General features: G+C 35.4%; 13 protein-coding genes across 19 annotated transcripts; 7 read left to right on the top strand and 6 right to left on the bottom strand.

Moving 5' to 3' along the window:
* The first annotated feature begins 3337 nt into the window (after window positions 1-3337).
* LOC120336195 (uncharacterized) lies at window positions 3338-12838 on the top strand. Of its 2 annotated transcripts, none has more exons than XM_078109661.1 (7): window positions 3338-3684; window positions 5789-5847; window positions 6141-6180; window positions 6687-6812; window positions 8497-8622; window positions 9700-9902; window positions 10507-12838. In XM_078109661.1, exons 1-7 carry the CDS (start codon window positions 3615-3617, stop codon window positions 10711-10713), a joined length of 831 nt encoding a protein of 276 aa, XP_077965787.1. In that variant the 5' UTR covers window positions 3338-3614; the 3' UTR covers window positions 10714-12838. The 2 variants fall into 2 exon arrangements, with proteins under 2 accessions (XP_077965787.1, XP_077965788.1); XM_078109662.1 differs by lacking the exon at window positions 10507-12838 and adding an exon at window positions 6985-7109 and having other exon boundaries at window positions 9700-9896.
* Window positions 12839-45234: 32396 nt separating this feature from the next.
* Window positions 45235-53879, bottom strand: LOC120336231 (beta-2-glycoprotein 1-like). Its single transcript, XM_078119973.1, has 8 exons — window positions 53567-53879; window positions 53064-53186; window positions 47852-48043; window positions 47194-47391; window positions 46402-46758; window positions 46012-46185; window positions 45453-45584; window positions 45235-45371 (listed from the first exon to the last, which is right to left on the bottom strand). Exons 1-8 carry the CDS (start codon window positions 53877-53879, stop codon window positions 45358-45360), a joined length of 1503 nt encoding a protein of 500 aa, XP_077976099.1. The 3' UTR covers window positions 45235-45357.
* Window positions 53880-67186: 13307 nt separating this feature from the next.
* Window positions 67187-69939, bottom strand: LOC144419938 (beta-2-glycoprotein 1-like). The gene is made up of 6 exons (XM_078110191.1): window positions 69803-69939; window positions 69146-69343; window positions 68354-68710; window positions 67964-68137; window positions 67405-67536; window positions 67187-67323 (listed from the first exon to the last, which is right to left on the bottom strand). Exons 1-6 carry the CDS (start codon window positions 69861-69863, stop codon window positions 67310-67312), a joined length of 936 nt encoding a protein of 311 aa, XP_077966317.1. The 5' UTR covers window positions 69864-69939; the 3' UTR covers window positions 67187-67309.
* A 17079-nt stretch (window positions 69940-87018) lies between these two features.
* LOC120335426 (beta-2-glycoprotein 1-like) lies at window positions 87019-89719 on the bottom strand. The gene is made up of 6 exons (XM_078110243.1): window positions 89636-89719; window positions 88978-89175; window positions 88186-88542; window positions 87796-87969; window positions 87237-87368; window positions 87019-87155 (listed from the first exon to the last, which is right to left on the bottom strand). The coding sequence occupies exons 1-6, from the start codon at window positions 89694-89696 to the stop codon at window positions 87142-87144; spliced, it is 936 nt and encodes a 311-aa protein (XP_077966369.1). The 5' UTR covers window positions 89697-89719; the 3' UTR covers window positions 87019-87141.
* Window positions 89720-122336: 32617 nt separating this feature from the next.
* On the top strand, window positions 122337-137759 carry LOC120335427 (phosphatidylinositol 3-kinase regulatory subunit gamma-like). The gene is made up of 12 exons (XM_078109647.1): window positions 122337-122574; window positions 123355-123467; window positions 124312-124547; window positions 125078-125114; window positions 125200-125332; window positions 126128-126297; window positions 130629-130748; window positions 132242-132357; window positions 132949-133125; window positions 133977-134156; window positions 134878-134967; window positions 135707-137759. Exons 1-12 carry the CDS (start codon window positions 122523-122525, stop codon window positions 135888-135890), a joined length of 1608 nt encoding a protein of 535 aa, XP_077965773.1. The 5' UTR covers window positions 122337-122522; the 3' UTR covers window positions 135891-137759.
* Window positions 137760-143845: 6086 nt separating this feature from the next.
* On the top strand, window positions 143846-158743 carry LOC120335631 (A disintegrin and metalloproteinase with thrombospondin motifs gon-1-like). 2 transcript variants are annotated; one of them, XM_039403171.2, is made up of 27 exons: window positions 143846-143978; window positions 145698-145812; window positions 146188-146343; window positions 147632-147784; window positions 147912-148082; window positions 148291-148446; window positions 148691-148843; window positions 149396-149548; window positions 149718-149870; window positions 150043-150195; window positions 150510-150662; window positions 150938-151102; window positions 151429-151581; window positions 151694-151846; window positions 152048-152209; window positions 152403-152567; window positions 152665-152832; window positions 152997-153311; window positions 153388-153556; window positions 153643-153834; window positions 154196-154332; window positions 154567-154783; window positions 154966-155174; window positions 156752-156910; window positions 157241-157322; window positions 157481-157615; window positions 158155-158743. In XM_039403171.2, exons 3-27 carry the CDS (start codon window positions 146317-146319, stop codon window positions 158379-158381), a joined length of 4080 nt encoding a protein of 1359 aa, XP_039259105.2. In that variant the 5' UTR covers window positions 143846-143978; window positions 145698-145812; window positions 146188-146316; the 3' UTR covers window positions 158382-158743. The 2 variants fall into 2 exon arrangements, with proteins under 2 accessions (XP_039259105.2, XP_039259107.2); XM_039403173.2 differs by lacking the exons at window positions 156752-156910; window positions 157241-157322; window positions 157481-157615; window positions 158155-158743 and adding an exon at window positions 155467-155729 and having other exon boundaries at window positions 143847-143978; window positions 145698-146343.
* Window positions 158744-161268: 2525 nt separating this feature from the next.
* On the top strand, window positions 161269-164958 carry LOC120335428 (uncharacterized). The gene is made up of 4 exons (XM_078119970.1): window positions 161269-161463; window positions 163369-163532; window positions 164330-164382; window positions 164786-164958. Exons 1-4 carry the CDS (start codon window positions 161269-161271, stop codon window positions 164956-164958), a joined length of 585 nt encoding a protein of 194 aa, XP_077976096.1.
* Window positions 164959-165014: 56 nt separating this feature from the next.
* Window positions 165015-165964, bottom strand: LOC120335632 (solute carrier family 23 member 1-like). The gene is made up of 2 exons (XM_078109646.1): window positions 165764-165964; window positions 165015-165579 (listed from the first exon to the last, which is right to left on the bottom strand). Exons 1-2 carry the CDS (start codon window positions 165906-165908, stop codon window positions 165419-165421), a joined length of 306 nt encoding a protein of 101 aa, XP_077965772.1. The 5' UTR covers window positions 165909-165964; the 3' UTR covers window positions 165015-165418.
* A 681-nt stretch (window positions 165965-166645) lies between these two features.
* On the bottom strand, window positions 166646-173637 carry LOC144412472 (solute carrier family 23 member 2-like). The gene is made up of 8 exons (XM_078109645.1): window positions 173412-173637; window positions 172520-172686; window positions 171571-171844; window positions 170735-170916; window positions 170125-170254; window positions 169490-169626; window positions 167864-168031; window positions 166646-166875 (listed from the first exon to the last, which is right to left on the bottom strand). Exons 1-8 carry the CDS (start codon window positions 173592-173594, stop codon window positions 166695-166697), a joined length of 1422 nt encoding a protein of 473 aa, XP_077965771.1. The 5' UTR covers window positions 173595-173637; the 3' UTR covers window positions 166646-166694.
* Window positions 173638-186594: 12957 nt separating this feature from the next.
* Window positions 186595-259704, top strand: LOC120335429 (uncharacterized). 2 transcript variants are annotated; one of them, XM_078109643.1, is made up of 160 exons: window positions 186595-186818; window positions 189822-189974; window positions 190526-190643; window positions 190898-190983; window positions 191237-191444; window positions 191643-191914; window positions 192038-192287; window positions 192361-192489; window positions 192770-192783; window positions 193648-193709; window positions 193911-194017; window positions 194102-194176; window positions 194368-194501; window positions 194816-194916; window positions 195098-195265; window positions 196220-196369; window positions 196509-196664; window positions 196765-197391; window positions 197648-197809; window positions 198226-198390; window positions 198559-198726; window positions 199208-199353; window positions 199515-199701; window positions 199833-200031; window positions 200298-200565; window positions 200759-200979; window positions 201251-201459; window positions 201628-201808; window positions 201888-202077; window positions 202164-202315; window positions 202401-202616; window positions 203079-203244; window positions 203336-203484; window positions 203560-203784; window positions 203961-204054; window positions 204335-204352; window positions 204796-204926; window positions 205238-205489; window positions 207382-207556; window positions 207881-208185; window positions 208438-208593; window positions 208820-208975; window positions 210722-210877; window positions 211301-211456; window positions 211751-211909; window positions 211986-212141; window positions 212256-212411; window positions 212723-212878; window positions 212970-213125; window positions 213475-213615; window positions 213934-214233; window positions 214510-214665; window positions 214878-215033; window positions 215122-215280; window positions 215511-215666; window positions 215820-215975; window positions 216264-216419; window positions 216497-216802; window positions 216917-217072; window positions 217310-217465; window positions 218027-218188; window positions 218482-218637; window positions 218745-218900; window positions 219055-219210; window positions 219452-219769; window positions 220138-220293; window positions 220412-220564; window positions 220818-220967; window positions 221337-221492; window positions 221663-221818; window positions 222204-222359; window positions 222463-222618; window positions 223204-223359; window positions 223498-223653; window positions 223862-224017; window positions 224196-224351; window positions 224435-224593; window positions 224673-224828; window positions 225078-225233; window positions 225402-225551; window positions 225752-225907; window positions 226018-226173; window positions 226522-226677; window positions 226879-227034; window positions 227228-227383; window positions 227564-227719; window positions 228121-228276; window positions 228532-228687; window positions 228903-229049; window positions 229409-229564; window positions 229939-230247; window positions 230493-230648; window positions 231004-231162; window positions 231636-231788; window positions 232104-232259; window positions 232443-232598; window positions 232915-233070; window positions 233237-233395; window positions 233778-233948; window positions 234208-234363; window positions 234522-234680; window positions 234835-234990; window positions 235208-235363; window positions 235449-235604; window positions 235768-235926; window positions 236060-236215; window positions 236732-236887; window positions 237112-237267; window positions 237463-237621; window positions 237773-237928; window positions 238161-238304; window positions 238434-238592; window positions 238916-239071; window positions 239226-239375; window positions 239667-239822; window positions 240167-240478; window positions 240728-240886; window positions 241159-241314; window positions 241628-241783; window positions 241986-242138; window positions 242222-242377; window positions 242582-242737; window positions 243323-243496; window positions 243628-243786; window positions 244027-244182; window positions 244337-244648; window positions 244829-244984; window positions 245301-245456; window positions 245641-245796; window positions 246000-246155; window positions 246607-246762; window positions 246851-247006; window positions 247124-247294; window positions 247692-247844; window positions 247939-248094; window positions 248446-248601; window positions 248712-248873; window positions 249083-249238; window positions 249616-249927; window positions 250149-250304; window positions 250477-250632; window positions 250757-250912; window positions 251019-251174; window positions 251348-251503; window positions 251956-252114; window positions 252334-252489; window positions 252588-252743; window positions 252869-253024; window positions 253454-253609; window positions 253687-253842; window positions 254106-254417; window positions 254702-254870; window positions 255289-255483; window positions 255859-255995; window positions 256271-256487; window positions 257131-257342; window positions 257664-257825; window positions 257926-258007; window positions 258107-258241; window positions 258822-259704. In XM_078109643.1, exons 2-160 carry the CDS (start codon window positions 189846-189848, stop codon window positions 259049-259051), a joined length of 26883 nt encoding a protein of 8960 aa, XP_077965769.1. In that variant the 5' UTR covers window positions 186595-186818; window positions 189822-189845; the 3' UTR covers window positions 259052-259704. The 2 variants fall into 2 exon arrangements, with proteins under 2 accessions (XP_077965769.1, XP_077965770.1); XM_078109644.1 differs by lacking the exons at window positions 196220-196369; window positions 196509-196664; window positions 196765-197391; ... (1 more) ...; window positions 198226-198390; window positions 198559-198726 and having other exon boundaries at window positions 186596-186818.
* A 1128-nt stretch (window positions 259705-260832) lies between these two features.
* On the bottom strand, window positions 260833-268679 carry LOC120335971 (solute carrier family 23 member 1-like). Of its 2 annotated transcripts, XM_039403582.2 has the most exons (11): window positions 267932-268679; window positions 266572-266735; window positions 265582-265855; window positions 265043-265224; window positions 264327-264459; window positions 263939-264075; window positions 263388-263555; window positions 262892-263012; window positions 262486-262658; window positions 261701-261882; window positions 260833-261131 (listed from the first exon to the last, which is right to left on the bottom strand). In XM_039403582.2, exons 1-11 carry the CDS (start codon window positions 268139-268141, stop codon window positions 260983-260985), a joined length of 1893 nt encoding a protein of 630 aa, XP_039259516.2. In that variant the 5' UTR covers window positions 268142-268679; the 3' UTR covers window positions 260833-260982. The 2 variants fall into 2 exon arrangements, with proteins under 2 accessions (XP_039259516.2, XP_039259517.2); XM_039403583.2 differs by lacking the exons at window positions 266572-266735; window positions 267932-268679 and adding an exon at window positions 266253-266506.
* Window positions 268680-270813: 2134 nt separating this feature from the next.
* LOC120336159 (uncharacterized) lies at window positions 270814-282228 on the top strand. 3 transcript variants are annotated; one of them, XM_039403768.2, is made up of 8 exons: window positions 270814-270936; window positions 272351-272654; window positions 273187-273305; window positions 276401-276584; window positions 277082-277212; window positions 277592-277754; window positions 278108-278194; window positions 281445-282228. In XM_039403768.2, exons 1-8 carry the CDS (start codon window positions 270876-270878, stop codon window positions 282052-282054), a joined length of 1659 nt encoding a protein of 552 aa, XP_039259702.2. In that variant the 5' UTR covers window positions 270814-270875; the 3' UTR covers window positions 282055-282228. The 3 variants fall into 3 exon arrangements, with proteins under 3 accessions (XP_039259702.2, XP_039259704.2, XP_077965997.1); XM_039403770.2 differs by lacking the exon at window positions 281445-282228 and adding an exon at window positions 279583-280683; XM_078109871.1 differs by lacking the exon at window positions 270814-270936 and adding an exon at window positions 271704-271858.
* Window positions 282229-282369: 141 nt separating this feature from the next.
* LOC120336160 (uncharacterized) lies at window positions 282370-288042 on the top strand. The gene is made up of 3 exons (XM_039403771.2): window positions 282370-284352; window positions 286746-287190; window positions 287719-288042. The coding sequence occupies exons 1-2, from the start codon at window positions 284339-284341 to the stop codon at window positions 287188-287190; spliced, it is 459 nt and encodes a 152-aa protein (XP_039259705.2). The 5' UTR covers window positions 282370-284338; the 3' UTR covers window positions 287719-288042.
* The last annotated feature ends 316 nt before the right edge of the window (window positions 288043-288358 follow it).

Raw genomic sequence — 288358 nt, 5'->3', positions numbered from 1 at the left:
CCATTTTTTCACTCTGAAATTACCGACAGAGCCGCATGCACTAAAATAAATTTCAATCGTTAGTATTTTGCCAAGACCTTGGGATTTTTCAAACGGCGATATCTTGCTTAAAAATAATCTCGAGTGCGACAGAACCAATCAAGTTTAACAAATCCCAAGATCGCAAAAATACGACTCCAATTCATTCATAGTTGGCAGTTTATTCGTCGAGAAGAATATACGTCCAAATACAGGCCCAACCTCAACTATTTCCGGTATGCACATGGTAAACTCTAAACACGTGAAATCAGAATAAACTTGAACACAAACAAAAATTTCTTAGTCTTTATCTTTTATTGCGTTCGATAGGAATACTAATAGTTAAACGAATGTTGTAAAGGACAAATTACAAACAAACGGGAGCTTAAAAACGCAATCTTTATTTGAAATAGCTTCTCTAGTAGTTGCAGGCACAATTTTTTTTTGTATTGATAATACATCTTTGTTGGGGATTCTTGCAGGAATGATGAGTCAAAACGAATAAATTTTTTTAAAGAAAACTGCTATTCAAGTTTATTGTCACACCGACTTTGAAATTTCAGTGAGAAACGTGTTTTTTCAACATTGTGTATTTTGCTAACTAGTTTTGCTAATGACAGTCGCACTCAGGTTTGAACAAAGCAATTCAAACAGTGAATTGTGTGATAGATTTACTTTTTTTGTTGACAGCTATCATGCGGTAAAAGCATGAATTCTAGAAGTTGTAATGAAGTTCAAATAGTATTTATGGTAATTACTCAATAATGAATCAGGCAATGATCACACACACGGAAGTTAAAAATATAAGTGATTATGTAACTTCCCCGTTCATTCTCACCAAACTTTTTTCTATATTTTTAAATTTTTGTAATGTCACAAATATTACCTTGGCATTGGGTACTCCAATTTCAAATTTGATTGCCCAACGTCCAGGGGTGGTAATTTGAACAGACACGAGTGGGCCGGATGAAACGCTACTCTGCGTGGGTTCGCAGGTTCGAATCCCATGCAGGAATGGTTATGTGCGAGAGGATTGCTAGACTCCTCGCCGTCGTTGGGTGGTTCACGTAACCGCTGGTCGGTTACGGCTTCCTCCACCACCAAGTCCATGCTTCCGAAAACAAACAATACAGTAAAACTAATCCCATACCCGACTTGGAATGGTAACCGGACGAGAGGCCGTGGTTCGCCATATGGATAAGCCGTCTTATCGGCTTTCCTCTCCCCCGAGATAAATATGTAAATCCTATCCTATCCTACCCCGATTCCATGTTCAATTGGATGACGTATTAATTAAACAATCGCGAACAATATTTTTGTGGGAAATTCACTTTGTGTGGGAATTACAAGAGAAAATCTATCCCGAGCCCCAATATATCATTATATAGCAGCGCTTCTTAACTCTTTAGTACTTTACTTAGTTTACTAGGTTTACCTCCGATCCCCCATCCATGTGACGGATGTCTTTATTTATTGGCGACTAAATGATCAATGTCTGTTTTGTGCATTGATTTCCCCACAACACTCACATAGAGGGTGAACACCTGCATAACATTTCAAACACCCCGAAAGTGTTGGATCATATTTGCGGCAAAATATAATTTAATTCCAATCATGTTAGGTTTTTATAGAATTTTGACTTTTAATTTCAACTTTTTTATGCCCCTTCTATAAAAGGTCACTTATAATAATTTTAGGTCGTAGAAAGTGTGAATCGGGATAAAATTAACGCGATAATTTTTGCACAAAGAAGATGTTGCACACAAAAATGTTGTCGGCAACAGTATTGCCGCGCCTGCTTGATTCGTCACGAAGCCAAATAAATTTAAAATCATAGTACCAAAATTATGCGGCAAATTTCAGGCTTATGGTAAATATATATATAAAAATGGGAGTGGGGTGCAGGAAAGGGACGCGTTGCATAACACAACAATAATCACTAAAATTTCCAACTCCCGAGTGTGTGTGATCATTGATTGATTCAACAGTGAGTAACTGACGAAAACACTATTTTAACTTCATTCCAATTCATTACAGGCCATCGCGTGATAATTTTGATTAAAAAAATTAAACTATCATTCCAGTATCCTAGGTTTTTTACTTTCCTAACCATTGCAAACAAAATAGCAATGCAAGAAAAAATCAGAAATTTAACTTGCTTTTGTCTGTTGGTATCAAAATAAATCTCCGCACCAATTCGTTCATTTAAATTTTAAATCCTAATTCTCTAATTTACGTCTTCGCTAATTTCAGAATGAAACCTCCCCTCCCGCTAATGGGCGACAAAATAGGCTTTGAATAAGGTATTTCTACGTAGCATTGTACAGATGTCTAAATTGATCTCGTTGAGTTTTCATAACTACAGTTTAACTTCGCAGCAATGCTAATTCTTTCTTTATAGCGCGTAGAACGAATAGTTGAAGCCTTGTTTCACATCTCCCGTTCGATTTCTACACCCACCTTTACATGTCGTTAAATATCAAAGGCTGCTCATACAAAGCCTAATTCAGAGCAAACAGCCCTATATATAAAAGTGCCCTACTTAAAAACCTAGTGAACAGACGGTAAAATTAGTGTTTTTGAGATATAGAAGGAAGCTTTGAGTTATTTTATTGTCATTGAGAGTCTGCAATTTAGACGTTTGGTGTAACAAATCATGTGATATAGCGTAAACCTTGTAAATATTTGAAGGGCCAAAACCGAACGAGTTTCATGTTCATCAATAACGGTGTTTCAATGCGCTTCTACATGTGAACAGTTTTCGGGAATATAATAAAGGCTTTGATTAAGACTATAATCAGAATATCTTACTGATATATTTAGTGTTAAATTTGCGTTGCGCTGATTTAACAGAAAGTAAATGATTGACGTGAACTTCAGAGATATTTCTAAACGATATTAATTTCCTATGAGCATGAATGTGTTTAGGAAATGCGATACCATGAAATCATGGTGTCACTTATGAACAATACAACGGAAATTTAGCTCAACGATAGCTGAAATTGCACAGGAAGTTTTGATAATATTGTCAAGTTCTCAGCCCACTATGCTATACTATATACCAGCACCGGCATAATTGATAAATATTATCCAGTGCCAGGCTGGGACCAAATCTCTATACATTCATTTGGAAGCCAATCTAATTTATTTTGTCTTAGTTCAACTGTGGCACAAATATAAGTTCAGAGAACTAACACACTGCCATAGAATGTTGTGATCAACTGAACACACGTATGTGATCCATATCTATCCATATCCATATATAAGGACAACTATACATTGATATACAGCATCCCAAAATGACCTATTTCACGGACCATAGGGTGCACCGTCAATAAATTGCCTAGATTGGGGTTTTAAAAATACATAAGGTGAACCGAGGTTATGAGGTACAGTCGGTATTGGTACTAGTTTTGACTGTAGGAAATAAATCATAAAGCACTGCATGGCGCACGCATATGACGCGCCGTCATTAAATGCTGGGCTGACGCTATCCTAAAATTTAAAAGAGAGAAAACAATTTCACTTTTCGCGAGTAGAGTAGAGTAGTGAGTGAGCTTGCACAGAGTATATTCCGATTCTTTTTTAAATTTGAAATGAAGATTCCGATTCGACACAGTTTCATCGGACTAATACTGTTGACGGAGGCTTGTTTATTGATTAAAGGTCAGTATAACTGTGCATGCTTTGTGGATTTGCTTGTTTGCCTGGATTTTGTTTTATAGGGCGCACTATAAGATAATCATTTTTATTGGAATATTTGATACCCAGCTGTTGAGATAATCCTTACTTTACGTGAAACGGTTGCTCCAGTAAATCAGGCAGGATAATTGAGCTGCTCAAAATGAAGTTGCACATTAATTAATTGTGCATGAATAAAATTTTTGTGCCAATATTACATAAAGTTAGCGCTTTTTTTTCAATCGGCTATTATTATTCGCTGATTCCACTTAAGCTAAAAGTAAACTAAATATTTGAAAACCTCCCCAGTGATTTTCAAATATGCAAATTAGTGGTTTTTACCGAAAACTATATGAAGACTCCAAAAATCAGGCCATTGATATTTTAAACGGCATGAACGCTTCCTCTTATAATTATAGAATCCATAAGTCTAACAGTGTCCGTTCTTAGTGTAACAGTGTATTGGTGGCATTATTTTATTAATTCCAATATTTTTTTTCCAAACCACGCCAAAAAAATTGTGCAAAAAAACATGTAAAAACACTTTATTTGTCGAATTCAACCGATTTTAACATCTTATAAATGTATTCGTAAATCAGCGCTTGAGCTAATATAGGCAACACGGCGTACCTGTGAATTGAAACAGTTATTTTGACAAATTTCAAATCTGCTTTTTTGCGTCACGGCTGGCATATTTGTATCAAAGATGACATTTATTTATTTCGGCGTAGGGGAAGCCAGTATGACGGTGTAACAATATGGCGAACCTCGTCTCTCCATGAACGTTGAACTGACATTTAAATATGAAAAATAATGTTTCGTCTGATAGCTTTAACCTCGTTTAATTTATCACGTATATACTGAATGCGTCACTGTACCGTAAAAAGGGCTGGATTTAACAGGTAAAGTCGGCCGAAGTCTTGGGGCCTCAAATCTTAAGAGCCTTGGCATTCAATTTTGAACTACTAGGTCGTTTTTAAGTCGTTTTTAAATGGTAGAAGATTGTCTGGTTCAAAGTTTGATGAAGCTGATATTAATCAAATAAATTCTCGTTCCAAGTATTTACCGTTTGAAATTGGAAACAGTAGAATAATGAATTTGTATGAATTCAAAAAAACGCACTCTTGGGCGTTTCGTTACTGCCAGAGTTTTTGATCTACTATCCAATCTTACTAGGGCGAATAGCGATGTATTTTTCCATTCGTAATATATTTTTATGACGTCATAATTCAGTAAGAGCCTTACAAACGGCGCAGCCAATAGGGTCTGTTAACATCTAAATTCCGCCCTGATCTTAGATCGTACTAAATGATACCTCTTTCATGGTAAAACGATTTGGTTTTGAATTCTCCGATGAGAGGATTTCCTCATATGAAACATTCTGTTTTTTAAACTTAAATTTTAAATATTGCTATGTACACTCAAATGTTCAGAAGTGAAAATCGCTTATAGATTAGCGGGCTTGGTGGTCCATTGTTAAAGCGTTGGACTGGATATGTTGGCATTGCGGGGTGAAAATCTCGTTTTAATTCCATATCCACCAACCAGGGTGTTATAAACTGAATAAGCAATGCCGACTCAACAAGATTGCTGCCCATGTACAATATAGCAGCTAATTATGTATCAGTTTCTGCTCGCTTTTTTTACTTCTGAATCAATGTACATGGCGATATTTTGAACTTTTGTTTAAAAACCAAAAAGCTTTAATTGTGAGAATCTTCTCATCGGCTGCTCGCATACAGTCTTGATCGGATAGAAAGACGTATGAAGAAAGCATCAAACTATGAGGAATTTAACTTTCTTGAGTTTATTGCTTGCCAAAAAAATGAAAGGATTCTCAGAAACCAGAAATTGAATCTCGGGTATTGATCAGTAATTCGCCCGTGCCCGCAAGACCGCTAACATTGTTAGGTTCCTCCATGGCGGGTGTAATAATTCGAATTTGATTCAACCAATCATTCAATTTGGAATGTGGGCCATAAGGAAATAGGCACTGAAAAGTTCAGTAACACAATTTTTGTTTACGTGTCATAATTCATTTTAAAATGAACAAATTGCTCGACTTATAATTTTAATTTTCGCCTAACAGGTGAGAAATGTTGGATGCCTATGCTTTGCGACGGAAAACCTACTTGGAAGAACGTTACGGTAAGAGCTTTAGTAGAAGTTTCATAATGGTGGCATTATTTGCAGAAATAAAACTGAACAATTTCGTTTGAAACCGAAAAAGAAAAATAGGAAAACAAAATATTTCAAGCAATTTCTCTCAACTATAAATATGGAGGAGGAGGTTTAACACTTATTTTAATCGGCACCTCTTCCCAAATTTTGAGTTTTCACTTTAATCCATGGAAACAGTTTTTCACGGCGTATGGGAACACTTGTTCAGCTTAAGCCTTCCTGTCCATATATTTAAACATTTCTCTCTTGTTCTATTTCAGGAAGGACAGTGCACAAAAAAAGAAGAGAAGGCTTTGGAAGGTTCATGTCCCCAATATAATTTTCTTCGAAATACGTTTGATATTTGTTCATACTTCTCAAACGGCTGACAGCAAACACGCCCCAAACAATAGTTTTATCGGAAAAAATTCAATTATTTTATACCAGAGAGCTAGAGGGGTCCATATCTCCTAATAAAATAACGAGAATATCGGTCGGAGACCGAAGACTTATCGGTCGGAGGTTAGGGGATCCCCAAAACAGTGCTCTTACTCCATAGTGACACCGTGTGTCCCATCACTAATTAATTAATAACTCGCTAATTATACGACATAATTCATCGAAAGTCAATAGGCTTCTGTTCCGAACTATGATGAATGCACATGCAAAATTTGGAGCAGATTCAACCTCGCTTTCGTGAGATATCGCGTGTATCTAACAGACAAACAAACAAACAAATAAACAAACAGACAAATACCTATCAACATATTTACCGATCGGTCAACTGTTGGCTGAATTTAAATTCTGTTTATATTTATGTTTCGCAGCTTTAACGGAAAAATTAGACAAAGTGGAAAGTGAGCTCTATCAATTAAAAAAGACGATGGAAGAATCAGAGACGAACTCAGTGCCGCCCTTTGTTGTAGGTGTCAAGGAAATGACCACACTCCATGGTATGAAAATTTGTTTCGTTTGATATCGCATGTACTGCAAAAAATATTAAAAAAGTCTTCTTCAGTCGTAGTAATAGGTAAAAAGGTGATTATGCGCTGTCGCTGCAAAATGAATTTTTTGAAATAAAATTTTTGAAACATTGCTACAATTTATGAACTTTTTTTTACCCAGGATACAAAACAAAAAAGCTTCTTCGGTCCGTACTTCAATCGTTCCTGATACATCCCCGTGGTCAACTAAGAAAGCTTTTCTCTCTACTGTGCGCCCACAAACTACAAAATTCGAACAGAGTACAGGTTGGTAGTAGATGCTTATGTATTAGTAATTGTCGTATCTAGCTCCTTGTTTGCAGTGGGATGTAATAATGAATCACAAAAACACTGAATGTATTTGCTTGATTATAAGATATCAACGTGTTCGCCTAAGATTATTCTTAGATAAACGACTTTCTTTATTCCGCAAAGCGCCTCGATATAGATCCCGATTTCTCGAGTCGCACAGCAAAACTACAGTACCAAAGGTCATAAAGCGATGCAACGCATACGGACACCATTTTGAGGCAATTTTACTCTGTCCGATATTAGGGCCAAACATGTTAATAAACGTAAATGTGATATTCATTAAACTAAACAAGACCCAGAAATCGTCGTTTTTTGTTTTGTTCATTTTTGGTAGGTGAGTTTTTGTTTTTTGACTTTCGCATACGTCAAAAAATCACAGTGCCGTAATGAGGCCAGCATTTGAAATATATGGACGGTAGTCCTAAATGTGTATACGATCATCCCGAATCGAGCAAATTACGTCGTAAAATTAAAAGAGATACCACCTCTCTCGTTATCGATCTTGATCGGTAAGTATGTTGATGGGTATTTGTCTATATGTTTGTTTGTCTGTTAGACACTTTCGTATGTAACGCGATATCTCCCGAAAGCGTGGTTGAATCTGCTCCAAATTTTGCATGTGCATTTATCATATCTCGTACAGAAAGTCTATTAATTCTGGATGAATTATGTATAATTAGCGAGTTATTGATTAATTAGTGATGGTGTCGCGGTGTCGCTGTTGAGTCAGAGCGAAGGATACACGCCACTAGATCGATAAGTCGGCGGTCTCTGATCGCTATCTCGTTGTTCGATCATTTTGTAAACGTCAAAAATTCAAACTTCAATTGATTTTGTGCTTCTATTGATGATTTTGATTCGTCACTACTAAAAGTCTAATATTCCGACATTTGATTATCTCTGGACTTCAAATTTAAATAGGACTTAAAATTGTTTCAACCCGATATCGATTTTAAATTCCATCCGACCTTACACCCCGGTATTCTTGTACGAAATGTCCATTTAAATAGCGGTTGGGGCCATATATCCATCTCTATTCCCAAACTGTTGTCTATATGGCAGCCCAGTAGCGCTGTACAGAGGAGCCCATTTGAATGGCGATGGGGCTATTTATTCACCCGTATTCCTAACCTGATGTCTATAGAGCAGCCCAATAGCCCTGTATGGAGGCCGTTGAAATGGTGATTGACAAAATGCGATTATGCGAAGCAATAAAAAAGAAAAATTTCGACATATACCCACAATGCCATCCAGTTTCTCATTCTTACCTTAAAGTACCTAAAACTATAAATCTTGCTATAATTTATGAACTTATGGAATATAAACTCACTTTTTGACACAGGATACAAAGACAAGAAAACTACTTCGGTCCGTACTTCAACCGTCCCAGCTACATCCCCGTGGGCAACTAAGAAAGCCTTTTTCTCTACTGTGCTCCCACAAACTACAAACGTCGAACAGAGTACAGGTTGGTAGTAGATTGTAATATAAAGGTTGGTAGTATAAAGTAATTGTCCTATCTAGCGCCTTGTTTAGAGTGGTATCTAAAAACGAATCACAAAAATACTGAATGTATTTGCTTGATTATAAGATAGCGACGTGTTCGTCTATGATTATTCTTGGAAAAATGGATTTCTTTATCCCCGCAGGGCGCCTTGTTATAGGAGAGAGCAAAATTACTTTAAGATGGCGTCCATAGTCTGGGCGTTTCCTCGCTTCATGCCCTTTGGTGCTGTCGCTTTGACGTGCGACGTGATCAATGGGGGTCTGGTATAGTATAGTACCACAATTACTGCTAGAATGCGTGGATACTCATTTTGGCATGCGTTATTGCTGACCTTCATCTGTGCTTCGGGGGCGGCAATTATGCTATGTTTAACATAGAGCATACGGAAGCAACCCCCTGACATACGTACGATTGCTGCATATGCAGCGATATGTTTATGAAGCGTATTACCGTTACAACTCGGACATGACGTATTAATATAATACCGATCCGATTTCACACCCGTACTCTGATCCGATAATAAAAAATAAAAAAAACCTCATCTGTGACTACATCATTCGAAAAAAAAATCTGGCGAAAACATTCGCGCCCAGCCAAAGATAGCTTAAAGCCTATTAATTTCTATGAACTCGCGTCGTTTAGATTAGACAAAAAGTTTTTGTTAAACTTGAGTTATCCAAAATTCAATACGTTATAGATTTTTCATGATCATAATTAACCTCTGTATTATCCAGGGCATATCTCACTGTTATATTTCTTTAGCTTTAATGGCTCAGTGATTGCCCGTAATTTGCTCAAAGATATGTTTCATTTATTTCTGAGTGAGTTCGCGTGACCTTTGTTGAAGCAAATAAGATTACATATGTTCAAAATGTCTAAAGGGCTCACAATCACATTATTGTAAAAAACAACAAAAGACAATTATCTTGAATAAAATGACAAAAAGTTATTAATTGAAACGTAGAAATAAATAATCTCCCTAAAAATATTCCATAAATATCTGACTTCAAACTCTTTTGACTGTCATTTTCCTTTCAGAATGCGGACTTGTCTATAATTCGAGTTGTATTCGAGCTATCGTTTATGACGTGAGGAACGTCACATTGAGCGTCGCTAAATCTCTTTGCGAAAACAAACTGGCTAACATTTATGACGTCACACACTACAACCTGGTTCGAGAATATTTACGACCATTTTTTCCTGGTACCTACATTTGGGTTCGTACTGGAATGAAATACAAGGTAGTTCGTTTTTGAATCTTGTTGCTTACGCGGCCATACATGAAATCATTATAAAATGTGGTCGATATTGTTTCTGCATTATCATGTGCTATTACATTTCAACTTGAGATTAAACCCATATAGCTATAGCATAGGAGAAAGGTTTGAATCGAGCCATTTATAACACCAGCTACTCCAGGCTGATATCAAATTTGGCTCTCCTACTGGATTTAAATAATTCGTTTGCCAGCGTTTTCCAGTTTTTATCAAAAAATTCAACCACAAATTTTCGTCTTCATGATATGTTTCCGAATAATTCAACAATTTGACTCCAACACCAGTGGAACGCTTCAACTTTACATCTCTGGAACTAAATCTAATCCAAGATAATCCAAACTAATTTGCTTTATGCGTCCATACAATTTTCATCCACACACGGTAATCACTTGAGTGCGACTGAACAGAATAATCACGTGATGGTGTCACGCTTCATTCTTTTTTTACCGGAGACCAAATAGGTTTGTTTTGCTCTGTTAGATCATATGGCAGGGATTTAACTTTACTCAACTATATTCTCAAACTGCCATTTATCATATTTCTCAAAATATATTTTTTATTTCAACAGAAAGGTCAGCTTTATTCAACAACGGGCCACGCCATGTCTCTGCCAGCTGAGGTTTGGCTTCCTAATTATCCGTCTTCCATTGCAACATCAACAACTGTTGTTGTTCGTGTCGATCGAATCTTGGACAAGGACTATCCCCAAGCGGTTTTTATGAATGTTGCTTCTACACATAGATTTGACGCAGCCATCTGTGAAAATGAATTATAACTCTGTCCATTAAATGATTGATAAACAAACACTGTAGAAAAATGGAGAGTGGGAGAGGTTTGTTATTCACCCTAGTAACACAATTAAAACTTTGAATTCCTGTTTCCACAGTTAAACAAACATATATTCTTGTATTCCCGCATATAAATAACCTTTATTTAGTCTAAAGACGGATGTAGAATACTCTATTAATAAAGTGTTAGGGACGGTTAATTTACCGATACTTTTATTTCTTGAGTTTTTATTTTCAAAATATCCCAGGACTCGAACCGAGATAAATTGGTCATACTAGGCCTGAGATACATAGATCACAATGAGCCTGTTAAAAGGTTGTTCGCATGACATTCGGAAAAAAAATTGAAATTATATTGAAAAGTGACGAGCCGAGGAGTCGGTTATCATGTTTTCTTCTTTACTCCACTCAATCGATTCCACTGAATTCAAACCTGGGCCCCATATGTTGAACCAAAGCGATTTAATGCTCAATTATTCAAATTGTCTGTCTGTCAGGGTTTTCTTGTGTAGGAATTCTAATAAAACAGTATTCATTGTTAGATTTCCACGAAACAAATTATCTTTTATTTCTTAGATGTGATCAAGAAATGTTTGAATTTATTATTATAACCTAATCTGTCTCTGAGTGGATGTAAATAATCTTGAAATATTGGCGATTCGGTTTTTTCAAATATATATTTCATGTTCAAGAAATAGCAGTAAATTTCAAAATTGTTTGATACTTTCTACATTCACAATCGAATCGACTTCACAATTGTTTCGATAATGAAACCTGTGGTAAACTTTTTTTAATGGAGAGTTACGAACGCTCAGTAAAATTAATGCTTTTAGAATTTATAAAGAAGTTTTTGACTTATTTTAAAACCATCGGAAATCTAGAATTTCCACAAATTCAAACTCCTGTTCTTGTGGAGCCTTGCTCAACTCCTATTCCACAGACATGTATTTTGTAAAGTTTGTCATTTTATGATGAATCGTTTTATGCAAATTAAATTTATTTAGAAAACTCCAAATCAAAATAACCATAAAACAAAAGTACAAAATAGTTTTGATATAAACGTAATTGGCTTTTTTTATTGTTTTGCAGATTTTTTTTTGTTTTTGCTATTTTAACTTTTTTTTACCGTCGAATGTCATTTCAGAAAGTCGTCTCTCGACTAATGCATTTTGAGTACAAGATGTGTAATTGTTGTTAATTGTTTCTGACTAAAATATTTTTTACATTTATTTCTGATAAGTCCAATAGTTCATATTGTTAGTGGTTTATACTTTATATCTTCTGAATTTCAATGTTAGTTCCACATATTGCGATGGATATATTTCTCTCAGATAAACTAACCACATTTAATTAGAAGATTTTGCCGAGAAATGTTTTAAAAATATCATGGTGATTCATCCAAAAGTTTGTGTCTGAGTTTTAAGTTTTCTTATATATTTTCAAATATGACATACTTTTTAATTTCAATAATTTAGAGTTTCGCTGTGACACAATGAAATATAGGAAATTTAGGTTTGTTATGAGGTTATTAAAATTAAAATCACAATTACAGCATTGTCTTCACTTTACAATTTTTTTTACTCACACCTTTGTTTACATTTATTTTACGTGTGTGTGAATTATAAGGATTGATGATATTTTTATTTGTTCTGATATTTTATATGTTAAAATTAATTTGAATCACAGCATTAAATAGGATATTTTACAAAAAAAGTTTATTCTTGATAATTTAATAGTAAAAAAGATGAAAAAGGATTTAAAATTTCAGTGTGACCTAAACAAAATATGAGGAAATGCTAGAACTTTATCAAAATTGAAATAAATTACAGCAATGCCTTCTCTTTAAAATAAGCAAGTTTTATATTTCGTATGACCTCCCCTGTCGTGTTATCAAAATATAGAAAAAATAAATTTCATTTTTACGCTTTCCATTTTTTTTGTGTGTTAATTAGTGTGATATTTAGTTTTTTCATTCACTTTGTTCAAATATTTTATTGCTTAGATGTGTTTCTGAATCTTATATTTTTTTAGCAAAATATTTTGACAGAACACATTATTTTTAACGAACTGAACTTAACAAATGATATTCACTAAAAATGAATTGAACTCTCAGTGCAGAAATAGTATTTGCTAATTTTTGTGAATAAAATTGTCTTTTAAAACGGTATCATAGCTCAAAATATAGAATAAAATATTAGAATGAAGAAACACTTGAGATAAAAAAAACAGAGTATAATTAATCGGGTTGATGTGGTCAGGAGGAAAATATATTGATCCTTTAATTATCATGTCGATGCTTTCACAAATCCTTGTTGAGAAAGATTGAAAGGATTTAACAGTATTATGAGCTATTTGTTGAGTACGACTTCGCGCCAAAACATGTCATCGACAAGTTCCCTTATGAGCGCGATGTACCTCGCCAAAAGTATGGCGCAGCATCAGGATATTTGTTATTCCACATTACCTAACATGCAATAATAAACTTTTGAATTTCCACTAACGATTGGACTTCTTGTCCGCTTAGTGATGAATATTCAAATACATTTGGTTGTTCACAAAGAATGCACCAATTTTTTCGTTATTCCATGACAGTTGCGAGTCCAGCATTTGTCGCAGCATACTTCAGTATTACATCATGCCTGACAATTTCTTTTTTATTAAACTTTGAAGTTTTCCGTAACACATATGATCGATTGTTCAAATATTATTTAAAAACTACATCTACATCAAACTACATCTACAAATCAAAGATAACATGAATCAAAAATGACTTATGCCGTGTTCAATCGTAGTGAATCTGAACAATCTACCGAAATTCGATAAAGATTACCGGTTCTTATTGTATATTACGATATGTGAAAAAATAACCTATATTTCTACCAAACTGATCAATTTCCTAAAAAAACAAAAATAATTTGAAAAGTTCTAATTACTAATTAAACTAGTTAGATAATAATCTGAATCCAAAACAGGAAGGTTACTAGGTTAGCGTGTTTTATTCAGATGTCTGTTAATTTAATATAACAGCAAAAGATCCAGAGAATGCCTCTATGGAATTCTATTTCCCTGGATAATATATTACTTAAGTCAAATAAAGCAAATCACAATTCTAAGTTATTATTATTGACAGTTGAAATTCTAGCATAATATAAGTAAGTGGACAATTGTTCTCGAGATCGCATTTAAAATGGTACACAAATTTTTCATATCACTCGTTCAAAATCGTCTCTTTCTTTATTATCTTAAGATCATTCGTTTTCACGGAGCGGATATGCTTTCTGCTCGATTATTTTAGACCCTTCATATGACAGATATTCATGTAAAACAAGATAATTTGTCATCCCACATGATGAGGATTTATTTTGCATACGGTTGTGTCGAAATATTATACTAGAATGTTCTAGAATAATTTCGATTATTTTATGACGTCAAAAATTATATTTAGTGTTGATGTCAATATTTTCAAAGTTATCGGTTAATTTGTTACAAGTTCAAATTCTATTTATCGATTATTATTTTAGGACAATGGACTGGTTGCAAAATATACACCATTTTAGATTATTTTTTGTCCACTCAGGTTTCAGACATATTTTGATTTATTCTGTGATGTAGTGAAGTTGTAATATTGTATCTAAATGCTAGATTTTTGACAGTTACAGTATTGGTTAAAGACACAGACAACAAATTTTTTAGTCCCATTACTCTTGACTGTTTTGGTTTTTGAATCCTGTTTATAGATTGTCATATTAATATTTGACGTTGCTTTCTATTCAAGTTCTGTTTATTGCTTCAGGACTGAAAGTTACAACGCACACTAGGAAATCGGCACTGGTCAACGGTTCGTGTAAAATTTAATCCATTGGCCTCACTTTTGAGATCTTGCTTTAAGCCAACGCTGAGGTCATCTATAAATACCCTTTCCCCTAGTTGTAGTCTTGAAAGCTTGCATTGGACAAACTTTCAACTCTTCTATCAGCAATCTCGGCGTTGAATCTCATCGGTGGTTAGTTGCGTTCGAGTTATTTTATTCAGGTAACTCGAGTCAATCCAGGTCATTGATAAATCGCCATTTGAGCCTTTGTTTACAGGGTTACTACATTGACGTTGCGATATTTGACATAATTTTTACTGCTCAAACGAATTTAAAGACGAGGATCATTTACCACTTATAGAGGGGATGTGGGAAAACTACTGCCTCTAGTGATACAAGCACACTTGCGTTAGCCGACGTTTCGAACGAATTTTATTTTTTATTATAATAAAACATGTTCAAGTGGTAAAAAGCAAACGATACCATTCAGTCAATGTCTTTAATGTCAATGTCAGTGGTTTCAATCTTTTCGGTGGAGCAAATAAAACATACTGGAGCCTCGAGGAACCCCCGTGAAATAGTTCAATTGTCTTTATTTTATGAATTTTATTTTCTATAAACATATATATAAAGACAAATCTAATAATGACAAAACAAAATGACGTTTAAAAAGTGTGGCATGTGCAACAATAGGGAAAAACCTAATAGGTATTTCATTATATTGAAACAGTATACATATATTAATATAGACGCTCGTATTTGATTGAAAACTCGCGGAATCCCTGAGCTGTACTGTCGGAACCTGAGCGTTCCAACTTTTTTTTCAAGATACCCAAATTTTGTAAAATATAATTTTTGTAAAAATCTCCCAACCCAAGAATATGATCATATTCTGTGTCTTTAACAATGACTGATGATATCCTCTTGATTTAACTGATAAGAAGTTTTTTCAACTGAAACTTTCAAAGGTTTCTTCATCAAACTGGAGTGTTCTGATAACGGTGTAATGCTTGTTAATAAAATAATATTTTTTCGTTTTGATCTAAATCAGAACATTGTAAAACTGACTGCATTTCGTTATTCAATTTGGATACAAAAATTCCTTTTTTGAGGGGATTTTTGTTGCATGTTTGCTTCCACCAAGATCATTTTATTGGCATGGTTAATTTTTTTTTTCATTTTTTTTGAATAAAGGGACCAATAAATTAGTTACTATAGGCAGTAACGCGCTAAGCAGAAAATTTACAAAGCCACCCTGCTATATGACTTTTTCTTTATTATAAGTGAAGTTGATTTATTACTAAGTATTCGAATAGCTTTCTCATGTCTTCGTAACTTTTTCTTCTGTGAATTGGATGTTTCCTCGAAGTAAATTTCGCGCTCGCTCGCAAATGGCAAGTATTAAGTCTTTATCGGCTGCCTTGATAACAGATTTTAATTCTCGTAGATTGGCTTTAGCTAAAATAAAAAAATAAAAAAAGTGTGTGAGCGTGTCGTCGAACTTGAGTTGACATAACGTAAGATAAAGAAAAACATTAATTAAATTATTTTAGTTTTCACTTTTTATTTATAATTAGGCAAGTAAATATAATGTTGTTGATCCGGGAAATTTTTTTTATTTTTTTTATTTTACTCTGTACTTATCGTCACTTTGTTGAGTAAGATCAAGTGATAAATAACCATGAGGCTCCTTACACGCGTCTGTGTATGCCTCGGTCAAAATTTTTCTATTTTTCGGGAATATTTGTCTCCTTAGAAATGAAATTTGACTCGTATCACGAGGTGTCTTGAACAAAACAATATAATTTGCGTTTAAATTTATCATCCGACTTTCCGAACCCAAGTAAAACAGATTTTGAGTGATATAAACCAAAGATAAAAATTCGGTGATGGGAATGTTCCGTGAATACACCCTTTGTGAATACATCACTGATTTCCTTCTCAGAGTCATTCATCATATCATCGGCAATAACAAGTATGCGTTCATTACCCGTTAAATCTTTCAATCCAAATAAACCTTCCTGAAATTCAACTCCCTTAATATTTTTATAAAGAGGTTGCCAAACCGTATAACAATAAATTATTCTTTTCGGGTAAGGCCTGATCATTTCACATCGGTGACGTAACAGTTTTTCTGTAAAATATGATTTTCCTGATTTGTATGGTCCGGTTATAATCGCGGTAAAAGGGTTTCTTAATTAATTCGGCAACCATGTCTTTTTCTCTATTTCCTCACTTTAATACGAAGTTATAACACTGAACAACCCTATATACAATTTTCATATATTTACAAAAAACGGTAACGTAAATAGAAACAGATTATTGTTCAACGTTACACGCAGATGAGTAAGGCGTGAATTGAAAAAAATGAGAGTCCTTGTAAGATTTTATTCGCAGATTTGTAATCTAACGTTTCTGAATGAATAAAAGCCTCTCAAAAATATTACGGTCTATATTGAGCTTACAAAATTAATAGGCAGATGAAACTTAATCGCAATTTATGGTTCTAGTAATTTGTAATGTACTAAGATACACGATATTATTTTTCAAAGCGTAGTAATTGCAGGCATTAAAACTGAAAAGCAATAATTAAATGTCGCGATGTCTATACCTAGATTTTTTTGTAACGTCGTGAACGTAGCGATTTTTTAGATCTACATTGCTGAAACAATCTAATGTTAGCTGATTCGCTTGATTTTTGTTCTGTGTGGTAATATAAGATTGCAGAATAAAATACAAATAAACCATGCTCGTCTTGTCCATCTTATCAACTTTCATACTAGGGTGATCTTATTTTAACTGAGTTCATATCCATGGTTTGGTTTGGCTCAAAGACAGGCGCACCCCCTGATCTATGATACGTAAAGCAACATGTAGGTGAAATAATTGCGAGGCAATACCTGCATTCTCTCACTAAAATTTAGCCATTTAGTAAATTTAGGCATCTGATTTGAAAGGAATAGTGGTGAAAATCGAATCAAATTTGGCTAGTAATTTTATTTCCTAGTAAATTTTATTGTTTATAACTAAAGTGGAGAATTCAGATTAACTAGGTTTTACAAGGAACTGGAATAAGCATGAGAGGATTTTGTTCAGTTGAAAAGTCCATCAATAGATTGACAGTTTTCCACTTTGCAATTATTTTTATTTGAACTGTTGCGCTCAAATATTGTCTAAGGAAACACAAAAATCGAAACTGCCAATGATAAAAATGTGATTTTGTCAGAAGATTTTCAGTTGTGAAAACAACAATTCGTAGTCCATGAAGCCAATATTTAGCAAGTAAAATGGAGATATGAATAATTAGATACTAGGATTAAAATTAGATTTCTCTTTACTAAATTTTGAAAACAAAGTCTTGCGTTATCGAAAACACATTTCCTCTTATTATAATAAAACGAAAGAATTCGAATTGTTCATATTATTGAAGTCTATTGAAGTTTTAAAACGAAATCCATATAAAGTTCGCATCTGCCTTTCGGAGTTAAACTTTGATGTGTAAATTTGACGGTCGGTTGATTAACGCTCAGTAGACTGGTGTCAAAATTGTGGGTAAATTAACTGGAGATCATTGTAATGTTCCAGTTCAAAGACACTTTATATAATTGAGTGAAGGTATACTGAAAATTTATGTCCAGATGTTGTAGTAATGACTTGTAAACCCAGTTGATTTCAATCAACTATCTGAAAGTTACGGCACCATGAATATTTTGGACACGTTTTCGAATAATAACTAATAACAAATTTTGAGGTAAAATTACGCAAGAAATTAAATACATTCACGAAGACAGTTCATCATAGTTATTCAGTGAAGCGAGAGTGATACTACTTGTGTTTTTCAAAAATTATGCCGAATGTGGAAATTACCATTGAAATGTAAATATTATAAATATTGAATAATCTTTCGTTTCTAAAAAAGGCTAAGAAAATTTATCATTGTGAATTTAAAGAATCTCGGGTCATGCTAACGAATAAAATAATAAATCAAATTCAAAATAATTTTGACAATAAAATCTTCAACTTTTCTTGTCCACCCCTATCCATACCATTTACAAAAGGGTCATCTAAATCGGTGATTTTCAACTTTTTTGCATCGCGGAACACTTTTTTTCATTTCAAATTGTGGCGGCACATCAAATGAACAAATTGCAAAATGAACTGTATGCAATTACCTGACATTCATTATTTTAGCAACAATATAAATTAAAGAAAACAGCAATAGTTCGCTGGTGTTTCAAAAATGTCCTACGTAACGCATTTATTCCATACGTAATCAACTTATTCTATACTTGTTAGGATACACGTCGACATATTATCAGACTAACAAGTTTTTATTAGACAACAAATGTTGATGAATTGTATAACAATGAATCATATGAAGAATAAGTTTTGTGAAAATTGGCGTATAGATAAACTATACCCATTTTAGCTAAATATTGTAATTACTATATTAAAGAAACATATATCATGAAACTTGTTACGTACGTTCAGGAATATTAACTAATAATAGTTATTTAAGTAAAATTGCCAACGAAATTAGATACAGCAATAAAAACATTCCATCTTGCCTATTCAGATAGGAGAAAGTGATACATACTACTTTTGTTTTTAAAAATTATGGTGAGTGTGCAAACTACCACGAAAATGTAAAAATTACAAATATTTAATAACTTTTCTTTTCTAAAAGTTGAGAAAAATCAACCTTCAAAAATTTGGAGAATCTGAGGTTATATTATAAAATAAAACAATAAATCAAATTCAGCAGAATACATGAAGTTCAACATTTTAGACAGTTCTTGTTTTGTCTTCTTGTTGTCAATCCCAAAACGTATATATATATTTTTTATTGAGGTTTTTATAAAATAAAACAATGTTGCAATAAAAAATATTTATCAATAACAATAGTTCATCATGATAAACACATATTGCATTATTACACTGATTATATTACAAGAATTCTCCATTTTTTGTTATATTTGACATTTTTCCTTTTATAAACATCCATTTCCTTTTTGTAAACATCCATTGGTTCAACTGTTCCCAGAATATTGATGAATAATAACATTAAAAAAAAAGATGATTGATGTTCTCAACAGATACATTGCAAAAAGCACATAAATTCGAAGGCACTAAATTAAAACCATATAAAACAATATTTAGGGCAATTGCCCTGTGGAATAGTTTAATATAAAGGACCGGAGTTTTGTCTCAATGGTGCAAAAATAAACATTAGTATAGCATTTATTCCAATTAATATTGTAATGTACATTTAAATCAATAATCCACATTTCTTCTACTTTTATTGGTGGCATAAACTGTTTTTTGTTCAACTGACGATATATTTTAATGCTAAATTTTTCACACAAATTAAAATAGGTGAATAAATCATTGTCATTAACTAAATGTTACAGTTTAAAACCTTTTTTTATATAACATGATTGTAATAAAAATGGCTTTCTTCCATAAACAATTTTTTATTACCATTTTTAGTACCATAGTGGATGATTATGATAGTTTAATATTATATAATTAAACAAAGTTTCTTTACAATGATATCAGTTTTTTAAAACATTTGAGTACTTTTCATAAAAAAGGAGTTTCAATTCAAATCCCTTTTTATCACCTAAATAACATAATTCACTCTTCTTCCATGGGGGATTCCTATAATCCGTAAATTATAATTGTAAATTATATGATTGACAGATTTCAAAAATGTATGTGATGGCAAGTCGTCCACTAGCAATACACTACAAAAAATTCAAAAGTTGCGAAAGGACAAAACATTTGACTACGCAAATTTTTCCAGGCAAAGTTAGGGTTCTCATCTCAAATTTTAAGAATATTTTGAATTTTATCGAATATTTGTGGGAAATATTTCTCAAACAACAGTTTATAAGAAGTAAGGACAGTTCCGTAGATTTTTTTTATGAAAACCGTATACCTAAGCGAGGCAACGCTAGTCAATGGACGCCATCTTGTACCTGTTGTTCTAGGCCAGGGCTGGGCAATTATTTTTGGTATCGGGCCACATTGAATATTCAAAATGCAGTGGCGGGCCGGACTAAGTAGAGTCAATTGCGCGTTTTCATTGTATTTTATTACATATTTAAATACGTACTATATATAAGTAAGTATATAAATGAGTACTATATCTATTGCATATTGTTAGAATTTTTATTCAAAGCGCATTTAATAAAACTAGTTTAAAACGTAAATTTGGCGATTTTAAGACAATACATTGGATCAGAGAAACAGTACGCTTGCATAACAATGCCAAATTTTGTCATTAATGGTGGAAAGTGAGTAACAATGCGGAATTAGGACCATGCCTTCGGTGGCCAAACATCGTGATTCATATAATTTTGCTGTCATCATAGCATTTTTAAGGTGAACAAGGTTCGCGAAAATTTCAATGCATTGAACGGCGTTGCGAGCTTAAAAGTCTGCTCTAACATACCACGGCTGTCTGCGGATTTAAAAATGTGTCTGTATACTTTATATACTATATCTATTTTTGCGATACGAATATATTTAAAATGCATTGATACAGGCACATTGAAATGTCTTGTTGTTTTCAACCTAACCCGCGGCTGCTCAGATAAAATACAAGCATTAGAATTCTGAAATACCACCGCATTCTGCGGACATTAAAATGTGAGGTAACGTGCCAGATTATTTTTATTCGTGTTTTGCAATTTTGTGAATTCGACAAATCTGATCTGTTCCTGCAACACTGACTTAGCTCTGTTTTAAAGATTTCACCATCAGAAAAATCCACATGCCTGCGATAAAAGTACACAGAGTAAAATTCTTTTTAGTTACATAAAAATCGATTGAGTTAACCTTACATTAATTATCTTATAAATCAGGCCCCGTCGGTAGTTTTAGAATAGATCAAAAGGTACATCGCGCCCACGAAGGCTACGCAATTAAAATGTGTGCCGTGGGCACCAGAAATTTTTTAGTATCCATTTTCACAAAAGCGTTTTTAATCTGTCGCGAGCCGTTTGAATCATAACTTGTTTCTGTTCCATTTTTAGTATTTTATATTGCCGCTCTAAATCTAGATTTAGGTTGCTTGCAGATTCACTCCTTTATTTATCTTTATCATCTTGTCGCCGATGGTTATATAATAACTCGTTTTTTTTTAATGGTTCCACAGTTCCGTATACAAGACATATATATGTTAAGGAAAATTTGTGACTTGAGGAGACTAATCGCCGACGTAAAGGTGTTTACGTTGTAAAATCTAAACACACCTCGAGATGACGAAAACAATCGGCAATCATTGTCCTAAAAATTATTTTGTTCGCAATCAAATTATATTTTATATGTAAATGAAAAAGAGTGTCTAAATCTAGAAACTTGCTCGCGGGCCGGATAAAACGTTGCTGCGGGCCGGATGTGGCCCGCGGGCCGCAACTTGCCCAGGCCTGTTCTAGGCCATCTAACACGGCGCCTTTTGAGGAGTTCGCACATAAATATTGAAACATACCTATTATTTTCACGAATATTTTAGGTAGAAAGATTTGAAGCTCGTGTTTTGAAGGAGAATCTTAGCCGAACATGATGATATTCTATCATGTTTTCAAGATTAAATTTATAGAACATTAAATTGTCTTTGAAGACAAGTATATCGGTTCCGAGTTGCTTCCGAAGTAAGTTGGCCATTCTAATCGTCATGATTGACTATTTGACAATGGCCTTCCCTATGATGTTACAGATGGAAAGTTGTATTTATTCGACGAAGTTACCGGCCGACTCAAGTTCCCTTCAATGGCCGTTTTTTTTTTCAGTTTAACATTTATGGTCTGTCAAGCTTCATAATGCCCGACTGCTCAGTTCGAACTGTGCTAAATGACCAAATGACATTGCAGGATTATTGCGTCGGCATTATACAGCGTCAAATCGGCGTATCACTATAAGGTATATCTGACCATATTTAACGCATTAGATAATGTTTTTTGTTCTAAATTGAGGTATATATTTAGATAGCTTATAGTTTTAAAGTCCACCCTTCGGCTTCATTCTACTAGCCCTTATAACAGCTGACTTATTCGATTCGAACAACACGACGAAAATTTTTCCAATATGGCCGCCCTTGGTCAATCCCTATCCTTACCATTTATAAATGGGTCCTATATATCAGTGATTTCCAACATTTATTGTATCACAGACACATTTTTCATCCTAACCCTTCAATATTACATCCTAGTGGGCCATAGTCGGTCCACAAAAGTACACCATACCCCCATAGGGTTTTGAATGTTTTAATTAATAATCAAGGAACATGCAGATGATTTTGAGATTTTTTTAGTAAAATTTTTTATTGAAAACCATGAACTTTTGATTCGGTGTATCCTATGTGCCTCAATCCTTCCTCCAAACGAAACAACCAAAATGGATCAGATTGTGCGCTTGTATATCTTGAATAACCCCGACCGCAAATTAATATTTTTAGTACAATGTTAACATATTACAGATTGCTCCATTATTGATTTTAAAGTAAAACAGAGCATGAGAGTAAAATAGGAAAAGCGTGTACGGAATCACATCTTTCAGGTGCCTTTTATTATACTGGAACTTGTTGTGACTTTGTGTTTGAATACTCGGAACGCGTTGAAATTATGAATGAAACACCTAAATACGTAATATTGCAATACGTAAATGTTAACGTTTTTGTGGAGTCAATATGGACACGCAGCCGACACGTGGATTTTGGACACGTGCGCAAATTAACAAAGTGCTTCCGATACTGATCGAAACCTAAAGTGCCAATACTCCGCTAAAAAAGCAACTTTGCTTTGAATATTCCACAACCAAGCTGCACCAGTAGTTCTCGGCCTTTTTTTTGCTCATGGCGCACTTAGCAAATAAAAAATATTCTGCGGCACACTTGTAACAAAATAAAGTTATTTAAACAAAATATTCTGCCAATGTTAATGCGATGTGTGTGTGTCTGTTTTGAGAAGCAATTGAAACGAGGTTTTGTCGCTCCCTTTTTTGTTTTTAATTTCAGTCATAGTAGAAAATCACTCTTACTACAACGATAAGGCAAATGTAGTTATAATACATGTCTAATACTAGATACTCAAGTCTCACAAGCCTTCCCGTTGCATGCATGCCTATGTGTAATACGGATTGCTTATTTTCTAAAATTTCAAAAAGCTCCGCGGCACACCTGAGAAGCTCTTGCGGCACACAGTGTGAGAAACGATGGACGACACTGATAAAAAAATAACGTAATTTCTCGCAGACTTGGCAATAAATCCAATTCGCGTACCAGCGGGTCAACAACGTATTAGGATGTAACATGATCAAAAAAGGCGACCCCGGAAAATCTTCACGCAACCCCATCCGGGGTTGCGACCCATAGTTTGGGGGAACCACTGCACTAAAGCATTCAGAATATGAACACGTTATATCAAGCATTGATTTATTGTATGTCGTTTGTAAATTTTAATAGGATGAGTGCAATTGCTTGGCTTCCACCAGTTCATCTATTTTGAGGTTATATTTTGAGGGTCATTACAACTCTTGTATCATGTCTTATTACCATTCTATTTCGGATTTTATTTTTAATATCGAGTAGAGTGTCAGAGGCAAGTGTCGAGGCAAGCGCCAGAAAACAAGTATCGGAGGAGTTTTTTGTGTAAATCATGTTTTACTTCTTGTAGAAAATTGTTTATTTTTTACAAAAAATACTAAAACGTTTTTCAGCACTCTTTCGTATGAAAGCCATCACAGCAGTGCTTCTGTGTCGGTCGGTTAGTTCGCGGTCCTCCCAAAATCGCTTCGCGTACCTCTAGGCGACAGAGGACCCCACTTTGAGAACCAATGCCCTTTTAAGGTATAGGCCTTTGCACAAAACATATCGGTATTCTGACCTTAATTTTGATATAAAACTGTATATTGCTGAAGTTTTATTAATATAACATATAATATAGTGAACATTCGACAATTTATCGTAACGTTAATTCCAAGATTCCAGTGTGTCGTCTGATGAGTGTCCATCTTTATTGGCTTCTGTTGCAGTTAATAAAGAATATCTGAAAAATTGGAAAATTCCATTATCGTTACCATTTCCACGAGAAGTTTGTATTTTAAGCAATTTGAGTGATAAAACTTACGTTTACATTGTTTGCGATAGTCAGAGCAACAATTGTACTCTTTCTCACACCTATAGTGACATTGACATGGGTATTCGAAGTAGTCGTCTTTTTTTCCACAACGTCCTTTGCAGGAATCGTCACGAATTATTTCTAAAGTACAATAATATGATGTTATAAGCACAAACTTTTGGTTGCGGGATTTGTTCGTGGATATTTTAGCATTATGAACCTGATGCTGGGGATTGAGGGCCAACAACCGCGAAAAAGAAAAGCTTCTCGCTTATACGATATTTAAAATTAGCAGAACAGTCTGGACGTGAAAGACACAGTGTGGGTGTAACTGAGTTGCATAATTCCAAATTTTAGGCGTTTTGTTGCGGATGAATAACTACATAATAATAATAAATTGTATTGCTGAAGTTTTGTGTAGTTTGTAAACCGGATTACAGTGGGAAAAAGTTGCACACCCTTGATGAAACGTGAAACCTAAATCGATGTGTAACGAGAGTCTTATCATTGGCCATTTCGAGAGCACGCAACAGCAAACCAACCGCTGATATTTACTTAATGAATATACCTTTGCAAGTTGGGACGTGGCTCCATTCCCCATTGCCTAAGCATTGACCTTCATCCTCTCCATCCAGAGCATAGCCATCATTGCAGAAATATTCAATATATTCTTTTGCCAAGTAGAAATCTTTCTCATCTTCAACTCCACCATTTTCGATCTCAGGTGTATAGCACTTTCGAACTAGGACATATATATATACCCATGATCAGACACAATTCACATATAATAGAAGTTTGTGGTAAAAATGTGGTATGGTAATTTTTTATTAAGAACAATAATAAAATTTGTGTATTACGTCCATCTACGACCTTTAATACTTTGGAAGAACCCCATAAATCAATCCAGTAGATATTATTACATCTATATTATGTTACTTCAAAATTTTGCATTTCTTACCGCAAATTGGAAATTTTGTATCCCAACTTCCGCCTTCTGAACATTTAGCTTTTTCCTCTCCGACAAGGTGGTAGTGTTTTTTCTCACACTCGAATTGTATTACTGTTCCTTGATCGTGATATTTAGCTTCAGGACTATAGGTGACGTATGGCGCCAACTTTTCCACTTGGCATTGTTTTAGGCAATATACAGGATTGTTGATCGCCCATTCTCCATCTAATTTGCACTCGTCTTTTGAGTTACCACTGAGACTATACCCGCGTCGGCAGCTGAATTCGATCTCTTGATTTACGAAGTATCGTTTTTGGGATGGAGTCACGTCACCGTTTTTCGGTGGTTTCCTGTAAGGACATGTTACTGCAAAAAAAAATTAGTTAGCAGTTTTGTTCGAGTTTTTAAAACTTGCAATAAGCGACGGAAATAGTTATTATGAATTGTGTAATTAGGTGTTTTAGCATTGAGGTTAAAATATTCAGATATTCAACATTTGGAATTCGGAACAGGTGAGTCGAAACCTTTTGAAGGTTGTGGTGGTGGATGGCATTTGGTTGCTATTAATAAGCAAAATTCAAAACAATTATAAAACAACACTCCAATCAGTATGACTTGTACACAATACGTCCATCGGCCGAAAAAATTCAATATAATTAATATTATATCTACCCGTTGTATTTGTAATTAGGTTGCAAACGATAAAGGAAATATATAAAAATGATTATATCATTGCTTTTATTAGAGAAACCAGAGGTAGGAATGTGACAAATAATACTTATGATGTGTAAATACACTCACTTTTGACGCATTTTCCAAATGTTTCTCGTTTCCATCCGGAATAAGTACACTCGTATGAATTCGATTCTTCAGTTCATTCATAACCGATTTCACAGTGACATTTCACAACTTTTCCATATGGGATGAAACTCCTTGGCATGTAATCAACCATATCATCAGGTTCGCATGACCCATACGTGATCTTTGGAATCCAGCAACCTGCAAGCCGAAGTTTCGTGAATATAAAAAGCGCTTGGTCACAAGATAAATATCAAAATGAAATAGTCCAAATTCGGAAAAACTAATCGATATTAACTAATTCACCGCCATAATTCTTTATAGTTTCGGTAGCGGTTGGCAGGTTTGTGAATGTCTGTAACTTTGCTCAGAGACTAGTATCCTTTACTTCTGAGTTATTGTACGTGAGTTGTCTTCGAGCAAATTTTCTCATCCTAATAAATTGCTATTTTTTTTCAATAATATTTGTAGAGATATCAATGAGCTTAATTGATCTCTAATTATTTACTTATCGCTTTTTAGCTGCCCCCTTCTTGGCAGCTTGTGTCTCTAATTTTAGGGACTTCACTTCTCTCGTGTGTAGGCCCATGTTATTCTGACTTTTAAATATTTGTTTGAAAATTAATCAGATAAAATAAAACGGCAAATGCCGTGTACTTACCACCGGCAGCAAGGGATACGCCGATAATTGCCAGAAACACGGCGATGGATAATTTACTCATTTTCTTGTATTCTTTCAAACCGTGTGGAGGTAAGAAGAAGATGTAAGGAAATGTGTCGTCAGTTGTAAATCCACGGTATTTAACGTTTTTCTGCCACCATTTTTTTTCTTCGAAAAAGTATCTGACATGGCCTGAAGTCAAAAATGATATCAGCAATTTTCACCTTTTTCTTTCGCTGATGTGTCATGCTTCACGGTGACGTGATGTCTGTTCACAACTTTTTGTTTCCATATTTTGCAGCCAAATGCTGCCTGCCTGTTTAAACTAAAAAAAATCATTGAGTCGTCATTTCATTGTGTCTGCTTACCAGTAAAAGCAACCTAAACATCTTACTATATCTTTCGTTTTGTATGCAATTAAATAAGTGGTTCTCAATCATTTTCGATGAATTCTTCCTTTGTTTATTTAGGAATTCTTTATTCCCCCCTATTCTCCAATATACATAAAGAACTCTGTTTCTATTTTTTTGTTCATCTTTCAAGGTCCGTAACTAGTGCTACACTTTTGGCAATAATTTATCAATAAAACGTATTACCATAATGCTAAATACCTAAACAATAATTGTGAAACTACGCTAAATACAGTTTGTATTTCCTCCCAAGAACATCAAAATACTTGCTGGGGAGTAATTCCTTCCTGGTTGGGAAACTTTGAACTAAATAAATATTGGAATGTAATGACAAAACCGATATCCTTAGTATTCTTCTCTTCAAATATTTTTTAATTTTTAAATGATATTGAATATTAATTTTTAAGGAACTTGAATAAAATAATAAGCAATCTGAATTAGAATACAATCTAGAATGCGCTTACAAAATTAATAGGTAAATGCAAAAGTAAATTCAATCGCGATTTGTAGTTATAGTATTTTTGTGTTACATTGAAGTGATCAATATTATTTTTTAAGTTTAGCAATAGCAGATATTAAACCGAAAAATAAAAACCAGATGTAGCAATGTCCACATAGCTTATTTTTTGTAACGCCGTGGAGTAATGTCTTTGCTGGAACGATCGATTGTTTGCTGATTCGCCGGAATTTGTTCTGTGTGGTAATACAAGATTACACAGAAATCGAAACCGCTAATAATAAAAATGTGATTTTGACCAAAGATTCCCGGTTGTGGGAACAACAATTCGTAATCCTGCGAAAGCCAATATAAATTAATAAAATAGGTATTAATAATTATATACTGAGAATAAAATTTGATTTTAGATTGCGAAATTCTTGAAACGAAGTCTTACGTTATTAAAAACTTACTCATCATTATACATTACTCATTATTATAATGAAACCAAAGACATCGAATTGTTTATATATATTATTAAAGTTTATCAAAGTTTTAAAACGAAAGCCATATTATTAAAATGATTTTGCATGTGCCTATTGGCGTTAAATTTTATTTGAGTACATTTGACGTTCGGCCGATTAAGGTACAGTAGATGAAATGGGATTAAATTAAATCAGGAAGGCCCAAAGTTGCGAGGTTGAATGGCCGCAAAAACTCTTGAAGATGTCTTGCGGTCCGCAGTCCTAAAAAAGCCAAAAAATGATCAAAACATCGCGAGTTTACTCATTTATTTAAGAATGAGAGTTTACCGTTTTAATCAGTTTTTCAAGGAAACTATATATAGCATGCTTTCCGATAATATCGTGGTATTTTCCGCATCTTTTCTCGTTTTGTAATGTCATTTAAAATTATATTCTTTCGTGACAGATATTACTTGAAAACACACCAGATACTGTGGTTTCCGTTTTCTCCAGTGGTGGGATTCAACCGGTTCGCAGTGGTTCTATAGAACCGTCTCACGTTTACCGTTTTAATCAGTTTTTCAAGGAAACTATATATAGCATGCTTTCCGATAATATCGTGGTATTTTCGGCATCTTTTCTCGTTTTGTAATGTCATTTAAAATTATATTCTTTCGTGACAGATATCACTTGAAAACACACCAGATACTGTGGTTTCCGTTTTCTCCAGTGGTGGGATTCAACCGGTTCGCAGTGGTTCTATAGAACCGTCTCACGGAATTTTATGAGATCAGCGAACCGGATATCATTACTGGTTACTGTCAATGTTCTGTTAGTAACACAACCGCCTAAAAAATATGACTTTTGTGAAGGAACCGGCTGACAGAAAATTTGAATTCCACCACTGGTTTTCTCCCAGTTTATCTCGGTCACCTTTTTTCTACACTCATTGTATGAAGAATTGGTATATTTGAAAAATTGTAGGCTCACAGAACCGCCACAAATAATTTTTATTCATTTTGATGAGGTCACCACACCAATTTTCGAAGTGGAATCGAATCACATAGTGCCCACAGAGAGTTTTGAAATAATAAAATGTTATATCCTCAATTGTAAATACAATCTTTACCAATGAAAATCAAAGCAATGGATCTAGTAGGTAATCAGAAAATCGATTTTTTTTTCATACATACGGTAACAACAATAAAAACCCTATAGACTTACATCATTTCCATGAGCTTATTATCGGATCAAAATTTTTGATATAATTGTCCCCCACGGGATTCAAACCAGTACAAAACTCTTAGTTCAGGCCAATGGGCGTCAACCAATTTTCTTAATCGGCTAGAATCGTCGGATGAAGATCCGATTTTGTTTCAAACAAGTAGCAACGCCCAAAACAACTTTTCAAGCTTTTAGGTTTGTTGTTTACTTGTTAGCTTCGTTTGTTTACTAAAAAAAAACCACAGCTAATCTCAATTTAGATGCTAATATTGGGATTTGCATTTTGGCACAGACATCCTTACATAACTTATATATGATTGTTTTTGTACTCTTTGTACCAAATCATTTACAAATAAGCTTCGGCCTTGAATTTCATTTTCTTCTGTTCATGTATGCTGTTTTTTTTATTTATTCTTAAATGGAATTTTTTCGTTTCAGTAAGATTTGAGTGCTGTGTTCTTCCACTAGTATGCGTGTGGGTTAATGGACATAAACGCTGCTCACGGCGTTTGCTATAAACCTTTCTCTAGTTTTTTTTCATTTTCCCGATCTTTTCGTCGTCATTGTCTGTGTTCTTTATTTATTTTTATTCGTGTTCCTATTATTCTTATTCGCTTCTCATTCTTAATATATTATATTATTCTTATTCGTGTTCTTATTTTTATTCGTGTTGCTACTTCAAAGCAAAAATACACATTAATAAACCTTTTAAACGTGTACAGACAGATGCACTATTCAGGAAAATATCAGTCCAACAAATAGATTTTATTACTTGTCTTATTCTATATACGTGAGACTTCTGCATTACAGTTGATAGAGATTTTACGTTGGGTTTACACTTTGTAACTTTCAAAGAATGACACGAACTACCGGCTTCATATTTTGGGCTACCCCTTTCGACCTAAAGTTCACAACTGAGAACATAAATTCACAAGCATATGCAGATGAAAATACATTGAGAGTAATGCAGTCGCAAGTTTTTTAGACACGAAGAATTCTTGGTAATGGCATCCCATCACACAATAGGTCGTTGTCAGCACTTCTCTATTGTATTCCCTTCCCTAATCGCTTAAGTGTATTTCTTTCGAAATCAATTGATAATGGTACGTTAGCAAGTGCAACTCTATCCAAAATGAACTGCACAACTTCAAGAAAAAAAAATGGCCCAGACGAACTATATTACGTAATATTGTACCTAAATGAATGCCGCGCCCTTCTCGACAAACAATTTCGAGAGCTCACCAATTTGTTACGTCATCATATATTTGTTTGTCACATGTCACGAAAGGACGACAAGAGATTTTAAAAGAATAACGGATTGTTTACAAACGATTATGGATAAATGAACATCTAGTGTCATCAGATAGTCCAATGTTTTGAAATTTCCTATCTGATGGAGAATGATCTCGTTTCCGAAGCCTCGCTGGCGTGCCAAATAAATGGGCTCGTTGGTGGGCTAGTTGCCCACCCCTGTACTAGGCTAAAGGTTGCTATCAGTAATTGTAAGCGGCACGTTGCTGAATATTTTAATAAAAAAATGGTTTTAACATGTAAAGTTTATGAGCACCAATTCTCTAAAACACTCTCAAAATAAGTATTAATCATTTTGCATTATAGTAGGCTACGTAAAGTATAGCCTATACTCCAACTCAGATCAGAATATATCGCGGGCCCCTTTTTGAAATTTTTTGACGACACGGGCCACAAACTAACAAAGTATATACAAAATTGTAATAAAAAAATTAACAAAGTAAATCTGAATATATTTGTTGAAATTGCCCTTGAATCTTACACCAAGCGAGACATGAAACATATTCGTTTACTTGTGTTGGATATTTGGCACCGTTTTGTAGCGGTGAGAGACTCGATGTTCGGCCTTATTTTGCGTTGGTTTGTTTGCTGATCTTCAGACAGCATAGACAGCATTTTGTTTTACAGTCTGTTGTACTGGACTCTTGATGTTAAATAACACGATAAAACTCATAGTTGACATCATACTATTTTAGTTTTTCCTGGAAAAATCTCAATCACTATGCAGGCCGCAATAAAATGTTTTTAAAACATCAACAGTCGGTATAAAACTTGATTTCTCACCTCTCAAGCGCTTCCAATGCTACTTTCTTTCAACTCCGGCATAACTTATCATTGTTTCCCAGGTTCTTGTCGTCTCTATGAATTTAGACCATCTTACATCAGTGAAATTTTTTATTTTCCCCTTTTCACACAAACGTGCATTACAAAAACAGCTATTATTTTCTGAATCAAATATGTTGTAGCCTATATAGTAGTATAAGTCTGCTGAATAATCAAGAATCGTCATTAAATGAATCATAAACCTTTCATACAAGCAAAAAAATATCGTTGTTTGTGACATATTATGCTAGGTGTAGTCTTCCTTGGAGTTACCGTACTTCATCTTCTTCTAGTATCGTGGCATGTTCATGCCGTAGATGAAATCATGGTCTCTCTGAGTCCGATGGTATTGTTGACACCTATTGGCCTGCACATCCAGTCTAGCAATCTTAATCTTGGCCTACCTCTGGCTTTCCTACCTTGTTTCTTTCTCTGTCCAAGAAATTCGAAGCGTTCGTCGATAGAACCACATCTCAGCTGCCTCTAAACGTTCTCGCATCGGCTTGTTGATGGTCCAAGACTCACAATCGTATGTCAGAACTGACCAGACGTAACACCTTATCTGCCTTTCCTTTGTGCCAACTCAGATTTCGTGCACACATAACACTTTTCATATTCATAAACGTTTTCTTCGCGACTGCTATTCTGCATTTGATATCTGATTTTTATCGACCATCTGATGTAATCATGCTTCCCAAGTAGGTGAAGCTTTCCTTCTGGCGTATCGCAGTTCCATTCACTGATAGATGACAACGAGATATCTGAGTGTTCTTACTGCAGATAATTGAAAATGTTTTCTGACAGTTAATTGACAGCCCCAGTTTCAGACTTTCTTTGGCTGCTATAACCAGTACTTCTTGCCGTATTTCCTCCAAATCAGCAATCATGGCAGTGTCATCTGCATAAATGAGGTTATTGTAGTTCCTATCACCAATCTGTACACCTGGCTTTGTCGTCAATTTCGACAGATCAGTTTCACTATACAGATTGAACAGATCAGGTGATAGCACACACCCTTGGCGGACACCCTTCTGAATTTCCACCGATTCAGCGATTGTGCCATGTAGTTTCACTGCCGCTTCCTGATCCTAGTACAAATTTGCAATCAATTGAAGGTCTTTCCCATTAATCTCCAGTACTCTAACATTCTTATCAACTCCCCGTGTTTGACGCAATCAAATGCCTTCACATAATCGATGAAACAAATGTACAGGGCTTTTTGTTTTTGGAAGCATTTCTCTACTAGCGACCTCAAACAGAATACGACATTCCTAGTACCTTTTCCTGGCCTGTATCCGAACTGCTCCTTCGATAAATTCTGTCTGATCGTATCATTTATTCGATTTAGTATTACGCGAAAGATGATTTTTGTGACATGGCTCACGAGACTGATCGTTCGATGGTCTTCGCAATCAATTGCACCTGCCTTCTTTGAAAGTGTTACGAAAACAGATTCCAACATTTCTTCCGGAACCTCGACCGTGAAATCTTGGTTCGCTATTTCTGTCAGTTTTGCAACACCAAATAGACCCAAAACATCGATATGCCCAAATAAGATGATGTCTTTTTCACCTGCCTTTTCGCGTTCCATTTTCTTCATAGCCTTTTTGATTTCCGCCGGGTTGACTTCGCGACCTTTCATTCTTACTTATCGATCTTAAGATCGGTAAGTATGTTGATAGGTATTTGTCTGTATGTCTGTGTGTTAGATGCACGCGATATCTCACGGAAGCAAAGTTGAATCTGCTCCAAATTTTGCATGTGCATTCGTCATAGCTCGGATCAGAAGCCTATTGATTTTGGATGAATTATGTCTTATAATTAGCGAGTTATTAATCAATTAGTGATGGGACACACGGTGTCACTATGAAGTAAGACCACTGCTTTGGGGGATCCCTAACCTGCGATCAATAAGTCTCCGGTTTCCAACCGATATTCTAGTTTTCTTTATTTTTGGCTTCCCCTCTCTTCCATCGTCCCCATAGAGATCTTTGATGTATTCAGTCCATCGGCTCATAAAAAACACTCGTCTTCCATCAGTATTGAGCCATCTGCATCTCCGATACATATAATCTGATTCTTTACCTTTCTATGCGTTCCCTCTCGCACTTTCTCGCGCATGACTTGGACATCCTTTTTCTCCAGTTCCTCAATTTCAACACAGCATTCCGTCAGGTACTGCTCTTTTGCGTGTTTACACGTCGTTCGGATATGCCGGTCTAACTCGTGGTATTTATTTGGATCGTTTTTTAACAACCTCCTTATTTCCATCGTATCAAGTATTTCTTGTGTCATCCACTTTTTCTTTATATTGCAGCGTGTGTGCGGCAACCACTCTTCTGAGGCCTTTTCTATTGCTGTCTTTAGAAAGGTCCAGTCGCATCTCGCCGTATATTTATTCTTCGCATACTGCGCTACTTCACACACTGAGAGAAACCATTTGCTTCGCATTGTTTCATCGCCAAGTCTAACTGATCATAAAGACCGTCGATCTCTTCATCGTTGCACTCGGCTGTTGAAGCATAGCACTATGCTGCAATATTTGTGGGAAACTCGTGGTATTTATTTGGATCGTTTTTTAACAACCTCCTTATTTCCATCCTATCAAGTATTTCTTGTGTAATCCACTTTTTCTTTACATTGCAGCGTGTGCGCGGCAACCACTCTTCTGAGGCCTTTTCTATTGCTGTCTTTAGGAAGGTCCAGTCGCATCTCGCCGTATCTTTATTCTTCGCATACTGCGCTCCTTCACACACTGAGAGAAACCATTTCTCGTGTCATTATCGGCTTTTAGCAGTCTGATTTGTCTTTGTGCGATTAGTTTCTTGCGATCGATCTTCTTCAGCTTCAGTCGTATTCTGCTAGATAGCAGAACATGATCTGAATTGCAATCCGCACTCGGATAGGATCGAACTCTTTGAATCGCATTTTTAAATCGCTTCTTAACCAAGATGAAAACTATCTAATTACTGCAACCGTCCCCCGGACTCTTCCAGGTGTAAGTGTTCCTGTGATGATGTTGAAATAACGTGTTCGTGACAATCATATTGTTCGTCCTGCACCACTCAACCAGACGATCCCACCGCTCATTTCGCACACCTAGTCCGAATCGACTAACTGCTTCGCCGTCTTTGGTACATCCAACCTTTGCGTTGAAGTCGCTTCGCATTGTTTCATCGCCAAGTCTAACTGATCATAAAGACCGTCGATCTCTTCATCGTTGCACTCGGCTGTTGAAGCATAGCACTATGCTGCAATATTTGTGGGAAACTCGTGGTATTTATTTGGATCGTTTTTTAACAACCACCTTATTTCCATCCTATCAAGTATTTCTTGTGTAATCCACTTTTTCTTTACATTGCAGCGTGTGCGCGGCAACCACTCTTCTGAGGCCTTTTCTATTGCTGTCTTTAGGAAGGTCCAGTCGCATCTCGCCGTATCTTTATTCTTCGCATACTGCGCTCCTTCACACACTGAGAGAAACCATTTCTCGTGTCATTATCGGCTTTTAGCAGTCTGATTTGTCTTTGTGCGATTAGTTTCTTGCGATCGATCTTCTTCAGCTTCAGTCGTATTCTGCTAGATAGCAGAACATGATCTGAATTGCAATCCGCACTCGGATAGGATCGAACTCTTTGAATCGCATTTTTAAATCGCTTCTTAACCAAGATGAAATCTATCTAATTACTGCAACCGTCCCCCGGACTCTTCCAGGTGTAAGTGTTCCTGTGATGATGTTGAAATAACGTGTTCGTGACAATCATATTGTTCGTCCTGCACCACTCAACCAGACGATCCCACCGCTCATTTCGCACACCTAGTCCGAATCGACTAACTGCTTCGCCGTCTTTGGTACATCCAACCTTTGCGTTGAAGTCGCTTCGCATTGTTTCATCGCCAAGTCTAACTGATCATAAAGACCGTCGATCTCTTCATCGTTGCACTCGGCTGTTGAAGCATAGCACTGGATCGCCACTGTATCAAATGGTTTGTCACGGAGTCGAATCAGCATATGTCGTTCAGAGATGCACTAAAAGCCAGCAAGATACTTATCCGTTTTTGGATCCAGAAACATTCCTACACCTTTCTCGTACCCGTTGGTTATTGGTACCATTGTAAAAAAAATGTCATTCCATCGAAAACCATCTTTCCCGCGCCAGGCCATCTTACTTCAATGTAACTTACATAAAGGCCATCATCATTCATTAGTATTCATACATACTTGAGGAAGAACTGGAATATTAATGTATGGCACACAATTAAATATGCAATTCACTTATTACACAATGAATTCTAACAATATAAAAAGGGTAATAAATTAGTTTACGAAACGGAAGCATTAAAATTACAGTGACAATCACTGAATACTGTATAGTGGCTACCAACATTCATAAAGATTCATACATACTTGAAATAGAAAGAGAATATTAAAGTGTGAATCACAATTAAATATGTAATTGATAATGCAGTTTCATCACTTATTACACAATGAATTTAAACAATATAAAAAGGTTATAAAATTAATTTACAAAATGGAAGCATGGAAAATACAGTGACAATCACTGTATAGTGGCTAGTGGCTACCAACATTCATAAAGATTTATACATATTTAAAACAGAAATGGAATATTAATGTAGGATCCAAAATTAAATATGTAATAGATAAAGCAATTCATCACTTATTACACAATGAATGCTAACAATATAAAAAGTTTATTAATTAATGAAAAGGCTACCAACAGTAATAGGTATTTATACATACTTGAAAGAGAACTTGAATATTGATGCATGATCCACAATTAGATATGTAAGTAATATGTAGTTCGTCACTTATAACACAATAACTTTTAGCAGCATAAAAAGGCAATTACAGTATATTAAGCAGAATTATACGAATTAAGGTACTTGGACAACAAGAACTTTTTCATATTTTTATTGAAAGTATACGCTGAACAATTTTTGATTTTGGGTGGTACAATGCCCCAGACCTGGACACCGCTATATTTCAATGATCTTTTTTCACATTCTGTGGCTACTTGAGGGGTAAAATACGACCTATTTTCTTGGACTTGGTAGCATATTTATATACATCTTGTAGCCTAGTGAAATAGTAATAAATCTACTAGTACTATAGCGTCTGAAACTAGGTTTGGTAAGTCAAGTTGATAAACGAAGATATCTGCTCAGAAAGAACATACTGTGGAAGATGATTTTCCTAAAAAAGAAACTGAGCTTTTGCTCTATGATGATGTTTGTAATAACACATTTCACATATAGGTGAAAATGCAATAGGCAATACAATGATTCCTCAAAGACAGAAAACACAAACGAACACACGCAATAAAATAAAACAGAAGCTCTCGATACATTGCATCAATGGTAAGAAGTCAATTCCAATTCATGGAGAATATGTTGAAAACTAATAAAATTTGCATTGTTGGTGCCTGCTTTATAGAAAGTTCTAGAAACAGAAAAATGGTTCCACGTCCCACGTACCCCTCTTGTCCAACTTAACCCGCGTGTCAAACTTGTCCCGCGTGACCAACTTCTCCCATACTTTTCCCATATTTGATATGTATACTCATAAATATTGAGCGTAATAAGATACACTTTGATATTGGACAACAAATGTTGATGAATTGTATAACAATGAATCATATGAAGGATAAATTTTGTGAAAATTGGGGAATAGATGAACTATACCCAATTTAGCTAAATATTGTAATTACTATATTAAAGAAACATATATCATGAAACTTTTTACGCACGTTTAGTAATTGTAAAATTGCCAACGAAATTAGATACATCAATAAAAACATCCCATCTTGCATATTCAGATAGGAGAAAGTGATACATACTAATTTTGTTTTTCAAAATTTTGGTGAGTGTGCAAACTACCACGAAAATGTAAAAAATTAGAAATATTCAATAATTTTTCTTTTCTGAAAAAAGTTGAGAAAAATTCACCTTCAAAAATTTGTAGAATCTGAGGTTATATTATCGAATGAAACAATAAATCAAATTCAGCAGAATACATGAAGTTCAACTTTTCAGACAGTTCTTGTTTTGTCTTCTTGTTGTCAATCCCAAAGCGTATATATTTTTTTATTGAGGTTTTTATAAAATAAAACAAAATTGCAATAAAATATCTTATCAATAACAATAGCTCATCATGATAAACACATATAATATTGCATTATTACACTGATTATACTACAAAAATTCTCCATTTTTTGTTATGTTTGACATTTTTTCCATTTTTCAATGCTAATTCTCTTTCGTTCTCTCGGATAGTGTCAATTAATTTTGAAAAATATTTGAACAATGACTTTCTTTTACCAATTTAACATTCATATAAATAGAATCGCCCGACAAGCAGGTCACAATACAAATCTGGTTAAAAGAAAAATCTACAATAGCCTAATAAACATTTCAATTTGGTGAAGGAGAAATAACTACCACTTTTTGTGAACATCCATTGGTTCAACTGTTCCCAGAATATTGGTGAATAATTACATTAAAAAAAAATGATTGATGTTCTCAACAGATACATTGCAAAAATCACATAAATTTGAAGGCACTAAATTAAAACCATATAAAACAATATTTAGGGCAATTGCCCTGTGGAATAGTTTAATGTGAAAGGACCGGAGTTCTGTCTCAATGGTGCAAAAATAAACAATAGTATAGCATTTACTCCTAATAATATTGTAATGTACATTTAAATCAATATTCCACATTTCTTCTACTTTTATTGGTGGCATAAACTGTTTTTGGTTCAACTGACGATATATTTTAATGCCATATTTTTCACACAATTTAAAATAAGTAAACAAATCATTGTCATCAATTAAATGTTTAAACAGTAAAAGACCTTTATTATACCATGATTGTATAAAAAATGACTTTCTTCCATAAACAATTTTTTCATTGTACCATAGTGGAGGGTTATGATAATTTAATATTTTATAATCAAACAAAGTTTCTTTACAATAGTACCAGTTTTTTAAAACATTTGAGTACTTTTCATAAAATAGGAGTTTCAATTCAAATCCCTTTTTAGCAAGGATATCAATGTATCACCTAATTCAGGGCTTCCCAAACTTTTGAGCTCGCGGCTCTTTTCAATATATTAACATTTTTCGCGGCCCCTGTTCAAGTTAATAATGCTAAACCGTTCGATATATGCATTTTTGATTCTAATTTACATAGTTTATTCGGAGCTTTTGGTAGGCTCATTCAATAACAAAAACAAACACACATTTACTCAGATTAAGGTTACTCGATTATTCGGTGTGATGGGTACGAATTCTTTTCGCGGCATAACAAGTCCAGTCGTGGCCTAATGTTTGTTAATGCAGGTCCAAATGAAAATGAATTACGATGTCTGGCCACCGACTGCATGATCCCTCTCCGGCGTTGTTACTCACTCTTAATGATCAAATTTAGCGCAAGGCAGCGGTTCGTGTGGGGCCAAATTATCAGGGAAAAAACTCACGACGCACCTACACGAAAAAAGGCTGCTTTCAAATTAAACCGAAGGCTTAACGATTAAAGCCGGCATTGTTATGCAAGCGCGGTGGTTCTACCGGATTTCCCTGAAAATAAGACCTAGCCTGAATTTTAAAAAATATTTTAATATGGGCTCACTCCATATGATAGGAATTTTTTTTTTTACCTAGTCGATAACAAGAAAATTTTCCTACTCGTGTTAAATGGGTAATAATATATGTTTAGAAGGTATTTTAGATAAAAAAAAAAATGTGTTATTTATAAACAGTTTCATATTTTGTATATTCAAAATCTCGTAATTCTCTACTTTTAATTTTTTTTTTTCGAAAAAAATATTTAAAGACACTGTCTCATTTTTTATATGAAGTACTTGTGTAAAATTAGTGCTTTCTTTGCGGCCCCTGAAATTCGTTTCGCGGCCCTTTGCGGGGCCGCGGCCCCTAGTTTGGGAAGCCCTGACCTAAATAACCTAATTCAATCTTCTTCCATGGGGGATTCCTATAATCCGTAAGTTATAATTGGAAATTATATGAATGACAGATTTTAAAAATGTGTGTGGCAAGTCGTCCACTAGCAATACACTACAAAAATTCAAAAGTTGCGAAAGGACAAAACATTTGACTACGCAAATTTTTCCAGGCAAAGTTAGGGTTCTCATCTCAAATTACAAGAATGTTTTGAATTTTATCGAATATTTGTGGGAAATTTTTCTCAAACAACAGTTCATTGTAACAAGTAAGAACAGTTCCGTAGATTTTTTTTAAGAAAAGCGTATACACAAGCGAGGCAACGCTCAGTCAATGGACGTCATCTTGTGCCTATTGTTCTCGGCCATCTAACACGGCGCCTTTTGAGGAGTTCGCACATAAATATTGAAACATACCTATTATTTTCACGAATATTTTAGGTAGAAAGATTTGAAGCTCGTGTTTTGAAGGAGAATCTTAGCCGAACATGATGATATTCTATCATGTTTTCAAGATTAAATTTATAGAACATTAAATTGTCTTTGAAGACAAGTATACCGGTTCCGAGTTGCTTCCGAAGTAAGTTGGCCATTCTATTCGTCATAATTGACTATTTGACAATGGCCTTCCCTATGATGTTACAGATGGAAAGTTGTATTTATTCGACGAAGTTACCGGCCGACTCAAGTTCCCTTCAATGGCCTTTTTATTTCAGTTTAACATTTTTGGTCTGTCAAGCTTCATAATGCCCGACTGCTCAGTTTGAACTGTGCTAAAAAAACAAATGACATTGCAGGATTATTGCGTCGGCATTATACAGCGTCAAATCGGCGTAAAACTATAAAGTATATCTGACCAAATTTAACGCATTAGATAATTTTTTGGGTCTAAATTGAGTTATATATTTAGATAGCTTAAAGCTTTAAAATCCACCTTTCGGCTTTATTCTACCAGCTCTTATACCAGCTGACTTATTCGATTCGAACAACACGACGAAAATTTTCCATAATACTCCATTGTTTCGCGTTTTCCCAATATGGCATCCATGAAATTGTTTAACATTGGACATTGGCCGCCCTTGGTCAATCCCTATACATACCATTTATAAATGGGTCCTATATATTAGTGATTTCCCACTTTTATTGTATCACAGACACATTTTTCATCATAACCCTTCAATATTACAGCCCAGTGGGCCACAGTCGGTCCACAAAAGTACACCATACCCCCATAGGGTTTTGAATGTTTTAATTAATAATCAAGGAACATGCAGACTGATTTTGAGATTTTTTTAGTGAAAAATTTTATTGAAAGCCATAAACTTTTAATTCGGTGTATCATATGTGCTTCAATCCTTTCCTCAAACGAAGCAACCAAAATGGATAAGATTGTGTGCTTGTATATCTTGAATAACCCCGACCGCAAATTAAGTCGATGGAGAGGTTCTTTAACATATCCTTAGATATCAGTGGCTGATTGTACCTGGCCTTGTAATACACCATTATTTTGCCAGCATTTGGCACATGACTGTAATCTTTATGGTTGAACATTCAATCTTCTTCTTCAATTCCGTCATCACCAATATTACCGTCGTTGCATCACGGGAGAAATCTAATTATTGATAATATAAAACATGAAGTCAGAACGCACAATAATTTATGCCAATCGGATTTTTTAGGAAATTATTAACACACGAAATTTGCTGATGAAGACCGAACATGAGAGGAGAGATACGTATTTGACTGTGGCATAGTATCTACCGATAGCCTATATATGCTAAATTTTCAGTAACGTAGCAATATCAAGGCAGGAAACGCCAAAACTCATAAGGAGCAGCTAAAATTTGAACACGTCCATTTTACAACTACATTAAAAAAAAATGCATTTTTATAATATTTTTATCGCGTGTATCCGAATGAAGGTGCAGAGACTTGCGGCGTGGTAGACCAGTTGCACATAGGGATAAAAGAGAGAAAGATGAGAACCCATACTGAGGAGAGACGAACGACCCGTGCGTTGAACTCGTAAACGAGGGAGGTAAAAACGCACGGTCGCATCTTTATCTGAGGAAAAAAAGGCCCTCTTGTCAGAAAACATATAATCCAATTTGGAAACTTTATCAGATTTGTAATTTTTTATACTTATTGATGCGTATTCCCAAGCGGGTTGTTTTTATATTTGCTAGTCGTAAAACAATGACTACAAGGAATGTCACTTGGTTGAATTTTCACTTTTGTTAGATAAGAGATTTCGAGTACAAGTTTGTCGATGTCCTCGTTGGCTAGCGGTTGCATCCCGTGTAATTCTAGGTTTTCAATGCCGGAGCGTCTATCCTGGTTTTCCGCATGCTTAGTGGCATATATACCAAAGATTGTTCTCAGGATTTAGAGTCCGTTCTTCCAGACAATGATTATATTTTGTTTTGGGATCGCAATTCATTATCTACCCTTTTCTGGCAATTCGGGAGAGAGAGATTGAAAAGTTTGAGACTCCTTGTTCATTGTTAGTTTGTCTTTAGGTTCTTTTAAAGATTGAATAATACGCAATACCTGGGCTTAGTGGTACAAATTCTGATATGATGTTGGAGGTGTTGAAGTTTTCAGAAATACAGCGAGCAATGAATCTCGGAAGTTGAATTCAATGTTTTTTGTATAGTTTCTTGAATCTTGGCTAGCATGGGGAAGGTGAGGCCAAACTAACTCGGATTGGTGTGGAGAATCAGGTAATGAATGGCACTGCTGCAACAATTAGAACCTTAATCGAACAGCGATGAGGAACTCTATTGACATTTTTGTTTGCAATTTTAGGTCTAGGAATACTTGTCAAACTTGCCATTTTTCATACATTTTGCCAAAGCTGTAAGCTACGTTTGAATAAAATTTATACAATTCGCAGTTCCTGTAATAAGATTTTCATCTCAGCCTTGCATTCGCGTGTTCAGCTTGTTTATATGTCGAAATATGTCAGCCACGCCAGTTAATCTTGGACACTACTCATCATGGCACTATTGCACGACTCTTTCACATACCAGGCACAACGGATTTGAGCTCTAACTTAGAATCTCTCGTGCCGTGAATCCGGAAGAAATGTAATTTTCATGATTATGTTTTAGTTTTGCTTTCTTTTCATTTCTATCTGTCTCATTCAATGTAGTTGTTCTTTTCAAATATCTATTCTTTATCTTATTATTGCAAATGTAATTGGTAACGCGAGCGAGCCAATCACAGGAGCCATCATCTATACGAGGATAAAAAAAAAGTGAATTTATTTGATCTAGGATAATTTAATACTTCACCAGCCAATCGAGTTTTCGATTATACTCTAGACCAGTGGTTCTCAAACTTTTTAAAAAAAAAAATTTTAATGGACCCCTGCGATTTTTCTGAGGAATTTCTCGCAGACTTGGCAATAAATCCAATTCGCGTACCAGCGGGTCAACAACGTATTAGAATGTAACATGATCAAAAAAGGCGACCCCGGAAAATCTTCACGCAACCCCATCCGGGGTTGCGACCCATAGTTTGGGGGAACCACTGCACTAAAGCATTCAGAATATGAACACGTTATATCAAGCATTGTTTTATTGTATGTCGTTTGTAAATTTTAATAGGATGAGTGCAATTGCTTGGCTTCCACCAGTTCATCTATTTTGAGGTTATATTTTGAGGGTCATTACAACTCTTGTATCATGTCTTATTACCATTCTATTTCGGATTTTATTTTTAATATCGAGTAGAGTGTCAGAGGCAAGCGCCAGAAAACAAGTATCGGAGGAGTTTTTTGTGTAAATCATGTTTTACTTCTCGTAGAAAATTGTTTATTTTTTACAAAAAATACTAAAACGTTTTTCAGCACTCTTTCGTATGAAAGCCATCACAGCAGTGCTTCTGTGTCGGTCGGTTAGTTCGCGGTCCTCCCAAAATCGCTTCGCGTACCTCTAGGCCAGGGGTCACCAAACTACGGCCCGCGGGCCGGATCCGGCCCGCGACGTCATTTCATCCGGCCCGCGGCGTCATTTTATCCGGTCCGCAATAACACACAAAAATGGCTAAATTTTTTTCCAAGGGAGATTTTCACGAGCATCGTCGTCTTTGTTTTTTTCGTAACATTGGCCAATCGGCAAGATGCAAAAAAGTGACGTAATAATAGGCCTTTCCGCGTCCGCTCAGACACTTTCGTCACCCTGACAGATTTTCAGTCGTGGTTGTAAATAAAACTTCGTTTTTGCGACTTTGAATGCTACCAGTACGTAACGTTTTCTGCGATACACTTCTACACTCGTGGCGCGTGCTTTCGACAAAACTGTTTGTTTTTTGTGCTAAAATAAACGTCGAATGTGCATTTTGTGCAGTACTGTTATCCCTCGCGTACTGCTCCAATTTCAAACGCCACACTAACTTTTGTACTGCTTTAATGCGAATATTCATGTAGGTATGTTACAAAAAAATTGAAGTCCATCCGATTTAAATAAAAACTGCTCCAGTGGAAAGATCTGAAGATCTGAGTAAAAATAGAAAACAATACCAAGTTTATAATAAACGGTCAAGAAATAACGGAGATATCGTAATTTTAGTACCGCCCGACAGGCCAATTTTTTCCATAATGATTGTATTACTTTTTTGATAAGAACTGAACTAAATATGGAAAAATAACACATATCAATCACTAATCTTTCGATGTGCGTCGCATCTATGGTATATTGAGACTATTTCAGAATTTTATTCTGGCAACGGTCATTGACACCGCCGAAAGATCGTCGCAAATAAACGCTGGAGTTGTGCATGATAGTTTGACAGGGGTTCATTGTGGGTAATAATTAACGATGTGCTGATTGTACGAACTTCATAAAAATTGTATCAAGTTAGGAAAGAAATACACACGTCCACATACATTTTATTGGTGTCTATAGACAATATCATTAATTTGCACTACGTATAACTGGAGCGTAATTTTTAAAAGCGTCGAATGTTGGGAAATTTATGCGCTAATGAAAAAAATCAAATACCAGATAATAGTTGTTTATTTTATCTAAATTATGTCAAAATTTCATAGAATTCCAAGCTACAGCAGGTAGTCGTTTTTATGAGAGGTATTTCAACTCGGCGTAACGGTACTTAGCAGACCGTAGTAGCATATATTTACGAGCAGACGTGATGCGTACATTTTTCGCCGCGGATTTTGTAACATTTCTAATTCATGACGGCAACGTTTTGATAACAGCTAAACTCAGGATAATTGTCTAGATACAGAAATCTTGTTAATTTTTTTCCTAGGATGTCCTCGATCTATATTCTGCGATATTCCCAACATTTGTAAATTTATTGTATTGCATTGACAAAAATATTCATCCGGCCCGTTTCAACACAATTTGAGTCATACCCGGCCCGCGGTCAAAAAAGTTTGGTGACCTCTGCTCTAGGCGACAGAGGACCCCACTTTGAGAACCAATGCCCTTTTAAGGTATAGGTCTTTGCACAAAACATATCGGTATTCTGACCTTAATTTTGATATAAAACTGTATATTGCTGAAGTTTTATTAATATAACATATAATATAGTGAACATTCGACAATTTATCGTAACGTTAATTCCAAGATTCCAGTGTGTCGTCTGATGAGTGTCCATCTTTATTGGCTTCTGTTGCAGTTAATAAAGAATATCTGAAAAATTGGAAAATTCCATTATCGTTACCATTTCCACGAGAAGTTTGTATTTTAAGCAATTTGAGTGATAAAACTTACGTTTACATTGTTTGCGATAGTCAGAGCAGCAATTGTACTCTTTCTCACACCTATAGTGACATTGACATGGGTATTCGAAGTAGTCGTCTTTTTTTCCACAACGTCCTTTGCAGGAATCGTCACGAATTATTTCTAAAGTACAATAATATGATGTTATAAGCACAAACTTTTGGTTGCGGGATTTGTTCGTGGATATTTTAGCATTATGAACCTGATGCTGGGGATTGAGGGCCAACAACCGCGAAAAAGAAAAGCTTCTCGCTTATACGATATTTAAAATTAGCAGAACAGTCTGGACGTGAAAGACACAGTGTGGGTGTAACTGAGTTGCATAATTCCAAATTTTAGGCGTTTTGTTGCGGATGAATAACTACATAATAATAATAAATTGTATTGCTGAAGTTTTGTGTAGTTTGTAAACCGGATTACAGTGGGAAAAAGTTGCACACCCTTGATGAAACGTGAAACCTAAATCGATGTGTAACGAGAGTCTTATCATTGGCCATTTCGAGAGCACGCAACAGCAAACCAACCGCTGATATTTACTTAATGAATATACCTTTGCAAGTTGGGACGTGGCTCCATTCCCCATTGCCTAAGCATTGACCTTCATCCTCTCCATCCAGAGCATAGCCATCATTGCAGAAATATTCAATATATTCTTTTGCCAAGTAGAAATCTTTCTCATCTTCAACTCCACCATTTTCGATCTCAGGTGTATAGCACTTTCGAACTAGGACATATATATATACCCATGATCAGACACAATTCACATATAATAGAAGTTTGTGGTAAAAATGTGGTATGGTAATTTTTTATTAAGAACAATAATAAAATTTGTGTATTACGTCCATCTACGACCTTTAATACTTTGGAAGAACCCCATAAATCAATCCAGTAGATATTATTACATCTATATTATGTTACTTCAAAATTTTGCATTTCTTACCGCAAATTGGAAATTTTGTATCCCAACTTCCGCCTTCTGAACATTTAGCTTTTTCCTCTCCGACAAGGTGGTAGTGTTTTTTCTCACACTCGAATTGTATTACTGTTCCTTGATCGTGATATTTAGCTTCAGGACTATAGGTGACGTATGGCGCCAACTTTTCAACTTGGCATTGTTTTAGGCAATATACAGGATTGTTGATCGCCCATTCTCCATCTAATTTGCACTCGTCTTTTGAGTTACCACTGAGACTATACCCGCGTCGGCAGCTGAATTCGATCTCTTGATTTACGAAGTATCGTTTTTGGGATGGAGTCACGTCACCGTTTTTCGGTGGTTTCCTGTAAGGACATGTTACTGCAAAAAAAAATTAGTTAGCAGTTTTGTTCGAGTTTTTAAAACTTGCAATAAGCGACGGAAATAGTTATTATGAATTGTGTAATTAGGTGTTTTAGCATTGAGGTTAAAATATTCAGATATTCAACATTTGGAATTCGGAACAGGTGAGTCGAAACCTTTTGAAGGTTGTGGTGGTGGATGGCATTTGGTTGCTATTAATAAGCAAAATTCAAAACAATTATAAAACAACACTCCAATCAGTATGACTTGTACACAATACGGCCATCGGCCGAAAAAATTCAATATAATTAATATTATATCTACCCGTTGTATTTGTAATTAGGTTGCAAACGATAAAGGAAATATATAAAAATGATTATATCATTGCTTTTAATAGAGAAACCAGAGGTAGGAATGTGACAAATAATACTTATGATGTGTAAATACACTCACTTTTGACGCATTTTCCAAATGTTTCTAGTTTCCATCCGGAATAAGTACACTCGTATGAATTCGATTCTTCAGTCCATTTATAACCGATTTTACAGTGACATTTCACAACTGTTCCATATGGGATGAAACTCCTTGGCATGTAATCAACCATATCATCAGGTTCGCATGACCCATACGTGATCTTTGGAATCCAGCAACCTGCAAGCCGAAGTTTCGTGAATATAAAAAGCGCTTGGTCACAAGATAAATATCAAAATGAAATAGTCCAAATTCGGAAAAACTAATCGATATTAACTAATTCACCGCCATAATTCTTTATAGTTTCGGTAGCGGTTGGCACGTTTGTGAATGTCTGTAACTTTGCTCAGAGACTAGTATCCTTTACTTCTGAGTTATTGTACGTGAGTTGTCTTCGAGCAAATTTTCTCATCTTAATAAATTGCTATTTTTTTTCAATAATATTTGTAGAGATATCAATGAGCTTAATTGATCTCTAATTATTTACTTATCGCTTTTTAGCTGCCCCCTTCTTGGCAGCTTGTGTCTCTAATTTTAGGGACTTCACTTCTCTCGTGTGTAGGCCCATGTTATTCTGACTTTTAAATATTTGTTTGAAAATTAATCAGATAAAATAAAACGGCAAATGCCGTGTACTTACCACCGGCAGCAAGGGATACGCCGATAATTGCCAGAAACACGGCGATGGATAATTTACTCATTTTCTTGTATTCTTTCAAACCGTGTGGAGGTAAGAAGAAGATGTAAGGAAATGTGTCGTCAGTTGTAAATCCACGGTATTTAACGTTTTTCTGCCACCATTTTTTTTCTTCGAAAAAGTATCTGACATGGCCTGAAGTCAAAAATGATATCAGCAATTTTCACCTTTTTCTTTCGCTGATGTGTCATGCTTCAAGGTGACGTGATGTCTGTTCACAACTTTTTGTTTCCATATTTTGCAGCCAAATGCTGCCTGCCTGTTTAAACTAAAAAAAATCATTGAGTCATCATTTCATTGTGTCTGCTTACCAGTAAAAGCAACCTAAACATCTTACTATAACTTTCGTTTTGTATGCAATTAAATAAGTGATTCTCAATCATTTTCGATGAATTCTTCCTTTGTCTATTTAGGAATTCTTTATTCCCCCCTATTCTCCAATATACATAAAGAACTCTGTTTCTATTTTTTTGTTCATCTTTCAAGGTCCGTAACTAGTGCTACACTTTTGGCAATAAGTTATCAATAAAACGTATTGCCATAATGCTAAATAACTAAACAATAATTGTGAAACTACGCTAAATACAGTTTGTATTTCCTTCCAAGAACATCAAAATACTTGCTGGGGAGTAATTCCTTCCTGGTTGGGAAACTTTGAACTAAATAAATATTGGAATGTAATGACAAAACCGATATCCTTAGTATTCTTCTCTTCAAATATTTTTTAATTTTTAAATGATATTGAATATTAATTTTTAAGGAACTTGAATAAAATAATAAGCAATCTGAATTAGAATACAATCTAGAATGCGCTTACAAAATTAATAGGTAAATGCAAAAGTAAATTCAATCGCGATTTGTAGTTATAGTATTTTTGTGTTACATTGAAGTGATCAATATTATTTTTTAAGTTTAGCAATAGCAGATATTAAACCGAAAAATAAAAACCAGATGTAGCAATGTCCACATAGCTTATTTTTTGTAACGCCGTGGAGTAATGTCTTTGCTGGAACGATCGATTGTTTGCTGATTCGCCGGAATTTGTTCTGTGTGGTAATACAAGATTACACAGAAATCGAAACCGCTAATAATAAAAATGTGATTTTGACCAAAGATTCCCGGTTGTGGGAACAACAATTCGTAATCCTGCGAAAGCCAATATAAATTAATAAAATAGGTATTAATAATTATATACTGAGAAAAAAATTTGATTTTAGATTGCGAAATTCTTGAAACGAAGTCTTACGTTATTAAAAACTTACTCATCATTATACATTACTCATTATTATAATGAAACCAAAGACATCGAATTGTTTATATATATTATTGAAGTTTATCAAAGTTTTAAAACGAAAGCCATATTATTAAAATGATTTTGCATGTGCCTATTGGCGTTAAATTTTATTTGAGTACATTTGACGTTCGGCCGATTAAGGTACAGTAGATGAAATGGGATTAAATTAAATCAGGAAGGCCCAAAGTTGCGAGGTTGAATGGCCGCAAAAACTCTTGAAGATGTCTTGCGGTCCGCAGTCCTAAAAAAGCCAAAAAATGATCAAAACATCGCGAGTTTACTCACTTATTTAAGAATGAGAGTTTACCGTTTTAATCAGTTTTTCAAGGAAACTATATATAGCATGCTTTCCGATAATATCGTGGTATTTTCGGCATCTTTTCTCGTTTTGTAATGTCATTTAAAATTATATTCTTTCGTGACAGATATTACTTGAAAACACACCAGATACTGTGGTTTCCGTTTTCTCCAGTGGTGGGATTCAACCGGTTCGCAGTGGTTCTATAGAACCGTCTCACGGAATTTTATGAGATCAGCGAACCGGATATCATTACTGGTTACTGTCAATGTTCTGTTAGTAACACAACCGCCTAAAAAATATGACTTTTGTGAAGGAACCGGCTGACAGAAAATTTGAATTCCACCACTGGTTTTCTCCCAGTTTATCTCGGTCACCTTTTTTCTACACTCATTGTATGAAGAATTGGTATATTTGAAAAATTGTAGGCTCACAGAACCGCCACAAATAATTTTTATTCATTTTGATGAGGTCACCACACCAAATTTCGAAGTGGAATCGAATCACATAGTGCCCACAGAGAGTTTTGAAATAATAAAGTGTTATATCCTCAATTGTAAATACAATCTTTACCAATGAAAATCAAAGCAATGGATCTAGTAGGTAATCAGAAAATCGATTTTTTTTTCATACATACGGTAACAACAATAAAAACCCTATAGACTTACATCATCTCCATGAGCTTATTATCGGATCAAAATTTTGTGATATAATTGTCCCCCACGGGATTCAAACCAGTACAAAACTCTTAGTTCAGGCCAATGGGCGTCAACCAATTTTCTTAATCGGCCAGAATCGTCGGATGAAGATCCGATTTTGTTTCAAACAAGTAGCAACGCCCAAAACAACTTTTCAAGCTTTTAGGTTTGTTGTTTGCTTGTTAGCTTCGTTTGTTTACTAAAAAAAACCACAGCTAATCTCAATTTAGATGCTAATATTGGGATTTGCATTTTGGCACAGACATCCTTACATAACTTATATATGATTGTTTTTGTACTCTTTGTACCAAAATCATTTACAAATAAGCTTCGGCCTTGAATTTCATTTTCTTCTGTTCATGTATGCTGTTTTTTTTTATTTATTCTTAAATGGAATTTTTTCGTTTCAGTAAGATTTGAGTGCTGTGTTCTTCCACTAGTATGCGTGTGGGTGAATGGGAATAAACGCTGCTCACGGCGTTTGCTATAAACCTTTCTCTAGGTTTTTTTCATTTTCCCGATCTTTTCGTCGTCATTGTCTGTGTTCTTTATTTATTTTTATTCGTGTTCTTATTATTCTTATTCGCTTCTTATTCCTAATATATTATATTATTCTTATTCGTGTTCTTATTTTTATTCGTGTTGCTACTTCAAAAAAAAAATACACATTAATAAACCTTTTAAACGTGTACAGACAGATTCACTATTCAGGAAAATATCAGTCCAACAAATAGATTTTATTACTTGTCTTATTCTATATACGTGAGACTTCTGCATTACAGTTGATAGAGATTTTACGTTGGGTTTACACTTTGTAACTTTCAAAGAATGACACGAACTACCGGCTTCATATTTTGGGCTACCCCTCTCGACCTAAAGTTCACAACTGAGAACATAAATTCACAAGCATATGCAGATGAAAATACATTGAGAGTAATGCAGTCGCAAGTTTTCAAGACACGAAGAATTCTTGGTAATGGCATCCCATCACACAATAGGTCGTTGTCAGCACTTCTCTATTGTATTCCCTTCCCTAATCGCTTAAGTGTATTTCTTTCGAAATCAATTGATAATGGTACGTTAGCAAGTGCAACTCTATCCAAAATGAACTACACAACTTCAAGAAAAAAGATGGCTCAGACGAACTATATTACGTAATATTGTACCTAAATGAATGCCGCGCCCTTCTCGACAAACAATTTCGAGAGCTCACCCATTTGTTACGTCATCATATATTTGTTTGTCACATGTCACGAAAGGACGACAAGAGATTTTAAAAGAATAACGGATTGTTTACAAACGATTATGGATAAATGAACATCTAGTGTCATCAGATAGTCCAATGTTTTGAAATTTCCTATCTGATGGAGAATGATCTCGTTTCCGAAGCCTCGCTGGCGTGCCAAATAAATGGGCTCGTTGGTGGGCTAGTTGCCCACCCCTGTACTAGGCTAAAGGTTGCTATCAGTAATTGTAAGCGGCACGTTGCTGAATATTTTAATAAAAAAATGGTTTCAACATGTAAAGTTTATGAGCACCAATTCTCTAAAACACTCTCGAAATAAGTATTAATCATTTTGCATTATTGTAGGCTACGTAAAGTATAGCCTATACTCCTACTCAGAATATGACGCGGGCCACTTTTTGAAATTTTTTGACGACACGGGCCACAAACTAACAAAGTATATACAAAATTGTAATAAAAAAATTAACAAAGTAAATCTGAATATATTTGTTGAAATTACCCTTGAATCTTACACCAAGCGAGACATGAAACATATTCGTTTACTTGTGTTGGATATTTGGCACCGTTTTGTAGCGGTGAGAGACTCGATGTTCGGCCTTATTTTGCGTTGGTTTGTTTGCTGATCTTTAGACAGCATATTGTTTTACAGTCTGTTGTACTGGACTCTTGATGTTAAATAACACGATAAAACTCATAGTTGACATCATACTATTTTAGTTTTTCCTGGAAAAATCTCAATCACTATGCAGGCCGCAATAAAATGTTTTTAAAACATCAACAGTCGGTATAAAACTTGAATTCTCACCTCTCAAGCGCTTCCAATGCTACTTTCTTTCAACTCCGGCATAACTTATCATTGTTTCCCAGGTTCTTGTCGACTCTATGAATTTAGACCATCTTACATCAGTGAAATTTTTTATTTTCCCCTTTTCACACAAACGTGCATTACAGAAACAGCTATTATTTTCTGAATCAAATATGTGGTAGCCTGTATAGTAGTATAAGTCTGCTGAATAATCAAGAATCGTCATTAAATGAATCATAAACCTTTCATACAAGCAAGAAAATATCGTTGTTTGTGACATATTATGCTAGGTCTAGTCTTCCTTGGAGTTACCGTACTTCATCTTCTTCTAGTATCGTGGCATGTTCATGCCGTAGATGAAATCATGGTCTCTCTGAGTCCGATGGTATTGTTGACACCTATTGGCCTGCACATCCAGTCTAGCAATCTTAATCTTGGCCTACCTCTGGCTTTCCTACCTTGTTTCTTTCTCTGTCGAAGAAATTCGAAGCGTTCGTCGATAGAACCACATCTCAGCTGCCTCTAAACGTTCTCGCATCGGCTTGTTGATGGTCCAAGACTCACAATCGTATGTCAGAACTGACCAGACGTAACACCTTATCTGCCTTTCCTTTGTGCCAACTCAGATTTCGTGCACACATAACACTTTTCATATTCATAAACGTTTTCTTCGCGACTGCTATTCTGCATTTGATATCTGATTTTTATCGACCATCTGATGTAATCATGCTTCCCAAGTAGGTGAAGCTTTCCTTCTGGCGTATCGCAGTTCCATTCACTGATAGATGACAACGAGATATCTGAGTGTTCTTACTGCAGATAATTGAAAATGTTTTCTGACAGTTAATTGACAGCCCCAGTTTCAGACTTTCTTTGGCTGCTATAACCAGTACTTCTTGCCGTATTTCCTCCAAATCAGCAATCATGGCAGTGTCATCTGCATAAATGAGGTTATTGTAGTTCCTATCACCAATCTGTACACCTGGCTTTGTCGTCAATTTCGACAGATCAGTTTCACTATACAGATTGAACAGATCAGGTGATAGCACACACCCTTGGCGGACACCCTTCTGAATTTCCACCGATTCACCGATTGTGCCATGTAGTTTCACTGCCGCTTCCTGATCCTAGTACAAATTTGCAATCAATTGAAGGTCTTTCCCTTTAATCTCCAGTACTCCAACATTCTTATCAACTCCCCGTGTTTGACGCAATCAAATGCCTTCACATAATCGATGAAACAAATGTACAGGGCTTTTTGTTTTTGGAAGCATTTCTCTACTAGCGACCTCAAACAGAATACGACATTCCTAGTACCTTTTCCTGGCCTGTATCCGAACTGCTCCTTCGATAAATTCTGTCTGATCGTATCATTTATTCGATTTAGTATTACGCGAAAGATGATTTTTGTGACATGGCTCACGAGACTGATCGTTCGATGGTCTTCGCAATCAATTGCACCTGCCTTCTTTGAAAGTGTTACGAAAACAGATTCCAACATTTCTTCCGGAACCTCGACCGTGAAATCTTGGTTCGCTATTTCTGTCAGTTTTGCAACAACAAATAGACCCAAAACATCGATATGCCAAAATAAGATGATGTCTTTTTCACCTGCCTTTCCGCGTTTCATTTTTCTTTTTGATTTCCGCCGGGTTGACTTCGCGACCTTTCATTGTTACTTATCGATCTTAAGATCGGTAAGTATGTTGATAGGTATTTGTCTGTATGTCTGTGTGTTAGATGCACGCGATATCTCACGGAAGCAAGGTTGAATCTGCTCCAAATTTTGCATGTGCATTCATCATAGCTCGGATCAGAAGCCTATTGATTTTGGATGAATTATGTCTTATAATTAGCGAGTTATTAATCAATTAGTGATGGGACACACGGTGTCACTATGAAGTAAGACCACTGCTTTGGGGGATCCCTAACCTGCGATCAATAAGTCTCCGGTTTCCAACCGATATTCTAGTTTTCTTTATTTTTGGCTTCCCCTCTCTTCCATCGTCCCCATAGAGATCTTTGATGTATTCAGTCCATCGGCTCATAAAAAACACTCGTCTTCCATCAGTATTGAGCCATCTGCATCTCCGATACATATAATCTGATTCTTTACCTTTCTATGCGTTCCCTCTCGCACTTTCTCGCGCATGACTTGGACATCCTTTTTCTCCAGTTCCTCAATTTCCACACAGCATTCCGTCAGGTACTGCTCTTTTGCGTGTTTACACGTCGTTCGGATATGCCGGTCTAACTCGTGGTATTTATTTGGATCGTTTTTTAACAACCTCCTTATATCCATCCTATCAAGTATTTCTTGTGTCAACCACTTTTTCTTTACATTGCAGCGTGTGTGCGGCAACCACTCTTCTGAGGCCTTTTCTATTGCTGTCTTTAGAAAGGTCCATTCGCATCTCGCCGTATATTTATTCTTCGCATACTGCGCTCCTTCACACACTGAGAGAAACCATTTGCTTCGCATTGTTTCATCGCCAAGTCTAACTGATCATAAAGACCGTCGATCTCTTCATCGTTGCACTCGGCTGTTGAAGCATAGCACTATGCTGCAATATTTGTGGGAAACTCGTGGTATTTATTTGGATCGTTTTTAACAACCTCCTTATTTCCATCCTATCAAGTATTTCTTGTGTAATCCACTTTTTCTTTACATTACAGCGTGTGCGCGGCAACCACTCTTCTGAGGCCTTTTCTATTGCTGTCTTTAGGAAGGTCCAGTCGCATCTCGCCGTATCTTTATTCTTCGCATACTGCGCTCCTTCACACACTGAGAGAAACCATTTCTCGTGTCATTATCGGCTTTTAGCAGTCTGATTTGTCTTTGTGCGATTAATTTCTTGCGATCGATCTTCTTCAGCTTCAGTCGTATTCTGCTAGATAGCAGAACATGATCTGAATTGCAATCCGCACTCGGATAGGATCGAACTCTTTGAATCGCATTTTTAAATCGCTTTTTAACCAAGATGAAATCTATCTAATTACTGCAACCGTCCCCCGGACTCTTCCAGGTGTAAGTGTTCCTGGGATGATGTTGAAATAACGTGTTCGTGACAATCATATTGTTCGTCCTGCACCACTCAACCAGACGATCCACCGCTCATTTCGCACACCTAGTCCGAATCGACTAACTGCTTCGCCGTCTTTGGTATATCCAACCTTTGCGTTGAAGTCACTTCACATTGTTTCATCGCCAAGTCTAACTGATCATAAAGACCGTCGATCTCTTCATCGTTGCACTCGGCTGTTGAAGCATAGCACTGGATCGCCACTGTATCAAATGGTTTGTCACGGAGTCGAATCAGCATATGTCGTTCAGAGATGCACCAAAAGCCAGCAAGATACTTATCCGTTTTTGGATCCAGAAACATTCCTACACCTTTCTCGTACCCGTTGGTTATTGGTGCCATAGTAAAAAAATGTCATTCCATCGAAAACCATCTTTCCCGCGCCAGGCCATCTTACTTCAATGTAACTTACATAAAGGCCATCATCATTCATTAGTATTCATACATACTTGAGGAAGAACTGGAATATTAATGTATGGCACACAATTAAATATGCAATTCACTTATTACACAATGAATTCTAACAATATAAAAAGGGTAATAAATTAGTTTACGAAATGGAAGCATTGAAATTACAGTGACAATCACTGAATACTGTATAGTGGCTACCAACATTCATAAAGATTCATACATACTTGAAATAGAAAGAGAATATTAATGTGTGAATCACAATTAAATATGTATTTGATAATGCAGTTTCATCACTTATTACACAATGAATTTAAACAATATAAAAAGGTTATAAAATTAGTTTACAAAATGGAAGCATGGAAAATACAGTGACAATCACTGTATAGTGGCTAGTGGCCACCAACATTCATAAAGATTTATACATATTTAAAACAGAAATGGAATATTAATGTAGGATCCAAAATTAAATATGTAATAGATAAAGCAATTCATCACTTATTACACAATGAATGCTAACAATATAAAAAGATTATTAATTAATGAAAAGGCTACCAACAGTAATAGGTATTTATACATACTTGAAAGAGAACTTGAATATTGATGCATGATCCACAATTAGATATGTAAGTAATATGCAGTTCGTCACTTATAACACAATAACTTTTAGCAGCATAAAAAGGCAATTACAGTATATTAAGCAGAATTATACGAATTAAGGTACTTGGACAACAAGAACTTTTTCATATTTTTATTGAAAGTATACGCTGAACAATTTTTGATTTTGGGTGGTATAATGCCCAGACATGGACACCGCTATATTTCAATGATCTTTTTTCACATTCTGTGGCTACTTGACGGGTAAAATACGACCTATTTTCTTGAACTTGGTAGCATATTTATATACATCTTGTAGCCTAGTGAAATAGTAATAAATCTACTAGTACTATAGCGTCTGAAACTAGGTTTGGTAAGTCAAGTTGATAAACGAAGATATCTGCTCAGAAAACACATACTGTGGAAAATGATTTTCCTAAAAACGAAACTGAGCTTCTGCTCTATGATGATGTTTGTAATAACACATTTCACATATAGGTGAAAATGCAATAGGCAATACAATGATTGCTCAAAGATAGAAAACACAAACGAACACACGCAATGAAATAAAACAGAAGCTCTCGATACATTGAATCAATGGTAAGAAGTCAATTCCAATTCATGGAGAATATGTTGAAAACTAATAATATTTGCATTGTTGGTGCCTGCTTTATAGAAAGTTCTAGAAACAGAAAAATGGTTCCACGTCCCACTTACCCCTCTTATCCAACTTAATCCGCGTGTCAAACTTGTCCCGCGTGACCAACTTCTCCCATACTTTTCCCATATTTGATATGTATACTCATAAATATTGAGCGTAATAAGATATACTTTGATATTGGACAACAAATGTTGATGAATTGTATAACAATGAATCATATGAAGGATAAATTTTGTGAAAATTGGGGTATAGATGAACTATACCCAATTTAGCTAAATATTGTAATTACTATATTAAAGAAACATATATCATGAAACTTTTTACGCACGTTTAGTAATTGTAAAATAGCCAACGAAATTAGATACATCAATAAAAACATCCCATCTTGCATATTCAGATAGGAGAAAGTGATACATACTAATTTTGTTTTTCAAAATTTTGGTGAGTGTGCAAACTACCACGAAAATGTAAAAAATTAGAAATATTCAATAATTTTTTTTTTCTGAAAAAAGTTGAGAAAAATTCACCTTCAAAAATTTGTAGAATCTGAGGTTATATTATCGAATGAAACAATAAATCAAATTCAGCAGAATACATGAAGTTCAACTTTTCAGACAGTTCTTGTTTTGTCTTCTTGTTGTCAATCCCAAAGCGTATATATTTTTTTATTGAGGTTTTTATAAAATAAAACAAAATTGCAATAAAATATCTTATCAATAACAATAGCTCATCATGATAAACACATATAATATTGCATTATTACACTGATTATACTACAAAAATTCTCCATTTTTTGTTATGTTTGACATTTTTTCCATTTTTCAATGCTAATTCTCTTTCGTTCTCTCGGATAGTGTCAATTAATTTTGAAAAATATTTGAACAATGACTTTCTTTTACCAATTTAACATTCATATAAATAGAATCGCCCGACAAGCAGGTCACAATACAAATCTGGTTAAAAGAAAAATCTACAATAGCCTAATAAACATTTCAATTTGGTGAAGGAGAAATAACTACCACTTTTTGTGAACATCCATTGGTTCAACTGTTCCCAGAATATTGGTGAATAATTACATTAAAAAAAACTGATTGATGTTCTCAACAGATACATTGCAAAAATCACATAAATTTGAAGGCACTAAATTAAAACCATATAAAACAATATTTAGGGCAATTGCCCTGTGGAATAGTTTAATGTGAAAGGACCGGAGTTCTGTCTCAATGGTGCAAAAATAAACAATAGTATAGCATTTACTCCTAATAATATTGTAATGTACATTTAAATCAATATTCCACATTTCTTCTACTTTTATTGGTGGCATAAACTGTTTTTGGTTCAACTGACGATATATTTTAATGCCATATTTTTCACACAATTTAAAATAAGTAAACAAATCATTGTCATCAATTAAATGTTTAAACAGTAAAAGACCTTTATTATACCATGATTGTATAAAAAATGACTTTCTTCCATAAACAATTTTTTCATTGTACCATAGTGGAGGGTTATGATAATTTAATATTTTATAATCAAACAAAGTTTCTTTACAATAGTACCAGTTTTTTAAAACATTTGAGTACTTTTCATAAAATAGGAGTTTCAATTCAAATCCCTTTTTAGCAAGGATATCAATGTATCACCTAATTCAGGGCTTCCCAAACTTTTGAGCTCGCGGCTCTTTTCAATATATTAACATTTTTCGCGGCCCCTGTTCAAGTTAATAATGCTAAACCGTTCGATATATGCATTTTTGATTCTAATTTACATAGTTTATTCGGAGCTTTTGGTAGGCTCATTCAATAACAAAAACAAACACACATTTACTCAGATTAAGGTTACTCGATTATTCGGTGTGATGGGTACGAATTCTTTTCGCGGCATAACAAGTCCAGTCGTGGCCTAATGTTTGTTAATGCAGGTCCAAATGAAAATGAATTACGATGTCTGGCCACCGACTGCATGATCCCTCTCCGGCGTTGTTACTCACTCTTAATGATCAAATTTAGCGCAAGGCAGCGGTTCGTGTGGGGCCAAATTATCAGGGAAAAAACTCACGACGCACCTACACGAAAAAAGGCTGCTTTCAAATTAAACCGAAGGCTTAACGATTAAAGCCGGCATTGTTATGCAAGCGCGGTGGTTCTACCGGATTTCCCTGAAAATAAGACCTAGCCTGAATTTTAAAAAATATTTTAATATGGGCCCTCTCCATATGATAGGAATTTTTTTTTTTACCTAGTCGATAACAAGAAAATTTTCCTACTCGTGTTAAATGGGTAATAATATATGTTTAGAAGGTATTTTAGATAAAAAAAAACGTGTTATTTATAAACAGTTTCATATTTTGTATATTCAAAATCTCGTAATTCTCTACTTTTAATTTTTTTTTTCGAAAAAAATAATTAAAGACACTGTCTCATTTTTTATATGAAGTACTTGTGTAAAATTAGTGCTTTCTTTGCGGCCCCTGAAATTCGTTTCGCGGCCCTTTGCGGGGCCGCGGCCCCTAGTTTGGGAAGCCCTGACCTAAATAACCTAATTCAATCTTCTTCCATGGGGGATTCCTATAATCCGTAAGTTATAATTGGAAATTATATGAATGACAGATTTTAAAAATGTGTGTGGCAAGTCGTCCACTAGCAATACACTACAAAAATTCAAAAGTTGCGAAAGGACAAAACATTTGACTACGCAAATTTTTCCAGGCAAAGTTAGGGTTCTCATCTCAAATTACAAGAATGTTTTGAATTTTATCGAATATTTGTGGGAAATTTTTCTCAAACAACAGTTCATTGTAACAAGTAAGAACAGTTCCGTAGATTTTTTTTTATGAAAAGCGTATACACAAGCGAGGCAACGCTCAGTCAATGGACGTCATCTTGTGCCTATTGTTCTCGGCCATCTAACACGGCGCCTTTTGAGGAGTTCGCACATAAATATTGAAACATACCTATTATTTTCACGAATATTTTAGGTAGAAAGATTTGAAGCTCGTGTTTTGAAGGAGAATCTTAGCCGAACATGATGATATTCTATCATGTTTTCAAGATTAAATTTATAGAACATTAAATTGTCTTTGAAGACAAGTATACCGGTTCCGAGTTGCTACCGAAGTAAGTTGACCATTCTATTCGTCATAATTGACTATTTGACAATGGCCTTCCCTATGATGTTACAGATGGAAAGTTGTATTTATTCGACGAAGTTACCGGCCGACTCAAGTTCCCTTCAAAGGCCGTTTTTTTTTCAGTTTAACATTTTTGGTCTGTCAAGCTTCATAATGCCCGACTGCTCAGTTTGAACTGTGCTAAAAAAACAAATGACATTGCAGGATTATTGCGTCGGCATTATACAGCGTCAAATCGGCGTAAAACTATAAAGTATATCTGACCAAATTTAACGCATTAGATATTTTTTTGGGTCTAAATTGAGTTATATATTTAGATAGCTTAAAGCTTTAAAATCCACCTTTCGGCTTTATTCTACCAGCTCTTATACCAGCTGACTTATTCGATTCGAACAACACGACGAAAATTTTCCATAATACTCCATTGTTTCGCGTTTTCCCAATATGGCATCCATGAAATTGTTTAACATTGGACATTGGCCGCCCTTGGTCAATCCCTATACATACCATTTATAAATGGGTCCTATATATTAGTGATTTCCCACTTTTATTGTATCACAGACACATTTTTCATCATAACCCTTCAATATTACAGCCCAGTGGGCCACAGTCGGTCCACAAAAGTACACAATACCCCCATAGGGTTTTGAATGTTTTAATTAATAATCAAGGAACATGCAGACTGATTTTGAGATTTTTTTAGTGAAAAATTTTATTGAAAGCCATAAACTTTTAATTCGGTGTATCATATGTGCTTCAATCCTTTCCTCAAACGAAGCAACCAAAATGGATAAGATTGTGTGCTTGTATATCTTGAATAACCCCGACCGCAAATTAAGTCGATGGAGAGGTTCTTTAACATATCGTTAGATATCAGTGGCTGATTGTACCTGGCCTTGTAATACACCATTATTTTGCCAGCATTTGGCACATGACTGTAATCTTTATGGTTGAACATTCAATCTTCTTCTTCAATTCCGTCATCACCAATATTACCGTCGTTGCATCACGGGAGAAATCTAATTATTGATAATATAAAACATGAAGTCAGAACGCACAATAATTTATGCCAATCGGATTTTTTAGGAAATTATTAACACACGAAATTTGCTGATGAAGACCGAACATGAGAGGAGAGATACGTATTTGACTGTGGCATAGTATCTACCGATAGCCTATATATGCTAAATTTTCAGTAACGTAGCAATATCAAGGCAGGAAACGCCAAAACTCATAAGGAGCAGCTAAAATTTGAACACGTCCATTTTACAACTACATTAAAAAAAAATGCATTTTTACAATATTTTTATCGCGTGTATCCGAATGAAGGTGCAGAGACTTGCGGCGTGGTAGACCAGTTGCACATAGGGATAAAAGAGAGAAAGATGAGAACCCATACTGAGGAGAGACGAACGACCCGTGCGTTGAACTCGTAAACGAGGGAGGTAAAAACGCACGGTCGCATCTTTATCTGAGGAAAAAAAGGCCCTCTTGTCAGAAAACATATAATCCAATTTGGAAACTTTATCAGATTTGTAATTTTTTATACTTATTGATGCGTATTCCCAAGCGGGTTGTTTTTATATTTGCTAGTCGTAAAACAATGACTACAAGGAATGTCACTTGGTTGAATTTTCACTTTTGTTAGATAAGAGATTTCGAGTACAAGTTTGTCGATGTCCTCGTTGGCTAGCGGTTGCATCCCGTGTAATTCTAGGTTTTCAATGCCGGAGCGTCTATCCTGGTTTTCCGCATGCTTAGTGGCATATATACCAAAGATTGTTCTCAGGATTTAGAGTCCGTTCTTCCAGACAATGATTATATTTTGTTTTGGGATCGCAATTCATTATCTACCCTTTTCTGGCAATTCGGGAGAGAGAGATTGAAAAGTTTGAGACTCCTTGTTCATTGTTAGTTTGTTTTTAGGTTCTTTTAAAGATTGAATAATACGCAATACCTGGGCTTAGTGGTACAAATTCTGATATGATGTTGGAGGTGTTGAAGTTTTCAGAAATACAGCGAGCAATGAATCTCGGAAGTTGAATTCAATGTTTTTTGTATAGTTTCTTGAATCTTGGCTAGCATGGGGAAGGTGAGGCCAAACTAACTCGGATTGGTGTGGAGAATCAGGTAATGAATGGCACTGCTGCAACAATTAGAACCTTAATCGAACAGCGATGAGGAACTCTATTGACATTTTTGTTTGCAATTTTAGGTCTAGGAATACTTGTCAAACTTGCCATTTTTCATACATTTTGGCAAAGCTGTAAGCTACGTTTGAATAAAATTTATACAATTCGCAGTTCCTGTAATAAGATTTTCATCTCAGCCTTGCATTCGCGTGTTCAGCTTGTTTATATGTCGAAATATGTCAGCCACGCCAGTTAATCTTGGACACTACTCATCATGGCACTATTGCACGACTCTTTCACATACCAGGCACAACGGATTTGAGCTCTAACTTAGAATCTCTCGTGCCGTGAATCCGGAAGAAATGTAATTTTCATGATTATGTTTTAGTTTTGCTTTCTTTTCATTTCTATCTGTCTCATTCAATGTAGTTGTTCTTTTCAAATATCTATTCTTTATCTTATTATTGCAAATGTAATTGGTAACGCGAGCGAGCCAATCACAGGAGCCATCATCTATACGAGGATAAAAAAAAAGTGAATTTATTTGATCTAGGATAATTTAATACTTCACCAGCCAATCGAGTTTTCGATTATACTCTAGACCAGTGGTTCCCAAACTTTTTTGACCATCGCCCCCCCTAAAGTAGTTTATACAACTTCATCGCCCCCCCGGCAATACAAAAAAATGTAAAGTCAGAAACGAATATATTACAGACCAAATAAGAAGACAAATCATAGTCTATACTGTTTTTTAATGAGGATAGATGAGCTTGGTGTTCTTCAGCGAGTTTTTTTTATTATATCGAAAATTACCCCGTTTTCTGGTGGAAAGTCAACTTCGTTGTTTTGATAGCAATAGTAGCACGGCTGAAACCCCCTTTTTCACCATATAATAGGTCGGAAATGGAAGAATCCAGGGTTCCACCTCCTCAAAAACCGCCGTGTACTCTTGCCTTATAGCATTTCACTTCCTAAATTCACCCCATTTCACATTAAAATAATGAAAACAAAGTTAATTTTCCCAAACTTATAATAATGATTTTCGTACATCTCATTCATTCGAACAGCCTGATGACCTGCACCAAAATACTTCGGTAAAATTCATCCCCGATTCCTCATCCTACCACGGCCTCCAGTCCGATCACCAGTCCATAATTACCCAGCCATTTGTTTTTGGATTCATGGACTCGGATGTGGAAGAAGCCGTGACCGACTATCGGCTACGGCCCAGGTTTTCGGCAAATTTTATGTCGCTCGCAAGACAAAATTCAGGGTTGCTAGGCTTTTGCGGGTGGCATATATTTTTTGAAAGTTAAAAAAAGGAACAGCGCGCGAAAACTGCGACAATTCGTGAACTCAACTCAGTCGTCTTATTAAATAATTTTGAATGACATTCAATGTGACACTGTCTTTTTGCTGCATCACGCTGGATAGCTTTACGACGCCAAGATTGAAACATTTTCTAAATGGGCATCACTAATCCCAGTTCTTTGCTTGTTCTTTGTAATGTTCATTTTCGAAAATATTTGTTCGCACAAATAGGTACTTCCAAACATCGAAGTGAATATTTTCGCATGATTTGTGGAATTTCGATAAAGATTTTCTTTGAGAAGATACATTCTTACAAAAATTAAGCAGTGATGAATCTCTCGAATAGAATATGAATTTTATTTCTTTATTGCTTTGCAATATATTCGAATATTGACTGGGCTATTGAACCCCTGCCCTCAGCATCAACTTTTCTTCGTGTTTCCATTTGTCTAATTATAATTATATTGTAGGCTCGTTAAACGAGTAGCTGTTCAATAGAATTTTTAGGATATAATAAAATTTAGTCCAAACGTTTCTCACGATAAATTCTGTTACGTAAAAAAATGTTATTTACTCCTCAAGCGTAGATTATAAATAAAAAAAAATTATCGTCAAAACCGCCGTTTGGATGTTTCCCCGGGCATAGACTTCCTTGTTTACTTCGTGACATTGGCCAATCAGCAAGATGCAAAAAACGTAACAATGCCCCCTCTCGCATCCGCTCAAGCGCTCAGACACGCTCACTCAGACAGATTTTCAGGCGTGGTCGTGAATATTACCTCATTTTCGCGTTTTTGAATTATATTCGTTAGTTTTTAGTTGTTTTTCGGAAATTTAAATATAAATCAAATAAGTCAATGATTACTTTGTCTTTCTATGAGTTTCAGTTTAGATACAGCAATCAAAAATTAGTGTAGAAATAGCGGTGATAGACTAGGCCAAAATTCTTTATCGGTACTTTTAAAAAACAGATTGTTGAATGGTGTGTATTAGAAAGATAGTTTGAAACAAATACCCCATTTTGCAGGCAACAACTCGTGAAACCACTCTTTTAAAATAAGCACCGACAATTTTAAAATGGTAAAGTATGGGAAGAATTTTCCGCGGTCAAAGGTCTGGGAAAGGTCCATTCAGTAAATCTTCCCGGGCCAGATTATTTTACTCCGGCCGTATTTTGCCGACCACTGGGATACGCAAACTAACGTACCTCACTGCGAAGACGAGTTCAGAAATCCTTTCGCGTGTGATAATCGCCCACATGATTCAAGCCTGCGAATGCACACAACGTACAGAATTAAGTGCGCCGAACATAAAACAGGTTTCGCGAAATCGCCCCCCTATCGCCCCCTTCGACTTTTTCGCCCCCCTCTGTATCGTTTTCGCCCACTGGGGGGCGATATCGCCCACTTTGGGAATCACTGCTCTAGACCAGTGGTTCTCAAACTTTTTAAAAAAAAAATTTTAATGGACCCCTGCGATTTTTCTGAGGAATTTCTCGCAGACTTGGCAATAAATCCAATTCGCGTACCAACAACGTATTAGAATGTAACATGATCAAAAAAGGCGACCCCGGAAAATCTTCACGCAACCCCATCCGGGGTTGCGACCCATAGTTTGGGGGAACCACTGCACTAAAGCATTCAGAATATGAACACGTTATATCAAGCATTGATTTATTGTATGTCGTTTGTAAATTTTAATAGGATGAGTGCAATTGCTTGGCTTCCACCAGTTCATCTATTTTGAGGTTATATTTTGAGGGTCATTACAACTCTTGTATCATGTCTTATTACCATTCTATTTCGGATTTTATTTTTAATATCGAGTAGAGTGTCAGAGGCAAGCGCCAGAAAACAAGTATCGGAGGACTTTTTTGTGTAAATCATGTTTTACTTCTTGTAGAAAATTGTTTATTTTTTACAAAAAATACTAAAACGTTTTTCAGCACTCTTTCGTATGAAAGCCATCACAGCAGTGCTTCTGTGTCGGTCGGTTAGTTCGCGGTCCTCCCAAAATCGCTTCGCGTACCTCTAGGCCAGGGGTCACCAAACTACGGCCCGCGGGCCGGATCCGGCCCGCGACGTCATTTTATCCGGCCCGCGGCGTCATTTTATCCGGTCCGCAATAACACACAAAAATGACTAAATTTTTTTCCAAGGGAGATTTTCACGAGCATCGTCGTCTTTGTTTTTTTCGTAACATTGGCCAATCGGCAAGATGCAAAAAAGTGACGTAATAATAGGCCTTTCCGCGTCCGCTCAGACACTTTCGTCACCCTGACAGATTTTCAGTCGTGGTTGTAAATAAAACTTCGTTTTTGCGACTTTGAATGCTACCAGTACGTAACGTTTTCTGCGATACACTTCTACACTCGTGGCGCGTGCTTTCGACGAAACTGTTTGTTTTTTGTGCTAAAATAAACGTCGAATGTGCATTTTGTGCAGTACTGTTATCCCTCGCGTACTGCTCCAATTTCAAACGCCACACTAACTTTTGTACTGCTTTAATGCGAATATTCATGTAGGTATGTTACAAAAAAATTGAAGTCCATCCGATTTAAATAAAAACTGCTCCAGTGGAAAGATCTGAAGATCTGAGTAAAAATAGAAAACAATACCAAGTTTATAATAAACGGTCAAGAAATAACGGAGATATCGTAATTTTAGTACCGCCCGACAGGCCAATTTTTTCCATAATGATTGTATTACTTTTTTGATAAGAACTGAACTAAATATGGAAAAATAACACATATCAATCACTAATCTTTCGATGTGCGTCGCATCTATGGTATATTGAGACTATTTCAGAATTTTATTCTGGCAACGGTCATTGACACCGCCGAAAGATCGTCGCAAATAAACGCTGGAGTTGTGCATGATAGTTTGACAGGGGTTCATTGTGGGTAATAATTAACGATGTGCTGATTGTACAAACTTCATAAAAATTGTATCAAGTTAGGAAAGAAATACACACGTCCACATACATTTTATTGGAGTCTATAGACAATATCATTAATTTGCACTACGTATAACTGGAGCGTAATTTTTAAAAGCGTCGAATGTTGGGAAATTTATGCGCTAATGAAAAAAATCAAATACCAGATAATAGTTGTTTATTTTATCTAAATTATGTCAAAATTTCATAGAATTCCAAGCTACAGCAGGTAGTCGTTTTTATGAGAGGTATTTCAACTCGGCGTAACGGTACTTAGCAGACCGTAGTAGCATATATTTACGAGCAGACGTGATGCGTACATTTTTCGCCGCGGATTTTGTAACATTTCTAATTCATGACGGCAACGTTTTGATAACAGCTAAACTCAGGATAATTGTCTAGATACAGAAATCTTGTTAATTTTTTTCCTAGGATGTCCTCGATCTATATTCTGCGATATTCCCAACATTTGTAAATTTATTGTATTGCATTGACAAAAATATTCATCCGGCCCGTTTCAACACAATTTGAGTCATACCCGGCCCGCGGTCAAAAAAGTTTGGTGACCTCTGCTCTAGGCGACAGAGGACCCCACTTTGAGAACCAATGCCCTTTTAAGGTATAGGTCTTTGCACAAAACATATCGGTATTCTGACCTTAATTTTGATATAAAACTGTATATTGCTGAAGTTTTATTAATATAACATATAATATAGTGAACATTCGACAATTTATCGTAACGTTAATTCCAAGATTCCAGTGTGTCGTCTGATGAGTGTCCATCTTTATTGGCTTCTGTTGCAGTTAATAAAGAATATCTGAAAAATTGGAAAATTCCATTATCGTTACCATTTCCACGAGAAGTTTGTATTTTAAGCAATTTGAGTGATAAAACTTACGTTTACATTGTTTGCGATAGTCAGAGCAGCAATTGTACTCTTTCTCACACCTATAGTGACATTGACATGGGTATTCGAAGTAGTCGTCTTTTTTTCCACAACGTCCTTTGCAGGAATCGTCACGAATTATTTCTAAAGTACAATAATATGATGTTATAAGCACAAACTTTTGGTTGCGGGATTTGTTCGTGGATATTTTAGCATTATGAACCTGATGCTGGGGATTGAGGGCCAACAACCGCGAAAAAGAAAAGCTTCTCGCTTATACGATATTTAAAATTAGCAGAACAGTCTGGACGTGAAAGACACAGTGTGGGTGTAACTGAGTTGCATAATTCCAAATTTTAGGCGTTTTGTTGCGGATGAATAACTACATAATAATAATAAATTGTATTGCTGAAGTTTTGTGTAGTTTGTAAACCGGATTACAGTGGGAAAAAGTTGCACACCCTTGATGAAACGTGAAACCTAAATCGATGTGTAACGAGAGTCTTATCATTGGCCATTTCGAGAGCACGCAACAGCAAACCAACCGCTGATATTTACTTAATGAATATACCTTTGCAAGTTGGGACGTGGCTCCATTCCCCATTGCCTAAGCATTGACCTTCATCCTCTCCATCCAGAGCATAGCCATCATTGCAGAAATATTCAATATATTCTTTTGCCAAGTAGAAATCTTTCTCATCTTCAACTCCACCATTTTCGATCTCAGGTGTATAGCACTTTCGAACTAGGACATATATATATACCCATGATCAGACACAATTCACATATAATAGAAGTTTGTGGTAAAAATGTGGTATGGTAATTTTTTATTAAGAACAATAATAAAATTTGTGTATTACGTCCATCTACGACCTTTAATACTTTGGAAGAACCCCATAAATCAATCCAGTAGATATTATTACATCTATATTATGTTACTTCAAAATTTTGCATTTCTTACCGCAAATTGGAAATTTTGTATCCCAACTTCCGCCTTCTGAACATTTAGCTTTTTCCTCTCCGACAAGGTGGTAGTGTTTTTTCTCACACTCGAATTGTATTACTGTTCCTTGATCGTGATATTTAGCTTCAGGACTATAGGTGACGTATGGCGCCAACTTTTCCACTTGGCATTGTTTTAGGCAATATACAGGATTGTTGATCGCCCATTCTCCATCTAATTTGCACTCGTCTTTTGAGTTACCACTGAGACTATACCCGCGTCGGCAGCTGAATTCGATCTCTTGATTTACGAAGTATCGTTTTTGGGATGGAGTCACGTCACCGTTTTTCGGTGGTTTCCTGTAAGGACATGTTACTGCAAAAAAAAATTAGTTAGCAGTTTTGTTCGAGTTTTTAAAACTTGCAATAAGCGACGGAAATAGTTATTATGAATTGTGTAATTAGGTGTTTTAGCATTGAGGTTAAAATATTCAGATATTCAACATTTGGAATTCGGAACAGGTGAGTCGAAACCTTTTGAAGGTTGTGGTGGTGGATGGCATTTGGTTGCTATTAATAAGCAAAATTCAAAACAATTATAAAACAACACTCCAATCAGTATGACTTGTACACAATACGGCCATCGGCCGAAAAAATTCAATATAATTAATATTATATCTACCCGTTGTATTTGTAATTAGGTTGCAAACGATAAAGGAAATATATAAAAATGATTATATCATTGCTTTTAATAGAGAAACCAGAGGTAGGAATGTGACAAATAATACTTATGATGTGTAAATACACTCACTTTTGACGCATTTTCCAAATGTTTCTAGTTTCCATCCGGAATAAGTACACTCGTATGAATTCGATTCTTCAGTCCATTTATAACCGATTTTACAGTGACATTTCACAACTGTTCCATATGGGATGAAACTCCTTGGCATGTAATCAACCATATCATCAGGTTCGCATGACCCATACGTGATCTTTGGAATCCAGCAACCTGCAAGCCGAAGTTTCGTGAATATAAAAAGCGCTTGGTCACAAGATAAATATCAAAATGAAATAGTCCAAATTCGGAAAAACTAATCGATATTAACTAATTCACCGCCATAATTCTTTATAGTTTCGGTAGCGGTTGGCACGTTTGTGAATGTCTGTAACTTTGCTCAGAGACTAGAATCCTTTACTTCTGAGTTATTGTACGTGAGTTGTCTTCGAGCAAATTTTCTCATCTTAATAAATTGCTAATTTTTTCAATAATATTTGTAGAGATATCAATGAGCTTAATTGATCTCTAATTATTTACTTATCGCTTTTTAGCTGCCCCCTTCTTGGCAGCTTGTGTCTCTAATTTTAGGGACTTCACTTCTCTCGTGTGTAGGCCCATGTTATTCTGACTTTTAAATATTTGTTTGAAAATTAATCAGATAAAATAAAACGGCAAATGCCGTGTACTTACCACCGGCAGCAAGGGATACGCCGATAATTGCCAGAAACACGGCGATGGATAATTTACTCATTTTCTTGTATTCTTTCAAACCGTGTGGAGGTAAGAAGAAGATGTAAGGAAATGTGTCGTCAGTTGTAAATCCACGGTATTTAACGTTTTTCTGCCACCATTTTTTTTCTTCGAAAAAGTATCTGACATGGCCTGAAGTCAAAAATGATATCAGCAATTTTCACCTTTTTCTTTCGCTGATGTGTCATGCTTCAAGGTGACGTGATGTCTGTTCACAACTTTTTGTTTCCATATTTTGCAGCCAAATGCTGCCTGCCTGTTTAAACTAAAAAAAATCATTGAGTCATCATTTCATTGTGTCTGCTTACCAGTAAAAGCAACCTAAACATCTTACTATATCTTTCGTTTTGTATGCAATTAAATAAGTGATTCTCAATCATTTTCGATGAATTCTTCCTTTGTCTATTTAGGAATTCTTTATTCCCCCCTATTCTCCAATATACATAAAGAACTCTGTTTCTATTTTTTTGTTCATCTTTCAAGGTCCGTAACTAGTGCTACACTTTTGGCAATAAGTTATCAATAAAACGTATTACCATAATGCTAAATAACTAAACAATAATTGTGAAACTACGCTAAATACAGTTTGTATTTCCTTCCAAGAACATCAAAATACTTGCTGGGGAGTAATTCCTTCCTGGTTGGGAAACTTTGAACTAAATAAATATTGGAATGTAATGACAAAACCGATATCCTTAGTATTCTTCTCTTCAAATATTTTTTAATTTTTAAATGATATTGAATATTAATTTTTAAGGAACTTGAATAAAATAATAAGCAATCTGAATTAGAATACAATCTAGAATGCGCCTACAAAATTAATAGGTAAATGCAAAAGTAAATTCAATCGCGATTTGTAGTTATAGTATTTTTGTGTTACATTGAAGTGATCAATATTATTTTTTAAGTTTAGCAATAGCAGATATTAAACCGAAAAATAAAAACCAGATGTAGCAATGTCCACATAGCTTATTTTTTGTAACGCCGTGGAGTAATGTCTTTGCTGGAACGATCGATTGTTTGCTGATTCGCCGGAATTTGTTCTGTGTGGTAATACAAGATTACACAGAAATCGAAACCGCTAATAATAAAAATGTGATTTTGACCAAAGATTCCCGGTTGTGGGAACAACAATTCGTAATCCTGCGAAAGCCAATATAAATTAATAAAATAGGTATTAATAATTATATACTGAGAATAAAATTTGATTTTAGATTGCGAAATTCTTGAAACGAAGTCTTACGTTATTAAAAACTTACTCATCATTATACATTACTCATTATTATAATGAAACCAAAGACATCGAATTGTTTATATATATTATTGAAGTTTATCAAAGTTTTAAAACGAAAGCCATATTATTAAAATGATTTTGCATGTGCCTATTGGCGTTAAATTTTATTTGAGTACATTTGACGTTCGGCCGATTAAGGTACAGTAGATGAAATGGGATTAAATTAAATCAGGAAGGCCCAAAGTTGCGAGGTTGAATGGCCGCAAAAACTCTTGAAGATGTCTTGCGGTCCGCAGTCCTAAAAAAGCCAAAAAATGATCAAAACATCGCGAGTTTACTCATTTATTTAAGAATGAGAGTTTACCGTTTTAATCAGTTTTTCAAGGAAACTATATATAGCATGCTTTCCGATAATATCGTGGTATTTTCGGCATCTTTTCTCGTTTTGTAATGTCATTTAAAATTATATTCTTTCGTGACAGATATTACTTGAAAACACACCAGATACTGTGGTTTCCGTTTTCTCCAGTGGTGGGATTCAACCGGTTCGCAGTGGTTCTATAGAACCGTCTCACGGAATTTTATGAGATCAGCGAACCGGATATCATTACTGGTTACTGTCAATGTTCTGTTAGTAACACAACCGCCTAAAAAATATGACTTTTGTGAAGGAACCGGCTGACAGAAAATTTGAATTCCACCACTGGTTTTCTCCCAGTTTATCTCGGTCACCTTTTTTCTACACTCATTGTATGAAGAATTGGTATATTTGAAAAATTGTAGGCTCACAGAACCGCCACAAATAATTTTTATTCATTTTGATGAGGTCACCACACCAAATTTCGAAGTGGAATCGAATCACATAGTGCCCACAGAGAGTTTTGAAATAATAAAGTGTTATATCCTCAATTGTAAATACAATCTTTACCAATGAAAATCAAAGCAATGGATCTAGTAGGTAATCAGAAAATCGATTTTTTTTTCATACATACGGTAACAACAATAAAAACCCTATAGACTTACATCATTTCCATGAGCTTATTATCGGATCAAAATTTTGTGATATAATTGTCCCCCACGGGATTCAAACCAGTACAAAACTCTTAGTTCAGGCCAATGGGCGTCAACCAATTTTCTTAATCGGCCAGAATCGTCGGATGAAGATCCGATTTTGTTTCAAACAAGTAGCAACGCCCAAAACAACTTTTCAAGCTTTTAGGTTTGTTGTTTGCTTGTTAGCTTCGTTTGTTTACTAAAAAAAACCACAGCTAATCTCAATTTAGATGCTAATATTGGGATTTGCATTTTGGCACAGACTTATATATCTTACATAACTTATATATGATTGTTTTTGTACTCTTTGTACCAAAATCATTTACAAATAAGCTTCGGCCTTGAATTTCATTTTCTTCTGTTCATGTATGCTGTTTTTTTTTATTTATTCTTAAATGGAATTTTTTCGTTTCAGTAAGATTTGAGTGCTGTGTTCTTCCACTAGTATGCGTGTGGGTGAATGGGAATAAACGCTGCTCACGGCGTTTGCTATAAACCTTTCTCTAGGTTTTTTTCATTTTCCCGATCTTTTCGTCGTCATTGTCTGTGTTCTTTATTTATTTTTATTCGTGTTCTTATTATTCTTATTCGCTTCTTATTCCTAATATATTATATTATTCTTATTCGTGTTCTTATTTTTATTCGTGTTGCTACTTCAAAGAAAAAATACACATTAATAAACCTTTTAAACGTGTACAGACAGATTCACTATTCAGGAAAATATCAGTCCAACAAATAGATTTTATTACTTGTCTTATTCTATATACGTGAGACTTCTGCATTACAGTTGATAGAGATTTTACGTTGGGTTTACACTTTGTAACTTTCAAAGAATGACACGAACTACCGGCTTCATATTTTGGGCTACCCCTCTCGACCTAAAGTTCACAACTGAGAACATAAATTCACAAGCATATGCAGATGAAAATACATTGAGAGTAATGCAGTCGCAAGTTTTCAAGACACGAAGAATTCTTGGTAATGGCATCCCATCACACAATAGGTCGTTGTCAGCACTTCTCTATTGTATTCCCTTCCCTAATCGCTTAAGTGTATTTCTTTCGAAATCAATTGATAATGGTACGTTAGCAAGTGCAACTCTATCCAAAATGAACTACACAACTTCAAGAAAAAAGATGGCCCAGACGAACTATATTACGTAATATTGTACCTAAATGAATGCCGCGCCCTTCTCGACAAACAATTTCGAGAGCTCACCCATTTGTTACGTCATCATATATTTGTTTGTCACATGTCACGAAAGGACGACAAGAGATTTTAAAAGAATAACGGATTGTTTACAAACGATTATGGATAAATGAACATCTAGTGTCATCAGATAGTCCAATGTTTTGAAATTTCCTATCTGATGGAGAATGATCTCGTTTCCGAAGCCTCGCTGGCGTGCCAAATAAATGGGCTCGTTGGTGGGCTAGTTGCCCACCCCTGTACTAGGCTAAAGGTTGCTATCAGTAATTGTAAGCGGCACGTTGCTGAATATTTTAATAAAAAAATGGTTTCAACATGTAAAGTTTATGAGCACCAATTCTCTAAAACACTCTCGAAATAAGTATTAATCATTTTGCATTATTGTAGGCTACGTAAAGTATAGCCTATACTCCAACTCAGAATATGTCGCGGGCCACTTTTTGAAATTTTTTGACGACACGGGCCACAAACTAACAAAGTATATACAAAATTGTAATAAAAAAATTAACAAAGTAAATCTGAATATATTTGTTGAAATTACCCTTGAATCTTACACCAAGCGAGACATGAAACATATTCGTTTACTTGTGTTGGATATTTGGCACCGTTTTGTAGCGGTGAGAGACTCGATGTTCGGCCTTATTTTGCGTTGGTTTGTTTGCTGATCTTCAGACAGCATATTGTTTTACAGTCTGTTGTACTGGACTCTTGATGTTAAATAACACGATAAAACTCATAGTTGACATCATACTATTTTAGTTTTTCCTGGAAAAATCTCAATCACTATGCAGGCCGCAATAAAATGTTTTTAAAACATCAACAGTCGGTATAAAACTTGAATTCTCACCTCTCAAGCGCTTCCAATGCTACTTTCTTTCAACTCCGGCATAACTTATCATTGTTTCCCAGGTTCTTGTCGACTCTATGAATTTAGACCATCTTACATCAGTGAAATTTTTTATTTTTCCCTTTTCACACAAACGTGCATTACAGAAACAGCTATTATTTTCTGAATCAAATATGTGGTAGCCTGTATAGTAGTATAAGTCTGCTGAATAATCAAGAATCGTCATTAAATGAATCATAAACCTTTCATACAAGCAAGAAAATATCGTTGTTTGTGACATATTATGCTAGGTCTAGTCTTCCTTGGAGTTACCGTACTTCATCTTCTTCTAGTATCGTGGCATGTTCATGCCGTAGATGAAATCATGGTCTCTCTGAGTCCGATGGTATTGTTGACACCTATTGGCCTGCACATCCAGTCTAGCAATCTTAATCTTGGCCTACCTCTGGCTTTCCTACCTTGTTTCTTTCTCTGTCGAAGAAATTCGAAGCGTTCGTCGATAGAACCACATCTCAGCTGCCTCTAAACGTTCTCGCATCGGCTTGTTGATGGTCCAAGACTCACAATCGTATGTCAGAACTGACCAGACGTAACACCTTATCTGCCTTTCCTTTGTGCCAACTCAGATTTCGTGCACACATAACACTTTTCATATTCATAAACGTTTTCTTCGCGACTGCTATTCTGCATTTGATATCTGATTTTTATCGACCATCTGATGTAATCATGCTTCCCAAGTAGGTGAAGCTTTCCTTCTGGCGTATCGCAGTTCCATTCACTGATAGATGACAACGAGATATCTGAGTGTTCTTACTGCAGATAATTGAAAATGTTTTCTGACAGTTAATTGACAGCCCCAGTTTCAGACTTTCTTTGGCTGCTATAACCAGTACTTCTTGCCGTATTTCCTCCAAATCAGCAATCATGGCAGTGTCATCTGCATAAATGAGGTTATTGTAGTTCCTATCACCAATCTGTACACCTGGCTTTGTCGTCAATTTCGACAGATCAGTTTCACTATACAGATTGAACAGATCAGGTGATAGCACACACCCTTGGCGGACACCCTTCTGAATTTCCACCGATTCACCGATTGTGCCATGTAGTTTCACTGCCGCTTCCTGATCCTAGTACAAATTTGCAATCAATTGAAGGTCTTTCCCTTTAATCTCCAGTACTCCAACATTCTTATCAACTCCCCGTGTTTGACGCAATCAAATGCCTTCACATAATCGATGAAACAAATGTACAGGGCTTTTTGTTTTTGGAAGCATTTCTCTACTAGCGACCTCAAACAGAATACGACATTCCTAGTACCTTTTCCTGGCCTGTATCCGAACTGCTCCTTCGATAAATTCTGTCTGATCGTATCATTTATTCGATTTAGTATTACGCGAAAGATGATTTTTGTGACATGGCTCACGAGACTGATCGTTCGATGGTCTTCGCAATCAATTGCACCTGCCTTCTTTGAAAGTGTTACGAAAACAGATTCCAACATTTCTTCCGGAACCTCGACCGTGAAATCTTGGTTCGCTATTTCTGTCAGTTTTGCAACAACAAATAGACCCAAAACATCGATATGCCCAAATAAGATGATGTCTTTTTCACCTGCCTTTCCGCGTTTCATTTTTCTTTTTGATTTCCGCCGGGTTGACTTCGCGACCTTTCATTGTTACTTATCGATCTTAAGATCGGTAAGTATGTTGATAGGTATTTGTCTGTATGTCTGTGTGTTAGATGCACGCGATATCTCACGGAAGCAAGGTTGAATCTGCTCCAAATTTTGCATGTGCATTCATCATAGCTCGGATCAGAAGCCTATTGATTTTGGATGAATTATGTCTTATAATTAGCGAGTTATTAATCAATTAGTGATGGGACACACGGTGTCACTATGAAGTAAGACCACTGCTTTGGGGGATCCCTAACCTGCGATCAATAAGTCTCCGGTTTCCAACCGATATTCTAGTTTTCTTTATTTTTGGCTTCCCCTCTCTTCCATCGTCCCCATAGAGATCTTTGATGTATTCAGTCCATCGGCTCATAAAAAACACTCGTCTTCCATCAGTATTGAGCCATCTGCATCTCCGATACATATAATCTGATTCTTTACCTTTCTATGCGTTCCCTCTCGCACTTTCTCGCGCATGACTTGGACATCCTTTTTCTCCAGTTCCTCAATTTCAACACAGCATTCCGTCAGGTACTGCTCTTTTGCGTGTTTACACGTCGTTCGGATATGCCGGTCTAACTCGTGGTATTTATTTGGATCGTTTTTTAACAACCTCCTTATATCCATCCTATCAAGTATTTCTTGTGTCAACCACTTTTTCTTTACATTGCAGCGTGTGTGCGGCAACCACTCTTCTGAGGCCTTTTCTATTGCTGTCTTTAGAAAGGTCCATTCGCATCTCGCCGTATATTTATTCTTCGCATACTGCGCTCCTTCACACACTGAGAGAAACCATTTGCTTCGCATTGTTTCATCGCCAAGTCTAACTGATCATAAAGACCGTCGATCTCTTCATCGTTGCACTCGGCTGTTGAAGCATAGCACTATGCTGCAATATTTGTGGGAAACTCGTGGTATTTATTTGGATCGTTTTTAACAACCTCCTTATTTCCATCCTATAAAGTATTTCTTGTGTAATCCACTTTTTCTTTACATTACAGCGTGTGCGCGGCAACCACTCTTCTGAGGCCTTTTCTATTGCTGTCTTTAGGAAGGTCCAGTCGCATCTCGTCGTATCTTTATTCTTCGCATACTGCGCTCCTTCACACACTGAGAGAAACCATTTCTCGTGTCATTATCGGCTTTTAGCAGTCTGATTTGTCTTTGTGCGATTAATTTCTTGCGATCGATCTTCTTCAGCTTCAGTCGTATTCTGCTAGATAGCAGAACATGATCTGAATTGCAATCCGCACTCGGATAGGATCGAACTCTTTGAATCGCATTTTTAAATCGCTTTTTAACCAAGATGAAATCTATCTAATTACTGCAACCGTCCCCCGGACTCTTCCAGGTGTAAGTGTTCCTGGGATGATGTTGAAATAACGTGTTCGTGACAATCATATTGTTCGTCCTGCACCACTCAACCAGACGATCCACCGCTCATTTCGCACACCTAGTCCGAATCGACTAACTGCTTCGCCGTCTTTGGTATATCCAACCTTTGCGTTGAAGTCACTTCACATTGTTTCATCGCCAAGTCTAACTGATCATAAAGACCGTCGATCTCTTCATCGTTGCACTCGGCTGTTGAAGCATAGCACTGGATCGCCACTGTATCAAATGGTTTGTCACGGAGTCGAATCAGCATATTATGTCGTTCAGAGATGCACCAAAAGCCAGCAAGATACTTATCCGTTTTTGGATCCAGAAACATTCCTACACCTTTCTCGTACCCGTTGGTTATTGGTGCCATAGTAAAAAAATGTCATTCCATCGAAAACCATCTTTCCCGCGCCAGGCCATCTTACTTCAATGTAACTTACATAAAGGCCATCATCATTCATTAGTATTCATACATACTTGAGGAAGAACTGGAATATTAATGTATGGCACACAATTAAATATGCAATTCACTTATTACACAATGAATTCTAACAATATAAAAAGGGTAATAAATTAGTTTACGAAATGGAAGCATTGAAATTACAGTGACAATCACTGAATACTGTATAGTGGCTACCAACATTCATAAAGATTCATACATACTTGAAATAGAAAGAGAATATTAATGTGTGAATCACAATTAAATATGTATTTGATAATGCAGTTTCATCACTTATTACACAATGAATTTAAACAATATAAAAAGGTTATAAAATTAGTTTACAAAATGGAAGCATGGAAAATACAGTGACAATCACTGTATAGTGGCTAGTGGCCACCAACATTCATAAAGATTTATACATATTTAAAACAGAAATGGAATATTAATGTAGGATCCAAAATTAAATATGTAATAGATAAAGCAATTCATCACTTATTACACAATGAATGCTAACAATATAAAAAGATTATTAATTAATGAAAAGGCTACCAACAGTAATAGGTATTTATACATACTTGAAAGAGAACTTGAATATTGATGCATGATCCACAATTAGATATGTAAGTAATATGCAGTTCGTCACTTATAACACAATAACTTTTAGCAGCATAAAAAGGCAATTACAGTATATTAAGCAGAATTATACGAATTAAGGTACTTGGACAACAAGAACTTTTTCATATTTTTATTGAAAGTATACGCTGAACAATTTTTGATTTTGGGTGGTATAATGCCCAGACATGGACACCGCTATATTTCAATGATCTTTTTTCACATTCTGTGGCTACTTGACGGGTAAAATACGACCTATTTTCTTGGACTTGGTAGCATATTTATATACATCTTGTAGCCTAGTGAAATAGTAATAAATCTACTAGTACTATAGCGTCTGAAACTAGGTTTGGTAAGTCAAGTTGATAAACGAAGATATCTGCTCAGAAAACACATACTGTGGAAAATGATTTTCCTAAAAACGAAACTGAGCTTCTGCTCTATGATGATGTTTGTAATAACACATTTCACATATAGGTGAAAATGCAATAGGCAATACAATGATTCCTCAAAGATAGAAAACACAAACGAACACACGCAATGAAATAAAACAGAAGCTCTCGATACATTGCATCAATGGTAAGAAGTCAATTCCAATTCATGGAGAATATGTTGAAAACTAATAATATTTGCATTGTTGGTGCCTGCTTTATAGAAAGTTCTAGAAACAGAAAAATGGTTCCACGTCCCACTTACCCCTCTTATCCAACTTAATCCGCGTGTCAAACTTGTCCCGCGTGACCAACTTCTCCCATACTTTTCCCATATTTGATATGTATACTCATAAATATTGAGCGTAATAAGATATACTTTGATATTGGACAACAAATGTTGATGAATTGTATAACAATGAATCATATGAAGGATAAATTTTGTGAAAATTGGGGTATAGATGAACTATACCCAATTTAGCTAAATATTGTAATTACTATATTAAAGAAACATATATCATGAAACTTTTTACGCACGTTTAGTAATTGTAAAATTGCCAACGAAATTAGATACATCAATAAAAACATCCCATCTTGCATATTCAGATAGGAGAAAGTGATACATACTAATTTTGTTTTTCAAAATTTTGGTGAGTGTGCAAACTACCACGAAAATGTAAAAAATTAGAAATATTCAATAATTTTTCTTTTCTGAAAAAAGTTGAGAAAAATTCACCTTCAAAAATTTGTAGAATCTGAGGTTATATTATCGAATGAAACAATAAATCAAATTCAGCAGAATACATGAAGTTCAACTTTTCAGACAGTTCTTGTTTTGTCTTCTTGTTGTCAATCCCAATGCGTATATATTTTTTTATTGAGGTTTTTATAAAATAAAACAAAATTGCAATAAAATATCTTATCAATAACAATAGCTCATCATGATAAACACATATAATATTGCATTATTACACTGATTATACTACAAAAATTCTCCATTTTTTGTTATGTTTGACATTTTTTCCATTTTTCAATGCTAATTCTCTTTCGTTCTCTCGGATAGTGTCAATTAATTTTGAAAAATATTTGAACAATGACTTTCTTTTACCAATTTAACATTCATATAAATAGAATCGCCCGACAAGCAGGTCACAATACAAATCTGGTTAAAAGAAAAATCTACAATAGCCTAATAAACATTTCAATTTGGTGAAGGAGAAATAACTACCACTTTTTGTGAACATCCATTGGTTCAACTGTTCCCAGAATATTGGTGAATAATTACATTAAAAAAAACTGATTGATGTTCTCAACAGATACATTGCAAAAATCACATAAATTTGAAGGCACTAAATTAAAACCATATAAAACAATATTTAGGGCAATTGCCCTGTGGAATAGTTTAATGTGAAAGGACCGGAGTTCTGTCTCAATGGTGCAAAAATAAACAATAGTATAGCATTTACTCCTAATAATATTGTAATGTACATTTAAATCAATATTCCACATTTCTTCTACTTTTATTGGTGGCATAAACTGTTTTTGGTTCAACTGACGATATATTTTAATGCCATATTTTTCACACAATTTAAAATAAGTAAACAAATCATTGTCATCAATTAAATGTTTAAACAGTAAAAGACCTTTATTATACCATGATTGTATAAAAAATGACTTTCTTCCATAAACAATTTTTTCATTGTACCATAGTGGAGGGTTATGATAATTTAATATTTTATAATCAAACAAAGTTTCTTTACAATAGTACCAGTTTTTTAAAACATTTGAGTACTTTTCATAAAATAGGAGTTTCAATTCAAATCCCTTTTTAGCAAGGATATCAATGTATCACCTAATTCAGGGCTTCCCAAACTTTTGAGCTCGCGGCTCTTTTCAATATATTAACATTTTTCGCGGCCCCTGTTCAAGTTAATAATGCTAAACCGTTCGATATATGCATTTTTGATTCTAATTTACATAGTTTATTCGGAGCTTTTGGTAGGCTCATTCAATAACAAAAACAAACACACATTTACTCAGATTAAGGTTACTCGATTATTCGGTGTGATGGGTACGAATTCTTTTCGCGGCATAACAAGTCCAGTCGTGGCCTAATGTTTGTTAATGCAGGTCCAAATGAAAATGAATTACGATGTCTGGCCACCGACTGCATGATCCCTCTCCGGCGTTGTTACTCACTCTTAATGATCAAATTTAGCGCAAGGCAGCGGTTCGTGTGGGGCCAAATTATCAGGGAAAAAACTCACGACGCACCTACACGAAAAAAGGCTGCTTTCAAATTAAACCGAAGGCTTAACGATTAAAGCCGGCATTGTTATGCAAGCGCGGTGGTTCTACCGGATTTCCCTGAAAATAAGACCTAGCCTGAATTTTAAAAAATATTTTAATATGGGCCCTCTCCATATGATAGGAATTTTTTTTTTTACCTAGTCGATAACAAGAAAATTTTCCTACTCGTGTTAAATGGGTAATAATATATGTTTAGAAGGTATTTTAGATAAAAAAAAAAACGTGTTATTTATAAACAGTTTCATATTTTGTATATTCAAAATCTCGTAATTCTCTACTTTTAATTTTTTTTTTTCGAAAAAAATAATTAAAGACACTGTCTCATTTTTTATATGAAGTACTTGTGTAAAATTAGTGCTTTCTTTGCGGCCCCTGAAATTCGTTTCGCGGCCCTTTGCGGGGCCGCGGCCCCTAGTTTGGGAAGCCCTGACCTAAATAACCTAATTCAATCTTCTTCCATGGGGGATTCCTATAATCCGTAAGTTATAATTGGAAATTATATGAAAGACAGATTTTAAAAATGTGTGTGGCAAGTCGTCCACTAGCAATACACTACAAAAATTCAAAAGTTGCGAAAGGACAAAACATTTGACTACGCAAATTTTTCCAGGCAAAGTTAGGGTTCTCATCTCAAATTACAAGAATGTTTTGAATTTTATCGAATATTTGTGGGAAATTTTTCTCAAACAACAGTTCATTGTAACAAGTAAGAACAGTTCCGTAGATTTTTTTTTATGAAAAGCGTATACACAAGCGAGGCAACGCTCAGTCAATGGACGTCATCTTGTGCCTATTGTTCTCGGCCATCTAACACGGCGCCTTTTGAGGAGTTCGCATATAAATATTGAAACATACCTATTATTTTCACGAATATTTTAGGTAGAAAGATTTGAAGCTCGTGTTTTGAAGGAGAATCTTAGCCGAACATGATGATATTCTATCATGTTTTCAAGATTAAATTTATAGAACATTAAATTGTCTTTGAAGACAAGTATACCGGTTCCGAGTTGCTTCCGAAGTAAGTTGGCCATTCTATTCGTCATAATTGACTATTTGACAATGGCCTTCCCTATGATGTTACAGATGGAAAGTTGTATTTATTCGACGAAGTTACCGGCCGACTCAAGTTCCCTTCAAAGGCCGTTTTTTTTTCAGTTTAACATTTTTGGTCTGTCAAGCTTCATAATGCCCGACTGCTCAGTTTGAACTGTGCTAAAAAAACAAATGACATTGCAGGATTATTGCGTCGGCATTATACAGCGTCAAATCGGCGTAAAACTATAAAGTATATCTGACCAAATTTAACGCATTAGATATTTTTTTGGGTCTAAATTGAGTTATATATTTAGATAGCTTAAAGCTTTAAAATCCACCTTTCGGCTTTATTCTACCAGCTCTTATACCAGCTGACTTATTCGATTCGAACAACACGACGAAAATTTTCCATAATACTCCATTGTTTCGCGTTTTCCCAATATGGCATCCATGAAATTGTTTAACATTGGACATTGGCCGCCCTTGGTCAATCCCTATACATACCATTTATAAATGGGTCCTATATATTAGTGATTTCCCACTTTTATTGTATCACAGACACATTTTTCATCATAACCCTTCAATATTACAGCCCAGTGGGCCACAGTCGGTCCACAAAAGTACACAATACCCCCATAGGGTTTTGAATGTTTTAATTAATAATCAAGGAACATGCAGACTGATTTTGAGATTTTTTTAGTGAAAAATTTTATTGAAAGCCATAAACTTTTAATTCGGTGTATCATATGTGCTTCAATCCTTTCCTCAAACGAAGCAACCAAAATGGATAAGATTGTGTGCTTGTATATCTTGAATAACCCCGACCGCAAATTAAGTCGATGGAGAGGTTCTTTAACATATCGTTAGATATCAGTGGCTGATTGTACCTGGCCTTGTAATACACCATTATTTTGCCAGCATTTGGCACATGACTGTAATCTTTATGGTTGAACATTCAATCTTCTTCTTCAATTCCGTCATCACCAATATTACCGTCGTTGCATCACGGGAGAAATCTAATTATTGATAATATAAAACATGAAGTCAGAACGCACAATAATTTATGCCAATCGGATTTTTTAGGAAATTATTAACACACGAAATTTGCTGATGAAGACCGAACATGAGAGGAGAGATACGTATTTGACTGTGGCATAGTATCTACCGATAGCCTATATATGCTAAATTTTCAGTAACGTAGCAATATCAAGGCAGGAAACGCCAAAACTCATAAGGAGCAGCTAAAATTTGAACACGTCCATTTTACAACTACATTAAAAAAAAATGCATTTTTATAATATTTTTATCGCGTGTATCCGAATGAAGGTGCAGAGACTTGCGGCGTGGTAGACCAGTTGCACATAGGGATAAAAGAGAGAAAGATGAGAACCCATACTGAGGAGAGACGAACGACCCGTGCGTTGAACTCGTAAACGAGGGAGGTAAAAACGCACGGTCGCATCTTTATCTGAGGAAAAAAAGGCCCTCTTGTCAGAAAACATATAATCCAATTTGGAAACTTTATCAGATTTGTAATTTTTTATACTTATTGATGCGTATTCCCAAGCGGGTTGTTTTTATATTTGCTAGTCGTAAAACAATGACTACAAGGAATGTCACTTGGTTGAATTTTCACTTTTGTTAGATAAGAGATTTCGAGTACAAGTTTGTCGATGTCCTCGTTGGCTAGCGGTTGCATCCCGTGTAATTCTAGGTTTTCAATGCCGGAGCGTCTATCCTGGTTTTCCGCATGCTTAGTGGCATATATACCAAAGATTGTTCTCAGGATTTAGAGTCCGTTCTTCCAGACAATGATTATATTTTGTTTTGGGATCGCAATTCATTATCTACCCTTTTCTGGCAATTCGGGAGAGAGAGATTGAAAAGTTTGAGACTCCTTGTTCATTGTTAGTTTGTTTTTAGGTTCTTTTAAAGATTGAATAATACGCAATACCTGGGCTTAGTGGTACAAATTCTGATATGATGTTGGAGGTGTTGAAGTTTTCAGAAATACAGCGAGCAATGAATCTCGGAAGTTGAATTCAATGTTTTTTGTATAGTTTCTTGAATCTTGGCTAGCATGGGGAAGGTGAGGCCAAACTAACTCGGATTGGTGTGGAGAATCAGGTAATGAATGGCACTGCTGCAACAATTAGAACCTTAATCAAACAGCGATGAGGAACTCTATTGACATTTTTGTTTGCAATTTTAGGTCTAGGAATACTTGTCAAACTTGCCATTTTTCATACATTTTGCCAAAGCTGTAAGCTACGTTTGAATAAAATTTATACAATTCGCAGTTCCTGTAATAAGATTTTCATCTCAGCCTTGCATTCGCGTGTTCAGCTTGTTTATATGTCGAAATATGTCAGCCACGCCAGTTAATCTTGGACACTACTCATCATAGAACTATTGCACGACTCTTTCACATACCAGGCACAACGGATTTGAGCTCTAACTTAGAATCTCTCGTGCCGTGAATCCGGAAGAAATGTAATTTTCATGATTATGTTTTAGTTTTGCTTTCTTTTCATTTCTATCTGTCTCATTCAATGTAGTTGTTCTTTTCAAATATCTATTCTTTATCTTATTATTGCAAATGTAATTGGTAACGCGAGCGAGCCAATCACAGGAGCCATCATCTATACGAGGATAAAAAAAAAGTGAATTTATTTGATCTAGGATAATTTAATACTTCACCAGCCAATCGAGTTTTCGATTATACTCTAGACCAGTGGTTCTCAAACTTTTTAAAAAAAAAATTTTAATGGACCCCTGCGATTTTTCTGAGGAATTTCTCGCAGACTTGGCAATAAATCCAATTCGCGTACCAGCGGGTCAACAACGTATTAGAATGTAACATGATCAAAAAAGGCGACCCCGAAAAATCTTCACGCAACCCCATCCGGGGTTGCGACCCATAGTTTGGGGGAACCACTGCACTAAAGCATTCAGAATATGAACACGTTATATCAAGCATTGATTTATTGTATGTCGTTTGTAAATTTTAATAGGATGAGTGCAATTGCTTGGCTTCCACCAGTTCATCTATTTTGAGGTTATATTTTGAGGGTCATTACAACTCTTGTATCATGTCTTATTACCATTCTATTTCGGATTTTATTTTTAATATCGAGTAGAGTGTCAAGGCAAGTGTCGAGGCAAGCGCCAGAAAACAAGTATCGGAGGACTTTTTTGTGTAAATAATGTTTTACTTCTTGTAGAAAATTGTTTATTTTTTACAAAAAATACTAAAACGTTTTTCAGCACTCTTTCGTATGAAAGCCATCACAGCAGTGCTTCTGTGTCGGTCGGTTAGTTCGCGGTCCTCCCAAAATCGCTTTGCGTACCTCTAGGCCAGGGGTCACCAAACTACGGCCCGCGGCCGCGACGTCATTTTATCCGGCCCGCGGCGTCATTTTATCCGGTCCGCAATAACACACAAAAATGGCTAAATTTTTTTCCAAGGGAGATTTTCACGAGCATCGTCGTCTTTGTTTTTTTCGTAACATTGGCCAATCGGCAAGATGCAAAAAAGTGACGTAATAATAGGCCTTTCCGCGTCCGCTCAGACACTTTCGTCACCCTGACAGATTTTCAGTCGTGGTTGTAAATAAAACTTCGTTTTTGCGACTTTGAATGCTACCAGTACGTAACGTTTTCTGCGATACACTTCTACACTCGTGGCGCGTGCTTTCGACGAAACTGTTTGTTTTTTGTGCTAAAATAAACGTCGAATGTGCATTTTGTGCAGTACTGTTATCCCTCGCGTACTGCTCCAATTTCAAACGCCACACTAACTTTTGTACTGCTTTAATGCGAATATTCATGTAGGTATGTTACAAAAAAATTGAAGTCCATCCGATTTAAATAAAAACTGCTCCAGTGGAAAGATCTGAAGATCTGAGTAAAAATAGAAAACAATACCAAGTTTATAATAAACGGTCAAGAAATAACGGAGATATCGTAATTTTAGTACCGCCCGACAGGCCAATTTTTTCCATAATGATTGTATTACTTTTTTGATAAGAACTGAACTAAATATGGAAAAATAACACATATCAATCACTAATCTTTCGATGTGCGTCGCATCTATGGTATATTGAGACTATTTCAGAATTTTATTCTGGCAACGGTCATTGACACCGCCGAAAGATCGTCGCAAATAAACGCTGGAGTTGTGCATGATAGTTTGACAGGGGTTCATTGTGGGTAATAATTAACGATGTGCTGATTGTACGAACTTCATAAAAATTGTATCAAGTTAGGAAAGAAATACACACGTCCACATACATTTTATTGGTGTCTATAGACAATATCATTAATTTGCACTACGTATAACTGGAGCGTAATTTTTAAAAGCGTCGAATGTTGGGAAATTTATGCGCTAATGAAAAAAATCAAATACCAGATAATAGTTGTTTATTTTATCTAAATTATGTCAAAATTTCATAGAATTCCAAGCTACAGCAGGTAGTCGTTTTTATGAGAGGTATTTCAACTCGGCGTAACGGTACTTAGCAGACCGTAGTAGCATATATTTACGAGCAGACGTGATGCGTACATTTTTCGCCGCGGATTTTGTAACATTTCTAATTCATGACGGCAACGTTTTGATAACAGCTAAACTCAGGATAATTGTCTAGATACAGAAATCTTGTTAATTTTTTTCCTAGGATGTCCTCGATCTATATTCTGCGATATTCCCAACATTTGTAAATTTATTGTATTGCATTGACAAATATATTCATCCGGCCCGTTTCAACACAATTTGAGTCATACCCGGCCCGCGGTCAAAAAAGTTTGGTGACCTCTGCTGTAGGCGACAGAGGACCCCACTTTGAGAACCAATGCCCTTTTAAGGTATAGGTCTTTGCACAAAACATATCGGTATTCTGACCTTAATTTTGATATAAAACTGTATATTGCTGAAGTTTTATTAATATAACATATAATATAGTGAACATTCGACAATTTATCGTAACGTTAATTCCAAGATTCCAGTGTGTCGTCTGATGAGTGTCCATCTTTATTGGCTTCTGTTGCAGTTAATAAAGAATATCTGAAAAATTGGAAAATTCCATTATCGTTACCATTTCCACGAGAAGTTTGTATTTTAAGCAATTTGAGTGATAAAACTTACGTTTACATTGTTTGCGATAGTCAGAGCAGCAATTGTACTCTTTCTCACACCTATAGTGACATTGACATGGGTATTCGAAGTAGTCGTCTTTTTTTCCACAACGTCCTTTGCAGGAATCGTCACGAATTATTTCTAAAGTACAATAATATGATGTTATAAGCACAAACTTTTGGTTGCGGGATTTGTTCGTGGATATTTTAGCATTATGAACCTGATGCTGGGGATTGAGGGCCAACAACCGCGAAAAAGAAAAGCTTCTCGCTTATACGATATTTAAAATTAGCAGAACAGTCTGGACGTGAAAGACACAGTGTGGGTGTAACTGAGTTGCATAATTCCAAATTTTAGGCGTTTTGTTGCGGATGAATAACTACATAATAATAATAAATTGTATTGCTGAAGTTTTGTGTAGTTTGTAAACCGGATTACAGTGGGAAAAAGTTGCACACCCTTGATGAAACGTGAAACCTAAATCGATGTGTAACGAGAGTCTTATCATTGGCCATTTCGAGAGCACGCAACAGCAAACCAACCGCTGATATTTACTTAATGAATATACCTTTGCAAGTTGGGACGTGGCTCCATTCCCCATTGCCTAAGCATTGACCTTCATCCTCTCCATCCAGAGCATAGCCATCATTGCAGAAATATTCAATATATTCTTTTGCCAAGTAGAAATCTTTCTCATCTTCAACTCCACCATTTTCGATCTCAGGTGTATAGCACTTTCGAACTAGGACATATATATATACCCATGATCAGACACAATTCACATATAATAGAAGTTTGTGGTAAAAATGTGGTATGGTAATTTTTTATTAAGAACAATAATAAAATTTGTGTATTACGTCCATCTACGACCTTTAATACTTTGGAAGAACCCCATAAATCAATCCAGTAGATATTATTACATCTATATTATGTTACTTCAAAATTTTGCATTTCTTACCGCAAATTGGAAATTTTGTATCCCAACTTCCGCCTTCTGAACATTTAGCTTTTTCCTCTCCGACGAGGTGGTAGTGTTTTTTCTCACACTCGAATTGTATTACTGTTCCTTGATCGTGATATTTAGCTTCAGGACTATAGGTGACGTATGGCGCCAACTTTTCCACTTGGCATTGTTTTAGGCAATATACAGGATTGTTGATCGCCCATTCTCCATCTAATTTGCACTCGTCTTTTGAGTTACCACTGAGACTATACCCGCGTCGGCAGCTGAATTCGATCTCTTGATTTACGAAGTATCGTTTTTGGGATGGAGTCACGTCACCGTTTTTCGGTGGTTTCCTGTAAGGACATGTTACTGCAAAAAAAAATTAGTTAGCAGTTTTGTTCGAGTTTTTAAAACTTGCAATAAGCGACGGAAATAGTTATTATGAATTGTGTAATTAGGTGTTTTAGCATTGAGGTTAAAATATTCAGATATTCAACATTTGGAATTCGGAACAGGTGAGTCGAAACCTTTTGAAGGTTGTGGTGGTGGATGGCATTTGGTTGCTATTAATAAGCAAAATTCAAAACAATTATAAAACAACACTCCAATCAGTATGACTTGTACACAATACGGCCATCGGCCGAAAAAATTCAATATAATTAATATTATATCTACCCGTTGTATTTGTAATTAGGTTGCAAACGATAAAGGAAATATATAAAAATGATTATATCATTGCTTTTAATAGAGAAACCAGAGGTAGGAATGTGACAAATAATACTTATGATGTGTAAATACACTCACTTTTGACGCATTTTCCAAATGTTTCTAGTTTCCATCCGGAATAAGTACACTCGTATGAATTCGATTCTTCAGTCCATTTATAACCGATTTTACAGTGACATTTCACAACTGTTCCATATGGGATGAAACTCCTTGGCATGTAATCAACCATATCATCAGGTTCGCATGACCCATACGTGATCTTTGGAATCCAGCAACCTGCAAGCCGAAGTTTCGTGAATATAAAAAGCGCTTGGTCACAAGATAAATATCAAAATGAAATAGTCCAAATTCGGAAAAACTAATCGATATTAACTAATTCACCGCCATAATTCTTTATAGTTTCGGTAGCGGTTGGCACGTTTGTGAATGTCTGTAACTTTGATCAGAGACTAGTATCCTTTACTTCTGAGTTATTGTACGTGAGTTGTCTTCGAGCAAATTTTCTCATCTTAATAAATTGCTATTTTTTTTCAATAATATTTGTAGAGATATCAATGAGCTTAATTGATCTCTAATTATTTACTTATCGCTTTTTAGCTGCCCCCTTCTTGGCAGCTTGTGTCTCTAATTTTAGGGACTTCACTTCTCTCGTGTGTAGGCCCATGTTATTCTGACTTTTAAATATTTGTTTGAAAATTAATCAGATAAAATAAAACGGCAAATGCCGTGTACTTACCACCGGCAGCAAGGGATACGCCGATAATTGCCAGAAACACGGCGATGGATAATTTACTCATTTTCTTGTATTCTTTCAAACCGTGTGGAGATAAGAAGAAGATGTAAGGAAATGTGTCGTCAGTTGTAAATCCACGGTATTTAACGTTTTTCTGCCACCATTTTTTTTCTTCGAAAAAGTATCTGACATGGCCTGAAGTCAAAAATGATATCAGCAATTTTCACCTTTTTCTTTCGCTGATGTGTCATGCTTCAAGGTGACGTGATGTCTGTTCACAACTTTTTGTTTCCATATTTTGCAGCCAAATGCTGCCTGCCTGTTTAAACTAAAAAAAATCATTGAGTCATCATTTCATTGTGTCTGCTTACCAGTAAAAGCAACCTAAACATCTTACTATATCTTTCGTTTTGTATGCAATTAAATAAGTGATTCTCAATCATTTTCGATGAATTCTTCCTTTGTCTATTTAGGAATTCTTTATTCCCCCCTATTCTCCAATATACATAAAGAACTCTGTTTCTATTTTTTTGTTCATCTTTCAAGGTCCGTAACTAGTGCTACACTTTTGGCAATAAGTTATCAATAAAACGTATTACCATAATGCTAAATAACTAAACAATAATTGTGAAACTACGCTAAATACAGTTTGTATTTCCTTCCAAGAACATCAAAATACTTGCTGGGGAGTAATTCCTTCCTGGTTGGGAAACTTTGAACTAAATAAATATTGGAATGTAATGACAAAACCGATATCCTTAGTATTCTTCTCTTCAAATATTTTTTAATTTTTAAATGATATTGAATATTAATTTTTAAGGAACTTGAATAAAATAATAAGCAATCTGAATTAGAATACAATCTAGAATGCGCTTACAAAATTGATAGGTAAATGCAAAAGTAAATTCAATCGCGATTTGTAGTTATAGTATTTTTGTGTTACATTGAAGTGATCAATATTATTTTTTAAGTTTAGCAATAGCAGATATTAAACCGAAAAATAAAAACCAGATGTAGCAATGTCCACATAGCTTATTTTTTGTAACGCCGTGGAGTAATGTCTTTGCTGGAACGATCGATTGTTTGCTGATTCGCCGGAATTTGTTCTGTGTGGTAATACAAGATTACACAGAAATCGAAACCGCTAATAATAAAAATGTGATTTTGACCAAAGATTCCCGGTTGTGGGAACAACAATTCGTAATCCTGCGAAAGCCAATATAAATTAATAAAATAGGTATTAATAATTATATACTGAGAATAAAATTTGATTTTAGATTGCGAAATTCTTGAAACGAAGTCTTACGTTATTAAAAACTTACTCATCATTATACATTACTCATTATTATAATGAAACCAAAGACATCGAATTGTTTATATATATTATTGAAGTTTATCAAAGTTTTAAAACGAAAGCCATATTATTAAAATGATTTTGCATGTGCCTATTGGCGTTAAATTTTATTTGAGTACATTTGACGTTCGGCCGATTAAGGTACAGTAGATGAAATGGGATTAAATTAAATCAGGAAGGCCCAAAGTTGCGAGGTTGAATGGCCGCAAAAACTTTTGAAGATGTCTTGCGGTCCGCAGTCCTAAAAAATCCAAAAAATGATCAAAACATCGCGAGTTTACTCATTTATTTAAGAATGAGAGTTTACCGTTTTAATCAGTTTTTCAAGGAAACTATATATAGCATGCTTTCCGATAATATCGTGGTATTTTCGGCATCTTTTCTCGTTTTGTAATGTCATTTAAAATTATATTCTTTCGTGACAGATATTACTTGAAAACACACCAGATACTGTGGTTTCCGTTTTCTCCAGTGGTGGGATTCAACCGGTTCGCAGTGGTTCTATAGAACCGTCTCACGGAATTTTATGAGATCAGCGAACCGGATATCATTACTGGTTACTGTCAATGTTCTGTTAGTAACACAACCGCCTAAAAAATATGACTTTTGTGAAGGAACCGGCTGACAGAAAATTTGAATTCCACCACTGGTTTTCTCCCAGTTTATCTCGGTCACCTTTTTTCTACACTCATTGTATGAAGAATTGGTATATTTGAAAAATTGTAGGCTCACAGAACCGCCACAAATAATTTTTATTCATTTTGATGAGGTCACCACACCAAATTTCGAAGTGGAATCGAATCACATAGTGCCCACAGAGAGTTTTGAAATAATAAAGTGTTATATCCTCAATTGTAAATACAATCTTTACCAATGAAAATCAAAGCAATGGATCTAGTAGGTAATCAGAAAATCGATTTTTTTTTCATACATACGGTAACAACAATAAAAACCCTATAGACTTACATCATTTCCATGAGCTTATTATCGAATCAAAATTTTGTGATATAATTGTCCCCCACGGGATTCAAACCAGTACAAAACTCTTAGTTCAGGCCAATGGGCGTCAACCAATTTTCTTAATCGGCCAGAATCGTCGGATGAAGATCCGATTTTGTTTCAAACAAGTAGCAACGCCCAAAACAACTTTTCAAGCTTTTAGGTTTGTTGTTTGCTTGTTAGCTTCGTTTGTTTACTAAAAAAAAACACAGCTAATCTCAATTTAGATGCTAATATTGGGATTTGCATTTTGGCACAGACATCCTTACATAACTTATATATGATTGTTTTTGTACTCTTTGTACCAAAATCATTTACAAATAAGCTTCGGCCTTGAATTTCATTTTCTTCTGTTCATGTATGCTGTTTTTTTTTATTTATTCTTAAATGGAATTTTTTCGTTTCAGTAAGATTTGAGTGCTGTGTTCTTCCACTAGTATGCGTGTGGGTGAATGGGAATAAACGCTGCTCACGGCGTTTGCTATAAACCTTTCTCTAGGTTTTTTTCATTTTCCCGATCTTTTCGTCGTCATTGTCTGTGTTCTTTATTTATTTTTATTCGTGTTCTTATTATTCTTATTCGCTTCTTATTCCTAATATATTATATTATTCTTATTCGTGTTCTTATTTTTATTCGTGTTGCTACTTCAAAGAAAAAATACACATTAATAAACCTTTTAAACGTGTACAGACAGATTCACTATTCAGGAAAATATCAGTCCAACAAATAGATTTTATTACTTGTCTTATTCTATATACGTGAGACTTCTGCATTACAGTTGATAGAGATTTTACGTTGGGTTTACACTTTGTAACTTTCAAAGAATGACACGAACTACCGGCTTCATATTTTGGGCTACCCCTCTCGACCTAAAGTTCACAACTGAGAACATAAATTCACAAGCATATGCAGATGAAAATACATTGAGAGTAATGCAGTCGCAAGTTTTCAAGACACGAAGAATTCTTGGTAATGGCATCCCATCACACAATAGGTCGTTGTCAGCACTTCTCTATTGTATTCCCTTCCCTAATCGCTTAAGTGTATTTCTTTCGAAATCAATTGATAATGGTACGTTAGCAAGTGCAACTCTATCCAAAATGAACTACACAACTTCAAGAAAAAAGATGGCCCAGACGAACTATATTACGTAATATTGTACCTAAATGAATGCCGCGCCCTTCTCGACAAACAATTTCGAGAGCTCACCCATTTGTTACGTCATCATATATTTGTTTGTCACATGTCACGAAAGGACGACAAGAGATTTTAAAAGAATAACGGATTGTTTACAAACGATTATGGATAAATGAACATCTAGTGTCATCAGATAGTCCAATGTTTTGAAATTTCCTATCTGATGGAGAATGATCTCGTTTCCGAAGCCTCGCTGGCGTGCCAAATAAATGGGCTCGTTGGTGGGCTAGTTGCCCACCCCTGTACTAGGCTAAAGGTTGCTATCAGTAATTGTAAGCGGCACGTTGCTGAATATTTTAATAAAAAAATGGTTTCAACATGTAAAGTTTATGAGCACCAATTCTCTAAAACACTCTCGAAATAAGTATTAATCATTTTGCATTATTGTAGGCTACGTAAAGTATAGCCTATACTCCAACTCAGAATATGTCGCGGGCCACTTTTTGAAATTTTTTGACGACACGGGCCACAAACTAACAAAGTATATACAAAATTGTAATAAAAAAATTAACAAAGTAAATCTGAATATATTTGTTGAAATTACCCTTGAATCTTACACCAAGCGAGACATGAAACATATTCGTTTACTTGTGTTGGATATTTGGCACCGTTTTGTAGCGGTGAGAGACTCGATGTTCGGCCTTATTTTGCGTTGGTTTGTTTGCTGATCTTCAGACAGCATATTGTTTTACAGTCTGTTGTACTGGACTCTTGATGTTAAATAACACGATAAAACTCATAGTTGACATCATACTATTTTAGTTTTTCCTGGAAAAATCTCAATCACTATGCAGGCCGCAATAAAATGTTTTTAAAACATCAACAGTCGGTATAAAACTTGAATTCTCACCTCTCAAGCGCTTCCAATGCTACTTTCTTTCAACTCCGGCATAACTTATCATTGTTTCCCAGGTTCTTGTCGACTCTATGAATTTAGACCATCTTACATCAGTGAAATTTTTTATTTTCCCCTTTTCACACAAACGTGCATTACAGAAACAGCTATTATTTTCTGAATCAAATATGTGGTAGCCTGTATAGTAGTATAAGTCTGCTGAATAATCAAGAATCGTCATTAAATGAATCATAAACCTTTCATACAAGCAAGAAAATATCGTTGTTTGTGACATATTATGCTAGGTCTAGTCTTCCTTGGAGTTACCGTACTTCATCTTCTTCTAGTATCGTGGCATGTTCATGCCGTAGATGAAATCATGGTCTCTCTGAGTCCGATGGTATTGTTGACACCTATTGGCCTGCACATCCAGTCTAGCAATCTTAATCTTGGCCTACCTCTGGCTTTCCTACCTTGTTTCTTTCTCTGTCGAAGAAATTCGAAGCGTTCGTCGATAGAACCACATCTCAGCTGCCTCTAAACGTTCTCGCATCGGCTTGTTGATGGTCCAAGACTCACAATCGTATGTCAGAACTGACCAGACGTAACACCTTATCTGCCTTTCCTTTGTGCCAACTCAGATTTCGTGCACACATAACACTTTTCATATTCATAAACGTTTTCTTCGCGACTGCTATTCTGCATTTGATATCTGATTTTTATCGACCATCTGATGTAATCATGCTTCCCAAGTAGGTGAAGCTTTCCTTCTGGCGTATCGCAGTTCCATTCACTGATAGATGACAACGAGATATCTGAGTGTTCTTACTGCAGATAATTGAAAATGTTTTCTGACAGTTAATTGACAGCCCCAGTTTCAGACTTTCTTTGGCTGCTATAACCAGTACTTCTTGCCGTATTTCCTCCAAATCAGCAATCATGGCAGTGTCATCTGCATAAATGAGGTTATTGTAGTTCCTATCACCAATCTGTACACCTGGCTTTGTCGTCAATTTCGACAGATCAGTTTCACTATACAGATTGAACAGATCAGGTGATAGCACACACCCTTGGCGGACACCCTTCTGAATTTCCACCGATTCACCGATTGTGCCATGTAGTTTCACTGCCGCTTCCTGATCCTAGTACAAATTTGCAATCAATTGAAGGTCTTTCCCTTTAATCTCCAGTACTCCAACATTCTTATCAACTCCCCGTGTTTGACGCAATCAAATGCCTTCACATAATCGATGAAACAAATGTACAGGGCTTTTTGTTTTTGGAAGCATTTCTCTACTAGCGACCTCAAACAGAATACGACATTCCTAGTACCTTTTCCTGGCCTGTATCCGAACTGCTCCTTCGATAAATTCTGTCTGATCGTATCATTTATTCGATTTAGTATTACGCGAAAGATGATTTTTGTGACATGGCTCACGAGACTGATCGTTCGATGGTCTTCGCAATCAATTGCACCTGCCTTCTTTGAAAGTGTTACGAAAACAGATTCCAACATTTCTTCCGGAACCTCGACCGTGAAATCTTGGTTCGCTATTTCTGTCAGTTTTGCAACAACAAATAGACCCAAAACATCGATATGCCCAAATAAGATGATGTCTTTTTCACCTGCCTTTCCGCGTTTCATTTTTCTTTTTGATTTCCGCCGGGTTGACTTCGCGACCTTTCATTGTTACTTATCGATCTTAAGATCGGTAAGTATGTTGATAGGTATTTGTCTGTATGTCTGTGTGTTAGATGCACGCGATATCTCACGGAAGCAAGGTTGAATCTGCTCCAAATTTTGCATGTGCATTCATCATAGCTCGGATCAGAAGCCTATTGATTTTGGATGAATTATGTCTTATAATTAGCGAGTTATTAATCAATTAGTGATGGGACACACGGTGTCACTATGAAGTAAGACCACTGCTTTGGGGGATCCCTAACCTGCGATCAATAAGTCTCCGGTTTCCAACCGATATTCTAGTTTTCTTTATTTTTGGCTTCCCCTCTCTTCCATCGTCCCCATAGAGATCTTTGATGTATTCAGTCCATCGGCTCATAAAAAACACTCGTCTTCCATCAGTATTGAGCCATCTGCATCTCCGATACATATAATCTGATTCTTTACCTTTCTATGCGTTCCCTCTCGCACTTTCTCGCGCATGACTTGGACATCCTTTTTCTCCAGTTCCTCAATTTCAACACAGCATTCCGTCAGGTACTGCTCTTTTGCGTGTTTACACGTCGTTCGGTGCCGGTCTAACTCGTGGTATTTATTTGGATCGTTTTTTAACAACCTCCTTATATCCATCCTATCAAGTATTTCTTGTGTCAACCACTTTTTCTTTACATTGCAGCGTGTGTGCGGCAACCACTCTTCTGAGGCCTTTTCTATTGCTGTCTTTAGAAAGGTCCATTCGCATCTCGCCGTATATTTATTCTTCGCATACTGCGCTCCTTCACACACTGAGAGAAACCATTTGCTTCGCATTGTTTCATCGCCAAGTCTAACTGATCATAAAGACCGTCGATCTCTTCATCGTTGCACTCGGCTGTTGAAGCATAGCACTATGCTGCAATATTTGTGGGAAACTCGTGGTATTTATTTGGATCGTTTTTAACAACCTCCTTATTTCCATCCTATCAAGTATTTCTTGTGTAATCCACTTTTTCTTTACATTACAGCGTGTGCGCGGCAACCACTCTTCTGAGGCCTTTTCTATTGCTGTCTTTAGGAAGGTCCAGTCGCATCTCGCCGTATCTTTATTCTTCGCATACTGCGCTCCTTCACACACTGAGAGAAACCATTTCTTGTGTCATTATCGGCTTTTAGCAGTCTGATTTGTCTTTGTGCGATTAATTTCTTGCGATCGATCTTCTTCAGCTTCAGTCGTATTCTGCTAGATAGCAGAACATGATCTGAATTGCAATCCGCACTCGGATAGGATCGAACTCTTTGAATCGCATTTTTAAATCGCTTTTTAACCAAGATGAAATCTATCTAATTACTGCAACCGTCCCCCGGACTCTTCCAGGTGTAAGTGTTCCTGGGATGATGTTGAAATAACGTGTTCGTGACAATCATATTGTTCGTCCTGCACCACTCAACCAGACGATCCACCGCTCATTTCGCACACCTAGTCCGAATCGACTAACTGCTTCGCCGTCTTTGGTATATCCAACCTTTGCGTTGAAGTCGCTTCACATTGTTTCATCGCCAAGTCTAACTGATCATAAAGACCGTCGATCTCTTCATCGTTGCACTCGGCTGTTGAAGCATAGCACTGGATCGCCACTGTATCAAATGGTTTGTCACGGAGTCGAATCAGCATATGTCGTTCAGAGATGCACCAAAAGCCAGCAAGATACTTATCCGTTTTTGGATCCAGAAACATTCCTACACCTTTCTCGTACCCGTTGGTTATTGGTGCCATAGTAAAAAAATGTCATTCCATCGAAAACCATCTTTCCCGCGCCAGGCCATCTTACTTCAATGTAACTTACATAAAGGCCATCATCATTCATTAGTATTCATACATACTTGAGGAAGAACTGGAATATTAATGTATGGCACACAATTAAATATGCAATTCACTTATTACACAATGAATTCTAACAATATAAAAAGGGTAATAAATTAGTTTACGAAATGGAAGCATTGAAATTACAGTGACAATCACTGAATACTGTATAGTGGCTACCAACATTCATAAAGATTCATACATACTTGAAATAGAAAGAGAATATTAATGTGTGAATCACAATTAAATATGTATTTGATAATGCAGTTTCATCACTTATTACACAATGAATTTAAACAATATAAAAAGGTTATAAAATTAGTTTACAAAATGGAAGCATGGAAAATACAGTGACAATCACTGTATAGTGGCTAGTGGCCACCAACATTCATAAAGATTTATACATATTTAAAACAGAAATGGAATATTAATGTAGGATCCAAAATTAAATATGTAATAGATAAAGCAATTCATCACTTATTACACAATGAATGCTAACAATATAAAAAGATTATTAATTAATGAAAAGGCTACCAACAGTAATAGGTATTTATACATACTTGAAAGAGAACTTGAATATTGATGCATGATCCACAATTAGATATGTAAGAAATATGCAGTTCGTCACTTATAACACAATAACTTTTAGCAGCATAAAAAGGCAATTACAGTATATTAAGCAGAATTATACGAATTAAGGTACTTGGACAACAAGAACTTTTTCATATTTTTATTGAAAGTATACGCTGAACAATTTTTGATTTTGGGTGGTATAATGCCCCAGACATGGACACCGCTATATTTCAATGATCTTTTTTCACATTCTGTGGCTACTTGACGGGTAAAATACGACCTATTTTCTTGGACTTGGTAGCATATTTATATACATCTTGTAGCCTAGTGAAATAGTAATAAATCTACTAGTACTATAGCGTCTGAAACTAGGTTTGGTAAGTCAAGTTGATAAACGAAGATATCTGCTCAGAAAACACATACTGTGGAAAATGATTTTCCTAAAAACGAAACTGAGCTTCTGCTCTATGATGATGTTTGTAATAACACATTTCACATATAGGTGAAAATGCAATAGGCAATACAATGATTCCTCAAAGATAGAAAACACAAACGAACACACGCAATGAAATAAAACAGAAGCTCTCGATACATTGCATCAATGGTAAGAAGTCAATTCCAATTCATGGAGAATATGTTGAAAACTAATAATATTTGCATTGTTGGTGCCTGCTTTATAGAAAGAAAAATGGTTCCACGTCCCACTTACCCCTCTTATCCAACTTAATCCGCGTGTCAAACTTGTCCCGCGTGACCAACTTCTCCCATACTTTTCCCATATTTGATATGTATACTCATAAATATTGAGCGTAATAAGATATACTTTGATATTGGACAACAAATGTTGATGAATTGTATAACAATGAATCATATGAAGGATAAATTTTGTGAAAATTGGGGTATAGATGAACTATACCCAATTTAGCTAAATATTGTAATTACTATATTAAAGAAACATATATCATGAAACTTTTTACGCGCGTTTAGTAATTGTAAAATTGCCAACGAAATTAGATACATCAATAAAAACATCCCATCTTGCATATTCAGATAGGAGAAAGTGATACATACTATTTTTGTTTTTCAAAATTTTGGTGAGTGTGCAAACTACCACGAAAATGTAAAAAATTAGAAATATTCAATAATTTTTCTTTTCTGAAAAAAGTTGAGAAAAATTCACCTTCAAAAATTTGTAGAATCTGAGGTTATATTATCGAATGAAACAATAAATCAAATTCAGCAGAATACACGAAGTTCAACTTTTCAGACAGTTCTTGTTTTGTCTTCTTGTTGTCAATCCCAAAGCGTATATATTTTTTTTATTGAGGTTTTTATAAAATAAAACAAAATTGCAATAAAATTTCTTATCAATAACAATAGCTCATCATGATAAACACATATAATATTGCATTATTACACTGATTATACTACAAAAATTCTCCATTTTTTGTTATGTTTGACATTTTTTTCCATTTTTCAATGCTAATTCTCTTTCGTTCTCTCGGATAGTGTCAATTAATTTTGAAAAATATTTGAACAATGACTTTCTTTTACCAATTTAACATTCATATAAATAGAATCGCCCGACAAGCAGGTCACAATACAAATCTGGTTAAAAGAAAAATCTACAATAGCCTAATAAACATTTCAATTTGGTGAAGGAGAAATTACTACCACTTTTTGTGAACATCCATTGGTTCAACTGTTCCCAGAATATTGGTGAATAATTACATTAAAAAAAAGATGATTGATGTTCTCAACAGATACATTGCAAAAATCATATAAATTTGAAGGCACTAAATTAAAACCATATAAAACAATATTTAGGGCAATTGCCCTGTGGAATAGTTTAATGTGAAAGGACCGGAGTTCTGTCTCAATGGTGCAAAAATGAACAATAGTATAGCATTTACTCCTAATAATATTGTAATGTACATTTAAATCAATATTCCACATTTCTTCTACTTTTATTGGTGGCATAAACTGTTTTTGGTTCAACTGACGATATATTTTAATGCCATATTTTTCACACAATTTAAAATAAGTAAACAAATCATTGTCATCAATTAAATGTTTAAACAGTAAAAGACCTTTATTATACCATGATTGTATAAAAAATGACTTTCTTCCATAAACAATTTTTTCATTGTACCATAGTGGAGGGTTATGATAATTTAATATTTTATAATCAAACAAAGTTTCTTTACAATAGTACCAGTTTTTTAAAACATTTGAGTACTTTTCATAAAATAGGAGTTTCAATTCAAATCCCTTTTTAGCAAGGATATCAATGTATCACCTAATTCAGGGCTTCCCAAACTTTTGAGCTCGCGGCCCTTTTCAATATATTAACATTTTTCGCGGCCCCTGTTCAAGTTAATAATGCTAAACCGTTCGATATATGCATTTTTGATTCTAATTTACATAGTTTATTCGGAGCTTTTGGTAGGCTCATTCAATAACAAAAACAAACACACATTTACTCAGATTAAGGTTACTCGATTATTCGGTGTGATGGGTACGAATTCTTTTCGCGGCATATCAAGTCCAGTCGTGGCCTAATGTTTGTTAATGCAGGTCCAAATGAAAATGAATTACGATGTCTGGCCACCGACTGCATGATCCCTCTCCGGCGTTGTTACTCACTCTTAATGATCAAATTTAGCGCAAGGCAGCGGTTCGTGTGGGGCCAAATTATCACGACGCACCTACACGAAAAAAAGGCTGCTTTCAAATTAAACCGAAGGCTTGACGATTAAAGCCGGCATTGTTATGCAAGCGCGGTGGTTCTACCGGATTTCCCTGAAAATAAGACCTAGCCTGAATTTTAAAAAATATTTTAATATGGGCCCTCTCCATATGATAGGAATTTTTTTTTTTACCTAGTCGATAACAAGAAATTTTTCCTACTCGTGTTAAATGGGTAATAATCTATGTTTAGAAGGTATTTTAGATAAAAATAACAGTTATTTTTATAAACAGTTTTATATTTTGTATATTCAAAATCTCGTAATTCTCTACTTTTAATTTTTTTTTTTCGAAAAAAATAATTAAAGACACTGTCTCATTTTTTATATGAAGTACTTGTGTAAAATTAGTGCTTTCTTTGCGGCCCCTGAAATTCGTTTCGCGGCCCTTTGCGGGGCCGCGGCCCCTAGTTTGGGAAGCCCTGACCTAAATAACCTAATTCAATCTTCTTCCATGGGGGATTCCTATAATCCGTAAGTTATAATTGGAAATTATATGATTGACAGATTTTAAGATTTTGTGTGTGGCAAGTCGTCCACTAGCAATACACTACAAAAATTCAAAAGTTGCGAAAGGACAAAACATTTGACTACGCAAATTTTTCCAGGCAAAGTTAGGGTTCTCAATTACAAGAATGTTTTGAATTTTATCGAATATTTGTGGGAAATTTTTCTCAAACAACAGTTCATTGTAACAAGTAAGAACAGTTCCGTAGATTTTTTTTATGAAAAGCGTATACACAAGCGAGGCAACGCTCAGTCAATGGACGTCATCTTGTGCCTATTGTTCTCGGCCATCTAACACGGCGCCTTTTGAGGAGTTCGCACATAAATATTGAAACATACCTATTATTTTCACGAATATTTTAGGTAGAAAGATTTGAAGCTCGTGTTTTGAAGGAGAATCTTAGCCGAACATGATGATATTCTATCATGTTTTCAAGATTAAATTTATAGAACATTAAATTGTCTTTGAAGACAAGTATACCGGTTCCGAGTTGCTTCCGAAGTAAGTTGGCCATTCTATTCGTCATAATTGACTATTTGACAATGGCCTTCCCTATGATGTTACAGATGGAAAGTTGTATTTATTCGACGAAGTTACCGGCCGACTCAAGTTCCCTTCAAAGGCCGTTTTTTTTTCAGTTTAACATTTTTGGTCTGTCAAGCTTCATAATGCCCGACTGCTCAGTTCGAACTGTGCTAAAAAAACAAATGACATTGCAGGATTATTGCGTCGGCATTATACAGCGTCAAATCGGCGTAAAACTATAAAGTATATCTGACCAAATTTAACGCATTAGATTATTTTTTGGGTCTAAATTGAGTTATATATTTAGATAGCTTAAAGCTTTAAAATCCACCTTTCGGCTTTATTCTACCAGCTCTTATACCAGCTGACTTATTCGATTCGAACAACACGACGAAAATTTTCCATAATACTCCATTATTTCGCGTTTCCCCAATATGGCATCCATGAAATTGTTTAACATTGGACATTGGCCGCCCTTGGTCAATCCCTATACATACCATTTATAAATGGGTCCCATATATTAGTGATTTCCCACTTTTATTGTATCACAGACACATTTTTCATCATAACCCTTCAATATTACAGCCCAGCGGGCCACAGTCGGTCCACAAAAGTACACCATACCCCCATAGGGTTTTGAATGTTTTAATTAATAATCAAGGAACATGCAGACTGATTTTGAGATTTTTTTAGTGAAAAATTTTATTGAAAGCCATAAACTTTTAATTCGGTGTATCATATGTGCTTCAATCCTTTCCTCAAACGAAGCAACCAAAATGGATAAGATTGTGTGCTTGTATATCTTGAATAACCCCGACCGCAAATTAAGTCGATGGAGAGGTTCTTTAACATATCGTTAGATATTAGTGGCTGATTGTACCTGGCCTTGTAATACACCATTATTTTGCCAGCATTTGGCACATGACTGTAATCTTTATGGTTGAACATTCAATCTTCTTCTTCAATTCCGTCATTACCAATATTACCGTCGTTGCATCACGGGAGAAATCTAATTATTGATAATATAAAACATGAAGTCAGAACGCACAATAATTTATGCCAATCGGATTTTTTAGGAAATTATTAACACACGAAATTTGCTGATGAAGACCGAACATGAGAGGAGAGATACGTATTTGACTGTGGCATAGTATCTACCAATAGCCTATATATGCTAAATTTTCAGTAACGTAACAATATCAAGGCAGGAAACGCCAAAACTCATAAGGAGCAGCTAAAATTTGAACACGTCCATTTTACAACTACATTAAAAAAAAATGCATTTTTATAATATTTTTATCGCGTGTATCCGACTGAAGGTGCAGAGACTTGCGGCGTGGTAGACCAGTTGCACATAGGGATAAAAGAGAGAAAGATGAGAACCCATACTGAGGAGAGACGAACGACCCGTGCGTTGAACTCGTAAACGAGGGAGGTAAAAACGCACGGTCGCATCTTTATCTGAGGAAAAAAAGGCCCTCTTGTCAGAAAACATCAACAAGGAATGTCACTTGGTTGAATTTTCACTTTTGTTAGATAAGAGATTTCGAGTACAAGTTTGTCGATGTCTTCGTTGGCTAGCGGTTGCATCCCGTGAAATGTAATTTTCATGATTTTGTTTTGGTTTTGATTTCTTTTCATTTCTATCTGTCTCATTCAATGTAGTTGTTCTTTTCAAATATCTATTCTTTATCTTATCATTGCAAATGTAATTGGTAACGCGAGCGAGCCAATCACAGGAGCCATCATCCATGCGAGGATAAAAAAAAAGGGAATTTATTTGATCTAGGATAATTTAATACTTCACCAGCCAATCGAGTTTTCGATTATACTCTAGACCAGTGGTTCTCAAACTTTTTGAAAAATTTTTTTAACGGATCCCTGCGATTTTTCTGAGGAATCGCGGTCCACTAAAGCACTGGTTTCCAAACTTTTTTTTCGCGACCCCAATTTTCATAAAATCAAAGCCCACAGATACTCGCGACTCCACAACTAGAAACGTTGAGCAACTTCAGAAATCAGTACTGTGCATCATTTTAATTACCTCAATGGGAACGTTGATGGGAACTATGGGAATGGACGTTTTCGGCGAACATTGGCCCAAACATATACGAACGAGTCCGGCAATGCGCCGGAAAAAGCAGGAACTTCGGAAGATTTGATAACACATGACATCGTATGAAAACCACAATGTAAAATCTCCTAAATCAGAATCATAACGGTTCTTTGACAAAACATAGACGACCTTGATAAAACGTGGTAGATTGCAAGGAAGCTCATGATGTATATACTTCGGAAATAGTAAGATGCTTCTCCATACATAAATTTTAAATCTTATTCAGTATATCTTTATTATTTCCAGTACAATGTTAACATATTACAGATTGCTCTATTATTGATTTGAAAGTATAACAGAGCATGAGAGTAAAATAGAAAAAACATGTACGGAATCACATCTTTCAGTTGTCTTTTATTATGCTGGAACTTGTTGTGATTTTGTGTTCGAATATTCGGAACGCGTTGAAATTATCTATGATACACCTAAATACGTAATATTGCAATGCGAAAATGTTCACTTTCTTGTGGGGTCGATGTGGACAAAACACGCTGGACACGTGCGCAAATTAACAAAGTGCTTTCTAAACCTTATGTGCCAATACTCCGCTAAATAAAGCAACTTTGCTTTGTATATTCCACAACCAAGCGGCTACGCCGGTAGTTCTCGAACTTTTTTTACTCACGGCGCAATTAGCAAATAAAAAATATTTTGCGGCACACTTGTAACAAAATAAAGTTATATTAAACAAAATATTCTGCAAATGTTAATGCGATGTGTGTGTGTTTGTTTTGAGAAGCAATTGAAACGAGGTTTCGTCGCTCCCTTTTTTGCTTTCAATTTCAGTCATGGTAGAAAATCCCTCTTACTACAAAGATAAGGCAAATGTATTTATTTTACATGTCTAATACCAGATACTCAAGTCTCACAAGCTTTCCCGTTGCATGCATGCCTATGTGTAATACGAAAAGCTTATTTTCTAAAATTTCGAAAAGCTCCGCGGCTCACCTGAGAAGCTCTTGCGACACACAGTGCGAGAAACGCTGGACGACACTGATAAAAAAAAAACGTAATTTCTCGCAGACTTGGCAATAAATCCAATTCGCGTACCAGCGGGTCAACAACGTAGCCTATTCTATAATCTTCACGCGACCCCATCCGGGGTCGCGACTCATAGTTTGGGAACCACTGCACTGAAGCATTCAGAATATGAACACGGCATATCAAGCATTGATTTAATGCATGTCGTTTGTTAAGTTTAATAGGATGAGTACAATTGCTTGGCTTCCACCAGTTCATCTATTTTGAGGTTATATTTTGAGCGTCATTACAACTCTCGTATCATGTATTATTACCATTCTATTTCGGATTTTATTTTATTTATTTTTAATATCGAGTAGGGTGTCAGAGGCAATCGCCAAAAAACAAGTTTTGGAAAAGTATTTTGTGTAAATCATGTTTTACTACTTGTAGAAAACTGTTTATTTTTTACAAAAAATACTAAAACTTTTTTCAGCACTCTTTCTTATGAAAGCCATCACAGCAGTGCTTCTGTGTTGGTTAGTTCGCGGTCCTCCCAAAATCGCTTCGCGTACCTCTAGGCGACAGCGGACCCCACTTTGAGAACCAATGCCCTTTTAAGGTATAGGCCTTTGCACAAAACATATCGGTAATCTGATCTTAATTTTGATATAAAACTGAATATTGCTGAAGTTTTATTAATATTACATATAATATAGTTAATATTCGACAATTTATCGTAACGTTAGTTCCAAGATTCCAGCGTGTCGTCGGATGAGTGCTCATCTTTATTGGCTTCTGTTGCAGTTAATGAAGATTATCTGAAAAATTGAAAAACTCCATTATCGTTACCATTCCCACGAGAAGTTTGTAATTTAAGCAATTTGAGTGATAAAACTTACGTTTGTTAGCGACACATTGTTTGCGATAGTCAGAGCAACAATTGTACTCTTTCTCACACCTATAGTGTCATTGACATGTGTATTCGAAGTAGTCGTCTTTTTTTCTACAACATCTTTTGCAGGAATCGTTACGAATTATTTCTAAACTACAATAATATGATGTTATAAGCACAAACTTTTGGTTGCGGGATTTGTTCGTAGATATTTTAGCATTATGAACCTGATGCTGGGGATTGAGGGCCAACAACCGCGAAAAAGAAAAGCTTCTCGCTTATGCAATATTTAAATTTCGCAGAACAGTCTGGACGTGAAGGACACAGTGTGGGTGTAACTGAGTTGCATAATTTCAATTTTTTAACGTTTTGCTGCGGCTGAATAACTACATAATAATAATGAATTGTATTGCTGAAGTTTTGTGTAGTTTTTAAACCGGATTACAGTGAGAAAAAGTTGCCGACCCTTGATGAAACGTGAAACCTAAAACGATGTGCAACGAGAGTCTTATCATTGGCCATTTCGAGAGCACGCAATAGCAAACCAACCGCTGATATTTACTTAATGAATATACCTTTGCAAGTTGGGACGTGGCTCCATTCCCCATTGCCTAAGCATTGACCTTCATCCTCTTCATCCAGAACATAGCCATCATTGCAGAAATATTCAGTATATTCTTTTGCTAGGTAGAAATCTTTTTCATCTCCAACTCCACCATTTTCGATCTCAGGTGTATAGCACTTCCGAACTAGGATATATATCTATATATAGATAGATATGATCAAATAAAGACACAATTCACATATAATAGAAGTTTGTGGTTAAAATGTGGTATGGTAATTAAAAACAATAATAAAATTTGTGTATTACATCTATCCACGACCTTTAATACTTTGGAAGAACCCATAAATCAATCCAGTAGGTATTATTACATCTATATTATGTTACTTCGAAATTTTGCATTTCTTACCGCAAATTGGAAATTCTGTATCCCAACTTCCGCCTCTTGAACATTTAGATTTTTCCTCTCCGACAAGGTGGTATTGTCTTTTCTCACACTTTAATTGTATTACTGTTCCTTGATCGTGGTATTCAGCTTCAGGACCACAGGTGACGTATGGCGCCAACTTTTCTAATTAGCAATGTTTTAGCCAATATACAGGTTTGTTGACCGCCCATCTTCCAGTTGATTGCACTTGTCTTTTGAGTTACCACTGAGACTATACCCGGGTCGGCAGCTGAATTCGATCACTTGATTCACGAAGTATCGTTTTTGGGATGGAGTCACGTCACCGTTTTTTGGTGGTTCCCTGTAAGGACATGTTACTGCAAAAAAAATTAGTTAGCAGTTTCGTTCGAGTTTTAAAAAACTTGCAATAAGCGATGGAGATAGGTATTATGAATTGTGTAAGTAGGTGTTTTAGTATTGAGGTTGAAATTTAGATATTCAACTATTGGAATTCTGAACAGCTTAAACGGAACACTTTGAATGTTGTGGTGGTGTATAGCATTTGGTTGTTGTTAAGCAAAATATGAAACAATTATAAAACAATCAGTATGCCTTGTACACAATACGGTCAGCGACCAAAAAATTTTAATATAATTAATATTATATCTACCCGTTGTATTTGTACCTAGATGGCAAACGATAAAGGAAAATTATAATTAATAAATGATTATACAATCGTTTTCAAACGGAAAACCAGATGTAGGAATGTGACAAATAAATATAAAATGTGTAAATACACTCACTTTTGACGCATTTTCCAAATGTGCGTGGTTCCCATCCGTAAGGAATACACTCGTATGAATTTGATTCTTCAGTCTAATCATAACCGGGTTCACAGTGACATTTTACAACTGTTCCATATGGGATAAAACTCTCTGGTATGTAATCAACCATATCAGGTTCGCAATACCCATACGCAATCTTTGGATTCCGACAACCTGCAAGCCGAAGTTTCGTGAATATAGAAAGCGCTCCATATTTCGAAACCGGTGAACGTACGTTTGAACCCACGTACATTTGAACCCATGTGTATATCAGCGGGTCCAATCTATATGCGGGTGCTAAAACCCATGGGTTAGGGTTAGTATGGGTACAAATATCCGCAAAACAAAAAATTCTACAGAGGTGCAATAGTATGCAGTTGTAATTGTCGTGGATCCAAATGTACGGAACCCTCGAAACCAAATGCTGCTGCCTGTTTAATTAAACAAAAAAAATATATCATTGAGTCATCATTTATTGTGTTTGCCTACCAGTAAAAGCAGCCAAAAACATCTTACTATATTTGTCGTTTTGTATTCAATTAAATAAGTTAATATTTTTCGATGAATACTTCCTTTGTCTATTTAGGAATTCTTTATTCCCCCCTATTCCCCAATACGCATAAAAAAATCTATTTCTTTGATTTGTTGAATCTTTAAGGTCCGTAACTAGTGCTACACACAATATGCACTATGGCTTTTGTGCAGTTCGAATAGTTGATAATTTATCAATAAAAACGTATTACCATAATGCTAAATAACTGAACAATAATTGTGAAACCACGCTAAATACAAATTTGTATTTCCACCAAAGAACATTAAAATTTCTCCTGGGGAGGAATTCCTTCCTGGTTGGGAAACTTTGAACTAAATGAATATTGAAAATGTAATGACAAAATCAATAATCCTAGTATTCTTCTCTTCAAATATCTTTTCATTTTTAGATGATATTGATTATTAATTTTTAAGGAACCTGAATAAAATAATAAGCAATCTGAATTATATTACGATCTAGAATGCGCTTACAAAATTAATAGGCGAATGTAAAAGTGAACTCAATCGCGAGTTGTGGTTACAGTATTTTTGTGTTGCATTGAAGTGATCAATATTATTTTTTTAAAGTGTAGCAATTGCAGATATTAACACCGAAAAATAAAAACCAGATGAGGCGATGTTCACATAGCTTATTTTTTTGTAACGCCGTGGAGTAATGCCTTTGCTGGAACGATCGATTGTTAGCTGATTCACCCAAATTTGTTCTGTGTGGTTATACAAGATCACAGAATGGAAAATACGAAATTCATGATTGTCTAGATACTTTATGCTAAAAACTCATTTGCCTTTCATGAAGGAATGGAGCGAGTTTCAGAGAATGGAGAGAGCAACTGGAAAAAATCACTGAATTTTGTTTGGTTGAAAAATCATTCGTCGATTGACAGTTTGCTATTTTTCAAACATTTTGAGGTAAACTCTTGTGCGCAAATACTTATTGAGCGGAACACAGTAATCGAAACCGCTAATAATAAAAATGTGGTTTTGACTGAAGATTCCGGCCGTGGAAACAACAATTCTTAATCTTGCGAGAGCCAATATAAATTAATAAAATAGGTATAAATAATTCAATAAAATAGTGAAAGTAAAATTTGGTTTCAGATTGCGAAATTCGTGAAACGAAGTCTTACGTTATTAAAAACTCATTACTCATTATTAAAATAAAACGACAAAAATCGAATTGTTTATATTATTGAAGTCTATTAAAGTATTAAAACGAAACCCCTCTTTAAAAAAAAAAATTTGAATGTGCCTCTCGGCGTTAAATTTTAATTGGGTACATTTGACGTTCGGCCGATTAATGTACAGTAGACGAAGTCAGGATGGTCCAAAGTTGCGAGGTTGGAGGGCCGCAAAAACTCCGCAGTCCGCAGTCGGAGAAAACCCAAATATGATCGAAACATCGCGAGTTTACACTTTTTAAACTTATTTAAGAATGAGAAGACCGCTTTAATTAGTTTTTCAAGAAAACTATATATAGCCTGCTATATATAGAAATTACTTGAAAACACACCAGACACTAATTCTTTCGTGACAGATATTACTTGAAAACACACCAGACACTGTGGTTTAAGGTTGTTGTGAGTAAGAAAACACGTTTTCTCCCAGTGTATCTTGGTCACGTTTTTACTACACTTATTGTATAAAGAATTGGTATATTTAAAAACTTGTATTACTTGTAGGCACAGAACCGCCACAAATGATTTTTATTAATTTTGATGAGGTCACCACACCAAATTTCGAAGTGAAAACGAACAACATAGAGCCCACAGAAAGTTTTGTAATAAATAAATGTAATAGTCCTAAATGTAGATACAGTCTTTAACCACTGAAAATCAAAGCAATAGATCCAGTAGTCGATTAGAAAATTGATTTTTTTTTTTCATACATACGGTCACAACAAGAAAAACCCTATAGAACTAGCCTACATCATTTCCAAGCGCTTATTATCAGATCAAAATTTTCTGATATAATTGTCCCCCACGGGATTCAAACCAGCGTATAGTACTAAACTCTTAGTTCAGGCCGATGGGCGACAACCAAATTGCTTAATGTTGAACGCGTTAATGGTCACCATCTTGTGGCAGTTTTCGCGGCGCGTAACAATAGAGCCATATGGGAATTTTCGCTAGAATGATGCCGAAGGATGGCTTTTGAACGTCGAGCTGCCCATGGCTTCATAGTAACATACCAATTTGACACTTTGCAATGCCGCCACAACAACCGTACAATGTCATTTGGTCTTCTAGTGCAGATTGAAACTGAGCAAGTGGGCGTTTATGACTTGGCAATAGAAAAATATCACCTCGAAAAAACAGCCATTTATACGAAGTTGAGTCGACCGGAATCGTCGCATGAAGATCCAATTTTGCAGTAGGAAACAGCAGCTGATCTCAATTTAGATTCTATTATTGGGATTCGCATTTCGGCACAGGCATCGTAACATAACCTTATAATTGTTTTTGTAATTTTCACCGCTTTCTATCACCAAAATTATTTACAAGTAAGCTTCGCCCGTGAATTTCATTTTCTTGTGTTCCTGTATGCTGTTTATGAATTTATTCATTTCAGTAAGATTTGCGTGCTGTGTTTTTCCACTTGTGTGAGTATGAGTGAATGGGCATAAACGCTGGTCGCGGCGTTACTATAAACCTTTTTCTAGGTTTTGCCCATTTTCCCGATCTTTACGTCGTCATTGTCTGTGTTCTTTATTTATTTTTATTTGTGATCTATGTTGTAGAGTTAGACGAAAGATCGAAATAAAATTGTATTGTATTTCCCATCAATGACATCATGAGGAACGCCATTGTTGAATGTCAATGGATGTTTCCCCGGCCTTTGTTTAGTTGCAATAATCAAAAATTAGTCTCGGAAAAGCTGCGATATAGCCTACTAGGCTAAATGTTGCTATCAGTAATTGTAAGCGGCACGTGGCTGAATATTTTAATAAAAATGATGGTTTTAAACATGTAAACCAGCTTATGAGCGCCAACTCTCCAAAACACCCTCGAAATAGTATCAATAATTTTGCAATAGTATATATAAATAGGGTTACCATATGTCTGAAGCCAAAAACCGGGACAGCGCGGATTGGACAAGCCAACTTTCGTATAATTCCGAGGTTTAGTGAATGTTTAAACGTTCCCAATACTGCATAGGCGCGAGACGAGGCCGTTGTTTTGCTTTCAGTTTCGTAGCGCACATAAGGGAACTACCTGAAAATGATTTTAAAATGTTCCTTAGAAATTTAGTAACGAATAATGCATTGTACTAATTTCCAAAAGTTGCACGTTTGACGGAAAAGACGCTTTTACTACAATGAATATGTGTTACCATCTGTCCTATATTATTTTCTTTTCCGGTATCACGAGCCAATAAACGCAGACTGCTGCATGACGTCAGCTGTAGGTGGATCGCCATGGTCGGATGAATATCAGATGCACTACTGCTCGCTTTTGCGTTGAGTAGCCTTTCCGTAGTCTTTTTCCGTTATTATTAGTTGAGTTATTCTAAGAAGGTGTTAAGAAGTACAAGGGAGCTATCAAACACATGTATATCCTTACCATAAATAGCAATTTTAGTTGAGCACTAGCTCATAAAAGTTGTTAAATAGGAAATGTTACTTAGGTCAATTTTACTGATGTCAGTTGGTCTGAATTCATAAAGTCGACAAGAATGCCGGAGTTGAAAAAAGTAGCATTGGAAGCGATTGAGAGGTGAGAAATCAAGTTGTAGACCGACAGTTGATGTTTTAAAATATAGGCTATAAGGCATTTCAGACTGTGATATATATATCGAAATTCAGTGTAGATATAGTCCAGTATGCAAACACTGCAGGAATGTAGTACATCCAATGAGCATATATATACGCTCATTGAGTACGGTAATAACGGTACATCAGATTTAATGCATTATGTATGAGAAGTATTAGTCAGTATTTACTATTTAGTGGTATTTTTACACTCATGCTGTTCCAAATATGATTTTCTTCCTCATTTTAGATACTGCACTACAGAAGAAAACGGCAATGTTCCACCAATCCAACCTAACGCAGGCTCTAATCCCTGCTGCTATCAGCGCTATAAAATGGATCGAACAAGAAGTCTCGAAGCGTAAAGGTATATGAGAATCATAACAGTTGCAAACAGCTTAGATGGGCTATTCATAATAAAATACTTTGGCATTTTTCGGCAATTGAAACTGCCCATCAAACTGAGGTTGGAGAACTTCATTGCGTTAAACTTAAAAAGACTAATTATAATATTTATGTTCACTATGTTATGTACATACTGTATTCATTTAAAATATTTTGCCTGTTCCATTAAATTTTCAAGTGAGAAATAACTGATTTATTCGTGTTTTGTGCCCACGGTGTTAATTTGTGACTTCATTGCTTAAAAATAAATAAGTTTGATAGCTTATAAAATGAATACAACTTCGTATGCTGTTCTTTGTTGTAAACTGCTTGTCTGAGGAAGTCTGATTTTGGTCAGACAAGGCGTGACAGAAATACATTTGTGTTAGTGTGCAACAGGGCTCTTGAATTGCATAGTTCTTATGCTGTGATTTTATGGGAACTCCTTATATTCAATTTTGCATCAGGATTGTGGAACAAGCTGTAATGCGTTCAGTATGTTCATTTTTATACGAAACTGAAGAATACGAAACTTATTATCTGGGTGTTTTTTGAAGGCGTCATCTCACGGCATATATCCATGGTAAGAATCTACAAGTGTTTAATAACTTACTTATACTTTTTAACAACGTCTTGACTCGACTGATAATAACCAAAAAGCGCGATGGAAAGGCTACTGAACGCAAAAGCGATCAGTATTAACTGCGATCTATCCTCCCGCTAACAGCTGATCAAATTTAATTGTTACGTCATGCAGAAATCTGCGTTCATTGGCCAATGTTGCCGGAAAAGTAGAGAATATAGGAACATTTTAGAATTATTTCCAGGTAGTTCCCTTATGTGCGTTATGAAACTCATTTTCTAGGCGTTTTCAGGGCCTCGTCTCACGGCCTAGCAATATCATTGTGGGTAGATTACAGGCATCAGAATTATATGTAAATCTTATTAAAATATCATTTATTGGTCTTCTCTTCTAATAATAGAGATCTTTTAATAACCCATTAGGAAACTTGCACTTTGTTTTCAGCGTTTTAATTATTCAAGTACAGTCGTTAAGGCTGAGAATTTCAGGGAAAACACTTTAACCGTTAACCGGGTAAAATTAACCGGTTAACCGCCGTGTGGCGTTTGGCGTAATAATTTATAATTTCAGCTTGTTGCGTCACAATGGTTATAAAGCAAATTCGTGTGTTCTTATCCCGGTATCACTCAAAATTATTTACGAATCAAGATAGTTTCATGATTGCTCTGCTGCTAGAGATAGGCAGCGTGGTTCGGGCATGTGGAAATATTTTAGAAAACCCGATTCCGTTGTTAAACATCATTTATGTGACAAATTTTCCGTGTTCGATGAGCAAATTCTACTTCGAGATATATATCATAAAGAAAAACGGCATCAACTGCGCGCTTGTTGTATGACATTGAATATCCGATATTGCAATGAAACCCCGAACAATTTATTTCGAAATCAACCGAAAAATAATTCTGAATTTATCATTGAAAATTTTCATTATCAGCAATCTTGGTATTTCCATTATTTTTCACATTTATTGAGTCCTTACCTACACAGTTAGTAATATTCTTTTGAATTACACGCCACAAGAGATAAATTTGCGATGACGTAATCATATTTGACGAAATTGTACGGCATAAAGATGATTTGTACCTGAGATGTCAGTTAACGGTTAAAATAAATCATAACCGTTAACCATTCCCAGCCCTAACTGTCGTGTGTTAAATTACCGTACTTCATATATATATATCATACCGTTAGTCGTTGCCTATGACATAAGAACTTCTCTCTCTAGTGCAGGCCTGCACAACTCAAATTACCACGAGGGCCGCAAGCATAAATCTGAAGTCCCGGCGTGCCGCAAACTTTGCCACATACATATTTCTCAAGATGTACTACAAATCAATTTAATGAAACACTTTCATTACTGGGGAGCTTAAAAATTTGAAGACTCTTATTTTCTTGAGTAAAAACAAGGTACAGTATTTTTGCATAGGAGATGGCAAATATGTTTTTAGTGGTTCATCTACCTTGAAAACGCACCCTTCATTTCCAATATTTCTTTTTTATTAGAATTAGGTATTGCGTGTTGCAGTATAAACTGAGTGCAGGAAAATATTTTACTCAGTTTCAGTTTTGTAAAATCGTCCCAAATATATGAATGACAATTTATTTAGTCATATCTACCGTTATTGGATATTTCCATTGTAGGCTAGACCAGTGGTTCACAACCGCCGGTCCGCGAACCGGTGCCGGTCCGCGAAGCTTTTATGCCGGTCCGCGAGAAAATTTAGTTGTTTCGTTGTTTTCATGTCGTCTCAATCGCTTTACCCGATACGAGGTTGCCTTGGTTTATTACGCAAGTTCTCTTCCACCGTCATATTGAGACATTGTGGCGACATCTTTCGTGACATTGTGGCGACGTCTTCCGCGACATCTTGGCACCGAGTAACCACACTTTTCGCTTTTTCGGCTCCAATTCATTGCGAATGCGCTCAATCGAATCTCGCAAGATTCAGAAAGCTAAAAATCGGCACGCATGCTTTTTCTGTTCTGCGTGCTTTTCCTGATTAATATAACCATCCACATAAAACTTTATGCATATATCTTTGTTTGAACCAGAAAACTGTCAATAACGGTATAATATTCCAGTAAGACATGAACTTGTTGCAGCCCTGCAGGTGGTCACGAGACGCGCAAAAATCATGGACCGCAGAGATTTTTCCCAGTTTTTTGATCAGGCACAGTAGAATTTTGATCCTGGCGCCAAGTTACCGACGACTTGTCATTGTAATTTCATTTCGTTTGAGACGTCGATCAACCACAAAAGGATATATATGATAAACCCGATAAAAAAGAAAAAGCTTGATTAATATTTGTGATTCTACTTTACAGTCCAGATTTAAAAAAAAAGATTCACTATCACAATTTAGGATATCTTTTTATAACGAATACCCATCGCTAAGTAATCGAGCAATCAAACTATTGTCCATATTTTCAACCAGTTACTGCGTTATGCAAAAAAGCATTTTCATCACTAGCTTAATTAAAACACAGCAAAGAAATCGGCCGCACGCCGGTGAAGAGCTACGTGTTGCAGAAACTTCTTTGAGGCCTCGTTTGCAATCCTATACTGGAAACGAAACAGCGGCAAAATTATCACTATAGTTAATAATGTTTGTACATGATTTCGCTTGTACATGTTGTTTATGTCAGATGTTTTATGTGTGTCTTTCTTACGCATAATGGGTGTCCAACACTGCATTTCTTTACGCAAATTTATGGGGTTGTTTTCTGTTTCACCCATTTCAATTTTTGGCCACATTATTTGATAGTTTTTTTTTCGTGTGATATGTTTTTGAGTGTGCCTTTTTGTCTAGAAGCATATTGAGTGCCCGACACTCCATTATATTACGCAAATTTATGTTATGCTTTTCTGTTCCGGTCATTTCAATTTTTGACGGTCCGCGAGTACATTTAATTTTATTCTACCGGTCCGCCAGGGTAGAAAAATTGGGAACCACTGGGCTAGACGAACAATCCGTTTAGTAGCAATAGATCTTCCTCTGTTGTACTTTTTTGACTGTTAAATTACATTTTTCTACAAAATCTGCCTAATTTATTTGAAATTTTACAGTAAATAGCAAAATATTTTGTGCGAGAATTTTTGCACCATTCATAAATGACGGAATTGTTTTTTAGGTTTTAAATTTGAATTAAAAAAGGAACTTCAGTTTCATAAACTGCTAGTAAAAAAAAATGGGGTTATTAAGAGGTTTCTAATATGAACTAATGGTTGTGAGATTGTATACCGATATTGTTTTAAGCGTGATTCAGTCTGAATACTGAGATATCTAAATCAGGGTTTCCCAAACTGGAGGACGAGGGGTCTAGCGACGAATTTTGGGGGTCACGAAGGGCACACCAATTTCACACAAAGTTAGATAGTGAAACTAGTGAAAAACATAAATCTCACGATTTCGAATATGATCAGAGTAGCGGCGCGCTTGCATAACAATGCGGGCTTTGATTGTTAGACCCGAGAAGTGGCGTGTTTCCGAATCACCCGCGGGCCGCACAGAAGTATCTAGCGGGCCGCATGCGGCCCGCGGGCCGTATGTTGTGCAGGCCTGCTCTAGTGGTATCTGAACTAGTGAAGTGATTCTCAAGTCATTGGTAAATCGACTGCCTCCATTGAAAAAATTGTATTAATATCTAATAAAAAATATTTTGTGGCTGTCAAACTGCATAACCGGGACATTTTTCTACCGGGCAGGACAACATGCTAAAATCGGGACTGTTTCGGCTAAACCGGGACGTATGATAAGCCAAGGATCGGGATAACATCCATCATGGCGATTGGAATGGCCAAAAGTTACTTCGGATGCAACTCTCCATGAGTATACAGATTGCTTTCAAATGCAATTTAATGCACTACACGTGTGGTTTAGCACACGGCGGACCAGTAAACAAAATGTACTAATTGAAAAGTGTGGAACAGAAAATAATAACATATATTTGCGTAATATAATGCAATGTCGTGCACTTATTAATATGCTTCTAGATAATAATAAAAAAGTCATATCAAAAAACATTTCACACGTGAAAAAACTATCAACTAATGTGCCGGCAAAAAACTCAAAGGGGTGGAACATATAATAATAACGTATTTTTGCGTAATAAATTGCAATGTCGGGCACTCATTCGGCGTATAAAGGCACACAGAAAACATCTCACAAAAAAACATGTAGGCCTACATGTCATATCATGTACAAACACAATTAACTTTAGTGAGAATTTTCTGCTGTTTCGTTTCCAATATAAGATGCAAACGAGGAGAAGCTTCTGCAACACGTAGCTTTGCAGCGGCTTCCAGTCGATTTCAACGCTTCGTTTTAATTAAGCTAGTGATGAAACTGTTTTTTTTTGCATAAGTAACTGGTTGAAAATACGGACAACAGTTTGATTACTCGATTACTTAGCGATTGTTATTCGTTTATCAGGATTCGATATCCAAAATAGTGACAACAATTCTTTTTAAATTTGGACTATAAAGTAGAATCACAACATAGACTTGCTTTCTCTTTTGATTGTCAACAAATTCGCTTCATCTACTTTTTACTTTTTGAGAATTTTCTGGTCCAGAAGAAGACCTATTCTCTTCGTTCTTGTTGAAAAAAAAAATAAAAATGCTTTGTTTGTAATTAATAACATAGGCTATTAATACATCTGCAGTTGATCGACGCCCCAAAGAAAAAGAATTTACATTAATTTACAAATGATTTCACAATGAAAAAGTCGTCGGTTACTTGACACTACTACACCTGCTCAAAATTCTGCTGTGCATCACCCGGAAAAGATTTCTGCGGCTCTTTTGTTACGCGTCTCATGACCACCCGCAGGGTCGCAGCAAGTTAGGATAGGATTTACATATACAGTAGTTGATATCTTACTGGATGTCATGGCGAAGTTCTGAAATATTATAGGCTACTGTCCTTGACTGTTTTCTGGTTTAAAAAAAAATTATTATTCATAACCTTTTATTTGGCTGGTCATATTAAGCAGGAAAAGAATGCAGAATAGAGAAAACACGCGTGCCGATTTCAGGTTTCTCGATCCAGCGAGATTTGACGGAGCGCTTTTGCGGTGAATCGGAAGGGAAAAGTGTGATTATTCGGCCGCCAAGACGTTGCGAGGCAACTAATACCGCAGTTATCAAACAGCAATATGACGGCGGAAGAGAAGTTGCGTAATAAACCAACGCAACTTCGTCTTTGGTAAAGCGATTGAGACGGCAGCAAAACAACAAAACGAAGTTTTTCACGGACCACCAAAAAAGCTTGGGTCCGCGAACCAGCGTTTGGGAACCACTGGCCTTTAGCACATTATATGATAGCAACGCGATCGGACGAGATCTCCTTGAAAACTACCTAAGATATTAGTATAAATATTATGGGCGTTTCATTAGCTGTTTGCTAAATTCCCATTAGGCGGCGTGATAAATGACAAAGAACAATTGCCTCAAAATAGCGTTCCTTGTCCAGGCGGAACTCATTAATCTCGTATCAGCCTTTGTTTTGATATTTTTGACACTAGGAGGCGTGACGAACCAGGACTTTTCTCGTTTTTCCAAAGAGATGATAAATTAAGTTATGCTGCTATGCATACATCTGTTAGCGTTTTTCCTTTTTTTTTTAGATAAGAAGTGTAAAATATTCATCAAATTAACGTGAAACTGCCAAACGTAACAAGACACAATACTGCAATAGAAAATTTGAACTTGTCTGACCGTATGGATGTGCGGAAATGGACTACCTTAGCTTATGGTAGTACAGTAGCCAGGTCAGCAGGTCACGGTAGAGAAGTGGAAGTCGGCAAGTCTTTTTTCATGCAGTTGAGTCGATTCCCTTATTCATCCATTGCAGCAGCAAGCTCCTTCTATTTATGCCCTCAGTTTAGCTATTAAAGTATCTGTATCTGGATTCAGGGTTTGATATTACTGTACTGATACTGTGATAATACCGGTATTACATGTAAAGTTATTACCGGTCTTCTGTCCGGTAGGCAGACTGCTCACGCAGTCATTATCTGCATCTAATTTTTATTTCAAGATTTGCACTCACCAAGACCTTTTGCCCCCTGCCAGTAATCAGGACATTTACCGGTACGGTATGGAGTTATACGGTAACGTTAGTTCTGTAGTTACGGTGCAGTTGAAAAACTTTGATCTGTCGCTTGACTCTCAACTTCAGAGCCTAGTAATCTGAAATTCTGACTCCTTAAAATTGAAAATAGTCTTCAGCCATGGAAGATTTCAAGAATAGCCTGTACGTTAAAAGACATCAATTAGCCTATAATATTAAGTCAGTACGGCACACTATCCCGAATCCGGATTTGCGTCTACATTCCGGAAGAGCCAAAATATGAATAGGCGTCTGTGAAACCGGGGGCGTCGAGTCGTCTGCGAGCTCGATGCGTGAGAACGTCAGATGTCTGGATATGACGTCAAAGAAAGTCACGTACAGTTCGGCACGGCTCTCGAATTTTGCTAATTTGATTTTCGTTTTTTACCGATGTATACTGACCTATATGGTTAGATATACGATGTATTTCTGAATCATTATATTCAGTCTACTGTTGGTAGTGCCTAATTAAAATAATGTCGCGTAAATGCAAACGTCTGTGAATAAAATAATTACTTTTAAATAATATCAAGAGATTACAAAATTATGCGTTTCGATTAATACGTCTACGAGTCCAACTAATTTTATTATAAGTGTTTGTGACTACATGACATCGTTTGAATTGTCGTATAACGAAGTCAAAACGATGCACGATATCGAAGTTTTTTTTTTCAAGAGTTAAATTAATATCGATAGTGAAACTTTGTATGCCCGTTAATACCTGTAATTACAACAATTTAACATAGCATCTTCGGTTATTTAGAACTGAAACTTCCAGAACGCACAACGATTACGAATTACGATATCATTTAATAATTATATTCGAGATTTTTATTTAAATTTGAGCGTCAACAATTCATAGTAAAATATAAGCCTCGATGATCAATTGGATTAAACTATTTTGCCAATTTGATTCTTGTTTTTTACAGACTACGCAAGTTGATCATTTGCGGCATACGAACGCATCAATGCGGCATTATATTAATTTGATTCTAGTTTTTCACCTATCTATTCTTGCATAAATCACGCAAATTAACATTTGCGGTATATGATTGCCTCGACGTGGCATTGAATTAAAATATTCTCGTATTCCGTATACTCCGAAGTTAACATTAACGACATATGAATGTATCGATGCCGCATTATATTAGTTTGAATCTTGCTTTTCATCGATCTATACTAGTATAAATTACGTAAATTGAACATTTGCGGCATATGAATACATCGATGCGGCATGATATTACATTATTTTGTTAATTTGATTCTTGTTTCTTGCCAATCTATTATTGTGTAATTTACGCAAGTTGATCATTTGCGGCATATGAATTAAATTATTTTCGTATAGATTAACATTTGTGGCATATGAATGCCTCGATGTGGCATTGAATTAAATTATTCTCGTATACCGTAACTTTCGAAGTTAAACATTTGCGGCATATGAATGTATCGATGGGACATTATATTATTTTAAATCTTGTTTTTTACCGATCTATACTAGTATAAATTATGCAAACTGAACATTTGCGGCATATGAATACATCGATGGGGCATTATATTAAGTTATTTTGCTAATTTGATTCTCGTTTTTCGCCGATCTATTCTTGTATAAATTACGCAAGTTGCACATTTTGTGGCATATGAATGTCTCGTTGCGGCATTAGATTAAATTATTGCTTTATGAACTAATTCATCTAATGCTATATCGAGGCATTAATTTTACTGTTTATCGATTGTGTGTTATCACAATGTAATTTTTATTATCTGTGATCCATTTATTATCGTTAACACGCCACCCTATCCACATTGAAAATGAGAGAAACACGGCACGCCAAGGTTTACGTCGAGGAACGGCCGATGCGTGCCTGCGTGCGTCGATTGAAATTCAGTGACGTCACACGCCGTCAATCGTTTTTTGCTCATTTCTCTCGAACGCACCGGTAAAATTTTTTTTACATCGGTAGATCTGATTATTTTTTCACGAGGAATTCAATGGTGATGGTTTTAGATTGCGCTTTTTGTTAGTTTACTGCGCAGCTTCAATTTATCGATATCGGGAGACAAAATCCGCCAGACGTCCATCGAAGGAGGGATATTCGATCACCGTTAAAATAGGTTTCTCTAAAACGAGAGATTGTCTCTCGATCTGTAAAGTGTGCCGTACTGTAAGTGCAAACCCTTTCTTTACGAAACAGTCTGGGCCTCCATACCGCCATATCTGGACAATTCGACAAACCGGTACTGCACACTAAACTAAAAGGAAGCGCAATCTGAAAACGTCACCATTCAGTACAAATATCCTGTACGTCAAAAGACATCAATTATAATATTAAGTGCAAACCCTTTCTTTACGACTGTACGAAACAGTCTGGGCCTCCATACTGCCATATCTGGACAATTCGACAAACCGGTACTGCACACTAAACTAAAAGGAAGCGCAATCTGAAAACGTCACCATTCAGTACAACACACTATACAGATCGAGCGACATTGTTTCGTTTCAGAGAAACCCATTTTACCGATGATCAGACACCCCTCCTTTGGGGGACGTCTGGACGTGGTTGTCCTTCAATATCGGTAAAAATACAGTAAAATGAACTTGCGCAAAAAATATAGAGAACAACAATCTAAAAATGTCATCATTGAATTCCTCGGGGAAAAAAATAAACAGATTTACCGAAAGAAAAAATTTTCTACCGTGGCATTCGAGAGTTTTGATTGGAAAACGGCAAGTTTGGTCACATGACGCCCGCGAATACTTTAGATTATTATCGAGACAAGCATGGCGCGATATGACGCATCTGCTGTCGGGCCAGACGCCTTTTGTTTGGTAGACACATGGAGTGTTTGTTTTATTAAACCAAATGAAGACATTCTTGGAATTAGGATAGTGTGCCATGCTGCCATTGATTCCTTAGGAAAAATAGTGTTTGGAACCCATTATAGTGAAGGGCATTCGACTAGTTTGATTGAATGCTTGGTATTGCTACAAGTGCAAAAATAAGTTTGCATCTGCACCAAAGATGTCCCAACTGATACTCGTTTAAAAGAGTTGAGGCTGTATTAAGCTTTTTCCGCTCTGCCACCTGAAACAATAAAATAAACAGCATCATACAGGATTTTTGGCCAGTATTGTTTGTTATGTTCTTAAGCTTATTGTTGTAAGTTGCTTTGAGTATCTGACTCAGCAGTTCATTTCGACATCTTCGAATAATAAAATTTTTTAATTTTTAGAAAGTTACCTGAATTTCATATTAGCTTAAACTTCTCCCAACTGTAGCAAATTACCATTGCTGCATTGAACTCCTGCTTATAAACATTAATGTCGTTGAATATATTCTAGATTTCATTTGGTAATAATCATCAATTGATAGCATTCTGTAAAACATGGGCTTGCTTCCTGGGTGATATATCTATCGAGCATTGCATGTAATGATGGAATATATGAATAGTTGGTTTCAGTACCTGCTTCGTAGCTTTGATTGAAAGGGCGGTGGATTAAAGTATGTCACGTCCACCACAATTATATCCGCACCAGGTTCCTCCTGGTAGCCCTGGTGAGTTGTTATTTTATTGCAATCTTTTGATTTCAATCATTGAAGCCTAGGAGTGCTCAGTCCATCCTCGTATTTTAGAGTAATAGGCAAACTTACACTTATCCTGTCTCAAATTGTGAATTGATTCTAAAGTTATTGGTTCATTTATCATGCCTAATTGAATCCGTCGTCCTCCAACTTTCAATTAAAGTTAAACAAATATATAGTGTGTGGTTTTTTTTTCTTGATTGTTAATTAAAAGTCTAATGGTCTGTATCACATATCGTTCCCAAATTTTGTTGCTTGTTCAATAAAATAGATTTAGTGTAAATAATTGACTTATCATATTTTTGTTTGTTTACTCAATGCTCAAACCTTATATGTTTGGCTGGACCATCTGCCGGATTTTGTTGTATATTTATACTGTTGGCATTGTTATGTTTTGTATGAATATTTTGAAAAATAAACTTCAATTTTCGCCCAAAAAATATTATTAACCCATATTATGTAACTGGTCAAAATTTGGCATTTTTTGTTTATGGAATGTTCACGGTAATTTTATATGAAAATATATCATTGAATTTACAACATCATTCAGTTACCATTTCTCTATATTTTCAGTTCTAAAATAGTTTTTGTGAAGTTGGATTGCTTTGTAAAATAAAGAAACCTCCTCTGTATTGCAATATTCTTGTCCGATTTCTGTATAATATTGATGCTATCAATTTATGTCCAAAATTAAAATGGACAGAATTCTGTTGTTTTATATCATATTCATATATATTATTTTTTCAACTCCAGGTATCGAATATCGGTTGGTTGCAAGATATGAACCTCAAGATCTGGAGAGATGCCTTGAATGTGAAGCTAATGATCATCTGTTTGTTAAACTTCCTCCAGTTTTTTCATTCACTGTAATTGCCTTTTCCGGTTTCAATTTGACCTTTTCTTCAAACTCTGAGTAGCCAATGCTTTCCATACAATCAATATTCATTGTAGTTTCTGACTGCAATTAGTGTCCTCTGTGAAAGTTTCGACTTCAAATATATTCCAGTTAGTCTAGGAATTTGATTTTTCCTTATCAAATCCTATCTTTATTTCATACTAAACGCCAGCAGGTTATCAAAATTCAATTGAATGCTCGCTTACGATTTCAAAAGTACTAATTGCTCATTGCTGTATTGCAAAAACATCTAGCATGGAGATTTGAACTCATTTCAGTGTAGTAGGCTACTTCAATATCATGTGTAGTTTTCAGTGCTTGAAAAGTACAAGCTTTGATCAGATAATTATCACTGCTCATTTATGCGACCATCTTTTATTTTGCTTTTGAGGACACAATAATGTTGTTGGTTTTTATTAGGAATCTTATATATGGTTTTGTTTCTTTACTATTAAATTTATCACAGATCAGGTTAATAGATTCCTTCCTAATCCAGAGTATTGTAATTTTGCGGGTCATTTTAGCCGCATTCAAAATTTCACTTTCATACCTTAAATACATTTGATGAATAGTATTTTTTGTGTACACATTATACCCCTATGCTGCTTTCACATTCATCACTTCATAGCCCATCATGAGCATCTGTGTGCATTATGATGATTTGGAGAATTCCAGATACAAGTGTGTGCAACTGACAACTGCGTCATTGATCGTTTTCAACTGACTGACTTGCTAATCATCATAGTTCTATAGTTAGCGTGCTAGATGATAGATCTATTGTAATATAAGGCATTATTGATATTATGTTTTTTCAGGGAACAGAACAAAATCCTGAAGGTTGGATCTATGGCACTAACATGCGAACTGGCTTGATGGGTTATGTTCCAGCAGGATATGTCAGATACATTCAAACAATTCCACTCCCCATGCCATCAACTCCTCGTCCGCCACCGATACCTCCACCTACTCTTGGCGTAATCCCAGAAATTGATGATTCTGCTCAACATCATTATCGCCATGAAGACGAATCACCTCCAGTGATTCCACCAAGGTAATTTGATACTGTTAATTATGAGAGAAAATAATAAACAAAACAATGTTTACCTCAAATGTTCAGCATTACACATCGTGGTTTCCATGAATCTACAAATTGTAAAATTCTCTGTTGAATGTGGCCTATTTTAAAATATTTCAAATTCCTCTTCCTTGGTATGGCTTAGTATTTCTTGGATTCTCTTTGATATGTTTGCATGAAATATTCTGAAAGGGTTTTCAGTATTGTGAACTTTTGGCATTTTGACAATAAATAATTTGACTATCTATGAGTTGGAGTTATGTGAGACTAACTACCTTTCCTTGCTCTACTACTACGCCTTTGCGCAAGTGCATCCATATACGCGTATAATGCAAGAACGCTGCAGCAGGAATAAATATGACTATTTTATTTGATATTTGATACATGAGTCTTGTTGCACACTAACACATATGCATTTCTATAATGTTTTCGAGAATCCTTTTTGTTAGTGTGCAGCAACGTCTTGAATAAAGTTAAATAATTGGATATTTTTTTTTTTTTAACAGACCAAATTTTGGAAATGAAAGGGGTAGTTCAATGCAAGTAAGTATGGTTTTCTTTTATTTTCATTTACTTCAATCACACCAAATTCATATTATGCTATTATTATTAATAACTTGTTTTTTAGGATTATGAATGGTATTGGGGAAATATAACTCGAGATGAAGTCAATGAAATACTTCGAGATACTTCTGATGGAACATTCCTTGTACGAGATGCAACTGCTGCTCCTGGTGACTACACACTAACTTTGCGAAAAGGTGAAAATGATATTGATCATTCATTTTCATATTTTTTTAGTGTTGTTGTTATGATTAATGCTGATTTCTTTAATTATTTTTATTCAATTAGGGTTTTAAAGTTTGCCTAAACCCTTTATTAATTTCCGATACTGAAATCCTATTAGATGTGTATTCATAATAGGTGGAGGCTACCCATATATAATGTGGAGTATTGATAATGGTATTTCTTTATTTTAGGAATATTAGAGGCATAAGGAAAATGAGAAGTTTTGCGCATAAACATTTGTGAGATGTTAAAAGTTAAAACCTTATATTTCCAGAAATATACCCTGTTTCTATTTTTGCTCTGCATCAATACAGTCGTCACCCCTGAACAACAAATATACGGTACATATGTTTCCGTGTCAATGCCTGATCATCTATCAATGACTTTTTTGCTAATGGCACTTTTAGTTGCGTACTAGCGTCCCTACTTTACGCAAAGTTACATTAAAAATTAAACCATCAAAAATGGCCACTCTTCAAAAAACTTTCTCTGGATAATTGTTCGCTTTTGATTTAACTTTTATTTTATTGATATCATAATCATTTCATTTATGGCACATTTAATACAGTGTGTGCATCAGCTGGTCTTTTTACGCTACAACAGTGTTAACAAGTTTATTCTTAGACTCATGACACATTTATTCCAAGCCACTGTGTCAAGAATCTTCCTATGTCTAGCACCCAGAGCCAGGTTTTGTATAGTAAATGTTAGAAAGTTGATTGTTATATTTGCAAATCATTTCATGTTTGTTATTCAAATTTTTACAGATGGAATGAATAAACTGATAAGAATTTACTGCCGAGCAGGAATGTATGGATTCTCACCTCCTTTTCAGTTTAAATCAGTAAAAGATCTGATTGATTATCATACAACGGTTTCATTAAGACAATATAATGATGATCTTACTGTTTGTCTCAAGTTTCCTGCCTGTCGACAGGTTTGTTGGTTCATAGGCTATATGGTTTTAACATAAAGACCTATTCTTTTATTGTTATTCTAGTTGCTAAATATATTTTGAAAAAAACCCTTGTGTTAGAACAGTGTTCGTTTATGTGATGCATCAACTAATGGAGCCCAACAAGCATAGGCAACCTAATGATTTTTAGTTCTATTTAGATGGACATGGTGGCCAAAAAATCTTAACCTAGGTAATTTGGAACATATTCTAGAGAGAACATAACTTTTTATGCACAGTGGCCTAAATTACTGTAACCTTTGGGAAAAAATTATACAAACAGAAGTTCAAGTATTATATTAATTTTCTTCATTTTGAGTAATTTAAAATTTTATGGGTCTGTGTGGGTCACACTGTATAATCAAATACTTCAAACATCAAATGGCACCAATTTTTTGAATGATTGTAGATATGAAATGCAGTATACTTGATAGATTTGGAATGGGGTCGAACTATGAATTTTTCACCACAAGATTAATAACATACAGCGCAGTAGCATATGGATATAATCATGATTCCAAAATGAATAAAGGATCGTAATTTCGTACACTTGATATAGTGAATTCCTGATTTTAAAATAATTTCATTTGACATATTGAGCCTTATGCTCCACACAAAAGAAAAGACTTTACTAAACTTCTGACAGCGAAAAATGTAAAATCAAGCAAAAGAACATTTATCCCAAAGTTAATTTTCATTGAAATATGAAAATTTATCTGTTGAAAATAGTCTATGAAAATGTTATTTATGATGGTAAATTATTCGATTTGTCCTTCTCTGGCTATAATTCTTAGATGAGAAAAGATTATAATTTTTAATTGTAGCCCATTCAATACATTTTACAATTTCAGAAAATTCAAATGTTTGAAAATTGCTCCATCTCTAGAACTTGAAAAATCCATTAGAAAAGTTTTATCGTAGCATTACTAGCATAACATTTTGCCTATATTAGGTATCTAGGTTATTTTTGCTGAAATGAGATCATATTTCTTTATGAATAGTGACATATGTATTCTGGTCTGCATTGTTTATTTTATCATTCCTATGTGCTCAATCATATCAATTTTACTGTTTGCATACAATTACTTTTACGTTCGAAATTTTGTTGCACTGGTAGCTGTATCCTAACTGTGGAAAATTGAGATTTATTTGTTCAGGCTATTCAATTTCATCTGACTAACAAAACAACTATATTGTATCTCTATATAACATAATAACTATAAGGGCAGCATACACAACATGCACATAATTAAATTATCTGAATTCACAGTTTTTGTCATTTGTTATCAGTGTTCCATCCCAGTTATACATATATGGCACTGTCTATTTAGTTTTGATGTTGAAACTGCTCGTCTACACTCAATCACCATACAATAACAGTATATTTTGGGCATTTTTTGCTTCTTGCCAAATAAAATTTGTGGAATATTATTTGTTTCTTTCTTAGTAAATATCAACATTCATTTGTGTTCACTTTTAAATTCTAATGATTGGCTATGTTAACTTGTGTGTTCTCATTTACATTTTGTCCGGGGGATATCATCCTGGGATAACTGGGCTTTAATTATATTCCCCAGTCCCCACTCTTTAACTGACCAATGATGGTATGACAATGTGGGTAAAACCACTGAAGCAATTATGGAACATGGATACAAGAATCCTCCAGTTTTCGAAGAAACCTTACAGTCAGTGGAGTGACAATGTGGACATTGGTTACAAGTCTTCCAAAGCCTAAACAGGCAATTGCTGTTGCTTTATCGCTGACTGGGAAAGCCAAGGAAACAACCATGGAGATTGCTGCAGAAGAGTTGAACAAAGATGATGGTATGTCAACTCTGCCAGAGAAATTGGATGTAGTATTTGAAAGATGTAAAGTCTGTCAGGCATATGATGCGTACCATGAATTCGAAACTTTCAAAAGAGAACCGAGTGAGAATGTCAGGGATTACATTTTGAGATTCGAGAGGCTGTATACAAAGTCTAAGAAAATTGACATGACCTTACCAGATTCTGTATTGGTGTATAAACTTCTTGAAGGTGCTGAACTGAGTCAACATGATAAACGACATGTTTTGATAGCTACCAGTAAACTGGAGTACGAAAGCATGAAATCCTCTATGAAAAGAATTTTTGGGAAAAGCCTGATGTTTAAGTCAACTTCTGTTGAAGTTAAAGATGAACCACTCAGGAAATATATCTCAGGAAAAGATTTTCATAAAAGAAAGGGTCCTCGAAAAATGAATCCACTGCGGAAAGATGGCTCTGTTAGCCGCTGTGCTGTATGTCGGTCAATTTATCATTAGGTTGAAGATTGCCTTACGAAAGAGCAGCGCAAGCAATTGAAATTCAGTTGTGCAGTTTGTAAATCCAATCAACATCATACCTACTACAAGGTGCCCTCACAAGAAAGATTCACTTAAATCAGAAGTGGATGCTGTTGATGAATGAGCTTGTCAATATCACACTATTATCAAATGGCAGAAATAGTCTGGTGGATGAAACAAGAGGATGTGCGGTTTTTGATTCGGGTTGTACATCAACAGTTCGTGCAGTAGATTGGCTAGTGCACTACATCGAAATGTTCCTTGCAATTTGCATAACAAAATTAAGCAAAAGGTGAGCTACCTTACTTTTAAGTTTGGTGACGGTAATAATGGAAGTGCGATCTATTTATGTTATATGTTCGCCAATACAGATATTGGGAATATCATGCTACATAAGTTGCGAACTCATTCCCAAATCCCTTCTCCTACTTCTGAGTAAAGAATCTTTAATAAAGAGAGCAAAAACATCAGAAATTTTGAAGAGGACAAAATTACGATGTTTGGTCAAAGTGTTGAAATAAGAACAACTACTGTACACTACTGTATAAAAATATTACCAAGTCAGAATGGTAATGAAATTGACAATAGAATTCTTTTCTTGAAAGATGGTTACAATAGGATTGAGGGGAAAATGCATTTATTGAAGTTGCATAAGCAGTTGGACATGCTTCATCATATGCATAACTCAAGAATTTTCTAGAAAATTGATTCTGCTATGTATCTTGCTGCGTTAAATGCAGAGTTATCCAGTGGATTTCTAGATTCTATGCAACTTCCAATTGAATGCATCACATACTGTCAATCGCTGATATAATCTTTTCAATCCATGAAAGGGGATACTGAGAAGAGACTATGAATTGAACTTTGTAGCCTGAAAGAAATGATTTCTTTTAAGCAGATAACGAGATAGCGATCAGAGACTGTCGACTTCATGTATCCTTCACTCTGACTCAATAGCGACACCACGTGTCCCATTACTAATTAACTAATAACTTGCTAATTAGACATAAGTCATCCAAAATCAACAGGCTCCTGGTCGGAGATATGATGAATGCACATGCAAAATTTGGATCAGATTCAACCTCGCTTTCGTGAGATATCGCATAACATACGAAAGTGTCAAACAGACGGACAAATACCTATCAACATACTTACCGATCTAGATCGATAAGTAATGAACATTGTGAATTGTGCTATTAAAATGCAGTTGGCAGATTGTCTGACCAAGAAGGGTGTCACACCTTTTACAAATTAAATTCTGGGTCCCTCTCACTTTAAAAAGAAAATAGAGGGAGATTCTTAACTTGTGTGTTCTCATTTACATTTTGTCAAGGGGATTATCATTCTGGGATAACTGTGCTTTAATTTTATTTCCCACTCTTCAACTGACCAATGACAGCACAGCATGGTGGTATGGCAATGTGGGTAAAGTAAAACATGCATGGTGAAGCATGCTTCCTGGGTATAAATACTGCCATGCTGGTTTCCAGAGGTCATTCACTTTAATGTAGCAGAGGCAACATGTGTCTTATGTCTTGCTCGTGTTCAATAAAACATTAATTTACACCAATAAACAGTATATTACAAAATTTTAGTTATTTTTATGTGTTTCCTATATAGCTCTATTAGGCTGCATCTAGAATGATTTTCAATCATTTTAGTTGTAAGTGAAATGCCCGGAAGGAGGCTATTCAAATGGCAATTTCCAACACCCATTATTTGAAAGAAGTGTTTTTAAGAACCAAAATAATCGAAAATACTGTTTTCTGAAAATTTTCTTAGTTGTACTGGTGAATAATGATCTGTGTCAAATTTTAAGACTACATTCTTGGAATTACAGTAATATATCTGTACTGCGGCCTTTAATTCATTACGAACATACATAATCAAAGACTATTATAAAAGCTGATTGCAACCGAAAGTTTCAGATATTTGCCTACCTAGTCCTATCCTATCAATCACACAATAAATTTACAATTTTATTTCCAGGTAATTTCGACCCAAGATATTAATCAACTTTGTCAAGCGTTGCAAGAAATTCATAAACGAGTTGTTGACAATAGTAATGATTATGAAAGACAGCACGATGAATATAATAAAAGACAACAGGTTTGATCAGTGGTCTTGATTAATTTCCGAATGAGGTCAATATGCTATAATATAATCGATTCATGGTTTTAAACTGTATTATAATCCTAATGGAAGATAGTAGTGTACTGATTGCTTACAGGATGCGCCACCTACTCATTGTGCTGTATTGATGTGCGCTCCAGAAGTGAGTGTACCAATATGGAGGTAACTAATTTTGTTCGCCTACTTTACATCAAGTTGTGTAAAGGGACTGAAACCTATGGGCATGAAGTAGATTCACTTGGCTAACACAGACAGTTCCCGAACTTGTAATAAAACTATATGGCCTAACCCTAACCTGGTACACACACTATGGGAGTACCTATTGATGTGTATATTAATTAATATAGAATAATATCCAATAATTTTTTTTTTTTGTCATTTTTAGTGACAGAAGTGGATTGATGTTTATTTTTTTATTTTTTCTAAATGGTGTCAATGTATTCAATTCTGAGTGGATTTGATTATTATTATTTTCTACTATGGTTACTTTGAAGAATTTATTATTTTCTAAAGAAGTTTGCCCAAGAATGAATGGGTAACGTGAATGATCATTATAGCAAAATGGCTCGTTACTAGGATTTTTATTTATACTAATTAGTTCAAGAAGCATGCCCTGAAGGCAAATTTTTAGTAAAATTTCATTTTGGGGCGTTGTTTGGGCAGAGAATGATAATTTTGTTTGTTTTTATTGTATTTTGACCCGTTACTGTCGATTGTTTGATGAAAATTGTATTGATTTTTTAGATAAGCTCCTACTTTCATTTTGATATGGAACCATGCCATGAGTACCGTATATTTTAATAAAATAGTAAATATAGGGAAAATAAAACGTTAGTACTTTCAATATTTTAGATTAAATTGTTGACATAGGTATTTTAAGCATGAAATGATAACATGCTGTTTCATTCGCATTCTGTCATCATTGTTTATCAGCTGATAATCATAATAATAATGTTTTTTATACAATACTCGCTTTTCGCTATTGATAAGGCACTATATAAGTAGCCACTGATATCTCACCATATGTATTTCTTTCACTTTTTTACTTCGAAGGACCAGAATCTTTCCGGTTCGGCATTGCCTATCCAATTCATTACCCTATGGGTACGGTGGGGTGCATGGGATTTGAACCCTAGATATGACATCTGTGATTCCAACACAGCTAAGTCGCTTGCCCGCTAGGCCATCCCGTCACGGCCACGGCTGCCCCGGATGTGCCATCAAATCTGTGATGAATTTTTGTAATTTTTTCTGCCGAGACTTGGTTCATTAAGTAATATTATTCTAATCTTATCTTCTCGTGTTTTTATAAACCCTTTCACACATAGACTAATGTTGTCTCTACAATGCCACTCACAATATTACAAACTATAAGTTCTCCCAGTTATATCATTGCTATTTCTCTCAACCTACTTCCAATCCACTGTATTTTCTTTCAAATTCAACATTTTTTTTCATTCTTTTCATAGAAAATACAACACAGCAAAACTGCCATTGATGCTTACGCGAAAACAATAGAAATATTTGAAAATCAATGTTCTGTATTAGAACTATGTTTAAACAGAGGGAATCATGATGAAAGCAGGTTTGTGTTCACATCTGCCACAATCGATAGTTTAATTGGTCTAATACTATTTTGGCATTTTTCGTCCTGTTCTGGTGGTGTGTCGAGCTTATGACACCTTGCCGAAAAGATTTTGCCCTTTAGTATACTGTACACCCCTGCTTCCATGTCAAGGTTAGGTTTCTATGTTCCAGTACACTCCATTGTTCCATGAGTAGAATCTTGCATAATGGCTATTGAAATGTGGTTTTGACCTTTTTGAATAAGAATAATCCAAAGTTCAGCAGGTCGATTTGACAGTGCAATTTCAATAATTCTCACGTAGTAGCTAGGAAATATTCAGATATGCCGACATAGAATACATACTTGTTCTGCAACATCTGATAGATAAATGAATAGATGATTTATTTCTGTATATTTTATTACATGTTTATAAGTACATATTGCAATAAGAATAAACAAACAAACAATAATCATGAAATATAATCGGAAGGAGGCGTGCAAGACTTCAAGGTCAACATGGTCATATGGCCCCTGCAGTAGTAATTACCTATCTTGTCTTTAAATTTCAAGAGATTGAATCTTGTTTTTAAAGCTTGTTTTGTTTTTTAGGTTGATGGACAACTTCAGGAGTCTACAGGGACGTTTGCAAAGTGTTATTCAACAAAAAGTCACCTTGGACGATGAATTACATAGAGAAGTGCAAGAAAACCGACAACAAGATTTTATTATTAATAGTTTAAAAGGAGAAATTCACAACGGAAAGAAACAGAGAGATTCAATTATTATGTGAGAAATTTGTACAACTATTTGAAACTGACTCGATTTTGGGTTATGACTTTTTAGTTTATTCACATTGTTGATAGTTTTAATATTTTATTTCCTTCTGTTAGTAGGACATTATGATTAATATTTGATTGTATTCATGAATGGAATACAAATGCAAAAGGATTTGAATATCTTAATTAAAACATTTTTTTCTATTTGATATAGTAAATTTTTCAATATTGAAATATTTTTCATTTGTCATTTTAATAAATTCATTGGAATCTGAGAAAACAACCATATGCCTTGCCATTCTGCATTACTGAATTCAATTTTTGTAACTCCACAATGATTTTTGTAAATTTCAGTATTCTGTATTCGGAAATATTATTTCAGGATGTATTCGGAATGGTAAATTATTCGGTTGTGGCCATTCCTTCTTGTTTTATAAAAATGATTTGCAACAATTGAAAGAACTAAGGAATCAGGGTGATGACATTGGTTGGTCGCAATGCGAATTTCAAAAGAACATTTGTCTATTCCCAAAAGAAATATTGGACCGCTCTTATTGCCCACGAATATAAACCCCCTATTGCTACTACCTTGCTAATGCCATTCAATACTGGGTCATACTTACCTGAATGCACATGAATGAAACGTTCACATACTGGTAGTTTAAATCTCATCAGAATTATGTCTTTTAATTCTAGTCTGCGAAGCATCCCGTTTCGAGTCTACGGCTGCTTATTGTTTTAGCTCTGTCTCAACATCTACATGTCTCTTATTATGTCGTCTCAATATGTGACATAACAAATTTTTCTTGACAAGTATTTACGATCTTACTTTGAAATGCATTTCTTTTTCTCTTTTTTTAGGCAACTTCGAGCGCGAGATGTTTCAGATTACGATATTAATTCGTATCTTCATCTTAATGGTGAAATACAAGATGAAGAAGATGTTTATTCTGTAATGCCAATTGATGCTGAAGAAGATCTTCGACATAGATTTCCAAAACATTGCAAGAAAGAAAATTGGTTCTTTCCCAACTATGAAAGGTAGAAGTCTCAGATCAACAACATTATATTCTGCTGTTGTATAACGTTTTCTATCTGATCTTTTTTATTTATTGTATCTTGTATGGCATATACAGTATGCTAGCCCAATAGGAAGCGTATATTTGAATACATTCAAAATTAGGTGATTTTCGGAATAATTTTTAATATTTTTTATTCTGTAAATTGCTGCTTTGGGTATTTGACATTTATCTTTGAGACCCATACAAGACTAGTTCATTTCTGATATTTGTAGAAAACTTTTGACGATGCTTATTTCAGCTCTCCTGCACCATAAAATTTAAACTATGTTGGCGCGAAGGCCTATTGGTTATAGCGCTAGACTTAACTGTGTTGGCATTGCGAGGTAAAATCTCTGGTTCAAAACGTATAACCGCCTCCTCGCCCAGGGTGTAATAAAGAGGGTAGGCAAAGTCGTACGGGAGTATTTTAAAAATAGTAGCTCCTTTCATGGCATTCAATATCAGTGGATGCTTTATAAGGCCTTGCTCAAAATAAGCGTCTTAAAAAATAAGAATATGAAATGATTCAATCTGCAATTGGACATGATACCATTTGTTTTTGTATTCAAAAATATTTATTCACTGTGTGTTACATTGCATTTACATCTCCAAGACATTGTTCAGTTATAGCCAATGCTGGGATTTTTTATGATCAGCTTACATACATGGTTATTAATTTTAAACGCCATCTTTGTTCACAGAGATGATGCTACGAAACTCCTCAATGATAAACAAACAGGGACATTTCTCATACGACCAAGTAGAAAAGCTGCTTTTGCCTGTTCACTTGTGTAAGTATAAATTTATACCTTTTTAGGGCCTTTCCCCCATTTTCGATGATTCACTTATAAGCTTAAACATCAGCAAACTGCCTATTATTGACAACAAGAATAATTTGAGAGGTGTAAATGATCAATCGTTCATACGAACAAGATCCCGTATCGGGTATAGAGATTTGCCTTGACTTTTCGTTTTGCAAACTTTGGTATTTAAGTGTTAGATTTTGCTGATATATTTTATACTATGCAAGCAAAGATGATGAATCCGCTAAAGTTTTTCTGTGGACCCTGAGAAGTTCATTGACCCCTGTTGTAAACCAATACCCCATTACATGATGTTGCTATTTTGGATTGGAATATAATACAGATCATTCAATAAAAATATGTTCTTGTGACAATACATTAATCGCTTCTATCTCATTCTTGATTAGAGCCTATTAAGAATACATAGGATTTTCTATACATACGTTTTGTTGAGTTGGTAAACAGATGATAGACTGTGGTCCATCACATGGTTAGGCTGTCCAAATGACCTTCCTGTTTTTCCGGATAAGCTCATTCTATAAACGACTTTTATCCTTTGCCTAACCTCTGAGTAGTAAGTTTTGGTATGCAGTTATATTTGAATGAAAAAACTGATATTTTGCGGAAATCTTGTTATTTTTCAATCCAGGCCACCTCATTTGCTTTTACTCTGGCTTTCAACTTAATTATATTCATTAATTTAATTTCAATTTTTTTTTTAATTCAGTGCTAACGGCAAAGTTCATCATTGTTTAATACAACGAACTGGAGAAGGATATGGATTTGCCGAACCTTTCAATCTTCATCAAACAGTGGAGGATTTGGTGCTTCATTATGCACAAAACTCTCTCATTCCACATAATGAAAAATTAGACACCAAATTACTTCACCCCGCAGGATTATTTTTGTGACACCAACAACTAAACAACAACAACAACAACAACAAGGTAAAATGAAAATGCCCGGAGCAGAAGATACATTAAAAGTCTTGCAACCAACGTGGTTCCTGAGGAAATTTTTTTTTTGATATTTTACTTTACTTGATTATTGGACATATATTCTTCATTACCATCATACCGACTATGGAAGAAATGGTGTCAGGTTTTTTTATGTTCAAAAATTGTCAAATAACAGTTTCCACGTATCACATTATCAATAATATGTTCTGATATCTGGGAATTTCCAAATACCTAAAAAGAAGCTATAAATTAAAATTATACAAAATTGTTGGCCATACCTCATTTTAAGGGATTTAAAAATAGAGTCAGTTTTTCATTAGTGAAATTTATTTAATTAGACTAATTATTCTAAAGTGCTATTGTACGTGTATTATGATTTCATTCTTCTCATATATAAACAGCATTGGCTCTTGATGCTTTGCCTTACTAAAGTTAGGTTATATATTCTTGAAATAAATAGAAAGCTTCGACGAGCAAATGATTTTGTTATCACCATGTCCAAATCTTCATTTCTATCTGTTTTAAGGGTCACTTTATTGGTTGATTTCTCAACTGTTTTAATGTTCAAAGTTGCTCATGTCACTTTATGAATAATATTAATAATCGAAGTATTCCTCATCATTTTTTCTATGTTAACATTTCATGTACTAGGAATTTATACGTTCGCCTATCAAATTTTGTAAGTTCTGATTGTTTCTTTCAAAATGCTGCCTCTGACTTGTTCCAACATCAAAAATAAACGATATTTTGCTTATGAAAATGAGGCAACTGTTTCATTCCACATTGTTATTTTTTCGATTCGATTTCCTTTTTTGAATGTTTTTTTCTTCATGTTTCGATGAAATCTAATTTAAGATTTAAAAATATAACATTATTGGAAATTATATATTGCCCTCTGCTCACCCAATATTTCGTGCCATTTCATTCGTGTTAGCTGCTGTTTAAGTATTGATTTTGGGGGCTGATAAATATCTATTATAGTTATTGTATTGAGTAATCTAGTTTTTGTGAAATCCATTTACAATTTTTGCTTCTGAAACAGTAAATTGTTATAAATTTACAGTAGCAAATTACAAATTTTGATTTTTCAAATTCATGTAGAAAAAGATGTTTTGGAATAGCATCTATTCAAATCTCCCAGAATGTAAATTGTAAGTTAACATAAAGTTGTTTAGTATGAGGTATCGACTAAAATATTTACCTTCAAAACTATGGTCGCTCGAGCAATAATATATTAGTCACAAGCAATAAATTTTGAATCGTACTTCCATGTCACAATGAAACAATGTCGTTATTTTTCAAATATTTTCATTTAATGTTGGAAAACCTTCAGTGCTCTGCCTCACATATTAACAAATAACTACTACCTTTGTTTTCATTAACTTAAACAGTTTGTTGTTCACAAAATATCAGCTATTTTTTGAATATATATGGAATTCTGCTTTCCTGGTTAAAATCAATACTATTTGACAAGCCAATATGGCATTTTTGATGATTATGGTTTCGTGATATCAGGATCATCCTCTACTTCGTTTTTATGTTATTTAATCCAGTAATTATTAAAATTACACTACCAATATAATCTGCCTTTTATCATGTGTTCCATCGCATTTCTGCCTTATTGTATTGATCAGTAACTCCTTGTCCAATCACTCCCTTTTTCAATTACTGTACTCTTTTTTTTTTTATTATTAATATAATTGTTTATTGCGCTATTTTGAATTTTTTCTAATTGGTATTTGATTCATGGGAACCAAAAGTGTATATAAAGAATAATCATCATTGCTGTGTTATTTTAAAACTTTAAAATGTGTTTAATTTGGCTTAGATTCTTGTTTCCATATGTGAATATGCCATTGTCATACTATTCTTTCAGACCCCTCCTAAATGAGGTAAGTAATGTTTTTCTCTAGTAGGAGAAAGTTTGTATTCATATTTTTGTAGGAAATTCGTGCCATATAAACATCCTCACACAAAGAATTCAATGTTTAGAATAAACCTAAAATAAAATTTACTTGGTCAGTTGGATTGAGCATCTGAGTGACATCAGCTATAATAAGTTTTGGCTTGTTATGATGAATTACAGCAATGTAATGTTAGACTCTGGGCATATTATTGACCAAACATTTCATCAAATATATAACAAAATACAGCTTTTGATGATGATGTTGAATCTGGTGTTTCATATTCGTCTTTTTGTTGATGCAACAGTCTTTTTGCTGCTGATATGGTAGAAATGGAATGAACATTTTAGCCTTATGGATTCTCTTGACCTGTTTTTATTCTTGTTCTGCAGTAAGAACTATGCTCTGAAGACTGACACCTAAGTACTTCTTGATCTATCCATCTATATCTCTAAGTACTTTTTGGTGTCAATATTGCAAACTTATCAGGTTATCATATCAGTATACAGATATTATATTAATCAAGAATCCGTTTCTTACATTTCATAGCAAGTAAGAGCCCATGTTTTTCATATTTAAGCTAGCTTATTCCAGGCTATCTATTCTGTGTTTTAACGTTTTCTCACTTTATTTTACACTGCTTTTTATATTATATATAAGCAGAATGATTTAATGAATGCATTTTTTTTCTTATGATTATTATTGTCCCGATTTCATGAAAGCAATAAAGATGTAATGAAAAAAAGCAATTGTTTAAGTCACTCTGGAGCGAATATGCGTACCACTGCGTAAAAACATCTAGTATAACAAACGGCATGGACCACAGTTAAATGTCTAACCAATTTGCTCAGAACGGCATTGTTATGTATAGCTATTGAATGGGGATGGATAACATGGGTTCGACGTTTTGTAGAATAGGTTCAAGTCGACACACCTCAAACTGTTGGAACTATTCCTATACCAATCGGTGTTGCGCCATATGATTTAGGGGTTATATAAGCGTTATCCTATCCACAAGACGGAGATGACAAACCCTTTTTAATGATTAGGTCAAAATTAAAGAAAAAATTTTTGTATTGGTCTGTCATAAACGTAAATACATCGTACACACCGTGATACGAAGTAACGCGCAATCAAGAAACGAGAATATCGGTCGAAGACTTATCGATCGAAACTGCGGTTTCTATTCATCATATATGGGCTTTGCTATTCATGACTCTATAGTGACACCGCGTGTCCCATCACTAATTAATTAATAACTCGCTAATTATACGACATAATTCATCTAAAATCAATAGGCTTCTGGTCCGAGATATGATTAATGCAGATTCAACCACGCCTTCGTGAGATATCGCGTACATCTAACAGACAAATACCTATTAACATACTTACCGATCTAAAGATCGATAAGTAATGAGCATACAGATCAGTGGCGTAGCAAGACTCTCGTGGGCCCCCCGCAAAAATATTTCGTGGAAATGACCCTAAAAAATCTCGGACATGAGCTAAAACAACGGGTTTTTTTCATTCGTCAAAGAGCACAACATGTCGCTATAAAAAGGCAATGGTAACCTAAAATTTGCTGTTTATCTTGGTTACTTCAATTTTTTCATACGTTCTTCCTCTTCTGCCCTTTTTCTGCGTTTCTGTGCGCCACTGAGAGGTTTTGCTTTCGACATCATTCTGACAGCCTTCGTAATTTTGCCGGTGCGATCAAACCACAAGACGCAGAAAATCGACGACTCCCTTACTTTGTTACGTAACAAAACGATTTGAGCAGGACTAACATCAACGTTAAAAGATGTGCATTACTTGGTTTGCACTGTAGCTTTTGGTTTACTGCTCAAATTTCGAAATTCTAACCGCTTGGGCCCATTTGCGCTGTAGGCCCTCCCGCCACCGCGGGGGTGGATGCTACGCCACATAAACTGATACTTATTTATTTTACACGATATGCGCCTATGAGTCGTTTTCTTAAATTGTTGTTGTTTTTACTTCCTTGTATTCTGCTCGTTGCTGCATTTTTGTTTTGACAAAAATTTCTTTTCCCTTTAAAACAATTGGACCAATGAACTATTTGCACTATGTGGCGGTTTCACGATCGCATTTCAACGATCTAGTGGTCAGCGAAGTCGGGAGTTTTTTTGATAAGGTAGACCAGGCCCAAGGTGAAAATAAGTAAACTCGCGATATTTCGATCATTTTTGGGTTTTCTCCGACTCCGCCCCGAGGTAGACTACTAGGTACCGGTAAAATTTCAAACTACAGTCGTGACTTGTATCTCTTGGTATTTCGATTCACGTTGAGACTGGAGGCATAAATCTTTATTGTCACAATTCCTCAGGATTAGAACTCAACCGATATATCGGCCCGATCGACCCCATTGCGTGTTTGACGATATATCACATCGGCAGTAAACAGTCAAAAAACCTAAAACTGTTTGTAAAAGTTGTTCTATTTACTGTTGGTTGTGATTATTCCCAATGGATAATACACTTATGAGGTTTATTGTTTTTATAATTAAATTACGCATAAGGGGGCACCAAAGTCTTCAGTGCTTAGGGCACCAAAGGGGCATAATCCGCCCCTGATTATAACTGCAATGTATCCCATTACACTGCCCTTCATCAGAACTGCGTAGTTCGGCAAGTGCTATTTTAAATGCGCTTACTATCTGCAATCCATTTATTAGGAACTTCAGATCACAGTACAAGTAACATATCACACCCATAATTTGAATAAAGTTTCAAATTGAATTTTTGATCCCAGCTGTGATCTCTTATTCCGTATTTCTTTTGGCTAGAAGATTAATATAAATGCTTCGTTTACAATGTATTGCTCGAACTCAAAATAATTATATTTAAAACAAGTATTCGGAGCATTTCTAGAATATTCTATTTAATTCTACTAACTTCGAGTTAGCGTGCAGCAAGACTCTTAAATCAAATAGAATAGTCATCTTGTACATTTACAGCATCCTTGCGTTATACGCATACGGACCCCCTTGCGTATAAAGGCACAGAGCAAAGAACGGTAGTTACTAGTCAGTAACGCGTAACCCCAATTGATAGGCCCCTCTGGAATAATTTGTCACTGGGTATCTCATATCTTCCAAATATTTAATAACTAATGAAGAGTCGCTATTTTACCAGCGCACCAACACGGACAACACCAGCTGTCGTCAACTACCATTCTGATACGCCAATTAAACAAATCAACCCAAAATGTTTTAATTTGTAACTATGTTTAAAAACATAATATTTGGCCGTAATTTGTTCTCTGTGGCGGCTCGCTTATCGCTGCGGGCTAGGAAGAACTGTCAACATTGTCTGAAAAATATGAGTAAACATATTTTCAATGCGAAAATTAATAGAAGGATATCGGCATGTTTTAGGTGATATGATATATAAGAAAGTATAGTTATGTATCAAAGAACCTGCAATAGTTGAATTAAATGACGTAAAAATAAAATAGATTAATAAAAAAAAAATTATAGCTATCACGAATGACTACAGCGTATTTATCTGGGCGGATTTGGGATTCAAACCTATAAAGTTTTGCTAAAGTCATATATTGAAATTACCAGTTCCATAAAGAATTTGTGGCTCTGAATTGAAAGTTTTCGTAAAAATAGTTCAACATTCAGATCAGTAACCTGCAAGTCAAATCAGTTGAAGAGAAAAATTTGAAAGCCTAATGGTTTCGCGTACTTTAGTGCAGCGTGCGTGTCCGTATCACTGATTAGGTTCGCAAGCACTACGTTAATTGATTAGATGCTATCTAATTCGATCTAATCTACACGAGTTTCTGCGAATTAACCGCACTGTTGTTTGACTGGTAAATTACTACATAATTAAATAGTAAACCTCGTACCTAAGTAATCAGTAACGCACTTTGATATCATTTTATTCGTATTTGCGCCAAGGGTGCAGAATCAATAATAACCAAACTTGGACTGTGGCCTGGTGTTGATTTGCGCGTCGCACAATATCGTCAGATAGAGAGAGTATTCGAATTGGAAAAGGTATCCTTAATCAACCATAAGTGTACGCATTCTTGGGAATCTAATAAAAATGTGTTCCGCAATCGTAGTTTGGAAGTCTACGAATGCAGGTTATAGTCCCAGCACTGAATCAAACTTAGCTCCATTAATTCTGAAATAATTCGAATATTTGAATCTATTATATACAGTATATATAATTTGAAAACAATCGGTGCAATTGTTGTGAAAAATGTCGACTTCGAGAAATGTCGAACTGAAAATACTTGAAAAATCCACAAACAACTCACGCTAATTTTAGCATGTCTACACTTTGTGTCCAAATATCGATAGTAAATTTGAACTTGCGACCCTCGTGACAAGCATGACATTGCTAATTTCACATGTCGGTCTCTACTTCGGTATTCACCAAAACAGAGGAACAATAAAACCACTAAGCCTCTTTATACCTATTTTATGTTAAAAAATGTCACGTGTAAGTTCACGTCCTGCCTTTATCGTATCTGTCTCTGTGGTATTGTCGATTCATTATCCTAACTGAAAAATGAGTTAAAATTCGTTTAATAAATTCATCACGATCTAATCGAGATTTGTGCCTAAGAGCGATTGTGTGCGTTGTTATTTAGGGCGACACGTTTTTGTATTATATTACCGTAAAATTATGTTGTTGATGATAACAAATAGAATTGGTGTTTCAGCTGTGTTACATAATGTTACTAGAAGGAAGTAGATTACAGCATTATTCAATTAAATTTACCAGAATGTTCTACATATACTTCGAAAGGTAGCGTTAATGATAGTATGTCCACTGTATTGGAATGTGACTTGTACTGTACTTTTATGGGATAATAAATAGACAAGTACCGTATACTAATAGGCGCTCCCGAAGTATGTGCACCAAGATGGCGCACAACCTGAACCCTAACCTGGCACACGTACTATGCGCCATCTTGGTACACATACTTCTGGAGGACCTACTATCATACCCAGAATTGTCATCATGGTGTGCTCACCCGTGCCTCCAGAGGATATTATGGCGTTAAATTTTTATATTATAACATCCGAAGGTTCGACAGCATGACATCCGGAATCAAAATTTAGATTAGCTAATTTGTATTACCATGAAATGCTTTACATATTGCTTGTAGCCTGAAAACTAAACTGCTGGTGGAAGGTTTGGATACGAATGAATGTTAGAGTAGAAATAATTAAACAAAATGTTTTTAAACGCACTAATATTTCTATTTCTATCCCGATTGAATTATATCAGATGAATGCATCACTTCGATCATATATCGAACGTGCAGGTTTCAACATTACAGTTTTATCGGAACCTAGCACATACTGAATGTGAAACATAAAACTATAATGAAGCCTAGGCTATCAAATTATCTGTTCCGCTGTAAACAAGGCAATTTGCTAATGTGTGCCACGAAAGATCATAGGGTTGCCGACATGTACATCCGGATATATTTTTGTATTGAAAGGAATTGCTAGATACAAAAACAACCACTGGCAGCACTGGATCAATACTGTTGTATTATATCAAGGTTTTTGGACACGAAATTTATCTATGAATCGTTTTGCAAAACTCATTTTTTCAAACTTCCTCTCAGTCCCATGAGGCGCCTAACTTCACTCGAAAGTCTGCTTTTTTATTTTAATTCTTTTGAACACTTATTTATGAGAAGGGAATACTTTATTGCAAGCTGACGTCGATTGATTTCAATGCTCTCGTTAATTAAACCATGCAAAAAATTCACCTGTTTTTTTGTAATTAACTAATTACTCATTGGAGTATGTATTGCTTTTATCTTCTTATTTCATCATTTATCTCAATGTTGTTCAAGGATATTGCATTACACCCTCGTATGCCGGGGGCTATGAAACTTCATACGCACTAATAAAAGAACAAAGATTTTAGAGAAGACCCCGCAATAATATCTGCGCCATTGTAGTTAATAACCGGTGACGATGTAACAATGGAACCCAATTATCGTAACTACCGAAAATATTATCCAACAATCACCAGTATTCACACAAAACGGAATGGCGTATGTGTGTCATTGTCAGTGAGACTTTTGCGTGCTCAAGGTGAGGACGACTGGTGTCAACGATATTGCAAATAAGATAGCGGTAAGTCTTTTTAAATACTAAAAAACAAAAAATAAAGTGACTGTTTCTGTTATGAACTATAAATATCAATCATTTGTACCGTTGTGATTGCTGATAGTCAAAAAGTTCTAAAATAATCTAGCTATTTGCTCTTGCTAAAAATACTCGAATCATGCTTCACGTGCATTCATATATTCCGAACTGATATCTGATCTCTGTCTCTCAATGAATAATAAATGATACAAACAGACTGAAATCAATTAATCGTCTCGCCTTCGATCGTTTTTTTACATCTACTAATAATCATAATAAATACAGGCGTTTTCGATATTTGTAATGCTTGGTCGAAGGCTTGCAATAAACGCACAACCGGTCTGTCTTTAGCAAGCTGATATACAATCTCATACCGCGCTTGTGTCGAGGAATGTCTGGTATTTCGGCAAATTCAACCATGACAATTCAAAAAAATGAATTCGTGTCTCGGCATTGAAATATTTAGAAATTGTTTATTTATAGTTTCACCACTGTATTTATTCCCTGTAACACGCCGTATCTAGTGATTCGTAGAATGACACATTTGCATTGTAATTTAAATTTTACAATCTCACAGAATCATAGTCATTCAGTTTTTGAGACAAGTTGAGCGTACGAGAAGCGAAGTTTATTTATAGCACTAATTTATCGAGAGATTAATTAACAATAATAATTATTGTGCTATTTCAGTAATATTAATGATGAATTCTCTAACACGCCCCCGCATTGCTTCTATCGTCATCAACGAGATATGATAATTTTCTTTCGCTTTGCTGTTGACGGCTGGCGACATAAAGTAAAGATAGTTATTTAATCTAGTGATATTGAGTTACACAGACAAAATTGTGCAGAAACAGTATCATACTATAGCATACCGAGTAGAAGCAGTACCGAGTATTTATCGCTCTGTTTTCAATAAAAGTGGGACGCGCATATGCAGTTTCTCGGTTTCGTATCAAAATCAGTATATTATCTAATAATGAAGTACCGCTAAATGAAATGTAACTCATCAATAAAGTGATGTTGTCGATTATCTGCAACGTAATGACTGCCAATAACCCGAGTTCGTATCGTATCCTACTAATATAGTAAGCGCCACTGCGTTGCGAGAAAACTCGCGGTAGATTGAGAAATGATAAGAGAGTGATTTGCTCAATAACGAGATTGTTTGCCGAGTTTATGAATATGTCTCATTTAATGTATGATTATTTGTTAGAAAAGAAAGTATGACTTTCATGGCAAATGGTACCCAAATATGATACGAATTACGACATATAGATTAACTTAATTTTATATTATACCCAGATCAAAATTGACTATAAAATGTCGTTTTTTGTCTACAAATCAACTCTTAAAAGTTGTCCTGCTTATTCATTAAGCTAAATGAGCCTAATTGTTATAATCTAAAATACTACCAAAAGTAATCCCAATTTCGTGCGTGAATTAAATAATATTTTTTGAATTAATTGTTACACATGAAATATTCAGCCATTTGAAATGAGTTTTTATCAAATAAAGAAGACGCTATAGTCCTACTGTCGAGAACAGTTGGCCTTGGAGCTGATCATCGTTATTCTGTTAGGCTTTCGCCCTTGAGATATCAGCGTACAGTAGGATACTCAAAATATTTTTGTGTCAGCAGTTTTGTGGCATATTGTTTAATTTGAATAATACTTTAGTAATTATGTGTTTTCATATTATTTATAGATGTTGCAAGATTACAAGGAGACATAAATGTCACTTTATAAATCAATGAATAATATCGACTCAGAGTTATAAAAAAGGTGGTAAGCAAAAAGCATAATATAAATATAATGTCCAGGTGGGTGAACCTACTTATCAATATTATTAGCTTTAAATGATTTTATAACGTTTATTTTACAGGATGTTTTTGCGTATTATATATATTTTCTAACCAAGCTTAAAACTTTTTCCAGGTTTTAATTTTTTTCATAATTGTTATATTTTGATCAAATTTTGTATTTCAGGTATAACATAACTTTTTCTGTTTTTCAGGATAAATTCATTTTTTACTTTTCAGGGCACTAACAATTTTTCTTCTAACCAATATTTTTTTTTCTACCTAAAAATATGCCGAGCACCATTTATTGTTTGTTAAAATTATTACTTTTCGTTTATTATGTATAGTCATTAATTTCCTCTATAAATACAATAATCTAATTATAAATCATCATAGGCTTGTGAACAACAGTTGGAATTCCAGCCCTGGCAGCCATGGGGAGAATGTTCTGTAACATGCGGGGGAGGAGAGTCTGTTCGTCGTCGAGTGTGCAAACAAGGACAAAATCAATGTACAGGAGTGGCAATGGAAACGAGAATATGTGCTTCACAAGTATGGATTGATATTTTTATTCATTGCTACTACGTTTGTAATTGAGACAGGTTCAAATTCCGGCTGATCCAAATTATTCCCCAACCAATTCGATTAGATAAATTGCTAAGTGAATGCAAAATAGTAATTGAGTTGAAAGAGATAATAATACCTAATAAAGCAATGCAAAACAATTTACATCTTCCTAAACAAACACAAGAATATCGGAGCTACAATTTACTCTTAAAACAGAATTGTTGATGTCATAAATATATTTGATATTTTATCCGACGTTTTACATTTCGCTTTTGATCTGACCTCTTCATTGCACTTAAAATATCCTATTTTCCTACTTCAATATTTATTTGATGTAATAATATGAATAATTGTGTGATATTATTGGAAATGATTGTGAAATTCCCATACTCTTTTGCGATTGGCATCGGGATTCTGAATCAAAATATTCTCCTTTTTCCTTTTGTCGATTCCCTCATTAGTATTAGTCAAGTAAGAAAATATTGATCAAACAAGTAAAATACGGTGTCTTTTTCTAATTTTCTCAAACATATTTTAATTAGCTTTGTCCGGTCTGGGCCAATTGGGGAATGTGGGGAAGATGCACCGCGTCATGCGGATATGGAGTTGTATTACGACAAAGGAAATGTGTCAGTGCCTACAATCCGACCATTACTGCAAATGGTTGCTCAGACTCTCAATTTGTCCAATGGGCCAGGTGCCACGCTGGAGTGAGTCTTGTACAATTGGGGGCATGTTCACCTCATGATCATGATGTCATCATGAAAAAAAAAATATATATATTCATAAGCCATAACAAAATGCTATAACTAATACATGCATGTGATCAACACCTAACTCTTTGCTCTCAATGCTGTTCATATTCTTTATCATTGGCGCCACAAATAATATTTTTATCAGCTTGGTAGATTATTACTGCATTTATTCTATCGGCTGCTGTAGCGTATAACCATGCAATTGCCTAAGTGCTTCATATGTTCGTCACGAATGAAAACGACAGAAAAACCGACTTTTATATCTCGATGCTTTTTACTTCAACAAGTGCCTTGTTTGCAGCTTGTATCTAAAGTTTGATTCTCTGTTGGTCTCGTATCTGACGGCATTAGTTTCATTAATATACAAGAATATTTAAACCTTCACAAGCATTTTTCATACCAACACAAAACTATACAACATTTCGATATCCTTTAATTGCTTTTCATTCGCCATGTATATTGCATCTTTTTAAATTTTTAACTTGTTCAGTATTATAACAATTATTTCAAATTTACAGAAATGCCCAGATTGGTCTGAGTGGTCAGACTGGTCAGAATGTAGTGTGTCCTGTGGTGACGGACAACAATCACGAGATCGCAGATGTGTGAACGGAATGACTGATAAAGATTGTGAAGGGGCACCTAAAGAATTGAGGAATTGCTCAATGAAAGTAGGTTTCTCTCTCAGATACGCAAAATCAGTTTAATTTTTATATTTTGTTTGTTCGTGACTAGGATACGTTGTTCTAGTTATATATAAACAGAAATTCAATAGTCATGTATACTTGATTGTTTTAGAATTGTGAAATTTTCTGGACTGAATGGGGAGCATGGTCGCAATGTAGTGTTAGTTGTGGTGGGGGAATAACGATCAGATCAAGAACGTGCGGTGAAGATGATCATGGTGATGATGACCACGAAGATGGATGTATGGGTGATGAAACAGAAACATTGCCATGCAAATCAGAAGTAAACTTATATTTTACCTCATTATTATGAACGATAAATATACGTTTAGTTGGATAATAGGTGACATTGAATAAAATTTTGTGATTGTTAGATCAAACATGTCAAAAACAATACTGGTTTATCCATGTTTATTTGAGAAGGAGCTACTGAACGTAGTATAGTTGTAACATGAACATCTATGCATTGTAATATATCAACTTATGTTCAGGCATGTCCAAAATGGTCAGAGTGGTCATTGTGGTCAGATTGTGACGTCACATGTGGAGACGGTAACCGAGCAAGAAGTAGAATATGTGAACATGGGGGAACTGCTGGAATTGATTGCATTGGTTCAGCGGTTGATTTCGAAGCATGCTTCCAAAAAGTAAGTCCGATTATTTGCTTGTTTTCATTGATTATTATAAAAGTAATTCGAGGATTTATTTTAGGTTTTTTCAATAATTACAACACTTTCTAAAATTCACTCACTCTAAATAAATACTTTCTATTCGCAAATCTTTGTCTGATTCATATCTCATCACACTCCCACGTAACAACATTTATTGGATGGGCTTATGCGTGTAAAAAGGAAACTGATTTTAAAACCAATTTTGCCCTTTTTATTGCAGTGTACCGTCTCATGGAATGAATGGGGTGAATGGTCTTTATGTGACGTCACGTGTGGTGGGGGAGAAATGCTTCGCTTCAGAACTTGCAACGGTGGTACTGCCGGCGTTGAGTGTGAGGGCGACCCAGTGGAAAATCAAGTTTGCAACATTTTGGTAAGCAAACTAAATGTGTTTTATAATATATATTCACAATGCACTCATGCAAAGGCTGATCTAGTTACGATTCAATATATCGCTCCATATCAAACCATACCAAAATCTCTTGATTTGAATTAACACAATCCCGAGCTTTGTAAACTAATATTTTGTAAAACGGAGCAACGATTTCGTAACACACATTGTTTCGCCATGCAATGCATACCAAGCCAACGGCTTTATATACAGTATACGAGAAGATTTACGTCACAGATAATACCGGTAAGGTGCACCGGTGAGTAGAGGCGAGAAAGGCACGCGCTTCCACCGTATCATCATGAAAAGTTATTTATGAATGTAATAATAATTGCGTAATACGATGCAGCATACAGCTGAACCATTGAGTGCTCAATTGCTCATCATGAGAACGACGTCACCTAGATAACTACAATCAAGTTGGCGTAGTGTTTGCATGATGATTAAAGTGAGAATCTGCGAAGTCCATTCTCGAATGAATCAAAAAGATAACTGTACCAAAAGTGTTAAATAAGTCACAAAATTATTTCACAGAAATGTCCAACTTGGACCGAATATGGCGATTGGTCGGAGTGCAGTGCCTCTTGTGGAGCAGGAGAGAGAATCCGCGTGAGAGATTGCAATGGCGGTATTGCTGGAGTTGACTGTGAAGGTGAATCATTAGATGGTGAAGATTGTACAATAAAGGTATGTACATTTCATTAATTTACCAGCACCCTCACATTTGCAGATAGTTTTTAATAGGAGGAGCATGAAATTTCCAACACTCGTACGCCTGAAACAATTGATTTTTTCATTTTATCACCACAACTAAAAAATAATTTTATTTTTCACTAAGTAAGTTTTATTTTTATAGGAATGCGCTTCTTGGACCGAGTATGGCGATTGGTCGGAATGCAGTGCCTCTTGCGGAGCAGGAGAACGAATCCGCTTGAGAGATTGCAGTGGGGGTATTGCTGGAGTTGACTGTGAAGGTGAATCATTAGAAGGTGAAGATTGTACAATAAAGGTATGTAAATTTCTTTAATATATCACCACACTTACATTTGCACATTCTTTTTGATAGAAAGAGCATGAAATCCCCAACACTGGTATGCCTAAAACCATTGATTTTTTCATCTTTTCACCACAACTAAAATTATTCCTTCTCACTATTCACTGGGTAAGTTTTATTTTTACAGAAATGTGCTTTTTGGACCCAGTATGGTGATTGGTCAGAATGCAGCGCTTCTTGTGGCGAAGGCGAGCAGATTCGAATAAGAATGTGCACAAACGGAGAGGGTGGTGTCGATTGTGTTGGTGACGATATGCAGACCCAAATATGTAACATACGGGTGAGTAGCTGGCCTTGACTTGAAGTTTGCCAAAAAGTAAACAACTAACAACATGCTGAAGTCGTTCTTGTGTAAAATTATACGGATGTAGCATCACAATTCTTAATTCCAAATTACTGAAATCGTATTTATAAAATTATTTACATCTGCGTTCCATTATGCTCTTGATTATTAAGCCGAATTAGAACTTAACAGAATTATGTACCAAATTCGGCTCTCAAACTATAATGAGTTCTTAGACAGACACAAGTTTAAATGTTGAATATTCATTTTACTATTCAGTCTTACAAATACAAAATATTTGATTGTCACAGGAATGCATCACATGGACACAATGGGGAGAATGGTCTGATTGTAGCTCTACCTGTGGAGATGGAGAGGCAATAAGAGTTCGTACATGTACTGATGGCATAGCTGGTGTTGACTGTGTTGGCGATGCCATGGAAACCAAAAACTGCAACGAAAGGGTTAGTAGACTTAAGTAGCCTATTGTTGATTGAGCAAATTTACAATTGTTTGGCGTTTGCAATCATATGTATGCCTAGTTTAGTGTTATTTTGTTTGCAGATATGATACTGGCTAGAATCAAATTATTTGGGTATCTGATTTTTCTTTGGACAAATTTTTGACTAACGATTAGATTGATTTGCGATTTATCTATCTACTATTCTCAAATTTCCATCTTCGGTTCTGCCGATACAATAGCTAGTTTAATATTATCATTCCTGAATAATATTTTTAGAAATGCATTTTTGCCGTCATTTCTTGGGCAAATTGGATGCAATGGTCAGACTGTGATGCAACATGTGGCTTTGCAGAAAGAGTGAGGTTGCGATCATGCGAAGGCGGAAAACCTGGACTTGACTGTGCTGGAGAAGATGTTGATTCGGAACAATGTGCTTTATTGGTATGATTTCAAAACTCATCTACCTCGCAGTCGAATGGGACGATATTCAAAAAAAAAACTAAATAGGTGCAACGTATCAGCCAACCGCGTAGCAACTAATTTTCTTAGACATTCAATCATTTTAACTTGCACAATTGCCTAAAACAATCAACAATTTCAATTTTAAACGAGTTACAAAACAAACCATTGGAAAACCTGTTTTCATTTTCTATATTATTTTTTTTATCTTGCCAATTATTCTACCTTCCATTCCCAACTATTACGGATCATTTTTGGGTTTTTAATATATCCGCTTCTCTTTATTTGCAAATTTCTTTTTCTCGCAGGCTTGTCCGTTCTGGGACGAATGGACCACGTGGTCCGAATGCAGTGCTACATGTGGCAACGGGGATCGATCTAGAGAACGTGAATGTTTGAATGGAGATGTAGGAGTAGATTGTTTTGGATCTGATTTTGAAACTGAATCCTGTAACAACGGGGTAAGTGATTACACTTTTATTACCAAAAAAATAATGCTAATCAACAATACAATAATTTTAATTCAATTATGTTTTAACAATAATGGTGGTAAATATTTTTCTTCTCATTTAGGAATGTTCTCGATGGGGAGAATACACACCCTGGTCTGTATGCAGTGTAACGTGCGGTACTGGTGTAGTCATGAGGACGAGGCTATGTGTTCGCGGTAGCACTGGAGATGATTGTATCGGAGATCCGCAAGAAATACAATCATGTGAAAAAGAGGTAATAGAATAATTGATTTATTTTATAACAGACAATGTGGTATCCACAAAAGTAAAATTATAATAAAATGGTACTGTTTACGCAATTTCTCTGACGGCCAAGCACTGTCAATGGAATTTAAAAACTTCGTTAGCACTTATCTTTAAAACAAAAATCATGGGAAACATATCTCTCTATTAATATTATATTATGCTATTGCAGATGTGTGAGACTGGAGAGTGGGGACCATGGCAACAGTGGTCTATATGTTCGGCTACGTGCGGTGGTGGAGAAAGAAACAGATTCAGAGTTTGCGTAGGAGGAATGGCTGGATCTGGCGGGTGTCCAGGACCTGATTCAGAAATCGGAATATGTGGAGAATCTGTAAGTATAGTTTATTAACTTTATTCTTATTTTACGTGTACAACATTATACGCATTTTTTTATTATTTTCAAATGATTTCCAATAACAGAGACCGTAATTTATATAAACCATAGTTGACTCGTTTTTCGCGTTTTTTCCTAAAAGACTTTATTCAAACAAGCACTGTTAACCAATACTGTTTGTAACATTTAGGAATTTGATGATTGTCCCAAATGGAGTAGTTGGTCAACATGGTCTGAATGCAACAGTACCTGCGGCGGGGGACAAAAAAGGCATACAAGAATATGCATCAATGGAGATGTAGGAGAAGGATGTGGCGATGGACCTACTTCCGAAGAAATGGATTGTAATTCACAGGTACAGTCTTGGTATTTTTCCTTTAAGTAATATTCAAGAACATATTTCACAGGAAAGTTGAAGCGGTCATTCTTACATTATTTTTTTTCATTTCTAGCAATGTCCCATCTGGGGAGTTTGGACATCATGGAGTGGATGCAGTAAATCATGTGATGGTGGCTTGAGAGAAAGATCACGTGAATGTATCAACGGATTTCCCGGCGACATAGGATGTGATGAAACTGACGGTGTCGGGGAGTTTGCTAATCAAATCTGCAATCCACAGGTATACGAACTGTCTCAAATTAGAATTGTGATTTCCAGCAAATTTAAAATAAATTATCTATACGCTGTCATTAATTGTTACCCTATTTTGGAGCTCAATTCATAAATAAATTACAGTTTTATTTTTCATCTTTGATATTTTTTCTATTCGTTTTGCTACTCCAGGTCTGTCCAAGATTTGGTCCCTGGAGTGCATGGAGTGCTTGCAATGGCACATGTGGCGAGCCCGGTATTCGAATCCACACAAGAGAGTGCGTTGGAGGAGAAGTTGGTCAGCTAGGATGCGAGGGGCCAGTCAGCGAAGACCAAGATTGCGAAGGCTCACCATGTCCATTCTGGTCACCTTGGGACGGATGGGGCAGCTGCACAAAACCTTGCGGTGCTGGAGTGAGATCGCGTGGAAGACTTTGTGTTCACGGCAATCCAGGTGAATCTGGCTGCCAAGGTCCGGATAGTCAGACTGAAGTTTGTAATCAAGAAGTAAGAGCTTGAAATACATTTAGTTGATATACAAAATTTAAACCAAACAAAAATATACAATTGTTTTATTATTTAGACTTGTTCCTACTGGTCGAAATGGGGTGAGTGGGGAGCATGCTCAAGAACTTGCGGGGAAGCAGAAAGATTTAGAATTCGACTCTGCATCAATGGAGAAATCGGAGAAGCTGGATGTGACATAGGAAGTTCGACAGAAGTTGCGGACTGTCCTTTCATTGATTGCAACGGTAATATCAATATTACTTTATAAGATAATCATAATATATAGTAATATAGCAATCATATCAGACATTTACTTTATGTTTTTCTACAGCTTGTACTCCCAACCTGGAATTACAAGGTATAAGCAACGGTTTCGTGGCGTGTACTCTCAGTACCCAGATTGGATCTATCTGCACATTCTCATGTGAAGATAATTACCAATTAGTTGGAATTGATAGCTCAACATGCGAAGAAAAATCTCAGAACGTTGCAGAGTGGTCGGTTGGACCACCCACTTGTACAGGTAAGAATGTTGTATAGTTGGATATTATATTTTTTCTGTCCATTTAGATTTAGTGAGATTGAGTTATGATTGTGTATTTTATTAAAAATGCGTAGTAGCAATTTCATAATAATTTAAACTTATAAAATATTTGGAAATATTGGCAATACTCTTCATTCTCCATATTATGCTATCAAACGTTACTCTCAAAGAATTCACTTCATTACCACAGCACATACTGTTTCACTTTCGCTTTTATGCCTTGGCCTATATAGTATAAATAGTTTGGTGTAATTTAAAACACATCAAACATTTATCCAATGACCATTCGATGAATGTTTTCTAGAATTTGCTGATTTATCTTCTTTTTTTTTTATTTCAGAACGTTGCAGTGATGAAACGGATATTGTTTTCGTTATCGATAGTTCTTCCAGTATTAAAGAACAGAATTTCAAAGTAATTAGAAGTTTCATTAAACAAGTTGTCAGAAGATTCCGAATCGGACAAAACGCAGCTTTGGTAAGACTTTAACTTCTTAAAATTTCATACACTTGTTAACTCAATATAAAATAATAAGCCCTAACTAAAAGCAAAGATACTTACAAAAGGAAGCGAATACCAACGCAATAAAAGCTAGGCTTACGTTTATACCTTAATATTTTATTATCAATTACTATGATATACGTTCTGCTTTGAATATTTACAATGTCAAAATAATTAAAAGTAATACTTTATTGTGTTTGTCAACATCAGGTCGGCGCGCTGAGATACAATAAAGAAGTTTCCAAACTTTGGGATCTGAATTCGTATAGAACATTGGATGAGGTGTTGAATGCGATTGATAATATTCCTTATGATGGATCCGGCACAATGACTGGACAAGCCATCCAATATGCTCACGATCACATGTTCAAAGCTGAAGCTGGCAGACGACCTGGAGTTCCTAAAGTGGTTGTTGTCATTACTGATGGTAAGTCAGTATCTAATTTATATACATTTATAATGTACCAGGGTTTAAATTGTTCGACCTCTTTCTCAGTTCTTCATTTTTCTGCCATGCCCAAAAATTCAAACATGGTCTATTTTTTCTCAGTATTTTTGGTATTTTTGGTTAGTATAGTAAAACAAATGTACCTTTCCCTTTATTCTCAGGTGTTTCATTTGATGATGTAAGCCAGTCGTCCACTTTGCTGAAAAGCGAAGGTGCACTCATTGTTGCAGTGGGCATTGGCAATGTGAATATTGATGAAATAAACGATATTGCTTCCGATCCTGATCGACATTTTGCAACCACTGTTTCCGATTTCGATTCCCTGCCTAAAGTTGTCTCTACTATCGCGGATCAAGTCAAATTATGTCAGGTATGAAAACAAAACTCTTATATATATATACAGATATACAACTAAAAATACATAATAAAAGAGTTAAGTGGGTCCAAATTAGATATATTAAACAAATATATGGTAATTCAAAGGAATTACGAGAAAATTGTCGCCAAAATTTTGAGTTTTAGAGTCTTTCCTAATGAAGTGTTGTCATTACAAAATGGTTGAATAGTGAACACATAAAATAATGTTCAACTTTTGCTTCTTTTATATAAAAGATGTTGGTTGAAATATTTTGAAATGCTGCAGCTTTTTTTAATCTGAGCAGAAACCAAAGCCAAGAATTGTGTGGTGAACACGGAGAGAGATAAACGTCGTACTCTCAAAAAAATACATGACAACGTTCACATCATCATCTGACGTTAGGTCATGCATGGTTGACTTGTCGATCACGTCATCATATCATATGAGATCACGCTTACAGAAGAGTTGTCTGAAGCAATCAAATAAATGCATGTCATGAACACTTTCATATGCATCCAAAACTGTGCAATATTTTTCATTCCTTGTACTCACACAACTAACCCATTCCATAGTTTTATATAAAATTCAATTTTTATTTCATTATTCTACTAACAACAATACTAACAGAAGGTGAATTTTGAAATATAAAATTTAATTTCCTGTGTTGTTCATTCATTCATGCTCACGACGAGTAAGGGAGTCTAATGATCACCAGTTTCCATCTAACATGTCAAGGTTACATTTGAGAGAAGCAGTATGATTGGTTTAACGACTATAGATATCAAAGAAGTGGGCGGTTTGATCCCACTAAATACGAATTCCAGTTATTTTTATCACATATTAATTATGCCAGATACCAGTATACGAGACATAACTACTACAAAAAATGCTTTGTATACGATTCGTTGTCAGTCTAAAATGTAGTTCCACAACAAGGGTTAAAAAATTATTGATTCGGACATATAATGAAGTGAAATATTCGAGCAAATAATAAAATGAAAATATTTACAATGATCAAAATTTACCGCCCATTCTAACTGCAAAGGCAGATGAAACAATATCAATACAGTGAAAATGAACAATAAAATATAACTATAAAAAAGGGTGTGTCTCAAGATTTTCTCCTCAGCACTTCCGTAGTAAAGGAATATGGACAATTTAAACAGAAATTAGCAGTCTTGTTTAACTCATCTTCATTCGCGGGAACTAAATGCTGTTCACTAAATAAAAGAAGGTATATAAAATGTTACACAACAAATTCAAGCATACTTTTGTGATGAATAAGTCAAATGTATACCTATTATAATCTACGACAGACAGTCATACTACAAAAGCTGTTGTACAAATTTTTGATATTATTCACAACAATGCAAATAAATTCAATGTTGCATGGTTTTAATGCATTACAAAAAGTCTATTTCATAACGCGGGATATGACACAACTAAATCTTGCCATAGTTTAGAGACTTCGAGGTGGTCTATTTATGCGCCACGAACGACTAAAAATAGAAAGACTTGAAGTTTAGAGATATTTAGCTCGATGACGTACGCTAAAACACTTGAAAATCTTTACATCTTTCATATTACAGCCGATTGAAATTCCATTGAATTGCCCTCCTCAAGCGCTCATTGATCTTGTGTTCATCGTCGATAGCTCCAGCAGCATCGGATTACAAAATTTCGAGACTATCAGAAAGTTCATCAAAGATATTATTATTGAGTTCAATGTTGGTTATGACTCGGCCATGGTAAGTTCAATATATTATTACACGTAACCGTATAAAGCGAAACTTCTAGTTTTACTGATAACGATATATGGGAGAAAGAGAATATTTTAACCATTCTTTAGATACATGTGCCGACGAATGATATGATTATGACAAGCCTAAATAGTTTAATATGACAAACGAAAAAACATCTAAGTTAACACGAAGATATATTTCATCAGTTTCCAGCTGTGTTTCGTTCAGTAACAATTTTGTTTTCAAATAATTTTTATCCCCTAGTGCGTAAATTTTTATCTAATGTATGCTTTTCGATTAAATATTATATTTATAAATTGATAATTTTTCTTTAAGTTCGGACTCATCATGTTTAACCGTGATGTGAATGAAGTTTTCCAGCTCCAGGATTACGACGAAAAGTCCGAAGTAATTGAAGGTACGTGGTTTTTTGAGACACCTAATATTAAACTGTATCCTAACTGAATACTTTCTTTATTACCTCTAGCTAATTAGACAAGCATTCATCAGCTAAAATATTTGTTATTTGCCCCTTTGTTTGCACTATTATAAATATATTTCCTATTCTAATTTCAGCTATCGATGGATTGCCGTATAGTGGTTCCGGTACAAGAACAGGCAAAGCGCTGATGTATGCTGCTGCGAATTCCTTCCTTGAATCTGCTGGAGGGCGCCCCGGAATTCCAAAAGTATCGATTGTGATCACTGACGGTAAGATAGTCAATTCTTCCGTAGGACTGGAATACTATATCGAAAAATTGATTTGATTTTACTTCAATTGACCCAGAACTGAATGAGAACTTATCATGTTTTTACAGTATTTTTTGAAAGTGTTTTTGTGAAAAAATTCCAGCTATAGTAACAAAATAGATATAAATCGAGGAATAAAATAAACATCAAATTTCTTGTTTTTCAATTTGGGTTTCAAATTGGAATGGATTGGACAAAACATATTAAACAATTCTGGTTATTGAAATTTATAAAATTGTTTGGGACGTAACGTGCATACCGTGTGTTCATATTAGCTTCCTCAGTTGTTATCGTAGTACAGGTGGAAGGTACGTCATGCTATATGGCAATCAGACATTGATATATATTATATTTTATTTATTTATTCAATGTTAAAATTCGTCTTAGGCGAACGTAGTTTCTGTATGAATAGGATTCGTTATAGGATTTATTATTTCATTTCGGCCAATACCATTCCATAATAGGCTAAAAAACTAATTTACTTTAAATCTATTTTTTAGGAAAATCTCAAGACGATGTTCAGAGTGGTGCAGTCCAGTTGAAGCAGAAAGCAAATGTAATTGTGATCGGTATAGAAGGGGCAGTGAAAACTGAATTAAACCAGATTGCTTCATACTCATCCAACGTCTTTACTACGCGATTTGAAACTCTGGGAGAAGTGATGGATCAACTCAAAATGGCAGTCTGTTTCGCCAGTCGTGCTGGGATGATGGTTGTAGAAGAATGATTTGAACATAATTTATACAAAAAATATTGTTTTGGTCATGTTTGATCACGAAAACTATAAGATTATATTCTATTGCATGGAAATGGCGAAATTCATCTTAATTTTCAAGCATTTTATTCGTGCTGACTGATGCATCATTTAATTTTATTCGCTACAACTAACTATATCATTTTTGTATATCTAGATTTTTAAATCAGTAATTAGGGATAGTAAAAATCGTGATTTTTTCATCATTTAAAATTTTCTTTTTCATGTTTTCAATCATTGCTAAATTTCATTTAATATTTACATCCACTCTATAGCATTATATTAACATTGTAATATAAATCGTCTTAAAATACAAAATAAAGGATATTCTAAAATGCCGTTTTCGAATGTTAGAACATCCAATGGCGCTATAGATTATCTACATTTTCAAGTTTTGATTAACACCGATCAACACAGTTTATCTGTACCTATTGTTGATTGGTGTCAAGTACAGATTCACGAATTCTGTACGATAATAGGATAAAGCTGAAAAAACTTTCCGAACAGTTTTTTTCAAACAATTACTATAATACAGGAGGCGGGGAATTGGAGAAATATTGTTCGGGAAGTAGTAATTGAGTAACTTGAGTTACAAAAAAGTAAAATAAGACATTATTGAAATATAAAGTGAGTGTTTGCTAAGCCTAATAAAATTAAAATGTTTTTGCCAGCAGTTACTCTATTGCAGTCTATAGCCGTGCTTCATTTTCTCCTATAGCGAGAATTAGTTAAATGAAACTCAAGTCGACTTCGTGATAGCGGCCAATGCCCCCACTCTTATCACTGCTACTTCTTTTCTGCATGATTTTTATTTATCACAATGTGATTAATTCACAAAATATGACTATAGGAGCATTTGACAGCGTCAAATAACGAAGTGGCTTGGCGGAGCAGTTAGTAAAGCGAGATACGCTCGTCTGATACGGGCAAGCTTAACGACGAAGATGAAAAACACCTCTCACGAAGTCGAAGGTCTTTCATGTTCAATAGCAAACCCATTTGTGCCCATCTTCAATATTTACAATCAATGAAAGTCGGCCTCTGTAATGCTTTACAGTCCGATTTGTTTCTACTTGTCATAACAGCAGAATTTACTTTGAATTTTGAAGATTTAATCGACGATAATAGGTGGTGTATGAATGAGATATAGGGGAAGAGGTGCTTACGAAAAAAAATCGATAAATTATGTTTTATTCGCCATAAAATGTTTCATTTAGGCTATGAAATTCCAACTTACAAATAATCTATTTTGAAAACAAATCTACTTAAGAATCAAAAGGAGTAGTTGTGGTGATAAGGATAGTTATTTGTGACATAAATGAGACATAAAAAAAAAAGAATGTCATGCTTCACAACGCACCTTCTATACACAGATTACTGTTGCCGATAAAATATGATGTTACCACTTAATTGTCGCCGGTCTCAATGACGTAATGGATTGCAAATAAAGAAAGCAATGTGCCCTGTCTGACATTCCGCTTCCAAGTTAAGTAGAAACACACACATGCAGGAACTTTACGTTTGTGGCGTAGTTAGATAGATTTACATCCCTCAAAAATCTTCCATGAAGCACTCAGTTTGTATTATTACTTTTCTGTGTGAATACAGTACTCACACACTGGGCTCCCGTAATACAAACTGTTGTTGTGAAAATAATTTTTACTGTAATTTGCTTGGTGAAGATTACGAATATCCAAAAATTTCATCCCAGAACCTTATCAATTTACGCACAAATAAACCCACTACAAAAGTAAATGTTGGAATTTAAATTACATTTAAATACGTTACCTGCGAAAAAATGCGACAAACTCATCTTTATTATACGACATGATAAACATTAAATATCACTAAGCTGAATGAATCACTAAACGCTCAACAAAATAAAATAATGAATGTAATAATAAAGTGAAGTTCAGTAACTGAATCAGTAATCAGTCCACAAAGAATAATTAGAGATTCAGCAAGTGAGTGAGAGATAGGGGTTGATAATCCGAAAAGGAATTTCGAACTACTGAATTAAAAGGCGGTGGAAACAGAATACTTAAAATCATATTATTTATCCAATTCTACATCAAGTCTCCAGAAAACAGTAAATGGTACCAACACACAGCAAAGGCTTTCTTTCCAGGAAATGAATTTTAGTGCATGACCAACAAATCGTGATCTATGAGTACATAAATAATTTTTTTCTAGCAACCGTGACAACGTTTTCGTATTCGAGTGAAACTTGCTATCATGTCAATTAATGAATAACACAGGTTTAACCGCCTAACACACCTTGTTTTGTTTCCAATGGCCAAGTAATTTTTGAAATTTTTTAGATAAAATGTAGACACATCTGTAAACAATTCAGAACAGATTACCGCCATACCTGTTATAAAAAAAAGTCTGACGTCATACTCTGGATTTGGCATTTTAAGATTTTCATTCGAATTTATTCAAGTCATTGTGAATTTTTTCAAACTTACTTAGTTTTAGTCATTTTTTTCTCTTTCATTTTTTCTCCAGATGGCTTAAATAAGAACTGACTCGACATATTGAATTGAATATTGTCGCAAACCACAACGACATATTTGCTAGATTTTTGCAGGCGTAATTTAGGTACATCGCGTTTTCGTTTTTTCAAAAGTGAACAGCATTATAGAAATTCACAACATATCGTTTAATACGATGGTTTAATAAATTTACAGAATATTCCAAGCATTTACATCTCAATTACATGAAAGTTTTGGTAGTGCAATACGGTTATCGAGATAATCGCTTTGAGTTGATATCATTTTGATAATTTGAAAAATATTTTTGCTTTCAAATGCATTTGAGTTGTATTATCTTTCTTCAGTTTCTCAGTAAGCAATAAGTAATGGATGACAAATCAGTGGAATTGAAAGTCGGGAATGGAAAAATTGATGATGATACTGTAGAATCAAATATTGACATCTCGACTATTGATGAAATATCCACAGAAGATAAGAAGAACGACACTCTCAATACAAATTTATTATATCGAGTTGACGAATCTCCACCCTGGTACATAGCAATGGTATTCGGGTTTCAAGTAAGTTTGATTTTAATAGAACAACAACAATATCAGTATGAATTCCAAACAGTATTATTTTTCTTAATAATTGTATTGATCATTTTTTGTCTACAACTGAAGAACGTTATTCCAAGACGATTAAAATCATGTCGTAGCTTTTCCGATTTATATTTTATAGTTTCTTTCGAATCAAGTTTTTATCGATTTCACACTGAAGAGATTTAAAACTTGTATGTTCCAAATGTTTTGATAAAATTCAGGCAAACCGTACTCATTTTATTTTTTATTTCTCAGACAATAATTAGTATCATACATTCCCTACACGTGATCAAAAATCCATCAGTTGAGTACGGTTTGAGGATACAAAATTGTGTTCACATTTTGCGTATCCATATTTTCGACAAAATAATTACCAAACTAACGAATTACTGCAGTATTATGTTAAATATTTTTCGAACTTTGCGTGTCAGCTATGAAAATTTACAGGGCACACATAGGTAAATAATAATTGTTTTGATATGCATATGATTCAGTTAGGATCTTTTTGTTGTTATGCAATATGTGAGATGTATTTGGTATACAACATTTAGTTAAAAACTACTTTTAAGTACTTTTGACTGGCTTTACAAACTCGCTTTCCAAAACATTGGGAATTGGCAGTTCAACTTGATTACAGCGGTTTCGTCGCGAGTAATCGTTAAGTATAATTGGCACGCATATACTTGTTTATCACAAACGCCGTCTTTTTATTTTTGAACATTAAGCTTTGAGTTTAATCTCGTGTAGTTTTAGAATTTGTTCCACGCAGAAGGTCAAATGACATGATGTCAAAAACATCAAATGAACATAATTTTTATATTTATACTGTAAATATGGTATTATTTGAAATATTAGTGTTCCATCCCAGTACAGAATTCGTTGTACGTACCTTGAATTTGCAATTTTAAATGACAGGGTTTCAGTATAAATCGGTAGTTAATTGAGCAGAATGCAAAAAAATAATTTCAAAATTGCTACATTTATTTCAAAAAAGAGTTGCAGATTTGTTGTGTGGTAAAATTTGATTTCAAAATAAAAATTCAGAATCATAGTTATCTGCATATATTTTACGATTGAGTTGTTTTCGTTTATTTTATGGGAATTGGAAAAAACCTCAAGCAATTGTCAGGTAAAATCTCGCGTGAAAACTGCACACCCTTCTTCAGAGGTGTAATAAATTATATATAAGCCTAGCGATACTGGAATGCTACAGATCATGACAAATTCATAGATGCTTATAAGCTTTTCTTCTTAGTTGGAATATCGAAATACTTTTTTTTTTGTTATTGTTCGTAAAATATCGTAATACTGTTGCCATTATCGTGTCAGCATGACGGGACCGTTCGTTTTTAAATACCACGAAGTACTTTCAATGAGTATTATTATTTGCTACATAAAATCAAGGTATTAGGATAAAGTTGTAGACGTGGGTTAATTAAATGAGATGTTTACGTAAGAAAACAATTTTTACACAATATTGGCAACAGACCAATCTGAAGTTCCAATCACGACTTCTGGTCTATTAATTTATAATCTGACTCTGTGCCCGAGGCCAATATTGTCAACTGAAAGTTCTTTAATCGGAAATTTGAAAAAAGGTTTTAATCTAATTCAAAGAAAAAAAACTTATATAATTCGAAAACTTTTCTAGATAAACTAAATAAACATGTGCCGATTTTTATTCTAATTGAATTTGGTAAAATTGACCAATTAGTGATTGCAGGCCATGCTTATCAGTAAATGTACTGTCGAAACAAAATTGGTTTTCTCATTCAAAATACCTAACATAATAACTTCACATATAATGATAAAAAAAATTTACATATTTATAATTCAACAAATATATTCATAGCTAATATATCAACCAAATATTTTACTTTTTAGCAACTGATGCTATGTTTGAGCATCGTAACTTTTCCATTGATTATCATGTCCATACTTTGCGCCGATGATTCACCATCAGTAAGCGATTACAAAACAGCGCAGATTGGGACTGTTCTCTTTATTGCTGGAACTTCAACATTCGTGCAAACTACGTTTGGTGTGAGGTAACGTATTTAATATTCACTTTTTCTTTTCTGTAAAATTGAGAATTCAAAATCGAATCAATTGTCTGTGAAATCGAAATTATGCACGAAATGGTTGATTTGTTATGCAAACATTGCACGGAAAGTCATATGGTTGAACCTTCAGGAATTTTAGTAATAAAATAATTTTTTATTGTATGAAAATTACTTGTAAGAAGTTCATATATATTCAGAACCCTTCGTGGCAATTGTAATATTTTGTCCCACCTGTCCCACACTTGTATCACCTGTCTCACCTAACCAATTGTGCGACTGGCACTTCATGTGAAGTTCTAACTTCCTGAGAAAGCGCTATAACTATCCTAACACGTAACATAGCAGTGATTCCACTCCATACGCCTACATAATCATTTGTCCCACAATATATACCACTACATATAAAAAAGTGTTGTAAAAATGGTATAAGTCTGGGGCAAGACAATTTTAAGACGCCGCTAATTTGACACCTTTATTAATGCTATGTTTAAATTTTTTCTAGTTGGTTCGTCCGAAATTCCTTATTCGCATTTTCCTATTTACGCGCATTTTCGTATTTTTGCGATTGGTTTAACATGAGCGATTAAGTTTGCATACGCACAAAATAACATTATTTTATTTAATCTAATTAAATTTATTCATATTATTAAGATACGTAAGACGTCTGCGTTTTTGTTTACTCTAGATTGCCAATAATCCAAGGTACAACTGTATCGTTTATGGTTTCTGCTATAAGCGTCATTGGAACGGACAGATTAAAATGTCCGGTTTTTCTTAATCAGTCCGATGTTTATCGGAGGCATTACCGGTTTTATACTTGATAATATTGCTCCAGGTAAGTGTGCAGCAGAGCTGTAAATCCGGACATTCTTTTTAAAGAAGGTGCACAGGTCCGACTGGTACTTGCCAAGCGCGTTAAACGCCATTTAATTGCTTGATTTGATTTTTCACCCTGTGACCATTTCTGCTTCGAAATCTTTAAAGATTTTGGCCCGAGTTCAGTCTTCGATAATTATGTAGATTAAATATCTGGCGTACAATAAGACTTTGGAGTTATATAATAATTATGTTTTTTCAAGACTGAGAATATCTTATATTGCCATTCCTGACGAGAAATAATTGATTTTAATTTATGATAACATTTATACTACTATTACCGTTACCTAGTCATCATCGATCGAATAATTATAAATAGTGTATAATTTTCAAATTAATTCAATAACTTTATATCAAAATAGGAACAAGAAAAGAACGAGGACTGGAAACATTTTATGCCAAATATAGTGCTTCATCAGGAGGATCACTTGCAGCTTACCAACTTCCTTTCAGTACCGACGGGAACTGGACAAAATGGATTCCTATCTGTCCAAAATTCGACACTGCTAAACGAAGGTTTTCTACGTCTGCTTAACTAGTACCATATAAGATAATCTGTATGTTATAATTGTGTGCATATATTTCAAGAAATAAAATTATGGATTGAAAAATGAAAAAAAATCGAAAAAAATTAGTACCAAAATGTGCATATTACTATATTTATTAAATATATGAGAAATATACGGTATGTATGTTAAGAATTATGATATAAGCAAAGCATATTAAGCAAACGCAAGCAAATTTAAAAAATCACGAATGAGAAAAAAAGAATTTCTTATTAAGCAATAATTATTCAAATAATAAATTGCTCATGTGAAAATTTGATTTTATCAAAAAGAATTTTAGTTTTGAAACGATTATAGTCTTCAACGGTCTATCACCGGAACCCAAGTTGCCAGAATGTGTTAACTTATCACTGTTGCTTGTAACATCGGACTATTAATATGCATACGTCCAATTCTTGCATTCACAAAACTGTGTAGCGTTAAGAATCCCTATACCGTTCTTTTTTTTCTAAACATCGGGCAAATGGGAAAATATCTTGTCCATTTCCAGTTTGTTTTGAATGGTAAATCGTAGACATCAGCTGCATTCGCATTATCTTCGCATGAAGTGTTAGCGTAGAATGTTTCCAAGCCACGAGATCTTCTGGATCCTAAAATTTGTTTATAAGAACTGAGGAAAGGAGATCGGAGCTAGTAATGGTTTTATTGATTTAAAGTGAGGAGAAAATTTAAAGTATTCAAAAGCTCGTAATCACATTTGCTTGCGAGCACAGAATATAAGTATGCGATTGTTTGAAAACACAAATATGCTAGACTAATTATAGTATATATTACCTGGGGCTATATTGTCCAATATGAAACCAGTCATGCCACTCAAAAACATTGGACTACGACAAAGAACTATAAGTGTGTTGTCTAGTTCTCTAATTCCAACTTTAATACTGTCAGGATTTTGAGATACAAATTGACTCATAATCATACCGAAAAATAGGCTGAATCCAAAAACAAATAAATTTCTGTAGAAAAACAAAAAATTATTTAAACGATATCAAATTCAATTACATATAAAACTTATTTATTACGTAAAAATTGCTCGACTTATAAATGTTCGCGTTTAAATGGAAAGTAGGATGAGCGTAGGTTGTCGTTATTTCCACCGAACTCGAAATTTGTTGTTGAAAAAAATAGCTGTATGGTCAGGGAAACAAAACCTATTCAAAGATCATATATATGGAAAACCAGAAAGTTTTCTATGCATTCAATATGTACAGTTTACATCACAATGACGTAATGCTTTTATATTTATAAGTTTTATCGCCTAACACAGAAAATGTCAGCCAATAAAACACGTTAGATTTGTGGACACGGTTCGCCATATAATTCCTTGTTATTTATTTCATTCCTTCGTGATCCTTCCCAAACTAATTAAAACAAATAAAATCAGTTTACACTGCAAATGTGCAATGCAGATGTATACAAAAATATACAAAATAAAATTACTACTTAACGAATATTGGTTGTTTCTTATAAATCAAAGGTATTATGATAAAACTCAAATACCTATACTCATTACATACCTAAATGGTGGCAAAATTATAAAATAAATCTATGTTTCAATTTTCCCAACAATTATCTTGTCATCAACATGGCTTGTTTTTACAAGCTGTGGTAAATCCTATTTATTTCTGTCTGGTGAATTCAGTTTATTCTACTTGGGCCAAGTCAATGACTAGAGTCCCCGCAACGCTGACTCGCACTTGAAAGACTAATTAAACATTCCAACTATTTGGAGGTGATTTATATTAATCAAAATACTGCTACGCACCCTCCTACTTCCGACTCTTGAAATTCCAATTACAATTATATTTTGACTCCAAGATGTCGTTGCATTACCAGTTCCAAACAGCGCAGACAAAAGAACGCCAACTCCTTCCATGGTTATTCCTCTATAAAAAGTATATGTACGTTAAAGAAACAATTTCTAAATAAGCTAATAGATCATTTGTTCACGCGCATGCACATCCCATGCAATAGATAGGCATATACATGAGTGGAAATGGTACAATATAACTCTTCATATCCGAGCACACAAGGGCGCGACTCGTATGCAATCCCAATACCGATACGTATAATTAAGATACCGGTATAACTGAATTGTTATGAATATACACATGCTCAAACTGATGATAATGACGTAACAACGGCCGTATCTAGAACGCAAAAATGAAGAAAAAAGTGTTAAACTATTTCATTTAAGTTCGACGGGTCATATTAAATCGTTACGCGGGCCGTAATTGGCTCGCGGGCCGGGGTTTGGGAATCGCTACATTAGACGCATCGACTTGTAAAACGCACAATCAATTTTTGAGAAAAAAACTTGCTATTTACTGAAACATGGGTTATTAGAGTACATATCATGCCTGTACATATCATTTTGGATGACATCATAATTCCTTTCACATATCATATATGAAACGCATATTATGACGTCATGCGAATTTCACAATGAATTTATCAGAGTACATACCATGCCTTTAACTAAAATGTTGTATGAAGTTATATGAGTTTCACAAATCATAGTTCTGGGCTGGCTCCGCGCCGCGGCGCATCGTGCTAAGCGTTAGAAATACACTCGGCACCGCACCTCTGATTATACCCTGCGTGGGCTCGCAGGTTCGAATCGCATGGGGAATAATCATGTGTAAGAGGATTGCTGAACTCCACGATGCCGTACTGTGGTTCACGTAACCCCTGGTCGGTTATGGCTTCTTCCACCATCAAGTTCATGCATCTAAAACTAATAAATGTGGTTAAATGTGGTGCCGTGGTTTGTCATATGACTAAGCCGTCTTATCGGTTTCCCCTATTCCTTCCCAGGGATAAACATGTAAAATTCTAACATAATTCATTTTTTAAAATGTGTTTAATATTTACCTATTAACTGCATGCTTTGGTGGCGGGTTCTCCTTACAAACGACAGCAGTTGCATTGTAATCACCTATCGATTCCAGTATTCCAGGGAGAACAGCTGCCATCATACCCAGAATGGTACTGGCGGAAAAAGTAGGCAGCCCGAATTGAAACGGATACGGAATTCGAAACCTGTTATAATACATCGTTATTTTTTTCAAGTAAATTGTTATAATATCGAATGCATAATTGATAGCAATATAATAACAAGACAATTTCCTCAAAAGTCATATCCCGAGCAAAACTGAAACTGTGTAACAGCTGTCGTAACTTACCAGTACCGGTACCCGAAATGTTCTGGCCCAGCGTTTCCCAAACTTTTTCGGCCACGGAACATTTACACTCATTATCTCGCTGCGCGGAACATCAAAAAATGAATGGATTAAATTGATAAAGAAACATGGTGTAATCCAATGGGTTTGTCGTGGCGAGTTGACAAATGCGCCGCAAAAACTAACAGAATTGTGTTAAACTTACCTAAAATATGATTGAATATTCCACATATTGCATTTATTATAAATGTTTTATTGTTTCTAAATTTAAATGCTGTGTATATATCAATAAATTCATTTTACCTTTCTTTGTCGTTTACTTTCCATTACTTAGTGTTTGCCTGTAATGTTACGTCTAATGGAGATAGAAGTACTTGCTGCAATTTCGCGAACTGCAGACCTGCAGTTTATTTATCTGCTGAATCGAGATAAGCGAACATGAGTAATTTTTTCAGCATTTCAAAGTAAAACCAGGCAGAGATGGACGAAAAATAGTTGACCTTTTACCTTTATTCTTTAGACCTACTTGTTTGCCCATAGCAAAACCAAAAGGATTGCTGTAAACTTAATAATGAACTTAACAGTCAAAAAGCTAGGTCGACGGTTAAGGAAATTGCCCCTACCCTACCTTAGTTATTCCGCTTTAGGCCGACGGTGACGCGATGTTGGGCGACAACTTCACGATCCCTAGATTTCCATGGCGATCAATTTAGACGTATTTTTGATTCTTTTTCCACGAAACACTCAGAAGACGCTCGCAGAACACAGTTTGGGAAACGCTGTTCTAGCCTATTCATCTCCTGTGACGGTGATGATATACGCATCTAGTGAATCTAGTCTCAATCGAAATACCAAATTATTCAATTCACAACTATAGTTTATATCGAATATTTGACAGTACGGTACGTTACCTTTTACAGTACCAGTACCTCACCTACCTTGGCTGTGCGGCACGATCAAAAACCTTGAGATTTCGCGTAACACGAGATTCTGCGATCGCAGAAATTGCTAAATTTAATTTTTTTACGTCATCTCACGAAATTTCGCAGTGAAAACGAATCACATGAAGCCCACAGAAAGTTTTGAAATAAATAAAAATCATAGCTCTTTAGCGACAACAACAATCTTTAAACACCGAAAATTTCAAAACAATCGGTCCAGTAGTTAAGAGAGATAAGATTTTCACAACAACAACAAAAAAGAATACCAACAAAAACATAATAACAAAATGACCCATAGGGCCATTTCGTGTCCAATAAAGCTCAAAGTTTGACGCCAGTTTATTAGAGCTCGGAGTATACCGTATAAAATGTCATACCAAGGGCTGTTTGCAATTGCGTCTGAATTGGTATCGGTTCTTGCTTGATACGAAGGATCACTTGGATCATCTGAAAACCCTCCTGCTTCTGTTATGATGTAGCATAGTATCCAACCACTTGATATTGTGAAAATAACCTGCCAAAATTGAATATTAACGAGTGCAATAAGGAATAAAAAGCATAAAAGGCTTTGGAGGTTTTCTCATATTCACCAACAATAAATCTGCGCAAAAATAAAGTCCGACATTCTAGAATTACTGTATATGTTATCTGTTTTCTTTACCTGTCCATCGTGTTCAGGTTTATTCTATATTAGCTGAGATAAACCAGCAATACCCTTGTTTATGTATTAGTTAATTCAAACATCCAGTAGTAAAAGTTTGTTAGGTTATACGAATACTATTAGAGTTATCTTGAAAATGATGGGTGGGCTACATAATTACGAATAACTTTGCAGTTGATAATCTCTAAATGCAATGCAGAGTTAAGATAATGTAGTGCAGTGTTAATCTCAAAATCAAGGCAGCATTTCTAAATCATAAAATTATCATTATTATATACGTTTTATTTGAGAGCTGAGTCGAACATAATGCTTTTGTAATATATATTGTTGAAAATATGAATAAATACTAACTGGAAACATAGAAAATATAGGCTGTCTTGTAGTTGCACACATCCATCTTTTCTTGTATCTCAAAAGTCTGGGAATGGGAACTAGTACTCTTCCCATACAAATCGATGTCACAAAAAACAGCCCAGTAACACTGAAAAAAATAGTCTTCATATGCTCAAAGTTACCAAATAGAAATAAAATTCATAAGATAATATTTAGTATTCTGCACTTCGTGATTTCGAGCACCCCGTTGTTACATTATATGGTGAATAAATTTACTGAATTTACATCGCAACTCAGTGGCGCTAAGTTTATCAAAACCGGTATAAAAAAAATATCTAAGCGTGAGAGTACATGATGCCCACATATCTACGTATAGTTTCAAATAGGGATTTTGTAGTAGTCAACCATTTTCATCCTTCTACAGCAGATGAATAACGTATCAGTATGACACATATATGCGAATTCAATGTTATCTACGAATCGCTATGAAAATACATGACTTCGGAGAAGCCACCAGCATCACACGCTTTTCGCACATTCTATTTAGTAAACATGTTGCAAATAACGTTGGACCGCTATCTTCGTACTAGACAACTGTACTGTTTTTATTTTTTACTATTAAACTCACAACATCGCAATTCCCCATTGTTTTCCACACATGTTCACAGCAATGTCTATTGCTCCATACGTGATCATTGTCATTGTTGGTGCAATTGTTAATGGTCCTATGTAACGGAGAAGAAATCCCATTGACCCAGTGAGTCCAATGAGTAGTTGAAACGCAGCACAGAAGATAACAGCTCCTTGAATCTGGAAAATATAAACATCAGTCTACAATTTTTAGAGATTTATTTTAAATGAAATAATTGGAGAAATATTACAGTCTGGTGGTAAAACTAGTGCAGTAACTCTAATATAGCAGCGAATTAAAATACCAATCGAATTCAGTTCCTTCACACCACCATGGTTCATTTCATGTAATCTATGGTAATGCTCCAGGTGAAACTCATGTTAATTCCCATTATCTTGGTACAAACTATCACAAATCATTTCATACAACGTAATTTGCAATTTAAGCAAATAATTGTGGTTTCTCCTGTGATATTAGAACAAGAGCTGTATAGTGAATGTTAGGATTTGGAAAACAGAAAACTCAACTGTCTTAACTTATAACTTGAAGTTTCAACGTATCATTAATTATTTATATGTCAAAAATTTTCCCAAATTGAAAGACATTCAATATATTTTTGCGGTGACCGTACATTTGAACCCGTGTACATTTGAACCCAAGCGTATATCCACGGGTCCAATCTATATGCGAGTGCTAAAACCCATGGGTTAGGGTTAGTATGGGTTTAACTATCCGTGAAACAAAAAAAATTCCATAGGTGCAATAGCATACAGGTGCAATTGTCATGGGTTCAAATGTACGTGGGTTCAAATGTAATGGAACCTATTTTGCACCTCATTCATTCTTCGTAGCCATATTTCATTACTGTTTCTGATGATACCATCATTATCTCTATAATAATTTGAATCAGAGTGAATAGAAATAGTAGTATTCGTTGCCACATCACATATAAATTTGCTGGAATTTTCATGATAAACGTTGAAAGTTTCATCGGAAGATGCATTGGCGCTCAAATCAAGTATCATGGGACATTTCCAATCATCTGAACTAAGAACTGCTGTCGCTGATATCAGATAAGCTATGATCGTCCCTTGAAGAACTGGAAGTCTGAATTTCAAAAACATCAATGCTATTTTACCAAAAATCGTATAATGTTGTGTTTCTGCTATACGTGACCTACATTTCTGCGAAATATTTTCATGTAAACCAGAGTAGGCATTCAAAATATGTAAAAAAAAAAAAACTGGTTTCGGATGTTCCAAAATATAAACGAGAATATAGGTCAGAGACCGAAGACTTATCGATCAAAAGTTAGGGGATCCCCAAAAAAGCGCTCTTACTCTAAGTTACTCCACCTTGTGTCCCATCACTAATTAATCAATAACTCGCTAATTATACGACATAATTCATCCAAAATCAATAGGCTTCTTCTGGTCCGACATATGATGAATGCACATGCAAAATCTGGAGCAGAATCAATCTCGCTTTCGTGAGACATCGCGTGCATCTAACAGACATACAGACAAATACCTATCAACATACTTACCAATTAAAATCGATAAGTAATGAACCATCAGGAGCTGAGTTATAAATTATTCCAAATTTCTGTTACGAAGTCAGAAATACACATATATATATATATGTGTTAATAATATTAAAAAACGTGTTTGACACGAAGATTCTTGAATTTTGTCTCTATACATATAACTAGTACATACGAGTTATTTTGCAAATCAATAGCTTTTACTTCTTTCTGAAACAATGATTCATATTTGTGCATACCTGAGTCCAAAAGTTGTTTGCAGGATTGTCGATGTTCCAGCAACAAACAAGCAGGTACCAATCAGAGATGTTCTGTACTCAGCGACAGAAGGCGAATCATCAGCACACAGAACTCTCATCATGATCATTGGAAACGTTGCCAATGATCCAATACATAGCATGAGTTGCTGGGAGTAAAATAATCATGTTTCTTCAATTATAGAATCAAGCATAATAAAACCCTGTGTTAGTCTAGTTTACTGGTTCTCAACCAGTGGGTCATGGCCCACCGCTGGGCCCCAGAAACATTTTCAGTTGGGCCCCAAACATATTGAAAATTAAAAAAGTTTTTGATAAATTAGTTATATTAAATATGGAAATGAAAGTGTCTAATTTGGTATAAAGAATTTTTTGTTTTTCTTGTAGTTTTTCCCTGGCGTGAGAAAGTTAATGTGCCACAGAACTTTTTGTGCAGTAGAAGTGGACCACGGAAGTAAAAGGGTTGAGAACCACTGGCCTCTTCTAGTCGTAAAAAATCATTTATTAGCCATTAGAAGTTGACTATTGCATGCTCCGTAGCATGTCGCTATATAGGCATATTGTACTTTACGCAACACACACATGAAACGAAGCTTCCGCATGAGGGTAAAACAAATCTTCAATGAAGTTTAAATCACAATACTGTTTACGTACTCGTCAACCAGCGAAAAAGTTTATATACAAAAATAGTATTCAAAGGTAGTATATATTTAAAATAAGTCGCTACCTTTCAAACATATAGTAAAAATCGTGCGAATTCAAATAACTGAAATAACTACGTTCATTTGCAGACAAGTTTATCTGCACAATTTATTGTAACCGATAGTTTAAAATTGCTTGTACATTAGAATATTAGTATGTATCATATCATCACCTGGAGTCCAAACAGCAGACATATGTGCCAAGGTGGCGACTCGTCAACTCGGTATAATAGTTTATCATCAGAAATAATTTTTGCTTCTTTCTTCCCTTCACTACCCTTTTCTGTATCTGTTTCTTGGGAAATTAATTCAATATCACATTCGCCATTTGGTGTGCTTTCAAGTTGTTCGGACATCGTTAATATTTGTAGTACTATCGGGCTGTGCAAAATAATTCCATCTTCTGTCAAAAATACAAAAATATAATATTTGCAAATGTAGAGTGCTAACAGATATAAATATTAAAATTCAGTCGAATCTCTGTATTTGCGGAGACTCTATCGAATGCAATAAAATACATTTATTCGATCGATCTATAACGCAAATCCGATAACACGAGAACAAACCATTGATTTCAACCAAACCATGCTGGCTTATTACAAACTAAAGTATAAACTGTAACATGTATAGTATAGTTGTTATATTGTGACAGACATCATAGACAGCTTTCAGTCTCTTTGCGACTGCTTCTTCCTCTTTTTGCAAGTTAATGCGACATTACAATGATTATGAATAAATCTGACTTCCCACAAAATCAAATGTTGTTAGCACACAGAAGGATTGTTTTTATGAAAAAGACTTCAAGCTGATTTCGATTTCGTTTTACTTCTGTACAAATAAAAAATAAATGACTAATACTTGGCATGGCGCTTTGTTTTGTTGCTATTGCTTGGGATAGGGATTTTGTAAAATATATGTGAAAATATATTTTTTTTGCTTTTATATGCATTTCTAGAGTTGAAAACCGTTGTTTTTCTCATCCACGTGATCTTTGAAATTGAATAACATTTTTTTTAATTGAGCTTCCGAGTAGTTGAGATTGGCAAAAGTTACCCAAACAGGATAGATGGTGATAAAGATTCAGAGTGGTCGAACTTTATAAATTATTTAAATTGTGCTTTTCTGACAATTTTTTGCCCTTTTGTGGACTCTGTCTGTGTCCGTGGAGTTTCTGTCATAGTCTCACTGTAAGTCAAGGTTTGAGCTGTCGTAATCGGTTGGAAATTTGGGGAATTTTACCCTATTTTAGGTTATGTTCCTTATTGAATCTACATTTCACGCAATGTTTTTAAAGCTCAAATATTTTTTCGTTTCTTTGATCTAACTAATCCGAACGAACTACACCTACAGAATATTTTGTTTGTGTTCCCGTGCAACAACACCCCCGCTTTGATGTAACACTTTTCTGCAATAAACCTGACTTTTCCTGCTTTTATCATTTTCTATACATTTTCCTAGATTTGGCGCTACTTCGTATAGTACAAATTGAGTGCGCGAACCATGCAATTGGAATATGTTTTAGATACGAACGATCAATATTTTTTTAATTTTTTGGTACATTGCCCACTAACTCAAAGACTTATAACCGTCTAGTTTTATTAGAAAACTGTCCGCAATGAATGAAGCTATAAAATAACAAGGGGGATACTGTAAATTATACTAATAAAGTTCTGTAGATGGAAAACTTTGACTTGGACAATGCGAGAATGTCCCAACAAATTTGGAATATATTTGCTATATTCTCCTGTTTTATTTGCGATACATATGACCCACGTACATATGTATATTTTGTTAAAAAGATATCAGAATTACCACGAACTTACAGAAATGTTACGTTACTTTTCAACAGCAAATGCAAACGTGGTGATAATATTAACATACGTGGGTACACAAAGCCATGCAAACATTGTAAAAACTTGATATTTGATCACCCAGAATGAGCTAACCTATATTACAACTTGCGACCATTTACTAGATGGAATTGTCGAAGAATTGATCGAAGTAAATTGTTTTTTGAACTCGACTTGTCACACATCACATGACGCACGTTAGATCAAAAAACACAACAACAAAATTAACTCACAAATATTTATATACAGAGAGCTGTATATGCGTCTTGAAACTTTTTCAGACACATGTTTAGTTAAAACCTACAAAACTAACATTTGGAAACAAAAACATGAAAGAGAGTTTTCAGCTGCATTGGCAAGTAGCAACTTGCGTATGAATAATAAACAAAGAAAACAAAGTAACTGAAAACTGCGGGAGAACGTACTATTACCGCGTCTGCAGATATATATATCTAAAAGAGACTATCATTATGCTATCCGTGTTGGTGAATTTGATGCTTTCGAATTTTTTCACGACTGAAGATGCTAAACATAATATCTAATATAATGCTAATATTTACAATGCATCCACACGGTAGACGACGCTAACTAATAAACGTCTATCAGCCAAGCACAAAGCCCGTTCATTGTTATTTATATAATATTAACCAAGTTATGCAATCACTATTATCTAAAAATATTCATCCGAGGAACGTTGAACCACCATCTATGGCAGTGGTCCTTTCCGAGCCTGTCGAACCTCTGCGCTACTCGGCATACTCCCGCGGAACCCCATCGTATACTGAACGGTTGAAATTAGGAGCCCAATACTAACTTTATAGAGGGGAAGCTAATTTCGTGAAAGGTTTTAGAAAATGAACATTAGGGTTTAACCTTAGATACCAATACCCAGTGTTGAAATAGCTATTGTTTTGTCACAATAGTGTCGTCAGCAGGGAAAGCTGATGTTTTTTGTTGTATCAGTTATGCGTGTGAAAAAGAGAAAAACGGATAAAAAATAGCAACTTTGAAAATACAAAAAATGATGATATGCCTCAAAAACGTTGGTAGTTCAAGTCATTCGTTTCTCAAACTTCAGACTGCATTGAAATACAAATAAAAACTACTGCCAATTGTTTTATTTTACAGGAATAGAGATACAATATGACTCGGTGCCATACCGAGGTTGTTTGGAACGGATGATGATAATTTCAAGCAAAGCTTTGCAATGAAGTATTCTTTGTCGCAAATTTATTCAAAGACATTTCAAAGCCTTAAATAGAAATCATCTAAAAGCGCTATCATAGGTAAGTACAAACATTAAAGCGCGCGACATCTGTGGAAATATGATTTTTGAATAAAACGTACTAAAATCTAAGAATATCGACAGGGCCACTTGAACTTATACCTGCGCGAAGCTATACACACAGCTGAGCTAATTTTTTTGAATGTTGAACGTTTACGTTTGAATATTTGCGATTGATTATAGTTATTTTTGCATGATTAGTAGACGAAGTAATATAAAAGTTTCATAATATAAACTGTATCAAAGGACCTTCGTCGAACTTCTGGGACAGCTCCACCTAACCCCAGGGGTTCAATCGAGCCCAGGTTAAGAAACACTGATCAATGGGCTTGAGGTCGGTTCCTTGTTTCCCGGTTGTTATGTAGATGTATACTTCCAAGTTATATAAATACATATATATACATAAATTTATTATAACAGTTGGATTTGTCGTAATAATCTCATACTCGGCATCAACGCCTGCATTGTAGACGTACGGTATCTCACACAAGACAGCCTGTGTGTGCTGATCACCTCATTTAGCGTATCTGTTCGATCGCCCAAACGTTTTTTCTACTTCGACCAGCCTGTCAATAAATATGGTGCATATTGTTTATTTATACTTATGACCTACTTATTCTATGACATTGAAATTGACCTCTTTACATAGTGTTCGTACGCGACGACGTACTGTTTATCCATTGGAGTTATGGTTGTCACCTACTAAGCGTCTTGCATATTATGTCTTTGTGTATAACTGCTAATAAATGATCCTTCGTTTCAAAGAACTCAATTACGAATGTAGAACAACATTCGACACAGCCCATCGCAGTCTGGCATATGACATATTACCACTGTATTTCGTCTGTGTGTTACTGGTCGATCCACTGGTTTACAAAACGGATCAAATTAGTACTTCCCCGCCTTTGTAGCAGGTCACTGCTGTCCATAAATAGTTCCGTCGTTCTACAGGGCTAGCTTTCCATTGTGAAACCGGGTGGAGAAGCTTATGAAAAAAATTATTCACGTGTTTTTGGTTAAAGAACTTTATGCTTTTGTATATATTTTTAACATGTATCAGTTTACTCAGGCTTGAACTTACTTAATGCTTTTGGACATGGAATTAAAGAATGCAATTCCAGACTATCGACACACATAGGACTCGGCAAACGTTTTTTTTTAAATTTAGTTCAACTCGATTTCTGTTGGTCAAAGTGGGATGCAAACGGTCTCGTTTTCGCGCAATTAAAATTTTCATTCTATAATCACATTATCAAACGAGCAACAACGTTGCTATTCGTTAGCTATGTTGCATATTATATCACAGGTATTAGAATGACTCTGGTTGCCAACGGTAGAGCTGGTTGTTGTTGAGTTATTGAGTGACAGCCTGTTGCATTTCACACGATCTAAATGTATGATGTCATGATTGTTGACTCGTATTGCTCCTAGCTTTTTTAAGGCTACTGAAGTGTGCGTGCCAAGATGGCGGACACCGGAACGTAGTATGTGTACCAAATTAGGGTTAGACCATCATTTAATTCTAATTTCCATTATTTTAGTTCTATCACGAGTTCGGAGACTAGCCAAGTGACTCTCGTAGTATTTGTACCCAAAATTATGGCCTAATCTTAACCTGGTACACATACTACGTTGCGGTGTCCGCCATTTTGGTACGCATACTTCAGGAGTACATTTTTTTCGTTTAGACTAAAACAGGACCAAATTTAGACGATCAGCGGCCCCAGGCCATACGTATAAAAAAATTTATCATTCTTGGTCCCGTCCCAAAGACATTCAACACTCAAGCTATTCTATAGGAATATCTAGTTTAGTATCAGTTATATTATAAATATGTTTATTAATAAAAGTCATCAAACGAGAGTGAAAGAATAAATAGAGTACGGTCAAATAACTGTATAAATTGCAGTCAATTTACTCTAAATTAATGTAGTCATCACAAATGGTACATAGTGAAAGTCTTGGAAGACAAATACCAATAATCTACTAAAATCATATTTCTCAATCCCTCTTTTTTCCCTACTGTAATTGATAAATATATAAACGTTTTCTAGTTAAATCTTTGGTTCTATTACTAAATTTAATAAACCTAAGTTTTGTGCAAAGCAGATTTCAACGAAAGAATTCTTAATGTTGTGCAATGTTCATGACAAATAGCTAAAGCAACCTTTCAAGAAATGTATTAATCCTGTATTTTTTGTACTTTTCATCATTTTAAAGGTATTTTCAAAATGACATCGTGCTAATGAATAGACAAAATTATTATTCCATTCTTCGTTAAAAAAAATATCCGTTTTTTAAGATTCGTTGTTATTCAATTTTTAATTCAATTTTTAAAGATGACCAGTTAACCGATGATAGTTTCGAAAGCGAACCACCAAACAAAGTTGCATCAATTCAAGTACATATGATAAGGGTTGATTAGGCTTGTAGGTATGGTACAAAGAATTTTCATATAAACCTGTCCTTTTTTGTCACTAACTCACAGTTGTACTTTAGCAGGTGGCAGAAATAGATTCGAATGGAGGATTCATATATAGCCTATGAACTTTTATTTGAATATAGTAATACAACACCGGAAGGCGCTATTAAGCAATATTTCAAGAAACATTGTTCCAGAATATTGGTTTTGTGGGTTGTGCATGGCATCAGGGACTTGCCAATAAATGTGAACTCCAAGAAATAGATAGAGCGAGCTGCTGCTATTCCATGATCGAAAGATTTTCAAATCCGAGTCCAGTCCCGAATATAGCCACAAGCAATGGCACGCGGAGCCTTTGCAAACACTACACCTAGTGGTTGCTGCTGATCATTAATGGGTCGTGTCACACAACAAAACACAGTGTTTAAACGAGATATTTTCAATGGTTTACCAAATATTGTTCTTCTTTAAGAGGCTAAGTTCAAATTCGGTTCGTGAATTGTAACCGGAAAATAGTGGTCGAATGAAGTCACGAACAAATTGCATATGCGCCAAAATATTGAACTTTTATATTTACATGCATGTAACCCACCTAATAATCCATATTAGTCAATACCCACTGTTGCTGTATTACTGAGGCGTACCACGCTCGCAATAACAACAGTTTAAAACAGGGTGGTCCAAGGTGGCGAAGTTGGTGAGCCGCAAAGACTTTTAAAAATGTCTCGCGGGCCGTAGTCGGAGAAAACCCAAAAGTGATGAAAACATCCCGAATTTACTCACTTTAAATGTATTTAGGAATGATATTTTACCGCTCTAATCAGTTTTTTTAGGGGGATTTATAAAGCCTTTAGTTATTAAATTGCTTGCCGAGAAATACCGTGGTATACCGTGTATCTTTCCTCGTGTTTGGTTTTGTAATGTCTTGAAATGATATTCTTTCGTGACAGATATTACTTGAAAAAACAAAAACACCAGACACTGTGGTTTAACGTTGTTGTGGGTAAGGAAATACGTTTTCTCCTAGTTTACTTCAGTCACCTATTTTATTACACTCCTTGTATGATGAATTGTTATATTTGGCGAATTTTATTCCTTGTAGCGTGAGCAGACCAGGTGCTATTGTCGAAGAAAAACCAAATCCGTCTAAGTTGGGACTCCGGACCCAGCTAAAAAAAATGGATCGCGCGGCCATCCTAGTTTAAAATATTCATAATAGTATTACCGGAATTTTTCATACAGTAATACGTTACAAAAGTTGAATAAATAACAAGATCTGTCGCACATCTTGTGACTTGAATTGTTGAATTAGTGCTTGTACTGGGCATGATATTGGGCAAAATGTTATTCATCATGGCTAAATTCGGTCTAATAATTGTAATAATCTTATGAATTATATTTTCCTGTTTATTATAAAAATCACATTATTAAATAAAAAGGTTAGACAAGCTCAATACCATTATTAATTTCTTTTCATAATATTTTGATAATTGACTGTAAGGAAAGAAGTTGTCTGGCAGGATTATCCTCAGGCTTATTATTCAAATGGTTGATATAATGAGGCCGATTATGATAATTGTGCGTTATTATAATTGACCTCTTACGTAAAAGGAAGTGATATGAATTAAGTTTTGAAATCTCGTCATATATGAAAGACTCTTCTGCTATTATCACTAAATGGTTATGAAATGACAAGAAATTCAAAAAATTCGATTCTCAAATCCTATTATATTTGAGGTATTAACTATTAATGGCTCAAATAACGCCAACAGCGGTAGTACATATATCAGAATTAAATACTTATCTCAATAGTATTTAAAATTCACATATTTTTGTTGCATGTGTGTGAAGTTGTGAAAACAATCAGTGGTTTTCAAAATTTCTCTTTTTTTTTCTTTCAAATCTCTTTCTTGGTCGACTGTTGCTAGGGTTGGTCGTATTTTCTTTCTTCTGATTTACAAGATCATCCGCGCAATTTCATGTGATCATCAAACAATCGAACCCATTGTGTTTTTTGCAGCACTCTGCTTCTCCTGGGGGTTTGTAGACTTGACAAGTTTGCTTATGTATGAAACCGCAGCCCTGCGCTAGAAGCGATCACATTTATATAATCGAGTAACATAGGCAATTATACTTGAATATAGCTATTATTGATGAGTGAGAACTTGAATACGTCTACATATTGTTTTGGCAGAAGTTTGGATGCAACCCTCTTATATTTTCTTCCAAAGCTGGGAAGAGGATTCCCATAAATAAGTTGGATTCAGACAATTGCGATACTCAATGGCTGGTTCACATAATTGCGTTTTATTGTACGTCCTGAACGATTCGAACGGATTAAGTCTTATAAAGTGAAACTTATAAAAGACAGTATACCTACATTGTAATATTTAATAACACTTAGGAACAAAACCTTTGGCGTACTTTGGTGTTTTAATGGCACAAAGTTTGGGACGTATGAAAGTAAACGGAAAATTACCAGAACGCCATCTAACCCTCAACACTCACACAGCTAAGCAAAAGTGATAAGTGGGAATCACAATTGACAAAATGCGATTATGCGAAATAGTCAGCATAAAAGTTGAAAAATTGTTGAAATGTTTAAATCAAATAATTCCTCGAAGAACACGGAACCGCCACAATGTGGGCCATTTTTGATGATGGCACACAAAAATACGAATCTTATAGTGTTCACAGAAATATTTGAAGTGAATAAAATAATAGAAGTAATCGCCTTCTAGCAAAAAATTTCAAAGCAATTGGTCCAACAACAACCCAACATGGGGATATTTGTCTACACAGCTAAGAAAAATTATTAACAACATTATAGATTTGAGAAAGCGAGAAATCAAACCCAGAACATAAGCAAGGAGATATACCTCAGAATTTGAGACCTATAAAATAATGTAATATCTTATCCGAGATTCATTCCTATTTCTAATAATAAGATTGATTTATTTTATTTGTCGAAATGGCGGTAGTCTAGTTTTGATATATAAACGATGAGTCATAATATCATTTTCTAAATCGACAGCTGTTTTTAAATTGTATTGTTGTCAAATTAACAACATAAAAACAATCATTAAATCGAGATTCGAATTAATTTAAATTTGCGCTGGAAATAAACCTAATCAAATTCGTGGAAAGCCACTAATTAAATGCACTGTTAAGTAGAATTACACCACTTACCTGCACGGTGCTTATTTTGCAGTATTAGCTATCAATATCATATTGCCATCAAAAATATTTTTGTCGAAGAAACTTGCTAATGTTGCTATGTGTACCTTGAGTTTTCTCCTACGAGATAAATTTAGTAAACAAATACTGTTAACTATCTTTATTTATTGGCGAGAATATATTAACATTCGAAAGTTCCTGTACATTTTCATACATGGATGGATTTAAGAATGGAGAATTACCATTCAAAGCAAAGTGTATATCAATTTGGTATTTGAACATGAATGTGTTATGTGGAGATGTGTTTCTTGTTTAGTGGAACACACAAGCTTGATGTAAAAATTTCAAAACCAACATTATATTGCTCACCTTATAGGTCATATGCCATTCACTGAACAGACGCATCCAATGTCTAATCTCACACCATCATTCTGCAAGGCAGCAATAGTGAATTATGACGTCACTAAATCAACGAAATTAAATGTAAAAATGCGAAAACGTCAAATAAACATGACAACATCTTATGCGCATCAATTTTTTCTTAAACATTCTCATTATTTTGAATATATATATTCGATTATAAATCTAAAATCATGATCGTAGGTCTACTCAATATGTCTTTTGATTTTGTAGAGTAACAGCATGGGAGTAAAATGTGATTGGTTCATTTGAAGTTAAAAGAAATCTCATGGGTCATGACACATACATATCTTCTTTTAAAAAATGTACTCAATGTTATTCGCCATGTAACTTGAATATCGAATTTCGTTCGCAGAAGACGAACAAATATTTATAAACACAATGCTCCCTCGGGGATAGCATAACACGTCCTTAATTATTGTTAGTAATTAAGAAGAAACTGTTGAAAATAAAGATAAAATCCAATTGTTCAACATGTAATTAGCGTATTTCATCAATGGGAAATCCACCTGATTACTCGCTTGTGCTGTTTATTCCTTGATAATACCTTCACGCGAACGGAAAGGGATTCAAAGATTAAGTCGTTAGAATGCTTATTCTTCTAGACGAGGCAAACCTGTTTTATCTTTTGGTCTCTTGTGATAGTGGGTTACTGCTTGTTACAGTGTACCTGGAAAGACTTTTCACGAAAATGAACTTCTGAACCGATTATGCAACGAATAATGCCATTGTTTAATCCATAATACGTATTTTTATTTATAGAACAAAAGAAAACACTTGTGAAAGATAAATAAATAAAAGTATTTCACAATTGGATAATGATCGAGTTAGCAGGTATACAGCGAATACCACGTCCCCACAAAAACTTAAAATGTAAGCACTATAAACACTAAAAAGTTGCTATGAGAATAGGACAGTCACGCCGAAGAGAGGCGAAGCTTACACAAGGTTGCTCCTTCCGAAAGAAACAACGCTAAAAATTATCATCTACAAATTCACTGGATGCCGCCTCGACGAACGCAGAACCGCCACAAGATGCGCAATTTTTGATGATGTCATAGCACACAAAATACGAATCCTATTGTATTCACAGAAATATTTGAATAAAATAATAAAAATACAATTTTTAACGACTAAAAATTTCAAAGCAATTGGTCTGTTTTTAAAAAGAGAGGCAATTTTCTCATAACAGCAAAAGAAAAAAAAACACTAACAAGAACAACGACAACATAATAAGAAAACGATCCACGGCTACATTTCGTGTCCAATAATCGAGCATGGAATATACAAAATTTGAACACTATTAAGTTCTCCAATTTGCTGTGTTATTTCAATAAATAAAGTTTTAATAATTCAATACAGAAGGATACGACGGACATTTCACAAATTATTTTACCTAAATAATTGCGTGGGATCAATCTTCACAAGGTTTACCATCAACATATAAGAATGAGAATCGGACAAGAAAGGAAATTATACTAGTTCTTATATGGATATAATAATATTGAGAAAATCTTGCTCGGGATATATTTGTCACAAAGATAAATAAACACTGCGTCGTGTAATTTGACTTCAAAACGAATTTCTACAATATAACTGAACCTCCTAATATGTTAGCTAGGGATTTTTACATGGTGCACATCCCCATTCTAGTACATAATTGTAATGAAAGTCATCAGTTCAAATGGTGAGATAATAATACACAAATTCAATAATTTTTGCATATTTTTTCACTGTAAAACGTTTTATCAAGTAATAATACACATATTTTGACATATATGAACTGTAAAAGAATAATCAAGAAATAAAACAACCATCCCCTTTATTCAAAATCTTTTTTTATCTCTATTCAGACGTTTAGCGAGATTTTCGGAACGAGATTTTTGTCATCCCACACACATGAAACGATTTCAACTCACGCAAAGAAAAACAGTGACGCCATGTTGATGAGACAGATAGGCGTGAACTACAGCTGGGTGTAAAATAAAAATTAATTGTGTGGGAGTATTACCGGTATTAGCAAACCCATAATCTGTGACTACCATTTAGTATGAATAGTTTTCTACTATTCCCAAGGCCGCAAATATATCAGTTCATAACACGGCTCTCTCGGATAATTGATAATATTGTGATCTTAATCGGAATTTGATTTGAAACATTACTCATCTTTTGATCAGATCTACCAGAGTGGGCAATTTTCGCTGCTATACTTGAGGTATTGTATGTGTATATTCTTTTGTCATGATAAAACGTGATATAAGTGTTTCAAGGAACTGTTTTACTGAATGTCTATTACAAATACATTTGTGGATTAACACTTTGTGCACACTTCAACTGAGTTACTTCAATGTTAGTATATGCGGCGCTTCTGTATAACAAAGAATAATTCACTATTAGAATTATCAACCCACGTGACTTCCTTATTATGTATGGTACATTTAAAAATATATATACTGAAACCCTTGCTTCAGAATATTTGAAAAATTTTAAGGAAATTATTCGTGAAAAGATATTTTTATCGAATTATTTATTACTAGGTATAATTTACAGCCGTAGCAGACATCTTTGAAATGTAAAACCGGACAAGATTGCCGATTCAAATTATGAATATATTAATGAAACTTGAGACCATTGGGGACACCTTGGTATTATAAGAACTGTTTATTTGACTTCGCGACCGATCCACAATATCGATTAAGCATTCAAAGTAGCCTCGAATCCTGCGCAGTTGTGTATAAATTGACCAGTTTCTCTGAATGGACTAAAAAAAATTACGGAAAAAATTAATTGATATTTTATTTTAAAAATTGTTATAAAGTTATTTGATTACCAAGAAAGCTCCTCATGTAGCGTTTTATGCCGTATTTGCAATACTTCACAGAAGGTCGTTACATGTCGAACATCTCCTCAATATAATGAAAACCGGAATTTTCAGAACTACGCGTGCTAAAGCGCATCGTAGCGTATTTCAGAATTTATTGAATATGGTGTCTTTTGTCCTAACGCACCGATTTTTATTAATTTGAAACCGATCAAAATATGATATATCTGGGTGAAGTTTCAAAAATCATTTTTGCAACAAGCTGAGTTTAGGAATTTGAGTAAAGACTTTATTCAATACTATGATGCCACTGCTGTACGCTTACTATTCCTGAGTGAAATTTACCTTACTGAAAAATATATCACCAGATCTTTAGAGTCATAATTCGACCACCTATGTTGGACATATTTGTGGGTATGTTTGACATGATTCGCCGACATGCTACAGTCTGCATGCTGAACATTAAAAACGGTTCCAAGTTTTATATTAAAAAATTTGATCAGATTAAATCATGTTATATTACAATCTTATTTTATGAATACACAATAAAGTAAATGTAAACGAAAATACAACGATGAAAACCAAGTTTCTCGATTTCGCTTACTAATGTTTGTGGCAAATGCAATTGGCAATTGTTGTAGACTAGAAATATAGACTTTGTGAATCTGTTTTAGAGGAAATGCTCAGCTTACGGCATGATATTGTAATTTGATGGCAGGTAGTGCAACCCGAATAAAAAATATAGAAATTTATTACAACAACATGGTAATTTATAGCCAGTAGTTTGGTTTTTAAACACACTTTATCTCCACATGACAAACATTTTTCTGAGCTCTTTTATTTGTCAATGCTGAACCAAAGATTAAAAAATATTTTCTTTCACTTGAATATTCCACTCGATATAACTTCCGACTTTTAGAATATTAGAATTGTTTCAAAGCATCAAAGTAAAAAATATCAATCCACTCATCTTATTACGTAATTTTTATTGCCAAATAAAAATAGTATAACTGGTGTATAATCAGATTAAACTCCTAGTTTCTATGCACTATTTGATACGGTTATTATCGTCAGCCGTAAGGGATAAAGCTGTGACCAACTAAAAATTATTGGTAATTGCCGGCTATGATGCGCCCGTTTTGATGTCAGCAATATTCTTGTCATAACTTAATTATCTAACCATCTATAGTTTAGTATGATCACTATACGTAAGTTGCCCGAGGCGAAAGGGGATCATTGAACAATTCCATTCTAAGATTTGCCCCCTTTTTTCTTTTTTGTGTTTTAGTAATGAAAGTATCGGAGAAAAGAAAAAAAAATACAGAAAGAAAGGAATTTTTGGTTTAGTGTAAAAACGCTTGTTATTTGCCTTCTATTTTCATTCCTCTGAATGGTCCAGTGAGGAGAGGGCCAAGGTGCATAATAGTAGGATCCTGAAGTAATAAAAAAATAGAGACTCCGGTAAATACAATTTTCGGATTAAAGATCCTGCTTGCGCCTTACCCTATTTGTTGAAATAATAATAATTTATTATTAAAATAAAGGACAATACAACAACTCTAAGAAAAAAAGGAGAAACTACTATCAGAGTGAAGACTATTCAAGGTTGGTAACGTTTTATATATTTCTACATCAGAACATCATGATATCATTAACAAAAATTCTTTTTGTAAAGTTTTTAAGTATAAAAAAATATTTGCTTTTACGAGCCGCTTTACCGACATTTTAGTTATTTGATTAAAAATTTTAAAATTAATTGCAACGTATAATATTACTAGGTACTCGAATACAAAATTTCGATTGACTTGGCTATAAGAAGTAGTTGACATTATGATATTAAAATTGCAATTTTTTTACAATCATTTTAAATTCCATTCTCGCCGCAAGCGTCAAAACGCAGCGGGTGATGGATACTACAAGTTAGTACCTGTTACGAGAAACGCGATCAGTAGAGAGTTTAATCTCTTTAATAAAAGAACTAAACTTTATCGCTTAGGATAAACAAACATTACACAGTGCTACATTATTACATCAATCTTTCTCGTAATCACTATTTTTTCGAATACCTATTTAATGGCTCAGAATTCTAAAAATTGTTGGGAAAAATATTGCATTTTATTAGTATTTTTAATCGTACAATTAATTATACACACCCAAACGACAGTATTATTGAGAATAAGATAAGTGTTGACACGACTTTGCCGACTATGTGCTCATTACAATAATTTGAATAGCAATTACCGCCCTATAACAAAATAATCAAATTATCAAATGGGTTATGATTATGTACACGTTTATGCGTGTTATCTACATAATGAAGATCTAAAATTTATTTTACAAACCTCAAAATTATTAGTGACCGGTACGATCTGTTTCGACATCTCAAGTACGTCGAGAGTAATGAAACTCAATTACAAATTCAATGAAACGAGTCTTGACGACAGGCAGCTTTTACCTGGCTCGCCCCTAGGCCATGAAACAACGACCGACATCCCAGTAAGAACATATTGCCACCAAAATTGCCTTCATTTTCTTGCTAAGCAGTGGTTATAATATTTTAAGTTATACCATTTGTAGGAATCTTTGGTCGTAATTTGAAGATAATTCAAAAACATTCTGGTCAACCAGCACATGACGCATTTTACGTTATACGTAGAAGCTTTGAGCTATCGTAAATTGGATTTATCGATAAAGTAATTTTATAATAAATGCTTACATTTTAACTTGATCTTTAACAGAATTGCTTCCAAATATATTAAATTTTGGCTTATATTATATACAAGGTTTCAATAAAGTTTCATAACAATCTTAAAAACATTATTACAAAGTCAGATGATTTTTTTTAATTGTAAAAACGTATATTGAAATTTGCAATATCAACCCATTTATCAAATAGTATCAGTCAGTAAAATATAGAAAATATTTTTATCAAGTTATTCGATGCTAAACATGTTTGAAACTGGTTTGGTGCTTGTTATCTCAACATTAGCGAAACAGAACTATTCTTTGTTGTAATATGAACATTTTCACCTATAAAACATAATTAAAGGAATACCATGGCGCTACCAATATGAAAATTTTGAATGAAATACCGTGATAGTTTGTTTTGAAATCGATCGTTTGAAAATCGTCTGCGGCGATTAGTGCATTTAGTGCAAAGTACTGAATTAGACCGGTGTAAACATTGAACGTTGAGTTCCTGGTACGTCTTAGCGCAGGCGTCATCAAAGCGCCTTTGGCTGCAACATGACTAAGTTCACTCTACCAGGTAAGGTTAAACAAAGCCCGTACATAATATATTCGTTTGTAAAATATAGAACATTTTTGTGTGGGCATATCTGTATAAAATCTCACAATGCGATTTACAGATAAAAATAGACAACTTTTATTACAAAAATTTGACCTTGCCTAGTTTTTTATTTTTTTTTTCCCATAAATAAATTTCTCAAATATATCTATAGATTATTTCCGTGATAAATCTAATGAGGCTGGGTGTATTTATACCTACCTTCAATACCTAAACCTTTTTATACTTAAACCTTATACCTTCAATTATGCAAAAAGAAATTTTAAACTCAATTCGTTACAGTTTTGATATTAAAAGCTGAGCATTTCTGTGTTTATTACACTTCAATCGCCAGGTGCATCAAGATATCAAGAATAAAACAATATGGAAGAAAAATGAACAAAATATGTCTTTTAAGATTTAATGCCTCATAAAATTAAACGTAAATAGTATTAGAGTGATTGACATCTAATTTACAAGTACGGGGTTAGTTACAAGAAGTTGCTGAATCGGGATTCATTTGTTCAGAGTATTTACAAAATTGTATTGTATTTCTCTTCGTATTTATTGATAATGCAATTTAAACTTTGATTTTGCACCACATACCGCTATTCTTTTGTGGTAAATTGGTATGTAAATCCTATACTATGTTGTGCCATGTAACACCGCAAAAATTAGACTGTGGAATACCGACAAAATAGTTTCAAAAAGCAAATACATAATGTTACGACTATAAGTCGTCCTTGGTCATTTTTATAATTATACGTCAGATATTACCGCAACCATTAAGCAATTAATCTCAAAATCCGTTGTCACGAATTACTCATAGGGCTTATTAACATATACATATGTTCCATCTATGCTTGGTTCACTGAAAGTATTCACGGCAAAATGATTATAAGTCACATTTGATTAAGCGTTATTACTTGGTGGTAGACTTAAAAATCATTTTATCCTAAAGGTACTTTGAATCTTGTCACTTTAATTTATCTAAATCGCACGTGATAAAATCTAATTGTAATGACGACATTAGACTTGAAATATGCCGTTAAGCCACTAAGTTACCTCGCGGCTTGAGGTAAGAAACAGGAAGCGTACACCTTGACAAAATTAAAGTTAATTATAGAATGATAATTGCCGACAACCTGTCGCTGCACCGAATTTCAAGTAGATGTTCAACAAATTAGAGCAAAGAATGAAAAGTCAGATGTATAAAGAATTTTCTCCAATAAATGTGTATCTCTGATGAATGTGAAGCCCAATTATCACTACCAGATATCACTATCAGCGTTTTAAAGCTAATTTATTTGTTTTATTTCCAGGAGAGGAATTCTCTTCGAATAAAAATGGCGGCGTTGCGTCACCTAGTGACGGCGTTGTTATTACTTTGTTCTCTTTATGTTACGAGAGCGGAGAATAATGAAACCCAAGTTCAAGAGGAAGAAGTCGAAGTAGATGAAAAACAAAATTTTATTGTGAGTTATATTGAATTGTTGTTAACAAAAGTAACAGTTTTCGTAATATATAGTTATTGTATTGTAATCCTTTGTACAACTTGCTCAGTTTTTGGACACGTTTAGTGGACATAATGATCGTTTCAAAATTTTGTTGTTATTGTTATTTGTCTCCATCATTTTTAAAAAATTGCTTTTCTCTTCAAATACTGGACCAATTGCTTTGAAATTTTCAGTGGTTAAAGAGAAAATTCTTCTCCAGAAGGCTATTATTTATTTTTTCGCTATGACGTCATTAAAATTATTGCCATTGGGTGGCGCTGCGTGTCTATATATTTGAGCATAGCTCTCTTGTTCTACAGATAATCATTATCGTGTTTTGAATTGTGAAGTGATTTTTTAATTTTTTTATACAAAGAAGTGAAATTTACTAAATATCGAGAGTTATATATGACATATGATCAAATTTATCTAATGCTTAGAATCCTGGCCAGTTGAAGAGTAAGTGCTGTATATCACCACCCCTCATATTTTACTAATTTTATCCCAATTTACATTCATCTTTTTTTCAGATTGAAGACGAGTTCGATAATTTATTTCCTAATGTATTAGTTGAAGCTAAATTTGAAGATGTTAAAACATGTTGGCTTGAGACTGAATTCAAGGAATCTTGTAACAAAAACGTGGATGGTAAGCAATCATATTAAATCAGAATGAAAGCATTTTATTTTCCATTTTCTAAAATAAAGTATATAACATTAACATACAGTCAAAACATCAACCTGCAATCTTAACGTGTTAGACTTTACTTTTTACCATTACATGCGGCACGCCATATTGACATCACAATAGCACAGAAACAATGTCAATTTGTAGCCTTTAATACACATTACAAACATGGATGACAATCTTGCATGGAGTTTAAACAAATGCATATTTCGCAGGTGAAGTCGTCGAGATAAACAACGTCACTGAATGTGTACTTGATCACGACTGTTGTTACTACAAACATCCACAACGACAAGATGAGGTGAGAAAGTTACGGCCTGAAATATCACAAAACTATTTCATTTTGACACATCCTATTGACTTTATGTTGATAGAATATCAATAATTTATGAATAAACAGTCGACTAAATTTCAACTGTTGTACAATATTAAATTCAACCATCGACTTTAAATCTAAGCCCACAAACAATAATTGGTCTCAATAGAGATATTTTTCGCAATTTACTTTGTTCAATATTAACATTTGGATCTAAAATATTTCTCTTTTCATTTAGCCATCATGTTATCAATCACGCAAAATCGTAGGAAGAATGCGTAATTCAAACAGCAATGTTTACGCTTTGGGTGAACCTGTGCTTATGTATAATGTGGGTTATCCGACATCAGTAGTACCTGGTCCAGTTATAACTCAAGGCGACACATACACTTACTCCAGCTACTCATCTACACAGAGACCAACAATTTCAGTTGTGAAGCCTTCGGGTAATTACTTATTACAAATACAAAAAGAATGGTTCCAATTCACTATAATTTCATAATTTAATTTCTCTAGAGTCTAGACCGATTCCTATAATGTATTTATTTCATAATTAGATTAATTGATTGCAAGTAAACAGTAACAACTAGTAAACAATATGAAGAGATTGCAAAACTATAACATGATTCTATTTATTCCCCCAGTGCGATTCTACCGATTTTCCTACAATTCCTACACTTTCACATTCCACAAAGTACGCCGAACGTACGTGCGTGCACGTGCCGAATGTGACAATCACGCTACGTCAACGTACGGCAGTATGCTTTTGGAAATCTCTAGCGAGGGCATGCAAAAATTCGTGAATGAAAAATTAAAGGACTGGATGTCTGAGTTTCCCGCTGGCGGTTGGGACAATGACATATTTTCTGTCGGCTATTGGATTGGCGGTAGCGATCGTGATGAGGAGGGCAACTGGGTATGCTATATATATCTTACAGATGTGTTCTGGAATATCATGTTATATATGATGATAATTCTTATCTTCGTTACTTTTCTTCTGCATCCATAAATTGTAACTGTACTTCTCTGGATTTTACAGCAATGGGAAAGTGGACGCAAAATCCCACTGACATCATCATCAGGTGAAAACTATCAAAATTGGTACAAAAATAAGTATTATCGGGAACCGAATAATGCTTCACCCAACGATGATTGCATTTCAATGGCGGCTACCAATAACGTGGGAACGAATCAAAATACACTAGGAAAATGGTTCGACAGCGACTGTGGCAGCAAACGATATTATATCTGTATGTCTGGTGCTGGAGTACGACGTGCTGGTGGAGTATGTAAGTACATTTTCATACAATATATTAAACTAGGTGATGTACGTTTATTGATATTTATTCTATCCCATTTTAGACTCGATCGGCTCAACATCATGTGCACCGAACACATGTGCAAATGGCGGTACCTGTTATCCAACAAGCAGTGGTAGAGGCTACTCTTGCGTGTGTAGAAATGGATACAGCGGAACAACATGCCGAAATTGTAAGCTCAATTTTTAATATAAACCACCCATATTAGTAGCATCAAAATAGTTTTGAATTCCGCATTGAAATGCCGATGTCAACTCTGATTCATTCAAAAGATGCAGGAAAAATATAGAGGTGTGAAACCCATTTTGGTTGGCATTGGTATGAAAGTATTCATTGTTTATATTTTCTTTATATTTGACTGCTAAAAATAGAATGTTTACGTTATACGTATAGATTGTCTCAATATTTATTTCCATATATAACTATATTGAATATGTTTTATTTTATTACAGCTCCTCCTGCACGCGTGAGTATCTTTATTAATAATAGAATAATTTTGTTCTGAATTCGAGGTTTCGAGATCAGTGCAACAAAACTGGTTTTATTTTGAACTATACTTTTAACATTTTTTATTTATTTCCGCGATAAATCATCAAAGAAAAAGTTAAAGCCTAAAACAAGGAAACAGCACAACTAACTAACTTTTCAAGCGTGTAACATGGGTTAAAAAAAGTCGCTTCAGCACGTCCTAATATTTTATTTTCTATCATATTGGACATTTTTGGTGAAATTAAATTCCCCGCGTGTTTTTCTCTTTCTAACTTTTATTCCACTAGTCTAGAGATTGTAATAATATGATTTCACGATTTTGGTGGTTGATATTTAGTGATCTACTCAGCAAAACGTGTTTTCATTGAAAACACATATATATTTACTCGATGTATTATATTATAACGTATGTAAACAAACCCGAACGATGTCTGTCACTGTCTTGTACGGGCTGAGAAACAATAAACATGATATGACACGTTCACACGCCGATAGCACGATAGGACCAATCCGTGTTTAAAATAATTTTCGAATAAACAGTGAACGACTTGGTTCTGGCTGGTCGCGGTTCATCATAATCCGATAAACAAAACCTATTGTGTTTATGTAATAAACAAACAATGAAATGAAAATCAAATTAGAATGCATTATTATTGTTATGACATTCTTATTGGATAAATGCGCACGAATGGATTGGTAATTTTGAGTTATGTTACTCAGTCTATGAAATGATATTTTAATATATATATATTACAACTTGAAAAAGGGGCAGTCCGTGAATTAGACCTAGACTAAGACGAAATGTTGGTCAAAATATTAAAATATCATTTATTACATTCAGTCGACAGTAATGCCACCGGTCCCAACAACATCATCTTGCTGTTCAGTTCCTCAGTATAACAGGTACGTTATTGCCTTGAAATATGAGCTAAACTATTTTGCTAAACGGGTTTAACTATCAGTGTTGCTAAAACTGATTATATATTTAAAATAACCAAAATGCTGGGTTCACAAATAGACATGTATTGTAAAATGTATCTGGATTTGATCGCATTGAAACATTTTTCGATATTGTTACATAACACTTGTGTTTCATCGTTACAGAAGACCGTGTGGCGGTTACACTGGATCACGAGCACCAAGATCATATTGCAGACAGGTTTTGCAGTGCTGTTACAACGAATTAACTGGATCATGTTACGAACCAAGAGGTAAAAAAAAAAATTTCCCATGAAAAAAACAAAAACATAGTATAATATATATAGAGAATGTAATTTTGGTATATTTCATTATAGCTGGATGCAGAGTACTTCCACCGACTGCCCGCCCAACAACTACACCTGCGACTCGAACGACAACAAAACCACCAAGTAAGGATTAGTTTAAGCAATATATATACTGCATAGTGTGCGTATACAATTTCAATTCAAATTACTTAATTCCTCAAGTTAGAACATGTAGGCTACAACTGAAATATCTTCATTTCATATTTAAGTAGTGTTTGTCTTTTTAAAACTAAATTTGAATTAGTTACCATCATCAACTATTTTCATTTGCACAGGTGGAGGATATTGGCTCCAATGGAGTGGTTGGTCAGTCTGCAGCAGGGAATGTGGTCAAGGAAGATGGACCAGAATCAGAGGGTGTATGAATGGAGTACCAGGACAAGGTGGATGCATTGGAATTTCTGTTGACGTGAGTATCTTTGAAAACCTTTCAAATCCCGATATCGTACGAAAACTTATGCTTATTTATACTTGGTATAATAATGTTTTCAATTGATTGATTTGTTTCGACGGATTTAAGCAGTTTTAAGTTCCAATTCATCTGCCTATGCATTGACTTAAATACAACTCATTTATTAAACTGTTCGCAGGTTAAGTGTTATATATACATGTTCTCGTTCCTCTTTGGAATGTTGACTATTTCTCACGGTTATATCACGAAGCCCACAAATTCGGTTTTGGAAATCTATTTGCATATCCGCTCATTTTTTTTCATATTTGCAGACAAGCAACTGTAACGAGAAAGAATGCGATCGTGGAACATGGGGCGCTTGGGGAGAATGGTCCGGTTGTTCGGTCAACTGCGGATATGGATTTTCATCCAGGTAGTGTTTGTTTTGTTTCTTCTTAATGATTTTCAACTTCTTTTGGTACCTGCGAGAATAATATAGACGACGAATAAGATAAGATGTCTTGGTAAAAGATCATCTTTACTAGAATAAAATATTGCAATAGCAAGCTTTCATTCAAATACTGTGTGTGATACAATTATATAAATTTCTGCAGATCACGAACGTGTGTTACAAATGGTAATAACGAACTACCATGCATTGGTGAAGGACGTCAGCAAAGACAATGTGAAACTGGCCGTGAATGCGTTTCTTCGTGGGCTTCATGGGGCAGTTGGGGTGCGTGCAGCGTCACGTGTGGCACTGGAACATTCAGACGCACAAGGTAAACATGAGCTAGCGAAACATACATTAGATGACTAAAACTCGGTAATAAATATTAAGCCAATTTTCGGCGCGTACATTGAGAAGCGTGTCTGGATGTCCAACACGTCCGTAGACATAGTCTACAATATAACATGCATGTTTGTATCGTAATAACCAGTGGTGGATTCAAATTTTTTTTGTCAGCCGGTTCCATCACAAAACTCATATTTTTCAGCCGGTTCTGTTACAAACAGAACATTGACAGTAACCAGTGAAGCTAACCGGTTCGCTAATCTCATAAAATTCCGTGAGACGGTTCTATAGAACCGGTGCGAACCGGCTGAATCCCACTACTGGTAATAAGCCTTTCCGTGTTTCTACAGTCTTCAACTATGAACGACAGCTTTACATAAGAGTTCTCTTTGTTACTAATCAACCGACTAATCTAACTTTTGTCAACTGCAGTATCTTCACAGCACTGTTCATTTTAACCATACATCTTTTCCACTTTCTCGGCTGCTTTCTTTCTCACTCTAAATCACTTCTTTGTGTGGCTTTATAATTTGGAACTTTGTTACCGAGCTCGTCAGTTATGCTGCTTCAATGTTCCCGTCTCTACATCTCTTATATGATGGCAAACCTACCAGCAGGAGTAAAATATACTGGTGTCAATAGTACTAGTCTTTTGCATGAAAAAATTTAACGACAAGAAAAAGACTCTACCATTGCACGAAAATGCTTGAATCTACTCTCAAGAACGATTACTAGTTCGTCCGATTCGACAACCATCTTGCTTTCATCTGGAAATTTGACATTATATTCACCTGTCTTTCGAGGGAACGCATGCTTTGCCTAACAAGAACTTCTACTAACATCTAATCTCAAGAATGAAGCTTATAACAAGGTGAAACAACTCAACTTACTCCAAGAGGGAGTAAAATCAAACGTAATTAAAATTTTGACGCAATAACAGAGCATGTGTCGGATCCGGTCTGTGCACTGGGAGATCGTACGAAGAAAACGTATGCAACAGAAGACCATGTCGTGAAATATTATGGACTGGATGGTCTATTGTTGTAGCTTGCACAGCTAAATGCGGAGGAGGAACTCTTACTAGATTAAGGTTAGTAAGAATCAAATCTTTCACAAGAGACATCACGAGTACCTTATTTTCAAGCCATCCTATTATTGTTTTGGTATAACTTATCCTGTATCCAGAATGCATTGCCATTCCAAATACCAAATTGTTTATTGTATAACAGAGTGTGCCGAGGAGCCTCTCCAGGAGATCCAGAATGTCCAGGAAACGCTCGAGAAGTCATTCCATGCAATCAACAACCATGCGTTACATGGAGTTCATGGGGAAGTTATGGAATTTGTACAGCAAACTGCGGCGGAGGAACTAGGTCCAGATCGAGGTAAAATTTTCATATTTTGTTGAATGTTGAAAATCCAAATGTGGAATAAACCAATACGAATCCTATTCTTCCACTAACACTATTTATTTTATTTTGTTAGAACTTGTGTCGGAGGACGTGCTGGACAGCCAGGCTGTGATGGCGAAAGCACAGAAATTATACGATGTAACGATTATTCCTGTGCAGTGTGGGGGATGTGGAGTGAAACCTCTTCATGTTCTGTTTCATGTGGCACTGGTACTGTTACCCGTACTCGTGTATGCCAAGGTGGTGGAGATTGTCCAGGCTCGAAGGTCAGCACCATTGCATGCAACACTCTACCATGCAGCTATTGGGCAGGATGGACCGAATATGGCGCCTGTGATGCGGATTGCGGTCGTGGTTTCAGATACCGTACAAGAGCTTGTCAAGGTGGTGTTGCAGGCCGTGAGGGATGCTTAGGACTTTCAAGGATGTCTGTTGCTTGTACAAATCCAACAAGACCAAACTGCATTGTTGGTTCGTGGGGATCTTGGACTCAAACAGGAATCTGTTCCGCTACATGCGGTGGAGGAACCGTCACACGCATCCGAGTTTGCATCGGTGGAACCGCTGGCAAAGGAGGGTGTATCGGACCCTCAAGTCAAACCATGAATTGTAACTTGGACCAATGTGGAGAATGGCAAGCCTGGGGTAGTTGGTCTTCGTGTACTCGAACTTGTGGTGGTGGTTCATGGTTCAGAACGAGGTAAGTGCGTTTTTTGCTATACTTTATATTCCTTGTATTTATAACAAAAATTGCGATGTATCTTCTTATTCTTATCTTTTAAAGAGCATAACGTTAACAGCACAAATGGTAAATTATCTAACTCGAATAAACTCGACGAATTAATGAGCAATAACTGTTTCAAGACGTAGTCGCAAAGGCTGTAAACGAATTAGGAGTATTTCGGTTACCTATTTGTTTATGTGCTTTGGTCTGAGTGTGGTATAAACTTTTTCAGAATTTGTCTTGGCGGTGGTTATGGAGGACCTGGCTGCGAAGGACCAAGAAGCGAAAGCGCAAAATGTAACGAACAGGCTTGTAGAGAATCTGCATGGAGTTCTTGGTCTACCATTACGCAATGTAGCGTCACCTGTGGTGTCGGAATAATTCGTCAGATAAGGTGAGTGCCATACTTTTAATTGCATATATATAGCACATGGAACATAATTTACATCTACATCTTTTTGTGAGCAATGCCAGTTAAAAAAAAGACTATACCGAGTGCCTGTGAATTTGTGGTGATATAGCGTGCCACAGGAAAGGTCTTTGAAATTCTAATTAAATAGCCTTTTAGGGACTTTTTCAGTTTTGAATAGTAAAATCGGACATCGATGGATCCAATAGTTTTGGAGAAAAAACAATTATTCACAAAACAACAACGGGTCTACTTCCTGTCCAATAAGTGCCACGCATTAGTTATTAGTGATATAATACAGTCAATGCTAAAACATGCTGTTTTTTGAGCCAATTATTTTTGTTCATGTGCAGCGAAATTTGGTAACCACAATTCAGACCTCATTCAATTTTCCGTTACAGATCGTGTACATCATATGGAGGTGCACCTTGCCCCGGACAAAACAGTCGTGATATACCATGCACTGCAGAAATACCAAAATGCCCTGAGCAATATTCATGGTCATCTTGGGGAGAATATACCGCATGTTCAGAATCGTGTGGTCCTGGACGGCATTTCAGATTCAGGTAACCATTAATTATTATTGAGTCGACTTGTTTTTACTGTTATTAAGTTGCACTACAATGCGTAACAATGCAATTTGATTTGAATATGACTATTTACATATTTCCTTTAATTATACACTTCATCACATAATTGATTTCTAACTTTTGTAATCATTCATCATTTTCCAGATCCTGCCGTTCACCGTCCGGTGCGCAAGACAACGATAAATGTACTGGAAGTGCTTCACAAACTAAAAGCTGTTTTGACGAGCCATGTGAAGACGCAAGCACTTGGTCTTCGTGGACAAGCACGGAATGCAGCCACACATGTGGACGTGGATACATTATTAAGCGAAGGTTCGCGTTAAACCGGATCATGGACTAACACGAACTAACTCCAGCATCAACTACAAAGAAAATCAACAACTTTAATTAACAAACACTTCTCTTTTAACCCAAACTCTTTTTGATTTATTCTCTATCTTCTTCTTACAAAGAGCAGTCGCACTGAACCACTTTCTTTTTCGAGGTTCTATGCTCTTGAACGGCCCTGAATGCACCTGGAAGCGCCAGATCGGCATTATGTTGGAAGCGACGTCATCTGCTGAATAATTGTTATTCAACTTTTTTGTGCAGCGGACGATGATGCATTATTTAAGTTGACCAGTTGGTTGAAAATTAGTTATGTCGTGTCAATTCTGGTTGCACGGTTGCAAGGTTGTGAGACTCTTTTGTGAGATCATACACATACGACACAGTTATTAACCAATCTTCATACTTAATTATGTCTACGACTTTAGATAATATCACTAAAAAAAATCTCATTTTATTTGCGCAGAAAATGTATTGGAGGCAATGCAGGACAAGGTGGATGTGCAGGAAGTGCTGTAGATGTTATTCCGTGTGATTCTATACCTCCTTGCCCAGTTACCACTTGGGGAGGATGGACAGAATTCAGCGAATGTTCTGTGACCTGTGGCAAAGGTAAACATAATTGCAAATTTTAATATCTGTAATATATTTACTATCATTTTTGAAAGTTAGTTGAACTTCAAGTTCTTTGAATATAATATATCATATTATGTCTTTGCTTCTGAAAAATCCCGATTAACGCTACTTCAAATCCAAAATGATTCTATTTCCAGGAACCTACCGTCGAACTCGTATATGCACCAATGGCAACATTGGAGATCAGGGTTGTGCACCAGCCGTTGATGCAGAAGAAGTGGCTGAATGTTTCGCAAGCATTCCTACATGTTCTTTCTGGGGACAATGGACAGATTACGGTGTTTGTAGTGCAGATTGCGGTGGTGGTATTCAAACCAGAACTAGGTGAGCGTCAATATTTACAATAATACAATATTCAATAGAATGAATAGATGGTTATCAGCAAGAAAAGACTGTTTTAACTACTTTGGATCATGGTTTATTTTGTATTTAAAACAACGATATTTTTCAAATAGGGAATGCTTTGGAGGAACCGGCTGCATTGGTGACAGCCAAGAAATCTTAACCTGCAACAATCAAGCATGTGCTTCTTGGGAGTCATGGGATTCCTGGTCTTCATGTAATCAAGAATGTGGAACTGGAATTCAAAAGAGAACAAGAAGATGTAATGGCGGTGAAGCGGGTGGTCCTGGGTGTGAAGGAAGAGATCTAGAGGTATGTAAATGTGAACAACTTGGGAGTCGTTGTGCAAGCAATATAGTGCGTTTTTAATCTATAGCCAAAACAAAAGTCGTATCAACCACGATTGAAAGAGTTATTATTGTGGAACAACTAAATATATCTTATTTCAATCAATTCTACCCCTATTTGTTGGGACTTTTAGAGCATTCTCATATTGATAATCTTGCTTCATCATAATTTATGTTCTCATTAGATGATTACACCATATGTTTATTTATTCTGCCATGTTAATTTTGAAGGAAACCTCATGTAATACTAAAGACTGTGCCAACTGGAGTGAATGGTCAGATTACAGCCAATGTTCTGCTGACTGCGGTGGCGGTTTAATTGTAAGGACACGAACTTGTATCAACGGTGAAGTTGGGGATATCGGTTGTTTTGGACCCGCTGAAGACGAACAAACCTGCAACATTCAAGAATGTGAAAGTTGGACTGAATGGGAATCCTGGTCTGAATGCTCTGCTGATTGCGATGGCGGCATTACTACTAGAACAAGAACATGCAAAAGTATGTCATTATTGAAACTTCGAAAGTTCAAACATTGTTGTATGTGGGAATTAATTTGCAACGCTCATGGCGACTAAATAAATGGCGAGCGAATAGGTTGGAAAAACAACCACCAACGACAGCCTATGTTACATGTATAGGTTTCTAAATATTAAGTTTTCTCATTATCTATTTCAACCTAATTTTCGCACAGATGGATTTGCTGGACTTGGAAACTGCCAAGGAAATAGCGAAGATGTCCAAACCTGCAACACTGATACTTGCTCTGAATGGGGTCCTTGGTCTGATGGAGAATGTAGCGTGACATGCAATGACGGAGTTCTCATCAGAGTACGCGAATGTATTGGCGGTATTGCTGGTATAAGCGATGGATGCTTAGGAGACAGCAGAGTGGAAATAGAATGTAATGAAGGGGTAAGAAAGATTTAATAATTTGAAATGGTGCTCGGCATATTAGGGTATACAGGTTAACAGGATTGCAGAATTTAACGGAGATGAAGTCTTGGCAACACACGAAAAGAAAAAAGAAATTACATTCCAGAGAAGGCAGAGGATAATTCACAGCCGAATTACGGACAAACAACTTGGATCCACAAAACATCGCTGCAATTTTTTATCAAACTTCTCTTCTTTCCGAAGAAGGGAAGCATTGGTTTAAAATATGGAGAGCATGTTTTTCTTTCAGGAATGCGAAAGTTGGTCTGAATGGAGTTTCTGGTCTGCTTGTTCCTCTTCATGTGGCCAAGGAACAGTGATCAGAACCAGAGAGTGTATGTTCGGTACAAGAGGAATGCCTGGATGCATTGGGGATATGATGGAGACTGACGAATGCGATCCTGAGTATATTCGACCATGCCCAACATGGGAAGGATGGGGTGAATGGAGCGAGTGCAGGTGAAAACGACTTACAGTTTATTTCGCTATCAAGTTAATATATATAAGAGTTTTTACATATATATCTTAAGTCATACATAATACAAGATGAGTGTATTCGCAAATCAATGGCTATGACATGTCAATGGCTTACCATACTGACTAAATGTTTTGTGTCGCTTATTACAGCGAATCTTGTGGAACTGGTACCCGAATGCGAGCGCGAGTTTGTTTGTATGGAGAAGAAGGAGAAATAGGTTGTATTGGTTCTGCAACATTTTCAGAAAATTGTAACGTGAGACCATGTCCGACATGGTCTGCGTGGGATGAATGGGGAGCTTGCTCAGCTCGCTGCAATGGAGGAACACAGGTATGTATTTATAAGGTTTTAGTAGTTTTTTTTGGTTCAGTATACTTTCATATTATTCATTATATATGGTTATATTTAGTCACGTACACGTCAATGTTCGTATGGTGTGCCCGGAGAACAAGGATGTCTTGGACCACCTTCTCAGCCCCGTCGTTGCAATGAAATGGAATGTGCAACATGGAGTGATTGGTCGCCATATGAAGAATGCTCAAAAACGTGTGATGGTGGAATTCAAGTTAGAACTAGAGTGTGCATTGGAGGAGAAGAAGGTAAAGCGGGCTTTGATAACTTATAAAAACTTTTCAACTAATAAGTAGATGTTGGAAATGATAATTATCATATAAACTGTTATCAGGTGAGCCGGGATGTGAAGGTTTAGCCACACAAAGCTCACTTTGCAGCGACTTTGAATGTCCAGGATGGGGTGCTTGGCTGGAATACTCCAGTTGTACTGTTACGTGCGGAGGCGGCTTCAGAACAAGAGTGAGAGAATGTATAAACGGATTGGTAAGCTATACATACATAAGCTTATTATAATGAAAAACATTATTTATTCAATATGTATAAAACCTGTAATTTTTCTCGTTTATAGATTGGACTTCCTGGATGCTCTACAGGAGGTGATCAAGAAATGATTGAATGTAATGGACAAAACTGTCCCATATGGGACAAATGGTCTGGATGGGATGTCTGCAGTGTGACTTGCGGAGGAGGAGAACAAATCAGACGACGACAATGTTTTTACGGTATCGTAGGAGATAGTGGATGCGAGGGAACACCAGAAGAATTCCGTTCATGCAATGGCCAGGTTGGTGAAGATTTTACCATTAATCATGTTTTGGATGATTGTATTGTACTCACAAAATGATGTCATCTACTAAGAAATTTGAATCGAATTTTTGGTTATTATCTTTCTGAACCTGATTGAATATAGGATTCGCTTGTTTTTCGAGATACCAACGTGTTTTGCTATGAATTATAAAGATATTCTGCCATCCCAAAACCCCCTTGAAGTGTGCCTAACAATCGTCGATCTTTGCGACGCTGTCGTAGTAGTCGCACGTGATCGCGGACTTTTATGGCATTTAATTAATGCACTATTATTCATTTAAACTTAAAAAAAAGGGTTAACGATACCAAACTTATTTTATACTGTCATTCAACGGCATTTGGTTATTAAATGTTGATGAAATTTTATTGGATAGCAGGAAGTTATGTGTTTGAGTATAATATTAGTACTTGATTTTGAACATGTACATCCAAAAATTAGGTCTGCCCATCATGGCGTGACTGGACAAGTTGGACAGAATGTCAATTTTCGTGTGGAGATCAAGGAACGAGAAGAAGGACAAGAAGTTGTGCTTTCGGATCAGCTGGTGATCTTGGATGCGTTGGAGCTGAATTTGAAGATGAAGCTTGTAATAGAGTACCCTGTCGTAAGTATTCGTTTTTAAGTACAACAATTTATACAATAATCTATTGATGGAGACTGTTTTTTCATTCAACTTGCTAAATGTTTCTTTATAGCTCGTCTGACTGAATGGAGTCAGTGGTCTACTTGCTCAGCTACATGTGGCGGAGGAGTCCGAGAAAGAATTCGTGATTGTTCTTATGGAACATTCGAAGATTTTGGATGCATTGCTGACGAGAGAGAAGAAGAAACATGCAATGATTATGTATGTTTAGTCTGTGTTATTGTTAGAATCAAATATTGCAGATTGCAGGATTTAAAATGTACAATTATTTTTTAGGAATGTCGATCATGGACACCATGGAGCTTTGTTGGCCTGTGCAGCGTAACATGCAACATTGGTACCAGGACACGTTTTAGGCTTTGTGTAGGCGGCGAGCCGGGACAACGTGGATGTGAAGGACTAGATCAGGATATGGTTTCCTGTAATGAAGGTTCATGTCCAAGTTGGACACCGTGGGGATCGTGGGTTGAATGTTCAGCTACTTGTGACGGAGGTTACCAGGTAATATTGTATTTTATTTATTTTGCACAAAACAAAAAATAAAACGAAAGCGAGAGAGAAAAATGAGAGATTCCAAAGTGTGAAATATAAATCAGAAAGAGGAATAGAGGGAAAAACGATTCGAACTGTAATTTTTTTCAGACAGCATATCTTTAATAACACTTACAAACATTTAGGAACGAACCAGAGCTTGTATTAACGGTGACATTGGAGATCCTGGATGTAATGACGAAGAATCAGAGCTTAGAGAATGCAATGTTGAAAAATGTGGTAAGTTTAACTATAATTTCATAGCGTTAGGTTTTATCTTTGCTGAAATGTTTGTTATTATTTTACATTATTCAACTATAAACTGCTGATAATTTATTATCCTACCACACAATACAATCGGAAGCTGAAATTTCCTTAGAAAATTCACCAGTCCAATTTTATTCAATATTTATTTTAATATCTATCTCAAATATTAAAAACCTGAATATAAAGCTTTTCTCTCATATTTAAGTGTCGAATTAAAATGTTTTAAATTATGTTATTTGTTTCTATTTCACAGAACAACCAGTTGAACTTGGTAAGAATATTTTTTCAAATTATCCTCTAATTTTTGGTATATAATTGGTTAGCATATCTATTGTAGTGAAAATCTGTTAGGGCTCGGAAATGTCTCAATAACATCCGGTATGAGATTGTTTTATAGAAATATATAATTAGAAATGAGGTATTTTAAGCATTTGCTATCGGATAGTCAGACAGAAAATAAACTTGAAAGTACTCTAAAAGTAAATTCAATTTTTATATTGCCATATTTCTGCCAATTTCTCTGTTGCGGTATTCGATATTTCATACTTGACAATATTATTTCAGGGTGTATTTGAAAGAGTAAATCATTCGAGTTTCATTATACCTGTTTTATAGTATCAATATTCTACATACAATATTATTATAATTTGAATTGCTTGATTTTTTTGTTAGTTTTATTAACGCATATTTTCTTTCGATTTTACCCAAACACAGAGTGTGATATGCTGGATTTGGCTCTCATAATTGATTCCAGTAGCAGCATCAAAGCTGATAACTTTGAGATTGTTCGTCGTTTCTTGAGACAAATTGTTCGACGACTTACTATTGGGGAAGAACATACTAGAGTAAGATTTTTTGCATATTATGTTTTTAATTAAGCCCGGAAGTTAGAGGTGGAATTTCTTTCATTTTCATATTACCAGCAAGCAATTTGTGTGGTTTATAGTTTAATTAAGACAGTCCTATATTCTGGCAACCTTGCACAATATTCACATTTCTATATGATACGACAATGAATAATGCTGACATTAAAAAGCACATATGTTCCATAGAATTATTTACATATATATGTAAGAAAAAGTTTGGGTCATCATGCGAAATTGTTGAGAGTCTTTTGCATTTTATTTGGCTACTTACTAATCATTTATTTTTACAGCTTGCTGCTCTGCGTTATAACAGAGACGTTGATCTTTTGTTCAACTTTGCTGATAGACTGGACACTGATCAAGCGCTACGAGAAATTTCAAATATGAGATATGATGGCAGTGGTACATTCACTGGCCAGGCTTTAGAATATGCTGCTACAAATATATTTGGTAATACGGAACAAAACAGAGAGGGTGTGCCTGATTTAGCTATTGTACTCACTGATGGAAAAGCCCAAGACTTCCCAGAGACATCCGTGAAGGTAATTGTTATACTGTTATTCAATGTTAATACCATTAATTGAGCTATCCTGGTAATATACAGAGCACAAAGGCTACAATTAGATTTCGTTTGCAGATATATTAAATGTATTTCAATTTTAAGAGATTAGTGAAATGTTTTCACGTCAGTACTATTTTACAACTATTGTCCGAATATACTACAGGCAAGCTACTAGTAGCTAGAGCAGTGTTTCCCAACCGGAGTCCGCGGTCTCAAATGAGTCCGCGGAGCGTTTGAATGAGTCCGCAACGAGCCAGAAATTCAATGCGGGCCGCAAACGTTTTTGCGAAACTTATCCATCGGCCAAGTCACGATTTACGTTAGAATTTGAATAAAACTTAAAAAGCAGGTTTATTCACATAACATTAATCGAGTCAATAATTACTGGATACTGAGTAGGGCTGGGCATATATTCGAATATTCAACTATTAGAATATAAATTTACTATTCGAAAATTTGGTAACAGGTGACGCGACAGGTCACTTGCGCGTCGCTTAATCAAACGATTGGATTTCACAAATCACTGGCGAATTTACGTCGAAAACACGAGTCAGCAATACCTAAGTGGTGTTTCTCGCGAGCTAGAACAACGAGGAATAAATTTTTTTTTCTGGTAGATGTCGATGGTGGCAACCTAAATTTTCTGAATTGAAAAGCGGCAATACCAAATACTAATAATAAAACGGAGTACACCATAAGTTTTGTTTTATGATGGGCCGCGTCCGATTAAAAACTCTTTTTAGACATTGCAAATCGCAAAATTTCGGGTGCTGCTGTAGTATACGTATCAGGGCATTTTCACTTGGTATTCTTTGCTTTACTGCCTCCACATCGGTACGTACAGTACTGGAGCGCCGTAAGCGTTGTACGGACAGCTCAGATTTGTCAAATTCAGAAAAAAACGAATCAAAACAAAATATAATCTGGCACTTTACCACGCATTTTTGTGTCCACGGATTGTTATAATATTGTAGTATTGCGTTTATTTCGTCAACACAACCGCAGATCAAAATGATCACAATTAAATTAATATTACAGCAATGCGATAAATATTTTTTTTTTTTACTAATATATATACTTTAATTATATTTTTAATAAGTAATGAATCAAGTTGTACTTTCTGAAAATTTATAGCCTATAGAAGGACTTTTCTAACGGCGATAACAAATTCGCAACTTTGCAAAAAACGTATTAAAACGGGCAATATATTCTCACATTATTATGTTCGCAGATTGTCGTGACATTTTGAAGAAGTAATGCTTTCATCTTGTCATAAGTCGACGCAACAGCGGATGACCATGAACACAATTAAATTAAAATAGAAGGACATTTTAAGTTCTCGTCGTTGTCATGGATTGAATATTGTGCGACAGAAAAGACCATTTATACACTAAAAAGTCGGCTTTTTAACAAACGCGTAATTGCGGCGAATTTCCGATTTAGAAATTTGTTAAAATTCTGTTGTGTTTGGTTTTATTACTTCTTCACACAGAGTACGGTTGCAATAAACTGACGTTGTGTCCACGAAAGTTTTCGCCGGTGAGAAAACAGTCCACGACCAGAAAAGGTTGGGAAACGCTAAGCTAGAGTATTACTTTATTTGAAAAGATCGAGTCTCATCGTATATCCAATTTAGCTTATCAAATTTATTACGCACTATATGGGGTCGTGAACTCTGAGATCTTGGGGCCGTGGCTCTGCCCAGAAATGTTTGGAAAGCCAAGGCAACATAGTTAAAGTTCAACATACTAATAACTGTTTTTTTTGCAATATAATTTGTGACGTGAATTGTACAAATATTTTTATATCAATTCATCTCGCTGTTCGTTTACTTGTAGTCATTCGGCCTCAACTTTCACTTTTAATCTACAGCAACTCAAAGATCTTGGTGTGAAGGTTGTTGTCATTGGTGTAACTGATCAAATTGTAGAATCGGAATTGAATGCCATTGCTACTGATCCAGATTCCGAGAACGTACTTCTTGTTGGTGATTTCTCAGCATTGCTTGAAGTTGTGGCGGAAGTAACCAGATTTGCCTGCAGAAAAGGTAAAGTTTTTATAAGGAACAATAGCGAAAATATTAGCACGTCAAATATAAATGATAATTATAATCTTACAAGAAGTGAAAAACCTATGTTTGTTAAAGGGAATTCATAACATTAGCCATGTAGATGTAATGAGCTACTGTGGTATAAAAGGCTGAAATTTTGCCGGTTTTGTATGGTCTACAGACCCACAGTTCCGTACATTCTTGGTGTATGTAGCCAATTTTTGTTTGGTTGGTATTTCGTATTAGATGAGTTGTCTCTCATAACTCTAGAATATTCCACATCAGCCTACTTCATGAATAACATTACCTTTAACCTCACAGCTGACTGGAGCGCCTGGACTTTATATTCTGCGTGCGATGTAACTTGTGGTAGAGGTCGTCAAGTTAGAACACGGGTTTGCACTGACGGGTTTGCCATTCTTAATGAATGCGTTGGCATCGACTTTGAAGCTAAAGCTTGCAATGCAGGACCGTGCCCCAGATGGTCTGAGTGGTCATTTGAAGGACCTTGTCCAGTTACATGCGGTGGTGGAATTATCACACGCACAAGAATGTGCATGTTTGGTGCCACCGGTGTTCTTGGATGTGAAGGAGAAGAAACAGCTACAGAAGTATGCGCTACCGAGGTAAGACTTTTACTTCGATTAGAAAAATTTGGAATTTCATGTGATTGTGCAAAAATGGGCTTATGCAGCATTGTGGTTTTATTGGTATTGCTAATTTATTTATTTCAACGATAAATTATTACTAAATTATGTGTTTCGTTTTCAATAAAGTAATACCTATCTACGTTGAAATTAGTTCAAGCTACTTTTAAAAATTAAGCACGCGCTTTGCACTATATCAACTTTCTACGATTGCATTTTTTAAATATTCAGGAATGTCCAAGATGGGATGAATGGAGTTTCTGGACCGAATGTGATTCCTCTTGTGGTGGAGGTTCTCAATCTCGAAGCAGATTCTGTATCGGCGGCGAAGCCGGTATAAGAGGATGTTACGGACCACGACTGTCTTCCAGACTTTGCAACGCCGAGGTTTGTACCAATTGATACTTTGTTAATTATGCTTTTAGAATGCTCATCTTAATTTATCCAAGGTGAAGTATCACTGAATATATATTATGGCTAGCGACCAATGAATACATCAAGCTAATTCAAATATTGGAAAGAGTTAGTAAGAGCATACTTTTACATATTTGAGAGGTCTAATATCTTTATAAGGCAGAGTATAATTCATCTATGTCTTTTTTTTTATAATTAGCCGTGTAGCAGATGGCTGGAATGGTCATTATGGAGCATTTGCACCAGAGATTGTGATGGCGGTATTAGAACACGAAGCAGAATTTGTCTACATGGTGTACCTGGGGATGTTAACTGCTTCGGAGATGATTATCAAACGCAAGGATGCAATTCTGTGGTTAGTCTGCAACACTATTGCATCGGAATGCCAAATATTTACACCTTATCTCACTTTTCTGTCCTCAATTCGGTTAAGTTAACAAGTTAACAAGCTTATTTATTCAACTGGCTTACTTGCTGAAGACGAGTATTACTCATGCTGCTGCCTGCTTTTCTTCGTTCTGCTTTTCGTTTTATATTCTTTGCACATTATATTAACATCTTCACATAACATAATATTTTGTCGTATTTCGTAAAATAATAACTATGCTGTCCAATTTAAATGTTCTTTTTTGACTGCATGTCTGATTCATTTTCTTCAACACCCTTCTTTATCTCCAATATTTTACCAAGTATAACAATACCTGTTATACAGAAGTAAGCAAGATCTGTTTTCCCTACCTATATTTCCTCTCAGAATCGTTGTATCTTTTCTGTATATATTTGTTTGTATCTCTTTTTATTGTGCATTAAACTAACCCACCTCGTTTATTCTAGTTTATTATTTTCGAATCTATAAATTTTAATATGCATGTATAACTAATATTATCTCAGTTCCATTTCTTTTAACTTTTCACTTGACCCTTAATGTTCTCTATTTCTGACTACTTTTATTATTTAATAAAATTTATATGCACCTCGGATGTTTGTCTCTCTATTTTTTTTTGTCTGTTCCTACTAACACTGCATGTATAGATATATAAGTTTTAATACCAGTATTGGTAAATTGTTCAAATGAATATTATAAGTTAAACCCGAACAAACAAAGTAAGTAATATACCGAATTGTACCGATTCACTCTACTTGAAATTGTGTTTGGTACGATTGGCACGCACTTACTACTCACTAGTCTGGATATTACAATTTATACTTAATGAGACACAACTGCATAATAATAGTTACAAGACGTAGTAGTTACAAACTACTACATTACTAACGTAATAGTTACAAACTATATTAGACACTATAAATAGGGCCACAGTACGTGTTTCAGGCACTAGCAGACTTCACGCAGATTTAGCACTAATACACAAGTATCCACATTTTAGTTTTACGGTATAACGCCGACATACTTTTCCAAACTCAAAAGTATCTAGTACTATGATAATTTCACGTGAATCTTTGCATTGAAACATGTATTATACAAAACAATATATTAATATTCAATTTAATGTTGTAAAGACTACTTCCGTGTCTCGTACTTTATTTGTACTATAAATATCATGCCGATAAGTAGTTCTGGAGCTTAGAAAATATTGCTTTGGTATAATCACATCGTAAGTCAACAAGAGAAACATTTGCACTTACATTTTCATGACGAATTCCAAATGTCTGGGACGACAAAGGCCTTAATGTCATTTTTGTCAATTTGTCAAAAGTAAAAATATCTTTATACTGTAATTCTCTATCAAATATGACAGACGAACAAGTACTATAAAAATTTAGGAATATTTTTTTTGGATGACGTAAGTGGAAAATTAAATAGCGATGTTTTCTTAACACGCAAATTAAGCTCATGTAATGTAATTATCGGAAGTGGTTCATTAAAATTTTAAGTTGTTTGTAAACATGATATTTACAATAATCGTTGTACTACATGTAGGTCAACCTATTGCTCGTATGATACAAATCGACTGCATGCAACACACTAAAATAAGACGTGATGTTAAAACAAGATATTTCACTTGGATAAATCTGATAAAAAGCATTACCATCATTTCATATTTAGCACCATGATTTACCCTTATATTTTATCCCGAAACAGCCGTGCACCAAAATGTCAATGTGGGCATCATGGGGATCTTGTTCAGCTACTTGTGGAGGAGGAATCTCCAGAAGAACTAGATTCTGTATTGGAGGAGAAATTGGAGATCCGGGATGCACTGCTCGAGAATACGAAGATCGTGCATGCAATGATGAGGTAGGCGTCTGTGCATTTGATATTTTTCGTTGGTTCTTTTGAAAGGTGTGGTATATCTCATATCGAAATGAGAAAAATGTCTTCTTAATTGAGAATCTTTTTCACACTGAAGAATCTGGATCTGAATAAAATTTAAATATTTATCTATTGCTAATTAACTGTGCGTTATTTTCTTTTCGCATTGCTGTTGCCCGCAGTTTGGGATAAAAAAGGGACAACCAAGCAAATTACAAAAATGTGTAATGTTACCACCGTCAGGAAAAGCGCGTCTTTTATAAATTTGATTTATCGGTCAAACTTCCAGACTTGAGGGTGCAGGGTCATAGTGAAAAAAGTGCTCTGATTGTAAAACAAAAATCATGAAGTACAACTGCTGCACATAGATCAAACGATTCTTAAACGATTGTTTTTTACTGATTGTAGGCCTGTCCGTCATGGTCATTCTGGGCATCCTGGTCATCATGTACTGTTGAATGCGGGGAAGGTACACGAACTAGAACTAGAATATGTCTCAATGGCGAACCTGGAGGATCTGGATGTGAAGGTTCAGAACAAGACGTTGGAATTTGCGCCGGAAACGTTCGTGTTATTTTCATCCTAATTTTCTCATTTTAATCCATGGTTTTATTTCTAAAGTAAATGACATTTTAGACCATGTGCATTGTGCGTGGATTTCGGCATTAAATTTTATCAATATGTTACGTTTGAATAATAATTCAATTACAATCAATAAGACCGCTATTGAATAATCTGCGATTAAAAAAATTATGATGATGGAGCTTGACGCAGAATATCGAGGTTGCGCGACGTTTTATCTTATCCTAACTTGTCAACTTTATTGAGACACTAAATAAGATATTGTTATCACAACAGCAATGCTCGACCTGGGGAACATGGTCAAGATCTTGGTCTGAATGTTCAGCAACATGTGGAGGTGGTATACAATACCAACGCAGAAGATGTATTGATGGAATTCGAGGTGACGCCGGGTGTCCTGGGGATGATCGCAGGACCCAGGAATGCCAGAATCAGGTATGTTCTCACAAAATCTTTGGAACAAAACCATAAAAAATGAGACAAAACTTTAAACATTCGAAACATGTTGTAGGACTGTCCAATGTGGAGTCCCTGGCAAGCATGGTCTCTCTGCAGTTCAGAATGTGGGCTCGGTGTCAGGACTCACACTCGTGTTTGCTTGAATGGAGATATCGGCATGGACGGATGCGTTGGCATAACTGTCGAAGAAAAACCATGTAACAGAAAGGTAAGACAACATAGTAATTTTTAATGAAAGAAATTGAATATAGAGATTGAATTAAACGCTGCCACTTATTTTATCTGACAAATATTACTTAACAATTGCAAAATAATTTCACAGAGTTGTGCTTACTGGTCACCTTGGGGTATTTGGTCTGCCTGTACTGCGACCTGTGGTGGTGGAATTAGAGTTCATTCGAGAATATGCATCAATGGAGAGCCAGGCGATGAAGGTTGCGAAGGATCACCTGATGCTCAAGAAGCTTGTGAAACCGATGTAAGTTTATTTTCTTTTTTGTTAGACAACTTCAAACGCTAGGTTCTTGTTGGTTAGACTTGGAGTTATATAATATACTGAGCGATTTGTTAGGAAGAGTATACGAAAAATTCTTTGCTTTTCCATGTGAGGATGATATTTCCTCATCATTATTCTGATCTAAATTTATTGATTAACTGTTGATCTGTACGTTTAGTGATATAGTATTTGCAATTTATATCTAAATTAAACACTGTATAAGTATATATTATAGAGCCTATCCTTACAAATATTTATCCACTGCCATTTCAATATATGAATTTTCAATTTAGGATTGTGAATTCTGGGGAGATTGGTCGCCATGGAGTCCCTGTAGTGCAACATGCGATGGTGGTAGCAGAACACATGCAAGAGAATGTATTGGAGGTACTGAGGGAATGAGAGGTTGTACTGGAAGTGGAGTTGAAACACAATATTGTAATGGGGATGTGAGTTAAATTTGCATGATAGAAATATCTCTATCAGACTTTTTCATGTTTTTGGAATGTTATACAAAACTTTATTATCAACTTTATTTAGGCCTGTCCTTACTTTTCTGACTGGTCTGTCTGGGGAGGTTGTTCTGCATTATGTGGAGGCGGAATAGAACGTCGATCTCGTATATGTGTTAATAGTAACCAAGGTATGGTTGGATGCGAAGGACTTTTGACTGAAACAAGAGACTGTAACGAGGAGGCAAGTGGAATCTAATTTGAATATTTTGCTTATGGAAAGTGTCCATATCTTTTATTACTTTGTCAGTGTTACAGGTTCATTTCATGTTCAATTAAACATCTGATTAATTTGAATATTTTGCATATGGAAAGTGTCCATATCTTTTATTACTTTGTCAGTGTTACAGGTTCATTTCATGTTCAATTAAACATCTCATGAAAGTCAATTTGAAGCAAAACTGAATAGTATTTTGCATAACCCCAATTGGGATAAATTTCCATTTTTAAACTCAATTCTGAATAGCATTTCAGGTACATACTACTTCAACAGTTACAACTTTTTTATCTAACATATTTTGTTGAATCTACAGAATTGCCCGGAATGGGGACCATGGGAATCATGGGCGGTATGTAGTGCCTCATGTGGTCAGGGGTCCACAAGAAGAATCCGAGTATGCATTGGCGGAAATTGTGTTGGGCCATCGTCAGAACGAAGATCGTGCAATGTTAGAGTGAGTGTTTGATTTTGATTTTACACAAACTTCATAATATAAATGAAACTACTATATAAATGCATCTGAAACGACATTTATGAATGGGCTAGTGTCACATGTTAGGAACACATTTGCCATCGCAGCACCTCTGGAATTCATTGGTTTGAATCCGGTGAGAAATCGTTTTGTGCCAGAGGACTTGTCTGGTCGGTTATGTCTTTCTCCACCATGAGGTCGTAATTAGCCATAGGATTAAGCTATCGTCTTTTCCTCTTCTTGGGATGAATATGAAAAATCCTATTCTATGCTTAAGCTGTTTTCTAATTTATTTTGTAGGACTGTCCGGACTGGTCAGAATGGGGCGAATTCTCTGAATGTAGTGCTTTCTGTAACGGTGGAACGGCAACTCGAGTAAGAATTTGCTTGCCGGATGGTGAAGGATGTCCTGGAAGCGCAGTTGACGAAGTCGTATGTAATGAAGAGCCTTGTGCTGAATGGTCAAAATGGAGAAGATGGTCAAGCTGTTCAGCTACATGTGGCGGAGGATCAAGAACAAGAACTCGTGTTTGTATAAACAGTGGCGATAGAATAACTTGTGACGGAATTGCATCACAAACGGAAGATTGCAATGAAAAGGTAATGTTTCATTCATTTGCAGTTTGTACTTCATATAACAATAGAAAATATTAGTGCAAATTGTTGATAGTTAGTTAGCCGAAATAATGAATTAATCCTGTTTAGGAAATTGTCCATTTAGTCAATAAAAACTACAGCAATGACGCACGGGATAATGAGATTCCCCATATATTCTTCTTTTCCCAGAGTATTGTGTTTGATCTTATTTTTATAATTTCTGAATAATATTCAACAATGCCTTATTAATACATATGTTTCTCTTTTTTTCTTTTTTAGGCCTGTCCTTCTTTCAGCAATTGGAGCAGCTGGAGTTCATGTTCTGAATCATGTGGTGGGGGAATAAGAAGACAATCTCGTACTTGTAATAATGGATACTTTGGAGAGCCTGGTTGTATCGGCGATGAATACAGAGACGAAGCTTGTAATGAAATGGTATGTGCTTGTTTCATTCTAATGTAAACAGTGTCAATCTCGTACATCTGAAACAATTGGTTAACTATTTCCACAAATCGTCACCTGATTAGGTCACCTTGTCGGTCTCCTTTCCATGGAAAAAATTCTTCTCTGTTAGAAATACACCGAAACTTGTTACCTACCATATTATATTCAAGTAATAATTTTTTGTTATGTCTATTTTACTGCAGCCGTGTCCATTCTGGTCTGAATGGAGGGAATATTCAGCATGCAGTGCAACTTGTGGTCAAGGATCTCGAACACGGTTCCGAACTTGCAACAATGGACTTCCAGGCGAAAGAGGATGTATCGGCAGTCCATTGGAAGAACATGCTTGCTCAGATTCTGTAAGTCTTTAATGAAATATGAATGGAAAAAATAATGCAGTCAGCATACCTTGCCGATTTATTTTGCAATCATTCTACTCATTTTTAGGTATGCGCTTTTTGGGCTGCTTGGTCATCTTGGTCTCAATGTAGTTCTCCTTGTGGTGGTGGAGAAATGAACAGAACAAGGATCTGTGTCAACGGCGAGGTTGGATCGCCCGGATGCAGAGGTGCAGGACCTGTAGCGGTTAGACGTTGTAATGTCGATGTAAGTGGGATCATAATATGAACTTTTATTTGGAGTTCGTTTAGTTTATTTACTGTCTACTTTGTTAACTTTAGAGAGAAGTGTTGGACGAGGAGTTTATTCATGATATTTGTAACCTGCGCCGCCAATATGGTTATCTCTGTGGTTTTACCCACCTGATAATAGTTAATATTCATCGCTCTCGTATATTTTATTGTTCAAATTTTTCTCAAATTTTACTTTTAAAACAGGATTGTCCACGATGGTCTGATTGGTCAGATTGGGGAATCTGCAGTAGACAATGTGGTTTTGGTCTTCAATCTCGTGAACGATCTTGCATCGGTGGCGAAGCTGGTTTCTTTGGATGCTTCGGACTTCCAGAAGATAGAAGACGATGTAGAGGAAATGTAAGAACGTTACTCTGAAAGATTACGAGTCCTCATTAATATCTTAAGCATAATTAGTTGAATAGCGAAATCTTTTCGACATTTTTACAACTCATATTACTTATTATTACTTAAGATAAGCGCACTGATGGAAAAATCTTCTGTCTTTTTCAGATATGTGCTGATTGGTCAGAATGGGGTGAATGGTCAAGATGTAGTGTCACATGTGGATATGGTACAAGGACACATTTCAGAGCATGTAACGGTGGAAGACCAGGAGATCGTGGATGTGAAGGAGCTGAATCAGAGGAAAGTCTGTGCTTCGGTTCGGTAAGAATTTTGTACGTGACTATGAATTGACGATATTCAGAAAAAACTTTATTTTACTACTTGGCCTGTGATAACGTTCTGAACAAAAATTCTTTCAAATGTATACATGACCTAACCTTTTTTTATTCGGCCTTGGCTAGCGTAGTCTCGAGCACAAGACCATGAAACTGAAATATTGTAGTAATTTATTTTACAAAATTTTATTTCGGTCTCCCTTTTTTCATTTCTTGTTGACTTTTCAACACATTATTTTTAACATTAAATAACATTTTGTCAACACATTACTAGATTTGCCCCCATCTGTCTGAATGGACACCCTGGTCTGAATGTGATAAACTTTGTGATGGTGGCCAAACTCGTCGTACAAGAGTTTGCGTCAATGGTGGACCTGAGGATATCGAGTGCGAAGGTGATCTTATTCAATCAGCTCCATGTAACTCAGATGTAAGTACATTCAAATAAATTGATGGCTGAATAATGTGAATAAAATTTTCATAAAAACTTTATTTTTACATTTACAGCCTTGTCCATCTTGGGCTCCTTGGCAGGGTTGGTCGTCTTGTTCTGAATCTTGTGGGGGTGGAGTTTACCAACGAGAAAGAATTTGTATAAATGGTAACATTGGCGATCGTGGATGTGCCGGAACCAGAGTACAAATGGCTTTCTGTAATGCACAAGCTTGTCCTTACTACTCAGTATGGGGAGAATGGGGTGCCTGTTCTCGATCATGCGGAGGTGGTGTCCGTGTACACAGAAGAACTTGTCTCAATGGAAATGAAGGAGATTGTGAAGGACCATCCATTGAAGAAATGCTTTGCAACGAACAAGTAAATACTATATTCTCGCCAGTTTCTATGCATTCTGTAAACATTCTGCCGCGGTATAGATTCTGTAATATAATTATGCTTTTTTTGATATATATACCATATCTCTCATTATAGGCATGTCCAAACTGGGCCGAGTGGGGTGATTGGTCAACATGTTCAAATACTTGCGGTGGAGGTCTTGCAAGACGAGTGCGTACATGTTTCAATGGATTCCAAGGAGATGCTGGATGTGATGGTGATTTCTTACAACAGCGTGAATGCAATGCAGAGGTGAGCTTTTTTATTTTAAATATAGACTTTTATACACAGTAGTGGTAAGAAACTTTCACTCCGCTTATAAAAATTAATATTTTTCAGTATACTTCGTACTTTGTAGCGGACAAGCTGTCGAACAATTACTAGATGAAAACGTTTAAATCACCATCAACGTTTCCATTCTATAATAATTTTTTGTTCAGCATCAAGAAAGTTTTCTTGATATCCAAATGAAATTATCTTCACTTTTAGTCATGCCCATACTGGTCTGTCTACACTGAATGGACAGCTTGCACGGCAAGATGTGGTGGAGGCGAAACAACACGCACAAGAACTTGTATCAACGGTGCACCTGGCGATGTTGGATGCAGGGGACCTACTGTTATGAGATCGACTTGCAACCCAGAAGTAAGTCTAACGTATTATTAATAGTTACATTAGGAAAGTCAGTTCATTTGCACTCTTCAAGTTGATGTTAACTAAGATTGTAAAATACGCAATTCCACATATCAGATAATTGTTTCATGATATTTCGCAACTGCTCTCTAAATGAGGCCACGAACAGGACGTCTTTTATGCGTAGATAGTCATTGTGATGTAAAATAATCTGTATCATTCTGGTCATTTTAATTCAGATATTTCACTGTACTCATCTTACTCTGAGTGGGGTTTGAGACAAACGAAATGGGGTTTTAACCAGATATCTGTATATTTTGATACCAGCATAGATGGCCCTGCTCATTATCCAATTGATCGGCCATACTCTCATGAGACTTCATGTAATTTCGCGTCTACTAAATTTTAATAACCATACAATTGGCTATCACGTTCTTTCTGTGGGAACGAATATTATCTAATACAGAATATAGCAAGAACTTCGAATATTATGATAAGAATTTGACCGGCAGTATTTTACACATCGTATCTATCAATTCATACAAGCGTCAACTAATCAACCGTTTTGTTTAGCCTTGCCCAGCCTGGTCAGAATGGGCTTCATGGGGGCTGTGTTCTATGACATGCTCTGGTGGAACTAGACGAAGATACAGATACTGCAATCACGGTGTTGCTGGCGAATTTGGATGTGAAGAGGGTGAAACAAGTGAGATAGGAGCCTGCAATGTTGACACGGTAAATTTACATTTTTCGAACATTATTCTATCATTTTATGAGACACGCATCTACGATACTTCAGAAGCTGTTATGTTCTTGGTAGTTCAATTTTTTCTCGGGATCGGAGTCGTGAACACACTTTATTATGTCATTGTTAATGCTCTGGAATGAGATACCAAGTAAAATGCAAATTGAATCAATTTTTAGTGCGTTTGTGCTTCTTTCATATTTTGATTTTACTCTTTGATACAAAGCTACTGCTTTATATTTTTTGTTTCTTATCTGTGCTTAAACCGTGTTTCCACTTCTAGGTTTGTCCAACATGGTCTGAATGGTCCGACTATAGTGATTGTTCTGCATTGTGTGGAGGTGGAGTGCAAACACATGAGAGAATTTGCATCAACGGCATTGTTGGTATGAAGGGATGTGTAGGCCCAACAACAGAAGAAAGATATTGCAACGGAGAGGTAACGAATTACACATTCTCATATTCACAATATATCATAATATATTTTCCTTAAATCTTTAGATTTAAAAATGTAATTTATTGTATATGACTGATTTTAATTTTTAGCCATGTTCCTACTGGTCATCATGGTCAGGTTGGCGAGTTTGTTCTGCTACCTGTGATGGAGGTTTCCAGACCCGTATAAGAACTTGTATCAATGGCGATGCTGGTGATGTGGGATGTGCAGGGCAGTCCAGTGAACCTAGAGGCTGCAACTCAAATGTAAGTCCCATATTAAACAATTCTGTTCGAACAAAACCATATCTGCCTAATCAGCTTTTTAGATAAAGTTGTTTGAGAATAGTCTCACTTTTTCTGTGACCACAAATTAAATTCTTCAGTCAATACATTGGCCTAATATGACGGTATTTTTCAGCCTTGTCCTGAATGGAGTCAGTGGTCCGAATCATCAGAATGCAGTGCATCATGCGGCACAGGCCGAATCACGCGAACACGTATTTGTATGGGTGGGGTTCCAGGAGATATTGGATGTGAAGGAAGAGCAACTGAATCTGATATCTGCAACATCCGAGTAAGAATAAAAACACTACCTGCAATCAAATATGATCTGATATTTATTTTGTGATAATAAACGAGTTACATGAGAACGAATAAATACCATATTTTCTATAAATAAAAATAAAGTTTGAAAATTTGCAACTGGAATTTTAATGTATGTTATGTTTGTATAAGTGAAATGTTCTTGTCTTTTCTAACATTAGAGGGCTGGGTTCTTTAAAAGGATCATATGATAATATTTTTTTCTGTAACAGGATTGTCCGAGATACAGTGAATGGACAGAATGGACCTTCTGTTCAGTATCATGTGGTAAAGGACAGCGATCACATTCACGAGTCTGCCTTGACAGTCAGGGAGATCCAGCTGAGGGATGTTCTGGTCGTGCATTAGAAATTGTGTCTTGCATTCAAGGGGCTTGTCCATTTTGGTCAGATTGGACAACTTGGACAAGTTGCGAAGGTGCTTGTGGAACGAGAAACCTAAGATCGAGATCTAGAGTTTGCATTAATGGCATCAATGGGGAAGAAGGATGTCTTGGCCCCGACATGAATGAAGAAGTCTGTGCCGTTACCGTGAGTTACTTTTAAATATTACCCATATGCTTCATGAACCAACAAAGAAAACAATTTAAAATGACTGCAAAATAATTTAACATGAATCGACTTATGACATGAATCGAGATATCTCAAGTCTCGAGTTCGCATTAGCTATAGCCTGACACACACCATGAACATGAAAAGCATTAGAATTGTACATTTTAAATGACTCAATGAACAATGAATATCTATCTGCTGTAATTAACATCTTATTTAACATTATGCTATTTTAAAATACAATTAATATTTCCAAACAGACCGATATAAATTTCACAATGATTTAATGTGACAATGAGAGACAATGCAGTTACATTACATTTAACTTGCTCTAAATTTGCGTTTAGGAATGTCCATTCTGGGGAGAGTGGTCAATATGGTCAGAATGCTCTAATACTTGTGGAGGAGGACGTAGAACTCATTCGAGAGAATGCATCAACGGAAATCCTGGAGACTTTGGATGCCAAGGTGCACAAACTGAACAGAGCCATTGTGGAGCAAACGTAAGTTTGAATATACAATTTTCACAAAATATATACGGCGATTTTTTGTTGAAAAAAATATGTTCAATTGTATCTTTCTGTTTTCCTGCATTGATTTGATCTTTTTTTTACAATGCAGCCATGCCCATATGTTACCAACTGGTCAAGCTGGGGAGCCTGCTCTGTTAGTTGTGGTGGTGGCGTGAGACGTAGCCGAAGAGTTTGCTTGAACGGAAACCCAATCACTGGATGTGATGCACCTCTAGATAGAAGCGAAGAGTGCAATGAATTTGTAAGTACCGGTTTTGGTATTTTCCATTTTATTCATAAACTTTAACTGTTTCATTGTACTGATTGAATCATATGAAACTCGTGGTAAGCTGTTTGTTCATCTTTATAATGAGGTATGCCTGACGAAGAAACAATTTATCACACATTAAATGAAAAAATTTGTTTCTCAATATATTCTTAAAGTAAAATATTCAGTAGGCTACAGATTTATTGTTGTTTTTACATCATACTCATAAAATACATATATTAAATAGGAATGTCCCAGATTGGATGAGTGGAGTCCATGGTCAGCATGCACCAGAACGTGTGATGGGGGAGTCAGTACCAGGACGCGAGAATGTCTTGGACCAGACGGAACATATTGCGATGAAGACCTCAGAGATGAAAGAAGCTGCAGCAGTAGCGTAAGTTATTGCAATCAGATTTTTTATTGTCTCAGAATGTTTTTGTTTACAGCTGGTCGAAAGCAATGAGATAAACCTTTATTATTAGGAAATAGTTGATAATTTCCCGTTCCAGTCTTACATAAGACTCCAAACTGCAATTCTTTTTCATCAACAAAGTATAGCAGTATAGTAGCTTTTTAGTAGAAATCGGCATTTATTTAAAAGTCGGCTAGTATTTTCATAACAGCAAACATCCAAACATGTTCAAATTGTCACTTCGAGAAAACTGATTATGATGTCACAGTCACATAACATGGCTACATTTTATTAATTACAATCTCATAGTTTCTTGATATTGAAATTTTAATATTTTTGTATCATCCACAGCCTTGTGAAAGGTGGGGATCGTGGTCTTCATGGAGTTCTTGTGATGCAACATGTGGCCTTGGAGTCAGAATACAAGACAGAGATTGTATCGGAGGAAATCCAGGAGATCCGGGTTGTCTCGGCTCAAGTATCAATGAGGAAGCATGCGCTGTTGGAGTAAGTATTTTAGGTTAATATTCTATCAGAAGATCACGATAAAAGATCTGACTGTTTTAAATTTTGATTTGTAAAATGTTGTATATAGACTACACATTAATCACTATGAATGAGAAATGTGTTGAAGTTGTTTTAAAACTGTTATAATTTTCTGTTTTTAACTTCTGTAGAGCTGTGCTTATTGGACACCCTGGACTCCGTTTACTGCTTGTGGAGCCACTTGTGGTGGATCAACACGTCAGAGAAGACGACAATGTATCAACGGTGATATGGGAGATGAAGGCTGTGAGGGAGATAACTCGGAGACTACTCCTTGCGGATTCGATGTGAGATTACATTTTTAAGTGATGGATCAGAAACCAACAAATTCTTTTTTCCACATTTGTAATTTTGGTGTCGTGCAAATGAAAGTACATCATTTTTAATGGGGCATTTCTAGGCCTGCATTCTAAACAATGTATTCTACAAGAATCCACTGATTTGCTTACCAGGATTTTACGAAGCATCTTAATCGCCCGGTACGGCGATTATTATACCTAATTCTACCCATTTGGGGATAGAATCTAGTTTTACGATAAACTTATTGTCTTTAAAAACTGTTTTTTGTTATATTTAAATAGGCAAAATACCAAATAGTATTTTATACTTTCTTTATTCTCCTCTAACTTTTTGTTGAAGTTTTATTGAACAATTCTACCTTTTGCACTACAGGATTGTCCATTCTGGTCCGACTGGTCTGACTGGTCACAATGTACGCAATCATGCGATGGAGGACTCCAATCTAGAAACAGAGTTTGCATCAATGGAGATCAAGGACAGATTGGATGCGGGGGATCTGACACTGATGAAAGATTCTGCAACGGAGACGTGAGAATTTTTTTTCTCATTTGGAATTTATTGCAAATTAAAATTATGCTAATTGAAGCTTTGGTAAAATATTCGTTATTTTAAACTTACCTTTGCATTACAGGCTTGTCCATTCTGGTCTGAATGGAGTCAATACAGTTCTTGCTCAGTGACATGTGGCGGAGGATCTAGAGTTAAAGCTCGTGTTTGTGTTTATGGAAAAGCTGGATCAGCTGGTTGCATTGGTGTCGAAGAAGAAGACGAGCTATGCAATCTAGAGGTTAGAAGGAATATTGTGATCGATTTTGAGCAATCACTCAAAAATAATTTTTTGGTATTTTTTAATATTCACCACTGTCAAAATTGTACGAAAAGTAATGAAATGATTTTATCTGTTTTGGTCATATCTCAGACAACCCTAAAAGGAGAAGGTAAAACGTCGTCAGATTGGAGTTTAGGTATAAACTTCGTAGTAGATAGGATAGAATAGGATTTTACATATTTATCCCGGGGGAGAGGAAAGCCGATAAGACGGCTTATCCAGATGGCGAACCACGGCCTCTCGTCCGGTTACCATTCCAAGTCGGGTATATGGGATTAGTTTTACTGTATTGTGTTTTCGGAAGCATGGACTTGGTGGTGGAGGAAGCCGTAACCGACCAGCGGTTACGTGAACCACCCAACGACGGTGAAGAGTCCAGCAATCCTCTCGCACATAACCATCCCTGCATGGGATTCGAACCTGCGAACCCACGCAGAGTGATTAGAGGTGCGATGGCGAGCGTATTCCTAACGCTTAGCCCGTTGAGCCACACCGCCGCGCCGCAAGTAAAACAGAGTTTCGCCAATATTTTTGATTTTTCAGGATTGTCCCGTTTGGACACTATGGACAACATGGTCGTCTTGCAGCTTGACATGTGGAGGCGGAGTTACCAGGCGAAGCAGAAAATGCGAATATGGATTCATGGGACAAATCGGTTGCCTGGGAGGTGATGACCAAATGGAAGACTGTAACGAACAAGTAAGTATAAGATACAATGATGAATATTATTCTATACCATTGATCATGCCATGTTTACACAGGACAAATAATCAAATTTAACTTCCAGTTAAAAGGGAACAATAATTCTTACTATTGCTTTGATATTATTCATTTCAGCCTTGTCCAACTCTTAGCGATTGGTCAGAATATTCACAATGCAGCAGCACATGCGGACGGGGTGAGCGTATAAGAAGTCGAATTTGCATTGGTGGTTCTTTTGGACAAATTGGATGTATTGGACAAGAGACTGACATTTCAGAATGCATTGAAGGAGTAAGACTTGTATTGATACCTTTGGACATCTGATGTTGCCTTTGTTCTGTTAGCATTGAATTACTTAAAATTAATTTTGTTTATACAAATTACATTTCAAATAAACTCAATAAAAATCATGGTGTATTGTTATTCAGATAAATTGACTTTCTATGTAAGCACACCAAAGGTTCAAAGTCTCAATGTTTCATTTCATTGCTATTTGCAGAATTGTGCGTTCTTCACTGATTGGTCACCTTGGACTGACTGCAGTGCAACTTGTGGTGTTGCTACAAGAAGTCACATACGAACATGCAAAAATGGACTTCAAGGAGATCCAGGTTGTGAAGGAGAGACGAGAGAAGAAGAAATATGTGAATTACTCGTGAGTGAAGCGTAATATATTTGTTGGATAGGCTAGATTCTTGTATTTATTTAAAACCATTTTTCTATTGTTGAGGGAAAAAATATCTGCTTCTCATTAGGGTTCTTAGCATTATTCAAGTAAGTATACAATGTGTGTAATAAACTAAGAATTCTCATAAACGTTTTCTCCCTTGTAGGGTTGTCCATTCTGGTCAAGGTGGACTAACTGGGGCGAATGCAGTGTACCATGTGGTGGAGGAATCCGATCTCACTCCAGAGTATGCGTTGATGGTAATATTGGTGATGTAGGATGCGAAGGACCCGCATTTGAAGAAGACTTCTGCAACGGATATGTAAGTTCAGAATCAGTACTGTTTCAAATTTGTAGATCTTTTTCATTTTTCATCGACTAAATATCATTCATTTGCATTACTAGGCATGTCCATACCACTCAGAATGGGGTCCATACGGCCCCTGTTCGGCATCATGCGATGGCGGCGTTCGATCTAGATCAAGAGCTTGTTTGAATGAAATGGCGGATCAAGGTTTGACTTGCGAAGGAGACCTTTCACAAATTGAAGTTTGCAACAGTGATGTAAGATTTAAATACTTATAGTTTTGAAACGACAATGTTTAGTCCATAACGCCATTTTAACTGTTTTTGTATCCTACAGCAATGTGCTTTCTGGGAAAATTGGTCTTCTTGGGGTGATTGTAGTGCAGAATGCGGTTCTGGATACAGATCAAGATCTAGAGTGTGTAATGGTGGACAAGCAGGAGAACCAGGTTGCCGCGGAAAACGTGTCGACGAGGAGATTTGTAATCTTCAGGTAATATTTATGGGTCTTTACAACTCTCTTGGGAGTAACGTAGGGTAAAATAAATCTTTCATCTTTTATTTTTTTTAAATCAGCGTTTTTCCGCTCAAAAATAAACTTTTTTGATTGTGTGAAGTTCGCATTTTAGTAATATTGTATGCCAATGTCGGTATTAACTGTGACATCGAAAAAATTGATATCTAGAAACACTATCACCGCCAGGATTTTGTGAAATAAAAAAAATTCCTCAATCTTTAACAGCCCTGTCCAAAATGGGATAATTGGACAAGTTGGGGCAGTTGCAGTGTATCATGTGGCCGTGGTTTAAGAAGTAGATTCAGAGCATGTGATGGAGGTGATGCTGGTACATTGGGTTGTAGAGGAGATACAGAACAAATCGAATCATGCGTCACAGGAGTAAGAAATTTATTTTTTCAATATTCTAGACTCAACTGTGTCAAAACAGAATTTCGTATGTGGTTATTGGTTAACTATGATGTTGCTTCTATGATGCATATAATCATATTTTATTATTTACTGATTGCTTAAATTTAAAAAAAAAATTCTTATTATTTCCAATCATAGTTCTGTTCTTACTATGATGAATGGAGTGTCTGGCGTGCATGCAGTCAAACTTGCGGCGGAGGTGTAAGAGAAAGGACTAGAAATTGTATTGGCACAGGACTCACCAGATGTGTTGGACCAAATGTCGATAGACAGAACTGCAACTCCAACGTAAGTTTATTCTAAGATAAATGGTCCGTATTCACAATTCCAATAAGTGTTTGCTTTAATGGATCTCTGAAACATGTGTGTGAGGGATTGGCTAAAGGTTCATCATTTTGGAGTAAAATTCAATCTTCAAAGTATATTTATATGTGAAAACTATATTACGTGTTATTGCAATCCAGCTTATGTTTTTTAATGCATTTCAGCCATGTCCAGAATGGCAAGACTGGACTGAATGGACAGATTGTTCTACAACATGTGGTGGTGGACTCCGCTCCAGAGAACGAATTTGCATAGGTGGAATACCAGGCATGGTTGGTTGTGAAGGAGAACCTAGAGAAGAAGATTTCTGTAATGGACAGGTAAAAAATTATATTTAAAAGGGAATTATTGAATGGCAAATGTAAAATTATTGTACGAATTGTTATAGGGTTTTTATGTGTTTTTTACAAAAACATTCAAACTCTTACAGGCATGCTCATATTGGTCATCCTGGGGACCGTTTGGTGATTGCTCAGCGACATGTGGTGTAGGAAGACAAACCAAAACTAGAAGATGTATTTCTCCACTCGGACTTGAAGGATTCTGTTCTGGTGATCCACGAGTATCTATCGACTGCAATGTCCATGTAAGTAACTCATATAACTATAAATAGGCGCACAGATATTGCTTTTTTGGCAATAATTTCAACTGAACTTAATTACAATACAGTTCGATACAACGCTGCTTGGCAGTTCTGCATTTTAAACTTTCATAATAAATATATATTTTCAAAATTGGTTGAAATTTTGAACTCGCCTTTTTAAACCTGATGGATAACATAATCCTTGGCTGATAATCAAAGAGTGTTGGCTAATCAGAAATACCTATATTACCTATACCTTAAAACAAATTCCTTCAGGTTTGTTTTTTTGTGGCTTAACCCAACAAAACTATGTGTAGGTTGTACATATTTATATGTTTGCAATTTTTACAGCCATGCCCATCTTGGTCATTATGGGAGGAATGGTCTATCTGTAGTGTGTCGTGCGGTTCCGGATTCCGATACAGAGAACGGTTCTGTAACGACGGACATGCGGGAGATGTTGGTTGTGAGGGTGCCAGACGACAAGATAGCGATTGTAACAGTCAAGTAAGAAATGTTTTTCTTGTAATAAACCTGGCCTAATATCAGTCGTATCTCTATTGTTTTTCATTTCTATTTGAATCTTATAGCCACAATGTAATATGGTTGCCTGTTTAAACTCAAATGTGACCCGTATTTCAAGTTTTATAGCAAACACTTTTCCTTCATTTAATCTCTAATCTAAATATTATATTTTTTTTAATACAGCAATGCGTATTCTGGAACATTTGGTCACAATGGAGTGAATGTAGCGTTGATTGTGGACAAGGTGTTCGCACTCGATTCAGATCTTGTGCAAATGGTGAAATTGGCGAACCTGGCTGCAAGGGAGATAGTGAGCAAGAAGACTCTTGTACCAGAGGAGTAAGTCTTTTTTCTCCAATTCAAATCATTGCATCACATTTTTTTGGCCATGAAAAGTTTACTCTCGAATAAATGTCATTAAATCTTGGAAGTCTATTGGGATATAAAAATAGGATTTAGTCGTTTTATTCTCGTTACTATATATATATATAAATATATATATATATATAGCATTTTCTTTGCTTACTTTCAGAACTGCCCGTTCTGGAGCAACTGGAGAACTTGGTCTGGTTGTAGTGAGACCTGTGGTGGAGGAGAACGTACAAGATCTAGAAGATGTATTAATGGTGTTGCTGGAGAAGAAGGCTGCACAGGAGATTTCCAAGAAACAGATATTTGTAATATTGAGGTAAACTAAATTATTTCAAAAACTGTTATAAAATAATAAATTTTCTTTCATAATTTAATCTTTTCACGGCAAAAAAAAACATTTTCAGTTTAATAATATGTAGACTAGATTGTTTTGAGAAATCCATTTATAGTCCGTGTTGTATTTATCAAACAATATGAATGTTTTTGTTTACTCCAGGACTGTCCATTCTGGGCTCAATGGGGCGAATTTACTGCATGCTCAGTCAGTTGTGGTGGGGGAATCCGCCGTCACACAAGAGTTTGTATAAATGGGGATCCCGGCGATTTTGGTTGCGGGGGATCAAATTCTGAAGAACAATACTGTAATGGTCATGTAAGTAGTTTTTTCCTATGTTTTAATTTCGTAAATAATTCGGAAATAATAAGTATTCCCAAAGCCATTATTAGTCTATATTAGACAATATCATTTTATAGGGCACTTACTTTGATGTTTTAAGACTTGCAACCGAATGAAAACTTTATAAATTTCTACTACTCTACTAAATTTTAAACTGATGGTATTCGTTCTAACTTATTGGAATGTTGGTATATCATATCAAGTCTTGTCCATACATATCGGTCTGATCTGACTATTGTGCTGGCCTATTTTATAGGTTATTTGCCCTGTCCTGACTTGCAACCTGAATAACACCTTATTAATCTCTGCTTGTTAGAATTTTAAACTGAAGTTATTATCTGTCCTAACTTATCGGTGTGTTGTTATAACAATTTCAGTCATGTCCATACATATCGGCCTGGTCTGCCTATGGCGCTTGCTCAGTCACCTGTGGTGGTGGAGTTCACCAGAGAAGCAGAAAATGCGTCAATGGTGATTTTGGCAATGTAGGATGTATTGACGAGGAATTTGACTTCGGAGATTGCAACGAACAGGTATACAAAATTTGTATTTTTAAAATTAAATATATCACGGAATTGGAAACTTTCGAACCAATTATTTATACCTTCATAAGTGTTATCAATTAAAGGCATTCTGGAGGTTGACCACATGAAACTTTTCACACAGATGTGTCTTCTTTACATCTGAGTGGAAGCGCGTGATTTTTATCAAATTTTCTCAAATATGGATTAAGATATTTAACTTATGTTAACAACTTGATACTGATACTAACAAAATTTGTTCAAAAGTCTTGCCCGCAATGGAGAGAATGGACTGAATGGTCTGTATGTGATAGACGATGTGGTGGAGGCTCAAGAGAAAGAAGAAGAACTTGTGCTAATGGCAAACCTGGTGAAGTTGGTTGTGAAGGCAGAGTTATGCAAAGTGAAATTTGTAACGTTGAGGTAAGAAGGCTGAGTCGAAGCATCTCTAATACAATATATATAAAAAATCCATGTCATAAAATCTAAATGAAAGATATCCCTCCATATCTAAGTGCTATTAATTTTAGCTACCAACTTCAGATTTGCAATTTGTATAGTCGTTGGGTATTTCAAAGGAATATCAATAAAGCATATTACAAATTTATCACTTCAAATATTTTCGTTTTTTCCAATAGCCATGTCCTGGATGGACCGAATGGGAATCTTGGTCTGGATGCAGTGTACGATGTGGAGGCGGCATCAGAACAAGAGTACGAGTATGCGCCGGAGACGCTGACTACTGTCTTGGACCAGACACTATTGAACAATCATGCAACCCAAGGGTAAGAATTTTTTCTTTGTCTATCGAATAATCTTGCTATTGTTATTGCCAGTGTTCAAGTCACATCAATACAAGTCCACTACAATCGTAACGCTATGTATTTTATTCAGCAACAGTGTCATATCGGGGATGAAAATTTAACATAATTTAATTGGCAACTGTAATTAGTGAACTCATATTATTACAAAAGTATTTTTAATGGATTTTTATGATCAAAACAGTCATGGATAAATTCCGTGCAATGTGTACATCGTTGCCAACTTTGTTTTTCTGAATATTTTCCCATTTAAAAATTATTTTTTTGGTAATATTTTATCATATTTGTCATATAAAATTTGTATTCTATTTTTTCAATTGTAGATCTGTCCATCTTGGGCATCTTGGCAGTCATGGTCAGAATGTTCTTCATCCTGCGGTGGCGGTATTGCAACACGAACAAGAGTTTGCCTCAACTCTTTACAGGGAGAATTCAACTGTGATGGCGACACCGACGAGATAATACCATGCAATTCTGATGTAAGTTAATAATTATTATTTCAATAAGTTTGCAATGCCTATCGAAATTGAAAAAATCTTGGAGGGTAGGAAAGTCAGGAAGATGGCTCAATCATAACTGTTATGACAGCAGGCCTTGAGGCTTTGCGTTTTCGTCCAGGTCAGATATGTTATAATTCAAGTAGTCCTCTCAGATATGTAGGATTAAGATGGTGGAGTAATCGACAAGCAGTTACGTGAACCATACTGTGTCCATGGGAATCCCATCAATCCGCATGTACACAATCGTCGTCAGTAAATTGAATCTGCAAGCCGATTTGTTGTAGAGCACAAAGAGATATGAAAAAGTAAAACTCATTGTAAAATATTGTATTGAATTGCAATTAATTTTTCAGGCTTGTCCAGGCTGGAGTCTCTGGGAATCATGGAGCGAATGTACTCGCACATGTGGCGGTGGATCTCAAGCCCAAACAAGAGAATGTATTAATGGTCGTGTCGGAGTTGACTGCCGTGGCGCCAGACAGAGAACGCAAGAATGTAATTCTGATGATTGTGCCGTTTGGTTGCAATGGGGAATATGGAGCTCTTGCTCGGCCTCGTGTGGTAAAGGCACAAGAACAAGATCCCGAATTTGTTCACGAATGGACAATGGTGATTTCATGTGCGAAGGCCCTGCTAGCGAGGAAGTCATGTGCATAGAAGGAGTAAGCAAAGAGTTTCATATTTATTTTCTTTATAACTCTCAAATAATAATAGTATAACATAGAGATATCATCCTTTAAGCAAATTTGTGTGTTATTTTTGAAGCTAATTGTTTTGATCTAAAAGCAATACAGATCAATATTCAACTTTTCAATTATCTACGTTTTATGCATCGAACAATAAAGAAATGAGTCACTTTTCTAACTGCTTTATAATTATTTAACGATATATTCCTATTTAATTTCAGAACTGTCCATACTTGACCGAATGGACAAACTGGAGTGACTGTGATGTAACTTGCGGTTCGGGTACCAGGCGACGAGATAGAGTTTGTGTTAATGGAGTCTTGGGCGAACCAGGATGTGATGGACCGGACGCAGATTTTGAAGATTGTGCATTCAATGTAAGTAATGGGACATTTTGTATTCATGGTACTGTTTTTCATTTTTCTTGAAGTTTTAGTAACTCTAGTAACAATATCTTCAAAAAAGATTTTAGGTTTCTAAAACAGATTAAATTTAAAATCGAATCCCCAATCACCATCTTGCTAAGACATAGATATGATTGAAAATCTAGCGAATGAATGATAATTAAATTAGAATCAAAATATCCAGCAAGTACGCAATCACTCTCCAGACTTCGCTTTCGGTAGCTTGGCTGCAAGATATTTTTAATTTCATATTCATACTACTCCAACATTTCATGATTTATTGATGCATATGCAACATAATTAATATTTATTCATGTATTTAATTCAGGGCTGCCCAACATGGACCAGTTGGACCCCATGGGGTCTCTGCAGTAATGAATGTGGTGGTGGAGTTAGATCAAGATCAAGAGTATGTATGGCCGATGGTGAAGAAGCACCTGATGGCTGTAGAGGAATTGACACTATGGGAGAACTCTGTAACCAACAGGTTTGCTTTTACTTCATATTGACTGAAAGTCGTAGACAGGCGTCCCAGACTTCCAAAATGCACTACAAGTCTCTGGCTGCTTTTTCAAACATCTTTCTCTGAACAAGGCCTGTATAAGTATCCATTGATATAAATTGAGATATATATTGCGTGATATGGGAAAACACAGAGTTTTTTTAACAACAGTAATATTTTGCTGACGCCAGCTACTCATATGAATTTCTCGACAGTCGACACATTCCCCAAAAAAGCTACAAAATTGTTTCACCAAATTTTTTATATCAATTGCCATCGCAAAAATCAGACTAAGTACATATTGGTACAAAATAAAACTAATTTCACACAAATTCCAATGTTGGAAATGTCAACCAACCTTGTTATTAAATAACTGTATGTTCACAAATAAATTTCCACCTATTTTCCAAATTATGTTTGTTGTCATCTTTTTATCACAAGATTATTCACTTTTATAGCTCTGTCCAAGATGGTCTGAATGGTCTGATTTTGGTACCTGCAGTGCAACATGCGATGGTGGCCAAAGGATACGATACAGAACATGTATTAATGGCTTACCAGGAGTGGGTTGCCCTGGACGTCCTACGTCAACTGAAAGTTGCAGCGAAGATGTAAGATGTTATATTCGATTCATATAGTAGAAAATTGAATATGCATGTTAAATATTTGAAGCCAAGTAAATAGAAACAGTTTTCAATCAGATATATAAATCTGGACAATATCTAATAATCAGTATTGTGAATATGCTGTCAATACCAAATATTGGGAAAATGATTATTTTCAATATGTAGACAATGTGAAAGTTTTGGAAAATGAGGTTAAAGGGGCTGTAATGAGTAATAGTTAAGAACATTTTGACTATTCATATTGGAATAAAAATAGAATATTTATAGAATAATGGAATTCATTTTATGCGTCACTTTCAGCTTTGTCCAACATGGACATCATGGACAGAATGGTCGGCATGCAGTGTGTCTTGTAACGGTGGTATCCATGTCCGAACTAGACAATGTAGTGGTGGAGATCCAGGAGTTTCAGGCTGTCTAGGATCCACAATTCAACAAAGAGCATGTAACCTAAATGTGAGTTTTACATTACAATTTTATATTCTATTTACTGTGTACCAAATACTAACCAATGTATTGGGTTTAACAAATGAGACAGTAGGTACCGGTATTCTAAAACTTCAGCTAAAATCGATGTTTACCAATAACTTATCATACATAATTTATTATAATTCAACTTTATGTTATTTTGATATTCAGGGTTGTCCATTCTGGTCTGTATGGAGTGGATACGGTGCTTGCAACGTTACCTGCGGAGGTGGTGAACGCTCCAGAAGACGCATGTGTATCAATGGTGAACCAGGAAGTGATGGTTGTTTCGGATCATCAACTGATTCAGCTCTCTGTGACTTGCCAGTAAGTGTTTTGTAGCTAGCTAATTATTTTAAACTCGTCAAAATATTGACAACAAATAGGATGAAGACCCAAGGAAATTGCCAAAACTTGAAATGAAGTTTGAACATGCGAAATAAATTGACTGCAATACATTAAAACGGGGCTTTAATCTTGTGAGCATGGTGATAATACACGCCTGTGTCATACACGCAGAAGCAGTGGAAGGGTGTTTGATGTAATGTTTCCTTAAAGTACTTGTGAAAATTTCATTATTATTTAAACATATCTACAGCAATAGTTACAAATTGTCCAATGACTAAAATTTTGTTTATCATAGCCATGTGCCAGCTGGACACCATGGGGACAATATCCAGAATGTCCTGTTACCTGCGGCGGATCACAACGTATCAGAAGAAGAACATGTGTTGGAGGTATTGCAGGTGCTTTTGGATGTGAAGGACCTTCTTCCATGTCTATAGATTGTAATATATTGGTAAGTAAATTTTATGCAATGGATGTAGTATAAGGAAAGCCTCATTTCACCAATGCCAAACACAATGTTTTCTATCTCTTTCGAATTGCACATTTCTTTTACACAATGTTTAAATCTAAAAGTAAAATGAAATATCTTTTCAAATTTCATTCGTTATACTTTTCAGCCATGTCCATCGTGGTCATTATGGGAAAATTGGAGCGAGTGCTCAGCAGACTGTGGAAGTGGACGTCGAACTAGGCAGAGAATTTGTCGGAATGGTGCTGTAGGAGATCGTGGTTGCACTGAGGGTGGATTAGTTGATTATCAAACTTGTAATGAAGATGTGAGTAATTTACAATTTAGGTTCTAGACCAGGGGTGAACAAGGTTTTTGAACCATGTATGTTTGACAAAAAAAATAAACATTTTATGAACAATATTCACAGTGTACAAAAACGAAAGTGGAAAACAATAAGCCTCGCGCTAAAAAAAAAATTTAATTACAATCTCAACAAATTCCTTGAGCTATTTTTTAGCCGAAACATCAAAATTTGGTTTTACTTTGTTTGTGGCCGCATCGGGCGGGCCAGGTTGAATTACTCAACAGGCCGGTCATAATAGTATAGTAAATATTCTTGATAGTTGACTTTTAAACATGAATAATATGATAAATATAAGGTTTCCATGTTGAATCATTTCATAATACTTTTACTTTATTTTATTCAGCGCCCTTGCCCAAGTTGGTCAACATGGGGAAGTTGGAGTTTCTGTAGTGCCAGCTGTGGACAGGGTTCCAGATCAAGAGAACGTATATGTCTCAACATTCTCGATGAAGATGATTTTACTGAATCTTATTGTCCAGGAAGTCCTATTGATATGGCAACATGTGTTGAAGGGGTAGGTTCAATTTAATTTTTTTGATCAGATTCATCTTTTGACTGGAGCAGGCTAGCTTGTAATTTCATGTGATTTCTCAGGCTACATACTCAACTTTAATATAAAAAAAACAGTAGTTTATCTGAATATCATTTTAGCTGTAGTAGCATTAGTCAATTTTTCTTCAGTTTCATCCACCAAGAATTGTTCAGATCGTTTCCCTTAACTATTGATAATAACATCAGTAGAACCATTATATAAATAAATTTTGGATTTTCAGTTTTGCCCGTTCTACGCTGAGTGGGGAACATGGTCTGAGTGTACTCAATCATGTGATGGAGGCACAAGACAAAGATTCAGAAAATGTGTCAACGGTGATGAAGGAGATGATGGATGTTTGGAATCATCTACTGAAACACAGACTTGCAACAATGATGTAAGTGCAGTTTGAAATTGAGTTCGACTCGAATCATGAGTTGATCTCAGAATGTAAGACTGATATGTAAAGTATAACTTTTTCATATAATTTTCAATAAATTGTTATGTTATCATTCATATGATAGCTTGATAATTATGTACTAATTTCAATTTCAGGGTTGTCCTATCTGGTCACAATGGACTGAATGGGCTTCATGCACAGTTTCTTGTGGTGGAGGTATCGCACTCAGATCTCGATCGTGTTTGACATTTGACTCTGCTGGAAATGATCTATGTCGAGGATCTGGCATTGATGAACAATATTGCAATGGCGGAGTAAGTTTAAAATTTGTGATATTGATGATACCAATTTTTTTCTAAGTTTTTGCAGTATACCTGCCTTTAATAAGTTTGAATAAATTTGTCCACTATGTGTAATATTTTCCTGAATGATATTAGTATTAACTAATTTAAACATATTCTAATTCAGGCATGCCCATACCTGTCTGCTTGGTCAAGATGGGGTCAATGTAGTGCAAGATGTGGCGGAGGATTCCGAGTTTCAACCAGATTCTGTATCAATGGTGAAGAAGGAGAAGATGGTTGCTTTGGATTGCTGACAAGAGAAGAAGCATGCAATGAACAGGTATGTGTATTAAACTTTCCATACAGACAGTTTCAACATGAGTTTGGGCAAAATAAATTTCAAAAATCAATTGTATTGAACAACATTCGTATTTAACTTGACAAATGTATTTATCTATTAGTACGATGCATGCATGGTATGTGATACCGAATATATACAAAATATATCTTATACTTTTTTTCTCAACTTCTAAACAATGAAATAATTTTTTTTGTAGGCCTGTCCCATATGGAATGCCTGGAATGCATGGTCTGAATGTTCTAGCCCATGTGGAGGTGGAGTGCGTAACAGGTTCAGATCTTGTGTTGTTGAAGGCCTCAGTGCTGTATACTGTGATGGTCCATCTGAAGACTCTCAGATTTGTAACAACCAGGTTAGCTATTTTTTTGATATTCCTATTAAAATTTTTGAACGTGTAATTATTCATTGATATTTAATGTTGTAATATGAAATTTCAGGACTGTGTCACTTGGACTTTATGGAGCTCCTGGACAGACTGTGACGTCACATGTGGGAGAGGAAATCGCGTAAGATCACGAACATGTGACAGAGATGCTGACGGTGAATTCCTTTGCCCAGGAGAATTCTATGACTCAAGAAGTTGTATTGAAGGAGTAAGTACTTCAAATTTAATATATTTGTGAATTAGATAAGTAGACCAAAAATGAAACAATGTCCTTTATGTTCCAAATCATTGCTGTAGAATAAATATATACTTTTAATGGCACTTTTCTTTTTGTTCCGAAATTTATATGCATGTTACTCTTTCTTCTGAAGCTTTGTCCATACTGGGATGAATGGACTAGCTGGACAGACTGCAGTACCACATGTGCTGCAGGCGAAAGAACCAGAATTCGTCGTTGCGTCAACGGTGATGTGGGAGAAGAAGGATGTGAAGGCAGTGATTCGGAATCTGGAGCATGTAACGAAAATGAGGTTTGTTTACATTAAGTTTGGCTTTAATTATTTGTCACTAGGTCACTTTTTGGATATGTATTTTAATGACACTGTGATCTTCCCAATTTCACTTTTTATTGAACCTATATAATCATCTTAACTTTCTAATCAGCTGTGTCCATTCTGGACTGAATGGAACAATTGGAACAGATGTAGCTTGCCGTGTGGTGGTGGAGTGAGAACACGATCAAGATTCTGTGAAAACGGACTACCTGGTGATATTGGATGCTTCGGAATTTCCAATGAAAGGGAAATGTGTAACAATAGAGTAAGTATATTTTATATATCTCCTTTTTAAAATAAATTGGGATTTTATTCTACTACTCTAAATGAAAGTGTTTCTATTTTTATCTTCAGTAAATGTGTTTTAAAATTATCGGACGACATTTTTGTAAACAAAAAACACATGCACAATTCTGACAACAATTTTGATTTTGTAATTTAAACCTTGGTTCAATGTTTAACTCTTAGCTCAAATATGGCCCAATGTAATCATGGATGTTCATGATATAAAGTTAAGAATATTTACACACACATAATTTGATAATCAATATGATTTGGCATACACAAAATAAATCTAATTCGACAGATGTGTAATATCTATCCAAAACTATGGTAGATAGCGAGGTAGAGTAAAGAGTGTGAATTACTGGCAGTGTGAAGGGTCATTTAATAATTTATGTTTTATTATATGCTTTTTTATCTTTTACATTTTTCCAAGCACAATATTACTGCATTTAACATGTAGTCTGAATTATAATTTCAACATGCTTATTTCATTTAGGCGTGTCCATTTATGTCCCAATGGGGAGCTTGGAGTCAATGTGATCGTACTTGTGGTGGAGGAAGTTACTCAAGGACAAGAGTGTGTGTCAACGAAGGTGACGACACACTTTCATGTGAAGGAACCACAACGCAAACTACAGACTGTAACTTAATGGTAAATATATAGCTTTCATTTTTGTACAAAGTGGTACAGGCACAAAGTGGACCTATGGATAGTTGCTAAATAAACCTTGTTCTTTTTGTTGTTGTTGTTGCCATGATTATTGTGGCTAGAAAAACTGGGAATTTCGAATTTTCAGTACTCAAAGATGGAAGAAGGAGCCAGAAGGCTTTCTAGAATATCATTTTATATTTTAATTTGTTTTTCTGCGATTTTAGCAATGTCCAATCTGGGAAGAATGGTCAGCATGGTCAACATGCAGTAGATCGTGTGGAGGTGGACGAACACAGAGGTTCAGGACATGCAGTTTTGGTCTTCCTGGTGATGCTGGATGCGACGGTGACTACTACGAAATACAAAATTGCAACATTGATGTGAGTTTATATTCCATTTCTTTTTTATCATAGATCCACATAGTATCCCTTTATTATTTTTTTTCTGTATGTTTTACAATCTGTCATTGTATATTAGAAAATTTAGGAAATTAGGAAATTTAGTAGCAACTACTCCAGCTTGCACATCATTTAGTTATACATTTTGTATTATATTATAATATTTTTTTACTACAGCAATGCGCACACTGGGCAACATGGACCTTATGGAGCAGATGCAGTGTATCTTGTGGTGTAGGCACATACACTAGAGAAAGAATTTGCTTGAATGAAGATGTTGATCAGGGACGAACATGCCCTGGAGACAGTCAAGAAACTGATGCTTGCACCGCTGGAGTGAGTATTGATATTTGTTTGATACATTGTCACAAAGCAAAGTAGCTTCAGTTGCTTTTTAGTTTGTTCTCTGTTCACTCATAACATTGTTAATATATTTCTCTTGTTTGAGGGTAAGAATATTTATTTATTTTTTTATTTTCTGTGGCAGGATTGTCCATTCTGGTCCAATTGGTCTGACTGGTCAGATTGTAATGCACCATGCAATGGTGGACTTCGCAAGAGAAATAGGAACTGTGTGAATGGGTATGTTGGACAAGGTGGTTGTGTCGGACGAAGAGAGCAATCTGAAGTCTGCAATGACGAGGTAATTATTTTAAGAAAAAAGTTTATGAATAGCTTGAATTCTATTTTTTAATATCTAAATGCTATATTTCATTTGAATTACAAATATATTACTCAAAACGGCCACATCTGCCTTAAGTTTGTGCATTTGTCTGAAAATCCTATGGTAAATGATAATTCTACAATGCAATTAAACGTATTGAATTATTATCTTATTTACATGTTAAACAATTTATATTGTAAATTTTTTGCAGGCATGTCCGTCATGGAGTGGATGGTCATCATGGGGAAGTTGTTCTGAACCATGTGGATTAGGAATAACTATGCGCACACGTACCTGTAGTGGACCATTTGGCTGTTCTGGCGACACCTCCGAAGAAATGGAATGCTTCATCAGGGTATGATGTTACTCACATTTTGCATCATTCATGTACAACTATATGAGATCACATAGACAAATGTTTCAATTGCAGTTTTGCATACATCGCTGTTATATCTACCACAATATCTTTATCTCTGTTTTCTAGGCATGTGCTTCATGGTCATCATGGGGCAGATGGTCAAGATGTTCAGAACGATGTGATGGAGGAATTTCAACAAGATCTAGAATATGCTTCAACTCTGGTGGTGACACATCAGCATGTGGTTCAGAAAGTGCTACTCAACAACAACCTTGCAATAGCTTGGTTAGTGGTTTTTAGAATATAAATATGTCAGTGTTAAAGGAAATATGACTCATGCCTGAAAGTTTAATGCCAAGCATTAATAATTGTTATTAAATTTAGAAGTAGAATCATTGCCTATTGGCTATTCAATCACTTTTGGTTAGCTTTTTGACTTTGTAATAATGATACATGCACTTGGATGCTTGGAAAGAGTTGAGATGAAGTGTCCGGATAAACTAATCATGAGCCGTTCATGTTTGAAAAACTAGACCAAATTATTCCAGAAATAATTTCATTATAAATATTTTCACAATAAATGTATAATATTCACTCTTATATCATAGCCATGTGCAAGATGGTCAGATTGGTCTGAATGGTCAGACTGTGACGCTCAATGTGATGGAGGATCACAAACCAGATCACGAACTTGTATTGGTGGCACTGTCGGTGATATTGGATGTCGTGGACGAAGAAGACAGAGCAGAGGATGCAATGAAGGCGTAAGTATAAGTGCATTTTTTCTAAAATTTGAAATGTTACTGTTGAGTAAATTATCAAATAAAAAATAGCAGGACACGCTTAAGTTCGATGTGTACTGAATCCGATATTGGGGATCGTGTTAAGTTATGTTTCCTTAATCTAATTTTTTTTCAGGAATGTACTCACTGGTCTGCATGGAATTCTTGGTCAATCTGTGATGTAGAATGTGGACGAGGAACTAGATCAAGATCCAGAACTTGCATTGAAGGAGTTTTTGGTATATGTGAAGGTGAAGCAGACGTGACAGAGTCTTGCTTTGTTGGTGTAAGTAAATATTTATAACCTGGTCTGTTTTAAGTGGTGAGATAACTAACTAAATCAATAGGCTTCTTTATGTAGAATGACACAGATACAGAAATTCTTGTGTATTTTAATTTCTGTAGTATGTGTGACATATTTGTTTATGAAAATATATGGTTGACACAAAATATCATTATTACACTATGTCATTTGTGCTCATTGTGTGGTTGAAATTTGGGAGTTGAGTATCGTATGTAACATCCCATGCTATTGGACTCCGATAAGTTGAATTTATAAATATTATCAATACTTTAGCAATGTGCTTCTTGGAACGATTGGGCACCATGGACTTCTTGTTCTGCATCATGTGGCAGTGGATCTAGAACTCGTAGACGAGGTTGCATGAACGGAATTGCTGGCGAGGAAGGATGTGAAGGCGCTGACTCAATGTCTGCATCTTGCAACAATCAAGTAAGAATTGTTTGTATTTTGAAATTTAGACAATAAGCTATCAAGACTGATTGATTCGAAACAGTCCTATGCTTCCTAGTTTGCTGATAAGTCATCAAAATGATCAATGTTAAAATAATTGTCCTCACTACAGACAGCCATGGTTCTTTCAAATTTTATCAAATTTTATCTGAACATTAAGCTTTAACAATGCTTTGTATCAGGTACTGATATCGAGTAGCTACTATTTCTGAAACTTATTGGACGAGGAAATGTAGATGGGGTTTGAACCCAAAATCTGCGAAGCCCAAATTTAAAATTGATTGCCAGTATTCTGGTAACAAGTTTTTTTTTATACATCGTAGCCTTGTCCAGCTTGGTCATCATGGTCCAACTATACTGAATGTTCTGAACCATGTGGTGGTGGACTGAGACGACGATCTAGAACATGTATATCTGGAGAGATCGGTGACTTTGGATGTCAAGGAGCTGCAGTTCAACAGAACTTCTGCAACGGGAGAGCATGTCCATTCTTCTCAAGTTGGGGAGCATGGAGATCGTGCAGTGTGTCATGCAGTGGGGGATACCGTGTAAGAGAAAGAATATGCATTAATGGATTCCAGGGACAAATTGGGTGTGATGATCTGCTCTTCCAACAAGAAGATTGCAATATGCAGGTAATGGTAGTAACTAGCTATCATCGTTAAGGACTGCAGTTTTTAATATGTTACTATTGTACATGCATCCTATTAACAGGCTTACAACGTGGATATATTCACAGTAACTTTATATTTATCAGCATCAATAATTTACTGCTGGAACATTGTTTGCTAAATATTTGAAAGGAATGAGAGGACACTAATTGTGATTAATATGAGAATTATCACTTATAGATCTTTTTTAACAACATTTTTCTTATAATTCAGAGTTGTCCTGCATGGGGAAGTTGGACAGATTGGGGAGTTTGCTCTGCTGATTGTGATGGCGGATTTGAAACAAGAACTCGTATCTGTATTGGTGGATATGCTGGCCAAGATGGATGTAACGAGGGAACAACTAGACAACAAAGACCCTGTAATTCTCAGGTATGTTTTGCCACATAAGCCACATAAAGGCTGTAGGACATTTTAGTTAGATGATAACAGTCATTTTATTATGATAAAATTTTGTGGAAACCATATTTGAATATAAGGGACAGAGATGTTTGTATGTGGAATAAGGTGTCTCAAAATATTTCGTAAAAGTTCACTCATAACCATCATGAAAGTTGTGTCTTCTCTTCTGTATTGGCCCCTGTGAGAGTCATAAATCAATGGTGACAAACTTATTTTATCTATTTTTTTTTATCTTGAACTAGGCATGTGCCTTCTGGCAAGACTGGGTATCTTGGTCAAGATGTAGTGTAGATTGTGGAGTCGGTCAAAGAACAAGATCAAGAGTTTGTTTCGGTGGCGAACCAGGTTCTAGAGGTTGTATTGGATCTGCTACTGCGACTGAAGAATGTACTCGTGGAGTAAGTAAAAATATTTACTGTATTGAAAATCGATGAATTTGTCTAAAATAAGGAAATAGTATAAAGAGTCTGTTTTGGAAGGAACACTTTCATTAAGGTATTAGTCATGGGAATGGAGCCCATGATCTCGAACCTTGTTAAAGTAGTTAAACCCAAACACCATAACACGAATGACCATGAATATCATAGTTTGTTACAATATCGAAGTATTCGACTGTTAAGTCGAGTCAATCCTTTATGTCCAATTTTTACGTGTGAATCAAATATATAATCTTTGTCAATTATATGATATTCTAACTTTTTGCATTATCAGCAATGTGCCTTCTGGGCTGAATGGAGCAACTTTGGTGACTGCAGTGTATCCTGCGGTGGAGGAGTTCAATATCGCAGCAGAAGATGCATCAACGGAGCTGCTGGTGGACCTGGATGTCTGGGATCATCAAGTGAAATAATTGAATGTGCAGATGTGGTAAGAACTCCTTCATTTCGCTACTCACCGTATGTCTATGAAATCAAGTCTGTTCTACAATAACTGTTGATTTTAATATTGAATTGAATAAAACATCAACTTTGGGACACATTTTCAACTGGCTTCTCCATCAACAAATTTAAATTTAAACTCTTCTATTTTTATTCTACTTTCAATTTCTCATAATGTTTTATAATCTCAGGACTGTCCAACATGGAGCAGGTGGTCAGACTGGACATCGTGTAGTGTATCTTGTGCAGGAGGGTTAAGATCAAGAACAAGAACTTGCACAGGAGCAGATGGACCAGAAGCATGTAATGGAGAATTCAGAGAAGAAGAATTTTGCAATGGAAACGTAAACAATATTGAATTGAATTAATACTGATTTAGATATTCTTTTTAACGTTCCATCAATCTATTTATTTTATTATTACACAGAGATGTCCAGAATGGTCTAATTGGAGTATATGGGCAAAATGCTCTGCAACTTGTGATGGTGGAGTCACCTCCAGAACACGTATTTGCGTCGGAGGAAGCGTTGGTGACTTGGGTTGTATCGGAGATACTATGGAAACTGACTCATGTAATAATGATGTAAGTTGAATTTCATAACAAACTACTATGAACATTGTAATATAAGCAAATTCCAAGTAAATATTGAAAGAATTGTTCATAGATCTACTCCCTGTCTCCAACAAATTTCAAGTTGATATAAAAGAAGAATGTACTTTCTTCAAATGAAATCTTGTTTTTCAAGCTTCATCTGGCACAGATATTGTAATAATTTTTTTTTCACAGGACTGTCCTGTCTTCTCATTCTGGTCAACATGGACCACCTGTAGCACCTCATGTGGTCGCGGAACACGTACTCACACAAGAGTGTGCCTCAACGGATTGGCAGGAAGTTTGGGCTGCGATGGACCACTCTCTGAATCCGAATTGTGTAATCCACAGGTACAGTATTGCACCAGTTTATTCTTAATGTTTATGATAATATAATATTGCACTTGATTTGCATTTGATTTAGGTGTCGCTGACACGTTAACTTTATAGTTTTTTGCAGCTCCTCGTCTATTGCAGTCAAATTATTGTACGTCCGTTATTTTTTTCTCTCAATTGATTTATTTTTACAGTTTATTTGTACAATTTTACATGCACGACGGAAATATATATCTGAATCTGAATTCACAGGTCTCATGTAACTGGCATAAAATTTAAAGCTGCTGTCAATATTACGGTCCAATATGCATTTTACAATATGCATCAGAATGAAGATTAACATCATATATCCATCCCTACTCCAAGTCAATTGAGTGGAATTGCTTTGTGTGTATGCGACATTTCAAATTTTTCAATCCGAATTTACGTGAATAACACAGCAAATTTCAAACATCTGATATACTTTTAATACTATTTGTAGTTGGGAATATGTTGATTTCTGTAGTCATGAACACAAAACTTGAATTCAAAAATAGCCAAATTAGACCTATTTCATTATAAAAATTTCATTTTGGTAATGAGTGAATTTATAAATTCCAGGATTGTCCTTCTTGGGCCGATTGGGCTTCTTGGTCATCATGCAGTACAACATGTGGAGCAGGAGATCGAACAAGATTCAGAACTTGTGTTCAAGCAACCTCTGATGGCTCTGAAGTTATTTTATCTGACGATTGTGCAGGTTCAGAATCACAAGTGGAACTTTGCATAGAGGGAGTAAGTATTGTACAGATCTCAACTGATTATACTGCGATATCCTAGAATCTAGATGTTTAAATTTGATATTATATCATTAGTAATTACATCCTATATTTTCATGACGTAACCTACAATTTTGCAACAAACAGAGTTGTCCATACTGGATGGAATGGTCATCCTGGTCAGGATGCTCAGTAACCTGTGGAGAGAATGGTAGAAGAACACGTACAAGATTCTGTGTTGGAGGAGATGAAACTAACGATGGATGTGATGGACCATCAACTGATTCAGAATCTTGTAATGAACTTGTAAGTACAGATCATGCAATTCAGTACATGTTAATTGGTCTCATTTTGCTGAAAAGCACGAAACTGCAATTTATCATCGAAGTTCAATTTTAGAAAGGTTGTTCGACCTTTAGCATGATAAATTTATTGCATTAAAGCATTTAAAGACCTCTCAATGTAATTATCTGTTTTTGTAGTGATAAAAATTTATTAAATTCATTTTTATTATCATGTTAATATCATGTTCAATTTCATTTTCAGGATTGTCCGTTCTGGTCTGAATGGACTGCATTTACTGAATGTGACGTCACATGTGGTGGAGGAAAGAGAAGTCACACTCGTATATGTTTGAACGGCAAAGCAGGAGATGTTGGTTGTGTTGGACCCACATTTGAAGAATCATTCTGCAATGGACAGGTTGGTCATCATTTTGTTTCACTGTACCGTATAACCTAATTGGCCGTATTATACTGTATAGTTTATACTGAATTTACCATATTTACCAATGATTTTCCATTATTTTGTATTTTGTTTTATGATAATTTCATCAAAACTATATGAAATATTTCAGGCTTGTCCCTTCTGGAGCAAATGGTCGGCTTATGGAGAATGCTCGCAATCGTGTGGAGGTGGTGAACACACAAGACAGAGAACTTGTATTGGTGGCGAAATCGGAGACGCTGGCTGCCAGGGTCTAAATATATTTACAGATGCTTGCAGTGTGAGACCTTGCCCAATATGGACAGACTGGACCTTATGGACAGAGTGCAGCAAGACCTGTGGATCTGGAGTCAGATATAGGTCAAGATCATGTGAATTTGGAAGAGCTTATGAAGATGGATGTCAAGGATCTATGGATGAGAGCGAAGCATGTAGTGTACAGGTGAGAAAAAAGCTTATAAAGTAATGTTATGGTTAACCATGTAACTTAAACAAGTTATTAAAATTGATTTCGATCTCAGCGAGGAAAGCAAATGATTCCGATTAAGGTATAATATGTGAAAAATAATCCCATTCATCATTAATGATGTGTTTCACTGATTTTGTATTCTCCTACTTTCAGGCTTGTCCTATATGGTCTGCTTGGTCAGAATTTGAACCATGCAATGTTGGATGTGGTCGCGGATCGATGACAAGAACAAGGACATGTATCGGTGGATTGGTTGGTGAACTTGGATGTCTTGGACCAGCTTCTGATACAGAAGATTGCATTGCTGGTGTAAGTTTATATGTATTTTGTAGTGGTCACAAACTTCAGCCTTGACAAGTAACAGATGTCTTTCTTATAAACATCTTTAAAAAATACATCAAAAACTATGAATTTTAATGCTCATTTCTTTGAAATTATCTGATCTAGGTATCTGAAAGATTATTTCATAAGTAAGCGTTGACTAATATTTTATGAGGAAATAGAAGTCTTTCTACTGCCACTTTCTTTTATTGTTAGAAAACAATCAAGTTTGAGTTGTATAATTTTGTTACATTCAATCTATTTGTATATATCAATCTGATATTCAAAATATTTTTTATCTCAGGCATGTGCATTCTGGTCCGAATGGGGAATATTCAGTTCTTGTTCTGTATCATGTGGTGGAGGAACCAGACAACAGACCAGAAGATGTGTTAATGGTAAAATTGGTGATACTGGCTGCGAAGGAAGAGATAGCAGAGTATCAGAATGTAATGATAGGGTAAGAATAATAAATACATTGCAATACCATTGAGTAAATTACTGAAGAATTGATGTAACAAGCAGAAATATTTTAGAAGGAACAACAGAAAAAAAATTTGCAAACTGTAGTTACCGTAGCTAATGATCACAAATATGATCAATTTCGTGTTTTACAAGCTATTTTATATCATTTCGTTATATAGATCTGTCCTACATGGGCTGAATGGGGCGATTGGTCAATTTGCTCTGAATTTTGTAACGGTGGAAATCAAATTCGAAGACGAGTTTGTAACAATGGTGAAATAGGACAATTGGGCTGCGATGGACCTGACATACAAGAAAGATATTGCAATGGCAATGTAAGAACTTTGAATACAAAATGTTTTTCCAGATTTAGCGAATATCATTAACTTTAGATTACAGTCCATAATATTTTCTAAATACAATGTCACTTTGTAAGTATAGAAGAAAGGCAGTACCTTGAACATTTCTAAATTATTTGATATGATACCCCAATTTACAAGCCATTTTCAATTTGTATTTTGCCTAATTTTTTTTATAGCCTTGCGCGTATTGGTCAGAATTTGGATATTGGTCAGCTTGTTCAATATCATGCGGTGGAGGTGTAAGAACACAAAACAGAATCTGTATCAATGGAGTAGAAGGCGATCCTGGATGCGAGGGAGAACCTATTAATTTGGAAGGATGTAATCCTCAGGTAATAAAGAAATAAGATATTTTGAAACTGTTCATACCAGAAAGAAAGAAAATATTTGTCATCATTACCTTTAATAGATAAAAAAAATTATACATTGTTTATGTCTATTCTACCAAATTGTAACGAATTCTTGTTTTATTATAAAGTTTCTTTCATAAATTATTCATGAAAATTATGCTTAAATTTTTGTTATAAAAAGGGTCATATTTAGCTGTCACTAGTTCATATTCTATAGTATGAAACTGAATATTGATCTATATAAGAGAATATACTTTGAAAATTTTAATTATTGATGTTCATCTGTTACATCAGCTACATTCTTTCTCTGCGTCACAAATCAGGCGATTGGTGCCTCCTTTATCGATATGTCTATATTTATTTTGGGTTAACCATTGTGTGCATTGTTTTATTTAAAATTGATAAATATTAATACAATTATTTTTTTTTGCAGCTCTGTCCAGAATTCGAACAATGGGGAACATGGGGTGAATGTTCAGCACCATGTAATGGAGGAGTTCGATCAAGAACCCGTGGATGTGTCAATGGTAATATTGGCGATGAAGGTTGTGATGGCCGAACCGAAGACATGGAAGCTTGCAGTGTCCAGGTAGTTTAAATATTCATCTCTCAATAAAACAGGTTGGCTATCACTGAATTATAACTCATGATAATGTACTTTGAATAATTTTTGCTAGGAATGTCCAAGCTGGACTCGCTGGTCAACCTGGGGAACTTGTAGCGTCACTTGTGCTACCGGTACAAGAATGAGGACCAGAATATGTAACAATGGTGAACCAGGTGATCCAGGATGTCCGGGCCCCAATGCTGAAGAAGACGTTTGCGTTGAGAAGGTATGTATTTCTCAAAAAAAAAAATTAACTCAAACCATTCGATACGTTTATATATGAAGATGTTATAGTAAACAATATTGTGTGCAAAATTGTGAATATCTTTTCTCTCTTTTTTAGTTCTGCCCATTCTGGGGAGTATGGACCAAGTGGAGTTCGTGTAGCGTTTCTTGTTTCAATGGTTTTGATACAGGTCTTAGAATTAGATTCAGAGATTGTATCCATGGAAGACAAGGAGATATTGGTTGCGTTGGACCAGTTGAAGAACAAGAAGAATGCTCAGACTTAGAGGTTTGTTTGATTTTTTAAACATGATAGACAATTCAAGCATCACTCTTAGTTACTTTGACTCAATTGCAAACTGAGCGTGTATCATGGTCCAAATCATATCATATATTACTCATTATGCAATTGATTGAAGAAATAAAGAATACTATTAGTTGGTTGCTGTACATAAAGGCTATATTTAATAGCTTTATTTTATCCTTTATCGCAATGATTTGTCTACTCTCATGAAAGCATAATTCACCGCTTTCAAAATATGAATTCTGGTTTTTATTCAGAATAAATAATGTATAAAAATTGAGACTATTTGGGAATACTTAATTACAGAAACTCATTCTTTATCGAGCCATTAGCTATCAATTCTGCATTATTTACATCAAACATATGACTTTGTTTTAAACAGACCTGCCCAGATATTTCTGATTGGGGACCATGGGGACAATGCTCTAAGTCTTGTGGTGTTGGAAAACAATCACGATTCAGAGAATGTCTTAGACAACTCAGTGAAGATGTTTGTGAATACGCTGTCTTCAAAGAGAAAGCCTGCAATCTACAGGTACGTGAAAAAAAGTATATACTGAAATTTTTATTAGGATCATCTTATTCTTAATAATACCTAATTCAAATGATAAAACTCTACTTTTGTACAGTCCTGTCCTTACTGGAGTGAATGGGGTGGTTATGGTGCGTGCAGTGAACCATGTGATGGCGGAGCTCAAAAACGAATCCGAGTTTGTATCAATGGAGAAGTTGGCCAAGATGGATGTACTGGAGTATCAGAACAATCTATTGCCTGCAACCTTAATGTGAGTAACAAATTGAGTACTTTTGAAAATCCTTCATCTGTGGAATTGAATTTTGTAGTTAGCTTATTGTAGTCAGTTATCTTGGTGTAGCAAGTCACTCTCAGATTGAAACACCGTATGAATCATGGTAGGCTGTATTGAGTGAGTAGCTATGTCGAATTGGACATAGTTCAGAAACATATATAAAAAACTTGTAGCTGGTATATACATCAGTATATACATGTCTAGATCCTCGTTGGAGTTAGGGTGTGAGAAATTTTGTCAAAACAATCTATATGTACCTGCACTGTGCATGTATTGCCTTTTGATTTTCGAAATTTTGACTTGAAAATTTTATTTATCATATTTCAGTCTTGCCGTAACTGGGCTGCCTGGGGACCATGGGGCACATGCAGTGTGTCGTGTGATGTTGGAACTCACACACGAGCAAGAAGATGCCAAGGAGGTGAAGCTGGATCTCCAGGCTGTGAAGGATCAGCAACAGATTCTGGAATATGTGGCAGTGAGGTATGTAATTTGAGTTCGCTATAAATAGCAAATAAATAAATAAAAAATTAGCATTCTTTGATAAGCATTACTAACCTCAAAATTCACCTACCGGTAATTGCTTTTTTCAGGATAATGCCTGTCCATTCTGGGAACTTTGGTCATCGTGGAGTTCTTGCAGTGTTTCATGTGGTGGAGGAAGACAATCAAGATCAAGAAATTGTGTCAATGGATATAGAGGTGTTCCAGGATGTGAGGGACCAGATAGTCAAACACTAGCCTGCAATCAAGAGGTTGGTGAAATTGGAATCTAGTTTTGTTTGGAGTATCTGCTATTGAAACATTTTTTTGATTGCCGGTAACTCTCCGTCGACCTGCCCAACTTATTAGGATTACTGTATAATAAGAAATTTTTGAAATGCTAATTTTTCATGAGTAAATTAGGATGAAGTGTGCTTTCTTTGAGATATAGATCATTTTATGAGTTTTTTTTTTTTAATAGGTGTGCGGGTCATGGGCATCATGGCTGGAATGGGAAACTTGCACTGTTAGCTGTGGAGGAGGAGTTCAAGTTAGAGACAGAATATGTATTGGAGGTGTACCTGGCGACAGAGGATGTACTGGCCCACAACAAGAAACAGAGCGTTGCAATGGCAATGTAAGTAGAATTATTAGTTTTTTTGTCTTCTAGCTGGGGCTGTATAAGCAGAACTTCCAGAAACGTTTGACTGTGACTCTAGTCGAGGTGATAACCCTGATATGACAAAATTTTAATACTGCAATAAATCGCAAAACTTAAATGCTGCACTGTCATCCTTCACAGAATGTAAATTATTTTATCACTGAAATCAATGTAATAATTCGAAATATTATGCAATATACAAAAAGTAGTTGCAGTTATTCTGATCTTGAAGTTTTATTCAAACATACTTGCACTCATTTTATGGAATGCTAAATCATAGTCTAAATGCATGCAAAAAACAAATACTAGATTGACATATTTGATCCAAAACGTATACACATTTTTGAATTTAGGTTTGTGAATCATGGGAAGTCTGGGGTCCTTGGAGTGAATGTAGTGACTCATGCGGCGGCGGTGAATACACCAGAAGCAGGGTATGTGTAAATGGCAAACCTGGCGATCCTGGATGCCCTGGTGACGATGAGCAATTCGATGTTTGTAATTTGGAACCATGTGGAACATGGGGATCTTGGCTCGAATGGGCCGTTTGCACAGTAAGTTGTGGAGGTGGAACCAGAACTCGAGGAAGAATATGTGTTGGTGGATTACCAGGTCAGGGGGGATGCATTGGTGGACCGCAAGAAATAGGACCGTGTAACGGAAATGTAAGTAGACTGGATTAATCTGAAATTGGAAATTGATTTACTGTATGTTTATAAATGAATTGAATTTTATACGAGGCAGCTATAATTGAAATGGATGTGACAAAAATGCAATTAAAATCGAGTCAATCAAACAGATGTGACAAACAATTATGGCGGATTAAATAAATGTAAATATTTTCGACCTCCAACTAATTAGTTTTGAACAATTATTTTTGTTTTAGGTTTGTGAGAGATGGTCACTCTGGTCTCAATGGTCTTCATGTGACTTATCATGCGGATCTGGTCTTCAAACTAGAAACAGAGAATGTATTGGTGGCAGTGTAGGAGATCCAGGATGCCCAGGAGAAGCATTTGATAATATTATATGCAACGCTCAGGTACACAATTATCACATCTCAGCAAATGCTAAACTATATATAAATGCACTGAAAAAATACGATGAATTTAAAATGAGGGCAATAATTCGAGTTGATAACAAATTGTAAACCTGTATATAACTAAGCTTACATTCCATAGGAATTACATTATAAATATTTATCATCAATATAGCCTTGTCCGAGATGGGGAGCCTGGATGACATGGAGCTCATGTACGGTAACTTGCGGCCTTGGTACAAGAATAAGAGACAGACTATGTGTTGGTGGTGAACCAGGTATGCTCGGATGTGAAGGAGAACTAGTAGAAGAAGCACCATGCAATGGAGAGGTGAATATGTTTTTCTTGACTCATTACAAAACATAAAACTGTGATTTGTTCTAACGGAGTGATATTTAACTGAAGATTTATTTTGTGCATTTAATCAATATTCTGTTGTTATTTATTGCTGCAGAACTGTGAAAGTTGGGCCAATTGGGGGCCATGGTCTGAGTGTGATGCGTCATGTGGTGGAGGAATACATGAACGTGTCCGTGAATGTGTCAATGGAGAACCTGGCGATCCTGGTTGCCAAGGAGACACTTTTGAAACCAATATTTGTAGCACACAGGTGAGTTTTGACTTTGCAAACAGATATTTTATTAACATTGAGAAAAAATATTTTGTATCAATATGATTTTTGTATTTGAATGTAAATTTAATTTTAAAATTATTAGGAATGTGGAACATGGGCATCATGGCTTGAATGGGGAACATGTACTGTGACTTGTGGTGGAGGAATAGCTACAAGAAACAGAATATGTATTGGTGGAGTACCAGGTGACTTTGGTTGTCAAGGTCCTCTAGAAGAATCACAGGATTGTAATGGAGATGTGAGTATTTTCACATTTTACAAAACTTTTCGCCATGGAACATGACTAACGATAAACTCAAACATTGGATATTGTTCTATTTCCTGATATAAAAATATTCAAACCTGCATTCTGCATAATTACATGTCACCATTTATTTTTTCATATTAATTTGTACATTTTTATCTCTTCAGGCATGTGAATTCTGGGCCATATGGGGACCATGGGGTGAATGTGATAGAACTTGTGGAGGAGGATCATCACTCAGATTCCGAGAATGTATCAACGGCAAAGTGGGAGATGTCGGTTGTCAAGGAGATGTGTCACAATTACGACCATGCAATTCACTGGTACGTCATTTTAAAATATATCATCACAAAATGCATAATATATTTTGATTGGAAAAAATTTTTTTGATTAACTACTCTACATCGAACAATACACTTAAAAATCTAACATGAATACATGAGTAGTCTACCAAGCTTGCCAAAACTAGCATAGTCCACCCCATTTAATGTACTTCAGGTCTGAGGTAATGGACACAGGCTTGAAACCAAGATAATGTTATAATTAACATTAATTTATGTTATTGAGATCAGATTTTGGCCAGGATTTGAAAAAACTTAATATATTTCATTTTACCAAGCATTCATTCCTGTAATTCTGTTCACTGGGCTTCACAAAAGATTGTGACCTTTTTATTTCATTTATTGAATTCTGATACAAATTGACACCTTGTATAAATGCATATAAACGAAACTTTGTTTCAATACAACGTAATAAAACTTGCATTAATCCTTAGATATGTCCTGAATGGGCTTCCTGGCTTGAATGGGGTAATTGTGATGTCACTTGTGGATCTGGAATACAATCAAGAAATCGAGTCTGTATCGGTGGTGTACCTGGAGACATTGGATGTGACCTTGGAGGTGATGATGAAATAAGAGATTGCAGTGGAAATGTAAGTTCTATACAATATTGTATATAGCATGAAAGGGTGAAATCTAAATTAATAAATTTCCTTCAATCAACGAAATCCAGGGTACACTACTGTTTGTAACAGCATTGTTTTATTCATTTCGCCAACTATATCAATGCTACTATAAAATTATTAACGATTATTATTAAAACTTTTTAGGGAGTTACTAAATCTTTGTAATGATACATTCTCATTTTAAAGGATTGCGATTTCTGGGCAATTTGGGGACCATGGTCAGTCTGCGACCAACCATGTGGTACTGGACTCACAACAAGAACTCGAGAATGTATCAACGGTATACCAGGAGAAGGCGAATGTCAGGGATCTCCAAGTGATTTCAATGTTTGCAATTCACTTGTAAGTAGATTTTTATCAGTTTCAATGAAATGCCAAAATATGATTTAACCTATATTGAATCATTCATAATTATGTTAATTTTTTTCAATAAAATGCAGCCGTGTGCTGAATGGGCTACATGGTTAGAATGGGAAACTTGTACAGTATCGTGTGGACGTGGTACTAGAACAAGAAACAGGATTTGTATTGGTGGAGAACCAGGAACACAAGGATGTGTGGGACCTCCAGTTGATACAGAAGATTGCAATGCCCAGGTAAATTTGTTATTTTCATTACTGTCTCATTAAATTCGCTTTCAAAACAACTGTTCAAAATTAAATCTGTCAGATATACATACTGAAAAAAAAACATCTTAACTAAATATATAACTTGGTTTCAGGATTGTGAATTCTGGGCAATCTGGGGATCATGGGGTGAATGTGATACAACTTGTGGAGGAGGAATAAGACTTCGTTTCCGTGAATGTATCAATGGTAATGCTGGCGATGACGGATGTGTTGGTGAAGTTTTCAAACAAGAAGTTTGCTCTACAAATGTAAGAACTCATTACGCTAGACAATACAACATTTTTTATGTTGCTCGAAGTTAGACCTGGCTAAGTTTTTGGGTGAAGGTTTCAAAAAATAATAATTTATTCAGGTTGTAGTATTTCCTCATTAAGATATTTATGCCTTCTTATGTCAGAAAATAATCACAGTTGTATTAAAGCGTAATAAATCTTTAAATAAAATGGTTTTCTGTTGCTTTTCTCATAGATGATTTACTTCTTTCACTCACTTCTCCCTTTCTTCTTAGTGAGTAAGAGGGATCTTTTTTTATTTCAAATTTTCATAGAAAAAACATTAGTTACATTACATGTAAGATGTGATGATGTTCATGCATATTAACATTCATGCGTGAATAACACACCCTGAATATAAGCTTAATACACGAGTTTACACTATATTCACTTTGTTATTTTTAGCCATGTCCAGTTTATGGTAATTGGCTTGAATGGGAGAGATGTACTGTATCATGTGGTGGAGGCACCAGATTAAGAAGACGTATTTGTATTGGCGGACAACCAGGAGATATTGGATGTGAAGGCAGAGAAACAATGGACGAGCCTTGCAATGAAAATGTAAGCTCACTTTTTGCAAGTTATGAGAAATATCAACATGAGTTTACTTTACTCTATATGTAATATTTACCTTTCAGCTGTGTGCATTCTGGCAATTGTGGGGCAGTTGGTCATCGTGTGATGTCACATGTGGACGAGGACTTCAAATTCGAACTCGAGGCTGTTTCGGTGGTGAACTTGGTGATCCTGGATGCCAGGGTGCTTCAGAAGAATTCCAAGAATGCTCCAGAGGGGTAGGATTTTGACCAATCACTCTCTTATAAAAAAAATTAGCAGTCTCAGCTATCTATTTGTCCTGAGGATAACGTTGGATGAATTAGACAATTTCAACAAGTATTTTATATATGCATATGTTACACCATTGTCTACTTTTAGCTATTTAATTTGTATATTACTATTCAAGTTAGGTCTACTTTAAAAACGTTTTCCTCAGAGTATTTAGCACTCGCAATTGTTTGTTATACATATTATTGAGTGAACTATAATATTTTTGTAGCAATGCTCATCGTGGGAGGCATGGGTCAGTTGGACACCCTGTAGCGTTACATGTGGTACTGGTATTTCTAAACGAGCTAGAGCATGCCAAGACGGCGTTCCTGGAAGCGGTGGATGCATTGGTGATTGGCAACAAGACAGAGACTGCAACACTGATCTCTGTGCAACATGGTCAGAATGGACTGAATTTTCACCATGTGACAGATCATGTGGAGATGGTTTCAGACAACGAGGTAGACAATGCTTGTTTGGAAGTGTTGGAGATCCGGGATGTATTGGCGACCCAGTACAACCAGAAGAATGTAATGAAGGGGTAAGGATATTAGTCTTACAGCAAATTCATCACATATATCAAACATATGTGTTAAATTTTTTTAATTATTGTTCACCACATATTTGGTATCATGTCAGTCATATATGAAATTGCCAAATTTGTTTTGTCATTTGTGATTGAATAAACAAATTTTTTTTTTCTTCAGAGGCAGAGCAATACTTTACAGTAAATAATATGTATCATTTAATAAATAAAAATGTGATGAGAATATTAACCTATGCAGAAATTTATTTATTTATGTATTGATGTTGAATTTTTAACAGGCGTGTCCTGAATACACCCAATGGACAATTATATCAGAATGTTCGGCTACATGCAATGGTGGTGTGCAACAACGTTTCAGACAATGTTTGTTCTCCGTTGATCAAACTGCTTGTAACAGTCTTGGACCTGCAGAAGACGCTCAAGTGTGCGCGACCAATCCATGCCCATGTGAGTATTTACGTACTATTTGCCACATATTTACTGAACTAGAATTACATACTATCAAACGATAAAAAAATCTATTTACTGCACTTTATAACAGTATAACTTTTAATAACGGTAACAGGTAAATTATATCTTTTGCTCATTTTAATTTTCTTTATAGAATGTAGGTAAATACGGTGCATGTTTATCTGAGATATTTCCAAATTGTATCAAAAAGAGTTAAATTTTTGCGCACCACAATTTTCGTATATCACTACAATGAGGTAAATTCTTATATTTTCTCCTGGCGTATCAGTGAATACTTGAATACAGACTTCATCTCGCACAATTAATTTTTTGATTACAATTGTAACAAGCCCTATACTTGAAATGGAATGTTATGCCACTCTTTGAACCAATGTCATATTTGTCTATTTTACAGCTTGTGAGTTGGAGGTTCATACAACTCCAATTGAAAACGGTCAGGTTGTTTGCACAGAACAATCCCATATTGGTTCTGTTTGTAACTTTCAATGTGACCCAACTCATCAACTTGTCGGATTGAGTACTATATTCTGTGGACCCACTCAGCTCGGAACAGTTGGCGTTTGGAATGCAAACACACCCATCTGTAGAGGTTAGTTTATGTTGTAGATTTTTATTCATTTATCAGCTATCTTTTCGTTGCTTAATCGTGCTCTAGTCAACCTACTGCGGCCCGGTCTGTCCAATAAATATATTTCACAATTCGTATAAGGAATTGTGACTAAGCACCAAATTTGCAACATCAAAACAAAGCACAGACACACATGACGAAATAAAGAGTTTCCATGATTAAAAAAATGAAATTTGTGTTACGGTAAATACTAGTTATCATAGCATTTAACTTAATTTTAATATTCTAAGTGGGATTTTTTCATGATACTGGGGCATATTATTGGTTTAAATAGTTTTTTTCTAAATAAATTAAGTTAAAACACATATCAATAGAAAAATATTCTTATTTTTACAGAGCGTTGTAATGACGAAGCCGATATTGTATTTGTGATCGACAGTTCTTCTAGTATCAAAACTGCTAACTTCGAAATCATACGTCGTTTCGTTCGTGACGTGGTACAGAGCTTCGAAGTTGGTCCTACCAAAGCCTTGGTATGTGTAATAATAATTTGGATAGCGTAAAATTTTTTGTTTTAATCTTTTGGAAAGTAGAAATGATAAGAAAGCTAGCATATGCCGACCATAGCCTCTCGTCGGATTATCAATTACTGTATTAAACCCCACAGCTATGTTGAGGAGTCTGCAAGAAAAGTCAAATTAGCGCTGCTCTAGTTTATACTGAGATTTAAGATGTTCATAAACGAATGTATCTAACTAAAATTCTTGATTTTCGTTGTTTTTTGACTTCTTATTTTGAAAATTTCCAGTTCGGTGCACTTCGCTACAATGAAGAAGTTGATAAGCAGTTTGACTTGAAAGACTATAAAACTAAACGTGACGTTTTGGATGCAGTGACACGTATTCCATACCTGGGTAAAGGAACCAAGACTGGAAAGGCTATTAACTACACAAGAGAGAACATGTTCACTGCTGCAGCTGGACATCGTCCTGGTGTACCCAAGATTGCTGTTGTCGTTACTGACGGTAAATATCATGTTAGCAGTATTTTTGTTCGAAAACTTTATGTTAAATAAAAAAAAATGGTTATACGTAATTTAATTATATGTACTAGGTTCATTTACATAATAAACTACATGTAATTTACTTGAGTGACCTTCTAGTCACATTGGTGGCTAGATTTGTTGTTTGCGCATAAAGTTTTCTTGCAAGAGTCAACAACCGACGTGATATATGATGAAAGGATGAACATTTTAGTTTGTCAATAAATAGATTTATATTAATAGTCAGAAAAAAAAAATTGCCGTCAAGAATAAATGAATCGTAGCGTTCTCTTGATACCTCAATTCCCTCGCTTTGGAAGTTACCAAACTTTACATCGCTGAATGAATTGAGTGCAAAGCAAAATATCATTACATTCACGAAAAACTAATTGGCTCATTTTATATTATCTTCTTATCTTTGACATGTTCACATGCAGCATTGGTTTGTTGGGTTTGCATATTTGGAAATCTCTTTCTTACTTGACTGAAATCAAGCTGCATTTGCTTTATTCCCAAATGGAACAATTTAATGTAAAATGCTCATTGTTACTGTATATGGTATGATAAAAATAAATTGGGTTTTTTCCGTAGATGTACTAATATATTATTTTATTCTTCACATTCAGGTATCGCTTTCGATGATGTTCAAATCCCATCACAGTTACTGAAGGGTGAAAACGCAATCGTAATAGCTGTTGGTATCGGAAACATCAGAATTGTTCAGATCTACGAAATTGCTAGTGACCCAGACAGATTATTTGCCACCACCGTCAGTGATTTCGATGCTCTCGACAAAGTTGTGAAAGTCATTTCCGACCAGATTAAATTCTGTACTCAGGTAAGATGACGAATTAGAGACTGTTATGCAACAAAATTCCTACCTTAGTCCTAGCATTTACTTCTCAATTAGAATCCCAGTATGTTCAGGCCGTAAATGACCCATGTATTATTATATAAATGAATGTCAGTCGTTTTTTCCAAATATGTCAACTTTTTCATTGAAAGTACTATCTGCATATGAAGCTTTAATTGGGCCTGTTTTCGTTTTGTTCCATGATGATAACGAATTATTGGAGACCACATATAAGAAAGGGGTTTCATTGTTTATAATAATAACTCAAAGTGGAGCTATTGTAAAAATAATACCCTTTGTTTTTAGGAACCTGTCATTGAGATTGCTCCATGTCCACCTCAAGCGATTATGGATCTTGTTCTCATCCTGGACAGTTCTAGTTCCATTGGTAATGACAACTTCGGTCTGATTCGTCAATTCATTAAAAATTTCATTGGAACATTCAACATCGGACGTGATGCTGCACGAGTAAGTTTAGTTTCCTCATTTGGTCCAAATATTTTTTTACTCGATTTGTTGTTGTTGTTTGATAAATACTAGTTTAACTGATTTTTTTACTTTCTTTTAGTTCGGTCTCATACGATACAATAACCAAGCAAGAACTGAATTTAATTTGGGAGATCACAATAATCTGAGAGCGCTGAATAGAGGTATGTATTTCACAAAAATATGTTTTTCATACTTTACATATTTCTATTTTTTTAAATTTCATTTTTCTAAATAATCAAATATTGTCATAAATTTTTCAGCTGTCGACGCAATTAGATACAATGGCGCCGGTACAAGAACAGGAAACGCAATTCAGTTTGCTATCGATAACGCATTTACCGCAGACGCAGGTCGAAGAAATGACGTACCCCTGTTAGTCGTCTTGTTTACCGACGGTAAGATTGTTGAAATTTTAATACTTTGATTTTGTTGCCAAGCGGAGCTATTTGTCGAGCTTTATTCGTAATACTTTTTGTTGCATTTTTCGTTTTTGAAACTGTTGATTGAAGTTACAAGTATGCTTCTTTTTTGGTCGCAACGGCAATTAATCTTGATAATCCCTCATATTTAATATCAATGTAAGATAAATATGTGCAATTGAGATTAAATTCTTGTCTTCACATCGATTAGACGATTACACTCTCTTTCTCCAACATCCCTGTTTCTGTATTCGGAACCAGTATTTTTTAATTGAATAATCCCATTCTCGATGAGGTAGCTTTCCAAATGAGGGGGGTGGGAGACATCTTGTCGGCCTCTATTACCTCCTGGATATGAAAAATTTTATCCTGACCACGATGTTTTTTAAGAACAAGTCTTTCTTATTTGGTAAAGCCTGTTCAATTCATTACAATTTGGATGAGGTGTGCATACCCCGAGATCACAGATCTATTATGTTAGCACAAATCTCCAACCACTTTTTAGATTACGAATTAATTTGAGAACCTTCCTGACAACCTTTCTATTTTACTGTAGGTCGTTCATCCGACGACGTTATTCGACCAGCAAGAGCACTTAAAGAAATAGCGAAAACTGTCATTTCCATCGGAGTCGGAGCTACCGACAGAAGACAGCTCAGAGCCATTGCATCACAGCCAGTTGCAAGTAATACTTTCGAACTTGATGACTTCCAGGCTTTAGACGGAGTTATTAACCAGATTGCAACAACTGTATGCTTTGGTACTCAAGAAGAAACGCTTTTTTAAAGATGAAAGTTTATAAAGCAAAGGAAATATTTGCATGAAGATACAATATTTTATAATAAACTACTGAAAATTATGAAAATTTTGATACATTTTTGCAAAATCACTTACGGTGTAATATATCATATGGTTGTACTGAGAACACACCATCTAGTAAATAAACTTGTATTTGTAGTCATGTACCTTACATTTTTCTGAAAATCTCCGATTATTTATATGCGATATAATCCTGACCATCGATATGTGTATCTAAAGACATGCAGATCTTCCAAAATTTATTATCAGAACAAAACAATTTTCATCTTATTTCAGTTAATGATCGCACAACTAAATGCCTTATTCAAGGTATTTACTAAATTACCGAACAATACCTCTTCTTATGACCAAAATAATCGTCTTTCGTTCAAAAAATGTCCTTGTATATATGCTTGATGAATTCAATGCTAAAACCCTTTTGGGATATTATCGCTTCTAGCATGCCGAAATAAATTATTATCGGCTTCGTTTAAAATGCAATTTATTTCGGCATGCTTTAATTCCTAAACGTAACTCTATAAAATAGTCTTTTACACATTGTATTTAAGGTGAAAATTCACTTCTGTGCCAAAATCTTTTTCAGAAGTTGTAAAAGAATAAATGCACCAAATTGGTAGTAATTTTGTCTCTGTTATGCTGTGAAGTCTGAAGGATTCAGATAAGTAGCTAATTTCGGAGAGAAATGATTTAGGATGGTAAACGCGATGAGTGTTTCTGAAGCGCACCAAGCAGATTCAAGTTCAACTTTTGATAGCGATATAGCGCAAAGTCAGTTAATTGTCAAGGAATTTCTTTAATTGAGATTTGAGATCTCCTACTTGGACGTAAAGACACGAGCGAAGTTACGGGTGATCACTGAAGAACCACGAGCAGGGCGGATTTAACATAGAGCAGAGCAGGCTTAGAGGCCTCGGCATACAATTCTGAACTATTATTCATTTTAAATCGTTTTTAATTAGGTTAATAATTCTTGTCCCATATATCAACCGTTTGAAAGTATTAAATAACTGCATAGGGTCCAATAAATAAATTTCTATAAATTTGAAAAGCCTTTCTTCTTTACCTTTAACAACAAAATATTCCGATTTAAATTAATTGGACAGTTTTTACCGTAATAAAATCTTTCATTTTTAAAAAATATAGCTATATTATTTAAGCAACAACGAATCTAAACCTTATTATATTTAGGATCTTTTTTTTATCGCAGAACCAGTTTATATTAAAAAATGGGATGATAATTCAAATTATCAATAATGTTTTATTCATCAGTGTCTGGGCCATGCATGCACCCACACTGTTTTACTACCAAAATGCCGTTGGTAATAAGGCGCAACCGTGAAGGTTACTGTGATGCAACATACTACTCATAACTCGCTTGCCGGACCTCCAGAAGTATGCGCACCAAGATGGCGCACAACCTGAACATAGTATGCGTGTACCGATTAGGATTCAGGTTGTAGGACATCTTGGTGCACACACTTCTAGAGCAGTAGCCAGTGTGGGTTTCCATACAAAGCGATGGTTATCAATGGAATCTTGCAATAGAATTGCAGAATGGATTTGTGATTTTTAGTTCTAGTTTGTGACAAACATCGAAGTATGTTACTCAAAGTCAGATTATTATTTTCTATTTCATAAATGTAAGTATTTTGTTGCCGGTTCGCGAGGGGAGGTGATAGGTCAGTAACCACTTTGATAAATCTTTTGTTATCACTTGTCCACCGTCACTAAATGAAGTCTGCAATAAATACATTCAAATATTTCAATAGTTTTATTAGTTACATTATATGAGTTGGCTGAGTAATTAATATTTCTGATAATAAGAATTTTAAATATTTTGTGTTAGTCTGCAGCAAGACTTCCGAATCACTTTAAATAATTTGTTGCTGAACAGTTTTCTATGATCTTCTAAAGTTAGGACAGATAGGAATCCATTTCGTCCATCTATAATCAGTATTGAACGGTAATTGATAAGCTTTCGCTTGATTTCCTGATTTGTCACTGGATTTTGTGTAGAATGTTTCCAGACCTCGTTCTTTCCTTGTCCCTGAATCATTTCAAATAAATAAAAAATTTAAATTCATAACTCCTAACCGAAATGCTAGCCGCGCTGGTTTGTTAAACGCAGTAATTTTTGATTGAAATATCGTGAACCACTCCATTGTCGGGATTTTTGTTAATGCATTGTGTGACCCCATAAGCGAGTCAGAGGTACACGCGTGCGAAAAAGTATATTTCAAAATCATGCTTCGAAACATGTCGGGAAAACGTAAAATGTCTGTTTGATTTGTTTTTTCAATCTTATCAACACATTGACCCCGTTCTTTCGTAATCGTAACTAATCAATCAATCTCTTATTCTATAACTTGAATACGCGATTGGTTGTCAAACAGAAATAAATACTAATAGACATTCTTAGCTTATTAGGTCGAACGTTGCCGTGTCCGAAGATAAATATTCAAACACCGGATAAAAATGCTTTGCAACATAGTACTCATATCATAAGCGTTCCCGAATTCTGAATTGCTATCTAAATTGCTGTCTTTTGTCTGCAAGTGTGTTTCAATATACTTGATTCAATAAAGTGCTATTTAAAAATGACTATTTTCTCATTACCTGGAGCAATGTTATCCAAACAAAAGCCAGTCAAGCCTCCAATGAACATAGGACTTCTCATTAACACTCTCACAACATTTGTCAATTCCTCTACTCCTAGATCTACTCTGTCCTCATGTTTTGATATATACATTGGCAAGGCGATACCGGTCAACATACTTAGTCCAAAGATGAACAGATTTCTAAACAAAATATTTTTATTCATCCAGAAATGGTGATGGTGTATCTCTAGGGGAGGTTTGTCAATGAATATAATACTATTGATTTCAAAATGCATACAATGTTAGCTGATTTCAACCTCACATATCTCAACCGTTTTGGCATACTGAGATGTTATTAAAGTATTTTATTCTCTGGCATGATCAATGGGAACTTGTTCTGCCAGTGACACACATTAGTTACCCGCACTCATCCAAAAGATGATGGGTTTTGACAAGTTTGCTACTGGATGGATGTTCAATAAATGATTTAAATCCAAATCCAAGAACATAACATATAAATACGCTGAGTATGGTAATGTGTTGAAAAAAAAATATATAATGCTAGATGCTAGAAAAGATTTATTTTAATCCTGTGCATTGCTTTTCCTGCGAAAGTTGTTATAGTAGATGACAATACTAGATGCCCAGAATTCAAGATTTTAAATATTTCTCATCGGAGTCTCTTGTTTGTAGTATATTATATATATACTTTTGATCATTTTGCTACATCGACTGCTATGGTATTTATTCAACCTATTTTCAGCGTGTAGCATACATCGCTCATATTTAGAAAACTATTCTTACCTAGTTTTCTTCATGTCAGTGTGCTTCAAAGTAGATATTCCGATTGAAAATAACATTCCAATTGTTGAACTAAGTGCACCACCAAGCACAACTTTTGGAATAGATGCGAATATACTGATCAATTTTGAAAATATCCCTATTATAATCATATACAGTCCAGTGAACTGAAACACCTAAATTTGAAACATTGAGAACGTGGTAATACTCATGCACATGCAAGTGAGCCGGTGATCGTAATTAACATAATATGCGAACATAAAACATCAAGCAACGCAGTCAAATATGCAATACATAATACTAGTAGGTGTAAGTGATGTTATACCTTTAACTGAATTATTGTTTTAAAATATCTTCATATTGCAGCTTCATATAACTGACAATAAACAGAAAATTAATGCTAACTTACTCTTCTACTTGCAACTTTTGATACGCCTAGTATAACAATAGTGTGACTCCAAGATGTTACTGCATTCCCGGTGCCAAGCAATCCGGCCAAAAGGACGCCGACCCCTTCCATCATAACACCTCTAGTAAATGATGTACGAAAGTGTATATATATATGCATTCGAAAAATGAGAATAAAGCCAAAAATACGTGTCTATTGTATTCTAATTTAAATAAAAGTTTATCGAATTTATAAACATTTCTATTAGTTTTATAATCAAAGCAATGCTGATAAATGTGATACAGTACAGATACAATTCTATAAATATATGGTTTCTATAATCGTAGTCTATATAGATGAGAAACGGCGTGATGTAAGACAACTTGACTTGTGCATTGTATACAAGAATTTTCCCCGATGTATAGTTCGATTAACATAACCGTTGTATAAATAGAAAACGTAAAATAAAATATTTTCAATGTTACATATAGATACGTATTTGAAGGATTGATGTTACCGATTAATAGCATGTTTTGGTGGAGACGACTCTTCACAAACTCCCGCTGTAGCATTATAATCTCCAATTGATTCTAATATTCCTGGCAACACTGCTGCCATCATTCCCAGTGTTGTACTCGCAGTGAAAGTTGGCATTCCGAATTGAAAAGGGTATGGAAAACGAAACCTGAAAAATATTTCAACATTTACTAATGAGCTACTAAATCATATGGCACAAGAAGCCCAATTCATACAAGTCGGTGAAAAAAAAGCATGTATATTTTTTATAATGTTTTATAATTTTGGTCTCAGGATATTCAAGATTTTTTTAAGTGAAAATAATTATTACATTTATTTTTTGTTTCCTGCGCGTGTTTCTTCATGTGAGCAATTAAAGTTGTTTAAAAATGAGTCAACAAAATTGAATACCTTGGCACCTAATTCATCAGTAACAAATGTGAAGATAATTCAAACATTCCAAAATGATAGTTATTTTTAAAAAGTCTGTTTTATGACGGCAATTCGAATTTGTCACCATAATTACGCTAGTGAAGTTCAGTCGACACTAACCAAGGACTTTTAGAAGTTGCATCTGAATTGATATCTGTGCGAGCATAATAAGATGGATCCTTTGGGTCATCCGAGAATCCACCTGCTGTAGTGATAACGTAGCATACAAACCATCCGATGAACACAGCAAATAAAACCTTGAATAATAAAGTATTTGAAATGGAGTTATAAAAAAAATAATACATATTTGTCAATAACAGAAGATCTATGCATTTTTATCAAGCTTTAATAAGTAAGGTTTGTTGTGCTCTTTGTGTTTGAGTTCAATGAGAGAATCCCGTATTCATATGTAAACAATAGTGTGTGTGTGAGTCGTATAGATAGTCTTGTGCAGAATCAAAATATTTGTAAGGTGTCCAAAATAATGTGAGAATTAAATATTTCTTACCGGAAACATTGAAAATAAAGGGAACTTAGAATTAGAAGAAACAGATATATTTCTTCCATTACGTCTGCAAGTATACACTGGTATCGAAACATTTACCATACACACAGCACAGATGAAAAAGATGCCGACGATTCTGAAATGAAAATACATTTATAGTTTGTTTGAAATCTTACATTATTTCTTTAGTTAGCAGATAGAATAATTTTTTTGTTAAAGATAATATCAATTACTTGGGAACGTTTAGCACAAAACACATCGAATACTAAATCTTAAAAGATCAATTCTATATCAATAAAGATAAAAGTGATTCACAACAGCTATACCAACAGAAAGAAAATACCAAGAATAATAATAACATGATAATTTTGATATCATTATATACATGAACCGAACAAAGCTTTATTATTTCTTGTAACGCTTAACCGTTGCCACTCAAATATATGGCCAGAGCAATGTCAGCAAAATTCCAGGCAAATGCTGGCAGAATTATTAATTTCATATTATGTGTGCCCGTGAATAGTAAAAAGAAACAGCAAAATTTTGATGAAATGTAGAGGCTGGTAGGACTAGAAAATTTGAAAAAAAATGAAAGTTATAGACTTCTAGCGACTTCTTTACGGAAAATGTGAAATTGGCTGACTAATTAGTTTGCGAATAAAAACAGGCGAACAATAGCACCCACGCACTCTAACGAATAACTCGTTACACAAACTTACAAGACGGTGATACCCCACTGAGCGCTTGCCAGATCCTGTGCTAAACCGAATATTCCATATGCAATCAGAGCTAAAATTGGGGCAACCGTTAGTGGTCCAATATAGTAAGTCAGAAATCCCATAGCACCAGTGAATCCCAAAGTCAACTGCAAAATCGAACCGCAGATCACTCCGCCTTGAATCTGTTAATTAAAAAAAACATTCGTAAATCGATATCAGATATTGTCGGTCCTAGTGAACAAATTTATTCAAGAGTAATACGACCCGTTTAATTCATATCGGTACATTTAACTTCATTTAACTCTTATACTTTTGCAATAAAACATAGTTTGTAAAAAATCAAATCAGAATATATGGTTAGAACTCGCTTGGGTTTCAAAATGCATTTTGTATATAATTTCCATAGCTTCAAATCATAAAATAATGTATCCACGTAATTTTATCGAATCACGTCAGGTAGTCCATTAACTGTTACTTAGTTAGTTACTAGCCTATCTATTATTAACATATATACGTTTGTTAAGCTAAACAGTTATTACCTCATGTAATCGGCTGACCCATAGTTCGTTACTAGTCCTTATTATTCCATCATTATCTCTGTAATAATTTGACTCCACATCGACGTTGATAGTTTTATTCAGCAAATTGTCGTAAATTATTTTGCTCGAATTTTCATCCAGCGAAACTGAGTAATCTTCATACGTCGAGTTAGGATTCAAATCCATCGGAGCCGGACATTTCAATCTGTCGGTTCCCATGACGCTTATAGCAGAAACCAAAAACGATGCAGTTGTTCCTTGTATTATTGGCAATCTACAGTAAACAAATGTGAACACATTTGTCATCGCGGTTTTTCTCTGTAGTACTCTCTTCGTAATCAATTCTGAACTGCTCTCATTGACACAAGAAATCCCGCCATGAATTATCGTTTTAAAAAGTTAGAGAAACAAGGCGGTTTGAGCCAACGATCTCCGCTCATACTTGAGGCCCGCACTTCAGACATACGTTCCGATACAAGAGAAAATTGCAATCTATTGCGGCAGCGTACTGCAATCACCGCCTTGCGAGAGTAGTATACTGTGACTAATAATTAAAACGTGTTCACAAAAATTCCAGAAGCTCCCCCATTTTATGGGTTAAACACGGCCTGTTCGAAAGAGTATTTTCTTCCGCGGATGGAACCGTTCTTGAAATTTTATTTTCGACTTACTTTATGAAAAATTGGCGACAAATTGTGTGGACGTTGAAAATTTCCCAGCAATCGGCGCGTTTTTTCGCTGCTGCCATGGAAACGAAACGCCAATTCGGACATTCGGGGGAACGCACATAACTAGAGTGAGGGAATAACCCACGTGAGAAATTTCATCAATACCGGTCGGGCCGTTTAGACGCTACAGCTAGACAGGACAGGCAGATACACGGACAGACAGAACAACTGAGAATAAGGGTATCTGAAAGTGGAGATCCAATAAATCATTATTACGTGCAGATGATTCGTTTATCTAGTATGTGAATGAGTTTATTGTTACCTCACTCCAAAAGTAGTTTGAAGGAACGTTGAGAGACCAGCGACAAAAAATACGGTCCCGATCATAGCTGTTTTATATTCAGTCACTGATGGAGAATCATCAGCACACAACACCGATAATATGATCAGCGGGAATGTTATAATCATGATACACAACATCAGTTGCTAAAAAATTAAACAAATCGATTATTATCCAATTCTTCGTTAGTTATTTTTCGAAAAAACATGAAATAAAAATTAAATACCCATCAGCGGTTCCACTAAAAACTTGTAGGTTCATCATTAGGATTTTCCTTACCCAATTCAGTCGTGATTGTGTGGATACAAGGTTTATTTGGCCATGAATGAAAATCACAGTAATTTTGACAATAAGATTATACTAGATAATGTGAAGTATTCTCTTGACATGCGTATAAATTTCCTAAAATGCCAACCAAGAGGATACATGTTTTGGCTAAAAAATCTCAAATCTAGATTGGTTTGCGAGTAATAAAAATCAGAAAACATTTTGGAGATTTGGAGTGAGTTTCAATAGATCAGTAAATAAAATACCGATGTCGGTATTGCAATACAATTGTTAGAAAGATAAACGTAATTCAAATGATACCCCGAATTGTTAATGGTCATGTTCCTTGGATGTGACTAAGATAAATGATTTCGTTTCACCTGCACTGACGAATTACGTTTAAAATCACCATAGGACCAATCACAAGAGCAATGCATAAATATATGGACACGAAAACTTAAACGCCGCAGTACGGGTGTGCAATCTGTCATAGTACACTGGTACCGGCCGCCACGATGTCATAAAAGTGTGTTTCCAGAATTAATAATTATACAGCGGATTTCAGATGAAATATCATATTCCACAGAAAATTTAATAAAATTATAGCCTTCTGGCAAAAAAAAAAAAATCTTCAACCACTGAAAATTGGTCCACTGGTAATGAGAAAGGCACTTTTTTTAATAACAACAAGAAGAACAAGAGAGCTGTGCTCAAATATATGGATACGTCACAAGGTGTCGCTATTTTTTATTCTGACACATAAAAAACGAATCTCTTGTCCACAGCTAAGTCCACAGTAATTTTTGAAATAAGTAAAAGTAATAGCCTTCTGGCAAAAAAATCAATCTGTAACAACTGAAAATTTCAAAGCAATTGGTCCAGTATTCAAAGAGAAAAGCGATTTCATCATGACGAAAGGGAAGAATATTACTAACAGGAACAACAACATAATATTGGAACGATCGTTATGTACACTGACGTGTCCAAAAATACGAAGAAGAACAACATCAACATAATAGCAAAACGACCCATAGTCCATACTGAGACTTGTCTGTTTATGTAAATTTTCATATACCTGAAATCCGAAGGCCATGCTGATGTACAATGGTGGACTCTCATCCACTCGATAAATAAGATTAGTAGCCGGTTTTGCTTTTTCAACTTGCATTGGCGTCTCTTGTTGTAGTGAAATGTCAACAACAGATTCTACGCCATTGTCAGTCAAATATTGAACTACTGTTTCATCTTCGTAGGCACCACCTGAATTCTCTTCTTTACCATTCATATTACGTATTATATGTATATATATCAATATTGTGTCTTCTTGAGAAAGTTTCAAACATAACTTTATGACTAATTTTCAAAAGTTAAACTTTGAACTATTTTATACTTGCTCACGATCAGGTTTTTATAAAATGAAGTTTTCATTGTTTTCATTGTCCATGCACTACTGATTTTATGATGATAGAAATATTACCGGTCAATTAACTTTTTACATTCACAGTTAAGGAAATATCACTATTTGATGCTTTCCATTTACAAAGGATTCATATATATAAATATAAATATATATATATGCATCGAATCCGAGAAATTTCCGAGAACATGGCTACATCTTACGAAAAGAATACAACTTCAAAAGATTCAGCTTTTCAAAATCTCCTTTGTAACTGAATCAGTCTTCGTTGTTGTAGGTTTATCTAAAAACTACGGGATATATTTTCATAATTGTAGAGTATTTACTTGCAGCTTTGCTAGAACAAGTCTATCTACATTTCACAATCTCACTACCCTTTCAAATAAACTTTATATAGGTGATAATATTTCGACAATACTCGTTCCAACTTACAGACATGTATTTCACAATGAGTGAGTATAAGATATGCAGTATATAAGATGAACAAACTCTTTTACTGAACCGAAGAGGATGCACGATGTTTTCGTTTATCTCTGCAAATCCCTCACGCAATGCGTGTCTTAGGTTTCTGAACACGTCGAATTTATCAATACTATCACTCGGTACGGCACTGAAACATTCTGAGACGATTTATATACAATTCTCATAAAGCTCGAGAGGATCATTTGCATTATTATAGGGAGGTTTTCGTCGTCAAAACGTGTCATAATATGTTTTAATATGTTTAGATTATGTCGGTATTTGTCTCTGAAGCAGACATATTGGGCATGCGCATGAGCTTCCATCGGACAAAAAAAGTATTTCACCCAGTACAATATTCTTCGCCACTGAACAATTTTCTGCAACAGTTTCACACATTTTAGTCTAGATTCGTTTTCACTTGTAAAGTGTTTTAACAGTTTAGCTAGGGTTACCATAATTTTTTGACTTCAAAGCGGGACGCCTCCAAAGACACGACCCCTTAGCTATGATCCTGTAACTTTATAGTTTCCGATTCTACTACATAGGCCTACATTTAAAGCCATCCCGGCTGTCTTTATTTACCATATTGTCATCGATAGTTCATGCGCATATTATCTGTCTAAATATTGGGTTCAATTTGAAAAATAGAAAAGAATATACGATAACGATACAAATGATCCGAATTTAGATATTTTTGTACAGCAAAAGAAATAAAGAATAATGAAATAGTCTGCCGTTTTCAACCATTGAGAATTTACTTATTCGCCCAAGCATGCTTTTCTGTAGATAGCACCTTCAAAAAGACGATGTTCAATGTTACATTCACGTGAACGTTCGAACAGGACCAATTAGAATTAATTTTACATGTGATACGTTCGATAACAACGTTAGCGGGAAACAACGAAACAAACAAAATAACGCCTTCAGTAAGTATAGACTACCGTTGAGCTACACAGCAACAACAGTAACGAGAATATGTTCCTGTATTATGCTAGATGATTGAACGCCAAAGCTAAAAAGCGAGACAGTCCCGCCTAAAGCGGGACGTATGGTAAGCCTAAGTTTAGCATGTAAAACTAATCAAAGTTAAAGGGTAGGAAGTTTCACTTCTCAAAACAATAATAAAGCGTAGGTTTAAAATGAACGAACATTTACAACACTTTGGCCAAGAAATATTGAATTTATCAATTTAGAAGCCATCTCACCTGTGCACTCATTTAAATTTGGACTTATTTGAAAAATCTTCAAAATAGGGGCGATATGGAAGCGCCGTCTATATATAGCTAATTGTCATTGTGCATACGTAATAAAAGAATATAAAATCATTCATAGATGATTTCTGATCAACAAAACTAGTATGTCTGTTTGTCGTTTATGTGTATTTTCTTCTGGTAATTCAAACCAGTTATCATTTCAGGGGGCCATAAAATTTCATAGAAAGAACTTAATACTATTCGTATCAAATTTCAAAACAGTGTTGATAAATGATAATGCGGTCGGTAAAACAAGGTGATGGACTTGTGTACATTCCATATTAAATGTCGACTAAATGCAATATTTGAATGAGGTTAGCCTATATTAACGCTTTGAATCATTCGTGGGTTTGCCAGCAATCATTATGTATAATATAAACATTCTTTCAGATTTTAATCTTATCCTTCTATTTTACACGACACAAAACAATGCTCTGCAGTGCATGATGCACGCTATAGCTCTAAAAATTAAACATTGTTTATTACATCTTTCAATATAAATATCCAACTGATTAAGATATATGTATGGCAGCTTGGTAGGTTTGTACTTTTGAGACATTGGCATTACAAGAAAACCTATTCGAGGCAATCATGCAAATTTGCTTTCATTTTGATCAAATGATCTTAGTGAATTTTATTACTATAAAATGCAAGTAAGTTTTCCAAGATCATGTTATATTAGAAAGAATGCTACAACGTCATGCTTTGTCCGACAAGTTGTACCAGGTACAATGATCAATTTCCGGAATCGAATTTACCCGATATAATTGCAATATGCCTGGGGCCAACGCCTGTAATTATACTATTCTTACATGAAATATTATCTCAAAAATTTGGTTTCAGTCCTTGTAAAATTTAGAATATAGGAAGTTCAGAGATAGAACAAAATGAAGCTAGGTATTTTGTTATGTCTATGCCTGCTGCTCGCAATCCTTTCGGAAGTACAAGGTAAGCTTTATTTAAAGATACAACATAAATATAAGCGTAGAACAAAATGTATTAGTATTAGTGATATTTCTTTCTGATTTTACTTTACAGTCAAATCTGATCCTATGTATGTTTTGCTTGCCAATGATATTGTGATTGACTTGCAGTGGTAGATAAGGGCAGTTTCTCCTCAGTTTGAAGACCGTGGATGCCGCAAGTTTAGTCTGTGCCTTGGTTGTAAACTGTACTATTCGACTGGCTCTTATCGTTTTCGAGGCAGAATTTTTGTGTTGTCGACAGCTAAAATATAGTATGGAGCAGGCCTGCACAACATACGACCCGCGGCCCGCATGCGGCCCGCTAGATACTTCTGTGCCCACGGGTGATTTGGGAACACGCCACTTCTCGGGTCTAACAATCAAAGCCGGCATTGTTATGCAAGCGCGCCGCTACTCCGATCATATTCGAAATCGTGAGATTTATGTTTTGCAATAGTTTCAATAAATATCAAACTTTGTGTGGAATTGGTGTGTCCTTCGCGACCCCTCAAATTCGTCACTCGACCCCCCAGTTTGGGAAACCCTGATTTAGATATCTCAGTATTCAGACTGAATCACGCCTAAAACAATATCGGTATACAATCTCACATTCATTAGTGCATATTAGCAATCTATTAATAACCCCACTATTTTTTACTAGCAGTTTATGAAACTGGAGTTTCTTTTTTGATTCAAATTTAGAACTTAAAAAACAATTTCTTCATTTATGAATGGTGCAGAAATTTTCACACAACAGATTTTGCTATTTACTGTAAAATTTCAAATAAATTGGAGCAGATTTTGTAGAAAAATGTAATTTAACAGTCAAAAAAATACAACAGAGGAAGATCTATTGCTACTAAACGGATTGTTTGTCTAGCCTACAATGGAAATATCCAATAATGGTAGATATGACTAAATAAATTGTCATATATATATATTTGGGACGATTTTACAAAACTGAACCTGAGTAAAATATTTTCCTGCAGTCAGTTTATACTGCAACACGCAATACCTAATTCTAATAAAAGAGAAATAATGAAAATGAAGGGTGGGTTTTCAAGGTAGATGAACCACTAAATACATATTTGCCATCGCATATGCAAAAATACTGTACAATGTTTTTACTCCAGAAAATAAGATTTTTCATATTTTTAAGCTCCCCAGTAATGAAAGTGTTTCATTACATTTAACTGTTTCACAATATTATTTTGATTTGTAGTTCATCTTGTGAAATATGTATGTGGCAAAGTTTGCGGCCGCCGGGCCTTCAGATTGCGGCCCTCGTGGTAATTTGGGTTGTGCAGGCCTGGTACAGAGTATAAGATAATTTTAAGCTATTGCACTTTTAATATAGAACTTGCGGAGAACTGAAATATAATATTATCTTGATTTAGGTTGCCATCCTTTGAAAAAATGTCGCAAAGGCAAAAAACCAGGTGGAGGTCACGATGATAACTGCGTCGAGGACGACGACGATGATGACGACGACCAAGGCGACGTGGGTCCTCAAAAAGGTCCTTTCGGGGGTCCCCGGGGTCCTCGAAGAAAACGTCAAATACCGATTGACCCATTCACAGAATTTTTTGTCAATTGCTTAGGAAGATATCAGTTAAACAGTGCTTATGATCTCCCCACAATCGTTGATTTTACCCTTCGAAAAACAAGCTGGTTTGGAAAAACAAGTGAACAGTATTGCGCGTGAGTATTCAAAAAATTCACGGTCAAACGTGGTAGAATTCGGCGCGAACATCAAGTTAATGAAAATGGTTCAATGATGCATTTCCGTCGATAATTAAAATTGTTTACTTTCAACATAATTATACAACTGTACTTCTTGGTTGAGGTGTAATTTCTTGTTTCAATATTTTTGGAATAATAACCAGAGAAATGAATACAATAGCGTATATTCCTCACAAAGAGCACTTTCTTTCACACGATGAGGCCAGTTTTCGGTTTACTAACTTTACTTCCATAATAAAGAAAACTGGTCATTTTTGTAATTTTGTTTTGTTTTGTTCGGGAACATTAATTGTTGAATGGGCAAATGCGCAGATAATAGCAAGAATACTCAACCACCGATTATTTATATACAACTATAACCTTGAAAGCCTCTTCAAAGATAATAATACCAGGCAACCCCCCAATATTGATACAATTTTACGACATGCTTGCTGTATGTCATACAGTGTAGACTGATGACTTAATTTATGTACCTTTATTTTTCAAACAGTGGGGATGCAGTCGATTGTTGGCGATTTATGATCAATTCTTATTTGACCGAAAATTCTCAATTCTCAACGCCAGCGAAGAATTGCATAGAAGAATATGGAACAACCAAGGGACGTACAGGTGTGTTGAGAAAATATACTATATTGAAAAAACGTTTAAAAAGAAATAACATAAATGAAGATTTTAGCGCGGGGTTTATCTCTGGTTTCTATCCCGTGGCTTCCAACTCACCCAGGGTGTGATAAAAATCGGACAGAAAATGCATGACCAAAAAGAACAAATCTCCCTAAAATTAGTTAGATATCAGTGGATGATTGTACAGGGCCTTGTTCAGAGCGAAAGACGTGTATATTCGTCATACAAAAAGCTTTGGCTGAACATGTCAAACGGCATACGATACATACTATTTCAGCTCTTTTTGCGAGATGTTGTATATTATTAAATTAAGTTGCTAACGAATCATTAGAAATCATAAATCTGTAAAATAATAAGTACCATACTATAACGAAAAAACTGACGAAATTATGTTAATTATAATTCACATTACACGGCAACATGCTGATATAATAAAATGCATAATCAAATATAATACATTTACGAGTTGTGAAACAGAATTTGTCTCCATTTTTTTCAATTAATCTGCTATTAGTCCCACAGATAGCCCATAAAACTAACAATTATTTGGTAGAAAGAATAGCAGTTGAACGAAAATTTATAATATGAAATATGCTTTGCTGCTTTTATCTCAACAAGCGTGAAGCGTCGGTTACTAATAAATAATGAAGTTATTTATTGAGAATTTACCTTACAGCAATATAAAAATAGGAAAAAAAAACAGGGTTGGACAGCTAAGTCCATATCGTTTATCTATGCTAATTGATATAAAAGTTTAATTCTATTTAGTTCTAAAATTGACCTGAATAAAAATATGTTTAATACGACATATGAATCTATCATCGAAATAAGACTAGTCTATTATCAACTGCATTCATTTGTTGAGAATATGATATTGTTAGGATTTGTTTACATATAATCAAAGAGAACAGCTGATAACGATCAAGATGATGTAAGGTGATTTCCGTATCACTATGTACTCGGCTAAATGTGTGCAACGCCTATGCTGTTGATAAAAAATGGATATCTTTATGTAAAATACAGTCTATTTTTTTTTCGATTTGTATTCTGATATTTTAATATTAACCAGTATTGTACCTAGTAAATTTAATAACCAATAATAACCCAGAAAATTATAAGTGATTATCTCTTTTACTTGTTTCAACAATTCACGTTTCCAATTTCAATGCGATGGTAAAAAAATTGCTCTTACAGTTCGATGTCTCAAAAATATCGTTTCCCCATTTGCTACACACTTGTATCACATGTCCTATATGTTCAGCCCTTGACTCACTTGTGTGTGGTGGGGAACAAATGATACAAGTTGTGCATGTGGCACAATAGTGGGGCGTGTAGGCTACCCAGTGATGCGGGTGGAACATGTGATACAAGAGGGATACGCAGGGCAGGTGGGACAAGTGATGCAATTGAGCGACAAGTGGGCCACGCAAAATTGGGAAAAGCGAACACGCGTGCGACAAGTGAGATGGGCTTTTGCTGTAAGCAAAAACTAGCAAAACATATATCAAAACGATATGCGAAACGATACCCCAAAGTATATGTTGAAAAATTAATAGCAACACGACCCCCCAAGTTCGGAACTTGGTCAGTTATGGCAGTTCACACATTTCCAGTTCTTGTGTTAGGTCATAGTTCGTCGATGAAAATCTCGCTTGCCTAAAATAGCATCGATTTATCCTTGAAGAGGCAAAGGCAGATTGAATACTTTATTTTATTCAATGCAATGGTGTTTTGTCGACTTTAGCTATAATTATTTAATAATAATTATGTATTGCATTTTTGATGGGGATGGGAAATATAGAATACCGAATCCGGAGGATTCGAATCCAAATAGATCCGATAACAGGATTCGGTTTCCGCCTCTTCAGCGCCGTACATCAATTTTTGTATTTCGCATTTCACGTTATTAATCAGTGAGGAGCGTTTTCTCCCGCGACGAAATCTCTCTCGTTTGATTGTATTTGCGTTTTCTCGCAAAGAACCGCAAAAGCGGTAAACATCAAAAACCGTATTTCCAGCTTGCATATTCAAAACGGGATGACGGCGTTGTTGCACAATTTTTTTGATTTTCACAATTTTATTATCGAGTTCGCTTATAATAATAACTATTATTGGTGCAGACTTGGCGATTTTCCGATTGCAACAATCGTGAATTTTTGAATTAAATGACTTTACGAATTCTCCCGGAAAATGATGTGTATCAGACGTTAGATGTTACAACATTATTTGCGATTGATTCAGATCAAATTCTACTTTCACGGCATCCCGTTTCCATAAATACAAAGTTTTATCGCAAAACAACGCGTTTTGTTACTTTCATTTTGCGCTTCCAATAAAATGCATATTTTCGGAATTCAAGTCGCCGATGAATCCGTTTCTATCGTCCAAACTCGACACACGTTGGGTCGAGTGTCGGGCGGTATTTCAGTGATGCTAAATTAAAAAAAAGCATCGCGTGATGTGTATAACGATAATAACTGAAAATTATGATTTTGCAATAGAAATGTATTTGTTTCGAGATGTTATTTTACGAGTCTTGCTCGCAACAAAATAAACACGCTGACATATTTGATTCTAATTGATTGTCGTTAAATTTATTTCACACCATTAATTAACCGCCCTACCAAGTGCGGCACCCGTTGCGACCACATGGCCTCGGTCTGGCCTGTGTGTTTTCGGCGCTCTCACATTAATAATAATTTAATTTTTTTGTCATATTCACAACTTAGTATTAAAGTGTATAATACGCTATTTATTTCAACATATAAGAACTTAGGAATCATGTGCAATTTGAAAATTTCAAAGCAAAGATTAATTTTTGGAATTATTATATTTCGTTAGTAACAAATAAAATCCAATGATCTAATAATGCTCAATGCTTTATTACAACTTGTAGGCGAGAATAATTCCAATCGATTCGCAAAATGTTGACTTAACCCGTAAGGTAGTTCCTTCAGGCTTTAATATTCAATTAGTTATTAGACGAACTCAAACGAATCCGCTAATCAACATTGATGGTTCATTTCGTGCGTTTTCGAACAAAATAACTTCTGAAAATAACATCTCTTTACTTCATACAGCGAGTTATCCAGACTCTGGCAAGGGCGTCAACAATGCTGGTCAGAATCAAGGTACTCTTCCTGTGAGCGCCTCACAATTCTCTTCACGCTTATCATCGCGTTATCGACCGAGAGATCCGGAAGATCGTTCCGTTGATAATGTTAACTCTCTCGTGAAATTTATAACTGACGAAGTTGGATGCGCGTAAGATCAATTTTCAAATATTTTTAAATATGGTGTACATGAAACATTTGTGTAATAAGTACTGTAGTTTCTTATATTATTAATTTCAATCTCATATACGATTATCTACCAGACCTGTTTAATATGATACGTTATGCTAGATAGGCTTTGTTTATTCAGCATAATCACTTTAAGAAAACAGGACAATACTATATTTTCCGGATTAAGCTATGTAAAGTCAAAATTCTAGGAAAACCGTAACTAATTGACAAAAATGTAAACATTTCTGCAAAATTTAAATTTTTTTGAATATTTTTCTGGTATATTACCCTTGAAGTAAAAAGCAGTGTTGCTTTTACGGTTATATTTCTCACTACATTATAAGATATCCTATGATCAGTGCCTTTTCGTCTTATTGTATGCAGTTACATATATATAATATTCATTCCCTGTGACTAGGATCAATTTTTATTTCGTCTATCCATTCAATACGCTTAAACAAATCCATTTGTTTCAAGTTTGGATTTCTGTGATTGTGAAAACGTCAGAGTTCCGACGGACGAAAATTGCGGACAAAATTGGTATACGAGGATTGCTGCTATAACAACAACTTCGAGTGATTTGAGGCCGGTCATTGTAGAAGTAGTCAGTAAGTTATTGAGAAACGTTTGAAAAACATTACGAAATAGTGAAACATTATAGCATAATAGTATCATCATATCCTATTCTGCATCGTCATGAGATTCTGCGGCATTGAAATGTATATCCTCATTGCATATCTTTATTGATTTATGGAAATAAAGTTTGTGGTTAAAACTATTTACACACAATTTAAATTCATGGAAAATTTGACATAATATTAAATCAAAGCCTTTTTGCTTTAAAAATTGATAGCTACCAATTACATTTTAAATTATCAATTTACAACACATGAGGCAAATGTAAATGTCTCACTCGACTTATCTTCGAATTGTAAACAAACACTACTATACGCAAATACATTATACTTATGTTGTTTCAATTTTCAGACGACGTTCTTCAAGAAGCAATCGCTCCGACGGGAGGTCCAGCTACCACTCCATTCACTCTTCCATTTACTCTCACACCTCCAATCCCAATATTTTTTCTGACTCGACCCCCAATACCACAGGGTTGTGGAGCCTTGCCACGACCCGCAATTGGACAATTGAGGTAAAATAAAATACCATTTCTGAAAGGGAAACCATCCACTGATTTAAAAATCATTGTTGTGTCGAATCACATAGAAAATAGAAAACTTTAATGTTTACAGAGAGTGTATGATATATATTTTCAAGTTCAATTCCGATCCAATTATTCTATGCATGTCAGCATTTGGCCTTACAATCTTAACCATCCAGTTTGCAGACAATAAAATGAAAACACCCATTTAGATTTAATTATATTTTGGATGTTTTGGGAAGCTTAGAACCCGGACTGATATGTATCTAACCCCAACTCAACTCCAAAAAACAGACTTTATTATGCAGTGCTTATTAATTACCTAATTTTATTTTAAACTTCAGTTGTACCAACGCTTTCCAAGCCTATTCCCAATGCGATATCATATGCCCCGGGAATTTTAGACGAGTCGGATCAATTTCTACATGTCTGTGAGTACTGTTTTTACTGTGAAATATTTTAGTATAGCTTTACTATTTTACATTTGCTCTGTAATCAATACGCTTGCGCCTTGGGCGAACGTTTTTGACAAGTTATTAACAGCTTTTTCCTTACACAGTCCAGTGGATTTCTTCGATTTTCTACCATTGATTGTTGGTTTAATGACTGGTGTTTCTGCATTCTATAACTGTGAAAAGCTAGATAATTATTGAGTTATGGTGGTTTGTGCTTGGTGGTTAGAATATTTCGATTTATTTTGACCATGCACAATGTAAACGCATTCATGGAGTAAAGGAAATTCATCCCCTAGCAAAATTTTGGGGTACCACTGAAATGTCAAGAGTGAAAAGAGTAAAAATGGAAAAAAAATATAATTTTCTTTATTTTCTATCCCGATATAAGGTTAATACAAGGATAAGTGGTATATTAAACAATAGATTTGATAAATATCTATGAAGCCAATGAATCAAATAAAATTTGTACGAAGAAAAGTATACGAAAAAGAGAATTTGTCTAGAGAAAATTTTAACATGTATCAGATTCAGAACCCAAACTCCTGATTTTGAACCCATTTGCAAATTGCGATACCAATGAGGTTTAGTAACTTAAAATTATATAATATGATTGGAAACCAGTTATTCCACTCAAAAATAAGTAACTTAGAAGATAAGATATAAATTCTATGCGCAGGCGAGAATTGGTATAGTTACCCGCGAAAATGTTCTGTAGAACGTATGAAGCGGTTTGTTAGCTCACGCATTCGTTTCGGTAGTTTGTTTTGCATAAAAGACGATTAGAAAAGGTCTGCCAGCGGTTCTTAGTAATTGCTAAATTACTACTCAACCGCTCCTTTCGCACTGCGAGCAAACCCTTGTAAGTACATTAGGTGATACTGTGTTTGTACGTTGCTCTCTTGTTTCGTGAAATGTTTATTTTCACCGGGTGACAAGTCAAAATTGTTGTGATATATTAGGCATTATTCTCTGTTTATTTTACTAAAATTGCAAACTAATATCGGGTTGCATGTTTATCTAACGGAGGCATTAAGAGTTTAGTGTTTACAGTAATACGGATATGCTGGTTCTCTCCCTTTACTTTTCTGTTTTTTCCTCTCCTTGTTCTCCCTGGTATTCAATTTCTTTTTCATAAACCTCTTTGTTCTACGAATGTTCTATAGTTTTCTAAAACCCTTTTACTTGCAATACTTTCAATTCAAGACATTATTTCCCTGTCTGTTTCATTTTCATCCTTACCTCTCTCTTCTTATAGACCATGCATGCTACTTAAACGTTACTTAGCATTTTACAAAGAAGAGAAGGGAGCCAAAATTTGTATATTTGTGTTCTGAGAAATCTATTTGTCTTCACATTTCATCAAGGTGTCTTAGCGCTTTCGGCGGATGTAAGTGGAGTGGAAATCTACCCACATGTCAATTATCACCAACATCAAGAACACCCAATATTTTACAGTCAATAATTCTGTATAGACTGCTTGTTACAACAGAAAAAACAGGAGTCGATTGTACTGATCCTAAGAATGCAGACAAACCAGAATGCATTGACTGCGCTGATCCTAGTAATTTTGACAAACCAGAGTGTGTTATTGACTGCACTGATCCTAGAAATGCCGAAAAAACAGAATGTATCGACTGCACTAATCCTAGTAATGCTGACAAACCAGAATGTATTGACTGCACTGATGAGAAAAATATTGACGAACCGGCATGCATCGATTGCTCGAATTCAGCATACGCTAAACACCCAGAGTGTAGAAATGTGGGATAAAAAATGAAAATACGAAAACAAAGCAATTGCGTAATTTGATTACACTGCGGTACCATTTTAAACACCATCAATGAATAATTTGGTACACTATTTGTTCTCGTCTTACAAAAATGTATTTACTTTATTTGGGGACATAATAATATTGTAGAGTTCCATTACATTTGAACCCACGCTATACTAACCCTAACTCGTGGGTTTTAGCGCCCGCATATAGATTGATATACACATGGGTTCAAATGTACGGTCACCATATTGTATACTAGAGATTGAAAGCTGCATAGAGCATATGAGGATATAACTTCAATTTACAAAATTAATATATCTGTTTATCGAGTCTGTAATAACGGAAAAGATTATCTATATTAATAAATATGTGGTAAAGTCTCACTAAAATCAAAGATAAGGTTTACTAATTCACCTATTTATTTTTTTATATTTCATTTTGTACATAAGCATGCTAATGAGTTTATTGTTATTTATTTTATATCATTATGAGTTGTGGAATGGAAATAACAAGAAATAGTTGCTGCCAAATTGCAATCACATACAAAATCGCGAGTTTTTCATAAAAAGGGTTCTAAAAATGGGCTCATATCTTGCCAAGTGAAGTCGTAATCTGCATGCAATATTTTAACACCTAACTATAATTAAAGTACTCTTATTGGAATTGCAATAGAGAATAGGAGATGAAACAAGTCAGCAATAATCAATGTAAGTACTCCAATGTCAAAAAAATTTGTTCAAGACTCCGAAAAACAAGATAGCGATACTTAATAAATGCGCACGAATGTTGCGCATAGGTAAAACCTTGAATGGGCACCGGGTTCGCTGAAAACATCAGCGGTCAAGCGTGGCGGAATAAAGTGCTCTCATAAATAATAAAAATCGTCGCATGTACAAAACTAAAAAAAATTTAAATGAAACATCGAGTCCAATAGGAACATTTAAAAAAGTACTAGTCTCCTATCGACTTCTTCCGTCTTTGAATCGATGGAAATTGCAATCCATTGGTAAGCTACATAAGGAATGAATTAAAGTGATCATAAGGATTTCTAAACATCAACAACTCCATTTGTCCAACTCTCTTCGTGCTCATAAAATATGAGTAATACCTTTTTTGGTCGGTTCTTCCATCTTTAGATAATGCAAATTTAATTCAATTTAATTCGATTCATTAAAATACATCAAAACGAAGGTAGTCAGAGTGTGTCATTGCGATAAACGACGGGCCAACGCATTTCAGAGAAAAACGTAAAAAAATATATTAATATGAACCTCGTGAATTACCAACGTCTTTAGCTCGTGCAATTGTGAAAGCGATAGATCTAGTATAGTTGAAGAAAAATAATTTTTGACCCAACACTAGAAATGACAGCAGCAACAATTGACCAAAACGAACTATTGATTCACTATCTGTATAGAATAAATCACTGACTTTATTCTATTTCCTATATAGATGTATAGCTGCAACAGGCGGATGTCGATGGAACGGACCTGCACCATCATGTCAGCGTGTAACCAACATCTTGCCATTTTTTATATTTTATAATCTATTTACAACAACCCAAAAACCACCAACTGATTGTACGGACCCAAATAATTCTCACTTGGTGGAATGCGGTGGAAGTGGCGTGTATTGTAAAGACCCTGCAAATTCTTACAAAGTTGAGTGTGGCGGAAACGGCGTGGATTGTTCTGATTCAGCGAATGCGTACAAGGTAGAATGTGGTGGGAACGGCGTGGATTGTTCTGATTCAGCAAATGCGTACAAGGTAGAATGTGGTGGGAACGGCGTGGATTGCACTGATTCAACAAATTCTTACAAGGTAGAATGTGGCGGAACCGGCGTTGATTGCACTGATTCCACAAATTCTTACAAGGTAGAATGTGGTGGAACGGGCATTGACTGCTCAGACGAAGCAAACAATTTTGAAGTAGAATGCGGAGGCACAGGAGTTGATTGCACAAATGAAGTGAATTCATGGAAATTAGAATGCGGAGGATCTGGTGTTGATTGCAACAATTCAGCAAACGCTGACAAGCCCGAGTGTCGAGCACCCTCTTAGTCATAAAACATCCTTCGCGGAAAAATAAAAAATGGTGCATAAACTTATAATTTCAGCATAAATACATTTTTGACATAGTTTTGGTCAACTGCGCTCTGTTTGTTAAGTAGATTGGCGAAATTCAGTTTGTTTAGATATTTTTCTTTACTTACGAGAATAAAAAAAGGACTCAAATTTTTGTGAATTGATTTTTGAAAACTAAAGTGCATGGTATTTCCTTGTGGGAACTTATTCTGACATTTCGGTATTCTGCCAATATTAAGAAATATTTTTCGCTAAATCGGTGGCTCTGAGATGTCGGTACTGTGGGGGTATTGTTTTCCTGCGCCCAAGATAAGATGATAACCAATCCACTTCTGAAAGTTCTCATATGGGAATAGTTAGCAAGGAAATTAGTTGTTTCATATAAAATTATAATTGAACGTAAACAGCGGAGAAGTTCGTGTAATAAATAGTTACAGGAACTACTCCGGGTATTGAGGCGTTTTTGGTTGTTAACCATCTATATACCTTTACCCCGGAAAGCGTAGGCCGAATACACGTTTAAATAATACCACATACCGTGTAACATCCTGTAACTGCTGCTCAGTTACAATTAGCTATTTCCAAACCAGGAGTATCCTGCAGAATAACCAAAAGCAGGTCGCTACTGTTCTTTCGTCTAGAGTAGACCGGTGGTTCCCAAACCGAGGATAATTACCCTCAGGGGAGTAATATGATGTTTTCAAGGGGAAATTCAGGCGATATTGATATGAAGAATGTCTCTACATAGTAGATACATAATACCAAATATTTGTTTCGCCGTACTACAGATTGTAGAATACGCTGAGCAAGCACAACTCCAGCCTATTGAGGATGGATTAGAATTTGCAATGGGCGTTCGTGAAATGTAGAAGATAGTGTCCGCCTACAATTTCGGGTTGGCCCTCAACATGAATAAATCGACCTTTCGAAAAAGGTATTAATATTAAAAACAAAATATCGAAACAAGCTCATGAATGGCGATGATATGAGCCTAGGTTTGAACGTTTGATATCGCAGAAACATTGTCACCCACTGAGATTAAATCAGGACGCTGCTGTTTTTATGGATTCCCATGTTTTTGTTGCTATCAAATTGAATAAATTGTGCACTAGAAATTTCATTTTGTAGAAGGGATAATTGAGCTTTTGGTAATTCGATTTAGGGGTAAAAATATTCAAAAGTTTTTTGTAAACTTCTGGTCTAGACTCTAAAATCCATTCGCCGCAGCACTCTAACAAAACAATTGATTCAGCGAATACGCCGTGATCATTAGTAGAATGTAGAAATTTCATATTCAGCTTCCGCGCAAAAATTGCAAACCTCGAGACATTAAAAATCGATCCATAAAAATTTATGGTCTAGTTATATTATAAAAGGTGAGGTAAAATATGTAAACAAACTGAACTTTGCCATGCTTCTGGATAAAAATAACGAAATCTGATCAAAACTACTATAAAATAAAAATTTAATCTTTAGTGACCACATTTCTCATAAAGCCTATTGTTCAAAATTGTTTGTTTGATTCACTTTTTATATAGGCTATCCCCGTGTACCGGATTTTAAATAACCAACGTCTATTGAGGACTGTCTCTTTAGTAAGCAATAGATCTCGCCTTCATTAACCGGCGACCTCTCGATACATGTGTATATAAGATCGAAAATAAAAGAATCTTATCGAAATTCTAATAGATGTATCAATGCTGTATTCGGATAAAATGAGATAACCTTATCCTTGCAATACCATCATCTGTTTTATTTTTATCATTTCTTCTCTCTTATCTTCATAAACTCGTACGTATTATATACTTAGTATAACACTCAACTGATACATTGCATTTTACTATGATGCTTAAGTGAGCGAAGCAAGAACAATTTGTATAAATTTTTTCTGACAAGATTTATTTGTCGTCACATTTATTGCAGTGCTTTGTTGCTTCGTAGAATGTCATTTCGTTCTTGTTCTGTGCCAAAACATTTATTGAATACGGTAGGATGTTGTTATTCTGACTGGAATAAAATGCCATTCAGTTCTTCTGTTTTGGAATTTTTCATAGGCGAACAGCAATCTTATTGATAGGATTATTTGGAAAGAGTCGTGAAAAAACATGTTTTGCCACATTTTCAAGCTGTGCATCAACCTCAAATATCCCGGAAAAGTCTTTCACAACTGCAACCTCATTCTCGTCAAACATTTTAATACCTAATTGAGATTTTTCAATATATTGCCAAAACGTCCCGTGGCTTCCAAGTATCTTTATCAATGAATTCCATCAAGTAGGTATCCAAGAGCAGAAAAAATCTCTTTTTTAATCCTATTTTACCGTTATTTTGCAAGTAGTCATTCTTTTGCGGGCTTCCCTGAACAGTCCGGGTAGCGATACCCTGATACAGGTACTGGGAAGTTACCGTATCTGTTCCACAGTTCTTGCTTTGTTCAGAATATGATTTTGGTAGGAATTGTGGAGGGAAAAATTCGTTTTGACTCCCGTGCCCATATATTTGAGCATTGCTTTCTTGTTGTTCTTGAAATTTTACTTCGTAATTATTATTTCAATGGTGCTTATAACTAGTTTAGTTTTGTGCTCCAGGACTACGATATTTCGCGTTGTGTGTTCAAATGCTTCGACCCGTTATGAGGACGTATTCTATAACAAAAGATAAAACTCTGGGATTTGTTAGTAAATTAATAAGATTTACGGGGCATATATTTAGTTCTTTGCAATGATTAATTAAAAATGATTTTGGGAAGTCATAGCGGAGACAATGTAATATTAAATGTTCGACGGTTTCGTTTTCCAAGCATGTGTCACAAAGTCCATTGTCGTGGAGTCCGATTTTATGAAAATGATAGTTCAAACGACTGCGCAATGCGCAGTACCACCAGACCGTTTGCGCAGTAAAATCTCATTCTCGCGCACCTGTAACATTGCGTTTTCAACGCGTGGCTCGCCATACTTTCTAACGCCTCGCTAGAATGCCCGTTTCATGTTTCACAAGTATTTTTGTCCCCGGTTCATCGTGATGTCACACACGTGTCTGTTACATCCAAGTACCTGGATTTCTTCTGAAGCATATTTTAAGCCAAGCTCACAATGCTAGCGCGGGTCGTCAGGGTTGCCATATTGGCTTTTTTAACGCCAAATTTGCCAATTTTGGCTTTTTTCAAACGCGTTTGGCGTCAGAATTTCCGTTTTGCTCTTTGGCGTTTTTTTGGCTTTTTTCAAGTCTATTCTAGTGTCTATTATTAAAATCATATGAAATACAATATTTAGTGTTCAACAACTGAACAATAGCCTATTACCTGTACTTAGCTACTTAACATCAGGATTTCCTGAAGCATCGATTTCCTTGTTTGTTACATTAACTCTTAACCATACCCAATAAGAAATAATTGCAGTTTCTGCAGCTGCTCAGACAGATGTTCAAGCGGGGTTGTAAACATTGCCTGGTTTTTATAGTTTTGCGTGTTATTTGTCAGTTTTTGGCTCTGTTTCCAAAAAGTAATTGTATAACTCAATTTTCATTATGCCTGATATGGTTTATGTGAGCTCTAGTTCAATTCTGCAATTGCAGTAATAAAATTACTGAATTAGATATCAGTCTGTCAGTGGTCCACCTGTGAGCGGCACGGGGTTAGATAATTTTTTAATAAAATTGATGATTTATAAATTTAATAGGTGAAATTTTTTCTATAGGAAGATACAATATAGGGAGAATTTTTTGGGGTATATTACAAGTTTAAGTAGAAACATGTAGGTATATTACATGCTGAAGCGGCACCCTGTCTTGTATATATTGAATGGTAAAATAATTCTGTCCACTTGATATTTATTTCACCTTCTACAGTTCTATAGGAACTTTACTTTGTATTTGTGTGCCTCACTGAATGACATGATGGCTTTACGTCTTCATCATCATCAGTACGTTGCCAGGGGCTTAAATCTGACTAATCATGAAGCTTTTGTACTTGGTAAATTGTTGGCTTTTTTTGTTTCTTGATTTGGCTTTTTTCGATCGCTGAGATCTGGCAACCCTGCGGGTCGTTGCCCGCGGGCCAGTAATAAACATGGACAAAGTGTATTAGGATTAGGAAATCACGAAAACAAGGAAAAGCTTTTTGAGTTGATTGTGTACGTACGTATTCTGATAACATATTGTTGTTGTAATATCTATAAAGTTTGTAAATCATTTAGGACTCTGCTCAGCCTTAACATATTCATGCTCACTAAAACAAAAAATTGCGCAGTGTAATATTTTCTTAGAGGGAACACTGTTTGGGATCCACGCGAATTAAATAAACATGCTAATAAGTTTATGTAGATCAGGGGTGGCCAACCTGCTTTCGCCTGCGATCGACTAAAATCTTCAAAATAGCACGCGATCTACTGATCGGTAACACAGTCATACGCAAAAACGAGTACTGAATATGCAGATAACCGCAAACATGCATACAAAAGTTCCACATCTACCAACAAGCTCGGTTCTGTGGGCGCATTCTTAATGAAATAATAATGCACAGCACAAGGCACGCGCACCCAATGACGATAAACGAAGGGCCTAGGCAAAAATCACTTACGCCTTTACCCAAGCAAATAAGATAGGTCTAGTAGTTACAAAATTCACTCTGTTTAAAATGAATGACTAACATGTTTCTATTTCTTGCATAGATGTATAGCTGCAACAGGCGGATGTCGATGGAACGGACCTACACCAACATGTCAGCGTGTAAACAACCTCCTGCAATTTCTTATATTTTATAATCTGTTCACAACAACCCAGAAACCACCAACTGATTGTACGGACCCAAATAATTCTCATTTAGTGGAATGCGGTGGAAATGGCGTAGATTGTAAAGACCCTGCAAATTCTTACAAAGATGAGTGTGGCGGAAACGGCGTGGATTGTTCTGATGCAACAAATTCTTACAAAGTTGAATGCGGCGGAACGGGCATTGACTGCTCAGATGAAGCCAATGCTTTTGAAGTGGAATGCGGAGGCACCGGTGTTGATTGCACAAACGAAGTAAATTCGTGGCGATTGGAATGCGGAGGATCTGGTGTTGATTGCAACGATTCATCGAACGCTTGCAGACTGGAGTGCAGGCAACCTTAGGTAATTGAAACCCATCCTGCGTGGAAACCAAAATAGCGGCATAAATACCCAATTTTCAACATTAGGTCATTTCGTTTGATACAGGTTGAATTTTAAGTATTCAATGGACCAATAACCAGTCAATTCATTCAATGATCCAATTGTACAGGAGTCCATTATTACTTTCTTATTACAGCTTTCAAAATAGACTTTACATTTCGATTTGGTCATTTTACAGCTTAAACATCAGAACCATTCTTCCACTTAAATTCCCTACGTATAAAATTCGTAATTTTTCAAAACTTAATTCCCTTCCTTACTTGTGATCGCCATTTTGCTTCAATGTTTTATTGCCATCTCATTTCTCCAATGAGGAGAATTCCAAGACACCGTAGGGAATCCTTTGAAATATTTGTTCTTGTATTTTATTTCTCTCATAACGCGACTTAGCTTCTCTCGTTTGATTAGGCCATTTATTCACGATGTCGTATAGTAACTATATACTACTGTCGTATCAATGTCGTTTACTAATTTTTTTGTTGTTTTCAGATTCAACTCTCGGATGTCGGGCCTTACATAATTTAAAAAATTTGCAAGCTAACTTGTTTTTGCTTTTTGGGGAAGTAGCGAATGTGGAATATAACTATGGATTTTACTGTTATTTAACTCCTGAAAATAGGCCATTTAGCAATCTCCCGGATGGTATCGACCGATCTGTGACGTGTTTCCGGCATCCAGCATAGTGTTTTTCATGTTTTTGCATTATTACTGGAATTCAACCATATAACTGGTATTAAGATTTGAGTGTATATTTCAATATATCTGAATGGATTCAATTCGATCGTGCAACTTTACAATATACGAACATTGGCAATATAATCGATTGTGTGCTTATTGACCTCTGAAGTAGTCAGTTGGGGTTTACTCCGATAACGTACGTATACCGTGTTTCCCCAAAAACAAGACCGGGTCTTATTTCAATTTTCCTTCGAAAATTACCACTAGCGCTTATTTTCGGGGGATGTCTTATATTTTCATTTAACAAAAACAAAATTACAAAGTTTACGAGAGAATTACGAGATTTTCAAATATATAAAATATGAAAACCGATACCCGCTTACTGTTCTTATAAATAACACGTTTTCCTCTCTCACGCACCTGTAGGAGACATTTCTTGCTATCAACTAAA

The sequence above is a fragment of the Styela clava genome, chromosome 2 (assembly GCF_964204865.1).
Source record: "Styela clava chromosome 2, kaStyClav1.hap1.2, whole genome shotgun sequence".
Classification (NCBI taxonomy): domain Eukaryota; kingdom Metazoa; phylum Chordata; class Ascidiacea; order Stolidobranchia; family Styelidae; genus Styela; species Styela clava.
Note: the sequence above shows the minus strand (reverse complement) of the source record. Positions and strands in the feature narration are given on the sequence as shown.

What these genes read in the sequence shown, in the direction of transcription:
- LOC120336195 (XM_078109661.1), top strand. Translation starts at nt 3,615, where the DNA reads ATGAAGATTCCGATTCGACACAGTTTCATCGGACTAATACTGTTGACG. An exon ending in AGAAGAGAAGGCTTTGGAAG is followed by an intron (nt 6,181 to 6,686) that starts GTTCATGTCCCC and finishes TATGTTTCGCAG; the next exon opens with CTTTAACGGAAAAATTAGAC. An exon ending in GGAAATGACCACACTCCATG is followed by an intron (nt 6,813 to 8,496) that starts GTATGAAAATTT and finishes TTTTTGACACAG; the next exon opens with GATACAAAGACAAGAAAACT.
- LOC120336231 (XM_078119973.1), bottom strand. Translation starts at nt 53,879, where the DNA reads ATGAAACGCGGAAAGGCAGGTGAAAAAGACATCATCTTATTTTGGCAT. An exon ending in TACAAAATTTCCAATTTGCG is followed by an intron (nt 46,186 to 46,401) that starts GTAAGAAATGCA and finishes TATATGTCCTAG; the next exon opens with TTCGAAAGTGCTATACACCT. An exon ending in CCACGTCCCAACTTGCAAAG is followed by an intron (nt 45,585 to 46,011) that starts GTATATTCATTA and finishes ATTGTACTTTAG; the next exon opens with AAATAATTCGTGACGATTCC.
- LOC144419938 (XM_078110191.1), bottom strand. Translation starts at nt 69,863, where the DNA reads ATGAGTAAATTATCCATCGCCGTGTTTCTGGCAATTATCGGCGTATCC. An exon ending in ATTTGGAAAATGCGTCAAAA is followed by an intron (nt 68,711 to 69,145) that starts GTGAGTGTATTT and finishes TTTTTTTTGCAG; the next exon opens with TAACATGTCCTTACAGGAAA. An exon ending in CCACGTCCCAACTTGCAAAG is followed by an intron (nt 67,537 to 67,963) that starts GTATATTCATTA and finishes ATTGTACTTTAG; the next exon opens with AAATAATTCGTGACGATTCC.
- LOC120335426 (XM_078110243.1), bottom strand. Translation starts at nt 89,696, where the DNA reads ATGAGTAAATTATCCATCGCCGTGTTTCTGGCAATTATCGGCGTATCC. An exon ending in TACAAAATTTCCAATTTGCG is followed by an intron (nt 87,970 to 88,185) that starts GTAAGAAATGCA and finishes TATATGTCCTAG; the next exon opens with TTCGAAAGTGCTATACACCT. An exon ending in CCACGTCCCAACTTGCAAAG is followed by an intron (nt 87,369 to 87,795) that starts GTATATTCATTA and finishes ATTGTACTTTAG; the next exon opens with AAATAATTCGTGACGATTCC.
- LOC120335427 (XM_078109647.1), top strand. Translation starts at nt 122,523, where the DNA reads ATGTCACGTCCACCACAATTATATCCGCACCAGGTTCCTCCTGGTAGC. An exon ending in AATATAATAAAAGACAACAG is followed by an intron (nt 130,749 to 132,241) that starts GTTTGATCAGTG and finishes TTCTTTTCATAG; the next exon opens with AAAATACAACACAGCAAAAC. An exon ending in GCTTTTGCCTGTTCACTTGT is followed by an intron (nt 134,968 to 135,706) that starts GTAAGTATAAAT and finishes TTTTTAATTCAG; the next exon opens with TGCTAACGGCAAAGTTCATC.
- LOC120335631 (XM_039403171.2), top strand. Translation starts at nt 146,317, where the DNA reads ATGGAAACGAGAATATGTGCTTCACAA. An exon ending in CATTGCCATGCAAATCAGAA is followed by an intron (nt 148,083 to 148,290) that starts GTAAACTTATAT and finishes ACTTATGTTCAG; the next exon opens with GCATGTCCAAAATGGTCAGA. An exon ending in ATCAAGTCAAATTATGTCAG is followed by an intron (nt 155,175 to 156,751) that starts GTATGAAAACAA and finishes TTCATATTACAG; the next exon opens with CCGATTGAAATTCCATTGAA.
- LOC120335428 (XM_078119970.1), top strand. Translation starts at nt 161,269, where the DNA reads ATGGATGACAAATCAGTGGAATTGAAAGTCGGGAATGGAAAAATTGAT. An exon ending in CAAACTACGTTTGGTGTGAG is followed by an intron (nt 163,533 to 164,329) that starts GTAACGTATTTA and finishes TTTCTTAATCAG; the next exon opens with TCCGATGTTTATCGGAGGCA. An exon ending in ACTTGATAATATTGCTCCAG is followed by an intron (nt 164,383 to 164,785) that starts GTAAGTGTGCAG and finishes ATATCAAAATAG; the next exon opens with GAACAAGAAAAGAACGAGGA.
- LOC120335632 (XM_078109646.1), bottom strand. Translation starts at nt 165,908, where the DNA reads ATGATTATGAGTCAATTTGTATCTCAAAATCCTGACAGTATTAAAGTT. An exon ending in ATTGGACAATATAGCCCCAG is followed by an intron (nt 165,580 to 165,763) that starts GTAATATATACT and finishes AACAAATTTTAG; the next exon opens with GATCCAGAAGATCTCGTGGC.
- LOC144412472 (XM_078109645.1), bottom strand. Translation starts at nt 173,594, where the DNA reads ATGTCCGAACAACTTGAAAGCACACCAAATGGCGAATGTGATATTGAA. An exon ending in GCAATTGCAAACAGCCCTTG is followed by an intron (nt 168,032 to 169,489) that starts GTATGACATTTT and finishes GTATTATAACAG; the next exon opens with GTTTCGAATTCCGTATCCGT. An exon ending in CCAAAGCATGCAGTTAATAG is followed by an intron (nt 166,876 to 167,863) that starts GTAAATATTAAA and finishes TACTTTTTATAG; the next exon opens with AGGAATAACCATGGAAGGAG.
- LOC120335429 (XM_078109643.1), top strand. Translation starts at nt 189,846, where the DNA reads ATGGCGGCGTTGCGTCACCTAGTGACGGCGTTGTTATTACTTTGTTCT. An exon ending in AGGAGATTTGTAATCTTCAG is followed by an intron (nt 224,829 to 225,077) that starts GTAATATTTATG and finishes AATCTTTAACAG; the next exon opens with CCCTGTCCAAAATGGGATAA. An exon ending in TCGGAGATTGCAACGAACAG is followed by an intron (nt 228,277 to 228,531) that starts GTATACAAAATT and finishes TTTGTTCAAAAG; the next exon opens with TCTTGCCCGCAATGGAGAGA.
- LOC120335971 (XM_039403582.2), bottom strand. Translation starts at nt 268,141, where the DNA reads ATGAATGGTAAAGAAGAGAATTCAGGTGGTGCCTACGAAGATGAAACA. An exon ending in GCATGGCCTTCGGATTTCAG is followed by an intron (nt 266,736 to 267,931) that starts GTATATGAAAAT and finishes TTAATTTTTTAG; the next exon opens with CAACTGATGTTGTGTATCAT. An exon ending in CCAAAACATGCTATTAATCG is followed by an intron (nt 263,013 to 263,387) that starts GTAACATCAATC and finishes ATCATTTACTAG; the next exon opens with AGGTGTTATGATGGAAGGGG.
- LOC120336159 (XM_039403768.2), top strand. Translation starts at nt 270,876, where the DNA reads ATGAAGCTAGGTATTTTGTTATGTCTATGCCTGCTGCTCGCAATCCTT. An exon ending in ACTGACGAAGTTGGATGCGC is followed by an intron (nt 276,585 to 277,081) that starts GTAAGATCAATT and finishes ATTTGTTTCAAG; the next exon opens with TTTGGATTTCTGTGATTGTG. An exon ending in GGTCATTGTAGAAGTAGTCA is followed by an intron (nt 277,213 to 277,591) that starts GTAAGTTATTGA and finishes TTCAATTTTCAG; the next exon opens with ACGACGTTCTTCAAGAAGCA.